This window comes from Xiphophorus couchianus, chromosome 12 (genome assembly GCF_001444195.1).
Source record: "Xiphophorus couchianus chromosome 12, X_couchianus-1.0, whole genome shotgun sequence".
In the NCBI taxonomy this organism is placed as follows: domain Eukaryota; kingdom Metazoa; phylum Chordata; class Actinopteri; order Cyprinodontiformes; family Poeciliidae; genus Xiphophorus; species Xiphophorus couchianus.
This window is the reverse complement of record NC_040239.1, coordinates 9,428,793-9,668,165: the sequence shown is the minus strand read 5'-3', so window position 1 is coordinate 9,668,165 and position 239,373 is coordinate 9,428,793. Positions and strand designations below refer to the sequence as shown.

General features: G+C 36.8%; 12 protein-coding genes and 2 long non-coding RNA genes across 31 annotated transcripts; 8 read left to right on the top strand and 6 right to left on the bottom strand.

Moving 5' to 3' along the window:
• Positions 1–1,494: 1,494 nt before the first annotated feature.
• polb (polymerase (DNA directed), beta) lies at positions 1,495–7,196 on the bottom strand. The gene is made up of 14 exons (XM_028034756.1): positions 6,985–7,196; positions 6,677–6,734; positions 6,269–6,335; positions 5,820–5,894; positions 5,497–5,555; positions 5,332–5,381; positions 5,112–5,163; positions 4,959–5,013; positions 4,791–4,863; positions 4,640–4,710; positions 4,450–4,536; positions 4,237–4,307; positions 2,452–2,591; positions 1,495–2,363 (listed from the first exon to the last, which is right to left on the bottom strand). The coding sequence occupies exons 1-14, from the start codon at positions 7,043–7,045 to the stop codon at positions 2,269–2,271; spliced, it is 1,014 nt and encodes a 337-aa protein (XP_027890557.1). The 5' UTR covers positions 7,046–7,196; the 3' UTR covers positions 1,495–2,268.
• Positions 7,197–8,195: 999 nt separating this feature from the next.
• Positions 8,196–12,541, bottom strand: enkd1 (enkurin domain containing 1). Of its 2 annotated transcripts, none has more exons than XM_028034755.1 (8): positions 12,369–12,541; positions 11,764–11,866; positions 10,915–11,139; positions 10,606–10,778; positions 10,379–10,522; positions 10,039–10,175; positions 9,127–9,263; positions 8,196–9,039 (listed from the first exon to the last, which is right to left on the bottom strand). In XM_028034755.1, exons 2-8 carry the CDS (start codon positions 11,846–11,848, stop codon positions 8,879–8,881), a joined length of 1,062 nt encoding a protein of 353 aa, XP_027890556.1. In that variant the 5' UTR covers positions 11,849–11,866; positions 12,369–12,541; the 3' UTR covers positions 8,196–8,878. The 2 variants fall into 2 exon arrangements, with proteins under 2 accessions (XP_027890556.1, XP_027890555.1); XM_028034754.1 differs by having other exon boundaries at positions 11,764–11,863.
• A 2,114-nt stretch (positions 12,542–14,655) lies between these two features.
• Positions 14,656–28,154, top strand: vdac3 (voltage-dependent anion channel 3). 3 transcript variants are annotated; one of them, XM_028033870.1, is made up of 10 exons: positions 14,656–14,779; positions 18,314–18,430; positions 20,293–20,364; positions 21,332–21,381; positions 23,571–23,723; positions 23,809–23,861; positions 23,940–24,167; positions 25,758–25,908; positions 27,119–27,176; positions 27,278–28,154. In XM_028033870.1, the coding sequence occupies exons 2-10, from the start codon at positions 18,316–18,318 to the stop codon at positions 27,367–27,369; spliced, it is 972 nt and encodes a 323-aa protein (XP_027889671.1). In that variant the 5' UTR covers positions 14,656–14,779; positions 18,314–18,315; the 3' UTR covers positions 27,370–28,154. The 3 variants fall into 3 exon arrangements, with proteins under 3 accessions (XP_027889671.1, XP_027889673.1, XP_027889672.1); XM_028033872.1 differs by lacking the exon at positions 18,314–18,430 and having other exon boundaries at positions 14,662–14,779; XM_028033871.1 differs by lacking the exon at positions 14,656–14,779 and having other exon boundaries at positions 18,297–18,430.
• Positions 28,155–28,694: 540 nt separating this feature from the next.
• Positions 28,695–58,874, bottom strand: ikbkb (inhibitor of nuclear factor kappa B kinase subunit beta). The gene is made up of 22 exons (XM_028033868.1): positions 58,722–58,874; positions 55,433–55,548; positions 50,316–50,410; positions 46,266–46,386; positions 44,509–44,578; positions 42,161–42,249; positions 39,745–39,834; positions 39,527–39,651; positions 37,894–38,001; positions 36,510–36,639; positions 36,248–36,442; positions 36,063–36,177; positions 34,827–34,950; positions 33,986–34,137; positions 33,791–33,852; positions 33,615–33,715; positions 33,481–33,530; positions 33,290–33,389; positions 30,185–30,332; positions 29,892–29,989; positions 29,552–29,645; positions 28,695–29,467 (listed from the first exon to the last, which is right to left on the bottom strand). Exons 2-22 carry the CDS (start codon positions 55,535–55,537, stop codon positions 29,408–29,410), a joined length of 2,232 nt encoding a protein of 743 aa, XP_027889669.1. The 5' UTR covers positions 55,538–55,548; positions 58,722–58,874; the 3' UTR covers positions 28,695–29,407.
• Positions 58,875–63,363: 4,489 nt separating this feature from the next.
• plat (plasminogen activator, tissue) lies at positions 63,364–80,946 on the top strand. 5 transcript variants are annotated; one of them, XM_028034585.1, is made up of 16 exons: positions 63,378–63,497; positions 64,053–64,122; positions 69,663–69,767; positions 70,988–71,111; positions 71,859–71,993; positions 72,664–72,774; positions 75,030–75,204; positions 75,915–76,006; positions 76,094–76,268; positions 76,354–76,439; positions 77,372–77,437; positions 77,516–77,720; positions 77,820–77,956; positions 78,208–78,348; positions 78,447–78,595; positions 79,773–79,940. In XM_028034585.1, exons 3-16 carry the CDS (start codon positions 69,705–69,707, stop codon positions 79,938–79,940), a joined length of 1,827 nt encoding a protein of 608 aa, XP_027890386.1. In that variant the 5' UTR covers positions 63,378–63,497; positions 64,053–64,122; positions 69,663–69,704. The 5 variants fall into 5 exon arrangements, with proteins under 5 accessions (XP_027890387.1, XP_027890389.1, XP_027890391.1 ...); XM_028034586.1 differs by lacking the exon at positions 64,053–64,122 and having other exon boundaries at positions 63,364–63,497; positions 79,773–80,946; XM_028034588.1 differs by lacking the exon at positions 64,053–64,122 and having other exon boundaries at positions 63,364–63,497; positions 70,988–71,030.
• LOC114155005 (uncharacterized) lies at positions 73,821–75,023 on the bottom strand. Its single transcript, XR_003597660.1, has 2 exons — positions 74,492–75,023; positions 73,821–74,001 (listed from the first exon to the last, which is right to left on the bottom strand). It is a non-coding gene; the product is annotated as an uncharacterized LOC114155005 (long non-coding RNA).
• Positions 80,947–86,700: 5,754 nt separating the features above from the next.
• On the top strand, positions 86,701–97,737 carry LOC114154073 (B-cell linker protein). 2 transcript variants are annotated; one of them, XM_028032838.1, is made up of 19 exons: positions 86,701–86,873; positions 90,372–90,397; positions 90,510–90,538; positions 90,619–90,656; positions 90,896–90,989; positions 91,654–91,706; positions 91,797–91,818; positions 91,900–91,995; positions 92,633–92,661; positions 92,872–92,908; positions 93,009–93,075; positions 94,021–94,051; positions 94,212–94,248; positions 94,338–94,416; positions 94,548–94,585; positions 94,681–94,715; positions 95,396–95,464; positions 95,602–95,760; positions 96,470–97,737. In XM_028032838.1, the coding sequence occupies exons 1-19, from the start codon at positions 86,871–86,873 to the stop codon at positions 96,584–96,586; spliced, it is 1,059 nt and encodes a 352-aa protein (XP_027888639.1). In that variant the 5' UTR covers positions 86,701–86,870; the 3' UTR covers positions 96,587–97,737. The 2 variants fall into 2 exon arrangements, with proteins under 2 accessions (XP_027888639.1, XP_027888640.1); XM_028032839.1 differs by having other exon boundaries at positions 86,702–86,873; positions 93,021–93,075.
• A 1,627-nt stretch (positions 97,738–99,364) lies between these two features.
• Positions 99,365–136,791, top strand: cltcl1 (clathrin, heavy chain-like 1). 4 transcript variants are annotated; one of them, XM_028032834.1, is made up of 33 exons: positions 99,365–99,663; positions 110,886–111,093; positions 111,448–111,450; positions 113,147–113,415; positions 115,491–115,652; positions 115,734–115,847; positions 115,936–116,109; positions 117,012–117,209; positions 117,846–118,046; positions 118,138–118,290; positions 118,425–118,547; positions 119,352–119,489; positions 120,897–121,061; positions 121,206–121,386; positions 121,888–122,051; positions 122,136–122,261; positions 122,367–122,509; positions 123,082–123,316; positions 123,407–123,529; positions 123,616–123,761; positions 123,834–124,017; positions 124,725–124,917; positions 124,999–125,156; positions 125,906–126,070; positions 127,027–127,302; positions 127,672–127,821; positions 128,616–128,747; positions 128,847–128,957; positions 129,219–129,389; positions 130,582–130,803; positions 131,072–131,098; positions 134,154–134,229; positions 135,412–136,791. In XM_028032834.1, exons 1-33 carry the CDS (start codon positions 99,622–99,624, stop codon positions 135,564–135,566), a joined length of 5,088 nt encoding a protein of 1,695 aa, XP_027888635.1. In that variant the 5' UTR covers positions 99,365–99,621; the 3' UTR covers positions 135,567–136,791. The 4 variants fall into 4 exon arrangements, with proteins under 4 accessions (XP_027888635.1, XP_027888636.1, XP_027888637.1 ...); XM_028032835.1 differs by lacking the exon at positions 111,448–111,450; XM_028032836.1 differs by lacking the exon at positions 131,072–131,098 and having other exon boundaries at positions 99,367–99,663.
• A 1,598-nt stretch (positions 136,792–138,389) lies between these two features.
• si:dkey-178e17.1 (tricarboxylate transport protein, mitochondrial) lies at positions 138,390–163,598 on the top strand. Of its 2 annotated transcripts, none has more exons than XM_028032840.1 (9): positions 138,390–138,694; positions 151,600–151,707; positions 152,828–152,927; positions 158,622–158,760; positions 159,068–159,152; positions 159,318–159,422; positions 160,879–160,994; positions 161,117–161,190; positions 163,214–163,598. In XM_028032840.1, exons 1-9 carry the CDS (start codon positions 138,583–138,585, stop codon positions 163,326–163,328), a joined length of 954 nt encoding a protein of 317 aa, XP_027888641.1. In that variant the 5' UTR covers positions 138,390–138,582; the 3' UTR covers positions 163,329–163,598. The 2 variants fall into 2 exon arrangements, with proteins under 2 accessions (XP_027888641.1, XP_027888642.1); XM_028032841.1 differs by lacking the exon at positions 163,214–163,598 and adding an exon at positions 162,593–163,207.
• An 879-nt stretch (positions 163,599–164,477) lies between these two features.
• Positions 164,478–165,584, top strand: LOC114154075 (uncharacterized). Its single transcript, XR_003597472.1, has 2 exons — positions 164,478–165,246; positions 165,291–165,584. It is a non-coding gene; the product is annotated as an uncharacterized LOC114154075 (long non-coding RNA).
• A 1,400-nt stretch (positions 165,585–166,984) lies between these two features.
• On the top strand, positions 166,985–184,029 carry LOC114154018 (somatomedin-B and thrombospondin type-1 domain-containing protein). 2 transcript variants are annotated; one of them, XM_028032748.1, is made up of 5 exons: positions 166,985–167,792; positions 177,006–177,188; positions 178,104–178,194; positions 181,663–181,821; positions 182,001–184,029. In XM_028032748.1, exons 1-5 carry the CDS (start codon positions 167,543–167,545, stop codon positions 182,104–182,106), a joined length of 789 nt encoding a protein of 262 aa, XP_027888549.1. In that variant the 5' UTR covers positions 166,985–167,542; the 3' UTR covers positions 182,107–184,029. The 2 variants fall into 2 exon arrangements, with proteins under 2 accessions (XP_027888549.1, XP_027888548.1); XM_028032747.1 differs by having other exon boundaries at positions 177,003–177,188.
• A 3,590-nt stretch (positions 184,030–187,619) lies between these two features.
• Positions 187,620–192,645, bottom strand: snap29 (synaptosome associated protein 29). Of its 2 annotated transcripts, none has more exons than XM_028034742.1 (6): positions 192,531–192,645; positions 191,578–191,808; positions 190,553–190,746; positions 189,145–189,230; positions 188,958–189,062; positions 187,620–188,623 (listed from the first exon to the last, which is right to left on the bottom strand). In XM_028034742.1, the coding sequence occupies exons 2-6, from the start codon at positions 191,806–191,808 to the stop codon at positions 188,463–188,465; spliced, it is 777 nt and encodes a 258-aa protein (XP_027890543.1). In that variant the 5' UTR covers positions 192,531–192,645; the 3' UTR covers positions 187,620–188,462. The 2 variants fall into 2 exon arrangements, with proteins under 2 accessions (XP_027890543.1, XP_027890544.1); XM_028034743.1 differs by lacking the exon at positions 192,531–192,645 and adding an exon at positions 192,267–192,444.
• Positions 192,646–194,117: 1,472 nt separating this feature from the next.
• On the top strand, positions 194,118–225,457 carry pi4kab (phosphatidylinositol 4-kinase, catalytic, alpha b). 3 transcript variants are annotated; one of them, XM_028033668.1, is made up of 55 exons: positions 194,118–194,306; positions 196,854–196,970; positions 197,640–197,733; positions 198,721–198,809; positions 198,902–198,974; positions 199,060–199,322; positions 199,519–199,585; positions 201,371–201,516; positions 201,604–201,669; positions 201,785–201,881; positions 201,961–202,152; positions 202,247–202,347; positions 202,464–202,593; positions 204,167–204,296; positions 204,384–204,479; positions 204,592–204,775; positions 205,138–205,241; positions 205,821–205,989; positions 206,075–206,125; positions 210,849–210,957; positions 211,534–211,670; positions 211,753–211,886; positions 211,986–212,068; positions 212,148–212,218; positions 212,303–212,427; positions 212,501–212,582; positions 213,287–213,370; positions 213,636–213,725; positions 213,866–213,985; positions 215,129–215,143; positions 215,291–215,383; positions 215,469–215,625; positions 215,725–215,852; positions 215,950–216,108; positions 216,781–216,932; positions 217,047–217,154; positions 217,264–217,391; positions 217,653–217,769; positions 217,867–217,946; positions 218,049–218,248; positions 218,429–218,519; positions 219,385–219,552; positions 219,676–219,729; positions 219,822–219,942; positions 220,053–220,182; positions 221,443–221,586; positions 221,686–221,756; positions 221,855–221,958; positions 222,047–222,151; positions 222,741–222,866; positions 222,959–223,079; positions 223,707–223,866; positions 224,068–224,157; positions 224,261–224,344; positions 224,434–225,457. In XM_028033668.1, the coding sequence occupies exons 1-55, from the start codon at positions 194,208–194,210 to the stop codon at positions 224,483–224,485; spliced, it is 6,261 nt and encodes a 2,086-aa protein (XP_027889469.1). In that variant the 5' UTR covers positions 194,118–194,207; the 3' UTR covers positions 224,486–225,457. The 3 variants fall into 3 exon arrangements, with proteins under 3 accessions (XP_027889469.1, XP_027889466.1, XP_027889468.1); XM_028033665.1 differs by having other exon boundaries at positions 217,611–217,769; XM_028033667.1 differs by lacking the exon at positions 215,129–215,143 and having other exon boundaries at positions 217,611–217,769.
• Positions 206,736–210,554, bottom strand: serpind1 (serpin peptidase inhibitor, clade D (heparin cofactor), member 1). Of its 2 annotated transcripts, XM_028033670.1 has the most exons (7): positions 210,457–210,554; positions 210,069–210,332; positions 209,276–209,919; positions 209,048–209,196; positions 207,883–208,007; positions 207,309–207,453; positions 207,037–207,228 (listed from the first exon to the last, which is right to left on the bottom strand). In XM_028033670.1, exons 2-7 carry the CDS (start codon positions 210,329–210,331, stop codon positions 207,037–207,039), a joined length of 1,518 nt encoding a protein of 505 aa, XP_027889471.1. In that variant the 5' UTR covers position 210,332; positions 210,457–210,554. The 2 variants fall into 2 exon arrangements, with proteins under 2 accessions (XP_027889470.1, XP_027889471.1); XM_028033669.1 differs by lacking the exon at positions 210,457–210,554 and having other exon boundaries at positions 206,736–207,228; positions 210,069–210,331.
• Positions 225,458–239,373: the final 13,916 nt, after the last annotated feature.

The following is a 239,373-nucleotide window of genomic DNA, read 5'->3' as shown; positions in this document are numbered from 1 at the left end:
ATTTTTACAGAGGTTTCCTGTAATTAATTTCCAAGTCAAAATTATACTTTTCCAAACTGAAGTTTCCATATGTTAGTCTTTAAATATAATACCTTCTTGAAAATATAAACTTTAAAGAAGGATGGACAGATATATTGGATAGACAAATGGGTAGATAATAAATTGATACATGGATACATTTATGAATGGATGAACAGATTAATGTGCGATGAGACTAACATTGATGGATAAATTAGATTACCAAACTGATGGATGAAAGGTTGGATTAATGGACAGATCAATAAATGGAAGGGTTATTAGCTGGATGCATGGATGATTAGTGAACAAAAAGATAGATGGGTAGATAAATTCAACACTTCTATATGCATTTATTTATTACATAAACAGCATAAAGAACAAGTGCTTGAGGAATGTATCTTGAGTGATTCACTCAACTATAATGTTCACAGTGGGACAAGGAATTAAGTGTGAAAATATTTTTTCATATTTTATTTTCCTTTTATTCTCAAGATTTTATATTTTGGCAGTGTGCTTAGTGTAGAAGTACCTCAAACTGTTAACTCCTTGGAAAAATAATTAGCTTTTGTACATCCATATAATTTACTAAAAAAGACAGAAGTCAAGACTTGTAGGCATTAGATTCACCAATGAGAATGGAATAGCAAATTTACCAGAATAAAAGCGTAATGGCTCCCAAAGATGAGCTATAAAATTAATTCAAAAATACTTTGATCTCAAAGGGAAATGTAATGTTGTTTTTGGAAACCCAATATGAAAGCTGTTATCATGCATCAGAGCCAGATTGAGGAAATTAAAAATATAGAGATTCCCTACCAGTATTAAGAAGGAACTGGGGATAAGTGCAATAATGAGGGAGTAACGTTGGCAGCACAAGAAAATGCATGATTTGCAAAAAAAGCAGAGACTGAGGTCTACGATGCCAGACAGGAATCAAAATTTAGGTCTTAAGAGACCCCGCTATTAAAACTAATAGCAGGTTCTTATGACGATGCCAGGCAAACTGCACAAAAAACCTTTAAAACTTAAGCCAAGTAGCTGGAGTGGTGCAGAATACCACTCCACCACCAATGGGTGGTGCAGAATACCAAAAGTAAAAATATTTGGGACTTGAAGATCCAGACTGACAGGCACCTCATGTCTAACCAACTGATCATATGCGATAGTCGACACAGACAAAAGATAATATCATGTAGACCAATGACATTAAAAAAACAGTTTTGTGCAGTTCTGTATTAGTAAAATGTTTCCTTGGTTTCATGCTCATATTCAAATGATAGGGTCAATAGAGGCTGTTGAAGAACTTGGTAAGATGCTGCAGAGTTAATTTAGCCATTTGGTGCAGCAACAAGTGTAAATCTTGCCCTCGAGGACTGGAGATGGACAACAGACTACCAAGATGATGTGCAAAATGCCAAAATGTTCAGACTCCGATATATTACTGAACAAAATTCAAGAAGAAGCAACAGGCAGATAGACGTTAAAATTTAACTGTTTCTTCCAGTTTATTTCAATTTAGTGACAGCAATGCTTCACGTTTCATTTTCTTCTTAAATAACTTCTGACATATTTGCAGATATTGCAAGACAAACCTGAAAGTTACCATAATCTACTATTACAAGTTTCAGTTTTGCTGCCTTCCTGAAAAAAGGACACATTCTGACATGATAAAACACTGGATGTTGTCTTTTCCTCATCTCATACAATAGGTTAATTAAACCTACTATTCAACAAAATCAAATTTAAATGCTGAGAAGACTACTCTCATCTGGTTTGATTACCATATTGCTACTCATCAATCCAATGGCGCATTATTGTAACATTTTCATTCTGTCTAAACTTCAAACTAAAATATTAATGTAGTACAATAATAAAAATCAAAACCACACACATTCAGGATGTACAAACAAAATGCAACAGACTATCCACCTTAAATGGCTCATGTACATTTATAACTCCCTTTTAGTTTACCAAAAACAAAATCTAAAAATGAGGTAAACAAACTACAGTTGACATGATTTAAAACCCTAAAAATAAAGCAGAAGCACTTTCATGAGGCATGAAGGTGAAGTGTTATAAATAAATATTAAGTCCAGAATGTGAAGATCATTTGGGGAAAACATCCAACTCTTATAATTAAAATTCTTTTCACATTTACTCTTTTTTCAGTGTCATGAGTAAGTGGAAAAGAAGAAACAAACTAGATGCCTTTTGTTTAATCCATGTTTGCAGGACTGCTGTCGATTTCCCTCACTCGCTACGATCCTTCGGCTCTCTGTATCTGTACTGGATGTATTCAAAGATGTCTCTCTCACTGTCCACCAACAGAGGCTCTCCCGCCATTCCTGCAATCAATACAATCAGCAAAATCACTTTTGGCTGAAGTTACAAAGTGAAACAGCGTTCAATTACTTGCAGCTGACAGAGACTCACCAGTGACACCAAGTGGCCTGATGGTGTACTCGTTCAGAGTGAAGCCCTTCTCCAGAGCGTGTGTCCTCATGTTCTTATTAAAGATGTCACTTCCAGTGAAATACAGAACTCCACAGTAGTACTGGTCCTTGGGAATTAACCTGGCAAAAATCAAGAATGATTGGATTAAAAAAAATAAATTACTACAGATTTCAGTTCTAAATGGAAGCTCAAAATAGTTTCTCAAAATATGTCATAAACACAAAGCCAGTATGTTAAAGACTAAATAAGTATTTCCCCTGGCCCTTTGTGTTATTGTACACATACAGATTTAATCACATTCATATCTGCACCAATATTTGTTTAAATCTCCCTTCACAAGCTGCAGAAACTGTAACATTTTTGGTAAGTTGATAGTATTTCTCTTCCTGGATATTTGGCGATTCCTTTTATCAATAGTTTTAGAGTTCATTCATATATGTTGGTTTCCTGGCATACACCTGGTTTTTACACACAGTTAAAATGTTTTCAATAGCTTAAGCATGGCTTAATCCATTTCAAAACCAGTTTGGATTTTTGGTTTGGATAATTTTATAGCTGGAACATTCAACTGTATCTATGTTTCAACCATCTAGGGGTGCCCAAAGTCGGTCCTCGAGGGTCGGCATCCTGCATGTTTTAGTTTTCTCCCTGGTTTAACGCACCTGGATCCAATGATGGCTCGTTAGAAGGCCTAAGAAGAACACTGACATGCTGAAAAGGTTGTTACTACCACCAGGGAGAGAACTAAAACGTACAGGATGCCGGCCCTCAAGGACCGACTTTGGGCACCCATGATAGCTGTTGATTTGAGTTGAAGTGGTTCAATTAATCCATGAAATTTGTGCAATACACCAGTACTACTGGTAGTGAATGGATCCTCAGCAGATGCTACCACCACCTTGGCTGTTGTTGCTGCTAAGAAGTTCAGTCTCCTCTGACCATAGTCTTTTTTCCCCTCCAAGAGGCATTTCTAATCTGTTGTTTAGGTTATTGAACCATCAGATTGGTGCAAAGTGCTATTATACCCATTCAGCTTTCAAGTGTTTCATGAAATGTGGACTATAGATACGGACATTAGCATTGGGGATGTCTCTGCTTGCTGCAACATGTTTTGCCTTGAGATGTTATTTTAGGCTTGAATAGCTTCGGTGATAGGCCAACTCCTTTTTGCATAATGTACACACAACAAAAGTCTTTTCCAGCATCTCATTAGATCAATTTCTGATCAGGAATAAACCCCCAGTGGGTCAAGAGAAGCAGCTTTGTCGTCCATCACTGGTGTTTGCGGATGCCACTTGTACATCAGATGTATGAGTGTGCCAGAAACGCATGAATACAAAGGGTTTAGCTGGAACCTTTTATGTAAACAAAACAAAAAAGGTGACTACTTGAGTTAAAGTTTGTAACAAGTTAAAATCTAATTAATTAATTGAAATTAATTTCTGACCCTAGTCTAAACTAGTTTCTGAAGACTTCCTGAATGGCCTCTCCAAATCATTAATCTCAATGCTACAAATCATGTGCGGTTTCTCTGCAACTTGTTAAAGGAGATTTGACTGAATAGGGTTGTGGTGTACATATTTGAGCTTGAGGTTAGAATTTAGATCTTGTGTAGATTGTAGGAATCCCAGAATAAGTTTTAACTTTAATCCACCCTGAATGCATTGTTATAAGACCAAAATCAATCTGATGTTCATGTTTATAAGTTTCTGACCAGAAATATATCAGATAAATATCCCAAGAGTATAAAAAAAAAAAGTTTACCTAATATCAATGCGTCTGTGAAGATGTTCTTCCTCTTCGTCATCATCAGTGTCCTGCAGCTGGCAGACTCCCTAAACAAACAGAGGAAGTACATTATGGGAACAGTCATCCGCTAAAGGGGATGGGTGGAATTACAACACAAACTTCATTACCAGTCACATTAAGATAGCTACAGCTGACTGCACCTAGGAAAACAAACACCAGAGGCCTCACCATGAACTTGGTGTCTCCTTTGGACAGAGTGTCGGTCACAAACCCAACGGACTCCAAATGATCGACCACAGCATGAAGAAGCTTTGGCTGGAAACAGAGAAAGTTCAATTAGTTAAAAAAACGATCCACTTCTTCTTACCAACATACTTTATTTACTTTAAGCGAGCAACAGTATATGTTTAGGTTTTACCTGCTTCTCTGTTTGAGAAGTGTAACTTGGGTGAGTCAGTAAAATATCAATATCACCACTCGATGCTGCACCTGGAAATTAGAAATATCATTTTAAAAAAGATGAGCCACTCTTAAAAATTAAAGACTGAATATCAGTTTGATGAAAGTACCTCTCCTATAGCTTCCACAGATTGTTCCGATATATTCTGGATCAATTTTCTTTAATTCCCCCAGAATAAGTACCTTAATAAAAAACAAAACAAAAGATTACAGTTAAAAAAAAACTGTAAATAAAATAATTTTAAAAAGACATCAGAAATTATCAAAAGCAAAATCACCTCCATCTTTTCCATTTCAACTCTTGGGATCCTTTTCTCAAATTCTTCAAAGTACCTAAATGCACCATAAAACATAAATACTGTATGCTCTAACAGAAGACAACTGAAATAAAATAGAAATAATAAACCTAAAGCATTTTCAGACAAACGTACTTGAGTCCAATCTTTTGGTGGTGATTTAGCTTGTGCTCTACCTTTTTCAAATCTAAAAGAAACATAAAATATAAAAACAGCACTTTAATGTTCCCTGCAAGTTATTCAAAACCTTAAACACAAAGAAATCTGTAAATTAGGTCTAACATTATTTTGGTGAGTTTAATTGTTAAAGAGAATATGTAAATGTTATGTGATCTACGGTATTTGCGGTACAAACCATCCAATGTCTTCACCCCCTCTTCAACAAACTTCCTAGCAGCAGCAGGTCTAAAGGTCAAAACACATATACTTTGTTATAACAAAGGAATATAATTGAATGCATAATAAAAATCAAAAGCAGCAACAACTGAGTTGGTCCCATTTGGTAATATTACCAACATACCCGATTCCGGTGACTCTGGTGAGGAAATTTATGGAAGAGCTGGTGTCATCATTTCTGATCTAGATGAAAATAAGTCAGATTAATCAGTCTGTGTAGTAAAATTGACATTTTTTTCTTTTTTACAGGAAGAGCAGGGAGCTTAAGCATTTAACCGGCTCTACTGGTGGAGTTCTGTTACTTCATAACAAAGTAACATATAAAGCTGAACACTCACTCTGTTTAGGTTGTTGACATATGTACTTCCTATCACTTCTGCCATGAAGTTAAAATAAAATAAAATACAGAGTGGAAGGAGTTGTGTATTCCCTAACATCTTGACTCACCTTTTCAAGTTTTCTTAGTTTTCCAGTTTGTAAGAACTCATCAATCTTTTCTGCTATTTTAGCACCAACTCCATCCTGTTAAAGGTAAAAGTAAACATATCAGGATGTTCAAAAATTTATTCACACAAGCTTTTGGAAAACAGCACAAACACACTTACTGCTACTCTGACAAATAACTTATGCTATAAGAATGTTTAAATCTAAAGGCAGTACACATATTCCATCTGTGGACAGATTGATAGTAAGACATTAAGGTCAACATAAAACAGATAGTTTCACATATGAATATAATGTAAAAAATAAAGGGCTTATCCATTTAGACATAGTAATAAAGAAACGTCTTCATAATTTACCTTGTCCATTGTCATCACTAAAGTTTTGCTTCCATTATTCACTTTTTAAATATTAGTAGTATTAAAAACAACATAGAACATGGATTTAGGACATACCAGTTTCTTCGCCTCTTCTCCATTTTTAATCTTGTTAGGATACTTGGCAATGGTGGATGCTGCTTTCCTATCCACATTACAGAATAAAAACATTATCGAATGGCTAAAAGAAGTATTTATAAAGAAAGTACTTTAAAGCTTTAGTAATATATGAACAAGCAAGCTAGTTTACAATACCTTGATCTCATGTGCCATACATTATACAATGAATGTATGATTTTGTTATTGTAAAAGGATTTTAAAACGTCATTGTCAGAGTATACTCTAAATATCTGACCGGAAGTGAGTGAAAAATGAAGCAGAAATAAAACCTTTTGAGCAGATAAATTAAGTCTATCCAAAATAACCACTGAATATGTGGATTCTACTCGTATCTGCAAATAAAAGCAAAGGTTTTTAGGAACTCACCTGTATGCATTGTACTTATGTATTGCCCTGTTGACATTTTTCTCGTAGTTAGCCAGTTCTGTAACCAGAAGCACATCCCATTTAATTTTAGAACCACATTGAACGGAAGTAGGGATTTAAATTACAGCCTCTAAAGAAAACTGCAATGCAGAGAAACTCCCATGCTTGAAAACAAACAAAAAAAATGTCCATGAAAGCCATTTTATCAGCGCATTACTCATTGAAAGTAATATGAAGGCAGTTTAAATAGTAAAAACACTGCAACTCTCAGGATAGCTAACTGCTGGCTGAAACGTAACATCACGTACCGACAAGAAAGTCAGTTATTCCCTCATTTAGGGACTCCTGTGGAGCTTTCCTCTTGCTCATCGTAGAATACGAAAACTGCGAGATGTCCTGTGAAAGTCCGGTGGCACTATTATCACGCAGGAGTGAGCACCACTGTGTGTTTTTAATTAGCGCCTTGCTAACACTTCAACCAGAACTCACGCTGAACAATGACCCGACTTACGTAGCGGGGGTTGGAAATGCGTAACACGTCATTAATAACCCCCACGTGACGAAACACCTCTACTTTTCTTTTTTTAAATTAGACATAACGAATTTTTATTTCTGACGTTTTTTATAATGGGAAAATACAAAATATTACGTTTGTTTTTGTAAAATAAAGTTTTGCTTCAAAACAACGGATTAGTACAATATCAAATATATAATATCTCCAGTTGCAGTCAGTATTCCAATGAATCTTAAGAGGCCTCTGACTGAAGACTACTGCTGTATGACAGTTTAATGAGTTTTATAACATGCTAACAGTTCAATATCCAGCAGTAGAGAGGATAATCGACAGTAATATGACACATTCACTAGTGAGCAAGCACTGCTAATCCACCTACTTTGCTTTAGCCCCTCCTCCTTAAATCTCTGTCTTGCCATGGTTAGAACGGCGAAAGAATACTATCCCTTTAGTCAATGAAAGAGCCTGTTTAAACAGCCTCCTTCTTTCTCTGCTCTTTGGTCCTGCTCTACATAAAAAAGCCTCCTTTTTAAACTGGGAATTGTGGGTCATAGTTCAGGTATTATTTGAACTTTTGAGATGCTAATCAGCTGCTCCCAGTTGTTAAAACAATACCTTGTCTCAATTACACGTCATAACAATTGTATGGAAGTAAAAAATTATGAGTACAAGTCCTTCCACCTACAGAGCATTCAAAACCAGAGAAAATAATTGTCCAGATTATGCCCCAATCTCAAAAATTATGAACAAAAGTCTATATAAAACAAATCAGAACTAACACACAGCTACTCCAACATGCTGACACCACGAGCAACGCAATTCTAGAATTTTATATAAACAGGAACCTGTACTTTCGAGGTGACTGCATGATAAGTATTTTTGGAGAACATTTTAACCGCATTTTTTGTTTTCACTACTGGTTTTCTGATGAGAAAATAAAATTTATAAAACATGGAATGACATGACATGATTGCAATTAGCAACAAAATAAGTCTAATCACAGGATATAACAGGGTTTTTTTATTTCAACTTTATAGAACATTTAGAGGTAGCTTTCACAAATATTCACAATCATGTTAAAATGCCAGGTTTTAAAATTAAAGCATAAAACCAGGAATAAATAAGTTTAAAACTTTTTGCACATACAGTGTAACATAATCTCTGTATAATTCGAGATAAAAACAAAACTAAAAAATAGTGAATTCTAAAATTAAATTAAAGATGGTTCAACAAAGTTTTAGTTTGCATATGCACTGAGGTTGCTGCAAAATCATTAATATTCTTTCTAACATCCATTGAATTCTGCAGAATAAGTATCACTTAATATTGGAGAAAAGTTTTTAAATTATTTATTGTTAGGCTTCATATTTTTGAAAACCTAGCATTTTCACAGAGATGTGTACAATTTTGTGAGACACCGTAGCTCCTAAATCATACACAAGCCAAAGCATGTCATTTAAAACTAGAAATATTTTAATGTTATGTTAGAGTTACTGACATTAAGCAAATGTAGTAATTTAACATGATAAAATTATTATATAAAATATATTTTTTAACAAAATCCCTCCACAACAATAAAGTAATCATCTTTTCCATAAAAGTCAGCTTCTTTCCATTAAATAAATTGTAAAAACAAAATAGCAGATTTGCAGGGCAATCTTGTCTTCTTTTAAAGTCCTTCTGGTGTGTTAGGAATCAACTTTAACATAAACTCTATCCCTGGAGAAAATCTTTATGGCCTCTTCAATCTCAGAGAGTCTACAGTCAAGCTGAGCCCGACGTGTGCGAACGCTCAGACCATCAGACCTTAGCGGGAGGGAGAGCAGCTCCGACACCAATGAGCAGTGGGCTGAGGGAAAAAGAAACAACAAAAACAACAACTTCTCCATGTGAACATCAGTCTACCAGAAGATTTACTCATCCAAAGGAGACCTACTGTCTTTCAGGGACTTCAGTGTCTGCTGTCTATCGCTGTCAGGCAATGTCATATGACCAGCTGGGACCCTAGGATCAGGCGCATTCCTCTTCCTCTCCTCCTCCTCTTTTTGCCACTGCTTCTTTCTTTCCTCAAGACTGCATTAAGTGGTAGTGAGACAATAAAGAATGGTTTTGGGTCAGTTTGCCCCTTCAGCAATTCAAATCCCCTATATTAACCTATTTCATCTCTTAATCTCTCCATATTTCCATTTATTCTTTAGCTTATTTCTATAATCTTAATTCACAACAAAGATAATCTCAAGGCTCATTACAAGATAAACAGTTGAAATTTATACCCAGAAATAATTAATCCATCAATCAGTTTTAACACAGAGCAGAAAACCCAACTTTTACTGCCAGTTGGTAAGAAATTTTCCATCCAAGGATGCTCAATTGACAAAGCATGAGGTGACAGTGGAAAAGAACAAATCATAGAAACATTCCCCAAATTTCATTTACAGTATATTTTATTTTTATAATTGATTACAATTTCATATTATGTTCTGAAAACTTTGTAGTATACCTCATTTGCATTCATTCTGGTTCTTGTCAACATTTAGGCCAGTTAATCCTTCTGAAATATGAGAAATTAAGACCACCGGCCAAGCCATTAAATAATTCTGAGCAACCCTAAAATTTGTTCAAGTTTTCGGTTGGATCTGAAATTAACAGCTCTTCAAAGAAAGGCTGAAATGACTAGCGCCGTAAGGAAAAAGCAACTCATGTAAAAGATCTCTAAAAACATTTTATTTAAAATATTTTAATGTTTATGAGGTGAAATATTGCAAAAATAATTACAACATACACACTTATTAGAAGTTATTTGAGAGTAAGTTATAAATAAAGTAGAATGTGGTGTTAAAATACTCACTATTGAGGCACTTGGCCCTTCACTGCGCTGGGGACAGGCTTATCCCTGAGGTTTGTCAGTGACTGGGATCGACGAAGGGTAGTTTTTCTTGCAGCCCGCGCATTATATTTCACAAAGTCTATGGTATGACCTTGCACCTGAAAGCATAATTTTAAAAGAAGACATAAATCTATGCTTCCATTACAACTAATTTCCCTTCTTAAATTATTTTCACAGAATTTTTGAAAACATTTTAATGGCTGGCATAAAACAAGTACACTGGAAGAATGACATTTAAACAAATGATCAACTCTATGATTGTATTATAATTTACAAAAAGCATAATTTTGTTAGAACCCACCATTAAGTCCAGGTCTTGTGTGGAGCTGGAGGAGGCTGGGCGCTGGAAAGCCACAGGCGAAGGTCTTGGTGGAGTGGAGGAGCCGCCTTTAGAGTGGGCCTTTAGAAACGTTTGACACTGAGGTTTAACAGGCAGGCTAGAAACCTGAGTGAAATAAACACGCAGGTTAAAACATGAGGAAAATATGAAATGTTGAAATTTCTGTTAGAAGTAGATCTCGTCCTCGCCTCTGACTGAGCCATCACCCTGGATGGGATGTTCTGATATTTTGAGGAGGTCCACAGAGCTTTGACTGGGACGGGGCCGGCATGAATTCTCTCAGCTTCCTGCTCTTTGCAGCGTCTCTGGATCTCTCGGAGTCGACGTACATTATCCTTACTAAAGTCATGTACTTTCTGCTCTACAAGAAGAAGCAACAACATTTATCCTAATTACAGTTCAATAGACTAGAAATTTATGTTTAAATCCACAGTTTTTCATCTTTAAAACACCAAAAATGGATACGTTTAAAAACTACATTAGTTGCTGAAACTTACTCTGTTTGGGAACAGGGGTTATGGATAACCCCTCTAGTCTTAGTAAGTCTCCCACAACTCCTTTTTGTCCACGTTCCAGAATATAAGTGGCATTAGGGCCAACGCGGGGCCGGCGGGATGGTAAGCGAGCGCTGTAGCTTTCTGGGTACAACACAGGATCTGGAGCAAGAGGACCCAGTTGAAGGGCCAAGCTCCCTTTCTGGTGCCCTTCTAAACAACCACGAGCTGGAAGAGAGAAAAAAAACTAGTTTATTGCCATTATGTATTTGTTACTAAAGGTTTTCTATTCAATAGACACCAAGTCCTCTTTTAATGTTTTTTAAACATTCCATTTTACTGTATCTTGTAAACTATTAATCCTGCTAGAAGCTTTTTTGCTTACATTTTGTCAATTTAAACCATAAACGTTAATCAGTTTTTCAGACTAACACAGAGAATGAAGTATTTTTTGTAAAGTGGAGGGAAAATAATTCACAGTTTTCTACATTTTTTCATGCAGAAAAATCTGAAAGATGTAGGGTGCCATTTGTATTCTGCCCTCTTTACTCGTATACCTCTAAATAAAATCCAAAGCAGCCAGTTGTCAAATGTTTAGTGTTAAAAAACAAAACATGCATCATCTCTCTCCCAATTCACAGTTAAAGACAACTTTATGTTGATTAATCACCTAATCCCAACAAAGTATACTGAAGATGACAAAATGTACAACAACAAAAAATATTCAAGGGGGTTGAATATCTTTGTTAAGTGTTGTTATGAGGAATCCTTCATTCTTACCACGGCAATTTTAAAATCATGTCTTTGTTTAACACAAGACCTATTGAACACAACTATTAGATGGCATCTTACCCGAAGCAGGTCGTTTGTAGTACTGAGGGAGCAGGGAGGGATCTGGGGGGATTGGCCCAGATATTGTGGAAGGTCCCTCACACATTTGAAAGTGCAGAAACTGCTGAGCAGATATATCGGATATAAACAGTTTCAGATAAGAAACAATCAAAATTGAAAACACAAGAGTACGACTACCGACATTACTTCTATCAGTATGATTTAAAATAACTTTACTACAAACTGCACAATCTAAATGAAATATCTGCGTGTTTATTTGCTTCAACTATTAGTAAAATTTGAGATATAGACCAAATCTCACAATCTGAGAATAAAAATAGACGACTAAACTGCATGTTTCCCTGCATATACTAAAAGGTAAAAACGTAAATAAAACAAAATAAAAATAATAAAAACATGTGCGTATGAATGTTGCTATATAAATGCTGCTTTCAACGGCTATTAAACGCCAACCACAGCTATTGTTTTGCCATGGTGTTTTTGAAGAAGGCTAATCACCACACAATGTTTTCGACTAAACTCCGTACGGATTAAGAGGAGCAGAAACGCATTTTGACGTCCCACAAAACCTGCAAGCGGTCAAACTAAATTAAATAAAAGCTCACCTTTTAAAATCGAGTCGTTGTTTATCGGTGAAGGGTTTTGCTCACGCGCGCCGATGACGCCTAGATATCAACACTTGTTGGCGAATCCTTCACCATGGCAACGGAGCACGCGCAAACAGGTCTAAACTGAAGGGCGATGACCGCAGGGAATACAGATATTAGCCGACACCTTGGTAAACAAAGCATGAAAACTCACTGTAGATCAATTCAAAAGTGTAAAACTAGCCTTGTTACACGTTCGCTTAATGATTATCTACCCGTGGAGCGGAACAATTACGTACTTCTGCTGTAATCTCGTTGAGAAGAGGAGTTCTTTAATCCTGAGTACTGTCTTTCAGGCGCTGCAAGGAAGGTTTGCAAAATGAGAGCATGTTTCTCTGGAACCACTCAGCGGCTTAGTGGAAACCTTATTACATGTTAAAATAAACCCTGATGAGAGCTAAAGATATAATTGCAATACTGTAAATGAATATTACGTCAAAAAGCAAAAATATTAGAGCAGGACTTTTATATTTTGTTATACTTGTAGAATGGAGTCTGTGACCTGTCATAAAGAATTAATGAAAGTGTAACAGTAGTTTTGTGTCTGTGAATGCTAAAAAAATATACTATTTATTTAGATAAATAGTAAATATGCAGATTTGTTTTGCACCTTTTGTTTGGGATCATTTGGAGCAGAACTGTAAGTGTAGCATTGTTTTTAAAGTGTGACTCAAAGAATATAATTTGTGTACTTGCACTTAAGAATTTGAAGGGGTCTAACTGTTGTTTTGTATTTGTGAAAGATTGAAAAAAAAATAAATCTACAATTACAAAACTTCACAATTCAACTTCACAATTACCAGGCAGGCACAAATATGTTTGCACCAGTAATACCGCCATAGAACATTCCCATGCTGGTTGCATATTATTGTTCGAAAGAATTAACTTTTGTGCATTTGAAAATTATACTCAAAGAATGACCAGATTTGTTTCTGTCCTTAATTCTCTTTCCAATATCCTGACAAAATTTGTTTTGTTTTTTCCAAGGTCCCACACATGGAAACTGTATTCTTTAGCTTTTGCCTTAAAATAAACCTACAGTTAGCTCTAATTTGGGGCTTTCTGAAAGTGTTTAAAACCACAATAATCTTAGTGCATATAATCTTCTTACATTAATGAAAATAATTAAAAATGATCAAAAATAATACTTTCTCAGGATTATTGCATTCAGCAAGTAGAAATAACCAGAGGTGGGCACAGTACCATAAATTGTGTTCAAGTAAAAGTACTTATACTTCAACATATTTTTACTCAAGTAAAAGTAAAAAGTAGCTGTCAAAGAAATTACTCAAGTAAGAGTAAAAAAGTATTTGGTAAAAAGTCCACTCAAGTACTGAGTAACTGATCAAATGATCATTAGTTTAATATTTCAAAATTACATAATCAGATGGACCAAAATATAAAGTTAAGTGGAAATTTGGGAATTTCAAGGACCAAAATGCAAAATGACAATAATTCATATAAGTAACAAAAAATAACAAAATCAGGCAGATCAGTTTCTTTCAATAAAAAACATATGAAACTTTAACAAAAACTGCAGGTGTGTGTCTGTATCTGGTAATTTTTTGGTTAAAACATGTTTGTTCTTTATTCAGTGAAATGACTCACAGTGGGTAGAGAATCCAGAAATTTTACTCAAGTGAGAGTATTGATACTTCATAATAAAATTACTAAAATAAAAGTATAAAGTACAGTATAGAAAACCCCCCCCTAAAAGTTTCCAAAAGTTACTCAAAAAAAGTAATTGAGTAAATGTGACTAGTTACAACCCAACTCTGGAAATAAATGATTATTCTAACTGATCGATTGATAGGTGGATGTTGCGTTTTACCAATGGATGGGTGTATGGTAATCAAAACTGAACAAACACTAAAGTTTAGTCTGATTTAATGTCAAACATTGAAAAAAAAAGAGTTTATATGTCTGTTTTACAGTGCATGTAAATGTCTGCTTTCAGCTTTATGCCTCTACAGAACAATTACAGCCCATGACCTATACCGCAAACATTTTTCAGGAGTTTGTATTGTAGATATCAATTAATCAAGCACTAAAATATTATTTGTGGGAAAAAATACATATTATGTTCTTATCAAATTTCATAGTACAGTACAAATTATGCCACGTCAGTTAGAATATTATGCAAGAAATGAATCAGCGACCCTTACAAATGGCCGCTGTATTAGAGAGGTCCAATGTTTATTCCCACTTATAACAGTACAGCCGCTAACCAGTGACATTTACATAACTGCCCCGCCCTCAACGGGAGGCTTGACTGCGCATGCTCACGGAGTGTCTGTTGGTGCTCTCTCCTTCACTCAGCTACACTGAGCAACGGTGCGAAAGTTTACACACTCCGTTGTAAGTTTAAGGTAAGATACAATAACTTTACTGAAGCTGTAGCTTCTTAAACTTGTCGCGGTGCCTGTTTGTCAGCGTAATTTGTAGTTGTTGACAAAGTTTGCCTTGATTGTGAGTGAGAAACGAGTCACAGAAGGGGAGTGGGGGGCACCGCAGACGCGTTGCCAGGTTTTGATACTAGTTTAGGCCTGTGTTTGTTGTAATCAGTTGTAATAAATACATAAAAATCCCTGCAAGCGGCAAAGTGCTTCAAACCCACTTGACAAAAAGTGTTTTTATAAGTTTACACATTTTATTAGTTGCATTAATTCGCATCTAGATGCGCCCAAAAACAATAACTGGTGAAAAGTTTATGTAGAAGTGTTGACTACATATTTTTAAAGTATGGGGGGGTATTTATAAAATGTCTGTTTCAGTGCACACTGCATACAAGAGTTACCCTTAGGAGACATCCCATGTGATGAACATGTTCCCCTGAGAGTCAAAACGACAGGATGCCATAAATATTAAGGAAATTTAGTCATATGGAATTCGTGAAGAAGCACAAAAACTAGCAAAACAAAGACTTTTATCTCTCTGATGCTTAATTTAAAGCCGTGCTAAATGATTTCATTATGTCTTTATGATGCAAATTGCTTTTAAAAATGATGACGTATATATTTTTAATAGTTTTTATGTAAATTTATGCTATTGGTTTTTATGTCGCTATCCAAAGTTCTGAAGTCAGGTTTCAGTTCTCTGTCCGTTTCAGATAAAATTAACTATTAGAGATGCAACAATTAGGCCTTTTCTGGCCGATACCGACTTTTGTTTTGTTAGTTGGTTTTGTTTTCTTTCAAATCTTAACTCCTTTTCCTAATTTTTCACAGATCCAGATTACTTTAAGTCCAAGGACTATTACATAAACATAAAAACAATCCTCCAGGTTATAGGAAAGAGCCAGATGTGGCAGAAGGTTTTCTAAAACCAGAGAGATTTAGCATGATGTTATCAAATTAAGATATGGGGTAGGGCAGAGAGGCAAATGTTCAATGTTAATAGTAATTATTAAATCAAAGCTTGCAACTCCAGTATTTTTAAGTACTTTTGAGCAAAGCATGTATTTTGATGCAGTAATGTTGAATTGATCAAAAATCAGAGAAAGGAGACATGTCCATATATGGACAAAAAAATTAATCCAGTACTTTTTTTAAATTGAATTAGACTATCAAAAAACCTGTAGCACATTTTTTATCCTTTTTAGCTGTTTAAAGTCCGCAAGAAAAATATTGGAAACGGGTGGCTAGATCTCAAACAGCCATTAAATGAAATCGGTGCACCTCTGGTTCCTAACTTGTATCATATTTTTGTTCAGTGTGGTACAATTTCATAGTTTTGGTGAATTTTATAATTAGCAACACTACTCTAGGATTTCTTTTAACATTTAACCTGCCGATCACTGATCGGAGCTGATTGAGGCGAATTTAGGTGACTGATTTCTGTCTCTTTAATAAATAAAAGGTGACAAAAGGTGATGCTGTAACTATTATTGAGGCCAAATACCACAGGTGAACATGCAGAATGGATGTTTTCACTGCACACAGAAAAATAATAGTCAAGCCAAACACATCCAATATACCACATAACATGGAGCAGCTTAGGTTCAACCTATAATGTGTTTGATGGTCATCTTTGCTGTACTGGGCCTTATCTCTCTGTCTCACACACAAACACACATTCCTTCAGTATATGCCACAACCACACACTACCTTGGTTATCTAGAGATTAGGCTGGTGTTGAGTAACTGCTCTTTTTACACATTTTAGATTGTTTTCCCCTGTCTCTCTCCCTCAGCAGATGTTGAATAGGTCACTTATTTCCTTAAAATCACACTAATAGTTGCATTTTACCCAAGAACAATGCAACAAATGGCTTTATAGATGCATTTTCTTAGGTTTCAAAGCAACATGTATCAAAATAAAGAGACTGCTTCCAACAAATTATGTTTGATTGTCAACAACCACCATTTTGTGTTTGTGGCCCCTTATGTGTCCTTTTGACCTTTCGGGTTGTCTAGTTGTTGCCTAATTAAAGTGACACTGGGAGTGACAGGCCCACATTTGCCTGCATCCACAGAGTGGAGGTATAATAGGGATAAATACCTTTATTTTATATGGTTTTATTTCAATAGGTTGATGTTAGATGAGGACACATGTTGACTGCCAGGTCATGTGTTGCAGTGTCATGTTTACTGGAGCCAAACTTAGCGGCCAGACAGACAAATGAAGGCCGTGAGGGGAAGGGGGGCAGAGTTGGACAGTGTGAGAGGAGGAGGAGTGTCTGTTTGTCTGATGCTGAAATGACAATGACTGACAACGGGTTGCATGCTGTCAGCAAGTCTGCAGGTCAGCTGCATACTTGCGGATACTGAGGAAGCTGAGGGAGAAATTAGGAGCAACACAGAAGCCACAAAGCTTTCTGACACCGACCGAAAGAGAATAATTTAAAGCTTAGCGACCCTGAAACCTCATTGATGGGACTGGAGCGAAAACATGACAGAAAGCTTTTTGCATCAGTTTAAATTAAGGTATTTACTTTGGTAGAGCCCAATGAAATTCATTTCTTTTTCTGACCACTTTTATTTCCTTATTAATTTAATTAGTTTTTATTAAATATTGTCAGTTATTAAGATGGAAGAAAAAAGTTGTTTACGGGGAAAATAAGTTATGTTTGAAAGAACAGGAAAAGTGGTCAAAATTAACATTTTCTATGTTTTTATACTTCTTTTTGGGTCACCTCTGCTCCTAATCTAAATAGTTGTAGTCCAACATTGATGAAATACTTTTTAAGGCCTGAATTATTGAATAGTTAAACAGATAACAGTAAATCTGACACTTTAGTTTATAATATGAACATTTACAAAGAGTGAAAAATATTTCTATTTATTAGATTTTTATTAGAAATTAGTTTGACTAAAGGGCATTGCATACCACAAACATCAGACGGTATGTTAAATATATTTATTGCATTTCATTGATTTGTGTTTTTATGCCCCAAAATTCTCTGATTTGTTCTGAAGCTTCAAATGTCAACAGATCAGAAATTGATCACAGAAGCGCTGATCTGTGCATCTCTAATAAACATACTTTACTCACTAGCTTAAAATCTCACTGCTGATTTGCCTTTGATGAAATATTCAGTCCTGTTGACTGAAATGTTAAAAAAGGTATAATTGTGGATATGTTCTTGTATTTATTTGGTTCTTGTGGGTTATATTAACTATCGAATAGCATGGAATCCTTTTTGTTGCTTTGTAAAAAGCTGCTAATTTCAAGGTTTTTTACCAGATGATCAATGTGCTTAAATGCTCCAGATGTGGAATATAGTTCATAAAGAACTGTGCAGAAAGCCCACATACTATTCTGCTGACCTGTGCGTAATATTACCACAGTTGCCATAAAATATGCATATATCCAGTCACAGTCCTGTGAGCTGAAGATGTCAGAACTTTGCAGAACTTCTCACCTTTCTCCTGTTCCTCTTGGTGTTTCCTTCGTCTTGAGGAGACATGGAAGAGAAAGTGGGGATTGTGGTGCTGCAGGAGGAGAAGACAGAAACGGGTGTGCAGGCAGAAAACAAAGATGTCTGTGTGGCATGTGAGCACCACGCCCCTGAGGGTCACGGTGAGTGGAGGGTGTGCATGGAGGGAGACAGAGGAAAAATAATCATCAGGGTCCCTCGATCACTTTGGGGTGACGGCGCTGACCTTGGAGCCTCTATTAAAGATTTTCCAGTTTCAGTTGGTCTGTTTCAGGCATTTGATTGGACTACACCGGTTCTGTCTGGGATACAGTGCCTGATGGGCAAAGTCCAACTCTTCTGCAAAAAGATGATGGGTTTAAGGGTCAGGGCAGGGGGCACAAGAAAGAAAACAATCAAGTCTAACATTAACCAAGCTTTACTGCGAGTGAAGGCAAAAAAACTTTTGCAAATGCTCGGTTAGAGTCACCTTGTCAGAAATGTCTTCTTACCTCTCAAGGTCATGCCTGCATGCATGCGTGCTAACTCAGGGGACCCTGATGACGGCTCGAAGCAGTGCAGCGCTGTGCAGGGCTGCAGCAGCATGTAGCTGCTGACTGCAGCTACATGCTGCAGGAAAATGCAGCAGAATCCAGCTTTTATTACTTAAGTTAGCTCTGCTGCGCTCGCTTGGTCGTATGTCTTTGCACATCATACATATTACATCTCCTCCTGCTCTGATGTGTTGCATAATGAAGGATTTTGTTTGTCATGCATTTTGTGAGTGGCAACAAGTTGTCTGTGGTTCTGCATGTCTCAGCAACAGTTTCATTAGCTTAATAATGGCTGCTGGATTGTGATGGGATTGCTGCCAAAGAATCAATAGTTTCACATTGATGGGCTGGAGATGTCAGTCACACAGAAAGAAACCCGTCTGCTGGCTGGATGGCGCGTGCTGAATGTTGGCTCTTCTTTCTGTTGTTTAATGTATGGATACAAATGATATTCCCAGTGCTTAGTGTTCAGTTAAAACTATTTTGTTTTATTTCAGTCTCAGTTTGATGTGATTGGACTAATTATTTAAGTATAGTCCACACATGAGGTGAGGCCTTTACTATGATGAGATGCTTGACTTCAGTCTGATTAATCTGCTCCAAATGTGTCGTCGTCCTGTTAAAACATTCAGCTGTTTCCAGTTTTAGACCATATAGTTCTCTTTTTTTAAATTAAAATACTTATTTGAATGCATGCTTAAATAAGTATGCATTTGAAAAATAAACATCCACACAAATGTAAAATCTTTTCATCCAATTCTTAGTTGTAAATTTTATTTAGTCTGTTGAGTAGTTTGTTTCACCATGAAAAGCAATATTATAAAAGTCAAAATCAATACCTCATGTTAACGATGAGTGTTTGCAAACTAAACTATACTATAACAATATGTAGAATATATCTAATTTCCTTTTGAATTTGCTTCAAAGATCTGATTTATTTCAGTACTTTCTTAAAGTGGTTTTGGAAAGAAGATGCTCAACGATTCCTATTTTTTTTGTCACATCTATTTTTGAACATTTTATGCAATGTTTTCTGGGCTTGTTACTTCTACTGATGTTTTTCCTTATGCTTCAAAATGTTTAAAAGAAAAAAAAAAAAAGCTACATTCAATTAATAGCTTTTCAAAACTTGCTGCTAAGAACTGCAGAAAAATGCAACATTTTTCAGTAAAATGCTTCAAAAATATCTACTTTTTGAGATAACAGTAAAGTGGTGAGTGGATCAAGACCATTCTACAGATAAACTGGAGAGGAAAAAGTGGGCTTTGTTGAACAATGGTCTGGAAATGGAAAAATGAGTCATCAAGCCCAAAACGTAACTTCAAATGGAAACTAAACATGTGGAGCATTTTGGTTTAGAAATATTTCTAATCTGCCATTATGCATCTCTCAGGAAAATGCAGCTAAGTGTGTATCTGCGTGTTTTTTTCTGTTAGTTAGAATTTAAATGTAGACTGGATGTGTTTCCTCAGGAACAATGGTTGTCCCCCCGGCGTACTCAGACTTGGGAAAAGCTGCCAAAGATATCTTCAACAAAGGCTACGGTGAGTCACGGTACTAGATTAATGTGGATTCTGTCTATCTAATCAATCTGTTAATTAAGTTTATTTGTGTAGCACATTTCAGCAACACAGCATTTCAATGTGCTTTACATCATAAAAATACAAAGTCATTGAACAGACATTCAGTAATTGAAGCATTACATTTTGTTAAGTGTCGTCGTTACACATCATATTGTTGATTAATGTTTCATTGATTATGTTTAAAAAGCAACTCTAACCAGCTCGGTTTTTAGTTGAGATTTAAAGGCACTCAGTGTTTCGACTGTTTTGTAGTTTTTTGGAAGTTTGTTCCAGATTTGTGGTGCATAGACGCTGAATGCTGCTTCTCCTTGTTTGGTTCTGGTTCTGGGGATGCAGAGCAGACCAGAACTAGAAGGCCTAAGAGTCTGGAAGGTTGATACAACAACAGCAGATCTTTAATGAATTGTGGTGCTAAGCTGTTCAGTGATTTATAAACTAACAACCATATTTTAAAATCTATTCTCTGAGCTACAGGGAGCCAGTGTAGGGATTTTAGAACTGGGTTTATGTGCTCTAACTTCCTGGTTTTAGTCAGAACGCCAGCAGCAGTGATCTGGATCAGCTGCAGCTGGAGGATTGATTTGTTAGGCAGACCTGTGAACACACTGTTGCAGAAATCAATGCGACTAAAGATAAACGCATGGATGAGTTTCTCTAGATCTCGCTGAGACATTAGTCCTGTAATCCTGGAAATGTTCTTCAGGCGACAGAAGGCCGACTTTGTAACTGTCTTTGTGACTCTGAAGGTTCAGGTCTGAGTCCATCACTACACCCAGATTTGACCTCTAGTTTTCAGCTCTGTGATCATTCAGGACTCATTTGCTCCATGGTGCACATATTAATTTATTCTGCAACTTTTAGAGCAACGCTGCAGCCACAAAATGATATTTCTCCAGCCTTTCCTTTATTTCCTGCTTTTCTTTGTCAGGCTATGGAGTTATGAAGCTGGATATCAAGACCAAGTCTCAGAATGGGATTGTAAGTGGTTTTGTATTTATCTTTCAGTCATTAGAGTTAAGCATTGAACTTAAGAGCTCTCTGTCTTGGATCTCATCTACTTCAAATATAATAGGCTGGATGTTCTTCCTTTTATCTCTGAATTGCTGATATAAGATATAAGTTTGATTTTAGACATTGTGTGTTTTCTTTTAAATCTCTTCTTTCCAAACCATGCAGTGCTCTGCAAGAACATTCACATATGCCACATTACAACCACAAACTTTATTGTGCTTTATTGAGATTTTCTGTGATAGACCAACACAGATGAGTACAAAATTAAGAAGTGGAGGAAAAGTAAGTAGAAATCTGATGGATGCAGTACAGAGTAGTTAGTTTTTGCCACACAATAGCCTGTCACAATAAGCAATATATCAATAACTTGCACAAGAAATTAAAATATCAGCAAGAATTTCCATTTGTTGGCTTGTTTGTACAGTTTGCTTAATTTTTAAAGAAATGCTTCCTGTAATGTTATTGAAAAGCTGCCATTTTGAAAAATGCCACGAACATTTGACACAATACAGAGTGGTTAGTTTGAACTTTTATTTATTTGATAAAAGTCTAAAAACTGGTAGTTTTTCCTGTTTTCCTGTCTGAGCCTGATGATTAATATGTCGTGAAAGGCAGTTTTGTTTACAGAAACTTCATAATCCATTTTATTTTTTGTTTTATTTGTTTAGTTATCTTTGATATTTAAAATGTCTTCCAGATACAGTGTTAAATATTCATCAGAAATGAAAATGTATTGATCTTTGAGTGGGTGTACCTGCACAGTTATCATTATATTAGATGAAAATGGCCTCAAAACAACTATAGTATCGTTCATAGCAATAATTTCTGGGACAATCTATCGTCCAGCACTATTTGTTACTGTGACAGGTCGAGCTGCATGTATTGTTTTTATAACCTTCCCTGCTTGATCAACTTTTCCTCGCCTGTATTCCTGCCCTGTCTTCTGTCTTCCTGAGTGTTTTTTAATCACTAATGCCTGTCAGGCCTTCACAGAACAGCTGGCTTCACTCCTAGTGTCTAGGTATTAATAGGCGACGTCTGAAGACTGCAAGTTGACTTTTTAAAGGGGTATTATTGTAAAAAGGATAAAAAAAGAAAGCAATGTCTTTAATATCATTCAGATTATTATGTATAAAAGAATTATGAACCATATGCTGCTTTTCTTTTATTTTCCAAGTTTGTGCTATTCATTTTTTACATGAAAGCCCATTAAAACACATCAAAGTTTGTGCTTATTAAATGTAAAAACAACTTTAAGCTTCATGGGCACATAAAGAAACATACTTTATGTACGTTATCTGCGGAGCTGCAAATATTTCTTCAAACTGTTGCTCTCCTTAACTTTCTCCATCTCCTTTTTTCTTCTTCTTCTTTGGACTCTGTTAGATGGTACGACAGAGAAGGTCTGTGTGTGTTTCCTCAGACATGATGAGTATCAGCAGGTGTAGCGGAGATTAGCCAGTGATGTGCACAGCTGTTTTTCTTTCCAGCAATTACTGGTCTTGAGTAGCTGGGTTTCCGTTACAAATGTATGCAAAATTTTGTTGATATTCTGCTAATGTGGAAAAAGCAAATTTCCACAGTTGCAGTGTTTCTGTTAAATAAGAAATGCAACTAAAATCAGACGTAAGTAAATTTGTTCATGCGATAACCCATTAAAAAACATGCTGTGCCATCTTCCTCCTTGCACTTCCTGTTGTCCTCTTTGTCTTTTCCTCCAGCAGTGACATCCGTGGGATGCGAAAAACGTGTTTCCATTGCAGTTTTGCGAGATATATTAATTTTGATACAACTAGCTCAAAAACCTTTTATTGAAGAATGTTTCCATTAAGTGAATTATTTTCATAATTCTAATTTGCACCATTAAATGGTCAATGGAAACACAGACACAGCTGCAGCAGTAGCAGACAGTGTTCCTCCTTAAATCCACTCCACCAGCCTCTCCCTCAGTCCTGCCTTCGCTTTTCCTCACCAGTGATTCTCCAGCTTCCAGTTTTCCTTTTTACATAATGGGCCATGTACTCTTGACATGGCCCATGGTTTCCCACCGCTGCTTATTTTCTTCTTGTTCATTTTCTCACGCCTCTGTGTCAATCTGTGATTTTTTTCCTTTCTCATTTCATTTTCCACTACTTCTTCCCTCTTTGTCCCTGCAGGAGTTTATCTACTCGGGCTTCAGCAACACAGACACAGGGAAGTCAGGAGCCCACCTGGAGTCAAAGTGCAAAGTGAACAATCTGGGTCTCAGTTTCAACCAGAAATGGATCTCAGACAACACTCTGTCCATGGACATCACCATGGAGGACCAGGTTGAACTCTCAGAGTTGTTTTGTGAAAAACGCTGCACTCAGAAATTGAAAGAATGAGTTCACTGGTTGTCTCTTGTGTCTTTAGCTGGCTACAGGGCTAAAGCTCGGATTGGATACAATGTTTGTTTCCAGCACCGGGTAACAATGATCCTTTTCATGCTGAAACAACAAAGTTAAATTAAACTTTACACTTATGCTGACCTGCTGTCTGTTTAGCAAGAAGAGTGGCAAAGTGAAGAGCGGATACAAGCGGAACCACATGAACCTGGGTTGCGACCTGGACCTTGACAGAGCCGGTCCTACCGTCCACACGGCCGCTGTGCTGGCCTTCAGCGGCTGGGTCGGCGGCTACCAGATGGTCTATGAGACCGCCAAGTCTAAAACGACTAAATACAGCGTCACCTTTGGATACCAGGGCTCTGACTTCCAGGCGCACGCCCATTTGTGAGTAAGGGTGGGCGATGTAGACTTAGAATTTCACTGCGATATTTTGTAGTACTGTTGTAATTCTGATTCAAAAAATTATTTATTAGTTTCTTTTAGGTGACTGTCTGGTTGTGATTGCATGGCACAGAATTTATAGCATCACAAACACAAATGCTGTTCTTGAAATAGGCTTCTTACTTAAAGAAGTGAGACTTAGATAAACAAACTGCACACAGTGACTGCATTAAAAATTTACTGATACTGTATGGATGAAAAGATAGTGGAGAAAATAGTAAAAATAAAAAATATGAGATAAATACTGTCAGTTTGTCAATTGAAATTGATCAGGACAACAATCCTGATCAATTTCAAAATCTAAATCAAATTTTGATTTTGAATCAAAATTCTTATAAGAAATTTTTCACAATAAATGATACATGATATAATAGATGCCCAATATGAATTTGTGATCATCTTGCAGAGCTAAAACTGTGAAACTGTATTCTAAACACAGTTAGAGCAGGTTAAATATTAACTAAAAGATGTTCATCTGGTGTTGCTTTAGCACCACTACACTTTAAATTTAAGGTAGCAGATGCTTAACAGATGGCGCCCGGCATTTAAAATGTGTAAAATTAATTTAATCCTGTTTGAGCAGGTGTGATGCACAGTTAGTTAGTTAGTGGTGTCCAAACGTGAACTCCAAAGTCAAACATACTCAGTAGGCAAATTGTTTTTCCAGCTGAAAACATGTTTTATCTGTTCACAAATAAATTAAACATGCAATATTTAATAAACCAAAGTGGCTTTTTTTTTAAACAAAGGCATAGAGTTTAGTAACTTTTTGTGTAATTGTTTTCTAATTTTTAGGTCTAGAACATCTTTTGATCTATTCTCAGCAAGAAAAATTAAAACTTTATTCAAAAAACCTTTTTTCTGTTTAACCAAGTTTAATAAATAGATGTGCTCTAGTTTTGTTTTTTTGGGAAAAAATTACTGGATGTTTATAGCTCTTCTTGTAATGAAATTGAAATTAAAGGAAAACACAGGTATTAAAAGAAAAATCAGTGGTAAGAGTTACTAACTTTAGTCAGAAAATACCGCCAAGTGTTTAATTAATGTGCTACACTTTTAAAATGCTAGGGGTGTCTATTAAATGTCTGCTGACTTCTATTAAATATGCATTTGAGTTTCTAATAGCATCTGGTAGACATTAGGTGAAGCTGGCAAGCCTGTGATTAATGACCAAAATTGCTTTCCGTACCTAAATCACTCCTGCTTTCAGGTAATAATTCACATGGGTTTTGGTTGTTTCTTTTAGTGCTTTTGAAAAAAATGGTTTTAAAAGTCCTAAAATATAAATAAAATGAATTAAGGACTATATTCTGATGATTCAAAATTTGTTATATTTAAAATTAAAACAAAATATGAGTTTCAGTAAATTGTATTACTGAAATATGATCTAAGGAAAACCTATTTGAAATCCTTAGAAGTCTCCCTTCTATTTAAATGTTTCTGATAAAGGAAAAAGTGGTTTCTGTAATAAAGACACATTTTTATTTTTTGGTGTGTTTGTTCTTACGTTGTGCTTGGGTCTTTTTGTTTCAGGAATGACAGTACAGAGTTTGGGGCCTCCATTTACCACAAGGCGAACAAGAACTTGGATGCAGCAGTGAACCTGGCCTGGACAGCAGGAAGCAACAACACACGGTTTGGGATTGGAACCAAATACCAGCTGGACAAGGACTCCTCTCTGTCTGTAAGAAATAACACATACAACACATTTATTTACTGGAGTTAGAAATTCATGTTATGAATTACATTTTGTACAAAATCACAGGAGTGGATCCTCTAAAATTAGTGAAAATGTCCTTTTTGAGTGTTGAGGAGCTTTTAATGTGTTTATGCACACAAACAAGGAGGCTGATTTCAGTTCTGCTTCTCCGCTCAATGAAGACAATGAAAATATTAAAGCCGCAAGCGGCGTCGGGCGGCGGCCTCCTGGTGACCGTGGGAGCTCCAGCGACGCCGCCCGCCAGCCACCGCAGGCGCTCTCACGCAGTTCCCACACCCGTCAGCCAGGCTATACACACTGATGCGATTAACAGTGCTCCCTGATGATGCACCAAAAATCTGGTACAGATATTCTGTTGTGTTGAGGAGATATAGGTGATGGAATAAGCTAGGGGGTGCAGTGGAGTCAAATTACAATTCAATGCTATATTAGGCTCTTTAGAGGTGAACAAAGGTCATACATATCCAGTTTGGTCCAAATCGGACCGGATCCATGTGTGATTTAGCGACGACCGTATGCTTAAGGCGAGGGATTGCAATTCGCCATTTAGCCACAGTCACACGGTTCAACAAGCAGGCAGCATTGACAGAGTTCATCATCATGTCATTTTATGTCAGTTGGCACAGGATTAAACCCATATGAATCATAGAGTAAAAGTAAGACATGGTAGATTTTTGTAGGTCCTGACAAGATACCCACGTGTACCAAGTTTCATAATTCTGTGTTGAAGCATGGTTTGGGGCCGATCATTTAAAATATTCTAGGGGGCGCTGTAGAGAAAATAGACGACGCCTATCGACTGTTATGGGCAGATTTTTAAGCTATTTCAGAATGAGCTGCTTTTGGGCGTCTTGTCACTTTAAATCCAAATAAACTGCTGCTGGAACTCTGCCTGGGTTGCTAGGAGACGGATTGAGCTTTGCAGGGTTGCTAGGTAACGGTGCGACGCCTGTCGATTGGAAGAGGATTTCTGAAGCAGCTCATTTTCCAAACACAAAAAACTCTTAACTTATTGCAAAAAAGCAGCTGCGTGTTTTTTTTTTTTTCCTTTTAAGCGCATGGACTGTTTTTAAAGTATTAGAGACCCAAATGGAAGTATATAAATGTGCAAAATGTTAATTGAAGAATAATTCTAATGCCTTGAATTATTACTTTCCCCCCCCTCTCCTCACAGGCAAAAGTTACCAATGCCGGCGTTGTTGGGCTTGGATACACACATACCCTCAGGCCAGGTTTGCCCTCTGACATTTTGAATGCTACTTTCAGCAGAAACAACTCAAAGAGCAATCACCAAAGTTACCTGAAACTCACTCCCGATGCTCTCCCCATGCAGGAGTGAATATCACCCTCTCTGCGATGATCAATGGGAAGAGCGTCAGCTCTGGCGGACACAAAGTCGGCATGGCGTTCGAGGTGGAGGCGTAAACCAGAGAACGGAGATGGGAAAGGAAAGAAACAAAACAGCCCCAAATGTGACGACACTCAGCAACACGTGAACACATCACCCCTCTGAGTCCAACACGCACACACATGCACAGATACACGCTCTTTGGCCTTAACCCTGATAACCTCCAAGACCGACAGTACTGTAACTGTCACCCAGTCCTAATTTATTTTTACATTTTAGTATATCTATGACTTTCAACACAAACCTAAGAGTGTATTTTATCAGTATGCAGCAAAACAATACGATTAACAAATAAAAGTGCATTTTTAACTTGAGCATTTGTGTTTCAGATAAGATGCACGTTCTGAGGCATCTTTTCAATTTAACTGTCTGGTTGGTTTAGTTACGTTCAACTGGATTATGGTAGGATTAACACAGGCTGCTTGTTTGGAGTGTTGTGGTTTTGTTGCATGATTTTAAGACTTTTGTGAAAGTTTGTGCAAAACAGATGCAATAAAAACCGGAGAGAAAGATAAAACCTCCTTCTCAGCCTGAGAAACTGACTTTGATTCTTCCTCCTGACCTCAGTAGCAAACTGTAAATCCTCAGCTGCCTAGATGTCTGTTTTTCAGATCTTATTTGGTTAAAAAAAAACAAATGGGATTGATTGATATTTGGATTTCCGTGTCAACTCATCCTGTCATGTGTCAGCCTTTGTCACATTTCACAACTGTACTGTGGAAGTATAGGAAGTGTCGTTAACATGTAGAACCTCAAAGTAATTTTATCGAATGAGTGAAATAAAAAATGTCAAACACCACAATCTTCTTGATTTGTAGTGTTTTTATTACTAAGTCTTTGTTAATTTGTCAGCCACAGAAGAAGTTGGTCTAGTCAGGCAAACCACCAAAGCTCCATCAGTATCATGATCCACAAAGAAGAGTTTTACAAAAACATTTAAACTTACCTTGTGCAGATGCAAACAGACAACTTCAAGATGGACTTGAACTGTCAGCTGCTCACATTGGAAAGCTTTCTGAATAAAAGTTTTATGGTCAAATGAGACAAAAATATTGAAAATGATTGTAGAGTGAATGTGGGGCTCCAAACGTAACGTGCCAACAAGCAAGCATAGAGGTGGTAGCATCATGCTGTGGGGATGTTTAACTGCCAGAGTTGCTGTTGCACTTCTTATAGTGGATGAAATTCTTCTAAATTCATCATCTTCCTCAAAACAAACAAAGCTTCTGGAAGAAGTCAAAAGTCTCAAACTAAATATTTTTTAAAAGGCTGAATCTTTCTGATGACCAAAGCTGGAAAAACTAACCCACATACTAAGAGCTGTCAAATGATACACAAAATGTTAATTTGTCAGTATTTGGTTTATTTCAGATTGTGTTTATGAGTAAAACTGTGACAGAGAGGACACCACATTTAAAGAAATGTTACCAAAAGTATTCTTTCACTCAAAACATGAAAATGAGTTAAAATTACACCTGAATTGGTTTAACCAAAGTATAAAAATACCTCTTAATTTCTTCTAGTAAACACTTGAAATAATAAATTGGGATTAAAAGATATTTACAGGGCTAATGGTATAATGTGTGTAATAACCAGTAATGTTTCTCTCTGTACAGTAACAATTTGGATTAAAAATAAAGCGTCTGTTAAAAAAATAATTGTAAGAAGACACACCATAGGGTGGATTGTATTTGTATCAGCGTACATAAGAGGAATAAATCCAGCATAGAAATGGATCTCCTTACATTTCTGCATAAAATTATTTACATTCACTTTAAAGTATAAAACTGAGGATAAAATTTACATTTTATTTGGTTAAGTGTTTGTAGATGTTAAAACCCTGCGAAAGAATTTTAAAAATGGCCAATCTCCTGGTAAATAAGTATTTTACAAAATAAACCCTAGAATGTTAATTTTTAGATTCCATATTCCTGGAAATGTGGGATCCCTCAGATGAATCTCAGTTAAACCCCAGAACTTGTTTCACATCTTCCTGTTGTTACAACCGCCGACCACACGGAGGCAGCAGAGAGTCACGTGTAGGCAAATTCACTTTCAGGAGAGGTCGCTGGAGAAGCTCTGCTCTCCTCGCAGCCAAGTCCATTCCTTCAGCATCTAGGAGAAAAAAAAACATTCTCACCATTCCAGCAGGACATTAAAGAACAGCAGGCTCAGTTCTTTCAGTATGAGTGGACAAACCTCCATGCTGCTCTCTGACTCCTGGATAGTTTCATGCAGTAAACTCTGAAGGCGACCCTCGAACGTCCTGCTCTCCTCCACTAGAGACTCATCCCTGCAGAAACACATGACTCATGGCGTTAATACTCTTATCACAACTTGTCTGTGACTGTATTGCCAGGAAACTGGACTGCATGCAAGCATGAAAAATAAAGAGAGGGTAGAAAAAAGGGAGCATTCGACTCCAAACAACGCCTTCACATGTTTTCTGATGAGTTGATATTCTCAGGGCTTCCTCAGAGAGCTCAATGTTTATCAAAGCTGCGTAAGGTTAAAGAGTTGTTACTGATTAAATACTCACTGCTGCTGCAAGCTGTTTCTAGGGGTTAACAGAGGAGGAACGGATGAAGGCGTCCGGAGTCCATCAGGGCTCCCGCTAACAGGGCTTCGAACTTTGCTCTGCACAAAAAAAAGAAAATGCTTTTTCACGCTCGCTACAGCAGGTACTGTAGCTGAATATTTGTGTCTTGATTGTACATTTGGATAACCAGCCACTTCTTCCTGCTCCTGTTTTACAAATTGTTTTCTTAAAATTTTAATCATTCAAAATAAATAAATATGATATTGTCTGTCAAATTAATTGAGCGTCCTTACACAGGCGATTTTCAGCAGGTCCCAAAGCTCCTTCTGTCGTTTCTCCTGCAGACCCATCAGGACCTGTTCGCTCTCGGCCAACTTCTGAACCACTTCCTCCACCTTCGGCAGCAGCTCCATCACACGATGGCGACACATTGCAGTCTTACTGCACACACACAAAAAAAACATTTTAGCAACTACAGTGGCTGTTGTTGGGATTTACCTGTGCAAAAGGTAACCATTAAAGGTAACCTGTTATGCTCCTTGAACAGGTTAGAACAGGACTTATGGCAGGGCTGCACCAATTGCAGTTTTCCGGCCTATCACCGATTACCAATCTTTAAAAAGCCTGACCTAATGATTTCGATTTAGGTCAATACCAATTTTCTGAATGTCTGAAATGTTACTAAATAAAGCAATAAAGTTGCAAAGATGTCAACAATGGGTCAATCTATCATTCAACCTTCTCTCACGGGAGAGCAGAAGAGGACAAAGGTTATTTTTTAAACTTTTGCTGAAGCAGGTAAGATCAACTTACTAAGTACTTAGGAAATTGACAATGATAAATCAGCTGGCTGATAAAATTGGTTCACCCCCAATCTATGAAACATGTTCAGTACATTTTTAGCACAAAATCATTCTTAGATGATCAAATTTTAGTCTGCTCAATTCTGCCTATTTCAAGCTTTTCAATTTAAATCAAAATAAGCTGCTGCTGGCCACGTCCCTCCTAACTCAACGTTTACACCCATACATGAAACTGACTACAAACAGACGGACAACTATACAACTGTACATCTTTGAAAAACAGAAGTGGAGCCTCCTGCACAACCAACAAGAATGCAGCAAGTGATTTCTGGATGGTAAGTCAACTACAAAACACTTGTCTTTTCCAGCAGCCATTGTACAACGCATACAGCGGTAAAACCAGTTGACCAAATGTGCTTGAGCTCAGCTTGGGTTGCTAGGTAACAGTGCAGTGTCTGTTGAATGGGATTTAAGAATCAGGAAGTTTTAGAAATGGCTAAAACTTTCTAAAAAGTTGTAGCCGTTTCTAAACGGCTAAAACTTTAGAACTCAAGCAGTTGAAACCCAAATGCAAGTATAAAAACTGGAAAAGTGTGAATTTTGCATAATTTCACACCTTTAACCTCACACATATGACGACTGCATTATGATGCTAAAAACAAGCTAGGAAGTGGATGGTTTTGCAAGCTTTTACAAATTCTTCTGCAGTGCATCTGCTTGTGTGTTAAACCCTGAGGTTACTGGGTCGGGTGTGAGGGAGCATTCTGGTATTACTGGTAGTGAATGCATCATGCATACATGGCTTGGTTTGGTCAAATAAAATTACAGACACAACCTGGTTGAGTCCAGACTGGACTGGCACGGCTCCAGTTGAGCCGCCGTAGCGCCCGCGGCCTCTGAGCGTATTGTGTCCAGCTGTTGGTCTGGATTCAACCAAAAAATCTCAAATATGAGGAGAAATCTATGATCTCCATGCCAATGCATATAAACAATCAGACTCACAGAAATGGCTTTGTGATTATTTAGTTTTCTAGTTCCTCTGTTTGTTTTTGTTCGTCCTGTTAGATCCCCTCCAGGCTTCTTGTTTCCACTTGGTTTTATTAGTCTTACTTGTAATCACTCTGCTCTGTATTTATTCTGTGCTGGTTATCTTGACTCTGAGGTGTGGTTGCCCTGTTTTGTTTTGTCACATGTCTGGGTTTTGTCTGAGTTAACGTCATTAAACCCTTTATTTTTGATTCAGCTCTGCCTCCTGTCTGCATTTCGGTCCTCCATTTGAATAAACACGGAAGGATGTGGCTTTAGGAAAGATTATTTTTATTGTGATCAGGGCCGGATTTACAAGAATGTGGGGCTGGAAACTGTTTTGGTGCCCTATCCAATCAATCAGGTTAATTTGTTATCACATTTCAGCAACATCATAAAAACACAAAAATAAAAAGTTATAAAAGCATCATTGAGCATTTTGTTGAATGCCATCATCAAAGTAATCATCCATCTTCTACACCCTTGTCCCTAGTGGAGTCATGAGGGGTGCTGGTCGCCAGCGAGGCGGGTACACCCTGTACAGGTCGCCAGTCTGTTGCAGGGCAACACAGAGACACACAGGACAAAGAATCACACACACACTCAAACGTAGGGAGAATTTTAGAGAGACCAATTTATCTAACAGTCATGTTTTTGGACTGTGGGAGGAAGCCGGAGTGCCCGAAGAGAAACCACGCATGCACAGGGTTCTCCGTGCAGAAAGACCCCGGGGAGGGAATCGAACCTCTTGCTGCAAGGCAAGAGTGCTACCAACTGCGCCACTGTGCAGCCCCATCGAAATAATCAATACAAATCAAATATGTTGGTAACTGTTCCAGTGATCATGTTTCAAAAGCAACTCTGAACATGCACTGATTTTATCACTGATTTAAAGGAACTCAGAGTTTTGGCTGTTTTCCAGTTTTCTGGAAGTTTATTCCAGATTTGTGCTGCACAGAAGCTGAATGGTAAAGAAAGATTATTTTGCTAATGCCAATTTCAGTGCATTGAATCCTTTGGTCAATAGTTTCATGTTGTTTCCCCCCAAAAAAAGAGTATAACTTCATAATTTTACTCACCCCATGTAAATATACTTTGTTACTGTTCTTCTTTTGATTTGTTTGCTTTCGTTTTAAATTTACTTTGCTTTTATATAACTTTGTACACTACGGTCATTAAAGTCAAACTACTACTAACAATAATTTTTGAATTTTTGAGTATTGTTTATATCCATAAAAATCCCAAATACTATAAAAACTCATCTGGCATGGCGCTACGACTCTTACATGAAGGACAATGTGTGCAAAATATGCATTCATTAAAATATAAAAAGATAAAAAAATAAAAATTTGCGATCCCATGAAGTTATTTTTTTCACCTTAACAAGCCGTTGATTAAATATCCTAGAGGAATGTAAGCAAGTTATTTTGTGATTATTAGAAGTTTGACTACATTGTGCTATGATAATCATAAATTTGTAATTTATTTCCGTTAGTCTGTTTCTTGGCTGATAAATGCACAAGGCAGAGATTAGATTAATTCAATTACATGTGAAAGTCAGTGAAGTACCTGAGGACTGTGTAGAAATCTCTGAGTTTCTTCTCGTAGAACTGCACCGCCTGAACCATCAGACGGGCCGCCTCTGTGCCGTCTCCTGGCATCCGCTGGTCTGAGGAAGGAAAACCAGAACGTTGTTTGTTTCCATTTGCAGACACCCAGACGAGTGCTGATGCTTGAGGGGGGAAAAAAAAAGCGCATACCTCTGGGTTTTTCTCTGAGTTTGCGGAACAACTCCATGGCTTTTCCTTCCCTGATGATTAGAAAGCTGAAGTGAGTCTGAGCTGAAGGAGAAGTGGGTTTTTGGTTTTATTTTTAAACTCTGGGTCAGACTCACAGTGTGTCCAAAGTCTCGCCGCTCCTCCACGGCTGCCTCTGCACATCCACGATGTCTGGCTGCAGCTTCATCATCTCCTCTTCCAGTTCGGTCACCTGGGCCTTCAAACACACACATTTTAATCCTTTATATAATCTGAATACTCCTTACATAGACAATGAAACACTCCAGCATACCTGACCACAGCTCAGGGCAATTTGCTCCATTTCCCTCCAAACACTCAGAAGTTTCTCCGACGCTTTAAAATGTAAAAACACACAAGTGATTTCAGTGTCATTCAGACAGTTTGGGATGAATTAGCTTCTCCTGAGGTGAAATGTCAATATTTCCTAATCTAGTTCAAAGGCCTGTAAAATAAAAATATAATGTACCGATCCCTGTGGCCGTCTGCTCATTGTACTTGTCCATGTCGATGTGAAGGCTGGTGTTGAAGAAATCCAGCTTGGCTGTCAGCCGCTGGTACATGGAAACCATCTCAATCTTCTGTTTGGACAAAGTGGAGTTGTGCCGCAGGAGGCTCATGCTGAGAGAAGAAGAAGGAGCAAATGTTCGTTCTGCATGTGCATAAATCTGTAAACAGTGTGCAGAAACCTTGGTTCGTTTACTGCCTTAACCTAGTTTGTATTGTATTTTGTTTCCAAAAAAGTAAAAATAATCATGTGATATTTTAAAGTCGTCTTGCTAAGTAAGCTGAAAGTTAACGTTAAAACTTAAGTTAAGCTTTAACTTAATTTAAAATTTTAGTTAACTTAAATAACTTAAGTTTTAACTCAACTTAAGTTAAAACTTGACAGTGATTTAACTTTATTTAAATTTTAAGTTAAGTTAGATTTTAAGTTAAGTTTTAATTTACGGTAAGTTAAACTTAAATCTTAACTTAAACTATAAGATTAACTTTATTCTTAAGGCTGTTTTCTAATAACAATCTTTACTCTCCTTTATTTCCATTCATAAAACAAATAATAGGGCAGAAATTTACCCCAGAAAAAAGTCGTGGTGAGGGTTCAGATCCGACTCTCAACCATTGGGGTAAAATTTTACCATAAGTATTTCTAACTATAAATATTTCAATCCTGCTGTTTAAATTGTATTTCAGTTGGAGAAATAATTTCCAGGACCTCCCTTTAGTTTCCATAGCAGTAAAACATAAATCAGGAGTGGTTTAAAACGTTTGCTCAGTTCTGTGTGGATTAACTCGCGTGTTGGACCTACATGGCAGCTTTCTGGCCTTGCTGCAGCCGCTGCCAGTCTTCCTTCAGGGAGCGGATGGTGTGCCATACTTGGCCGCAAGTCCTCCTCAGGTGGCTGTATGGAAGAGGGATCCTGGGATCTTTTTCTGCGACAGAGACAAGGAGCAGGTTTCACCACTCAAATTTCAGACATTTTAAGATCTTTTTAATAACATTTAAGAACTATATCATGACAGATATGTACAAAAGAAATGTAGGGAACCAAAACTGTGCTAACTAGCTAGCCAGCTAGCTAGAAAGCAATATGCTAGCTGCTAATGGCTTGTTTCTACGCTAGCAAGCCTTAACAGTCATGTTTCAGCCTATTAAGATGTCTCAAACTTTTGATTGAGTTGGCACTTTCAATGGACTTTTAATGCTATTTCAATGCAACTTTGCTTTAAAAGTGTCATTATTTACCAAAAAAGGCAAACTTGACACTTTTAATGCACTTTTATTGCAACTTTACATTAAAAATGTCATTGTTTACCAAATGACACTTCATGACAACAGTCATAAATATTTATGGAAACTCTTTCATGATCATGACTGTTGTTATATCTTATTTATAACATGTCAGTCTTATACACACCCTTTCAAATAAAGTGTTACCAAATGTCTTGTGACAAAAAACCTAAATCATCTTTTGGCAAAAAAGAAGTGGTGATTTTTTTGTCTTGCAAAAATCACTTAGCAAAAAAAAAAAAGAAAAAAGAAATAAAGAAAAGACAGGCCATTATTTTAGGAAGGTCATGATTTGAATAATTGAAGACTTTTCAATCTTATTTGTAGTTTCTGGTGCAAATATCTTAGCAAATTTGAATTAAAACAAAACTAACTACAAATCAACTTATCAGCAAGATACAGAAGTTTGTTTAAAGTAAATAATTTCTTTATACTCATGAAAAAGTACTAGTTCCAGTGGCAGATTATTTCACTTATTACATGAGAAAATTGTTTTGTTATAGGTAAATTTATCTGCCACTGGAACTAGTACTTTTTCACCAATATTAAGGAATTATTTACGTAAAGCAAGCTGTGATATCTTGTAAGATATTTGTAAGTTTGTTTTGTCCTATTTCAAGTGTGATAAGATATTTGCAGTAGAATAAGATTACTTGGTAAAAGTTGGTGTTTTGCATTGTGCATGGACATCCTAAGGAGGTTTCAGGACCTTTCGGCAAACCGAAGCATGCTGAGTTTGCTGCTGTATACTTACGGATGAAGCGGATATTTTCTGGAAGTAACCGAGGACTAAACTGGGGCTCATATGTGCAAGAGGAGCAATCAAACAAGAAAACAAGAGTGTAGTCTGTTCGTCGTCCATCTACCTCCTGTAGAAAAGCAAAATAATGTGTCAGTCTCAAGGTTTGATGCTACACTTTGCTTGTAAGACGTCGTTACCATGTAATCTACAGCAGACTGAGAGGCGAGCGCGTTTGGCTCCAGGACCAGCCCCGCTTCCAGCAGCAGCTCCTGATTGGCTGCAGGGATGTTGGTGTCTTTTTCAATCCTCAGCTGAAGGTTGGCTACCGTCTCGTCGTCCGAGATGGCGTATATCAGGATTTTAGCAGACATCATGTTCAGGACATGAACCAGCTGAAGAGACGGTATAAAATGAGGAAAACAAAGCCGGATGTAAAAGTAAAAATGGTTCTCTGCTCACCTTGAGTTGCAGTATGGACTCCAGCTGGTGGAAGCAGTCGCTGGGCATGTTATTGGGGTCTTTGCCTCTCTCCTTTGGCGACCATTTTAACATGAGCTGGAGCCACTTTTCCAGCCTCTCTGATAACAGGCTGTCAGACAACAGTCAGAGATGGAGATAAAATCACATCGCTATGTTTTATAAAAATAAACACAACAATTTTCAAACATTAAACCAGACTGACCTTTTTTGTTTTAAGTCAGCAAAACTATTTCTATTTGCTTTGAAATCCAATAATGAGATTTTCTTTTCATACACTAAGATTAGTATTCTTTAATTCGACCAGAGTTAGACCAGATAATGTAATGGTTTTAATTCACAGCATTTGATTTAACTGGAAGGATACCAATGGATTTTAAGGAAACACTTCAAGCACAATGCTGGCAGCTGAAAACATGTCACAATATTTCATATCAGTCAATATTGATAATTATTGATTAGTTTTCTGTTAAATTAGTGACCTTTCCTGTTTTATTCACAGTTTCTTTTTATTTTATTTATTTATTTTTAAGCAGTTAAGAGACGGAGTGGTGAAGCTGTTACTCAGTTACTCAACAGATCGTTGCTGGGTAACCACAAGTTATGCAGCAAGTTGTTGCTAGGTAACCGGAGAGTTATTTTCCATCCCTACGTGACATCATGGGAAAAATCAAAAGAAATGACCCAAGATTTACATTAAATAAGAATCACATTTAATTAATAACTTTGTTCATGCGACATGACATTGAAAACCATGCAGTGTCATATTCCAACTACTTCCTGTCTCCTTTGTCGTTTGCGCCATGATCATTCGGTTCATGGCGAATGATCATGAACCGAACAACATTCGGTTGTTGATCAAAAAAATCACGTACTACTAGCGTTAAAGCACATTTTTTCAAAATTGGTGTGTTTATTATTGATATTGACTGAAATGAAACCCTTATATGATGATACACTTTTCAGCAATATCGTCCAGCCATAGGTTTAGTCCAATTAAATGTCAGACAGTGAGTGGAAAATGTTTTTAAATATACTTTATATATATATATGTTGGAGTTCTTTTATTCTATGAACTACTGACAACATGTTTTATCAAATTCCAAGCAGAAATTTAGTATTTATTTACAAAAAATGAGAAATGGTCAAAATAACAAAAAATGATGCAGAGCTTTCAGACCTTCAATAATGCAAAGAAAACAAGTTCATATTCATTTAGAAACAACAATACTAATGTTTAAACTCAGAAATCAATATTTGATGGAACAACCATGAATTTATCAATGGGTTCAGTGAAGTGGGCTCTTATTATTTTTTTTAACATATAAATACATGTATATTTATAAAGTGTTGTGTATAAAATCACCTGTTGAGGTTGTTGGGCTGGGGCAGGTTTTTGGAGAAGCGGATGTCCCCAGAGAGGTTCTCGTAAACTACAATGTCGTTGTCGTTCTTCAGCCTGACTTTGTTGTGCCTAAAAAGACACAGATGGGTCAGAGCCTCATGTCGACTTTGCCCTCTTTGTGACTTTGGGAGGGTGGGATAATTATTGGAGTGAAATTCCACTCTGCAAAGACCAGAACATGACTTCCTGCCAAGGTTAGGGAGTATTTTTCCAACACGTCCCCCATGAGCTTCACGTCATTCAGCACACTGGTGAAACAACAAGGGGCACTGATGCTGGCACAACCCACATATCCTGCAATTCATTGGCAACTCTTGTTTTTCTTATATTAATTCCTGATGTCATGCCATGTCGTTTCAAAATATTATTGCTAAAGTGTTTTAAGTTATTACTGCTGATAGAACATGGGATAAGGTAGAAGAAAGGTAGAAGTTTTAATCACTGTTCTGTGTTTTGACCCCAACAGTACAAAATATCCACAGTGAGTCACTGCAGATTGCATGATTTTTATCTGTAATAAAATAGATGTACTTTATTGATGCCAGCTTGGGATTTTTCAATGTTGCAACAATAGACATGCACAAGATTAAGAAAGTTTTCTTGATGTAAAAAAGAAGATTAAGACAAATTCTTTCTTTCCACCTTTTATGTGACCTATTACCTTTATAACTCAGTTAAGCAAAAACATGTTTGAAGTCTTCTGAAAGAAAATCAAACAATTTTATAGTCTAGAGTTCAGCCCATGTTGACAAAAGCCACATTTGGCATAAAAACCACCAACAGAAAACCAACGTGGAAAATGGTGGTGGCAGCATCATGTCGTGTGGCTGATTTGAGGTTTTTTTTCATCTGATTGTTTATTCACTTCACTCAATAAATATGAATAGTTGATGTAACAGAGAAATCCTGAATGAAAAGAAGTAGAAGGAAGCATAAACTTATATTTGCCCCAATCACATTAAGCTGTTCAACCCCAAATATTATTATAGACATAATTCAAATTCACACAACAAAATATCAGCTTATTCAACGCCATATTTCTTCATCATGATGATTTAAAAAAAAAAATTAAATGCAGAGAAATTTAGATTGTTTTATCTCGTTGTTGATATTCTTACATAAACAAACACCTTTAATCGAAATGTATATTTCCTCTAAATCTAAATTTTTTGAAAATCTCAGTTCCTTTTAAGTTCTATATATTTAGTTTTCTTTTTACAAATTTATTTTGAATATTGTTAGTTTAAACAAATTATTACTACTTGTTTATTTTTTAGTTATCTACTTTTTATCCAATTGGTAGAAAATCAAACGAATCAAACAACACGGCTGCATCGAGAACTAATAGCCTCTGTGATTTAAACAAAATATCAAAACAAAATATTTCTTTTGTATTTAAATAAGGTTATGTTATGATCAGAGGTGGCAGATGTTGCTCTGAAGTGTAAGAAAAACATTTTGGGATTCTTTTTACTGATAATATTGACCAATAAAAACACTTCAATTGCACTAACAAGAAGCCAATTTGTATTTAAATCATCACATCACCTACTGTACTTCTTTCACATACAAAAGATTTAAAATGTGACTCTACCAGGGAACAGGTTGCCAGGTTGGTAAGAATGGCCGAAATCCAGTGATGCACTCGAACACCAGCGTGCCGAAGCTCCAGTAGTCCACAGAGACCGTGTACTTCTGCCTCTCAATAAGCTCTGGAGCCTGAGATAAAAACAAGAAAGAGCAGACTTAGAGCCCAGAACGAAAAGATGACGTCAAAAATGGTAAAAAAAAATAGAATATTAAAACAATCACCAAGTACTGCAGTGTTCCCACAAACGATGTGCAGAGGCTGCTCTGGTCCAACTCCTTAGCATAGCCGAGATCTATGATTTTATGGATGAGCTGGAATAATAAAATATAAAGATAAAATCATCAAATTTTGTCTCTGTAGAAGCAATACGGCAACTGAAAGGGAGGCATATTATGAAAGAAACAGCAATCAGCCTGGATGTTTACATTTCCAGCTAACAGAAGAGAAAACACCACCCTGAGTACTACTCTCAGGTAAACCTAAAACCTCAACCAAAACCTGGAAATTCCCAGTTATCTTGGGTGCTGCTTGTGCAAAGGCAGTTTCTCCACTGCAACAGGAAACCGTCAACACATAAATGTAGCAGTTGACCAACATTCTTTAATTGTTGCAGCTCAAATAAAGTAAACTCTGACATGACAGCATCCAAATCTGTGACGCAGCTGCAGCGAAGCTCATTCTGCCTCGTTTTAGGCACCAGGGAACAGAAAAATGTACAGATTTTTGGTTTAATCTGATCCACTGACGTTATTCGGTGCCTCTGTTATCCATCCAGCCCTGATAACCGCAGGAACCGTTCTGCATGCATAAATATTTCTAACAGCACCGTCTCTGGGGTCGTTTTGGTTGTCCAACTCTGACGGTAAGAATGTGAAAAGACCTAGAACAAGATTAGCTTTGCACATTCACTTTTGTGCCGCATCAGATTCTTAATGTGGGGAAGAAAGATGCCTCCATGGGGCAAGTGGGTAATAGAGAGGAATAATTATCTATCCGATTAATTTTTTTGTTCACATCTACTTTTTTGAAATTGTACAAATTTAAAATATTTTGATCTTGCAACTCATTTCTGCTCTCATATTCACAAATAATGACATGAATTGGTACTTGGTATCTCTATAAGATGTTTATTTATTTTCATCAATTTTATATTTAAATATTTTTTTAATTGCATAAAATAGAAAACACAAAAAAAACAAGAGGTATTTTTCTTTGCTGACAAATACACACATTGACTTATTTGTATATATGATCAAGAAGAAGTTTTTTTAATGTTTTTGTTTTATTTTTTCTTTTCCTTGGTTGACAAATAAATCAAAATGAGAATGACTCATTTTTCTTGGAGTTATGGTGTTTGCAAATAAAAGAATAAACTTAAAAAAAAGTTTAAAAAGGCATGTTGAATTACTGCACACCATGAAGGCCTTGTGAAAAGTTACAACCATAAAGCAGAAAAGTTACTGAAAAAACTCGACTCCTTCCAAAAAAACGCACAAAACATTTTTCTTTTGAACTATTTAGTTTGACAGAATGACTCAAATACAATTTGACAGAACAACAAAGTTATTTTTTTAAATTAAGTTTTGTTTATTTTTTTTACTTTAAAGTTCATATTGACCAATCTTTCTAACCTTATTAGATTCTTTTCGTCTTCAAATTGGTAAACGTCTGACTTAGAAGTTGAAAAAAAAATCACTGGACAAAACTAAACAGTGAAGTATAAGGTTTAAAAGTTACCAGTTATTAAAGTTACTTTCTTCAATGGTCAAACAGAAAACACAAAATAAAAGGATGAGTAAATCTGTTTGGATCAGTTCTTTGTTTTCACTCGTTTGCCTGCCAAGTGCTGCACGGTTCCTCAAACGGCAACATGCTTCATTCATTGCGAATCAGTGCTAGCAAAACGTTTGTGTTTGCATGTTGGTTCAAAGCCACAATAATGAACAATAATCTCAAAAGAGACACGTCCTTGCAGAAAACAGCAGTGGAATCACTCTGAGGAACTTCACCCCATTAAAAAAAGCTGCAAAAAAACACATGGTAAGAAAAGTATTAAACAGATTTTTGTTTTATTGAGAAAGTTATGCAGTCTTCTAAAAAGCTTCACATGTTTCTGTATTTTGGTTTTGTAGGAAATAAAAAAATTGAGTAAACCAATTAAAATAGTCATGCCTTATAGATTCTAGTTTTTATTTTATTTTATACATTTCCCTGCTATCTATTATTTCAAATTAATTATTATTTAAAATGTAACAAGACAGGAGTATGATTCTCTAAATAATGTAAGGACAAACTCTGACGTTACCTGCAGAGACTTTTTTTTGTGTGCATGTCAGACAAAACAGTTATGCTAAACTATAAACTTGAGTAGATGGAGTTTGTTGGCTTCTGTTGTTTTTTATGAAGTCATAAGATTGTGCATAAACATGAATATAAATTCTTTAATGAGTCTGACCTCAGTTGCATAACATTTTAGGCTGGATCATGACATGCAATGATTTGTTGCACAATAGGCAAAGTGAAGTGAAAACCCCTCAGTTTTCCACATTACATATGAAGTGGAAGGACTAAACATGTTGAGAAGATTTATGTTCATAACGTCTTTGTTGTGGTTTGGGAGTTTTTCTTTAAACTCACCCTCTTCTCCCCCTGCTGCAGCACGATATTCTCTGGTTTCAGGTCTCTGTGGATGATCCTCTTGCTGTGGAGGTAGGTTAGAGCTGAAGCTAAGGAACAGAAAAAGAGGAACAATTTGCAGAAATGTGACTCAGAACTACAGCAGAGCAGTAAATTTATAAATTTATAGTGCAAGCTGCTTAAAGTATGGCTAAAAGAATATAAAGGTGACTCAAAAATCATTGACACTAATTGTGCTTAATTTCAAACTAATTAGATATTTATTGTCCAACAGAGAGGATTTACAAGTTTAGCTTTTCCCTTGATTTATGTTGCTTTAATTCACTCTTGATTTCTTCCAAACATATTTATTCGTCTCCAGGAGAAGTTCTTTGGAAATGTCCGGTTGTCGCAACCTAAAACAATTACTTTTGAGCATTTTGTATTACTTAAAATGCAGAGTATCAATAATTCTAAAGTTTCAAATGGAAATTTGAAACATTTTGACGTATTTTAAACTTTCAGATCTAGAAATGGACAAAAAATGCAACAAATTTAACTTATCACCATTGTGACGCACAAGCATCTAATGTTTCTAATGCTTTGATTTTAAATTGTTTCACTGCATCAATTGAGGAACACTTAGGAACACATTTAGCTCAATACTGTAACTAAAAGTTTATAAATTCAATGCAGCTTAAACAAAGTGAAGTTATTCCTGCTAGCATGCAGCAGGTGACTTAATCATCATCATAGTAACTTTACACAAGCCTTAGCAGAAAACTATCATTTTGTTTCATATGTGGAACCAAATTCCCACTCACTGTTCTTGTTTATGTACAAGCTAGCACTGCAGCACAGCTAGCTGCTGCAAGACGTTAGAAAATGTAATTGTTTAAAACTCCCTTAAATATTGTGTCGAAAGTTGTGGGATTATCTATTATAAAATTATGATAAGATTGATTAATCACATGATAAATTTAAATGAACTCAATAATAAGCACTTGCATAATTATTTTTCTTTTTCTGCCAAAACCTCGATGACAGAAGTTTTAAGTCGGGCGTTTTGGTCTCAACTAGCTCCGTTTTTAAAGAATAATTTTGTTTACACTCTTCTTTTATTTTATTTGTTGTTTCGTTTGTTTATTTTAAATATTGAAAATATCTTGCAGTTCCACCATTAAATATTTAAAGTTTATTGATCTTTGGGAATGTATTCTTACATTATTATGCTGTTATTATTATATTACTTGAAAATGGTCTCAATACAACAATATTATCATTTATTGCAACAAATTATGGGATAATTTATCATTCAGCAAAATTTGTTATTGTGACAGGCCTAAGAGCAAAAAGCAATAAAAATGCTCCATATTTGTGTTTCCAAAAGCAGAATAAATCTCAGCTTGTGCTTTAATTGGTATCTCTTCAGACTACATGTACTCATGTAATGTTTTCTTTTTAACAAGAAGTATTAAAATGCAGACCAGAATTATTAATAAAACTGTTAAACATCTTTTCATCTCAATGCAGAATGAAAGCTAAATGAACAAACATCAGAATATAAATCTGACTGATGACATTAAAATATTGTTGAGTTTATTGAAATAATGCATTTTTGCTGGGAATGAGTCATGCCGGCCCCTAGTGGTCACACGAGGCATTACATCACTCACTTTTGGCTTCAAATTTACTATGTGTGACAAACACTTTCATTGCTTACAATAAACGAGAAGCTAAGCTATGGGAAGTGAGAATGAAGAATCATTTATACATGCTGCCTCTAATCTTTAACTAGTTAAATATATCAAGTTTAAACTCACATTACATGTGCCTGCAAAGATTACTCAGAAAATCAGAACGTGTGACATCTGTGTCCTAAGATGTGTGTGGTTTAAATTCCCAGTGTTCACTCAAGACGTTTGGATCAGTCATTATCAGGAAAAGTCCACTAAACCGCAGCAGCAAAGGACGTTTCTGTGCTCTTCTACGTCTACTCCCCTCTAAATATGTAAATATGTTGCGACCCATACCGTATACTGCTTTTTCTTATTTGTTTATGTAGTCAAAGGAATGCAGTTTGTGTGTCGATGTTAGCGTCAGTACACAAAGTTTGAGATGCAGCATGTGACTGTCCGATGTGTTGACGTAAACCCCGGTATGAGTCGGAGGTATCGCCGTGGTGACTAAGCGGCGAGGGGTTTCAGGTCAAGGATGACATCATGATGTTCCTCACTGGGAACTTTTACTCCTAACCTCAGGAAATAAACCCGTGTGCCAGCTCACTCCATCACTTAATTAAGCCACCATTCTGACACAAACCTGAACTGCAACATTAGAACTGCAACAAGTCGGGGCTGAAAACTCACAAATGTCCCGCAAGAGAATCAGAATGGATCCCTCCCTCATTCCACAGCAGTTCTCCAGGACGTTCAGATACTGCAGAGAAACGAACAAGCATTCGTAAGCTGAGTAACATGCATGATGGGAAGAAGGAAAAATGCAATCTGGTTCACTAATCTTACTTTTTACTGTTATTTTTGGCTTCCCTACTTACTGCCTCGTCTCCTAAAAACTAATTTTCTTCCCATTAGTGGTTATCTTTATAGGGAATTAGGCTAAAACTGGAGATTTTAACCATTTTGTTTTGACATTTTGTAACTCATGTAGCTTTTCCCATTATAATGTAAATACAAAGGCCTATAATTTCTAGAATACTCAAAAATGTCACAGTAAATGCAGACCTATAGCCAGAAGCTGGTATTAACAAGATACATTTACTCAGCTACATTTAACTGAGTAGCTAGTTGAAAAACATGTACTTAGGAGTAGTTTTACTTGCACTTGAGTAATATTGTTATAAGTATTGCTACTCCAACTGAGTAATGTTTCTGTCTACTCTACTCAGTGCGAGTAACTTCATTGAATGAAGAACAAACATTTACACAAAAACACACCTAAAGCTAAAGAGAGACTTCTTGTTTTTCCATAAGTTTCATTGTTCTAATATTATTTATTATTTATCTGGTGAAACTGTTGTGCCATTTGGAGGTCAAGTAAAGATAAAGCAGTAAACATTGTCATTGGAAGCACTTTGGAAAAGTGTTTCCTCTACCTGAATTTGTGATTTTATAATTATGTTGTTTATTTGCATATGTTTTGTTTATTCTAGTCTTCAAAATAGCAGCATTTCTTAAAAATATGCTGAAATAATGCTATTCTAACCGTTAGCCGCAAACAATGCTAAAGCTAGCATCTGCTGTGGCCTCCTCTCCTGAAAGAAACCTGAAAGAAATATGTCTACATTGAGAAACGAAACTTCAATTATAGTTTTAGATTTTTGAAATATTAATTTTGTTTGTATAAACAACCCGAAAATATTGAGAAATCTTGCTAAAATCTCGATTCATTCTTGTGTACTTGATACGTGCGTCATTTTGACTTGTGAGCTGAATGTATTGTTATACCTACAATGTAAAGAATATATCTTTGAATGTATATTTCTAATTAAACAATTACAAAATAATGCCTGAAATTAAGTTTAATACCTAAAACTACATCAACCAGATAAAAAAAACACAACAGAAATAAAATAAATGAGGACAAACAAACAGATCCTAATCTAAAAACATATAGAAAATCTCTGCAACTGGTAAGTCATAGTAAGTTCAAGAAGATTATGTAATGTTTTTTTGCTTGTAGTCTCCACTAATCACTCCATCTGTCTCCAATAAGTCATGTTGTTTTCAGTTACCTATAATGTTTTAAAATTCTGCCTTAAAGTGTAACGGTTTGCGGTTTTTGCAAATCCTCAGACGATCCTCATGGGGATGTGTTGAAATGAAAAACCACATTTGTTTCCCAGAATGAAGACATTCTGCTGGTCAGAAGAGGAAACAGCCCCAGGAGCACGGAGAAGTTAAATAAAACAGGAATGTTTATTTTTAGCGCCTTCATCTCTATTTTTAGTTTCATAAAAAATAAAGACATGCACACCCAAAGTTTAGGAAAAACTAATTCAGTAAGAGTTGTGGTTAATCTCTCATCTCAAAGTGAATCAGATGTTAAGCATGAATGAATTTGGGCTCAAACGAACGGCATGTCCAGCCCGTCTGGGTTTGCGCACCTTTCTCAGATCTCCACCCTGACAGTACTCCATGGCGAGCAGCGGCAGGTCGTTGGTGGCCACCAGTTTCTGCATCCCCTGAGGAACTTCCCGCGCAGCGACCACGTTCACATGATCCAACCTGGTGAACACAGGGCAACCGTGTCTTGTGAAAAGATTGAGATTTTTGTTTAAACCTCAAATTTATGTTTCTTGGCTCCAAACTAATGAAGTATTAATGTGTATTTGTTACTCTGGTTACATATCAGGAAATTTGCCGTCACTTCTTTTTTTTATGCCTTTTTTTAATATGTTGGAGGGACAAAATAATATCCAGATATGACTGAAATCTGGACCCACAAATCTGGAACAAACTTCCAGAAAACTGCAAAACAGCTGAAATATTGAGTTTGCTTAAATCTAATCTAAAATCTTTCTGTTTAGAGTTGTCTTTAAACCATAATAAATGAAACATTAGCCAACTTATTTGACATGTATCAATAATTTTGGTGACAAAACTCATCAAAATGTAACAATCGTTACTGGTTTTCTTAATTATTGACTGCATGGTGGATTTTTTTATGACTGTGTAGTTTGTGTTTTTATGATTTAAAGGATAGATGATTAAAAAATTTCCCCAGGAGCATGCAGACTGTTTCCCCACATCAATTAACACGTAGTCTTCCTCTGTGATGAAGAATCAACAATGTGTTTTCCATATTCTAGCATTAAAAGACAAATATTATGACATTTTGCAGCACAGCTTTTGGTAATTCTGTTATGTATTTTTCTTTGACAAAACAAAACTAGAAAAGGCACACAAAGAACTGCAATCCAATCCAGTTTTATGTGCAGGATTACATAATCTGTTGCTCTCACTACTGATGTCAGAATGATGTCCGCAATGGCAAAATAAAAACGGAAAAACTGTTTGCTTCAAAAAGCAAACCAGATCCGTCAACATGAAAATGAGAAGAGACAAGCTGCAGCATGAGATTTACAATGGAATGAGGGAAATTTATGAAAAAAAAAATTATTACAAAATTAACACTCAGATTATGACAAACAAAATGTCAAAACTGCATCTGAAAAGGTTTAGGTAAAGGGCACCAAGAAATGCATCAATATATCATCCATGAATTCAAGCTTAAATTGCTGCTGTGCCAATTACTCAATTGGTTGTTGCTAGGTAACCACAGAGCGGGTGAGTTAGTTGATGCCACCAACTTTACTCAGCTACAGAAGGAGAAATTGAGCAGCTAAAATATATTTTTTCTGTAGACTTTTAGGGTTTTTCTGATGCTGATGATGGCTGCATCATTCTGTGATTTCCTGTAAGATGGGTTGACAGAAACGTTGGGATAGAGAGAAAACGTCCAGAAAAAGTTTCGATCAATTCTGGGTAAGGTAAGGTAATTTTATTTATATAGCACATTTTCAGCAACAAGGCAGCTCAAAGTGCATAGAAAGAAATACTTTTACCTTTTTGTCTAAAAGAAAGACAAAAAGGTAAAGGTGCATATTGGTACCCATGTTTAATAAGAATAAGTAGTCCATATAAACTAAATGGGGTTTCTCTGAATTCTTGTTCTGATAAAACCAGAATGTTGGTTCTCCTTGTTTGATTCCGTCAGTGAGTATAAAACTAAATGTTGGTTCCGGTTGTTCTGGGTTGAATTCTAGATATGTGCAATATAAAGCTACATACAAAACACAAAACCAAAAGAATTGATTCTTGTTCTGAGTTGCTAAGTAAACTAACAGGAGTTTCTCTAAGACTCCGATATTAAAAGCATAAAGCTAAACATTGGCCTAAAGTAATAAGTAGTCCACAGTTTATAAAAGTAATACACTAAAAAGTATAAAGCTAAATGTTGGTTGGTTCTCCATGTTTGATTATAAAAATAAACGTTGGTTCCAGTTGTTGTGGGTTTAGTTCTACATTTGTACAGTACAAAAACTAAATGTTGTTTCTCCATGTTTGGTAAGATTAGCGAGTATAAAACTAAATGTTGTTTCTCCATGTTTGATTCCACATGACACAATGACAGTAATTCTGTGTGTTGACCTCATGCTGGGATCTCTGGAGAAACACGTATGTGGCTACAGGAAAACTCTGAATCACACGAATCTGACCCATTCAAATGTACAACAGGACTCTCCAATCCAGTGAGGCAGGCTTTTAATGTTTATGCCAAGAAAAACAAAGATACCCTTCCAAAGTAAATCTGTTTTAATCCTGTCAGATTATTCCAAAGAAACCTGGAGTGCTCTGAAATCTTGCTGTGACACAGGAAGTTAATGTTTTGGATGTTTTTTCTGTTTCTAATAACAGAAAGAAAATGTTTCTTATCTGGAAACTATCAAAGTTTGGATCTGTGCACTCAATTTGAGAATAAAAAATAGTGAGAAACTGTAGAATAAACATTTTTTTTGTTTTATTGTTTGCTCAAATCTTTCAGCAAACTGAGAAATGGTGCAATTCAAGCTTCATAAACACATTATGGCTACCAAACAAAGCGAGATGTTTTTCAGTGGAAACGCAAATCTGTGTTAAGAAGCTGCTATAATATAATAGCTAATGTTGCCATGTCTCCTGCCCTGTGGTTTTTCCATGAATGAAGCGTAGGAGGATGGGCCGCTGTGGTTCTAACCATGTCTGTCCAAAAACAACACACTTGTTAAAGTGAGAATGAGGAAAAATGAGTTTACACTGTCAAATATAACAAAACACACGCACACTTTGCATCTGACAAACATCCCATCCCACACGAGCTGGCACAGAACCGGAGGGACTGACACCTAAACGGCAACTGTTCACGGGCGTATTTGGGTTTAAAATGCAGCGCAAAGCGAGGCGGAGGAATACTGTGGGGCTAGAAATAACCAAAGTCACTAAAATGACCCAAACAGCCAAGCTTATTAATTGGTAAATGGGTGATTTTTTTTTCTATTTAGGGAAAGAAATTTTTGTCTTTTGTTTTTCAGAGGAAACCTGAGTGGGAGATGGAGACGTAAGAACGGAAACCCAGAAACACCAAAGACGTCAGGGAACAAACCAAGCTGGCTCACAAAACAGCAAATTAAACAGGGATTATGCCCCAGAAGTCAATCTGGAAGCATCAACAGGCTTTGTTTAAAAAAAAAAAAAGAAGTTAAAGAAGTAAATGCTTATTTAATCAAACATTTAGATGAATAAAAGTTGAACAAAAACATGTAAGAAATAAATATTTGGGAAAAATCCATATATATAAAAAATAAAACATGGTAAGAAATTAAAACAAAACTTTTTTTTAGTTAAAGTTTTATAAAATTTCAATAATGTTTCTATGCATATTTCTTTCTTAATGGAAAAAACAATAGTACATCGTTTTTTACTTCTTTTTTGTTTTATTACATATTTAAACATTTTTATTACTTTGTCAAGTCAATTATTTAGCTTTCCTAATTTTTCCTATTTTTTTATTTTATTTTTCCCATTATTTTGTTATTACCCGTTTGATTTTAGTTTACTTTCAGTCACAATCATTCATTGTTTTGCACACAATTTGAGATGTTTACCTGAACTTGATTTGATAGAAGAGTATTAAAGTAATTTTTAATAATTTCACAATCTAGTGGAAGTAAATTTAATCATAGATATTTAGTTATGATCAAATGTTATAATTTATTACACTTCTTTAAAGCAACAAACCACTATTAAGTGAAGCAGGATAAAGTTGTCAGGAAACAAACTAAAGTATTTCCATTTGATATTTGAGAATTTTTGTCTTTTTCTTTTCTTTTTAAGTCATCAAAATACTTACTTCTGTATTTGAGGTCACATATTGCATGGAAAAGCTTAACATTAAAGTTAAATGCATTCTGGATGCAAGTAAAAAAAATATTTCTTTTGTTTTTGATGTTGTGAAAACTATTAGCTGACAAATTTAAATTTCTTCCCATTTTATGCGTTCAAAAACTAAAGGAGTATAATAACATATAAAAGCAGAACAGTACTGAAGTGGTGCTACTTTAATAACAAAAAGAAAGGTCTCTGTTAATGTTAATGCATGTGACAGTAAGACGTACCTCTTCATAATCTGGATCTCCAGACTCCAGCGCTCTTTGTTTCTTTCGCTCAGCTCTTGTCGGCACTGCTTTAACGCGATCTGTTCCTCTGTGTCCTGAAAGCAAAAACAGAGACCCGGGTTTCCATAAGAGGACTAACCATACATTTATTACTTCCACATTTGCCAGTGCTCTTCAGTAATCCTTCCCCAAACCCGCCAATAAAAGCTGATAGTACTGGTTTTGTTTTGTACTGCTTTGGCATTAACTCCAGGACGAGAACGAAGCCTCGGGTTCTTGTTCTCATAACATCTAGTGGCCACTTTTATTTGCCCTTAAAATGAAACATTATTCCCTCAGGCAATTAATGCTCCCAGTTCAGTTCCAGTTCAGTCGTTTAATAAAAAGCTTGTATGTCACCAAACATATTAAAACTTTGTATCACAGATACAAATAGTGCATGACCAAACTGTAATAATGCACTAACGGCACTAAAATAATTAATCCTCTTCCACATTTCTGCATTATAAAGTCTCTAGATTTACTTTTACTCAATCTAGCTTTTATTTGTTTAGTTTTTTTTAAAGTATAACAATACTTTTATTAAGATGATTGTTTCCAGTTATTTATTCATAACTGGAAAATAAGATGATTTCATTTCCAGCAGCGGATGAAAAACCTGCTAAATTTCTCTCTTTTAGTTAATATTAAGTGATGGTTATTAAAAAATGGACATGTCTAATATTTCACCAGAAGTCAGTAAGAAGCCATGCTATCCAAACATACAAAGAAATACAAAACGGTTACAAAAAACTCAAAGAAACCAAAACAAATTAGTCCACCGTTATGTGTAATACGATGGACTGGAAAAGGGTGTAAGTATTACGCACAGGAAGAAAAGGATATAAAAAGACACAGAAAACCAAGAAAGCATTCCTTCTGCTTTGTGCAAAACAATCTAAAAGATTTTCTCATCACCAAAGTATTCAGACTGCGATGATTGGTGCAGCTGAATTTCTAACTTCTTAATTTTCCAGTGAACGCAGTTAAAGTCATGATCCGGAACGGCCAAGAACACAGTTTGACCATTAAACAGCCACGGCCAGGTGCAGCTCATAAGGGTTAGGAGTTAAAAGATAATTAATATAATTTAGCCTCCTTGGCTAAAGAGTTTTACTTTAGCCAAGCAGGATTCACAAGGAGGTACAGAAACTTGTAAATAGCAGGTTTTTCCACCATGAAAACCTTAAAGGGACGATATTATGCGTTTTCCAGCCACAGAGTATCATTTTATAGCACAATCAAGTAATTATTATCACCTTCAGCTATCATAAAAATTCAATATATGTCAAACATGACCTAAAATAAATTTGACGCCTTGAAATCTGGCCTCGGTCTCTTTAAGAAGCTTCAGCTCTTTCAGGTTATCACATCCACTGTCCTCTATCAAGTGTTCACAAACATTTGTCGGAGACGTATTGTTCATATAAAGATCTCAGCAGAGGTGCAGATCCACCAGTGGTTGCTAATGGCTGCTGCTAGTCTGAAGGAGCTCAGTGGAGGAGACATGGATGCACCAGGAAATAAATTTCCTTTGTATCGTCACATGGCTGTAGGTCACATGGCCAGTATAACTATAAAAAGGCTGTACAAAGTGAGAGTTCATCTATGAAACTGACTGAAGATGAAGACTAGATAACACACTTTATTTTTTAAAGCGTTTTTATAAGACCACTGCTTTTTAGTTTTATTATTACATTGAGAACAATTTCAGATTTTTGTGAATTTTTGTGCAGTTTGACTTCAAATGTGAGCTTTAAGCTATAGAAGAGTATTTGTTAGGGATGCACCAATATGAAAATGATCAATATTTGATATTAATACTGTTGTTATGGGAGTATTTACCGATATCATATGTGTTACATATATTTCCCTACACTTTCAGCACCATGTAAAAACAACCATTACTCCATTACGTCTCTGCTTCTGTTAAACTGCATTATATGCATCATAATTTGCTGCATCACTATCATGTCGCATGAATGAACAAATTCCACCTGACCGACCCGCTGCTGCTCCAAAAACACAAACAGCAGCAAGATGGAAACAAACATTAGATGTTCATTACAGAAAATAATAATAAGCCAATACTGGTAGCTTATTATTGATATCTTACTATCATATTATATTATATGATACGATTCCTCTGAGTTTTTTTCCTCTCTCTTTATTTTGCATTTTATTTGTTTTATAACACAGACTAAGAAGAATTTATAGGTCTACTTTGTCAAGGAGTTGGTAATTATTCTGTCATTTGGGGATCAATAAAGTATATTCTATTCTATGCTATTATTCTGCATGTAGATTTTCTTGTCTTGTTATGAGTTGATTTGTAACCATTTTGTCTATGTAGTATAATGAATTTGTTGGCTCATAAATGCATGGTAACCTGGTTGTATTTACACATTTTTGATAATTATTGAGTCAGTAACTAATACATTTAATTAAATTGTGATAAGGGGTATTATTAAATCTTCCTACTCCTTTCCACACAGAAACGTAGTGGTAAACTAATTATTTTGTTCTTGGTTATGTATGCACATGTTTTTTTCTGTCCTGTTGATTGCGTTTTTTCTTGTTTTTAAAAACCTGTTTTAAATAAACAAATCAAAAAGAGGGTCCAACCAGAAACAAGCAAGGTGTGACCAATAAAGTGACTGTATTTCCAAAAATAATGACCCATTCAGCTCCATCCTACTACCTGTTTCTCATCAAGGAAGTGGTGCCACTCCTCTCCCCACCATCCTGTTTCTGTCTGTGGTCAAATATCTAATTTAAACCCACAGTGTTGTCATCAATACAGGAAACTTTCAATGCAGGATGTTTAGTCATGGCAGCAGCAGTGCCAGCAGGAAATCATCTAATATCCTCCTGAAGTCCAAGACGCAGCAACACAAACGACCACCAGTTTGATCAGAAGTGATAACACTGGGTTACATAAAAATATTTTTTTATAAGTTGTCTGTGTTTTTTTCTATTGAATTAGGACTATTTTGCACCAATGAATCCAAAAATGGCATTCATTTTTCTCAAACAGGTCAGGTTTTTAGTCTAATTTGATTTAGAGAAATCTGATCTTCTGACTGAACTGATTACATTTTTGTCACATTATCAGTTCATTTCCGTTAATATTTCTCATCCAAAACAGGTTTTAGGAGAAAAAACCGTTTTTTCTAACAGTGTGTTTAATTAAATGTTACAAACTTGGATTTCTGTAAATTGAATAATAATCCCTGATAAGGGTAAAACCATGTTAAATGAACATTACGTCTTCATTGTGCTAAATTCTCCTTCTCTTTTCTGTTCTGATGGAGTCTCTCTCCTCCTGCTTGATCAGATGATCAGGAAACCGATCCAAACGTGACAAGTCATGCATTTTGATGCTCATGATGCATCTATAGTTCACAAAGTTGACCTGATTGAGCAAAACCAATGTGATCTTTTGGATTCAGCCCATCAAAATGATCCTAAAACATTTGAAAAACCTCAGACACATTTTTGGCTGTTGACCAGAATTATAAAATAAACAGCATTCTAAATACAAATACTTTCTGCATGCCAGATTCACAAAACAACTGTAATCTGACAAAATATGTTGCAGGAACTGTTTGAGAATCTCCCATAAGCTTTCAGACTGACTCCACAGGATGCTGCTGCCAGGCTGCAGCATCGGTGAGTAATGCCGCTAAATGGCTGCAACAAAAGGAAGGAAAGGTTCACTAGGGAGGGAGTGTTCACTTTCCCATACTCCCCCCTTACTGGTATAACAACTTGATAATCTCATCTTGCTATGACTTATCATGACAACAGAAACCATTTCAGCTGCAACAAGTGCAGCGATGCATCTGTTTCCTGGACTGAGCTCATTCTTTCTTTCTATTCAAAGCACGTAAAAACCCAAACGCTTCTGCTGAACATTTTGACTTTCTTCCTCTGAGTCAAAGATTTAGTCAAAGCAAAGTACATCAGACAAAACTCAAGTAATTTCAGATTAAGTTTTGCTGAAACACGAGTTATTCTCTCCAAGATACAAATGCTGAAAAGCAAAAGACAAGAAACATGAAAATGTAAGAGCTGCATTAAACTGCCCTGTTTTACACAAGGACAGACAAAAAATACAGTTAGTGTTTTCTGCAGGCTGAGATTACAAAAAAAAAAGTTTATATACAAGGTACAAGATTTACAAGAGGGAGGAAAAATGTTTAAATTATTATTTTAATTATAAAATTATTATAAAATGTGGGTAGTGTTGTGAATCTTGGTCTGATATTTGCTGCTGGAAGTTTACACACTTCAGGGCAATTGAAGGATTATTCTATCCTATTATGTTCTATGCTAAATTATCACAGTAATAATATTCAGAATAATTAACATTAAATAATTCATGCTAAAATATTTTCCAGGACATTCACAAAGCTTGAAAACTACTAATGAGCAGTGGAGGTTGCCATTTACCATATTGTTTATCATTTATCAAGAAAAATCTATTTTCATGATAAGAATTTTGATTTATTATTGCCGTTATAAATTTCACTGATTGATGGAAAATAAAAAACATGACTGGAAATGTTACTTTTGCTACTTTCTCCACTGTTTGTTGCTCGAGAGCATCAATAAATCTCAGTAAATTTGAAAATAAGATTAAATGCAGTGATATAAATTACACTTTTTATTTATTTATTCTTTTTCAAGAACAATATTTGTGTTTGTGGGGATATGAAAGCCGTGCCACGTAGTCACAATCATACAGTTACCTAAAGAACGAGTAATAAATAGTTTTTCTTATCATAATCTTTATCGATATCAAAATAATGTGATAAAATTCAAAGTCCATATCACCCGCCCCTCATAAGCAGGCCAGGTGTGCACAGATCTCAGCTTTCTGGCTGATCAACAATAGATTGACCTGCCAGGTCTGACTGTGATCGGTCCCCCAGTTTTGGTGTGAAAAGTGGCTAAATATAGCAACAAATTGGATAAGTTGGCAACTATTTGGACACTTCAATCACCAGAAAGACAGAAAAAATCCCAAAAAGAGTATTTTAGTAGTAATTTTTACAGGTTCTGATTTGCTTTACCTTATTTTGCCATCTTGTGACGTTCCCGAAGCCTCCGGTGCCGAGCCTCTCCTTCAGCTCCCACGTGCCGCAGGTCTGCGGCTGCTGCAGCGGGACCCGATTCATGGCCTCCCCACCTAAACCCAGCACCACCACAAGCAAGAAAAAGTGACTTTTACTGGTTACATTTCTGACTGAATCTGATGCTTCAACATTCATACGATTATACCTTGTAAATTAATTACTTTGCTTCGTACAGGATGTTAGAGAAAAAAACACAATCTATACTAATATGACATAATAAGATGAACTGACAACATTTAATCATTTAATAGGAGGATTTTCAGAGTTAAGAGCCAAGCTGCTGCCTCACTGTAAAACATTTAGTTGTGTTTACTCTCTTCTGCTCTTTAAGTCAAATAAATGTAGCAAGTTTTAGATTTTGTGAGTTTGTGAAAGATAAACTTGCAGCAGTGAGGCGTGTTAACTTTTATATTAATTTTGTCAAACCTCCAAGAGTTGAATAAACAAAAGATTTTAGGTTAGCACATTAAAAACTAAAAGGAGAAAAAGACATGAGTGGGAGCTACTTCCCAGAATGCTTAGCGGCATGTTTTTGTATCCTGAGATGGAAGTGCGTTACATCAATCTGACTCTTGTTTTTTAAGGCTAATGTTTATTTTAATATCGTGTTCACGCTAAATGTTTTTGAGCAGAATTGACTATAATGTTTAATAAAATTCCCTGTCAGATCACAAGTTTAGAAACAAGAATTTAAATTATTCCGAAGTAACATAAGTATTTATTTTTACTTGATCGTGTGAGTGAAACTAATGCATAACAGTGTGCTCTTTAACTAGATCAGGGCAGTTTTTTTTCTTGCATATTGTGAAATACTTCTAAAATTCCCAATTCAAGATTAATGAACTTAAAAAAATCAATGCTTAGACAACTTGTCTTTTGTTGTTAAATCAACTTCATGAACTTTAAAACAATTTTCTTGTTGACCTTAACTGCATTTTCAAGGCAGCAGATGAACCTGTATTTTCAAGTTAAGTCACCTTCAAATGTTTTACAGTGCTCAGATGAAAGGAAACAGGATTTCAAACTTCAAGAACAACCAGAAAACCACCGAGGCTGAAGCCGCCATGACCTGCTGGAACACCAGCGCCTCTGTCCGCAGATTTAAATGGGTGAAGGAAGAAACCCAGGCTGCAGAAACCTTCCAGCCCGACTGAAATTTGCAGCTGTTCACATGGTCAGTCCAAGACAAAGAAGGAGCGGTTTGGAAAGGTTTGTTTGGAAGAGTCTCAGTAAGACGCCATGATGTCAAGTGTTATGGTTGGAGCATCGTGCAGCGAGTTTGATTCATCCCCTGGCACAAAGTAGATTGAAACAAACGAACAACTACAACTACCTTCATCCTTTCCATTTCAGCTCAAATCAACAGCTTGGAAGAGATTACATGTTCAAACTACAGGTGCTGGATATGGACTTAGAATTTTATTGCGATATATTGTGATAATAAAAACTGTGATTTCAAATTTTTTAGGCAACTGTATGGTTGTATCTGCATAGCACAGTGTTAACAGCGTCACAAACACAAATACTGTTCTTGAAAAACATCCCTATTTAAAATAGACTTCTTCAGGACTCCACTGGCTTAAATAAGTGCGATTTATATCACTAAACTGCACACAGTAGCTGCATTCAATCATATTTTCAAATTTACTATTTTTTATGTTCTCGTTAGTGCAGAAAATAGAAAGAACAAAATTTACGATAACACTGTCAGTTTTGTTTTTCATTTGTTATTATTAATTGAAATGTATTGAGACAACAAAAAATCAAAATTATTCACAATATATAAGTGATAAAGGATGCGATAAATGCACAACCCAAGTTCAAACAGATCATTGATCCCAAACAAAAAAGCTGGTTTTGGAATTAAAAAACAGATCAAAACGTGAATAAAAATGTTTGGACTATGCTAGCTCAGTCAGCACCAGGAAATGAAACAATTTAAATTAACTGGACCAATTCTGCAAAGAAGAGCGTCCAACTTATTCACAGAGGTGCAGATTGGAGGAAAATGACTATAAATTGAAACTCATGCACCAAATCCTTCTTTTTAGAAGTAATTGACATGGCGTGAGATATAATAATTAAATCCTGAAATGATAAAATTTCTGATAAATCCCACAAGTTCAAAATGATTACAACAGAATTAAATTATGTGGACGACATGGCTGGAAAAACATATCGCGATATAAGTGTTTCATATCTGTCCATAGATAATTATTTATTTGTTTGTTTGTTATAAATATCTGAAATACCACCAAACTGGTGGCATAACTTTATCTTTTCACTCCATGCAGTTTTTTCTAAGCTGTTTCGAGGAACTGTGGCAAAATCTTAAACTACTGCTGTGCAAGTTACTCAATAGGTTGTTGCTAGGTAACCAAAGACCGAGTGAGTTAGTTGAGGCCACACTCCTTGCTTAGCTAGCTGAGAGAGGTCTTTTCTCTGCCTACATCCCCCAGAATGCTGTGCAGGTCTGGATAACAGTTCAGTAAAAAACTGGATATTCTATCAGATGTATTATTTATTGATATTGATTATGTGTTTATTGCGATATATATTGTTATTGATTTATTGCCAGCAATATATCAATTTTGATGGATTGAACAGCCCTGGAAGTAAGACTTAGTCAGACCTAAGTCTTACTTCCAGAGCTCGAAGTAAATGTGACACAATCAGCCCTGACCTGAATGTGACAAAGAATATTTGGAGGGAGGGAACTAAACATTAGCAGGCTTTCCAAGCAGTTTGTAGCCAAAAATAAAATGGTAAAAATTACCAGAAATCTTTCTAAAGAATCATATAAAAAAATAGTTTGAAAGTTGTAATGTCAATAAAGGCTTCTCAACTGAAGATGATGAATGTATTAATAATTTTCAATATGCTTTGTTATCTAACGGAAGAGGCATGTCTCACTTCCTATAAGTAATTATTGGTTGAATGAAACTGACTGTAGAGCTACATCTGCCAGTGGTATGAATAGTTTTGGACTTGACTGAATTTAACTCGCAGTGATCCAACTTCTGACTGAAACTTTAATGTTTGAGGTCAAACCTGGAGTCATAACGTGACCTAATCAACGTTGTACAGCACATGCTTCTACGTTTTAGAGTTTAAACTAAATGTAAGTCATATAAAAACACGTCTCCTGTCGGTGTGCTAGCTGTTTTACAGAGTTACTGCAGCAGTTCTTTCTTTCACTTTGTTTTCCGGCTCAGTTCCATCCTACCTTAAACTTCCTCTGCAGCGTCTTTCTTGACTTTCTTTAAACTCTGCTGTCTGTTTGTGTGTTTAAGATATTTTAACTTTTTTCCCTGTAGTTAATTTGGCGACACAACAACTCTCCCAGCAGTTCTGTCTACTTCCTGGTACTCACATTTCCTGTAAACCTGATGAGACTTTGGACCCGCCCACTCAGAGTTCACCGGTCACAGCTGAGCAGCTGGAGGGTTTCAGGTGACGTTTGGGGACAAGATACTTTTAGAAATAAAGTAAAAATAAAATATATGTTAGCATGCTAATTTCCACAGCTAAGTCTGAGCCTGCGTATTAGTGTATGGCAGCTCAGTTTCCCCTCGGAGTTGTTCATACTATGCAGTGATTTAGATTTAGATGAATAACTAAGACAAAAACATAGAAATGAGCTCGTTTTAATTATATATAATAGCCAAATTATACTAAATTATACTATAATTATATATAATAATCATGATAATTATGCAATTATGACTCAAAAATAATTAACAATACAATGTTAATTAATTCATTCCACTTTGGGATCAATAATTTGACTTTGTATTTCACTGAATTGAAATAATCTACTCTACTTTTTTAAGTGGACTGTTTTCTTTCTAAAAATGCAAAGAACTAAATTGGTCTCATTGCACTCAAAAAGGTGAATTTTCCCCTCTTTGTATTTTTTTGTTCAAAAATAACAAAAAAAAAAAAAAAAAAAATTATGCTAAATCTTTTGATTAAGGTTTACATTACAACAGAATTAACAAAAATAACGCAACTCTTTATAGCTGTAAACTGTAGAAGTTACTTGTTTTTTCTTGCTTCCTGGACATAATAAAGCAAAAATAAGTAAGAAAATAGATAAAATAAAAGCTGAAATAATCTCTGCAACTTGAGCTAAAAAACCCAAAAGTACAAAAGTGGATTTTTAGGTTTGTCTTAAAATAATGATGTGTATATGTAGTAAATTAAAGTTTATTTTCACTCATTTACACCTACTAAAATTCTTCATGATGCTGTTTGTTCACTAATGTTGTCTAACAAACTTTAGAGGCCTTCGCAGTGAGATTAAATTACATGTAGAGAAACTTTAATTTGCTGATTGAATGACTTTTGAAGTCAGTTGGTTGCAAGGTATTTTATTTATGGCTCAGATTAAGGAGATAGAGGGGATGTGAGGCCAAGCATAAACCCTTTTTAAAATTATTGGTAAATAAGTTTTGCATTTGGTTCCTTTTTTAAAGTTACTCACTACTTCCTGTGCAACAAATCCCAGTGAGTTGGACATATTCAGGTTGAAGCCAAATGTTTCTTCTTCTTCTTCTTCTGTGTTCTTGGACAAACATTTCCAGTGTAATTTTAGCATTTCCATGTTGACTTAAAAAACACTTAAACAGTTTGTGGGTGATCATCACATTAGATATAATAGTGGGCTTCTAGGAATAAAACAAATGTGTGTTGCAAAGTCTGCCAATGTTTGTGATGCACAATGTTTCAGTGCTTTTCACGTCCATTATCTCCCTTTTATCTAAAGTGCCTGTTTGTTATGTTATGTTTGCAACATCTTATAAATCTTTTGTGTTACTGTTGATCTAGCGGATGTTGAATTTGGAGATGTACTTGAGACTTTCCAGGGGAGTGACGTTTTCCTTTCATCGCCTGTTATGGAAGAGTAAAAAAAACTTACCGTAAAATATGCCGCAAACATCTGAAGCACACTTTGTTGATGAAATCAGTCTGAAAACATGTTATCAGGTACAAAATGTTGGAGAATTTGCAAATCATTTCTTTTTTTAGAGTCAGACGTCACATCCAAATCATTCAATTCATTCAGTCATTCAATCAGCAAATTAAAGTTTCTTTATCCCAGGAAGAAGTGAAACAAGAAGAGCCTCATAAAAGCTTCAACATAAACTTGTAATAAGAAACTTTAATTGTCTTAATTTGGATCTCTAAGTAGTCTGGGAAATGTCTCAGATGGTCTTTAAGTAGCTAATATCTTAAACACTTTATTTTACTTCAATAAATGATGCGCAAGTGTTTCAATGCTCATTTTTTAAATTGTAGAACAAGTTTTCATTTGGTCTGGTGCTTTGAAAAACAATTTAATAAAATATTAAAGTCATACCGTCATTTTAAGCTATATCTGTTTTAAATTATTAGCATTCATGTAGCATTACATAATGGTGAAGATGGACTTATCAATGTTTGGCATTCACAGAGACAAAAGTACCTGCTAATAGAAGAATATTCAGCAGATTTAAGTTAAATTCTTAGTAAAGCAGGAGTTGTGATGGAAACTGCAACAAATAAAACAAAATTTCCTCCAGTTTTTGTCTTAAACTCTTCTTGTTTGGATGTTGTGTGACCTTTATGCCTACTTCATGATGTCAGAGAGTTTCTACTTGGGCGATTTCTTGATTCATGAAAACAACTTCTTGTATTTTGTCATGTTATCTTCCTCTGATGTTAAAGTTAATTTGAAGACAGCGTAATAAAATAGCAAGAAAGAAAATCTGTTCATAATCACCAAACTCTGACGTATGATTGATTCCATCTTTTGTATCATTAACAGTGAATGATTCGTGCTGAAATCTAACAAAAACTGACCAAACAGATTTTTTACCCTTCAAAAACTCAAAATCTTTTCAAGTATGTTTGATCTAATATAGTGCAAAAAAAAAAAAAATAGTACACTTGAAATGAGACAAAACTAACATAAAAGTAGATTTTCAGCAAGACACAGGAGCTGGTTTTAAATAAATAATGTATGTCTTTGATATTAATGAAATAATACTAAAAAATACACTGGCAGCTTATTTTACTTAAAACAAAACTTTTTTCTGATGTTGTAAATAAAATAATGTTCCAGTGGAACTGGTTTGCTTTTATTAATTTTATGAAATTATTGACTGAAAACAAGCTCTTACCTGAAAAGTTACCTGTAAGTTAGTTTTGTCTTATTTCGAGTACCGCCAGATATTACCACTAGAAACCAGACAACAATAGTTTTTGCAGTGTATAAAAGAGGTTTATTTGACTGTCTTTCTGCCGCCCATGATTCTGCGTTCTTCCCTAAACAGGAAGTGACAGCAATAAAACAAACAAATTGGACTGGCGCCTATCTTATATCACATGCTAAAGTGCTGGGTTGTACTTGATATGATGTGGTTTTCATAACCAGTAAAAAAAAAAGCCCTGAGTTGAAACTATTTCAGTTAAATTAACCCACTGTGGTTCTGAGTGAAGATGGAGCCACTGGTAAAGTGGCTGAGGAAGGGCTGGGTTGAATAAAGGGGTTTGTGGCTGAGAGAAATGAGTTCTGGTGCCAAACGAATCGACACTCAGATACACCCAGACAGACCTGCAAGGCTTTGAATTCATCAAAATGGAAGCTGGGAATCAATTTAATTTTCCAGGCTTAACAAATGGGCCTTAAGTTTTCTACACTTAACATTTTGATCAGCCTTAAAACTTCAGCGTTGGTGGTTCTTAGGTTGTTCCTCCAAACCAGTTCCCTTTGGTCCGAGTGGTTCAGTTTGGGTCAGGTGTTTGAAACTTTTAGTTCTGACAAAAATCCCAAACGAATGTCAAAACTGTTTTTTGACAACATCCTGAAATGGTCTTTCCAAATCCCTTCTGCTAACAACGTGTGTCAATATTAACAATTATGAGAATTCATAATGAATTAAAATTCTAATTGATTTGTATTTTTAAGAATTAATGATAACAATTGTTCAACCATGACAATGAGAACTGGCCAAATCCATCTTTAAAAACCCAAAATTCATACTGAGATTGATCAGTGAATTTAAATGTTTAAACTACTTAGTTTTTTTTTAATCATTGTTAGGTTCCTGCTTCTTGCTCATGTTTTTTTGTTTGTTTGTAGGTATAAACACAAGACAAAAAATGTAGATTAAATCATAAAAGTAGTTGTCTGACAAATAGGAAGTTATTTGTTTGGAACACACGACTTCCACAACTTCCTGTGTTTTTTTTAGCACACAGGAAGTTGTGTGTAACTTCCTGCTTGTAAGGAAGTTACAAATAGGAAGCTTAAGACTTCCATACATGGCACATTGCCATAAATCACAGCCTATGAATGAGACAACCATACAATAAAGTGTCTTCGGTCAGAGGTATTTTCAGAGTTGCTGTAATACTAACTGCTGCAGGTGGACCTTTCTGCCCACAGCCATCTTTATTCTCAACAACTCTGAGAAAAACCTTGAACAATATGAGTTGGAACATTTAATTTCCCATTGGGATCTGTAAAATATTTTTGAATGGATCTGAAAGTGAGAGTGGATGGGTGAAGGTGTGAAAGTCAGAAAAGTGCTTTAAATTTACGCCGTTTTCAATAAATTAAATAAAAAAGGTCTGAAGTCATGTTAACATGTTAACTGTAAATGTAACTTTAATATCATTATAATTGTTAATTTGCTTCCAAAGAAGACAAACAGCAGGAACAGAGGAACTATGTCAATACATTCTTCAACACTCAGAACACACTCAATTCCTCAGAACAAAATAACTAATCAACGTGAGCCCCACCCAACAGGATGCATCATCATCACCATCATCATCACTGGCCCGGTAAGCCGCTCCTCTGCTGAGGTCACATCGGCCCGCCCATCAGGCATCGGCGGGACCGGAATGGTCCGATAAAAAGTCCGGACGGTGCGGGGGTTAGCAGAAGGACGCCGACAACAAAGCTGTTGCTGAAAACATCCCGAAAAGCGCTAATTTCAAGACCCCGTAACTGGTAAGGTTGTTTCTTTTCCTTATGATTTACGATCGCGATGCATAATGACTTCTGCAAGCCTGTTGATCTTAAAAGTTTAAAAGGAAGTGTTAAGTTATATTTCTGTTTTCATCACCTGCGTTACGCTTTGCTGCTTTATTTTGAAAAGAGTCATTAGATTTTCTCGCATTTCCATTTTAAATAAAACAGTTTACCAGATACATGTAAGATGTAAATAAGGAGAAATGTCTTTCAGCTGATAAATGCAGAAGAAATAGTCTTAATTTCTGCCAATTGTTTCTTATCTTCAAATTCAGTTTTAGAGTCTTCTGCTATTGGATTCTTTTAATGGTTTATATGTTGTGCAAAGAGCAGAAACTGGGTGATTTTCAGATGCATAAAAGCTGGAAAATCTGGTGATTCTTTGAGCAATTTGATCTGAGTTAAGCTCAGTACTGGTTTCCTTTCCTGCAGACTTTCTTCATGGGTCAGATACTCTGTTTTATGTACATCATCTGATCTCAGTGAGCTTCCTCAGCTGGGTTTGCGCCTCAAGCTGATGTTTGTGACTCACAGAATAAGCCACAGCTGTTTAACCAGAAGATGAGGCTGAATCACACCGGGGTTTCAATGCTGGGCAGCCGAGGTCTGGAGAAATAAAACATTTCTGACTTCATGTTTGACCTGCATTTTCATCCAAAGGCTCTAACTCTGCCTCTGCATCTCATAAATGCCTCAGTGTGTCTCCAGCCCTCAGAGTGAGGCTGAGTCACAACTACTCACTGTCTTTCTGCTGACCGCTGGCATTTGATATCCAAACTCTCCATTCTTTCATCTTTTCTTTCCCTGAAACTCCCTCACTACTCATTGTGGCCTCAGTTTGCGCTCTTTCCTAATATCAACACCTGTACGTCTGCCTCCGCTGAGCCTTCCAGGTTGTGTTTCTATCTGATAAGGATTTCCCAGAGTTGTTGCACAGAAGGAGGCTGGAAGGCAACAATGCAGCTGGTTGTTCTGCAGCGGGACTTTACAGAAACCAGATCACAGCTGCATTGTTGAAGCCTGAAAAGCCTCAGGCAAAGTATTAATGAAGCTTTATAAGTTCTTTGCATCACAAGTTTTAACACATTCTCATTAACATTCATGTAGTTAAACTTGTATGTTTAGATTAATTGAAAAATTTTAGGATCCTAGGAGGTCAAATAACTTTGTACCATGATTTTCTTTAAATTTTTACATTTAAAAAACCAACTGATTTGAAAAAGTCACACAAAGCAGAGCATTTAAAATGGAAGCTAACACAAGAGGCTTCAGTAATGTATCAGATCAGAAAAAATAAGTTAACACATTAATCACATGACTTAGAAAACCAAAGCCTGTTGTGGCGTCTTTATCGTGCTGTGATGAGGAGGAAGAGAAAGACGAACAATAAAGAAATAAATAAAAACTTAGTAGAGATGCTTGAATCTTTAGCAGGCATGTTGAATGCTGTCCCTCACAACCAAACCATTCACAGTTTAGCATTTTGGTCATAAAGGAATCTTTCACACGCAATCTTTTTCTGCACATCGTCATCATTGCAAATCTTCTCTGATGCTCTCATCGCCAACATGGTGGTCAGCACTAAGGACCAGTTCCATAAATACACAGAAATGTCACGAACCTGGTGGCATCTGCTTCCAGCTTTGGACATAACTGCAGAGCGCAGGCATGTTTGTGCGAACCTATCGCCGGCGTCTGTTGTATTTGTTTGCAGTGCTTAAGTTCTCCATCTTTAACTGGCTATTATGAGTCACAGTCTGACCTCAGCTTCTCTAAAGATGTTTTCATGTTGTCTTTTCTTATTTGACCCACTAAGAAGAGGAACCACACTCTCTCCAAGCTACATACTCTGTTCCAGATGTTTCGGATGTTAACTTTGTTTTTTTTTTTATGACTAGAATAAATATTTAGGCATCTACTTGGTAATAGGGCCTTGCAAAATTATTCTGAAACCTTAAATTTAGCACATTTGGAACAGTATGGATCTTGTGCTATAAAACGAACACAAAGCAGCACATTTTTTGAAGGGTTATGACGAGTTAAATAGTGTTTTTTTTTAATGTAAACAACAATGAAAAATGTGTGGTGTTTATTTGTAGTCATCACACTTTAATATGGTGCCCCTAAATAAAATTCAGGGCCTTCAGAATAATTGATTAGTAAATAAAGTGAATTTATGTGGAGTTTAATAGAAGCTGTGGCTGTCGTTAATGCATGTGATTAATCTAAATATCTTAATATGTTAATACTATATAACCCAGATTAATCACCTTACCTATTTTGGCCTAAAAGCCTCTTTGCTTAGTTCAAAGGAACTAGTTTGGTTACTTAGTTCAAAGCAGCACGTTACCCGGTCTTGCAATGCAGAGTGAAAACATGAGCGAAGAGAGTAAAAGTAGTAAAAGTAGTAAAACTAACTTGCTCAGTGGCAAATTTCTCTTAAAAAACATAAACAGTAGTAAAGTTTGAATAAAACCAAGGTCACATGTAGGCTGCATATTGCAATGATGAATTATCCTTCCAGTTTATAGCCAACAATTTTAAATTAAGATTTGAAGCAAAAATACTTCTTTTGAAGCGTTGTGAATATAAAAGCCTGGAAAACAGACGTTTTTTTTATGCATGTTTATAAGCATGTTATATGCATATTTCTTAAAATATTTCAACAAAGTCATTAATGAATTCTGTGAAGGCTATTGCTGAAATAATTCAGGAGTGTAGAGAAACACTGACAGTTGACAGTGAAACATGGTGATGGCAGTGTGATGCTGTGGGGATGCTCTTCTCAGCAGATAATTGTTAAGAGTGAATCAGAATGTGACTTGAGGTAAAAACAGGACAACTGTGGCAGTGAACCTGTGAGACGGTTTAAATAACTTCAGATATGTTGGAGCTTCGCCTCCCAGCTGGACGGCAACCCTGAACAAACAGGCAGAGGCATTAAAGGCCTAGTCAAAGTTTGGACCTAAGCTCAAACGAGAATCTGTTGCAATACTTAAAATCTAATTTTTATGGGCACTCTACTGTATATCCTACTTTTTGCTAAATATTACAAATTAGGACATTTTTATCTTGGTCTGTTACACAAAAATGCAAAATTTAGAAAAAACCTATAAATTGTGAATATTTTAATATTTTTTAGTGATTGATGTTAGAAATGTGTTTTAGTTTTACTCTGAACTCATTTATAGGTGTGTAGATTTACACATTCCCATGTACATACTTGTTTTTATGTCATTTTGTGTATTCAATTTATTTCATATTTAGGTCATATTTAGATTTCTTCTAATTTCACACTTGTGTTATAAACATTATATCTCTAACTGTATAATTAGAGATATAATATTTATATCTAAACACATATAAATATTGCATGTAGATATAAACACAGTATTTATATCTAAACACAATATTTGTCATGACAACAAATTTTGTTGGATGATAAATTGTCGCAGGAGTTATTGCAATAAACAATAATATTGTTGTTTTGAGACCATTTTCAAGTCACATTTAGAAAGAACAGATTCTCAAGGATCAATAAACTTTAAATCCCAATGAACTTTTGACACTGGAACTGCAAGACATGTTAAATATTCAAAATGAACAAACAAAACAACAAATAAAATGAATTATGAAGTATGTGTAAACAAAATTGTCAAGGTTAGTTGAGATCAAAACACCAGACTGAAGACTTTTATCATCCAGTTTCCAGTAGAAATAGAGAAAGAAAAGAGAAAAACGATAAATCATGCACAATCATTATTGAGTTACTTTTAATTTATCATGTAATTAATTGAATTATTCCTTATTGCGACAGGCCTTGTTGTCTGCATACTGCGGCTTCCTTTCCTCTTATATGTACTAAAGTTGCAGAAACTTGGACCCGTTCCAGTGCTGATGTTCCCCTAAATGGGCCCCTGCATGTCAGGCCCGTGACAGGCTGGGAGGCAAATGTGTTGATATCTGATGTTCTGATGAGTGTTTTCGTGCATGCATGCTTCGTTATCCAGTTGTTTTTTTTAAAACTCAGAGGCCAGACGCCGGTTTGAGCAGGAAACACATGTTTTCAGCTGACACGGCTGCACAGGCGGCTGAATGGGTCAGAACAGATGCACAAAAGGAAACAAAAAAGAAACTGGCATGTCTATGTCACACTGCCAGTGAGGCTCTTGTTTGGGGGGGTGAACGTTTTTTATTTATTTGACTCAGGCACGTATAGTTTCTGCCAGGCTCTGTGCAGTTTGCGGTGAGTTTATGCGTTAAATGCCGTGCATGTGGAGTTTGCTTTACTGAACACTGGGTGAAATGAGCATTAGCTTCAGGATTATCTCCACGTTCCTGAGCACTTTGTTCGTTTTTTTGAGAGCGCCTGCCAATGTAGCTGTTTTACCTCACATACAGTTTCATGTATTTAATGACCTCAGAGAGTGACTCACTGGAGATTGCACAAGGCAGAGAGGAGGACAGCTGGCATGGCTTCAGGTGGTTATTACTGGATCTCTGTTATGCACATGCTCTGTGAAGGAAGTTCCCTTTTCAACATTGAAGGTTTTTATTTAGGAATCCGTCTTACTTATTTATGTCTTGCACAGCTTTCTCATTTTCTATTTTAGTGCATCCTCCTTTCATCTTTGACTGTTGTGACTCATGTTTACTTACACTTGAATGTGGGGCAGCAGACTCCCGTTTTTGCAGAATAAAAGTTCTTAGACCACAAGGAACCATTCTGAAGTTTTTTTCTTACATGTTTTTGAGGCACACTGCAAAAACACAAAATATTACTAAGTATAACATTTCAGCAATAGTAGCTTGTTTTAAGCAAATAATTCCTTAGTATTGATTTAAAAAGTACTGGTTCCACTACTGGCAGATTATTTCACTTACCACATGGGAAAATGTCTTGTTGTAAGTGTAATAACCTACTGGTACTTCATTTTAAAATCAACATTAAGTGATAAATATTGTCTTCAAACAAGCTCCGATATTTTGTTAAAAAGTTACTTGTAGGTTAGTACACTTGAGATAAGACAAAGCTAAGATATTTACACCAGAAACTGGACAAAAACAGTGTAGAGTCCCAATACACCTGCATGTCTTCTGAGGCTTGTCTCTAAGCATCTTCGCACATCTAGAAACTGAATGTTTTGTCCACCCTTCTTCTGCAAACTAGGTCAAGTTTAATCAGGCTGTTTGGAGAATATTTGTGCTGTGATACTTCGTGTTGGATTACCAGTTAGAATCCCAAGATACTATGAAATCTGTGAAGTTCAAACACTGTGAATGATTTTGCAAACCACTTATTTTTTTAAAATTTAAAATAGAAACATTAGAAGGTCTATCCCAGTCCTGTCCTTTGTTCTTAGTTGTTTCCTTGCTTTAATGTGTTAAAGCATTATTGTATTCAGCCTTTTATAACTGCAGGGTTTTCCACATCATGTTGTCTGATGTGGCGGTTCTTGTGTATTGTTTTTGTTTGTTAACCAACAGTAAATTACTCATTTCCTGTTTATTTCTTCTGGAAAACAAATTTGTCTTTTCTATCTGTAATTAAACCATAGGAGGGGTCTTCATAAAGGGAATGTAAACAAAAGAGGGAAATGAATTCAAGGTGGACTGAAAACTTGAAATATGTGAGTCCTGCACGGAATAAAACTGGAAGTGGCCTTCGAGTTTCCTCTGGTACTAAATGTTTACAGCCCTTCTGCTCCAGTGGCGACCCGTTTTGGCGTGCTCAGTGTTTGACGGAGGAAGTGAACTGAATGCAGGAACAGTTCAGCTGGGAGAAGGTGACCAATATTGACATTTTCCTGTGATTGTCTCAGTTGATGACATATTGGTGACGAAAGATAAAGAAACCGCAATGTGTGTGGGGGACAGTTAACTCATTGGTAATAACATTTTTGCAGATCCTTACATTTCCTGTCAGCAGTGATGTTATTGTTGCGTTTGTGAAAATGGTGCAGGATATGCACATCATGTTTTATATTTTATAATATTTTGCACTGTCATGGGATTAAAGAACAGCATGTCTTCTCAGAAACCCTAAGTGTTCATATGTAGATGTTGAAAATGTTAATAAACAATCTGATTTAGTTTAGTGAATCTAAAGCAAACTCTTCTGATAAATTCTTGTTTGTCTTCCAGAAAATTGAGCAAAACTGAAACGGCAGAAAACCTGGAAAAGTCATGAAGAGTTTATATCAAGGAATCTTCCTTCTTTCTGCTCTCTGCTGCTGCCTAGCGGACAACGTAAGTATTACAGAGTGGTTATAAACCCCCATTATTTCTAAATAATGCACGTTAAAACATAAAATACGAGTAAAATATAATCCTACTGTACTAAAAAAAATTCTGAACTTATATAGTTTTAAACAATATTATTAATGTGGCCTGTAAACCAATCAAATAATATTGAAACTTTATTCAGCTTTTGAATTAATAAGACAAAATGTAAAAAAGAGTTTTGAAGCAACTTAAAAATACAAGTTGGGACACTGCAAAGTGTGTAAAAAAATAAGCAAATCTCACAAACCCACAACAAAACAAAGTGAACATCAAATCTGTAAATGTGTAAGAAGAAAAACGATGTACCATTTTAATAAAAAAAAACATATATTTGATGGTGGACACATTTCTCAAAAAGGCTGGATTTTCTACTAACATTGTTTTGCTGCATTTTTGTCAAACATTTTTACTTGGTAAGAAACCTGGATTTTTCAAAAAGGTCAGGAGATCCCAATCTTTTCAACCTGTGGCCCCCAAAATAACAGCGCCAGAGAATGGCATTGCCCTAGAAATACATATAATTATTTCCATTAATCTATTTAGAAATAAATATATAGTTAGATACTTTTAAAAGGAATTTCTTTGGTAAATATAATTAAAAAGTATACTCCGATACATTATGTAATAAGACATTTAGTGGTATATTTACTTATTTTATTACATATTTATCTAATTTTGTCCTTTTTGGGCCTACATAGACCTCAGGGGTCACATCAATCTGAAAATCTGTTATGGAGGACATGCAGTTGTCCGTGCTAAACGAAATCTTCTTTCTGCAATGCAACCATGCTTCCAACTGCACCATTGTTTGTTAGTTCTTCCTTATAAACAGTGCAGTTTCCTAAACATATAATGTGTTTTCTGTGTTCTCTTGTGATTTAAATATGGGTTTATAAGGACTGCAAATCACTGTGTTCAATCATAGGAGTTTTGAGAAACTTTCTTGGACTTGAGGTTGCAGAAAAATTCTCCACAGACTGTAGCTGATCTACTTTTTGCCCTCATTTTGACTTCAGGGGAGAGTTTCTGTAGAAACTTTAAAAAACATTCAGTTTAAAATATTAATAGATTCTTTTATTTTTTAATGGTGGAACACTTTAGCTCATTAAGTTCAGAGCCTACCCAAAATACACAGCATTTCTTTCCATATATAAACCTCCAGCATGTTTTCTTGATGTTTGCAGGTGTCACTGCTCCGCAGCAAGCGAGGGACCCGATTTTACAGAGGTGAGCCCGACCGGCAGCCAGCTAGACGGACACTTTTGATTGTTCAGTTGAAGAAACCTTCATCTTCCTTTGAAACATCCTGTGAGCCTCATCATGTTTTTCTTTAACTTCCTCCGTATCATCATAACCGTCACCTCCCCATCGTTGTTATTGTCTTATGATCCTTTGCTGTCAGTCATCCTCCTTTTAGTTGTTCATGTCTGAATCAAACTAATGTTAAAGCTGGAGTATGTAACTTTTATAAAAAATGATAAACATGTTTTTTACATATTTGTTAAAAGTGTCACTGTGTCGCGACAGTGTAAGAGGAGACAGATAATCTGTGAAAAGATCAATCTCCTCCACTTCTTCCCTGAGCTACTACTGCCATCTGAAGAAATGCATCGCTTCCGGTCAAAAACAACCAATCAGAGCCAGGAGGAGGGTCTTAGTGCTGTCAATCAGCTCGTGTATGCGCTGCTAAATGTGTTAATGGTGGAGAAACAACTTACCATTCAAGGAGAACTGTTTATCTCCTTTTCTATGGCTAAGTATTCACGATACCATCAGGAAGAAGCTGTAACCTATTAGAGCGAAAGGGGGGGAATGAGCAGCACGTACACAAGCTTGATTCAGAGTGCTAAGACCCTCCTCCGGGCTCTGATTGGTTGGCACTGGGAACACTGGGAGAAGGTATAAAAGCTTGATTTTTTTCACAGATTATCAGTTTCATACGACACTGGCAGTTTTAACAAATATGTAAAAATATATATTTTTAATAAAAGTTACAGCTTTATTTATGTCCTGTTGATTTACCTGTTTTCTCACTGTTTTTATACGTTTCTTCAGTCCTGTGTGTGGATAGTGAAACGTCAGCCGTGCGTAGCTTTGGCGACACTTGGCTGCGCTGGAAAGGACAGCGCGTGGAGTTTTGCCGTTGCGCGTTAAGAGGAAGAGAGCATTGTCATGTTGTGCCTGTCATCAGTGAGTCGGATTTAACACAAACACAATCAGAACCATCTGACTTACCCAACCGCTCCTCTGTCTCTCTCTCTCTCTTTCTGTCGCCTCATAATCACCCGTCTGCTTTCCAGCCCTCACCAAGCTGCCCGCCTTCCATTATAGCTCAGTCTTTACCTCTAACTTGCTGTTACGACCTCAGCTGATTATTTTATGTTGGCCCGACTCGCTCACGTTTCCACTTCCCTGTTATTTCACTGCATCCACATGAAGAGCCGCTGCTCTCAGTTTAGTCTGAGATTATTTGAAAATACTCCTGCCAGACCAGCATTTGTGCGCATTTTCACCCCCATTGAGAGATTCTTCGAAGCATGATTAACCCTCCCTCAGACAAATTGCAACCACATTTTCCATCTTTCATACAACCCCCTTCCAAACATGGCTTGATATAAAACAAAACCAGCATTGGTTTACACTTAAAACTTGTTTTTAACAAATCCTTGGCAGGGAACGGAGCCATGTCAAACCGCGTATATGAAGACATTTGCATACTACTTCAACCCACAGTTTTTTAATTTTTTTTGACCAGCGATGACAAATCACTCAAATTAAAATTGTTTAAGCTGTTGCTGCTCTGAAGAGCTGGATGACGTGTGGCTGACTAAACGCCTCTGTCTGCCTTTTCTTTTTCCAGACTGCTACGTGTCCCAGTGTTACAACGGGGGAACCTGCAAGGAGGCCGTCTACTCGTCCGACTACATCTGCCAGTGTCCCCCCGGCTTCAGTGGAGCTTGGTGTGAGATCAGTAAGTACACACGTGGCACTCTAATCTGGGCCATAATTCTGAACCTTTAAAATTACAGACGAAATTGTAAAAAAAGTGACCAAACAACCGTGCAAAACCACAAATATTCAGAGAAAAGCCGTAAAACCTGGAAAAGACGTTGAGGTTTTTCACATTTTGTTACGTCTCAACATCTAACTTCAATGTACTTGAAGTTGTATTGATGTTAAGTTGTTAAAATGACTCAGGTTGATCAGTTGGATTTATGTCTGAACTTTGACTAGGCCGTTGCGACCCAGAGTCCATTGTAGAACTGAAAGTGTTCAAGGCCGTTTTCCTGCCGGGAGGTGAACATCTGCCTCAGTCTCAAGACTTTTGCAGCCTCTGGAAGGTTTTATTCCAGGATTGTTCCGCCTTTAGCTTCAGCCATCAAGCCTCCCCACATCATTATACTGCCACCACCATAATGCGGGGTGTCAATATTTTTAAATACAAAAGCACCTGCATAAACTGGTGGCCCACTTTAGACATAAATATAAGAAAATCCAAAGAGATGATTGATTTTAGGAAAAATAAAAATGTCGTCTCCTCTTTGTACATTCATGATCAAGCAGTTGAATACAAATATATTGGGACCATCACTGACAACAGACTTTGTTTTGACAAACATGTAGAAAGCTCACCAACGTAGACACTTTTATCATAAATTAAGACATTTTAACGTGGATAGTAGTTTTATGGGAATGTTTTATAGTTGTTTTATTGAATCTGTTCTTTCTTGTTCTTTTATTTGCTGGTATAAAACAAAAACCGCATTCAATGCTTCAATGCTAGTGCAAAATTGCCAATGCCTTCCTAAGCAACATCTCTACCCTCCACAAAGCAGATCCCCCAAGAAAGCTCAAGCAATTTTAGCTGCACCTAACCATCCCTTGTTTAATTTTCTCTTTTGCCATCAGGAGGCAGGTTTGCTTTAAAAAGCTGCAGAACCAGCAGATTTAAGAATTCATTTTCTCCTGCTTTTAATGGCCTTTTAAATACTTGAGTTGAGTGTTGTGATGTTTTTAAAAATCTTATTTACTGTATTTATTGTTGGTGAATGCTTATTCCTCTGGCTGTAGTATAAATTGCCCCATAGGGGATATTAAAGATACCCTGAATCTTGAAGGCAGCATTCATTAAGATGTTTTTCTGACTCTTGATAAGGTCACAGTCTGGCTGGGTGACTCCACAGCTGCTGTCATAGACCTGCGGTTTGAAGAGAAGAAAAAAGATGGATCATAAACCATGGAAAGACATTCTTGGACTTGAATGTTTTTGTTTTAGTGGTTTTAGGGACACCCCACCCTTGGATAATTATCCAAAGGCCAGCCAAGTGCGTTTTAGCAAAAGTGCAGCCAGTTAATGTGGCCATATTTTGTGTGTGGTCATTGCTTTAAACCACTAATATGGAAACTATGATATTAATGCTATTGTAAAGCATGTTATGGATTTATACGATATACAAGAAATAAACTTTCCTTAATAACTTGTTTTAAGGATCTATAATACGTCAATAAAATATTCCAAATAGATACTGCAAATTTATCCTGGAAAAATCCAGCCCGTTTTTCCAATGTTATGTGCTTTACACCCACTGGTTTGGGCTCTCTGTTATTGAGAAATTATTGCTTCCTGCATGGTGCTAAAATTTAGCCGTGACGTATGTGATGCGCCAGTTCGACGCTATGGAGCTTACCGGAAATTGCCCGCATTGTAAACAATCATCCTCTGCTGCCAAGAGAGAAGGGCCAAGCTGAATGAGATGGCTGTTAATGTTAATTCAGTATTTAGAAGCGTGGTTTCGTTTACGTCCTCTGCGGTCATTGCTAAAACTACAGGCAGACTACAATATAAAGCAGCACAGAAAATTGTCGTCATTGTTCACAACTTCTCCTTCTATTCGCTGATTGGTTGGCGCGTTTGAATTGTACCTCAGGGAATCTAAAGTAATCAGGAAAAACCCAGACTGAACTAAAAGAAGCAGTGTCTTGTTGTTACCTTCATTTTATTGATTTGTTATTCTCTACCCAGGCTTCACCCCTATTGATTGTCCGAAAATAATATGGCCGTGGCACATGCGCAGTACGCCCTTCGAAATTTAGCACGTTGACGTTTTTTGCTATCAGACGGAGCACTGATTGCCAGCAGAGTAGAGTAGGAACTCAACTGCCGGGTCACTGCTAATCTAAACTCTGTCAAATGAATTTTAGTGACTGTATTTCTTTGTCCATCAGACACCAATGAGCAATGTGCAGTGGGTCAGGGCGAAGGGTACCGCGGGACCTGGAGCATCAGTCAGACTGGAGCTGCGTGCATCAACTGGAACTCAACTTCTCTCAGAGGAAGAAGGTTCACAGCTCAAAAATCAGACGCCAACAGCCTTGGGTTGGGCAATCACAACTTCTGCAGGTAAACCACAACCAGAACAGTTGCTGAAAATGACAAGTGCAAAGTTTCTTGATGTTCCATAAATCCAATTGTATACAAATCAGCAAGAAATCAAGCCATTATCCCTGTGTTTTTGTTTAATAATTTGATTGAATTGATTGGAATTGTTATCAGAAAGGAAATTATTTCTCAAAAGTACGTAAACTTTTTGCATAAAAATGCAACTCGTAGTCACTATTTGACTTAAACTAAATTTAGAGTTGAACTATTAAGCAGAGTTTGGTAACTTGTAATTTATCATATTTGTTTGACTTAAGGATTGGACTAATTCTTTGTAAAAGTTGGTTTTTAACATTTTATTTGGGAGATTGACTTGTAGTTACTGTTGTCTTTTTGTTCAGACATTTTTAAATATTTATATATATATATATATATTTATATATATATAGTAACTTGTGCTTTCTTTGACTAATATTTAACTTGGTCTGACCTTCTGAAATACTTAAGCGTGAAAAACATGCAACAAAATAGGAAACCAGGACTTTTTCACAAGAGCACAATACATTTCTGTTGAGCAGAAGTTCTTAAATATAAAAGTAGTTAAATAACTGGAAACAATTCTGCTGCAAAGCCATCAAACATTGATATTTGTTAAAAATTCATAAAAAAAGAATGTTTTATATAACTACGCGTTGTTCACACCCTTAAAATGATCTATTTTTTTACCTCAGGAATCCTGACCACGACAGCTCACCATGGTGTTACGTCTATAGAGGCACACAGATAGCCTGGGAGTTCTGCTCTGTGCCCAAATGTCCTGAAGGTAAAACAATAAAAAAACATACCAAAAGGATAAAAACAAAATGTAGGAAGCCTGCCAGTAACACATTTCTTGTGTGTGTTTGAATAGACAAGAACAGAGAGTGCATGGTGGGCTTAGGTCAGACTTATAGAGGCATGGTTTCTGTCACGAAGAGTGGCTCCAAGTGTTTGCCGTGGGACTTTCCTGCTATCAGACGTAAGGTGAACAATGCCTGGAGATCGAACGCCTTGAACCTGGGGCTCAGCAACCACAATTTCTGCAGGTAAAAATCATGCTTGAATTTTGTTTTTACCCTGTGATGTGTAGAGACATGATTGTAACTCTGTTTTTCCCCCGTTTTTTAACAGGAACCCAGATGATGATGCTGCTCCTTGGTGTCACACCTACAAAAACATGCAGCTGACCTGGGAGCTTTGTGACATACCCAAATGCTGTGAGTGAATTTCATCTAAGCTTTTAATGGACAACAGCACTGCCCACAAACACTAGTCCCCTGGTGAAAATGTTTATTAACAAGGGAAGAAACACTGTGTAGAGAAACTAGGGGCAGACGATGTGGACTTAGAATTTTATTGTAATATTTTGTGGTACTATTATGATAACAGTAAAGATTATGATTTAAAAAAAACTATTTATGACTTATTTTTTAGGTAGCTGCATGGCTGTAAATGCACAACACAGCATTCATAGCACCACAAACATGAACATTGTTCTTGAAAAACATTCTCATTTGAATATAAATTACTTTAAAAAAGTGTAATTTATATCACTAAAACTGCACTCGGCAATTCTAAATCATTTTTGAATGGACTGATATTTATTAATGTGGTCATGGAAAATCACTGAAGAAAATAGCGAACGAATAAATCAACAGGTAATGCCACCTAGCAACCCCAGTGAAGCTCCAGCACATTTGGTCAGCTGGTTTTACCACTGTATGTGCTGTATAATAGCTGCTCAAAAAGACAAGTGTTTTGCTGTTGACTTTTCATCTAGAAACCACTTACTGCATCCTTCTTGGTTGTGCAGGAGGCTCCACTTCTGCTTTTCTAAGATGTACAATCGTATAATTGCGCATGTGTTTGCAGCCATTTTTACGTGTGAATGTAAATGGAACTGAGCAAACTAAAATCTCATTATCGAAGAATGATTTTGTGCAAAAATGCAATGAACGTGTTTTCTTAATCTGTTGAAGGAAGCATAATATGTCACCTTTAAAAATGTTTCAGGAACATTTATATTTTCAAAGTGTTGGACTCGGAGCAAAGCATGGATTCTTCTGAATGTTATTCTCCTGCAGTAGAAAAGAAATGAATTTTAAGGCTTTCTACACCAGAACTAAGTGTTTTTTTTTCTGTATTGTAGTGACACATCCATCCTTCATCACCACTCCTGGCATACGCGCTCCCACCACTAACAACAACAATGGAGGTACTTTAAGACAACTTAAACAAATCCTCCGTGGATTTAGCGTTATTTGTATTTAAACTTCATGCTAACTCTCTGCAGCAACGTGCGGCCAGCGCCTGGACAACACCTTGAATCGCCCAGCTTTCCGCATGGTCGGAGGCAGATACAGCGACATCACGGAGCAGCCGTGGCAGGCCGTCATCAACGTTTATCAGGCCCGCCTCAGGAAACACTTCCACCGCTGCGGAGGAATCCTCATCGACTCCTGCTGGGTTCTGTCTGCAGCACATTGCTTCGAAATCAAGTATGACCTCCACCTGTTTGCACACATGCTAATAAAATAGAACAACACAAAAACCAATTTTTTTCTGCAGCATGTCAGAAGGTTACCATTGTTTTTCAGTGACAGAGCTGACAAGTTGGAAGTGGTTTTGGGAAGAACTTTCCGGAAGCAGAACTCCAGCAGTGAGCAGATTTTTAAAGTTGAGAAGTACTGGATCCATGAGAAGTTTAACAATGAAACATTTGACAACGACATTGGTGAGTAGACTTTAACTATACACTAGCTTTTTAAAAATTTGTTTACAGCAGCAGCTGAAGGGTACAGAGTTTCACCAAGCTGTATAGTTAACAATAAAAGCAGAATAGGAGCCTCAAACTGAAGTGTTTTTCCACAGTGATGATGATATGGAAAGCTTTAAGTGGGCTGTGAAGGCTTGTAAAACTTTAAAAAGCCCCACATCTTCCCTGAGCGTTAGCCTGACTTTCCTCTGGTCACTTTCCTCTGGCAGCTATTTTGAAGCTTCAGACGGACATCGGCTTATGTGCTGTGGATTCTCCAGAGGTTCATCCAGTTTGTCTGCCTGAACGCGGGCTGGTGCTGCCCGACTGGACTGAGTGCGAGATCTCAGGCTACGGAAAAAACTCAGAATGTAAGAAAACGCACTAGTAGCTCCTCCCTTGGTGCTTTTGTGGAAATATTCATGTAGGAGTGTTGCATAATCCCAGGTATTTGAATCATTCTCCACAGTTTCTGATGAGTACTCGGAGCGTGTTAAACGAGGACACGTGCGGCTTTGGCCCAAAGAACGCTGCGTTCCAGAGGTTCTGTCTGGACGGACCATCACCTCCAACATGCTGTGTGCAGGCGACACCCGAGGGCTTGATGACGCCTGCAAGGTCAGAACGGCTCGATTCAGCCTTACAAACAAATTATACCCTTTGAAGTTTTTCAAAGTTCAGTGCATCACATTTCGGACCCCATGGGGCTGGTTTAAGCCAGCTGTGTCAAACTCATTTTCATTTTGGGGCATATCAGGATTATGAATGTCCTCAAAGGGCTGGTTGTTGTAAAACGTGTTGACAAAATCCATTAATAAACTTCTGAAATTTGAATAAGCAGTCGTCCCTGCACTCAATGAGTACTTCTCCTGAAAGTTAAATAATACTGAACATGATTTCACATTGATGTAATTTGGCAGAATACCTATGAAAACTACAAGAAAAGATTGTGGCCACTGTGAAAAAAAAAAAAAAAATTCTGGCTTTAATCTTCTGAGATCAAACGCCAAAATTTTTAGAAAAATATTAACAATTCTGACTTTTTGTCTCAAAATTTTGACTTTTGATGTTAAAAGAGAAAAGTCAGAGTAATTCTGGTAAATTCTGGAAAAAATAAGTCAAAATTCTGAACAAAAAGGTCAAAACTGCAAAAAAAACAAAACAATCAGATTTTTTTTCTGTTGCTGTAATCCTCTTCCATTGAAAACTGCTTTCAATTGATTGATAAAGTATTAGTCAAGCATACAGCGGTTATTGTCAAGGTTCTATTTACATGTCCCTATGGGCCACATAAAACTTTATGGCGGGCCAGATGTGGCCCGTGGGCCTTGAGTTTGACACATGTGGTTTAAACCAATAAATCTGAATGATACTGGTTTCTGATTGGTTTCTTATTGAACAATGATGTTGAAGTCCTAAATCAAAAATCTGAAAAGTGTCATTTAATGGATTTTTCAAACATCTACACAAAATTTTTTCCATAGCTGGAAGTGTTAAAAACTTTTAAAAAGTTGGGACAGCCATTTTTAAGTCTTGCAAGAAATTCTTCATTGAATTTACTTTGACTAGCCCATTATAACTCATGATTATGCTTTGATGTTTTTTAGGTGTATCTGAGTAATGTGGACTGACTATAAAATACAAGCAAAATAGTTTAGATTTTTGTTTGTAAAAGTTGTTTAAAAGTTTCTTTATCCTTCTGTTTCACAACTATAAACTACAGTGTGTCTATTTAGGTAATTAAATCAAAGAGGTTTAATTTATTCATGTGGATTTTCTCTAATTTCCCCCACAGGGAGACTCTGGCGGCCCCCTGGTGTGTCGAACCAAGGACCGGATGACTCTGATGGGCGTGATCAGCTGGGGCGACGGGTGCGGCCATAAGAATAAGCCCGGGGTCTACACACGCGTCACCAATTACGTCGACTGGATCAACAGCAAAGTTAAAGCAAACCCGGTCTAAAGTTGGAGAAACCGCAAACAAATGTGTTGTTAAATGACTCATAAACTCAGTGGACGAGCGGTTTATCTTGATGATAGACGGAGAAATCCACGGCGCTCTGTTTTGTGAACGGATGGAGGTTTGAAGTCAGCAGGACAGAAACACACCAGAGGGTTTTGTGGAGTTTAGCGTAGCTCCATATCCTCAATGTTTCTAGTCTTCTCTGTTATCATCGGACTGTTTCAAAAGTGTTTTGTCCTCCTCCTGTGGGGGCCGTTGTTTAATAATCCTGACGTTTTCTGTTGTTTCCTGATGACGAAGGCTCTTCCCTGCCTACTCAGTGAATCTAAGAAGAAAGAAAGTTTATAAGCTTCTTTTTACTTTATTGCAGCTTTACTGAAAGAAATTAGGAGCTGCTGACAGACCTGAAGCACTTTTATTCCCTCTGCCTCGTCAGAGAGCTTTTTAGTTACTCATAGCTACTCTCGAAGAGGGTTTATTTTATGACGGCATTTATAGGACAACTTAAAATATTGTTGAGGGATCCCAGACCTGCAACCAAACCCCATAAATAATCTGCTGGTTCAGATTCTGCTTATTTGTGCAGATTGTTTCTGATTTTAGCTTCTTAGGTAACGGCAGATGATAACACGGAGGCAAAAAGCAGGAGATTCTCGAGCCAATCATCAGAGCAGAAATCGATCTCAGTCTCTTTTTTTGTTTGTTTTTTACAAAAGACAGCTGGGTTGATCCCAGGAAGCATATTTTATGATTATTAGTTTTATATGAATATTTTGTACCGTAAACCGCATACTGATTTGCAAAGCTGAACTGTTTAAACTTGCTTTGTTCTGCGATTGTGAGTTTCAGATGCGCTAAATTAATATTTATGTACAGTTTTTGTAGAAATTTTTATGTTTATATACATACTTTGAGTATCATGTTGTCAGTAATTTATTGTCCTTGTTATTATAACCTTGTATGTAAACACATTTCTGTTTCAATAAAATACTTTGAGAAAAGAAAATGGTTCAGTGGTTTTACAAAACTAGAATTTGACTTTATAATGCATTTTTATATTTTATGTAACTTGTAAGCTAAATTAACTTTCAGACAATTGAAACTTGGACATAACCGGATGTTCATATAGGAGAAAAAATCCCAAACAATTTAAGACTAGTCGGGAAGAAAATCCCTACATAGACCTGATGAAAATGTGCAGATGATGAAATCAGCCACTTTAAAGCTACATTATCTCTCATGAATGGTTAGTTATTCAGCCAGAATTATACCAGAAGTTTGCCAAACAGTAGCAACAACTTTATAGATGTACTTTAGAGTAAATGCACATCTTATTATAGCCCTAGGCTGGAAGTTTATTAAGTTACACAGCAGGTAGTGTGCTTTCTGTTGTCCAAAGTCACAAAGCAAACAAAAAGTGCAACAATGGCGCAGAGCATTGTTTACATTTGGTTAGTTTCTGGGTTTTGTGTAGCAAGAAGACATTTTTACAGAGCTCAGAATGTTGTCAGGATAGTATGGAAGCCCGTTTCCGCCACTCTGTAAAAAAAAATAATCTCAAAATAATGAGATATTATCTCATTATTTTGAGTTACTATCATTATTTTGAGATAGTATCTCATTATTTTGAGATACTATCTCATTATAATGAGATCATTTATTTTTATTTATTTTTTTAACACAGTGGCGGAAATGGGCTTCCATAGTTTTTGACATCAGACTTAGATGTTAAGCTCTGGTAATTATCTCTGTGTAGAAGTCAGTGGCGGTGTTTATGAGGGCCACATGCGCCGCGATAGAAAGAGGAACACACTAACATCAGAGTTAGGAAATAAAATTTACATATTAGTTACCCCGATCAAGTTTTCTACTGCGTTTCTTCGTGTGCAATCAAAGGATTAATGTCGCCCCCTGCTGGCTGCTGAAAATAAGAATATTTTACTTGCTTTATTCAGCACTGAATTTAATTATTTTTCTGCCTTTTTGTTGGTTGGGAGCAACAGAAGAAATTACTCTTTTATATAAAATAATAATAATAATTTAAAAATGTTTTTCACATATGTTTCAGGTTTTGAGACTTAAATCTTGTCAACTTGTTCTCTGTGAATCATAAATTCCCGATTCTACTCTTGATGATCTATGATTTCTGGCTGTGGTTTTTGTTATGCTTGACATAAATGCTTGTTTCCTGGTCGTCCTATATTCCTCTTTCTCTACTTACTCCTTTGTTTTATTATTGTTTCTTTTCAGATCTCTATTGTTTCTTCTCTACATCAATTTAATCATTGAATTGCCTTAAATGTTGTATTTTCTTGCTTAGTTTCAGCTTTATTCAACTCCTTCATTCACAGTCTCAATGATTTCCATCAAATTAATTGGAATATTGCACATGCCTATTCCTGTATCATGGAAATTCTCCTCAACTATCATCTATTAATTCAATATGTCTTTGTCACCTTCCCGTTATGTGTGACTGAGTCTTCTGAGTCATACTGGCAGTGATCATTACTGGACAATTAGTCACAAATGTTTTATAGTAAAATGTATTATTGTAAACTTGAAAGTCTGCCAGTCTGTGCAACTTCTCATGGAAAAAGTGAGTGACAAACAAACAAACATGCAGACAAACCTTTTGTATGTTCTTGTTGGGAGGCAGACAGATTAGTATTAGATTACATGCAATTTTATCCGGAACAGCCCTGTAGTCCCTACACCGATTCCCTGTAGCTCAGAGGAAGTTAGCTTATAAATCACTGAACAGTTTAGCACCACAATATATTAAAGATCTGCTGTTGTATGAACAATCCTGACCTCTCAGGTGTTCTGGTTCTGGTTTGCTTTGAATCCCCAGAACCAGAACCAAACATGGAGAAGCAGCATTCAGTGTCTGTGCTCCACAAATCTGTAACAAACTTCCACAAAACTGCAAGATAGCCGAAACATTGAGCTTCTTTAAATCTATACTAAAAAGCCCAGTTGCCTCTTGACCCATAATAAGTGAAACATTGACCGACGTATTTGATGTGTATTGATGATTTTAATGATTGACAAAATGTAATGTCTGTTACTGGTTTCACTGCATGTGTTTGATATTTTTATGTTTTCACAATATGAAGCTCTTTGAACTGCCTTGTTGAAACACTGAGTTCCTCTAAATCAATGCTAAACCCCCTTTGATTTATAATAACTGGATGAATATATCTGACGTATTCAATGACAACATTTTACTAAATGTAATAGTTATTGCTTGTTTCATAATCGGTTACTGTATTACAACTTTATAGTGCTGCCTTGTTGCTGAAATGTGCTAAACAAATGAACTTGATTCGACATGAATAATGAAGCCCAACAGAAGGAACCAAAAATAAAAATTATTTGTCATTTCACTTGGCCCCAGCTCAGGCGGTAAAGCGGACTATTCCTGCACGATGTTTCTTTATTCACCTGCTGCAACATGGCAGGTGATTCTGAATCAGCTGCCTTAGAAAGCGGATTCTCTCAGAAATCTAATATATTTTTCCTAAATTGCATCCAGTGTTGTATGATGAGCACAACTTTTCTCATCTAGAATCAAGGCCATGCAAGATGATGAAGTAGATTTAATTAATTTCCTCCTGAAGTTGTCGTAAATAGCTGGGAGTAACTTCCTCTCTTGCATGTTGGAAACCCTGGTTGGTGGTGAAAATAATGACATTTATTTCAGCTCTAAAATTTGTAATCTAATAATATCATAACCTTAGTAATTTTGGGATTACCTTTTCTGAAAGGGAAGTAGTTATTCTGACCGGCAAAACTGAAACCTCGTATTTAAACTGTGATCAGTAACAGTGACTTTGGCTGCCTTGGTCAGTAAAATGTTTTTCTTTGTTTGTAAAGCTGACTAACTCTGACAAATAAATCGCTTTGGCACAAAAATGCTCTTAAACTCCAGGTATAAATGATAGTGTTTACATAAAACATAAACAAATTTTGTTGCATTACTGCATTGAAAGTCTGAGTATGTTATTGGGATTTTACTTAAAAGAGTGACACAAAGTAGCACACAATTGTAAATAATTTGTTTTTGAAGCACTTTTACAAGACCTCCACTCCCTCCTAAAACAAACAAATAAAACCCCAGAGCGCCATGTATTTTTATCTTATTATTCAAATCTCTTTATTCTGATAACCCTGGATAAGATTCAATTCAAATAATTGCCTTCACCTTTCATGTAAACACAGTATACTAGTGTGTAATTTAATCTCAGTCCTAATACAGTGGCTTTTTTTAACACCTCAGAGGTGTCAGGCAGTGATGAAAAGATGGAGGGTTAGGTCATTAAAGCACAAGCTGTAAATATCTGATGGCGCTTTGCTAAATCAGTAACCTGAAACTGGGAAGAGGATGTCCCAGTAGCTGAAGAGATCCAAAGCTTAGAAGGCAACAGGACAATTATTATTTTGTGTTGTATTTGATTTTATTGAGATTTTATGTGATCTTTATAAAACAGTGGCAAGAAGAAACCCAACTCATGTAGAAGAATCGGCAAACACATGGAACCAAGAAGATAGAAACTTAACATTTTGGCCCACCTGCATTTATTTTATACAGGGTTAAATGAACACTGAATATGTCATCTTCATGGTAGTGGCAGTATCATGCTGAGGTATGAAACAAAGTATCAGGGAGGAAGAAGAGGTTAATTAAGATAAATACAGATTAAACTGGAAGAGAACCAGTCAGAGGCTACAAAAGGTGTTTGGGTTTTGGTCGGTGTTTGATTATTTCTTATGGATTATTTCTGACCTTTTTGTTTTTACCTTCAGGTTTATTTTCATAGTTTGTTGTCTTTACTGAATATTTATATTATTTCCCATTGATTATTCCTGTCGTATTTTACTGTGTTTGTATTTTAATTATTTCCTTTTTATTCATGCTGTTCACTTCCTTGTATTATTGCTCAAAATGTCTTGCCATACAAGATTATTCTTTCAAGTTTAGTTTTCTTTATTGCTGCATTTTGTAACTTTGTGCATTTTATTTTATTTTCCTGAGATTAGTGATTGCCTTCTCGGTTTGGTTTGTTGTTTATGTCCTCTTTAGCTTCTCTCATTGTATTATTCTGCTTCCTGTTTCTATTGTATTCACTCACATGCGCTGCCTCGTCATCTCCATGTGTTTCAGCTGAACTAAAACTCGTATGAGCTCTCGATTTCTCGCTGTTCAGTGAGAAATGTCACTTTTCTGAGTTTTTATAAGTTTTGTTTATTAAATTCTTCATTTGTGCCTCTTTCTACGTGAGACTGGGGAAGAGGTTCACCTTCCAACAGACTTACAGCCAGCGGCCCAACAGGATAGTTTAGATCAAAACATATCATCTGTGAAAATGGCCCAGTTAAAGTCCAAATCTAAGCTCAGTCAATTATCTGTTGTGAGACTGTAAAATATTTCCTTGTCTAGAAATAAAGTATTGGAGCTGGTATGGCAGAGAACAGTGGATCTACCAAGTAATTGATTCACAGAGGGCTGAATACAAATGTACACCACACTTTTCAGATTTTCATTAGAAAAATATAAAAATCAGTTTCATTTTTCTTTCTGTTCATAATTGTGTGTCTCTTTTGTTGATCTATCTTATCAACAAAAGATAAATCTAAAATGCTATTAGATTTCAGGAAAATCTAATGGCATTTTTCTAAAATCCTATTAGAAAACAAAGACGTTTGTGGTTTATAATATAAAATGTCAAATAGTTTTGCAAAATACTGTACCAGAAGCAGTTTTAAATAAATCTTTTAGAACTTTAATGCCAGCAGAAGATGGACACAATTTCTTAATATTTCTTAGAAAAAATCAGTGGAAAATATCTAAAATAACCACTCATAAAATGTATTAAAGGGACTTTTTTGAGCTTTATATCATGTTATAATGTTATTCCACCATCAAAAACATAGAGTTGTCTTTCAGGCATGTTTGAGAAATCCTTTAATCTCCATGACTGGGTGGATCTAGCTCCACCTTCAGGACAAAGCACCTCCTCTGAGCTGCAGTTTCTAAGTTTCAGAGCAGATAGCCTCCGCGAATCACCCCCTCAGCTCCTTCAGACTAGCCAGCAACAATTAGCAAACACCTGGTGGAGCTGAACTCATTAAACGAGCTACTTCTCAGTGCATGACTGGTATAAATGCTGTTGAAAGATAAATAGAGAAGCTCTGGTGTGATGACTTCCTGAAGGCAGAGTTTCAGAAAGAGCAGAAGTTTTTAAAGAGACAGAGGTCCAATTTCAAGGAGTTAAATTACAAAGTAAAATTTCTTTAAAGTCATATTTAATATGTATCTGCTTTTATAACAACTGAAGGTAACATAGCTACTTGATTGTGCTATAAAATGGCATTATGTGTCTGGAAAACACATAATACTGCCCCTTTAGCAAGGAGTTAAAAACCTTGAGTGAGAGTTTATTCTCAGTGTACCCGCTGATCTGCATATCAGCATATGAATTTATAAGTTTGAATAGCTAAATGTGGCTCCAGTCAACAGGGCCCCGGCAGAAAAACAGCCAAAAGAAGCACAACAACAAACCTTGAGAAACTTTCAGTCTTTACATGATTACAAGGAAAAATATCTGTTTCCTAGAAAAGTAAAGCAAACTGCACAGCAGGTTATGTGAGCTACAGGTTCAGATATCAGAGTCAGTTTCTTTATTGGCCATTAGAGGGTTCCAAACCATATTTCTGCTTTGCTGCAGATCATTTAGAGGCGGGAGATCTAGCTGCAGGTGAGACTCTCTGCTTGTCTGTCTGACGACAGGTAGGAAATGCAAATGAGAGCTGCCGCTCGTTCTTATGATACCACACGCTTTTAATCTCTGAGACTATTTGCATCTGGCATCTGACACAAAGACACGTCCTCATGACTTGAGCTGTGAGACTCGTGCCAGCATCCTAAGCATGGTAAAGTAAATATTTTTTCTTTGGTTCTACTTCGGATAATGCTTTGTTAATGTTGGGTGGAATAAGGGGGAAGTGGGAAGGTGTTGTCACAGACTTTTGCTGACTGTTTGTGCAGTTACTGTCACTTCTGTTTGTTTTCCTTTAGCAGGGCTGCATGACGGAATAATACGACGATGTTAAGAACAGAAAGGTTTGTTAGGATGGGCTTACCTGACAAGCGTAAAGAAAATCAGACGTCTGTTCTTAGTGATGACAAGCAGATTTCCTTGTTGTGAAAAGTTTTCATAAAGTCAGTCACAGGATTCTAATCTGTAGTTTAATCTCACTTAATTTAGATTTAACATAATTTTAAAAACAGTCTGAGTGATTCTTTGTCTCATTCAGAACCAGTTCTGTCCCTAACACAGGTCTTTATTTGACTCTTCTATTCAAACTTCCTCATGCTGAGTTTCAGCCTCTTGGACAGGAAATCATGATGGGTGGTGGTTGTTGCCATGTGAAAAAAAATGCGTATTTTACAGTTTAAAACTTTAGGTTTCAAGCTGTGTAAAAAAAATTCATTTCTCACTTTTAATTTCAGTATAGGAGGGAGTTTATTTTAAGTGTTCCTCGTAAAGTCTCACTTTGTCCTTTGGGTGAAAAAGCCCACAGCACACTTTGTCAAAAAAAGTGAGAGGAATATTTTTGAAGGGGTTGAAGTCGCACAAAAGCTATTTTAGTTGCTCTGTTTTTAAAAAACCTTTTGTGGGAGCTGATTGAGCTGCTGTCACTAACACAGAAACACTATTTCTATTGTGTGAATGGTGAGACATTTAAATGGTGCGTGCCTTGTCCTTGTTTGCATTAGATTTCATTTCATAGTCAGATGCAATTTCCTTTTTCCTGCTGCCCTCTCCTCTTTGGGCCGGGCTAGGATGCAATAAAACAGCTAACACAAAGCACAACCTTGTCACTGTGGCTTCTCCCAACCCTAAAACGCAGCTCTATCTGAACATAACTGCATGAGGAAAAGCTGATAAATAGCAGAAGGGTGAGGTAGTTCTCTTTCATCATCCCACCTACTGCCCATTTTACAGTGAAGCCACTGTTTTCTGACATGCTGAGGTTAACAAGTGACTCACTACAAACCGTCGGTTCTTCTCCACCTTTCCGTGTGTCCGTAATCATTTACTCTGCACGATACTTCCCCTCTGACCGCCTGCGCTGTGGGAATAGCTCCACTTCCTGATTTCACCTGAGGTGTTTGTTAATCTGCTCCTCACACTATTCTTATTATAAACATTGCAGTTGAACGATTGATAATCGGACTTTGGTAAAAGTTCTGGATACTCCACCCAATACAAACTTACATCAAAGAAAATATATTTTAACCAAAAAGATACGAGAAAGCTTTGTTATTTTAATGATTCTGTCTGCTGAGCCTGTTGTGTCCTTATAATTTTAATAAGACACAGGAAACACTACATATTGTCTCTGAAAGTAGATTAACGTGTTCTAACATAGACATATTACCTACCTTAAGTATTAATTTTATGCTAAATTTAATATTTGAAATAAGTTTTCTTTTGCCTAAGTGTGTTATTTTGTATTTATTTGCAGAATTTTTTATTTCAGTCTTAAAAATGACAGAATTTCCACATTAAAGTCATAATTATAATCAGTTTATACTTTTTTACTTTTATTTGAGTAAAATTTTGAAGTAGTGCTACCTTTACTTGAGTACAATTTTTGCTTACTCTACCCACTTCTTAAGGGCAGATACCCAAAGTTTTTAAGCTAAGTCACAAAAGACTATTCTGTCAAATACTTTTATGCAAATAAAAGTAAAACTAAATCCCTAAAAAAGTCACCGTTATGGTAATTCTGACTGATGTAAACCAGGAAAACATGGTCTAATGTTAAAGAGTAAAAGAAAATAGTTCTCTATCTGCAAGGTGAATGTAAATATAGCTAATACTCTGTATGAAAATATTACAAAAGCTCTGGTATTCAAATCAAAGAGGGAAATTATTATATCATTCGTGGTTTTGTGATGGACCCAAAGCAGGAGGCAGGCAGAATCATAGTGGAAGAGATTTCACATACGAAAATGTACAGGAGGAAATCATAAAGAGTCCGTCTTTAAATTGGTAAGGCCCATGCAGGAAAAAGGGAGAATCTCAACTAAAGAGCATAAATACAAAGAAGAGTGATTATTGGGAGATTCAGGTGACAGGGAGGGAAAAACAAGGAATAAGGGCAACAAAGGTGCAACAGGAAAATATTAATTGAAAATAAACACAAAAGAAAAAATTCACAAAAGTGCATGAGTAATCAGGAATGCACAACATATTTCACAGAAATATATGATACAAAGTTAAAAACAAAAGTGATGAACAAAACTCAAAGTCCACAGAATGAGAGGAGGGAAATTTATGGAAGTTAAAAAAAGGGTGTTTTTCCATTTTGTGCTGCTTATCTCAGGCTAAAATACTGACGGCTTCATAACGAGTTCTGGCACAGGTTACCATTTGCTCTCTCTTTCTCACAAACACATTTGTATTCTCCTCAAAAGCCAACTAAAATTAGGCCCCACTTCTGGTTGGAGAAGTGAGAAGTTGCAGATTAAAATAAATTAATAAAATAAATTTTCTTTAAACAGAAATAACCAGAAGAATACAATCATGAAATTAATGGGCTTCTGGTCTTATGATTCCACCTGGCAGCAAATTTTGATTTTTTGATTATTTAGATAAACAAGTTTAAAGTGACCATTGTTTAAACTATGTACTTACAGCATAATGCTCTGAGACTTTGAATGTGCTGATGCTCAGTTTTATCCTTTAAAGAGAACTTATTATGCAAAATTCACATTTTGTACAGTTTTGTACTTCTATTTGGGTCTCTACTTCTTCTTCTAAAAAAAAAGCCCAGCCGCTTAAAAAACCCCAATAAGTTAATGTTTTTTTTGACTGTTTTCAAAAACCTCCGGAATGTAACAAATCAGCAGTTACCTAGCAACCCCAGCGAGCCCAGCCGTTACCTAGCAACCTATTAGAGTTTCAGAACATTTGGTCAGCTGGTTTTACTGCTGTATGTTCTTTAAAACTGCTGCTAGGGGGAACAAAGTGTTGTGCCGTTGACGTATCATTCAGAAACCCCTTGCTGCATCCATGCTGATTGTGGAGGAGTCTCTTCTTCTGCTTTTCAAAGATGTACATTTGTATAACTGCACATCTGTTTTCAGCCATTTTCACGTGAGTGTAAACGTTGAATTAGGGGGCGTGGCCAGCAGCAGATTAGTTGGATTTAAAGTGGCAAGACGCCCTAAAAGAACTCAATCTGAACGGAAATTACCAGACTAAAACATCATAATCTAAGAAGGATTTTTTATTTTTTTTTGCAAAACACGTGATGAGCATGTTTTGTGTGGCCGATCCAAACTTGTTCCATAAAGCATAACAGGTCAACGTCATCTGACACCTCAGTGCTTTATTTCTCTGCTTCTGTTGTTTTCAGAGTTTCCTTGGAAAACTGAAGCCCCGGTAAGTAAAAAGAAAGAAGCCCTTCTGTTCATCTGGTTCAGTGCACCAAGATTCATCGTACATTACAGCAGCATGTTTTGATTGAGTCTTTTCTTCTACCTTTGATACACAGTGGACCTCCGGCCCCTCCAAGGAGGACAGGTGAGATCTACCTTCACTTAAAAACAAAGGTTCGGTTTCTCCTCTCACATTTAATTTTTTTGTTTGTTTATTTGTTTCAGACAACAATGCAGCGTTTGAATGGCCACAGGATGAATTTGTGAGTAGCCCACATTTTTCAATGTCTAATTTGTCTTTGTGTATTTCTTATTTTGTACCACAGCTTTAGTGGTTTTGTGAAACGTGTCCTAGTTAGTTTTTACGATCACAGAGGGTAACATGGCAGTCTCATCATGTGGTTGGAGAAATGAGAAGTTGCAGATTAACGCCAGCATTTATCCTAACGTAAAGATGAGGTAAAAATATTTTAGATTTCTGACAGTGTTTGTCTCTGATCAGGATGATGAAGACGGGGACATGTATGAAGTTCCTCCCTGTGAGCGTCAGCCTGTCAAGGTCCCACAGACACAAATACAGGAAAACATTTACTTAGGTAAAAAAAACTCTGCATTTTCTCTCTTAATATAACTCAATGTAAAAAAAAAAAGTGCAACCCCATGTATTCACAACCCTTGAACTTCTGTTTATGTTTTGCCACATTACAGCCATAGTCTTACAAAAATTTTGCTCAATACATTTCTGTACTTCCATTTGGGTCTCTACTGCTTCTAAAAAAAAGCCCAATCACTTAAATAAACAACAAGTTAATATTTGTTGACTTGTTTCAAAAACCTCCGGAATGTAAACTCACAAATCAGCAGATGCAGCCCCGTTACCTAGCAACCCCAGCCAGCTCAGCCCCGTTACCTAGCAACCCACTAGAGCTCCAGAATGTTTGGTCTGCTGGTTTCACCGCTGCAAAAAAAGGCTGCTGGAAAAGATAAGTGCTTTGTTGTTGACAGGAAGTAGAACATATTTTTGAAGAAGAAGAAGAAGAAGAAGAGCCTGCGGAGATTGTGTAATTTTACAAAGAAATAATTCAGTATATACATGGGCTAGTGGAGATATGCTTAAAGAAGTTGAGTTAATTAAAAATGCACTATCACATAAAACGGAAATAAAATATGTCAAAGTTTGAAAAAAGCACAGTTTTGAAAACTGCTATATTTCTTTTTCTTTTTTCCTCAAGTCAGTTTTGTATTTTTTCTTTTTTGCAGAGAGGGCATCTCGTCCTGAAATTCACTCCCCACCCAGACTATCCAAACCCTCTGTAAGAACAGCTTCAAACTTTGCATTTCTCTAAAATTGTGCAAATATATTCCTTTAGTTTTGATTAAATATTCTCACCTGTTCCATTCAGACACCACAGAGCACTGTAAAACGTGAGTTGTCATCATTCTTTGATTATTTAACAGTAGACATGTGTCTATAATGTGGGTGAAAAGCTTTGTTGTCCTTTCCAGCTCCTGAAATAAACAGAACTGAGAAACCTGGAAGGAAAAAGATGCCCGATCCTCCGGCCCGCAGTGCTCCCGCTCCGGCTCCTTTACCTGAAGAAGGTGAAATAAACACCACAGTCACAGGTTTAAATCACTGAAAGAAACCTAAAATTCATATTTAAATGAGTTTACACAGCAGTCAAAAAGATTTCCTCCAATTTGTGGTTCAAGTACTTTTAAAACCCAGAGCTGGTTAGTCGTGTTTAATATTTAGCAACATTTTTTCTTTTGGGAAATAAAAAGAAAACTAAAAAACAAAGAAGACAGCGCCACACCTCAGGAAAAAATGTATTATTTGAAAAACTGAGAAAAACAACAAAACTATTGATACATAAGATGCATTGATTTATCATTCACAACATTAAAGTTAAAACCTACTGACAAGCTATAAACATAAAATCTGTTTTTATGCAAAGTATTTTTGATCAGTTCTGTTTGAAATAAATAGCACAAATAATTTCAGTATCCAGCTCTGCTTGCCACATTTTTTTATTTTGTTTGTTTTGATAAAAATGGAGTGTTTTAATTAATTTTCTGAACTATAATATAGATAAAAATCCAGCTTTATGACTTGCAGTGTTGTGAAAAAGTATTTTCCCTCTCACAGCTTTGCTCTTCAGATTGGGGAGTTTATTGCCTTTAAAAGTGAGAATATTATGGTAAAATGTTTTTTACTCCTTGTTTGATCGCTTTTCAGATGTTTATCTGGATCCAAATGAAGAACAGGTTAGTCTGATCTGTTAGTTTTAAATTATGACCTGTACATGCTTGTAAATATTTCGGAATATTTATGAATAAATATTTATAAATAAATAAATAAATATCCATTAGGGGGTGTACAAAACTCATTCAATAATAGCTAAACTACAAAAACAAAAAGAGAAAACAACCAAATTGTAATTTTATTTCACAAATTAATGATCTCTTTTATTTCAGGAAGACAATGACGACGTGTATTTGGAGCCAGAAGCATGTATGTCGCATCTCACACTGAAAAACAACATTGACAACAATAGGTCCCAGAATATCACTGCAGAAAATGTTTGATCATTTCTTTTCTCTCTGCTCTCCAGCCTGCCCTCCAGCCTGCCCTTCTCCTGCCCCAAAAAGAGGACCAAAACCTCCTCCTCCAAAACCCATGTAGGTGTTTTCCATTTGAGTTTGTGCATTTCTTTGTTTTTTCACCATAGAAAGTTACATTAAAACCACAGCCAGTGCAGCCTGTTAAATGTCTGTTATTTCATGTATTATGGATGTGGAGGACACTAATGTAGGCTGGCAAAATCAGACAAGATCTACAAGAGAAAAAAAATATTTGTCTGCACAAAAAAACCCCAAGTCTATTACAGAAAACCGAAACCAAACAGGAGGATCTGATTAAGACCTGAAGAACCCAGGAGAGTTATTATAGGATGAAATTATTGGGACCTGGTTGGCAGAATGTGTTGGAGGTCAAACCCGACGAAAAACCGAGGACAGAAAAAAATGAGGAAATCTAAAATGAAGGAATGGATGAACAGAGAAGCTTCTGAACCAGAAAAATGAACAAATTCACACTGCGAAAATAATTATTTTTGTTTAGTTTCTACTGCAAATATGCTATAAAACTAACTTACAGGTAACTATTCAGCAAGAAATATGAACGTGTTTGAAGTAAATTATTAAGTGATATTGATGAAAAAGTTCTAGCTCACTGGCAGGTTTTTTCCCTTATACCATGGGAAAATGTCTCGCTGTAGGTGAAATAATCTACCAGTGGAGCCTTTTTATCAGTATTAAGGAATTATTGACATAAAACAAGCTCCTATAAATTACTGAAAAGTTACTTGTAAGTTAGTTTTGTCTTATTTCAAATGAACTAAGATGTTTGCACTAGAAACTAGACAAGAAAATATTTGGTAATATTTGTGTTTTTTTGCAAATTAAAACACAAGAGAAGAGAAGAGTGACACTTATCAAACCAAAAGGTGTCAAAGGAGTAACAGAAGCTAGATGGAGTCAGTCTGGCCTTTTCACAGCTTCACACTCTCTTATAATCAGAGATTATAATAAGACAATAAGCTCTTATTTTCACATTATCTGCAGGGTAAAACCACCAGTTCCAAGAGCTGAGACTGTAAGTGTATCTTGCTTTTCTTCTTTAAATGCTGGGAACTGTCCTAGTAAAAGTAACAGAGCCCAAATAGGTGTTGATCCATGAAAAATCGTTCAGTATTCTGTGCCAAAGGTAATATTTACAAATCCCACACTAGAACAATGTTTGCTTTTTCTTCTAGCAACCAATGTTTTCTGCTATTCATGAGCTAAAGACATGTGAGTAACTATTTAACCAGTAAAAATGGACAGCAACAAACATTGAGAGATAATGAAGCCAGAGGAAAATGTCATAATTTATCTTACAGCTGAGGATAGACGCGCCAGCTTCCCCGGTCAGCTAACGCAACGAGTTCTGCCTCCAGATCTGAAGGAACCTAAACCCATGTATGAGTGCTGGCTGTACTGCAAAACTATTTAAAGTGACGGAATTTGGATTAATTTCCAGTTTATTTTTTCTGTTTCATTTAATTTATGTTTAAATGAAAACTAAACTAATTACCCCGTCTTTGTTGCAGGCTTCCTCATCCTCTGATGGGAGACTACAAACCTGGAGGTGAGCTGGGAGTCTGCTTAGATTATTACTTTGGATTGTTTCTGACAATATGCAGATAATATTCAGCATATTGCATGTTTTATATCTGTTTCAAGGTGGCAGTAGGATGACGAAGCAAAGTGGAAATGAGGTACAGTATCAACCTGCAGGAAAAAATAAATTTAGACCAGAAGTTCTCTGGTTTCATTCACAAAAAACAAACTGTGGTTAGCAACTAAACTTAATTTAGACTAGTTTACAATTAATATGCTCATATGTCCAATACTCAGATTTAAGAATCCCATTTGTAACATGAATTTTTCTGCAATCTGTAAGTTTTGTTAGACAACATGAAAATGTCGGTATGGAGTTTAGTAAAATAGATAACTTGGGAGATTTAAGAGGAAATATTTTGTGTTTTCTACTCCTGTAAAGCAGCAGCAGAAAAACACCAAATGGGTTATTTTCCAATAATAAAGAGTTATTTTGTATTTTTGGTTGCCCTGCAACAGACTGGCGACTTGTCCAGGGTGAACCCTGCCTCTTGCTTGGACTGTTAGCTGGAGATAGGCACCAGCATCCCTCCGGACGCCACTAGAGACAAGGGTGTTAGAAAATGGATGGATTGATGGATGGATGGATGGATGGATGGATGGATGGATGGATGGATTGATTTTTGGTGTGAAACGTGGCAGAGAGGCACAGAATGGGGACAAAATGTCTGTTCCATACAAATCAGATAGAAAATGTTGATACATTTTCAGAACTTGATCTCAAAATAATAATAGAGGGACATTTGTTGACTTAATTTCTGTTGTTCATTCAATTTAGGATAAAGAGTGGTTTGCTGGAGACTGTAGCAGACAGACAGCTGAGAATCTCTTAAATAGAGTCAGAAAGGTAAGCCCACTTAAATCACTGAAAAATGTAATTTTCTGACAAAAAAGAAAGCTTTGGACACACCTTCTCACTGAATTCAATGAGAAAGTGTGTCCAAACTTTTGGTCTGTACTGTACGTTTATGTAATGTGTTGCAGGATGGAGCCTTTCTCATTCGATACAGCTCAGACAAACGACCTCAGCAGCCGTACACACTGGCTGTCCTCTACCAGCAGAAGGTGTACAACATCCCCATCCGTTTTATTGAAGAGTCAAAAGGTTACGCCCTCGGAAAGGAGGGCAAGAAGAATGAAGAGGTGAAGAAAAATCCTCATATTTGGAAAATATAAAAGAAGAGAAAGATAACAGGATTCTGAAGAGAAAAGTTAATACAGTGCCTGATAAAGTCTTTCCACATTTTGTCATGCTACAACCGCAAAGTTAAATGAATTCTATGTGGATTTTATCTGACTGGTCTGCAACCTTTAAAAGACCCATTTTTTGCTCTCAGTCCCGCTAAATGAACTGGTTTAGAGCAGAAAATGTCACATGATATTTCTACGAAAACAACTTATGATTTTTGAAATAGGAAATTTGTTGTCACTTTTGAAGAACTAAAGTTTTTACTTCTGTTTTTAGCTCATAAATGAATAAAAACAAAGCTTAGAAATGGCATGCTGATATTAGTGAAAAATTATATTTTTTAAAAAAGCAAATAGTGTGTAACCTGATAAGAAAACAGGATCTTACTGGTACTTTTTAGTGCCAACTTGAATTTGCAGTTGTATTTATATTGAAATTCGTTAGAAATTTTAGACAAAGACATCAAGAGCCATTGTGAAAAGACCAAAGAAATACTTGCAACTCTTCAATTGTATCACATAAAATCCCATTAAATTCCTTATATTTTGTGGGTGAAATGTGACAAAATGTGAAATTCAAAGGGTAAAAATACTTTAGGAAGGCACTTTAAACATACTTTTATACTCTTTTCTTTACTGTTTGTTATTTTCCCTTTTCTTGCAGGTCTTCAGCAGTCTTGACGAGATGATTTCTTACCACAAGAACAACCAAATACTTCTGATTGACAGCAAGAGCCAGGCCAAGCACACAGCACACCTCACGCAGCCTGTTCGACCCTAAAACGACACTAATCACATGTTGTGTGAGATAAACAGAAGAAACTGAAACTTTATTTTATAGAAAAAACACCTTAATCTTGCCTGTTATTGTAAAAAATAGATTTTGTATTCACTAAGGTTCTCTGAGGAAGATGTCTAGATGAAAACTGTAAGTTTATATTATATCAAGCATCAGCTGTCGCACTTGAGGTCTCAACTCTATTTGTTGCAGTTTTTCCGCTTCAGTTCATTTACATAAATTTGTTTGCTCAGATCTTTTTCTGTCACCTTCTTATAAGTTCAGGTCAGTGTTTGTTTTGAAATGCTTTCAGTTTTTAGTGTAACATGTCGGCTGTTTTGCAATCCAGAAAATGTGACTTGCATTGCTTCTGTTGTGTTAATTTCATCCAGGTTTGACCGTATTTACCAAAGTTGAATTTTAGTATGTCTGAATGCCATCATATGGGGTTTTGTTGTGTTTTTTGGGAAGAATTGATTCTCTGGTGATGTATCCTGATGAGAGCAGCAGGTCTCCAGGATCTGTGGGAGCAGCTGCTAACCAGATGCTGACGGCTCCACCTGCTTCCTGTCACGGTCAAACATTTCCTCTGTGATCAAACCATAAATCTTCTACCAAATGGTAGATCAACAAATCTGTGGCTATTTGCTTTTAGGAAAATATTTTGTAAATCTTACAGCTTTCTGCAAACGGATTAGATCCTGAGATGTAAATTAGACTCAGAGCTTCTTCTAAAGCCTTTTTATTTTACATATTGCTTTGCTTGTACAGAACGTCTGTGCTGGTTAAAATGCAAAAAATTGTTCACTGGCTCTACTGTACCAGTGAAATTTGCATTAATAAGAGGTGCAAAGGAGAACTGAATTACTTCCTGAAGCCTGCTACTGTGCATGTAAGAGATCTAATAATAATCTGAGCTTGGACCATTCAAAGTCCTGAGAACCGCAGTAAAGTTTTATACATGTTCCTGTTTTTGACAGGGAATTCAAGACAACCTCAGCAAGGTCAACTCAAACTGAGTATTTTCAGCTCGTTTGGTTTTTCTTATGCTCTACTCACGTTTTTTTTGTAATCTTTATTATTCCGAAAATTTTAATTTTCCAAAGCTAACCATGTTCTGCTGTCATCCTATAAACCATTTTTTTTGTCTAGTTTCCACAACTAACCGTATGATTTGTTTTCCCAGTGACTTGGGAATATTTTTATTTGTCTAAAACACACTCTTTAATTTTTGTGTTGAAGATTGGACCAAAAAAATTAACAAACCATGTCTTTTCTGGCAGTACGGCTGTCAACAAAGCACCAACAGGCAAAATATAAATGATTTTAATTTATGTGCAAATTTAAAAATGTTTTCTGTCTCTATAGATGCATTTTTATCTTTCAATGTACAACGTTTAATTTTATGTTTGTTTAGCAACAAACAAGCTTTTAACTAAAACATAATCAGGCACAAATTAATGTAACGTATCAATGTTAGAAGTAAATCCTAAGATTGCAAAAGGCTGTAGTTGTAAAATCTTAACTCATAAAAACAGCGCCCCCCTCTGGTACTTCTCATCAGTTAAGAAAAAAACTAAATTCATTCAAACTTTTATTTGAGAACATTTATTCACAAATATTTGACATTTAAATATTTTATCAACTAGTCCTAGTTGGTCAGAGAGTCTTTCAGTCGCAAATAGAAATACGTGACTTTGAATATGACTTACTGTAAAAATGACAAAGAGGCTGGTTTATTGTTTTATGGGACAGTAAATATAAGATGCCAATCAAACAGGACAAATGTGTGTGTGTGTGTGTGTGTGTGTGTGGATAACCACAACTTGCCTGTATCTGTCAGTAGGTTATTTTTAAGAGTATATAACAGCTGGAACTGTTGGAAATAATTTGACTGGATGTTTGGGAGCCATGAGCGGAAACTTTGGGTTTGTAGATAAACAAAGCCTAATGTTAAAGGAGAGTCTCATGGTCACTGTTGTGAACCGCCAAGGTTCTATAATGCTGTGGGCTTGGAAACTTTGACAGATAAAGTACAAAAACAAAACAAGTAAAAAAAAAAAAAAAACTTGTGGAGTTTGTCAGAAAAACTAAAAACTGTTTTTTCAGTAGATATTTGAGGCTGGCAGAGAGATGTTGGAGTTGGGGATATGATTCTTGCCCATTATAATTGATAGATGGTTTGAACTTCCTCTGCTCTTTGGTCCAACTTTTTCCATAAAGTCCTCAAGATTTGTGGTCTTAATTTAGGTATTATTTGAGCTTTTGAGATGCTAATTAACTTTTAAGAAATGCGGTGCCTCAACCAAAACGTTTATAACAAAAAGAGCTACAAAATGTCACCATAAGCAAATATTTATTTGTTAAAAAACAAACAACCCAAAACCTTTGCATTCTCCTAACAAGTTTGTGTTGGTCTGTCACAAAAATATCTAATAATATATGAATTTCTGGTTGTAAAGTGACAAAATGTGAAATAGTTTAATGTAGCTCAACGCGTAATTAGTCTCCGGTTTAAATATATTTCAGAAACATAAATATTTTCGTTCCTATCCTGTCGAAACAGAGCTAGAGCTGAACTGAATTGTTAATTTTGAAGTTGGTGAAATGGGGAGGGGGAAGAGGTATCAGCGGAAGAGTACAATCTACACATTTAACGGGATGAATCGTCAGTCATCATGTGGAAGGAAAACACGCCAACACATGCAAAGTCATGACTTATAAAGAGTCTGTGTAGATTTTTAGGACACCCTGGTTTCCTTACGAGGCTCCGCGGAGAGCAGGGTTGGTTCAGCTACTAGGTAGAGCGGACTACTTTTCTTAGCGGAGGAGCGGGGTTTTTGATTCAGCGCTGGTGTAGGGGGGCTCCTGAATGGGAGCAGTCACTGGATTCGTGTGATACCACCCAGGCTACATTACCGCCCATCGTTTAGGATTTTTGGGGGACACAAAACAGAAGACAGCCACCTCTTTCTTCTGGTTATCCCTCATCCCCTTTCCTTCTTCACGGTCTCTTCAGGCGCAGAAATCACCTGAAAATGGCTCAGATATTACCAATACGGTTTCAGGAACATCTCCAGGTAAGAACACGGGAAGAAAAAAAACCCTCAGAAAAATTTTAGCTCCTTTGTTTTTTTTTGGGGGGGGGGGGTTGCTTCGCTCTGCACCCATGTTCCTCCGCACACAAACAGCACATGTCGCATTTAAATGGAATCTGAAATTGGGCTGCAGGGTGGTGCTCAATATAGCTACAGGCCTAGTTTTCTGCTCCTGCCGGGCAGATGATGACTTGTAAAAATTGAACAGGCAGGTTGTGCACAGCTCCAATGCGGACCGGTGTTTTCAACTTGAAAACGCCGCCGTCATTTTTTGTGTGTGTGTAAACTAACTGCGGCGTTTCGACACTTTCTCTCTCGCTCTCTCTCTTATTTTTACCGCCTACAACTGAGCTCAGCTGTTCACGGTTACGTTGTAACTGAGACCCTGAATGGCACTTGCTGTTAAGCTTTGTTGCTACCGCGTTATCGTCTTGCAGCAGCATTTTTCGCCTGTTTGCAAGCCTCTGCTAGGTGGTTTTATGCGCTAAAGCATTGTTTTTGCGGATATTTGGGCGTAAATTTCCAGGCAGGTGTGTGCAGAAGTACAATCTGTTGTTTTGCACTTGGACTGCATTCCAGCCTGCAGGATGAGATCGTTTCTGGGCCCGTTATCCTGCAAGCCCTGCATGACATCTTGCTCTTTTTTTTTTTACTTCAAAGGGCCTCTTTTCAAGTGATCACATTTTATCTAAAACCAGAAACTTCAATGTATTTTATTGGAATTTTATGTGCTAAAATGCAAAACAACGTAGCATTTAATTTTAAAGTATACAGATGTTGACTTCGTGTGTTACAAGTTTTACAAATATTGCTCTGAAAAGTGTGGCTTGCATTTGTAAATCCCTTCACTCTGAAATCACAAGAAGAGGTGCATAATGGTAACATCAGGCTAGTGAAGGCTAGAAGAGACTTTCTTGAGCATTGAAGCTTCAATGAAGATTATTCTAATTAAGAGATTTTCATTTTGCTTCAGGAAATAGCATTGTTTTTAAGGAATTATTCAAGAAGACTTTTTTTGTCAATTGTATTGAAAATAGCAGCCTTCTCTTTAGGGTTAAGGTTTGAGATGAAGTCACAATCAATGATCTGAAAACAGAATATCAGGTTTCCGCACATCCTCAAAATGTCTTAAAATTTAGGAAGTTGGCCTTAAATATGTTAATTACAAGTTTTACATTTTGTCGTGGCAGGACTATTTTAATCTCGTACGATCTAGGTAGGTTATTTTTCTGTTAGGACTTTTCTGTTTGAGTCACGCAGATGTCTTTAATTTGTTTTGTGACTCCAGGTGGTTCAGGCTATGGCTAACTAGCTGCTAATGAACACTAGCAATTTCCATCTGTGATTGTTAAGTGTAAATTTACCACCAGTTGTTTGGACTTTGCCACAGAGTCATTTCTGCTGACAATCTGTATGATGCTATGTGCATTCTGGCTTGGCACTACTATATAAAATACTAAATTTGTCTTTTGTATATGGCTGTTGTGACACAAGTCTTGAATTTCATTCGTAATGCTCTTAAAAAAAGTGTTAAATTTGAGTTTACAGAAACCTGAATATAAAACTTAGACCTTTACTTTGTTTCGCTGCTCTTTTTGTGTTTCTGTTGCAAAATCTCAAACCACTTTCTAAACTACTTGGTGCAAACGGGCAGTGAGGTTTTAGATGCGTCACTGACACAAGTCTCAATACGCGCTTTGCAAAAATGCTTCCAAGATTCCTTGGCAGACGCTCTGAAAGTGTGGACAATAAATCTTAGTGTATTTTTTCAGAGTCTTCAGTGTTTTGCTCCAGAACTTTAGTAAACAAACATCTTCCATCAACTCTTGACCATTTTTGCCTTTATTTCATACACGTAAACAAGTTATTTTGTACCCATATACAGCTGCATGCCAATGAATTAGAATATTTTTCAAAAGTGGATTTATTACATTAATGCAATTTAAAAAAATAAAATTCATTACACATTACTGAGTGATGTTTGATGATATTCTAGCTAATGGAAGCCAAAAATTCATGACGTCATGTAATTGTTTTACACAGGGATAGGAAAAACAAAAAGAAGAAGTGTGTTGTTCTGAATACATTGTCCAATCATACTAATGGAAAATTGAGTGGAAGGAAAAGTGTAGTGGAATAAAAGGTGTTACCTTGACAAGGCTGTGGAACAAAATATGAAATATGTCTCTCCAAGTGAAAAAAGTCTACAGGAGTTCACAGTTTGAATGATATAGTGACATATTTACTTTTAAATGATGTTTGAATTTAATTCAGTTTACGTTCCTTTGCAGTCAAGTAATTTCATGAATTGTGGAGATAATTACAAAAATACCATTTCATGTATAATTTGTTTTAGTCGAACATTATTTTCTGAAAATTACACATTTTCCCAATTTCCTTTTATTGTGGCTCCCAGATTTCTGTTTGAACCAGTCAATTCTTAACCTCTGATGTCCAAAGTAAATTGGAGCAACCTCCATCTTATTGATATTATTTATCTAAATCATTTAATCATTATTTGTATGTTAGTAGAACATAGAAAATATCAGTTTTTGTAAAAACAAACTTACTAATTGATCCCTGATCCATATGAAACAGTAGATTGCTTTATTTCTATGTGGGTGGAAGACATTGTTTTGTAGCTGTGGTCCTGAATGACACTGGCTCTCAAGCTTTATTGCTTTTTTCTCCCATATTTTATGAGAACACACTCCCTGTTTTCAGTGAATTTAATGTATGGTTGTTGCTTCCTAAGCAGAATTTGGAGAAAATTAGCAGGCAGGTTTGTGCAGAAGTAAAATCCGTCACTTGCTCTCAAACTGAATCCCTTCACTGCACCCAGGCTGGCAGGATGAGAGCATTTAATGCATGATTTCTATTATAACAGTAATTAATTGATTTAATGTGTTTCCAGGCTCTAATTGAAGCATCTGTGCAGGTTCACAGCAATAAGCATAAGAATAGCACATGACCTTTAGTAGAAAAATGTCTCTTTACAATCCATAGCAGTAAAAGAAACAAACAGCCGTTTGTATGGCAGTCTGCGGGGGAACCGTTTCCACCACGGTCCTCCCTTCTTCCCCTCAGTTTTTTGGACTTTGAATCGTCTCCCAGTGCAGGCCAAAAGAGAAACTTGTGACGCACCCCACCACCTCCACTGGTCTGTAGCTGGTTGTTATGGCAGCAGCCGGCTGTGAAATGGCCTTTCAGTGGAGAAGAAGAAGAAGAAGAAGGAAAAAAGCAGTCCCCACCCCTCTTTTCTAGCTCCTCTGGTTTGCAGCTTCACTTTCTTCCTTGACCTTAGATCCTCTGACTGAAAACTGTGTCGGTAACAACAGAGCGCCATCGGGCCATGTCTGGGTCGTCTGTTCTCAGAGGCACATACCTTTCCCTCAAACTTTTTTTAAGTATGATGTAGTGATAAGCAACAAACTGGTTTATGTTCCACTTCTTGCATGAAATCCCAGCTCTGGCCTGTTGTATCCCTGTGCAAATCTAGGTGGCTCAAGCAGAGTGAAAAATGCTTGGAATTTGCAAAACCAAGACTTTGAGCCTCAAGTTGTTTAGCTTTTTTTCTTTTTTTTTTTTTAGCCTGGCATTTACAGCTCAGTCTATATAGTCAGAGGCAGGGTGCAGGAATGCAGCTCAGTATGATCAAGACGCCTGATATTTTTTAAAATAACATTTTTATACCTAGTTAGGTTAAGTTTTATCAAAAACTTTGACTTTTCAGGCGTTCTCTCTCCTTTTAATATCTAAAAGTTAAAATCTGAATTAATAAAAAAACACCAGGCTGTATAAAGTTATTTAAATGACATCATTTATTGTTGCTTTGCCTCAACTCAACTTCTCAAACTCATTAATATGTTTTAGTTACTGACAAACTGAAATAAATACTTTATTTACCCATTTAAAAATGAAGAAATTGGCTCTTTTACCGTTTTTTTCCCTCTTAAATCCAGGGTTTAACCTAAATCTTTGTTTTTTATTCAAGTTTTCATCAGATTCCTAACAAAAAAGAATGAAACAGCTAATTTATTAATATTTACAAACATAAACAAGTGTGCTATAAAGAACCTGGAATTAGTGTTGAATAAACACTTATTTATTCTGCAAGTAAAGCTATTGTAAACAGTAGAGCTGTTTTAAAACAAGATACCAAAGAAATAATATACAACAATCAAGGTTTTCCTGCTCTTTGATTTTCTTTTAGATGTAACTTATCGTTTCTGATTTTGATCGATTCTGCATTACATTTAAACGTTGTCGTAGAAACAAACAGAAAATGGAGAAATGACCAGATTAATCACATCCATGCATCAAAGTGTAGATCCTAACCTTTTATATTTTTATTGAATTAACAAAACGTGTGACTTTTGCTTTCATGATTTGTGGAATATAAAGTTAATCAACTCCAAAAGGTAAATGTTTTGTGCCCAAATATCTAGAATATATATATATATATATATATATATATATATATATATATATATATATATATATATTTATAAAAGATTAACGACTTTGAATTTGGATATGTTTGGAGTTTTGAACTGGAAAATGTGTAGGAAACCCAAATTATTGATTTTCAGTCATCCTAATTTTTCTGTTGTCGCAGATGGCTCACTTTTCACATCTCTGTCTATAGATTAAAGTAAATACACATCTGTCACGCTGGGTTTCTTAAGTAAGCTTTATGCTCTGAAGTTCATAATCATGCATCATGCTGTGTTGAGATGAAAAGGTCTGCTGAGCTCTGAAAGTGAGAGTCACTTGCAGTTTGTTCAGCTCTGTGTGTGCAGCAACCTACGTTCTGTAGCAGCATGAGAAAGTGCCAAAATGTCCTGCAGCTCTAAACCTCCTGAAAACTGTCCTGCCAAGCTGTTTAATGCCTCTAACCTGCAACTCTGCAGCAGCTTCTGCAGCAGCATCTTATGAAATGTTGCCCTGCATCAGGCAGGATGCGTTTGATGGACATGTGATGTAAACAGAACTTGTTTAGATCCAGCAAATTACATCAGCAAAGGAAGCAGAGGAACAGAACAGGCATTGACCGGGATGAGGATGTGCGCCTGTGTTCAGTCACTGAAACTTTGATATAAAAGGTTTGAAGGAGCACACAGTGCTTGTATTGTTTTTAATTATTTTCAATTTAGTTCATTTATATAGCACCAATTTAAAACAAATATTGTCTTAGGTCACTTTACAAAAAAAATGTCTGTCAATAAGTTAAGAAACAGCCTGCTTTTTATAGGTTTAGTGAAATTGCTTAATCTGTCAAGGTGCATTTCTTCTTGTTTTTAGTTCTTCTCACATTAAATAAGTGAGGTCATATATTACACGGTCAAAAATTAGAATAGGCAAGTGAGAAGTCAAAGAAAACTGAAAATTGGTATCGATCAGTAAAAGCCTCATTGGTTCATCTCAAAGCAATATTGACCAATAGCTAAATGTGAGGAGTGTAAACAGGTAAACAATAGAAATGACATAACCTCACATTTATGCATCATACTGCCTCAGTGTAGAAGCCTGCTGAAGGGTCTTGAGACCAAAAACAAATGAAAGCAAAAGTGAAAACTAAAACAAATCCTTTAAAACAGCTAACACAACTCAACCCTTAGAAAATCCACATTAGTCTGTTTCTCTTTGTAGGGGCTTTTTTTTAGCTTTAGTCCCACTCAGGACTACATTACCATGCACTGACAGACGGTTGTGGGTGGCCTTACTGCAACAGGCTCAGCAGTGCAGGCGTAAACTGAGGAGAGGAGTTGCCTTTTTGATAAAAGCAACATTTTAACACAAACAGCAGTTGGGTTTTGTTTTGTGACAACTCAAAAGTTTTATAGCAAACATTTAACAGCATAGACGTAGAAACTATAAGAGCGTTGACTCATCCAGCAGGGGGGAGTAACATTAGGGAAAAGTGTTTTTAGGCCCAAGGACTCATGCATGATCTGAAGGGTCCACAGTACTCAGAACATTAATATATGATTGCATTAGAGCACAGGAAGAAGTTAAAAAGAAGTAGATTTAGCATGTAAAATATAAATACTGAAGGGTGTGCTAATAAAGTTGGTCGCTTAGGCATTTTCTGACTGCTGTCCCGCTTGCCTTTTTGTTCACATATGCAAGGAAAACAGACACTTGACAAAGTGGACCACTTGTAAATGATGGTGGCGATTGTGGTTGGGTTTAGCGATTATGTAGAGGGAATAGTTTGGAAAGAAAGCAGGACTGGAGAATTGCACCTTCATGTGGCTGTTTCTACTTTTAGGTTTGCATTTTTATTCAGAGTTGTGTTTTAGAAGATTTTAAAAGTCTATAATGAACAAGCTGCTGTACTGTATAACATTTTCTTCAAAAAGCTGCAGGAAAAAGTTCTTATGCAACACTACAGATGCTCCGATATCAAAAACATTTCTCTTTGAGGTCTTATGTTTTTGTTAAGCTGAGAATAACAGATAATAGAGAAAAAGATATTTTGATAGAGGCAGAAATCTTCTACAAAATAATCCCCATTTCTGAATTGTCCTTAACCTTTGATCTGTATTGAAAGTACTCTGTGTTTTTTGAGGTATTTCTGCTGAATACACTTAATTATTGGAAAGTACATTTCAGTTTTTAGTTTTTGACCTTTCATTCACAGCTGGAAGTCATTTGTGCATCTCTAATCAGTTTGAAAAGATCCTCCCAAGCTTTTCTAATATTTGGTTTGTTTTATGTTGGTGAACTCTGAGCAAGTTGAAATCATCTACCAAAAGCTTTTATTTTTAAAAAGCTACTATCACAATGCAATGTGAATTTGAAAAGTGCCTGAACATCCAAGGAGATCAGACGAAAGATGCCAATACCGCCTGCGACTTTAAAGAGAGAAAACTTTTAATTGGTCAGGGGAAGTTTTTACTTTAGCTTACCTTCTTTACCGATTAGCTACCGGCTAGACTTTTACAACAATTTGTCATGGAAAAATGTGAAACACTGAAGTGTTTTTGCATCGTTCCTCACTTGAGCTGCTGATGCAACACTTTCAGCCAGTCTCACCACCCAAGTCTCACCACATACCACCCAAGCTGCATCGGCATTGATGCCATTTTTGTGATATTTAACCCCACCTTTTACAGAAAGATAATGTGCAGTCATGTGTGAGGAATCGATGGAGGTAATTTATGGGGCTGTGGTAGGTTAGAGCTGCAGTGTGATTTTTAGCCTGGAATCTTCTGCCAAAAAGTCCAGTGAGTCAGTCGCCCCACCCTGAACTGTAAAATGCCAAAGGAGTGTGTTACCACTCCGAACAGGTCAACTTCTCAGCCGAGTGTTTTGTTTCTCACTTCCACACTGCCTTGTTTGGACGTTATCTCGATTCTGAACGTTTTCTTCAGCTCTTCCTCACATTCTCATCTTTATCTTGCCCCCTACCATCTTTGTTGTGCTTCTTCCCTTCTGCACCCTTGGATAATTTTGGCAGTCCTTACAGGAGAGGCAGCATATGGCTCTGATCGCCCTCAGGTCTTCTCTGTGGCCTTTTTCAAGACTCTTGTATGTTGTGCGTTCTTGTAACGTTCAGGAAACCAGTAAAAATGATTATCACAACACTTTTTTGCTGATGCTTCTTAACATTAATTTAAACAATCGCAACACTTTTTTAAAATTTATTTATTTTTATTTCCCACCATGTAACAAATATCAAAAATAAGCCCAACGTAGCTTTCCTCTGTTTTTTCTACAATCTTAAGTTGATATTTCTTCTTTTTTAGTGATATGACAGAATCAGTTGTTTTTATTCCTTAAATGTTCAACATTTGGTTTTATGCTTCAAAACAAACTTCCAGAAAACTGTAATGATGCTGAAACTCACATTTCTTTAAATCAAGGCTGAAATTTCACATTTTTAGAGTTGCCTTTGATTTATAATTACTGGAACATTGATCAAGATATTGATCAATATATTTGATGTTTATATTATTTCCTTGAAGAGCTAAATGGCATTTGACAAAAATGCAATGTTTGTTGCTCATCTCATAATTGGTTACTGTGTTAGGTTTTTTTTAAAATAATGTAGCACACTTTGAACTGTCTAGGTGTTGACGCAGATGCACAGATAAATTTGACCTGACTTGATATGAGGACATCCTGGGAGTTTGGTTCCACACTCGTCGCTGCAGCCACACATCACTCTCCGTAAATTTAGCAATTTTGCACAACTGCACTGTGGCACACTTGCTGTACATATATTTACATATACATACTGTATCTGCATTTTTTGAATCTTTGCAAGGACTGCTCTAAGCTGCTTTTTATATTGACAGCATGTTATATTTTATTTTTATTTTGTCTACAATTGCTACTCAGTGGTGGTTGTTGTGTGTCTTGTCTCTATGCTGCTGTAACTGCGAAATAATTTCCCTGCTGGGATGAATAAAGTAATTCTATTCTATCTATTCTAAAGGCTTTTGCCAAATCCACAGCTGCATTTGCACATTGTCCTGCAGAGCAATCTTCTAGAAAATCCTGATAGACGACAAAACAATAACTCTTTATTTGTTTCTCAGTGTGAATTCAGTGTACCAGTTGCAAAATGTTAATCAGATAGAAGCACATGGATGCTGATGTTAGAAAAAACAATAATGTTGATAGTAATAGTGAGAAAATATCTGTGGAAAAATAGACAAAATCTGTGCAAAGAGCTGCTGAGTATGATTAGGTTGTTTATGTGTTGGAGCGGTGTGCACAGTAATAGTATTACAAAGTACTGATTCACAAAAATTTGTAGTACAATTGTAACAATAAGACAATAAAAGTAACAATAAGAACTATTTGTTCCTATTGTTTTTATATGACTGCATGGCACAGCAATCACAACCACAAATGCTGCTCTTGAGAAACAAAACATTTCCATTTGCAATATCAGTCACATAAAGAAGTGTGACTTGTATCACTATGCTGCATTTAATCATATTTTTTAAAAAATTGAGTATGCATTGATGCTCTCATTAAACAATAGAAAATAGTAAAACTAACAATCCAGACAATATGGACAGTTTGGTTTTTTTAAAACCAAACTATCCATATTGTAGAATTTATCATGACAAAGATAAATCAAAAATTCTTATAAGATTTGACAAATGATGCACTAAATGCCCATCCTTATTTAGAATGCATGCCAGTGGAAATTTCAGGCTGAATCCAACACTTGATACAGGTGCAATGCTTTAAATGCTAAAGAGTACAAAGAAATTTGGGCATTCAAAATACTGTTATTGTGGTATTTACCAAAATACTGCCACCACATGCTTTTAATATTGTGCATTCCTATTCAGAATGAAGCAGTCTGTAACTAAGGGAGGTTTCCAGCTCTGTTTTATTGTCATGCATTTAGTGGGAAACGCTGTCCCAGAGTGATATTTGGGTAGTTTAGAGAGCTGGCTTCAAAATTTCATGGAAGCTTCTCTGATGTTTGTGGAACATCTCGGGAGAGTTTTAAGACTCGTGGGTGTACAAATCTGACACATCCAGCATATTTATTGGGAAAAAAAGAATCATGACAGAGTAACAAAAGGACTAAAGGTGGTATAGTTTATACTTCCCTGTTAGATTCATTAATTTTTGCATGCTTTAGATAAAGGCTAAATAATTGTAATGTCAGGTGAAGAGAGTGGATTCAAAAATATATAGGAAAAAAGTTTAAAGTTGTGTGTGTTTTTGCTCAGAATTTTGAAGCTATCTACAAATGGGTAAAACATCCAATTTTTAACATAAAGCATGAATTTAATCAAGCAAATGATAATTTCCTGGATTGGAAAAAAATTCTTTAAAAGCGGACTTAAACGGGCGCACCCCGGTTTACAACCCTGATTTATGATCGCCTCTTTCTTCCTGTTTTGCTGAAGACCCGACTTAAATGGCTTCAAATGATTTGTTGTCCTGCTGCTCCAGCCAACTGGGAGATAGTGCGGTCCTTGTGATGAGTGTAAAGATTCCTTTCTGCTTGCTTCAGACTGCATAATGCAGTGAGTTCAGTCATCAGACGGAGAATGCCTGTTCTGCTCCGCTCTCTCTGCTCAGACAAATAGTCTGGGTGCAGCTGGAGGGATTTACGTTTTTACTTATGCTAATATTTTACACCATTTTAGTGTTAAAAGAGCTGAAATAGGTGTTTAAAAGAAAGCCTTTAGTTTTATCAGAGGTTTCTGTGGTTGTTCGTTGGCTCTCTATGACCCCTGTCTGGGAAATCACCCTTTGAGATAATAGCTAGAGGACTGGAGCAGACCTGGTGCTATTTTTATCAAAACTATATTTTGTTGTGGCTCTCACTGGGTTACCCCAGCAAAGCAAAGATCAGCTGCTGGCATGTACATTTTCCCAGGGACTTTTTTCCCCTCCAGATTCTTTAAAGAAGTTTTCTTGAGTAACTTTTAGTTCAAACATTGTTTGTAAAATTAAATGCAAATGTCTGTCATGCTTATTTAACATGTTTGGATGAGACAACTTTAAAATAACCACCTGAACACATACTAATTATTTCATGTATATCAGTTGAGTTAATGTTTTATTGGACAATATTGAATAATCTCTGTTTCTTCTCTATAATGATATAAAAGGAGAGATAATATAGTTTAAAGACTTTATGTTTCTATCCGAAACCCAAAAGTGGTTTGTTTGTCAAAAAACCTGTATCTTGATGCTTTAGTGTAAATCTGAGTTGAAAACTGAGGCAATAATCAGATATGCACCAATCAGTGGTCCGGAAATCAAAATTATTCCCATAATCAAGTCTGATTGGTGAAAATATGTTTTTTTTTCTCGTATCACATTCATTAAATGCATCAAAATTTAAGAACTTTTACCATTTTTGCTCTATAAGCACATCAACCAACAGGATGTACTGCAAAGTTATTTGGATTAAATAAAAATCAGGATGAAAGTTATTTTAATGCGTAATCTTGTAGTCCCTGAATTTTTTAGATTCAACTAAAGATTCTACTTGCACCATAAAACAATGTGCCGGATATTTTTCCCCTATTTGTTGTAGGTATTAGACTAGAAAATCAGTGTCACTGTATGCGTGTGCGGTGTTTGTTTTACTGACTTAATTTACAAAGCATCCCTTTTAATTCTTTATCCAGATTGACTTAAAACCATCTACTTGATGTTCAAGCTGGTGTTTTTATTCTTTTGTATTGTTTTTAAAAAAAATTAATTTCCAGTTGCAGAACCTGGGTGTGAACCCAGCTAACATCGGCTTCAGCTACCTGACCATGGAGTCAGACAAGTTCATCTGCATCCGGGAGAAAGTGGGCGAGCAGAACCAGGTGGTGATCGTTGACCTGTCCGACCCCAACAACCCAATCAGGAGGCCGATCTCCGCTGACAGCGCCATCATGAACCCTGCAAGCAAGGTTATCGCGCTAAAAGGTGAGATGGGGAAATTCGTTGTACATTGTGTTGTATAAGTTATTTCTGTCTCCAGTACAATTAATTGTAGTAGAAAAGAGTCATGCAATGATGAATGCTGGCCAAAAGCACTCAAATCTGTTTTCTCAATGTTCCTAATTGGTTCGTCATATTGATTATCTGTTAGTGAATACAACCCGTAAAGCACAAATGAAAGTGCTGATCAGGATGATTTGCCTGTAATGCCTTTTCTCTCCTTCCTCCCCCGTTGCTCTGGGAATAACTCGCCCCCGTTTGGCCCTCCTTAACGTCGTCCTTTCACTCTTACCTGATTGACATTCTGCTTTTTCTCCCTTGCTTTCTGTAATTTCTCAGACGGTGAGTTGCTTTCTGTGTGTCTGCCTGTCTGGCACCCTGTTGTGATGATACAGTAGCCATGTCTCTCTCTCATAAAAGTGTCTCTAACAACTATGCCCAGGTATTTTCACCCCTCTGCAGCTGCAAAATAATCCAAACCTATGTTCTAATCTAACCTGCTGGCAGATGCACTTCTTTTATGAGAACAACATGCGTTGGCATGGCTGTGTGTGTGTCTCATTGAAATCATCGCATATTAGAGTAAAAAGCATTGAAGCCCTGCGTGGGTCATTGCACGCCTGCGTGAGTCAGTAGCCATATCATTGTTGTTAATTAGACAACCCTAAAGCTTATCATAAAGCCTGTCTGTGCTGATGGTTGTTTGCACAACAGAGCCAGTATTCACCAACCTCATGCTTTACGTCACCTGTTTATGTTGAGAGTTTTAATGGCTGATGAAGGTTGTTACTGGTCTCATATGGAGCTAACCAGTCTATTCTGGAGCTCAGAAGCAATGCTATGACTCGGTTACTGCGAGCCATTATGACCTATCTCAAAGCTGCCATCTGCTTTCTGTAGCTGGAGGCCAGTTGATTTTAGGTGCAAATGTCAGCTGGGTGCACAAAGTGAGGCTTTGACAGCTTTCACAACACTTTGTGGTATTCATATTATTACAGATTAAGCAGATTTCCCAGCAAATTGTCAAAGATATGCAAAAAACCTTAAAATAAATCTATCCTGTACTGTAAGGGTGTACATTCACGCTGGAAAATGCAAACTTTTATTTGAGTACATTCGTTCAATGAGCATATAAAATCCTGAAGGTATGGCAGAACTCAAACATATTACATTTCATAAAGTTTAAACATACATATATAGAGATTAAATCTCTCCAAGTCCTGGCACCACTCTTATGCTCTTCAATTTCAATCAAAACACTGATAGTCATTAATTAAACTGAGATTTCTGTGAATAAATGTCCTGAACATAATAGATGTGTGCACAAGCTATTACTTTTTACAGATTTTTTTATGTGATAAATATTTTGTTCGACTCTAAAGCATTTTTAAAAGAAGGAATTAAAACGACATTCTTAGTTTTGTGCAGTCATGTCTTCTTCAGAGGTTTTCATGTCATTTCCTTCATTGGTTCTTTCAAAAGTGCTGCAGTGCCACCACAGGTGAGGAGGGGAACAGATTTTTCAAATGTTTGGCTTGTTTAATTGTGCACTGTGAAAGCGAACTGCACCAGTTTCTGTTTTTTCTGGACTATCAGGTGTGAAAATACGCTAATTTTTACACTCATGGTCCATAAATATGGTTCCTCGTCTAGCCTGGTTTTTGAAGACTAAAAGAAACGGGTCTCTGTGTTACTTCATATTTTATTGTAGATAGCTAAAGTTCCCAGGGTCTCTTCAGAAAAAAAAGTAAAGTATAAATTCATTAACTGTTTTGGTTGTATTTAGTTGGAAGTGACTGCTGATGATATCAGATAATATAAACAATTTTTAAACAGGATTTTCACTGACTGAATAAATGTACTCAAATTCAAGTTTAGATTTAGGTTTTTTTTTTCTTTATGCTAGAAAATGTCTGCCAATGACAGGTGAACATGTCATTGAGCATTAAAATAGAGAAATAATCTGCAAACAACAAAAAAACCCCCATCATTGCATCTTGAGTTTGTCTGATTTCTGTGTTTTCATGCATCCTCACAGCTGCCAAAACCCTGCAGATCTTCAACATCGAGATGAAGAGTAAGATGAAGGCTCACACCACCACGGAGGAGGTCATGTTCTGGAAGTGGATATCTGTGAACACCGTTGCCTTGGTGACGGACACGGCGGTCTACCACTGGAGCATGGAGGGGGATTCCCAACCGACCAAAGTGTTCGATCGGCACGCCAGTCTGGCGGGTTGTCAGATCATCCACTACAGAACTGACGAGCAACAGAAGTGGTTACTGCTGATCGGGATTTCTGCACAGGTACGAGCTCACACCCCTCAGCACGTCTCCCCTCGAGTCATAATTACCTTTTACATCTCTGGTCTGCAGCACTTTTGAAAAAAAAAAAAAAAAAAATCAGAGCGAAAAACTTTCCCATATTTCTGCGTCTCCTGCTTGGCCTTCTGTCCAGTCTGAGCTTGTAATTTCACACCCACAGACAAAGCTTTAACACGCTGCTCCAAGGACACGTTTTGGGTGTTAACACTTGGAGGAGACGATTCTGCTGTTTTCTCCTTATTTTACAGTTTTAATGAGGAGGCAGAGCATCAGATTCTCAGGTTTTGTTAGATTTTACAGTGATATACATGGGAATTTTTCTGTAGAAAGCATCTACATCAGAGTTGCATAAAAAGCCATGTCTTAGACTTTTAATCAGTTTGATATACTTTGATTCTGTTGATATGATGAAAATTTTATTCACATTTTTCTAATTTTTTTGAGAAGTTTTAGTTGAGGTGAATCATTGTACATAAATGCTAAAGGTAGAAAAAACTGTTAGAGATAAATGGTTAATAGAACAGTGAATAATATTACTCAGGTTATCTTTATCAGTTAAAATTTGTTTAACACTGTAGTTCTATTTAGGAACGATGTATAATGTCTTAACATATTAAACAGCATTCAAACTGTTTAATAGTTTGAATGCTGGTGTATAATATATATAGGTGTATATAATCACCTATATACAGGTTAATATGGTTACATTCACCTGTTTATATACTTTTTAAAACGTTACTGCCATAAGCAGTCATTAATTTTCATATTAGTTGCTGTTATTGAACGATTGCTATGGATTTGATAAATGTAACTGGGTGTAGCACTAAGGCACACTTTATTAAGTCTTGATGTGTTTTCCAAATAATATACAGCTCTGGAAAAAAATAGGAGACCACTTTAAATGATCAGATTCTCCGATGTTACTTTTTATAGGTATATGTTTGAGTAAAATGAACATTATTTTATTCTATGAACTACTGACATGTTTCTGAAATTTCAATCAAAAAATTTGATATCTATTTGCATAAAATGAGAAATGGCCAAAATAATGAAGAAAATGCAGATCTTTCAGACCTCAAATAATGCAAAGAAAACAAGTTTATGTTAATTTAGAAACAACAATACTAATGTTTTAACTCGGGAAGAGTTCAGAAATCAATATTTGGTGGAATAACCAGGAGGTTTTCAGTGGGGCTCAGTGCAGTGGGCTCTTACGTTTTTTTCAGAGCTGTATATCCACATATGTTCACTGCAGCAAGTTAAGACTCTGCTACTCAAGAGGATTCAGGTTTTCCCTCAGACTGAGTTCAGACAACAACATTTTTTTTTGGGTTGAACATTCAAAATTTGATTTGCTCAGATATGATTAGATTGTCCAGGATCAAATTTAATAGCTTGAGGATCTGAGTAAAATTTACACCTCAGTTGGGAAATGGTTTGTTTTTCCTCCCTTGAATAACAGGCCACAACTGTCCAAAGTATGCACTCCAATTACACTTTCCTAATAAAATAGAAGATGACATTAAGTAAGTGATTAGTTTTTAGTCAAGGGAAGTAAAGTAATTCCTTAGATATTTACTGGATAAGAGAATGAGTTAGGATAACTTCTCAATCCCTGCAGAAGCATTTTTCTCCCCTGAAAAGTCCAATGGTTTGTCAGCTAGACTTAATGAAAGACACCTGAGGGGTTTCACTGTTATTGAACAGGAAGCTCTGCTTTCACCTAAGCTGTGCACATAAAAGCTTCTCAGAATGCTCTAATGAAGAGAAATTAAACTGAGGGAGAAAAATACTGGAAAACAGTTTAGTCACACAGTGGAAAAAAAAACACTTTTCTGTTTTTTTCTTATAAACAAACCTTCTGCTGCAAACAGTGTGTCGGTTTGTGTGTGTCCTCATTGTTTAAGTAATCACTGTTCCCAATTATAGTGACTTATCTTAAACTCTCAACAGCCGAACAACGAATCTGAACTTTTGTTGCACTGTGTTGCATCACAACTCAACAACTTGGAGTTTTGACAGTCCCATGAGTCTGAGGTTCAGTTTTTTCTTTGCAGCAAAATCGCGTAGTCGGAGCGATGCAGCTGTACTCGGTTGACAGGAAAGTCTCCCAGCCCATCGAGGGCCACGCCGCTGCCTTTGGGGAGTTCAAAGTGGAGGGAAATGCCAAACCTTCCACGTTGTTCTGCTTTGCTGTGCGCTCACAGGCAGGAGGAAAGGTGAACTTTTATTAACGAGTTTCTTTTACATCCTACTTGCAGTGCTTATTTTATTTATGCATGATAACTTTCTCCTCCAAGTTGCACATCATTGAAGTTGGTCAGCCCGCTGCAGGAAACCAGCCATTTGCTAAGAAAGCAGTGGATGTGTTTTTCCCTCCAGAGGCCCAGACAGACTTCCCTGTAGCTATGCAGGTAAGTGTGTGGCAGCTACTTGTTCAACACCTGAGAGTTTTAGGTGACTACTGAATTCTTAAAATCTCTTCTTGCTCTTTTGTTGTAGATTGGGAACAAGCATGGTGTGATATATTTGATCACAAAATATGGTTACATTCACCTGTACGACCTGGAATCTGGAGTGTGTATATACATGAACCGAATCAGTGCAGAGACTATCTTTGTTACGGCCCCTCATGAGGCCACCTCTGGGATCATCGGCGTTAATAAGAAGGGACAGGTGAGGAAAAAACTGATAAGTGTTTTAATACAAAGCTTCTGTTACTTAGGGAGTGTCATTTTTACTTATTTTGCTAAAAAATTATCAAAGGGTTTACAACTTTTTCAAGATTTACCTTTAAGATACCTCTAAAACGTATCTTAAAGGTGACATGTTATGCTTCTTTGAACAGGTTAGGGATAAGTCTATGGTCTATGCAAAGCATCTTCATTACATTTTTGGCACAACATCATTGTTAGAGAGTGAGATTTTAGTCTGCTCAGTTCTGCATATTTTGAGCTCCTTTCAAAATAAGCTGTTATAGGACTCTTGTCACTTTAAATCCAAATAAACTGCTGGTGGCCTCACCCCCCAAATCAATGTTTACACTCACACATGAAAATGGGTGAAAGCAGGTGCACAATTTTACAACCAGACATCTTTGAAAAGCATTAGCAGAGCCTACTGCACAACAAAACACTTGTCTTTTTCAGCAGCCATTGTATCACACATACATTAAAACCAGTTGACCAAACTTGCTTGAGTTCTTTTGGTTGCTAAGTAATGGGCTGGGCTTCAGTTTGGTTGCTAGGTAACTGGTTGGGCTTTACTGGAGTTGCTAGGTGAAGGCCAGTACCCACTGATTTGTAACGTTACATTCTGTGGGTTTTTGAAACGGCTCTTTTTCCAGACACCAAAAAACATAAACTTATTGCCAAAAATTGGCTGAGTATTTTTTTTTTTGTTTATTTTTTTTTTATGCGTTGGACTTGATAGTAGAGATCCAAATTGAACTCCAAAAATGTGCAAAATATGAACTTGGCATAAATGTAGATTGAAAGATGTACCTTTTAATTTTATTTCTGTTTCTAATTTCTTGAGTTTTATTGACAAACTGTGACTGCCTTTTCTACACTTCACAGGTCTTGTCAGTGTGTGTTGAAGAAGAAAACATCGTCAACTATGCTACAAACGTTCTGCAGAACCCTGATCTCGCCCTGAGGATGGCCATGAGGTCTAATCTTGTTGGGGCTGAGGAGCTTTTTGGCAGAAAGTTTAATACTCTGTTTGCCCAGGGAAGTTACTCAGAGGCTGCAAAGGTTGCTGCATCTGCACCCAAGGTACGTCAGACTCTGCAGTTAAAGTGTAGCGCTTGCATTTTCTTCTCTTACCAGGTGCACTTCGGTAATAAATAGATTCATCATGGATCTAAAATTAAGGCATTAAAATGTCTTAAATTCATATTTTAAAAAAAAGTTTACTTTAAATACATTAATCACAGGTCTTAAATGTTGTCTATTTATTCTCGTATATTCAATGTATTATTTTTCTTGCTGGACTTTTCTGTATGGCAGAAGTTTGAGTCCCATGCAGACATCTTCATTGCATTCTGTGATTCTCCTTTAACAACCATTGTTAGCTAGCTAGCTTTTTTTTTCATCTCTCATTGGTAAGTGCAAATATATTGCTAGTTCGTACATTTTCTTGGCGATCTTGGTCTTAAATTCCATTCGTAATGGCCTTAAAGGTCTTAAATCTGAGTTCATTTTATATTTAAGAACACAATATAAATAAATTAGTTCATTTGATTACCAGATTGTCATATCTACAATGATTCAGAGTTTCAAAGAATAAAATGGTTGTTTTCTTTTGAGTTTTACTGAACCACCATGAAATTTGTCTAAAGAATCAATAGAAATGTTCTGTTTTCCCTGCTCCAGTAATTCCTCCATTGTGTGATGTATTCTGACCCTCAGGGTATCCTCCGAACAGCGGAAACCATACGCAAGTTCCAGAGTGTTCCAGCCCAACCTGGTCAAGCCTCACCTCTGCTCCAGTACTTCGGGATTCTTTTGGACCAGGGCCAGCTCAACAAGTTTGAGTCTCTGGAGCTGTGCAGGCCCGTCCTGCAGCAAGGCCGCAAGCAGCTACTGGAGAAATGGCTGAAGGAGGACAAGGTAGGTCAGCTTTGGAGTGCTGCTGAAAGTTTTCTGCTCATCTGTTATGGGGCTGTCATAATTAGTAAATGTGAATATGTGTGCTCTGCAGCTGGAGTGTTCAGAGGAACTGGGCGATCTGGTAAAGGCCTCGGACCCAACGTTAGCTCTTAGTGTTTATCTCAGAGCAAATGTCCCCAACAAAGTCATTCAGTGCTTTGCAGAAACAGGACAGTTCCAGAAGATAGTGCTGTATGCCAAAAAGGTAATCAGATCTCCACTTTACTTTACTTTTAATAATATATTATTATTATCTTTGGTTTTGTCGGTCTTAAATATAAATGTACTGAAAAAGGTGCAAACAGATTCACATTTATCATCGTTCCTGCCCCTCTGTAGGTGGGATACACCCCAGACTGGGTGTTTTTGTTAAGGAACGTAATGCGAGTCAACCCAGACCAAGGACTGCAGTTTGCCCAAATGCTTGTCCAAGATGAGGAGCCGCTGGCCAACATCAACCAGGTAACATAAGCAGCGTTCCGATGCAGTTCTTAAAAGTGTGATTTATTGATTGTTTTTTTAAAGTATTTTCCAGGTTCAGATTAATATGGAAAGGGTAAAAAACTAAAGAAAAGTAAAAATTTCTGTCTTGCCAAGCGATATTTCTTTACATCATTGTCAAAACGTTGATTTTTCCCTCTGTCCACCTTTCCTTCTCTACTTCTTCTGTCTTTTCCATCCTTCTTCTGTTTCCTTCTTTTTCTCCACCCTTTATGTTCTCTTTGTCTCATTTTAGGTTTCTTTCCATGTTTCTCTTCTTCTTTCTTTCTAAATTTCTTTTTCTTTTTTTCTTGGTTCCTTTCATGTTTTATTTCTGTCTTTGTTTCCTTCTGGTCTAACTCCATCTGAAATATCGGCAGTAAATTCCCAGCATTTACTCTTTGGACCATCAGCTGTGATGATTAAAGTGTAGAAAAATGTGGCATAAAAACTATGTTGCAAAGTTTAAAAGAAAATCACGTCTGATTCAATGGCGCAAATCAACTGGAAAGGTGTCTTGGATGGGAGTCGGTCTGTCTGTGTTGTTCCAGATGTTTTAGCAATGCCAAGAATCCACTGAGTCAGTGACTCCCTCCTTCCTTTAAAGCCACATCCTTGCTCTTGCTTTGAATTACAAGTTAAGCAGAAAATTGAAGGAGCAGAAACATCTGGCTGGTGTTTAATAACTTGTGACTTTTACATTAGCTGAAATGATGCTTTGCAGCACAATTTAAAGTCTCTAGTATTCCTAACTTTTGTGCGTGCTGTTTTGTTTTTTTTTGGTAGATTGTTGATGTTTTCATGGAGGGCAGCCTGATTCAGCAGTGCACTTCCTTCCTGTTGGATGCTCTGAAGAACAACCGTCCAGCTGAAGGACACTTACAGACACGTCTGCTTGAGATGAACCTGATACACGCTCCCCAGGTGAGCTGTTTTACCAGCTCCTTTTTCCTAACTGGAGACGTTGATAGCTACATCTAGCCACCATTGATGTTGTATCCACAAAGAGTAAGAATATCAATTGTGTGGATATGGAGCATATTGCATAAACAGAGACATACACTCACTCAGGAACATATAGTCAACAGTGGCCACTTCTTCCCAAAAATGTCTGTGACGCCTGTTAATCAATTAGAGAAGAGAAAAATATTTCAAATTAGAAAAAAACTGCCATAATTTAATAAAAAAGGATGTCCTAATCCACATATTAATCAGTTTCAATTTTGTTGACATAGATTGATTATGTTTTGTTTTATTCTTGTTTTGAATGTATTCATTTTTATATATACCTCCATGTTTGTTTGCTTGTTTTATTGTATGTTTGGCTACTGTATTTTTATTGCTGTTACTCGTTCTATTATCTGGTTAATTATTCCGTATATTAATACCCCTTCTTGCTTTTTGTCAGTTTGTAATGTTTATTGTATACACACTAATTGGTGAATAAAAACAAAAAACACTGGCAGAGTAAAACTAGTTAGAGTTCGGTTTTAGTTATAATTACTGTCTTAACCTTCCGTAAACCACAGTATTTTATAGTTTCTTCCAAACTTGTTCACTCCTAACGTAAACACCACTTTACAACTACAAACTATCACATGTTTCTTTAGGATTTCACATAATAAACAACCCAAAAATAACCGCACATAACTAAACTATAAGGAAAAGCATAAATGGATCCTCAATGGTTTTTACCAATAAAAATCAGAATGTTTTGATCTGGATGTGGTGGTGAGTTTAGGGTAATTTTCCTGTTGGAAGAACAATCTCATTTTGAAAGTCATATGGTTTTTCTTCCTTTTTACAATTAAACACTTTTTAAAGGGAGGGCATTATGTAAAACCAAACTTTTTGAGCTTTATATGTTACGTGCTACTTCTCAGCCCAATGCTGGTAAGAACGGTTGTAAATGGCATCATGGAGAAACGTTGTGATGACTTGCTGAAGTGTTGGAAAGAGCAGGAGCTTCTTAAAGAGACAGAGGCCCAATTTCAAGGTGTTACATTGCAAAGTCAAATTTCTTTTAATTTATGTTTGATATATACAGCATTTTCATAAGAACTGTAACAAAATTACTTGATTGTGGTATAAAATGACAATATGTACTTGGAAAATGCATAATAATGCCACTTTAATACCGAGGATCTGAATAAACATAGAGGTTTGGCGTCATAATGTGGAAAACATAAAGGGTTGAAGAAGAGAGCAATAAAGTGGAAAGTTTTGACCCTGTAATGAACTCATTCATCCACTGCTGTAGATTCTCACTTTGATGCGAAAAGTTGCTCTTAATATGATGTGTGTGTTGATGTGTGTAATGAACATTTTCAGGTAGCAGATGCGATCCTGGGGAACCAGATGTTCACACACTATGACCGGGCCCACGTCGCTCAGCTGTGTGAGAAGGCAGGGCTGCTGCAGAGAGCACTCGAACACTACACCGACCTGTACGATATCAAACGAGCCGTGGTGCACACACATCTGCTCAACCCTGAGGTACGCCTATAGCAGTGCAGCCATTCCTGTGAACACAGCTCCATTGGGAGACATTTGGTTTTTATCGTCTTGATGCATAAGAACGCCTTTAATCTCTTTCTCTGCATTTAGATGTCTTTACTTTTTCATTTTTCTACCGTTTAGTGGCTGGTGAACTTTTTCGGCTCCTTGTCAGTCGACGACTCTTTGGAGTGTTTGAGGGCCATGTTGTCGGCTAACATCAGGCAGAACCTGCAGCTGTGTGTGCAGGTAGCATCAAAGTATCATGAGCAGCTGGGAACTCAGGCGCTAGTGGAGCTCTTCGAGTCCTTCAAGAGTTATGAAGGTAGGCATTTTCTCTTAATTAATTTTAAAATGATAAAAACTTATTAAAGGTGACCTATTGTGCAAAATTCACATATTTAACTGCTTACACTTTGATTTGGGTTTCAACTGCTTTTAAAATCAGCCCAAGCGCTTAAATAGAACACCCAGCTGTTTTTTTTAACAATAAATCAATCTTTTTTGCTGTCCGTTTCAAAAACCTTCAGAATGTAACATGTCAGAAGGCACTGCCCCGTTACCTAGCAACCCCAGCAAAGCTCAGCCCGTTACCTAGCAACCCCAGCAAAGCCCAGCCCACTCAAAATAGAGTGAACTAAAATATTCTCTAAGATTTTAGTTCACTATGCCATAAGTTAAATCTACTTTGGACAAAAATGTAACACACATATTTGGTTTAGCCCAGAGACCTACCTTAATCTGTTCAAGGAAACATAATAGGTCACCTTTAAATGACAATTATTTTCCTACCAGATTTAAAAATGTTCCTGTCTTTTCTTTTAAGGTCTGTTTTACTTCCTTGGCTCGATCGTGAATTTCAGCCAGGAACCCGACGTTCACTTTAAATACATCCAGGCTGCTTGTAAGACGGGTCAGATCAAAGAAGTGGAGAGAATATGTAGAGAGAGCAACTGCTACGACCCAGAGAGGGTTAAAAACTTCCTAAAGGTAAAACCGCTTCTTCATTAATTGTAATTTCTTCTACAGAGATAAGATAATAGAATATTATTCTCATTTTGCTGCTGTTCACAGGAGGCGAAGTTAACAGACCAGCTTCCCCTCATCATTGTGTGTGATCGCTTTGACTTTGTCCATGATCTGGTCCTCTACCTGTACCGCAACAATCTGCAGAAATACATCGAAATCTATGTTCAGAAAGTAAGATCAGTACCAAAGCTGGGATTTCTTCCACCATGGCTTCCTAACTAATCATTTTCTGTAAATGTTGCTTGTTTATTTTGAATTTGCTCGTTGCATTCTCAGGTGAATCCCAGTCGGTTGCCCGTGGTGATTGGTGGTTTGTTGGATGTAGACTGTTCAGAGGATGTCATCAAGAACCTGATCATGGTGGTCAGAGGACAGTTTTCCACCGATGAGCTGGTGGACGAGGTGGAAAAGAGGAACAGGTGATCCCAGATTATGCTTGGATCCATGAGTTATTGTCATTACAATATCCAGTTTCTTTTCTTTGTTCTATCCTTTCTTTTCCCCAGTTTCTTCCTGTATTCTTACCTTCCCTCCATTGTTTTTCCCCCCACTCTTTCCTGACTTGATTTAAACCCTTCTCCTTCATTCTTGCTTTCCATAAATTTTCTGAAGTTGGTTTGTTTCTTCCTTCCTTCTTTCCGTAATTTGTTTATTCATTCATTTCTTCCTCCCTTCTGTCGTTCGTTCCTTCTTTCTTTTCAGAATTTTATTGTTTATTTGTACTTTTCTTTCTTTGTTCATTTCTTCCTTCCTTCAATTGTTCCTTCTTTCTTTCTTTCCATAATTTGTTCATGCCTTCTTTTTTCATTGCTTCCTTCATTTGTTCATTCATTTCTTCTTTCCATAATTCGTTACTTTGGTTGTTCCTGTGTTGCTACCTTCCTTCTTTCCATGTATAAAAAACTTGCCTTTTTTGTCAAGTTTTTGAATTTTTCTGTTATAGTAAGAGAAGATATTTTACACAAGTCAGTTTCTTTTGCTGCCTTTTCAGGTTGAAGCTTCTGTTGCCATGGCTGGAGTCGCGTATTCTCGAGGGATGTGAGGAACCAGCTACCCACAATGCACTAGCCAAGATCTACATCGACAGCAACAACACGCCGGAGCGCTTCCTGAAGGAGAACCCGTTCTACGACAGCGCCGTGGTCGGCCGCTACTGCGAGAAGAGAGACCCCCACCTGGCCTGCGTGGCGTATGAGAGGGGGCAGTGCGACCTGGACCTCATCAAAGTGTGTAGATCCCATCACACAGACCGTAGAAGATTTTTAATGCACAGACATGTTTAACTACCTGCTACATTTATTTATTTTTTCTCTCAGGTTTGCAATGAAAATTCACTATTTAAGAGTGAAGCTCGGTATCTTGTACGACGAAAAGATCCGGAGCTCTGGGCCAAAGTGTTGGAGGAAGACAACCCGTTCAGAAGACAACTCATCGATCAGGTTGGTTTCATTCCACTTCAATCCAGCTGTGAACAGAAATATCTTCATTTTTTTAATGAATATTTTTATACTATTTCCACTCTCAGGTGGTGCAGACAGCTCTGTCGGAGACCCAGGACCCAGAGGAGGTGTCGGTCACAGTCAAGGCCTTTATGACTGCAGACCTACCAAACGAGCTGATTGAGTTGCTGGAGAAGATTGTTCTTGATAACTCTGTCTTTAGTGAACACAGGTACTTTAGGCACATCTTTGTATATCCACAGTGCAGGTCTTATCTTTTAAACATTTTCAATTTTTTCTCCAGAAACCTCCAGAATCTTCTGATTTTAACGGCTATCAAGGCCGACCGCACTCGTGTGATGGAGTACATCAACAGGCTAGATAACTATGACGCTCCTGACATCGCTAACATTGCAATTAGCAATGAGCTCTTTGAAGAGGCGTTTGCCATTTTCAAGAAGTTTGATGTCAACACGTCAGCCATTCAGGTAAAAATAAGATTATAGATTGATATTCATGATTGCAGAAAGAGCATTGGTTTATTTGGACCAGCAAATTCGTAGTAAACCAAAAGTTCATTTGATGTTGTTGATCAGGTTTCCCAGGTTTGAGGCAGATCTCTGATTTTTGCAAAGATTTGACTTAATTTCTAGTAAATAACAGTCACAAGAAGACAAAGGAATCACTTTTAATTCTTCTAGATTTTATGCTGTAAGTAGGACTTTATTCAGAGCAGAAGTTAAAAAAAAGACAAAACCATTGCAGCACCATGGTTAACGTCTCTGTAGGATCTTATATTAACCATTAGTGTGCCTATGCACTGTCTGTGTTTAACCTTTCCTAAACTCTAATATTAACAGGATAGAAACATAGCATTTTGCTGTTTTCCTTTCAGCCTTCCTGTTATCTATTTTAAGCTTCGCTCTCTCTGCGTTCTCTCAGATGTGTCTTCACATATTTTAGAAAATAGAATTGTCCTTATAAATGTCTTCTTACATCTCTTCTTCATTTGGCTTAATATTTAAGGCACCTCACTAATACTGAGAATAACTGGTATTAAGCCTTCTTCTAGTAATAACTTCCTCTCTGAAGTGTTGTTGTTATTTGTAGGTTCAATTCTTTTCAATAGCCAATCTTTTGATGCATTTCTACTGCTAAGTTTTCTCCCATTTCTCGCCTTATCTAATTTTTGTAGGTTTTGATTGAGCACATAGGGAACTTGGACCGAGCCTATGAGTTTGCGGAGCGCTGTAACGAGCCTGCAGTGTGGAGTCAGTTAGCCAGAGCTCAGCTGCACAGGGATCTCGTCAAGGAGGCCATCGACTCCTACATCAAAGCCGTGGATCCATCAGCGTACATGGAGGTGGTCAATGCAGCCAGCAAGAACAGTAAGCATCTATCTTATAAGATATCTTGGCTGCATTGGTGTGTGTTTCATATGAATTTCTTGGTGTGTGTCTTTGCTGCAGATAATTGGGAGGATTTGGTGAAGTTCCTGCAGATGGCTCGTAAGAAAGCCAGAGAGTCGTATGTAGAGACGGAGCTGATTTTTGCTCTGGCTAAAACGAACCGTCTGGCTGAGCTGGAAGAATTTGTCAGTGGGCCCAATAATGCTCACATTCAGCAGGTAAAAACAGCGTAATAATTTAACATATAAAGGCTTTAGAACGTTTTTAAACCTTAAATGTTTTGGGTTAACGTAAAATAAGTGCCTAGATTTCAGAATGGGACTGCTGTAAATGTCACCTAAAATGCTTTCTTGAATAAGTTAGGATAGATTTATGGGCTACACATAACATTTGTTTGGTACAAACTCATTCTTAGATAATGAGTTTATCTAAGATTTTATAATTTATAAAAAATATTAGTTTGGTTAGTTCTGTCTGTCAGAGCTCCTTTCAGAATGACCTGTTTTAAGGCTTCTTGTCGCTTTAAATCCCACTAAGCTTCTGCTGGTCAAACTCCTTAACTCAATGCTTACACTTACACATGAAAATGACTGTAAACAGATGCACATTTATACAACAATTCATCTTTGAAAAGCAGAAGTAGAGCCTGGTGCGTAGCCAACGAGAATGTAGCAAGTAGTTCAAACACTTGTCTTTTCTAGTAGCCATTATACAGCACATAGATTGGTAATGGGCAGAGCTCTGTTGGGGTTGCTAGGCAACGGGCTGGGCTTGCGGATCTGTGACGTTATGTTGGGATAGTTTTTGAAACGGCTAATTTTTCAGATACCAAAAAACATTAACCTATCACCAAAAAATGGCTGGATATACAAAATGGGAATTTTGCATAATAGGTTCACTTTAACAGGGTACCTTTTTCCACCAAAATGTAAATAATTCTGCTGTAAATCCGATAATTCATTTTCAGGTGGGAGACAGATGTTACGAGGAGGGAATGTACGAAGCTGCCAAACTTTTGTTCAACAACGTGTCCAACTTTGCCCGACTTGCATCTACATTGGTCCACCTTGGGGAGTACCAGGCAGCCGTGGACAGCGCCAGGAAAGCAAACAGCACTCGGACGTGGAAGGAGGTAAAAGACGCACAAATACCTCACTTCTTCAGGCCATTAGTGAAAAATCATTGTTTTTTAATTATAACTAATTTTCTGAAACTGAAAAGGTTAAACAGTCAGATTTAGTAATTTGTCTGTGGCCTAACAGTTATGTAAAAATATTTTAATTTAATTTAAAGGTTAGGTGTCAATTTATTAATCCCTATGAAATTATGAGTTAGAACTGTTATTTGTAAATCCTATTAAATTTTCAATAAAGTCTGGCATATTTTTACTTTTGTAATTTTATCCATTAAGGCTTTTAAAAGCATTTTCTTTTTATAAAACATGAAATTAAGAAATCTAAAAATGCAAGAAGGGAAAAATAAAACGGTATTGTGGTATTGAAAAAAATGACACCTTTAAAGCCAAAATATATCTATGTATATGTTTATAAAATACATTTATAAATTAATTATTCATTTTAATTTTCTCCTTTGGCTTTATAAACCATAATGCAGCAGATGTCTTTGATTTTACACTTCTTTATCTCTTAAATTCAAATTTAGGTTTTAAATATTCTGGAACTGAGTATGCTTCAGGTCTTCATTTTAAACGTCAACTAAAGATGAACTAAAGTGTCGAGTTTGCACACCTGTTCCGAAAGTATACGTACATGGGTATTTATAGTTTAATTGTTAAATGCAGAATAATCTTTCAAATAGATAAAATAGATAACTTTACTGGTAATACAAAAATCCCAAAAGAAGTTTGTTGGTAATTCTGTTATTTTGTTGTGCAGACAAATACGTTTTCCTTCAATTTGCTGCCTGTTCTGATTATGTTCTGTCTCCTTTGTTAGTGCAATTTGCTTAGTAAGAAGAAAACGGAACACAATTATGGAAAGCTCTACAGACACAAAATAAAAGACACACGCAGGGTTTTCGTCCTTAATAAAACCTTGGCATTTACTTTCCTTTCTCTCACCTCGACAGGTTTGCTTTGCGTGCGTCGACGGCGAGGAGTTCCGGTTGGCGCAGATCTGCGGCCTTCACATTGTGATCCACGCCGACGAGCTGGAGGACTTGATCAGCTACTATCAGGACCGCGGGTACTTTGAGGAGCTCATCGCTCTGCTGGAGGCGGCGCTGGGCCTGGAGCGCGCCCACATGGGGATGTTTACAGAGCTCGCCATCCTCTACTCCAAGTTCAAACCTCAGAAAATGAGGGAACATCTGGAGCTCTTCTGGTCAAGAGTCAACATCCCAAAGGTCGGTTTTCTCCCTATCTTGGTCTGTGTGTGTGTGTGTGTGTGTGTGTTCTCTGTGCGGAAATATCAGATTTATGAAAGTTACCCATCTGCAAAACAGATTTTAATTAACACCATTTGAGTAACTGGTGTTCCTTCGTCTCCTCTTTGTGGTTTACTAAATTTGTTCTGATATATTTCATCATCTTTATATTTTAATCAAAACCTTTCTAAAGATTATTATGACATAGGGATTGTTTATAAATATAAACATTTGTAAACAACTGCCAAAAAGCAGTTTTTTCAATTGTTCTTGCAAGAACGCGATGCTAATTTGGCTTCTAGAAAGTAAACTTTAAACATCATAAATGCCATTTTTCTTTGGTTTCAGGTTCTTCGTGCAGCTGAGCAATCTCATTTATGGGCAGAGCTGGTTTTCCTTTACGATAAATACGAGGAGTACGACAACGCTGTCATCACTATGATGAACCATGCAACAGATGCATGGAAAGAAGGCCTGTTCAAAGACATAATTGCCAAGGTAAACACGTCATTTTAACTCAATTATTTATTTCTACAATTTTTACAACCAGTCTTCTACTGCTTCTGCATTTCTAGTAAGACATATATACATATTTAAATTGTCTACAGACATAGATAACATTACATAAAGTGATTTTCAAATAATATTGTATTAAGAAAATAATAATTACATGTTTCAGGAGCAAAAAATCCTTGACTTTTTATTGGAAAAGTGAAAAATTGCAAAATGGTGGATTGCTTTTATCTTGCTGCTGTATCAACATATGATACTAAGACAAAGATGCCAACATATTTGTCAAACCTTTGTTAAGTCTACCGTTTCAAAGACTTTATAAAGGCAGACACAGTTCCAGGAATACGCCTGATTTTAAGGTTATAATCTGAAATCTCTTTTATTAGCTTCTGTCTCAGGCTTTGTTATGTTACTCTTTAGGTCTGAAATACAAAATAGTTTTAGTCAACATGCTGTTTGTAGCATGTTGGTCTACATTAGCATTAGCTAATGCTAACAAACTAACATAAGCATTTAAAATGTATTTTGTGATTAGATTTAACTTTGAGCTCTTCCATCATAGTGGACTAGATCTTCTACTTTATTGAAACTTTTCTAGTTTTGTTTCTATTTTCTTCAGTCTTTACCCCAAACTCTTTTAACTTCAGATTGTCAGTCCACTTTGACTTAAGCTTTTTTTTCAGCAGTTTCAGCTTCTGCTGTTGTATATTTTACATTTATGTTATATTTCTGTATTTGCAGTTCCAAGTTATCTTACATTTGTTCCTTGTTCCTTTCAGGTCGCCAACGTGGAGTTATACTACAAATCTCTTTCTTTCTACCTGGAATACAAACCTCTGCTCATTAATGACCTGCTGACTATTTTGTCTCCCCGGTTGGATCATAACAGAGCTGTCAGCTTTTTCTCTAAGGTAACCTGGTGTGAAGAAGGAAACCTTTACGCTGCGTGATCCCTTCCCTCATCTGTGTCCACTTTATTGTTATGATGCATTTTGCTTTTGCTTAACCAGATGAATCAGCTAAAGTTGGTCAAGCCCTACTTGAGATCGGTCCAGAATCACAACAATAAGGCCGTCAATGAAGCGCTCAACAACTTGCTAACGGAGGAGGAAGACTACCAGGTTGGATGGTTTGGTTGGATCTGCTGCCAGCTCGCTATTATTTAAATATTAATTGTTTATTTACATAAAAGCTGAATCAGTGTCTTTCACTGTTGAAAAGTTATTTTGTCATTTGATTATTGAAATTTCTAAATTTGATTTGTATGGTTCACGTTTCCACTGACTAGTTAAACTATGTTGAGATATATTGTAGTTCTTTACCCTGGGTTTTGTTCCGGTTGCTTTTCTTTGTAATGTGAGTTAAATTTGATTTGTCTGCAGAGCCTGAGAGCCTCCATCGATGCTTACGATAACTTTGACACCATCGACTTGGCTCAGAGGTTAGAGAAACACGAACTGATCGAGTTCAGGCGTATCGCTGCTTATCTGTACAAAAGAAACAACCGCTGGAGGCAGAGTGTGGAGCTTTGCAAGAAGGACAAGCTATACAAGGTAAACAAAACCAAAACATTTATTTCTGCCAGATATAAATTGGAGACGGATCGGTCATCCTGTCACAATAACAGTATCGGTGTTTTCGAACAAAGAAAATTGATATGACTTGGATTGTCTGAATCACTTTTTGTCTTTGAAATGTTTTCCCGCCGCTGATTCCATGAAATTACTGGTCAAAAGCCACAAAAATTGTCTGGGGTTTTTCAACTGTTTTAGATTACTTTTGATGTGCTGAATCCAAAAATTATTGGTTTTGCTCAATCAGGTCAACTTTGTGAACTATGGATGCAGCATGAGCATCAACATGCATGACTTGTTCTCACGTTTCGATCGGTTTCCTGAGAATCGAGGATTAATGAGTGATTAGCAGGAGGAGAGAGACTCAATCAGGACAGAAAAGAGATGGATAATTTTGCTTACGTCATGTTCATTTTACATGTTTTTACCCTTATCAATGTTTATTATTCAATTTACAGAAATCCAAGTTTGTAACATCTAAGTAACACACTCTGTTAGAAAACTTTTTTTTCTCCTGAAACCTTTCTTGGATGAGTAATATTAATGGAAATGAACTGATAATGACACAAAAATGTAATCAGTTCAGTCAGAAGATCAGATTTCTCTAAATCAAATTAGAATAAAAACATGACCTGATTGAGAAAAATGGATGTCATTTGTGATGCAAAATCCTAATATATTAGAAAAAACATAGACAACTTATAAAAGATATATTTTGTAACCCAGTGTTATCAATAAATGCTGTTTTTACATTTCAAAATATGATTGAATGATCTTGTTGTGCACCATTTATGAGGCTAGGTGAAAAAACACTTTTAGCTTGGCAGTATGGTGGCTGTAGAGCTAAAGCTAATGCTGACTTCACAGTTTTTGCTATGTTTGATTGTAATTCAGCAAGTTCCCCCAACATCCACTATATTTACAGTTTTTTTTCTGTCAGTGGCATTAAAAAGGTCTTAAAAAGTCTTAAATTCAACTCCCGAAACAGCAGATTTTCTGTTTATGTAGCTGTTGTAGTGAGTGATGAGGTTTACTTATCTGAGACTCTGACCACAAGCAGTGACTTCAACTTCCAGCAGATGGCGATGCTGGCTTCTTTCTTTAAGCTTCAGACTTGTGTGAAAGTCTTTCTCCAGTATGAAGTAACTGAAATCCTCTTGATGTTTCCCAGGATGCCATGCTCTTCGCTGCAGAGTCAAAGGATGCCGAGCTGGCAGAGACTCTGCTGCAGTGGTTCCTGGAGGAAGACAGGAAGGAGTGCTTTGCCGCCTGCCTGTTCGCCTCCTACGACCTCCTCCATCCTGATGTGGTGCTGGAACTGGCCTGGAGGCACAACATAATGGACTTTGCCATGCCCTACTTCATTCAAGTCATGAGAGAGTACCTCACTAAGGTTAGAGCTGAGCAGAGATTAAAAACGGATCATCTTTGCTTACAATAAAATAGATGTTTATGTATTTTTAGACCATTTCAGCACAGTATTGCTGCACATCAAAAGTAGTTTAAAAAGTAGTCTTAAAAGTTTATGTAAATGCTTGCCTTGACAAGTCAGATTTTAAAAAAGCTATAGAATAGCTACACTGAGATGAAGAAAGCAGAACTAATTGTTATAATTTTTTGCTTGTAGACATGTTCAGTCATCTGTTTGGGTTCTTTTCTAGGTTGATGAATTTGCAGCAAAGGTGATGGTCTCTGGCCCTCTTTTTTTCTTTAAGCGAGAAATGTGTTCTGTTTGTTTTTATGTTGTAACACTTGTAGGATCGTAGCATGGACTGTAGACTAAGCACGACCTAACGAGCCCGGTCCTGGACAGCTGTGGTTTTAGTGTGCAGGCTTTTGTTCCACTTCATCATCCACACATTTTAATTTTACCAGCTGGAAAACAACAGACTTGCTTTGAGTAATAAAACAAATAAAAAAGGAATTAAAGCAAGAAACTGAATGTCAATACAGATTAAACTAAAACATTTTATTATTTTGATATTTATGCATAAACCTTTGTAAAAACGCTGAATAAATACTAGCTTAGTGAGCAAAATATTAGACCTTTTTGACTGTTTTCCTCTTTACACAATTAACTGTGTTGGCTGGTTAATTACTCTTTCTATCTGCTCAGGTAACCACCTGGTTACCTGAGCAGGTAATCAGGTGTAACCAGTCTGTAAACAGGCTGCTTGTAGTTTCCCAGTTGTACTTTTTAACCACTCTTTAAGTTATAATTCAACTTCTGTTGGAGTCCAAGTTGAAGGAACCGTCTATCAACCACCTGATTGTGACTGTGCAGCAATAGGTCGAGGAGAGGGGTGCTTTAATTTTTCAAAACTTTTTTATATCTTGATTCAAGAAACTCGCCCAAGCCTGCTTCCAAATTGCAACTCATGATGGTGCCCGGAGCTAAAGCCTGTTCAGAATATATTTTTCTTCATGACCACACATTATTCTGTCCTGGCCTAACAAAAACCCTCTCACCCTCTAACTCTGGATGTCATGGGGCTGCATCTAGTGCTAAGTGGTGTTTTTTGAAATGTTGACTTGATGGAGTACAAAAAAACAGAGCAATTCTTCCACCAAGTACACACATAGCTGGGTATTTTAAAAACAAATATCTCCAGCATATTGTTTTAAAAAATAATTGTGTAAACACAGGATTGGTTTCAGAAAAGTTTTCATCCACATGAACCTGTACAAATCCACCTCTAAGCGTTGCTTTAAACATGCCAAACCCATAGGGGGCAGTGGAGTGCTAAGATAAAATCTATGTCAGCCAATCAGATTGCTTCAAAACAACAAAGACTTCCTGTTTAGAATTAAACATGGCTGAAATGCATTTAATTGGCGTATTAGAATATGTAGTTAATAAAACAAGACGGTGTTGATCGGGAATTATATCTAAAGTATGTGGAGATATTGGTGCATTATTTGTCGCAGACTAAAGTGTGGGACCCTACATCTTTGTTTTCCCATGTAAATACAAAAATACAGACTTTTTAAAAATTCCTTATTTGTCAGAGTTTTTTTTGTGATTTTAAAAGGAGTTTTGTGTGGGTTAAATGCAAAAAGGCATAAACATTTTTATTTATTTTCCCAGATAATCGGCTATGTGTGGACTAGGCCTAAAAGTTAGTTTTCTGAACTGATGTTAATCTCAAATCATCCTTTCTTCCTCTGATCTTCACATGTTTTTTACGTTTCATGATCGACTGTAAGGTTACAGAATGGTTGGCTGAAGTCATCCCATCAATTTCCCCCACCTGATCCACCTACGGATGTATTTACAAATCTGTAACCTCTACCAAATATAAAACATAGTCCAGGGTTGGGGAACGACTGTGTCGTCTTGATGTGATACAAAGCTGCTTAATATTCCAAACTCTCTGATCTGAGACCTTAAATGTCAGTGGGGGGTTCATGTTTGCATGTTTATTACAGAGTTATGATGCAAAGGGGATTTTAGAAAAAAAGCACCACTCAAAAGCTTATTAGATGCAGGCCCATGTTTCTACCTGCAGGGAAAGATTTGTAGTTTTTAACTACAGGCTGCAAACAAATGAAGAGTGAGCCTCCTTTCTTCTGTTCCTTGAGAAGTCCTTTTTTTATCCCCAGAAAACATTAATTTAAAAATAAAGGGTTTGCACTTTCACTATCAATTGTTAGTTAAAGTCATGTGGATTTGAACCTTTTCAATTCTTTTTAAAAATCCTGTCTTTCTTTAGTTGTTGTAAAATCCTTTCTGATTGCAGTGCACCACTGTTTCATATCCAGCTGTACCTACAGTACAATTGGCACAATTTCTCCAAATAACTGAGCAGCTCAGGTTATAAAAACTGGATTCCTGCCTAACAAATGTGAGCTCTGATTTGTAGCCTCAGTTTTAGTTGATTTCAGAGGAGTGTTTGCTCACAGCTATGAATGAGATGCATGTTAAAGCTCTGCAATTTATTATACTGAGCTAGCTGGAAATGTGCCACCTGCATTTAGGCATGTATATATATAGAATATAGAATATAATATTTCTTTAACTGTGATGTATGTTATAATCCTGCCTATAAAGGGCCAGTTCACACATATTTAAGTATCATCTTTCTGTTTTTAGTGATAAAATTAAAGCCACATATCTGAATCTTTTTTATTATAATTGCCTTTATTGTTCTTTATAAACATCCTGCATTTCACTGATCAGTTTTTCTAGAAATACATCCTGAATATGGCAACAAATGTGTATTGTTTACGTGCAACTTTGGTGAGCTGACCCTTTATTCTATCCTGTAACATTTACACTGGAAGATGTTTTAGATTCCTGCATGTCATTTTCTCCTCTGTAATCATAGCTACACTGTCCGTAACAGTGTGTTTGTAGCATAATCTTTAAAAAGAGGTTGTGCCAACTCGCAATTGAAACTTCATTTTTAATATTTATCCAGTGGATGTGAAGGAAAATGAGGGTAATTGTTGTTCTGCAGCTGAAGTTTTAACGTTTAAGTTCTCTGAGAGAGAAAAAAGACATTTCAATGAAGTCTGTACATTTCTGTGATCATAACAATGTAGGTGCTCTGCAAATATAAATTTTTTAAACAGCTAATTTTTTTTGTTGCAAGATAATCCAGCACAGTAAAACATTTAAACTACATATGTACATAATTTTGAATAGAAAGATTTCAGCAGGATACCTTCAGGTTATGATCTCAGACTGTTAGGACGATGTGGAGGATTTTTTTTTATATCTCTGCTCTCTGCTGCCCCCAGGTGGACAAACTGGAGGAGGCAGAAAGCCAGAGGAAAACTGAGGACGACGTGAAAGAGCCTCAGCCGATGGTGTTTGGTAAGTATAGTGACTTTAAAATTCAACTCAATGTATACCGACAAGAGTCAAAGAGAAATGTTACAATTTTGCTTCAGGTAAAACTAGAATTTTGTATTAATTCATTGCACTAACTTAAGAAAGAAAAACTACTTGTTGTTTTGTAAGTGTTTTTAAAACAAAACTAGGATTAAAAATGCCTTATACAACCTTTAAATTATTTTTTTTTTACTTATTTGCTAAAACTGTCATTATGTTGTGACATTATAGTATGAGACAGAAAATCTGTGAAAAAAGTCTCCACCTCCTCCCAGTGCTAACTGCAGGAATACAACACTCAGTCACTCACAACTTGGAGGAAATCTTAGCGCTGTCAATCATGCCTGTGTACATTTACTGACATAAATTTTTATGTGAAACTAACAGGATAAACAATGGAATGCATGAGGTATCAATCCTGCAATAACAATGTTAAAATCCCTGCATGCACCATTTTTATACTCATACTAGTGGTCTTAGTTAGCTTAACAACAGGCCGAGTTTACTACAAACATATAAATACACAATTTCTCCACAAATGAAGGTGTATACTATTCTCATATGTGATTAATTCAACTTATAATACTCAAAGATGTTGCTTTTGCAGGCAAGAAAACGACATGAGCGGGGCTGAGGAGCTGCCATGTGGCTGCAACTGTGTTGTACTTCCAGTTTTTCTACTTCTCCTTCTTTTTTGATAACTAACCAAGAATGACCACAAGATGGCATCCTTTAGTAAAATAAGACAACATTAGCGAAACAGTGAACATAACAATGCTGCTCACACCCTTACCCTTGCTGTCTTCTATGCTAAAGCTAGTTCCCGATAACAAAGCCACCAATGATGGTGATAAATGGGTTTTCCTTGAATGCTACGTTTTTTCTCAGCTATTGTCCACACTTAGCAGTGTGTACATGAGTGTGATTGACAATGCGAAGACCCTCCTCCTGGCTCTGATTGGTAGTTTCTCAAGAGAAGTGGCGCCTTTCTGTAGGTTGCAAAGGTAGCTTCAGGGAGGAGGAGGAGGAACTTGATTTATCAAAAATATATAGCAAATTGTAGCTTTTGTTTCATTGAAGACTGAATTTTGAAAGCCAGCTTTCTGTGCTACTTTTTAAGTTTTATTTGACTCTCAGTAACCACTGTTCTTTCTTTGTCGCCAGGCCAGCAGCTGATGCTGACTGCAGCTGCCTCTCCTGTGGCGGCTCAGCCAGCGTACCCGGCTTACGGCTTCCCCCCCGCCGCCGCCGCTGCAGCCGCAGCTCCTCCCGCTGCCGCAGGTTATCCCGCCCAGCCAGCCTACGGCTTCAACATGTAAACGGCCCCAACTCCTCATCTTATTCCATCTGTCTCTCCTGGTTTCCCTTCACCTGAAAAACTCGCGCACACTTGAACTGAACCGCACTGCTCCGAGCCCCAGTTGATTCGGCGGAGGCTGAAGAGTCTGAAGAGTCTCCACCCACACTCACTGAAACTGCAGTCTCAAGTTTCTTCACGCCCCGTTTAGATGAGTGGCCTCAGAGACATTGCGAGGAATCCGGTGACCTCCCGGCCATTTTTTCCCCCCACTTGCATCACAAATCTAAACAGCATGAAGTCTCTTCTCAGCAGCCAGAGGAGCACCAAACCACTTCATCCTCTTGCTGTTCCATGTAGACTTTATTAACCATAGAGCAGCTTTTGGTTCTTTGTTATTTCGCACTGAGTAAAAAGAGACTTTTCTGAGAAGCAGCAGAAGGTGGGAGGCATGTGTTTGCTTCTCTACCTTCCTCTTGAAAGCACTGTTGCGGCCTTATTTAATCTAAGGAGGCGGCTTGTTTGTCTCACATCTGAATTCACATCTGTGTCATGCTATGTTCTGAATGACAGTCGCTGTGCAATCGTTCTGTGTCCTTTCACAGCAGGTACAAGTATTTGCAGTATACAGACTATTGACCACTTGTGAATAAGAATTACAGTCTGTGAATGTGTGTGTGGGTGTGGGTGGGTGTGTGTGTGTGTGGAGCCTTTGAAGCTTTTGTGGACACAAGGAAACTTTCACCCACCATAGATCTGATCTCATCGGTCGACTTTTCAAAGCCCCGAAAGTGGAAGTCCGGAGCGTCGGGATGGATGTGACAAAAACCATGAAAGAAAGGAGGTAAAATCATAAATATGTGCATGTGCTGCCAAATAATAATACTGCAACCAGGAGCACAACTGTCATGTTTCACTCAAGTATATCAAGTATTACAGATTTTGTGTCAAAAACAAAGATGTATAATAAAACCTTCCCACCAAATAAAAAAAACAAAACAAAAAAAGATGTGGTGAAGCTTTGAGTCTCAAGGAGGTGCCAGTTAGGTAAAAAAAAAAAACTGTATAATTTAAATGTAATGAAATTCCTTACAGATCAGAAGTAAAATGGTATGAAGCACCATATGTATTGTCTATAATGTGTTGTAGTCCTAAAAAAGTATAAAGAATTTTTTTGTAAGAAAAAGACAAATGGCAAAAAAAAAAAAAAAACAGCTTAATAAATGGCAAAGTCTTGAGACAAGTTTGCTCAAAGTGGTTTTCGTTTTTTCTCAGCTCATGTATAGATTTATCAACATCTTTATATTCTGTATGCTATTTATACTTTTGCATGAATTACTGCATCCATGCAGCAGGATGTGGAGGTGATCAGTCCAGGTTGCTAACCGTCGTTAGCGCATCTGTATTGTTGTCTGGTGTTTCTCTCAGTTTCCTGTTTCAATAATCAGGTAGTTTAATGGGCAATCAACACAGTAACACCAGGCTCGCTGAACCAGCTGTTGGTGCCATTAAACGTCTCCATAAAGTTTGTCTTGTTTGCAGAAGAAAGCATGAAGTACTTCCTGATGAAGGACGGTGGAAACTTAAACTGGACCTGAAGCAGCTTGAGTTTCGAAGAGGTTTGGAGCCACTGGAAGAAAAAAAAAGTCTGAATTTGTCTTCAAATTCTGACTTTTTTTTTTTTACAGAAATCTGACTTTTAATCTCAGAAGACTAAAGTCAGAATTTGGAGAAAAAAAGTGAGATTTTTTTTTCACTGGCACTAATCCTCTGTAGATCTTAATCTCTGAATTACACACTGTGGATCTGTATGAGCGACTTGCTTCACAATCCTGTCAAAACGGATTTGTACCTGTTGCTTGTTTGTCCCTCTTCTGCCATTGTTTTTTTCCTTCCACTCAACTTTTCATAAATATGCCTGGATACAACACTCTGTAAGCATCTTTGTGGCTTGCTTTCCTTTTTGAGTTGGACAATGATTGTATGCCGAACAACTTTCAAGATTGTGTAGGGAATAACTAGGTCATAAACTTTAATTTTGTATAAAAATAGTTTTTCATAGGTTCTACATATCCTGATCAACAAAATTTGGGGGTTTTAACTTTGAACCACGTTAACATTTACTTGAAATATATCATTCTGTGCATCAACTAAATCTGATTTTTCAAAATGCGGCTGTAATTCTCTTGAACATTACTTTTAACTTGGCAGAAAGAAAAATTAAGTTGACATTGAAGTGCCGTCTGTTCTTGTTCCTCGTGTGATTTTTATTTACAAATGAGTTAAAATTTCAAGAGGGATGTTATTGTTGGGTCCTTGTGGTTTTACATTGTCGATTTGGACCAGACTGACATTTTGGTAACTGAGCAACCAGGACATGATTGATGGAGAGTCTCCCAGAGCTCCAGCCTCTTTGTCTAGAGAGGGCGTGGTTGGATGTTTGTAGCTGTTATGAGATAAAGCTGTTTGATTAAAGAAGCAAATGCTTAAATAAATTAATAAGATCAGATCCCTCCTCCTCTTCCTTCTTCTTGTGCTACATTTGTAATGAACAGAGAGAGGAGATGCTGAGCCCCACCCCTTTTTTAAATTATTATTTCAAAAGAAAGTGTACGTTTGGTCCCTTCCGGAAAGGCAGCCATTAAATCCTCTTTTCCTACTTCTAAAGTTCATGTATGTTACCGAGAAATTCATTAAGACGCGAAGCTAAATATTTATCCATCGTTACTTCCGGTGAGGATTACGCACAACCTTCTAGCGAGGACATTTCCGTGGTGACAATCAACAGATATTGGAAATAGTCGGTTCCAACTTCCTTGACTGTATCCGCCCACAGTCACTCCTGATATCCGGGATTCTCCGGGCGCAGCTCAGATCACCTGCAGCCAGGGAGCGCACCAGCGACAGCGTGCTTTTCCTTACCAACAGAAAAAAGAAAAATAGAGGAGAAAAATCTGTTTTGTCTACGAAAAAAACAAACTCCATCCTTAGATTTGCAAGTATTTTTTATTTTTATTTTTAGATTTTATTGTCTAATCATGCAGGATAAAGGCGCATTTTTCAGCCCCCTTTGCAGACCGCGGTGTCTGGCGGCAGCGGCTCCGGCTGGAAGAGCGAAACTAACTCATCCTGGAAAAGCAATTCTGGCAGGTGAGTTCATGGCGATCTGGCGCAGGGGGAGAAAGTGGCGAATACCGGAGGTTTTACAGTTTACAGAAAAGTTACAGTCGTAGAAAAGGAGAGCACAGTTTTTAGATACTTTGATTTAAGCCCGGCTCTGTTGAACAACTGAGCGTTTAAGTGTGAAAATCCTGGAAGGAATGTAATTTAACTTGGCATAAAAGCAAAGCAGAAAGTTATATTTCCAAGAGAAGTCACTAATATTTATTATGTGCTTTTCTTGAGGACCTTTTGGGGAAATCAAGACTTCATATACAGTTAAAATTTTTTTTTGAACTTTTACATGTTACAGCCACAAAATTTAAGGAATCTAAAAGGGATTTAAAACAATAAATCAACGTAAAGTAGCGTATATTTGTGATGGCAGAACAGTATTTAATTGTTTCTGTTATTTTAACTTTAGAGATATTGTGAGGCATGTCTCAGAATGCATGCTTCATACATGAAACGGCTGAAAAAGCTCAAGTGGAATCAGATTAGATGGAGGGTGTCTGAATATATATTTTAAAGTCTTGCAACAGATTCTCAGACTTGGGTCTGGACTTTGACTGGACCATTCTAACACATGAATACCATTTGATCTAAAGCTCTGGCTGCATGTTTAGCGTTGCAGGTGAACCTCCACCCAGGTGTGAAGCCTTATGCAGCTGTTACCACATGTTTACCCAGGATTAGATTATTGCTCCATTCGTTCACTTTGCTCCGTTTCCCTGCCCCCTTTGGTGTAAAGCATTCCCACATCATGATTCAGCCACCGCTGGGATGATACGTACGACATGAGCCATAACATTTACATATAATCTGACCCCTACATCTGCCAGTTTAACTCACATGTGCCAAACTGAAGGCATGTGGGCCAAATGTGGCCCACCAGAAGTTTTTATGTGGCCCTCTCTAGAAATGGCACCTTCAAGATTATAGTTGTGTTTTCAAATATTATTTGATCAATAAATCAGTTTTGTCTGTACAATTCCAGATTATATACACATAATTTCATATTCTTTAGTTTAACAGTTTGTACGGGGTTATCAATACTTTCTGCCACATTTAAAGACATTTCTTGATCTTGATGTGGGCCAAAATGAAAATAAGTTTACACTCCTGGTTCAGGGTCGCCGACTTGGTAATTTCACAACTGTGCCATACTTATGGATGTTTATTTCCTGCTTTGAACATCCGTTAGATGTTAAAATCGAAGGATATTCATATTTAACTTAACTCTGCTTTTAAGTTCCCTTCAACTTCCTCCTGCTGTGTTGCTTCGTGATGCTGCTTGTTCACTAATGTTCTCCAACAAACCTGAGGCCTTCATAGAGCAGCTGGTTTTACACTCAGATTAAATTACAAACAAGTGGACCTTGTTAATAACTAGGTGAGATCTGAAAACAACTGGTTGCACTGGATGTCTCCAGTACAACCAGTATAAAAGTAAAGGGGATTGAATTCAAATGCATCCATATTTTCAGATTATTTGTAAATATAAATGGGACAACATCCATCCTTTGCTTTGCAGTGCTTTACATTTTTGTGACCACTAAAAACCTGAAACAAGATCCTGCAGTCTGAACAGCATTTATTAGTACTTGCTAAATTCAAGACAATCAATTTATGATGCGAATAAATTTTTAGGTTGCCAACTGTTGTTTAGTGTGTTGTAAACTTAGATAAGATAGATGATACGTTTCCAGATAGATAAGCTGATTTAAAAACAAGAAAAGAAAGGAGAAATAACAATTGTTTTCCAGCCTAAATTGAAGATGTTTGAAAAGGATTTTTAAGTAACAGCTCAGCTACTTTCGTCCCTCCTTGCTGTCCGGGTTCGGTCCAACCTGCAGGGGATTCTGTTCATCTTTCCTCCTGTGCAGGTTTACATAATACCATTAGAGCAGCAGAGTGATGCAGTGATGTACAGGACATGATCGAATCAGACGTTGAATTTTTGTTTCTTAACTTTATGAATCAGCAAAGAACCCTTTAACATCAATGCCAGGTGTTATTTCTCAGTTTTAATAAAAAGGTTCCTGTGTATTCACGCAAAACGTCTTTTTCCATTCAGCATGTTGGACTTTTTTTCTACAAATTTTGGCAAAAATCAAGCAGCTCATTAACATATTTTGTTATTTTATAGATGGATATAGGCCTATTTTTCTGGGCAATACATTTTTCCAGAAATTATTGCAATAAATGACAATATTATTGTTTTGAGACCATTTTCAAATACCATATTGATGCTAGCTTTATTGTGAAAATGTTCCTTCTCAAAGGCCGATAAATTTAAATGAGTAAAGAACACTTAACACTTGAATCTGGAGTGTTTTAATTATCCAAAATACAACATGGCAACAAAAAACAAGAGATAAAATGGAAATAAAAACCACACAACAACCAAGACCATAAATAAAATGGCTTATAAAGTCTCTGCAAACAAAATTACCCTTAAAAAAATATTAATAATCAAAATGGAAATTATCGAGCTCATTTTAATTTATCATTTAAACTAACTGCTTATTGCTACACCCTTAGTTGGATATATTGTTTCAGTAAATTTTTGCTTTGCCAGTTTCAGAATACATCTTTAAAACTTATAAATCATAGCTAAAATAGTTCTAACTACAATATTTATCAAAAAGTCAGAAGAACTGGTTTTAAAGACAAAGGTTTAATCAAACGGTATAAAAAAAGCTCCAAGTATTTTAGCTAATCAAATAAATGAATTACATCAGCTGTTATCATTCAGCGCTACGCAGGTTGTATGTTTGTATGTTTCAAGTCGTATCTGTAATTAATCAGTTCAGAGACCTGTGCGCTCCTCCCCTGCTCCGGCTGCCGACCTCCATGTGTGATGATGATGATGATCAGGCTGCAGCAGCTCCAGCTGATGAAGAACCTCTCTGAGGTGCCTCTTTATCGAGGCTTCATGCTGAGGTTGGCAGCGCTCTGCTGATTTCAGCTCTGTGCTCTGCCAAACGTCACTTTCTCAATCTTTCATATTCCTGAATTCTTCTGATTGAAAACAAGAACAACTCCTCTTGGCTCCAAACAGGACTTATCACACTCATTCTGAATTTACTTTTCCTCTGAGACAATAATGTAAAAAATAATTACCATCAAAAGCTTGCATGCACATAAAACTAGGAAAAATATTTAAACCTGAAAAGGGCTTGAGCCAGTATAAGGTTCTTGCAACTAGAGAGACTAAAATAACAAAATAAAACAACCAACCAAACAAAAAATTAGTAAAACAACTTCTCTGCTAGTTTTCACACCATTTCTGTGACCAGAAATAATTCCAAACAGCCTCTAAGTTAAGAATCAGCCTTATTTCAGCCAGCTTACCATCAGTGTGCAGGAATTGGTGGTAAGGAGATATTATTTCTTTCAGTTTTCTGTTTTTCAAACTGTTGCAAACTAGCTAAAGAAAATCTGCTGAACATACAGAAGCATGCAGCAGGGTAATAATTTTCTAACAATGTTTCAGGAGTTTACCAACAGATAACTGATAATCCTGAAACCTGTTGGGTGAGTTTGTCTCCTGCAGGCAGTTGAGCGACGATAAAGCAGGTTTCAGTAGGAAGCAACATGTAGCCATGTCTGTCCAGTCACATGTAATATTGTGCAAACTATGCGTTCCTCAGAGATCTATACAGCATTCGTATGTAGTTTTGAAAAGTAAAAGTTTGCTTTAGTCAGCGATAAGTTCTGGACAAATACAATAAAAGGAAAATGACTTGTGGAAATATGTTTAGACTTTATTTTAAAGATATTTTTCTTTCTTTTTCAGCTTTTAAAAGTCTAATAGCAAAGCTGTTTAACATATTTATATTGAATTTAGATGCTTTAAATTTCCACATCACTCATTGATCGGCATAGATTTTAGTGATTTTATTGATCAATATTCTGGTTTGTCAGGGAATCAGGTCAATTTCACTTCCTGTTTGGTCTCTAGGGAGCTTTAAGTTCAGGTGGAACTGGATCTGTGGTCAAAAATGCCAAACAAGTCACTATGCTGCTGTTTTCTGAAATTGTTATAAACAAACTAAAGTTACCAAAATTGTAAACTGCTTCAAAAAAATCAAGATTTAGTCTAAGATAGTCCAGTAGTTGTAGATGTTTTAAGTTTTTAAAAGAGCTTCTTCAAAAACCGTAAAAGGCTCAACAAGTGAAAACTGGAATCCAGTATTAGCATTGCATTGATAACATGCAGATCACTTTAATCCAAGATTAATATTTAGTCCAGGATGGAAACTGGAGGAGCCTGTGCTCATGACTCATATACTGTATGGTGTTTAGTTTAGTTCATGAAGTTAAACACCATCTTGAGAGAGATTTATTCTTCACATGCAGTTTCTCTCACTTACTGGGTAAGCAACGCCTCAAAATAATTTGTTGTCATGGAGACTTGATGACTCCCAAACCACTTTATCATCCTGCTCAGAGCACAACGTTACCCAGCCTTGTCTGACAGCTACAGTTTTTTTACCCTTTTTATTTATTTGTCTGACTGGGCAAGTTTGGACGAGCAATTTCCTGATCAACACACAGCTGCTACTAGAATGGCATGTGTTCTTGTCTTTCTGGTTTTTAATTATGACTAAGAAAAATTGGCCTGCATGTCATTTCATATTCATGCTTAGGACAATAGGATTTAGTTTCTAGATACTCTTGGCTTTCAAAGTTGAGCATTTATTACTAAAGTGCTTGTCAGAAATGACGGACGGTTCTGTACATGTTTTGTCTTTTCTCCATATTTTTGTGATTGTCTAATTGTTCTAAAAGATGAATAAATGTTTGGGCTCTAATGTTAAAAAGCTGCTGTTTGCAGCAGAATGATCCCTCATTGTCAGGTTTAAGGCTGAATAAGGCAAACGTGGCCATGCAGAGGCTTTCCGCCGTCAGTCCGGCGCAGCCTGACTGACTGGTTGGGGCCCGGTGGTGATCCCTGTTCCAGTAAGGTCGAGTCGGGCCTGCCTGTCAAGTTTCACAGCAGCAGCTTGTCTTCATACGGAGCCCGTCTGGTGACATGGGAGAAAAAAAATAAGTAAATAGTGACCATAACTCAGTAACTTGTGGGAACTAATTAATTATAAGAAGTCATGGTCATGAGTTTTTTGTTTCAGTAGGAACGCTGCAACTGTTTCTTTGGAAAGATACAATTGTTTGGGAGTAAAAATGTGTCACTGGGTTGAAATATCATCCTCAGGAAAACTGACAGTTTATACAATCAGAACAAAAAAGTATTTTCCCATCCTAGGGAATCTAGTTTGCACTATGCCTGGTGTGTGTGTTTGTTGGCAGCATTTCTCTGCAGACAAAACGAGCCACTTGTACGTTCCCTGCAGCTCTATGAAGACAAAGCAAGTGGAGATAGAAGGTCAGACCTTAATGGATTAAAGAAGCCACTCAGTTAATGGTTGGGAGGAGAGATGCTCCGTTTTCTTAAAGCTCTTTCTGCTTCTATTGGTTTGTCTTAACATCCAGTGATGGTGGCTGAAGCTGAGGGAAGGGAAAAGAGAGTTTTTGTCCATAAGAAGCCTGAGGGATTCTAGTTGTAGCTTTTCACATGAAAGATTGCTGAGAGGAAGACCTTTAATTTTAAAACAAATTTCTGGAATATTTGATGCTTTTGTCACACTCCCCCCCCCCTCATAGATCTCCCTCTCTTTCTCTCTCTGTCTCTGTAGCCTGAGGCCAGCCGGTCGGGTTTTCAGAGTAGCTGTCTCATCTCAGGCTCAGAGGGCTCGTCAAACTCTGGCTTATTACCCGTTTCCCCACGTCACAGGCGGCGCAAACAGAGTCCACTCCCCCCTGCGCTGTCCCTGCTGCTTGTTGAGCACCGGCACCAGGAGGCGAGCTAATAAATCACTGAGCCGTCTCCCATCCAACTCCCTTCTCCTCCTCCAGCCTGTCAGCTAGATGTTGGTCTGATGCACCTGCAGATATACAGTGCTGGTCACATTTAGTAAGAACCCTGGCTAAGAGAAAGCCTCGGATGAACTTCTATTTTATTGCAGTTGCTTATGTTTTGGATTGCAACATGCAGAGAATTCCCCATATAAGCTGAGTAGATTTATTTATTTTGGGAAAATCTCATGTAGCCTATAGAAATGGTGTTTAAAAAAATTACTGGTAACAGAATCATTATTGTGCTGAAAACCCGGTGTCAACCCATTATTGGTTTTCCAGCTGAGGCCATTAGTTTTTTCTTTTTCTTTTCTTTATTCCCAGTATTTTAAATCATCCTCTGAGAGTTTTTCAGTATCAGGCCCGCAGCATGACTTTCTTCCACCACACCGAGCAATAATCAACAGTTTTCTGTACTTTCATCTGATCCACTTCTTTCACTTCCGATACCGATACAGATATCCGTGGTTTAGTGTCGCCCGATACCAATCCGATATAGAAAAAGAATCCTGAATTGACTCAAAACGTTTCTTTTTTTAAAACGTAAACAGAAATGTAGTGAATTACAAAATCATTTGATAACAGTACAGCACACTTAGACACTCTAATAGCTTCACAAGTTTGGTCAAACCTGTAAAAACATCGAAACTTTATTAAGTTCAGTCAGTGAAATTAGGAGGAGAACACCCAAAGTAAAATGAATAATAAAGAAACTGAAAGTGACAGAAACAATAGGTCGGCTACCTCAGTCAAACATGTGAAATAAACTGCAATAAACCTCATTTTAAAAGGTTCAGAAAGTGCAATTAGGAATTCTAAATATATTGTAGAATAAATAATAAAGGAGGATGTTGCTCGAAGCACAAAGCATAGAATTAGACTGAACGGATCTGCATTTATCCATCGGGCACATTGTTACTTTTTTCAACATCAGGATTGATACAGCTAATTAATATCAGATTGCTGCATCTCTCCTTTTGTCCTCTATTTCAGATGAAACCCACCAGAAGGTTTAGAAAAACTCTGCCTCAGTCTTGTCTAACCAAAGCAAATGGCTCCCGTTAAAGTTCTTGTAATGTCTAGAAAATGGTATCTTTACATTTGCGATGGTAGGAGGAAACAACTTCTAAATAGCACCCGATGTTAGTAACACTATCACTGACTTTTATCCATCCATTCATTTTTCATTTTGACATTTCTTCAATAAAATAATGAATTACTTTGAATCTTTTTACATCTTATCCTCTCTACAAGGTGGACCAACAAATGTAGCATTCACTGTAAATAAAGATAGATTTAAGTCGATAGAGTTTAATTAAACTCTTTCTTGTTTTAAAAAAACAAAAAACATTTTATTTAATATTTTTTGATTTGTCACAGATGATGTGTGATAAAGATTTGACTTGATATTCCAGCAATAATGTTATAAATCTGCAAAGTTTTAGAAACTCACTTCACCAGGATTAAATTAACGTTGTGAAACTTGATGACTGATGGCATATATAAAAATATATAAATATTTGTTTTAGCCTGAAACCTAAATAATAGAAGGGAATTCAATTTCGAGTTATTACCTTTCCCTGTAAAGAAAATAACGCTTTAGGTTTGAAAAATGGTCTCCATCAACAATCTTTTAAAGGTGACAAATCCTATTTTCTTTGTCGTCTGCAGCTCACAGTCCTGTGGGGGAAACCTGCCTCTGTAGAAAAGTGCCACATCGATCATTTTCTTCCTGTTGGAGTGGGTTAGACATAGTTTAGGTAATTTAATCAAATTGATGAGTGTGGTGCTTTAGTGCTCAGACAAACTGGCTCTTTGTAGTAACGGAGATTTGATAGAAGCCTGTAAAAATGTCTTTTTAATTTTATTGGGAGAATGAGACAATTTAATCAGATGTGTGGTCAGTCTCATGTCTCATGAACACTAAGGTTAAAACAGCAAAGTAAAAGCTTTGTTTGTATCCTAATTTCCAGGGAAATTATCCTATCATGATTTATATGCTTCAGTAAATATTGATAACAAAAATTTCAATCAAGATGAATAATATTTGTAATCAGACATCACCTTTGATGCAGAAGTGCCAAAACAAGATAGATGAGAGCAGACCTGCACAATTAACTTCATCCAAAAATCCCCTCTGCAGGAAAAAGGTAAATATTCCTATTATACTTTGTTTTACCACAAATGTTGCTTTCTGGAACAACTAAATGTTCAGAAAGCAATATTTTTTAAAATGGTTTGAAAGTAATGATAAAAATGTTGGTTTTAAGGGTCCCTCAAGTTGGAGAAGCTACAGCGAGAGTATTTTGGAATAATTTGGCCAACCTTTAATCATCAAAATACAAAATATAGTGATCACCACATTCAGCAACAAAATAAAAAAATTAAAAGTAGTAAAATAATACACAACGGCTCATAGATGACACTTGATGCCAGTTTTATTTTAGTTGTTTTTACAAACTCATGACTAGAAAGTCTGTGTGCAACCAGAACAGTCTGTGAGTTACCACTGACTTAACAAGGTGCATAAATACTGTTCATGTAAAACAACAGCATTTCATCCCTTCCCAGTATAAAGCCTTGCAGCAGTATCTCTAGTTGCACAGGCGGTCTAAACAACCGGAGCTTTAGCTGTCCTCCTCTTGTAAATCAGCCCGTTTCCTCCATGCTGCAGGGCTGTAAGCAGTTTAAGCAGTTTCCATGTAAAATTAATCAACATCCTGCCTGTAATTAGGCATCAGCAGCTGAATTAGAGAGTGTTGTTCAGGACAGAGAAAGCCTGAAAGGCCAGGCTTCAGATGAATAATTCTTTTCATCTTTGCAGAAGGCAAACAGGAGACCTGATGTTTTTGAAGTGCATCATTCCTTTGGCTACACACTCAGATCCTATGTGGACATAACAAGTTTCCCTCCGACCTCCTCTGCTGTGTTCCTCCCGCTGGAGATTTTTATGAGATAAAAGATGATCAGGATTAATATTCAATTCTCCTGCAAAACTGACGCCTCGCATATCTGCAAACCTACAAACACACCAGTTTTTAGTCTTTTCTTTTCATGTGAGTTTTGCAAAGTAAAACCCTTTTCTGTCATGCTGCACAGAAAAATAAATATTGAAGGATTTGGAGCAGGGCCTCTGTTCGATGCTCAGTTGTCATTATATCCCGATGAAAAGGGAAAGTTGATAGTGGGACAGATGTGTCCGAGGCTCATTAGCGATATTCAGCATCAGGGAGGGCAGGATTTCAGGGCCGATCCTCCCTGTCAGCTGGATGCATGTTGGCTCAACTTTGCTTTGCTTCTCTCTGTTCTGCAAAGAACTGGCTTTTAACTTATCATATATTTGTTCATGTTTTTGTTGATGAGATTATTTTGAATGGTGATTTAAAATGAAATAGCAGAAGTTTTGCTAATTTGAACCTCTGTTTTTGTAACATCAAATGATAGGTTCTTCCCTTCAACCAACTCCTTCATGTCTGTTTAGCTAATTATTCCATTCGATTTGATCTGATTTGATGTCTTTATTCTCAAACAGGTTTTTAAAAACAAGAAAACAAGCTGTCAGCAAGGTAGAAAAAACATTCATAACCAAGAACAAAATAATTTATTTACCACTACTTTTTTGTTTGAAAACGAGTAGGAAGAAGTGAAAACTTATTTAATCATTCCCCTTATCTCAATTTAATTAAATATACAATTTACTGAGTCAATAATTATTAAAAATTTATTAAAACCATGTTATAATATTAATGTTTCAATATTGTCTCAATATTTCTATGAGAGACAACAGCCTTTCTATTGGGAGATAAATACTTTGGATAAAGTATGATGAATATCTATAAAAAATATAAAACGTGGCACATATTGCAAGTTATTTAACTTTGGATTATTTTTCAGACTTTAAATTACACAATTAATGTGCAAAATTAATTGTGGTTCTGATCATTTTTTTCTGTCCTCTATTGCTGTTATTTGTTATGGATTATTAAATTTCTAATCATGTGAAACACTTTTAGGCCATGATGGTTGCTTTTTTTCTGTGGTGTATAAATTAGTTTCATGTCTTGCCTTATTTATTGGAGTTACTTTATCACAGTTCCTGATACTAGACTATTGGTAAATTATTGAACCGTTGTCCAGTTGGGTAAATAATGTTGCACATGGATTTTTTTGTACCTGGAAAATGTTGGTATAAACAAAACCAAAGCTGATTAGTATGATTTTTCTTTTTTTTGCTTTTAACTTGATTTTTTTAATGACTGCAGATGGAACCTTTCATTCCCCACTGATAAATTCTCACCACTAACAGGTTTTATTGCTTTAAAAAACAACAAAACCAAAAAAAACAACAACATTGTTTATGCAGCCAACTCTGCTGTTGCCAGTTTTATGAACATGTTTAAATATGAGCTCTAATCCAGGAGAGAATTAATGGATCTGATTTTAAAATTAGACTCTCTATGCTCATGCATTAAAACATTTCATACAGTTTTTCACGTATGTTTGGCAGTGTCTGTCTGTAGCCTGAGCCCAGGCCCAGATGTGAAGGGTAGGGTTGTTGATTAAGTTGTTCATTTTATTTGTCTGGTCAGAGAGCGACAGCATTACCTTCATACGGCCCAGCCGCTCCAACAGTGTGTGTCAGATTGATGTAAAATACACTCAGTCTGTGGATATTTCAGCTTTAAAAGTGTCTGTTAAAGCAGATTTGTTTGAGGTGCTGTAATATTTTTCACCACCTCTGGATTTCTCCACATTGGAGTTGCAATTTCTTTCTTCTGTAATAGCAAGTGTCAAAGGTTTGTGTTGATGTATTGATTTTCAAGGCATTATGTTGGGAAACCTGAGAAACAGGAGAGTGAGGGAAGATGATGCTGAAGGAAAGAAAATAGAGAATTTATTAGGAGAGGGACGCGAGTCTGCAGATGAAGATTAATGGCCATTTTTTCTTGTGTAACCTATGTTTGGCAGATACACTGGACTCATTAGGCTGTCACCTGTAAACGTGTGTAGATACATGCGTGTGTGTGTGTGTGTGAATCTGTGCTGAATGCAGGCTGCAAAATGAACTGGAAGACAGACAAGCTGCCCTACAGATGCTGCACATCTGATGAGGATTGATCATGTGTTTGTGTGTGTCTCGGAGTTGGTCCACTCATTTTTTCTGTCACTTCCACACTTTTCAGCCAAAGAAGATAACAAACAGAAAAATTTTCCTACACATTTGCTGTGTAGGAGGAAATGTTTGGGACGAGGAGATGTCACCAAAAACGATCTGTCAGAGTAGTCAGGGTTTTCTGTGTCAGTAGTAGAGATACATGAGTCAGAAGGTCTGAGATCGAGTGCAGCAGGTCATGAACCAACAACATAAACTCGGTTGTTGCCTCCACTTTTAGAGTTAAGTTTGAAAAAATTAAAGGTTAGCAATGTATGCTTAGAGCATAAATGTGAGAAATCTCGCAATTCTTTCATTTTCTGCTGCATTCAAAACTGAGACAAATTAAAAGTGATTTGTGAGCTTGAGAAAATGTTCTGTCATTGTAATCTTGTAGTGATTTTAGATTTTCATTCATAACACACAGTAGTCTGAGCTCTGATTGGTCCTAAATTTATTCTGACTCATTATTCTATCAATCATGCAACCTGACACATTACGGTATCTGTCCAGAATTTAAATTAAGCAATAAAAGACTGTGAGACACAGGATGAGTGCTTAGCTTGGAGTTAAATTTAAACTCACATTATAAAATATCAATGCAGTCAAACTCCGGACTGATCAGGTTTACGCATTAGTTGATTTAAATAATCAAAATATTATCTTTTTATCAGCTTGAAAAAGTGTAACAGCAGTTGTAATGCATGATGTTCAAGAAGACAATAAGTGTGTGTTTCTCTCTTAGTGTGCATTTTTGTTCCTGTGTCATTTACTTAATGGAGGGTCTTGGCCTAGGTAATGGAGACCCTCCCCACTGGCTGAGAGGATAATTTAATTAATACCAACCTTCTCTCTCCGTCCCTCCTTCCTATGTGACTCATCTCTGCTGTGGCTGGTTTCCAACTGAACCTTTGCTGCTGCTACACACATTTATTTCATTTTCTTATTCCTATTTTTTCCCAGCCAGCCTTATGGTGTATGACTTTCATATGACATTCCTTCTTATTCTTTTGGTCCAGTTGAGCCACTGCAGGAGCAGATGATTTATCCTCAGCGACCTCATTACTCTTTCTCCCTCTGCAGCGGCGCTTTTAATGTTTATGGACTAAAAGCTATTTGTGGCGTCACTGTAATGATCCATGACGTAATTCATAGTGGGGGCTGAGTAATGCTTGGTTAAGGTAGCATCCAACATGCCAGGAAAAAAAATCCAGACAGAAACGTATTCATTCACAATTAAGCACCAGTTTGTGTTGGTCAATCCTATGAGATCCTGCTGCAATACTTTCAACTGGTTCTCAGGTAGTAAAAAGTGAAAAAGGTAAATGGATGGTATTTTCTTTTTAAAGGCACAATCACACATTTTTGCTGGCCAAGAAATTGGCCCAGTAATTATTGCAATAAATGAAAATATTGTTTTCTTTCAGATCATTTTCAAGTAATATCACAAAATAATGGCTTAAGTTATTTTTTTAAGATGATTTGGGAAAAAAAAACTTTTAGCAAAAAATGACTAATGGCATAATAGTGGAAATTTACCTTCTTAAACTTGCACTATTGCTTTAAGATCAATAAACTTCATTTTAACAGGTTATCCTGAAACCGGAAGATATTTGAAATAAACAAAGTAAAACATATCAACAAAGAACAGCAAATAAAACTGAATTTATTGTACGATAAATTGTTTAATTGGTTATTAAAAAATAAGCTTAAGAACAATACATTAACATGGCAGTAAGGAAACAGCAACACTTTTATTTTCAGTTTCAGGCTTGTATTTTGTGCTCAGTGCAGTATTTACTCTGATTGCCTTTATTCCCAGGTGGAATCGCCGGTGGCATAGAGATCTGCATCACTTTCCCCACAGAGTACGTGAAAACGCAGCTACAGCTGGACGAGAAGGCCAACCCGCCGAAATACAGAGGAATAGGTATCCACCCGTCTTATTTCCTTTCTCTGGCGCTTATTATCTAATTTCCCGACATCTTCAGGTGCATCACCGTTTCTGGAGAGCCGTCACCGGGCTTGCTTATGTGGCTGAAGAGCCCAGTGCTCACACGCACGCTTGTTATCGGTGCCTCACGTCGCAAACAAACACAGCCAGGATCTGCTGATGTCTGCTGGGACTCTGAGGATTGGAGATGATGCTAATTAGCACTTCAGACAGCTGTTGCTTTTCTTGCTTGTTGGTTTTATGAAGCCTCACAGATTTCTGGGCTGGCGTCGAAAGGAAAACTTTTGGTTTTATTGGATAAAAATAATTTGTGCTAACGCTGACTTTCATGTGGTTGTTTTTAATTCACAATTTTAAAGGAAGATAATCAGCAAAACCAATACTGAAAACTGCTGAGCACAATAATTATCCAGCAGAAAGGTTGCTACCTGGCAACAAGCAATAATCTGACCATAAAAACATCTCCTTGGATGCCAGGAGGCAAAATTAAAATACAGATCATAAAAATTTGCTCCCTCAGTTTTGGAAATGAGATTTGCAGCAGAACTGATGTCTAAGGGCAAATTGATCTGTATTTTAATCTTGGAGCTGAGAGACATAGATTTAAGAAGAGAAACAGGTTAACAAAATTTATGAGATTTTGGAGACACAAGAGCATGGGTCTTCAATGTGTCTCTGGTCCGACACTGAATTTGAAGACTCCTGCTGTAGAGTCAATGAAATTATATCAGAAATATCTTTTTAGACATTTTTTGTCTTCGTTCATTGTCAGCATATCAGCACTGACAAAGTAGGTTTGATTTTATCTTTATGTTTCTTTGCTTCAAACTTGTAGACTCACCAAATTTTCCAAATTTACTCAGCATGGATCCATAAATCAGTCCAAATTAATTAATCCCAAATATCTTATCTCATTCATTCTCAAATGAGTGGTGCCTTCCCATGGATTTTATAAATCTAAATCTGATGTAAGCAGCTTTACTAGCTTCCTGCAGTAGTTTCCTGTGCTACCGCTCAAGCTGGTTCCTATGAATAAGAACGATAAGTAGAAAGCTGCTTTAATTTCTTAATTGACTGAATGTCTGTCTCTTTCCAGGTGATTGTGTGAAGCAGACAGTGCAGAGTCACGGTGTTAAAGGACTTTACAGAGGACTCAGCTCACTGCTGTATGGATCCATACCCAAATCTGCAGTCAGGTGAGTGAAACAATGAAGAATAACAAATATATTGAAAAGGTTAATGCCTAATCAACTTTAAAAGAGTTTCCCTTACAAATTAGAGAATGCTTGTTGTTTAAAAGTCATTTTTTATACAATTCTTAGGTCAGTAAAATCAGAAATGACTCTATTTGGTGTGTAAATCTGCTTTCTCTGTGTAGTTTTTATACATCGAATAAAATATCCTTTTCTTTTACTAATTGGACACAAAAGAACGAAACCTTAAGCCTTCATTTCTAACTTTATGAACTTGTTTCAACATGTAAACTCTATGTATCTTTACGTGTTTATTATTATTTAAATGAAATCCCCTCAGATGTTTTAAAATTTGCATTTTTAATACCATAATTATATATAAAACCCTAAGTTTAAATTCACAAAGTGAACATATGCTGATTAAAACAAAACCAGTTAAGCTGTGATGGTTTCCCAGCTGAAACGTCTAACTCACCCAGTCCAATTATTCCAGCCCATTACCCACAAGGCTTGGCACAAATGCCACACTAGCGCTCAGTATACAGTAATTATGTTATTTTTTTCCCACCACTGACATTTATCTGCAGACAAATGAGCACGCGTACCTCTTGTGCAAGCAGGGACGCACACACACATACATTGACAACCTGGTACACACACACACACACACACACACACACACACACACACACACACACACACACACACACACATACGTCACAAACCAAAGCCGGTTGCTTTTGTTGTTGCTTTTTTGTTTCATTTTTTCAGTCGGTTCCTCTCATTCTTTCACTGTTAGCGGGTGTGTGTGTGTGTGTGTGTGTGCGTGTGTGTGTGTGTGTATGCTGGAGGGTAGAGTGTGTCTGTATGATAGAGAGACAGGCCCAGTGAGGCGAAGCAAGGATGCCATTCAAACTCAGACAGGGTCTCAATGGGGCTACAGAGATTGAGACTCTAGTGTGTTTGTGTGTATTAGCAGGGAAGGAGTGTGCTTTTGGGTGTGTGTATATTCACATGTGTCTGTCAGCTTTCAGCATCATTTACAGAGGGAGCTGGGGTTGTGTTTTTGTCAACTTGAAGGAAAATTTTTCTCTTAGGAAACAAATCAAGTTGGATGTTCATTGTTTTTCTGTCCATCGTCCATCCAGTTTCTTCTTCTTTGTAGAGCAGCACCCGCTCGAATCCAAGCAGATAAAGGAGAGGGACCATATAATGTAAAAAACGTTAACTAATTTTAATAATAAGAAAAAAATTAGCAGTAATTGAGCTGTTTTTATTTTTCTACAGTAAACTATTCCATTTATTGCATTTTTATAAAATTAGATGTAGGTAAAGACTTGTGCAAGAAAGTAGGAAATGTAGGTGTAAAGTTCCACATCTAGCATGACAAAAACAAACAAGACTAAGCTCTTATTAGTTTTGATTTATTTACTAATTAAAACTCTTTGTGGATGACAAATATAATCAGATCAAAGAGGAAATAAACAGTAAAACTCCAGGCAAAACTATTTGATATACATTTTTAAAATTGTAAAAATGTAATATAAAGGATATAAATATGAAATACTAACAGCAAATATTATTTACGAGCTCTTCAGGTTTTAATTTCATCCATTCAGATTACATTGCTCTATATAGTTATGGATTTAAGTACATAGAAATAAAACTGGTACAGCACAAAATTTGCAGATTTATTCAATCAAACGTGAGTCTAAATGTGTCCTCCAATATTTCTTCAAGGAATATTTTAGTCGACAGACAACCTGACTAATTTCATAGAGTGCATGCAGCAACTTTTAGAAAGTACTGTGCGTCTCTTCCGTTGGCTCATTAGTTGATGATTCAGATGATCATTATGTATTTAATTTGTGCTGCTGCAGTTTGCAATACAACGCAGTCCAAAACATGACATTTGTCTTCACCGTTCTGGAAGTACGCCCTTACTTCAGACCAATTTAAACCAAAAACCTAAATGAATATAAGTGAAACTTAAAGGTTAAAATGCACGGTAAAATATTTGAATGTGGCTTAATTTGAAAAAGAAAGTCCTCATGCTGCCTTGAAAATATAATTTTAGTCAACAAAAAATTTGTTTTGGTTTTAACTCAAAAATTAAAGTCCATGAGGTTGATTTAACAACACGAATCGAGTTGTCTGAACATTGTGTTTTAAGTTCATTAATTTTGAACTGTGAGTTTTATCCTAATGCTGCAATTTAAACCAACTAATTATTTAACAATATGCAAGAAAAACCTGCCCTCCCTTCATTAAAGAGCACACATTTCTTTATTATTTTACTCACAATATCAAGTAAAAATAACTGCAGTACTTATTTTGCTTTAGAATAACTTAAATTCTTGTTTCAAATTGCATAAACAAAATGTTGGATCTGATCATGAATTTTATGAAACATCACAATGAATTCTGCTCAAAAATATTTAATTTGAACAGGACATAAAACAGGACATGTAACGCACTTTCATCTCAGGATACAAAACATGCAGCTAAGCATTGTGGGAAATGCTTAGCTGCTTTTCCCAGCTAAAGACTCCTGTCGTTTTCTTCTTACAGTTTTTTAAGTGCTAACCTAAACACTCTGGTTTATTCAACTGGAGGACTCTTGCCATAACCATTGGAGGTTTGACAAAATTAATAAAAAACTTAGGTTAAAAATCTAAAACTCACTAAATTTGTTTCACTTGAAGAGTAGAAGATGGTAGACACAACTAAAAGCAGCTCAAATGTTTTACAGTGCAGGCAAAGCATATGATTAATGGACAACATTGGCAGTTTTCCTTTAGCCACAGCTTGATCTGACTTTCTATTTTTATCTTATTCTCTTATCCTCCTCTGTATCACTCCCTTTGCCTCCCCAACTCTCCTCCTCCATCCCATTAGCTGATTAGCTCGGTGTCATCATGGAAGATTGCCAGGGAGGTACAAGATGGACGTCCAATCGAGCCACTTGCTTTTTCCTCCTATTAACTCCCCGTTCATACTGATACTCTTCTTTCATTCGTGGCTCATTCCCTCCACTGCAATGTTTTCATCCTTCACCTTCTCTTCTCACACAGGAACTGACCTTGTAGGAAGTCCCTTTAATGAAGATTGGGCAGCTCTGTCTCTGCTGTGGGCTGACTCATCTCTGACTGCGGGTGTCGGCCAAAAGATGTGTCATATTTTAACCATAAAGTGTAGTTCACATGTTAAACGGCTGAGCAGAGTAAATTGGCAGAAGAGCAGGCCTGACACCGACATATTTCTCCCTGGCAGCCTTTAATGAACAGCGTTTGATTCACAGAGGTAATTAATAAGGGCTCTGCCACCCTGTGGAGTCAAAGGAAGCTTTTTGTGGACATGTGCTCAATTTATTAAGAAGCTGTTTATATTTATTCATTAGTGTGCGTAAAGAGAGAAGTTCTGACAGTAGAAAACCTGCCTCTCAAAGCTGTCTGAATCCGTGATGAACAGATGTGGAGCCATACTGAGCGGAGGAACCTACTGCAGCAGAAAGGCAGATGGAGAATAAAATTGGGCTTACATGAGCCCAGCAAAGAGAAATTCATTTTGCTGGAGCAAAGACGATGGCAGGTACACGGTCCAAGCAGACAGAGGAAAGCAGACAGAGGAAAACATTGCATTTATTAAGACCTGGCCTGCCACTCCCCTTTCAGGAAGCCTACCAGGCAGCGTCCTGCTGTCACCACAATTCAATTTCCATCTATAAATAACCTTTCTCGTAACGGACTCGCTGGCACGACGTTCACTGATTGCATAGATGCAGGAACCGCACCTTTCTGTATGGAATGGCCTCAGCGGCAGCTGCTACTGGTCGCTCGTTGTTTGCAGAACTGCTGTGGTTTATTGGGGCATCCTTAATGAAGACACAGCAGCCAGCACAATAAAGCAAAACCCTTCAACACGTTTTGCACTTTCAGCATATTGTCATCTATAGAAATATGAGTTGGAATTAAGTGTTGGGCCAGTTTAGCTCCTGGTGGGCAGTGATGCCCAAAGAATCCCACCGGCCATCATGGGAGACAAACAGTTGTAACCATGATGACATCTGCAGGAATACTGGAAGAAAGCCAATATTGAAAGTAGTCATAAAAGTACAATAGGAAAAGTTTAAATTAAATTGATGGGCCAGAGGCATGCCAAAGAGCAGATGCAGTTTTGAGGCCACTGAATGTTTTATACATAAATGTGGAGAATGTCTTGGTGAAGCAGTTTACGTCTAGCTAGATGAAAAATGTGTTGGTGTTTTCTATTTTCTTTTGTTTTATTCAACTACTGAAAAGTCAGACTGGCCACCAGCTTTTAATGTGAAAACCTTCAGGTCTCCTGTAAGCTACAGTGCATGGAGTAGGACTAAATTCAACACATAGTCTGACAAAAATAATAAGATTGACTTCCTTTTGTTTATATTTTTGTAATATTTGTATGCATCGGTAACATCATTATTTAAAACTAGACAGCCAAATCAGATTTCTGATGTATTACTAACCTTAGACCTAGATTTATGCTGAGCATTGTGTCCAAAAAGCATGATACGTCCTTCAGCACACATCGTGGTAAGAGTAACAGAGATTAACCTGAAATGATGTAAGCAGATGACATTGTGCTACATAAATCCTTCCTCTCTATTTTATGATACCCAGACCATCTTCGTCTTGATAATTTCTCTATTTGCTCATCCTGATTTACGTGCAACAGTGAAGAGTTAAAATGTTTCATCTCAACTCTTTCTCTCTGACTCAAACAGCTTGTTAAAGCACGGAAACTTTATTTTACATGAAAAAAAAAAAATAACAACAAAAACTAACTTAATAGTCACGGTGTCTTCTCTGTAAGTCCTCCAGAGAAGGGTGTGAGGTTCTGAGATCAAGGCTTTGTGATGGCCACTCCAAAACACAGACTTTTTTGACTTAAAACAGGAAAAATTATACCAGATACTGACAGAAAATGTTTGTGTCTCTTTTAATATATTTGAGAAAAAACTGGAATTACGTTTGCATTTGACTTGATACATGCAGTTACTGTCTTCAATCAGCCTACATCAGTTGAAGTGGAAATCTGTCTTTCAGTGGCTGAACTGATTGAAAAAAGCAAATTTTGGGAGCAAAGATTGTAATGCACTGCTCTTTGTAAAGACAGCAAATAAGGTGACAGTCTTAAAAAGTATTTTCTGTGAGCAAAGTTTGACAGTGACTGAACAGAAAAAAAATCATCATCATTAAGTGGCTGAAACAAACTTTTCTTTTATTTATTTGGATCCCTGTTATTTGCAATTCCATTCATCTATGCTTCACATATTCTACATAAACAAATATATGTTTCATAACATTCATAGATCGCATTACAAATTCAAAATAAAAATAAGCGTAAATATAAACAAATACAAAATAAAGGCCATAGATAAAAATAAATAAACTATACTATTATGAAGAACATTCTAAGGACATTCACTATACGGAAAAACATACACAATCAATATAACACAATATAAGATAAAAGAATCATTCAGTGTAGTTGTTTTTCTTGTAAATATGTTAACATAACTCATTTTAAAATAATCTGTATGAATCTACCATCATCATTTACAGCCTCTTTCTGGAATCGAAGGAAAAGCAGGACTTCATTTTGCAGGTGAATTTCTAATTTAACATTTTATGCTCACTGCGGTTTCTCTGTCAGGTTCGGCATGTTTGAGTTCCTCAGTAACCGGGCGAAGGATGAGAACGGCCGACTGGACAGCACCCGTGGCCTCCTCTGTGGGCTCGGTGCGGGCGTCATGGAGGCCGTGCTGGTGGTCTGTCCCATGGAAACCGTTAAGGTATTAATTAGAAACTGGTTTATGGTTTATTGACTGAGCTGATTTGTTTGCTGAAGACATCTAATAATTGGTTACATGAAAAGTCTGTGTACTGTGTGAGTTTTTACTCGGTAAATCTGTTGGGAGGCAACAAAAGAATATCAAAAGTATTTAATTCTCCTGAACTCAAATTTTACTGAAAAGTTTTTATAGTGTCCTTGTCTGTGAAATAGACAAAACGTTCATTCAGTTTTCACATCCTCAAGCGTGTGTTTTTTCTGTAAAGTAATATTTTCTGTCCTGTGGGTCCCCTTTGTTATCTCCCAAGGTTAAATTCATTCATGACCAGACTTCGGCCAAACCCCAGTACAAGGGCTTCTTCCACGGAGTGAGAGAGATTGTCAGGTCACAAGGTAAAAAAGTGTTGAATGTTTGCGACTCACCTGACCTCTGCTGGACACTCAGAGTATAGCAGCTGAATAATCACTGTTGACGTTAACTGTGTTGTTGACTTTGATTAACTGAGGACAGCTGAGCGATGGTGACCTCTGTTGACCTCTGTCTTTCTTTCTGAACAGGACTAAGAGGGACATATCAGGGTTTGACCGCGACGGTCCTCAAACAAGGCTCCAACCAGGCTATTCGCTTCTTTGTAATGACGTCTTTAAAGAACTGGTACAAAGGTCAGTGTGCGCAAACAATGTTTGTGTGTTTAATTTCATTTGTAAAGGTAACATCTGCAGGAGGAATTCCACTCCTTGCAAACGTACTGACGCACTTAAATGTCTTCATTGTGTTTCATTGGGATTTTATGTGAGAGGCCAACACAAAAAGTGCTTTATTTTGAAGTGGAGGAACAATTCTAAATAGTTTTCAAAGGTTTAAAATACAGTCCATGTCCACATATTTGTACTCAGCCACCTTCACTCTAATCTGTGGAGATAAAACTTTAGTAAGCAAACAGCATCATGAAGACCAAGGAACACAGCAGGTACTGTAAGCCAACTATAAGGTTGTGGAAAAATCTACAGCAGGTTTAGGTTATAAAATAATATCCACAGGTGAACCGAGGAAATGTCTAAAACCTGCAGGATGCTGCCCTTTGAGGACCGACTGAACTCCACCAGTTTAGATCAATTCATATTTAGCTGCTAGAAGTTCAAACCTGAATCCAGTTGACGAATTTGAGACTTGGTGGTCTTCATTAAACCTGACAGTTTGAACCTCTAGAGTTTGTTTCTAGATGTGCAAAACCAAAGCTGTAATTTTAGCAAAAGCATTTTTGCTATAATTACAGCAAATTTTGCAAAGTATTTATTTAGTGGCAGAACACAAATGCACACCACACTTTTAAGATTTTCGATTTGAAAGGATTTGTAATCTTTGTGTCATTTTTCTTTCACATCACATAAAATTATACATAAATACATTAACGTAATTTAATGTGACAAAAAATTGGAATTTCATGCTGTATGGATATATTAAATTCATCAAATGTGTTTGTGTTAATTTAAAGCTTAATTAATCAATCAATCAAATTTTATTTGTATAGCACATTTCAGCAGCAAGGCATTTCAAAGTGCTTTACATCATTACAAACACAGAAACACAATGCAACATAGAATCAACAATCAAAACACGACATTAAGTCAAGTTCCATCAATAAATTTGTAATTGGTTACATTTCAAATACAATTCTAAACAGGTGGGTTTTTAGTTGAGATTTAAAAGAAGTCAGTGTTTCAGCTGTTTTACAGTTTTCTGGAAGTTTGTTCCAAATTTGTGGTGCATAAATGCTGAAAGCTGCTTCTCCTCGTTTGGTTCTGGTTCTGGGGATGCAGAGCAGAACCAGAACCAGAAGACCTGAGAGATCTGGAAGGTTGATACAACAGCAGATCTTTAATGTATTGTGGTGCTAAACTAACAACAGTATTTTAAAATCTATTCTTTGAGCTACAGGGAGCCAGTGTAGGGACTTTAAAACTGGCGTTATGTGCTCTATCTTCCTGGTTTTAGTGAGAACGCTAGCAGCAAGAGTAAGTACTACATAAACATCACAGCTCAGAATCTTTTATCTGTGTAATGTCTGGATAATAGACAACTGTCCACTGAATGATGCCTCACTTTTTCTGCCACTAGGTGATGACCAAAACAAAACTATTAATCCCATCATTACCGGGGCGTTCGGGGCAATAGCAGGGGCAGCCAGTGTATTTGGGAACACGCCCTTAGACGTCATCAAGACAAGGATGCAGGTACACAGTGGCTGCAACACACTGGGGAGAGGATCTCTGCTTTTTGCTTCTGCTTCAATTTAGATTTGGAAAATTGTTACAAATCATGCTTATTTGATGTAATCCTGCTGTCGCCTTTGAAGGGTCTGGAAGCTCATAAATATAAAAGCACACTGGACTGCGCTTTGAAGATCCTCAAATATGAAGGCCTGGCAGCGTGAGTAATCAGTCATCTGTTAGTTTTATAACGTTTCTTATCCTTACTTTTTGCTTTTGGCACTCAGACTCACTAAACCATGGCGAACCATTACATGTGGATTTATCATAAGTTTGCAGTATATCAAAGCCCAAATGTATCTGACCATCCAGTGGAGTTTATTTCAAGAGGTTGTACATGTCACAATGAAATTGTGCAAAACAAAATTATTTCAAAACAAAGCAACATCACTCTAATAATTCTGTCGTTTAGAGCTTATTTTGTCTTTACCACTGTTTATTGTTTAATAGCCCTTAACCCAATACTGACCTATCATAATGTGACTCCTCTGCTGGGTTTCAATCTACAATTTAGCTTAACATCTCCCTTAAAGCATCTCTGGTTTAGTTGCGTGAGGAAAATAACAATCTACCAGATTATTTGTCTTCTTGCAGCATATTCTCACACTGATTTTATTTTATTTTTGAAGAAAATCTACATTTATTCAGTAGTAAAAAAGTGTTGAAAATGTGGTATTAGCCATCAGTGCAGCTCCTGTTACAGGCAAGTTAAAGTTTAATACAATAGGAACTGCAGCCTGTAATAATGGAAGGAAGACCCGTGCTTTCATTTCACCACAGTCACTGTAGAATATTGCTAAATATGAAAAAAGATGTCTAAGGCTTATTATAGTAGAAATGTGTTTGCACCTTAATGATAAAGAGCAGCAAAAATAAAAAGATCCTAAGTCAGTGAAAATAATTCACTTTCTTCTGCTCACTTGTCTTAAACATGATCAAATCTAGTTCACAATTTTAATCACTAGTTAACACTTCGTTAGCCAGTAATAGGTCATTGTCAAATGTAATTATTCTGAAATCCAGGCTGGAAACGGCTCCTCTTTTAACCCGATTGGACAAATATTCTAAGCTTCCATTTTATATTCGTTCTACCATCACAAAGACGCCATTAACACAAAGGGCTCCTTTGTGCAAAGGGCCCCTGTTCATGTGCCCAGGTTGCCCTTATGGTGACCCTGGCTGGGTTCTGGTTAGCAGTTTTGGTTTTTTAGCTCATTTGGTTTCCAGGTTTTGCTTCTACAACAGCATAAAAACCACTACTGGCTTTATTTTACAATTAAATGCACAGCAAAAACACAAAATATTACCAAGTAAGTTTTGTCTAATTTCTAGTATGAATATCTTAGTTCACTTTAAATGAGGCAAAACAAACGTAGAAGTGACTGTTCAGTAAAATCTAGGAGCTTGTTTTATATCAATAGTTCTTCAATATTAATAAAAAAGTACTAGTTCCACTGGCAGATTATTTCACTTATTTCCATCTGTAGAGACTCACACAGAGAAAAAGCAGCAGTTAGAAAGTTTTATTGACACAAAGTTCTTTGGCGCTCGGACACCGGCAGAAGACGTGTCTGCTGGGAATCACCGTGAGCTTGGATGATCGGTTCTGGGCGAAGCTCAGGGTAGTCTTCCCCCGGGCCCGGACACTGGTGGTGGAGTGGACTCTGGAGAAGAAGGAGCCTGGAGGGAGTCTGGAAGATGTCCAGGAGGATGAAAGCGCGGCTGAAGCAGGTGGATCCGTGGTTGTTTGGCCTTTTGAAGGAGCTCTAGCGTGGTGATTGGCTGGAGCGGAGCAACAATCTGGTGCTGGTTGGCTGAGGCGGAGGCGTGGTAATTGATGATGCTGGTAGGCTGAAGAGAGTCTCACAGCTTGAATTTACACCTATAGGCTACATAACAGAAAAATATTCTTGTCATAATTGGAAAAAATCTGTTAGTGGAACAATGAATTTTAAAATAAATATTAAGGAATTATTGACTTAAAGCGAGGTCCTAAATTGAGCTGAAAAGTTACCTTTAAGCTAATTTGGTCTTATTTCAAGTGTACTTTAACTTCTGATGTAAAGTGAAATGTGTGTTTTCAAAATATTCTAGATTAGCATCAACAAAACCATAGAGATTAAGATAAATGTAAGTGGATAAAAAATGTAATTTTACTTTTTTCTGCCTTTTTTTGCCCATAGCTTTTACAAAGGGACCGTTCCCCGACTTGGCCGTGTGTGTCTGGATGTAGCCATTGTGTTCATCATCTATGAGGAGGTTGTGAAGGTCCTGAATACTGTCTGGAAGACAGACTGAGCTGCTGGTTGTGCAGGAATGCTGGCACAGATCTAGGTTTGCCAGATCTCATCTGTATCATAAAACCAGCTATGAACAGACTGGGGTGAATGGCTGCACGTAGATCTGTGTCATATGCTGACCTCTAAGTCAAAATATAGATAAACAGAGGCTCCGGAGTAAAGAAAAGCCAGAATGGATGCTTATATCTGAACAGCTGGAGGTGAAGCAGAGCCTTTATACTTCACACCGAGACTCCTTCCTCACAAAGCAAAGAAAAAGAGTCTTTTATAGTTTAGAAAGATTACAAAATTAGTTAAATCACTGTGAAAAAGCTGTGTTTTTGGCATTAAGATTTATTTTTAACAGCATTTTTAACGCATTTGCTTCATTTTTGTCATAATCCAATCATCATCTGTCTGTCCAAATTTATTTTAATGATGTTTGCAACAATAATTTAGGTGTTATTGATGTGCTTTTGTCTCTTCTGCGGTTGGTTGAAGTTTACATGCACACACACACACACACGCACCCCCACGCACACAGATAGACCTTTAATTAATGTAATTTTACACTTAGAGTATGCCAGTTATTTTTATATAGTATAGCATAAAATATGTTTTTAAAAGTATCTCTGCGTACTTTACTATATATTAAATCTGTGCCAAAAATCAAATGAAGGTTTATTCAGAGTAAAAAAAAAAAAAAAAAAATTACTCAAATAATTTCAGATGAAATATTAAAGTTGATCTTTTTATTTGAATATTAAAAGTGAATGTATTTATAAAGAGCTGAATGTTAAATTTAATCAAGACCATTTGCTGTTAAAGAGTACCAAATGTGTTAAGTATGTCATGCATTTCTATTATCAAATGCTGTAAAGATGTTTATGAGATTATTTCACCTGTTGGGTTTCACTGTGAATTACCTGAATTACCCCAATCCAGTCATTTTTTAAAATAATTGTAATACTGGAGCCTGCAGTAGTTACAGCGTCCTAAACCATCCGAATTATAGCAAAACAGGAAAAGATATGAAGAAAATCATCAAATTATTTATCTTTTGTCTCAGAATATATGAATGTATAATCTCATATTACATTTTTTTAAATAATGCAACCCTTATACTCTTGCAAAGTGTTTATTTGATTTATGTTTTACTTTTAAAATTTGATTAATAAAACTTTCTAGTCAGAAATTATTATTTATATTTCCCTGGGGTGTAAATGTAATGTGACATAGAGACCCATTTTTTGAAAATTGGAAAAAAAAAATAGAACATTAGATTAGGCAGTAAGATTAAGAATCAAGCCATAATTATTACTTTTTAAATAATTTATTACTAGATTAAAAAAAAAAAAAACTGTGACAGAGAGTGCTGGGTGAAAACTTTTCCGTTTCTTTTAGGCTTTTTGTCAACATTTTTACTGAGGGTGCCAATAATAGTTGATGTTGAGTTATTTTGTTACTGTTTCAGACGGATATTAACTATATTAATTTCTTTTAAATTAAACATTTATTTAACCAGATTAAAACCCATTTAGATCAAGACCTCTTTCAAGTCATAAAAGACAAGACAAGTAAACAGAAATAACAAAAATAGACATTAGAAACATATAAAATGCAAACAATTTGACAAGTAAATATAAAATAAGCTCCTCACATCAGTGTCACAAGATAAATCCAAAGGAACTCTTAGAATTTAAGGAAAACTAGCCATCTTCCTTAGAAACTTCCACTTATAGTCTCACCTTTTTACATTTCTTAGACTTTTGTAAAACTAAGCAGAAGAATCATAAGAAGAGATCGTTTTGTTTGCTTTGAGGAAAAGTGTGATTTATTTAAATCCTGAGCAGTTCACGTTTAAAGCAGATGTTCATTCAGGTTCTCACTCATGTGCCTTAATGCTGATGTGTTCGATGGTGAAAGTTTTGTCTGAGGTATTTGTCAGTGATTTCATGTTTAACTTGGTCTTAAAGCTGAGGTGTCTGTGGTTCGTTTTACTTGTGATGTGCAAACAGTCCTAACTGGTGTAACTGTAATGATTGTAGTAAAATTAAAGCCTAGTTTCATTATTTATGAAAGTAATCTTTATTTTCCTGCTTTTCCTGACAAAGCAGTTGTATTCTGTGTAGCCAAATGTTGTCTAAAATAACGTGATTCTGAGACTATATCGGTGTGTACCAGAAGTTGTACTGTATGTGTAGGTGTGTTTAGGCTGTGAGGGTGACTAAAATGATATTTGTGCAATAAATGCTGCCCCCTTTTTTTGTCAGTACTTAATGTCTGTACTTAAATCCTGCATTGTATGAAGATTTGTGTTTTTAATCTTCCTTCAGCAGCTTGTGTGTTGTCTTGTGCTTTTGGTTTCTGCAGATTTTGATAAAAGATAAGAGTGTGAGGGAATACCAAAAGAGGATGCTATTCATTCCAGTTTGGACAGACATTTCTGGAGTGAATGTACTGTTCATCTGTGCTTGTCTTACACACACTTTACACATTGTTTGACTAAAATCTGAGGAGAAACCTAGCAATTTCTCAGAGAAAATTAGGAAAAACAAAAATAATATTTGTTGTCCCTTAGTTCAGACATTCAGATGTAAGACAAAATATACAGACAGAATTAATAAAAGAGATTATTCAGTACGGACAAATTTAGAACATAAGAAAAAAACTTAAAGGTGCAACTTAAAGTTTGAACTTTCAGGCATCACAGTCCATTACAAATGTATTGTCATCCCATTATTAGTGTGTGCAATGAAGGTTGATTTTTCAACTTTTATAAAACAGTTTTTCAAATTCTGCTGCTTGACATTTTAATCTCATTGTCACACACTAATGTGAATATTAATTTAGTGTTTCTTTTTTCCTTTTTAGTTTTCTTCCAAATATTTGCAGTTTCTTGTAATCTTTCAAATTGGTAGTGTATGATTTTTTTTTTTATCACAAGAGCACAGAAGATATATCCTGGCTTACTGGCCTTAAGAAAAGGATATAATTAACTGGTATATATCGAAAGTCTAAGTGAGTGCAGGTAGAAATAAAGTTCAAACTGCAAATTTAATCCAACACACTAGAGGGCGCTGTAGCTCAAGCACACCTCTGAATTCCCAAACACAACTGCACACACAATCATACCTCGCTGGTAATGCACTCTTTCGCAGTCTTCATATGAAGAAATCTCGCTTAATTTTATCATCATCATCACTCTCTCTCTTCCTTATCTCGTTTAAGATCCTGGAGGCTGCACTGCCAAATTACCACAATCCCTCCCCCACAAACTCATTTATTATCTGCACTAAAAGAAATTAAAAAAATCCAATACCTGCTGGCAGGTAAAAATAGGCAAAACAAACAAATAAATAAAATAAAATAAAAAATAAACATAACTTAAAAAGAATAGAATTTAATTAATGGAGTTATTTTTAAATCATCCTCACTACTTTCCTGTTTACAGCCTGAGAAAAAATATATATACAAGAAAGCGTTACATCTATATTGATGCATATAATCCAGATATTATTTTTAACCAGATGTTTGTTTTTAAAATTCAATGAGAAGCATAATGTCAAGGTTTTCCTAAGAAATGCTTCACTGTGATCTATAACTCGTGTTCTGACCTTCTTTCACTGAAAAGCAGTGGAGCATAACTAACGTCATTGTTCCCTCAGCCTTTCTTTCAGAGGGTACTTGCTGTCATTTCCGCGGAAGGAGAAGAAATGATTTAGTCGCAGGAGATTGTGACTTCACGCTTTCTCTTTGTATTTTTTTGTTTACTGGATTATTTCTTATCAAAGTATTTATTCCTCTGTCCGTGGTGCTGAATTTTTATAATTTGAATCTAATATTGATCTGCGCAGTACAACGATTATTCCTCGGTTTGAGCTTAAGCATTTATTTATTTTTTTAAAGTGAAGTCATTATTTCAGTATTGGGGGGACCCTGTCAATCCGTCCTAATAAAATGCAACTGAGCGAGTAAGAGGGAAGGGACCCTGACGATAGACTGGCATCGTTCTTCACCTAGTTTTGAGTCTAAAGGGGCGGTGTCCGTCAGACAAACAGGAGAGGTTTTTACGCACAGAGATCCAGCTTTACGCAACACTTGATTGCATGTTGGTGGACTGTGTTTTACTTTGTTTGTATTCGAAAGCTAACATCATAAGTGAAACATCTGTCAGAGTAAAACTTTTTTGAGTGCAAGTGCAGAGCAGGTGGTCTTGGAACAGCATCTGTCATGGGAGCGCACGGATGGAGCGCGGTGCGAATGGGGATCGTAGTTTGTGGATACTTGGCGTTTTTCTGCAGTGAGTTCGTCCCGGTTACTGAAGCCGGCTGCAGGGAGAGGGGGAACCAGAACTGCTGCCCCAGCCGAGACAACAAATGTTTTGAGTACACGAGGAGAAAAACGGTGTGCTACTGCGACAGCTACTGTCAAAAAACCAGAGACTGCTGCGAAGACTACCAACACGTGTGTCAAATATCAGGTGAGTTTTTCATTTCCCCCCAAATGGCTCCCGGAAATAAGAAAACATGCAACGCTCTTCAAAACTTTTTAATTGTTTCTTTCAGTGGCGGTTTTAGTATTAATAAGTCCTGGGCGAGTACTTACCTTATGCCCCCCACTCCTGTAACTTCTCATGTGATTTATCTCTAACAATAGGAACTAAAAAAGAATGATTGATGTTTTACAAATGGAAATCAGTAAATACAGAACTAGCTATGTATGGCCATATGCAAAAACAGATGTATAATATTATTAAAAAGTCAGTTTATTTCAGGAACTTTATTACTAAGTGAAACACGTTAAATAGATACATTACACACAGACAGATGTTTGAAAGCTTTTATTCCTGTTAATTATAACGCTTTTCTACTTACAGTTAATGAGAATTTTGCATCAGAAACATAATACAGAAATGTAGTCATAATGGAGCATATAATCAATACATGCTTAAAAGTTATCAATTTTCAAAATCTGAGCCTCTTCAGAATGCATATTTGAATTTATTAGATATAGATTACATGACCTTATCTGTATAGAATAATTCAGTTGAAGTTTGGCTAATCAATATCTTGTACCTGTAAGAAAACATGTTTTTCTTTTGTGCTCTACATTAAAAACTACCACAGGCTTGTTCTCATAGGCCCTCTAATTCCCCATATGGACAAAGGTAGCTGTCAGTGAGGTGACAGTAAGACTGCGAGACATACTACACATAACTGCCTCTAGTGTCTCCATCATGGCTGTCTGTTGTAGCTGAAAGACCAGCAATAATCTCTTGTGCTGAAAGTTTGAGAGGTAAATTTAGTCTTTGCTGTGTGTGTTTTAAAAGGAAGTTGCCTTCAGGTTAGCAGTTTTGACCCTTAGCCTTCTCATTACAGCTTGAAATTACACAGCTACATGTGCAAAGTGGGGCGAATGATCATAAGAAAGACACAAGTTAAACAAATGGTTGGCTCACTTCTTTCCACCCAATCATCTCGACTGCTGCTATATATGGACAGATGAAGGAATGGATGTCTTAGAAAGAGACTGCCAAAGATGGTGAGGATTGCAGTGGAGTTTAGTCTGCAGTGTGACAATCAGGAGACAGAGAGTTGTAACTTTGTTGTGTCTTAAAATGACCCATATGGAGTGAATGTGAAAACTGACTTAAGTGCACAAAACGAGCACCTGCAGGGTCACAGGAGCTCATAAAGTGCTGCAGAGAACCTCTTATTAAAGCACAATTACTGGTAGAGTTCAGTCTATTTGCTGTGGTGTAAACTGTCTTATTTTGACTTGAGCCAGTAACCTTCAGTAAGCCAAAAGATCACTCATCAAAACCCCTTTAAGAGATTACAATTATGTCTCATCTAAGGTTTCCTCTTTTAATTTACTAAAGTGATCTGTCTCAATAAACGTTCTTTAGTGAGAAAGATTTTTGTCTTAAAGATAATATTCAGGAATGCCTTTTGAATATATCCTCACTCTTTGAGCTTTATCAAACTCTTCTACATCACAAGAACAGATAAATGTGTTTTATTTCAATTTTATGAGTCAAATGTTCACAATATACTTGTGACTTGACAAAAATAATAACACTGCCCCTTTAAATAACTGTAAACAAAACTTTACACTCCCGGCATGTCAGTAAATGAGGAAGCCAGCTGAGGGGGTTTCAGGCATCTCTTAATTAGTCCCATGTATTTTCCAAACATAAAAATTACAGGAGTAAGCTCAGTGAAGCACTTCAGGTCAGTGTTGACATTACCAGTCTGTCTAGAAGGTTTGCTTCCTCAGAGGTCAAAACTCCCACGTGCAGCAGATGGATCACATGTTTCACAGTGTTTTTTTTCCTCTGATGATCTCTGACAGCTATGTCTGGTGAGATGCAGGAGCGGTTTGTCTTCGCAGACTGAATGTGGTTTCCACAAGGTACAATTTTCCTGTATTTCTAAATTACAATGACCATTAGAGCAGATGCGCCTCAGTGAGCGTCCTCTGATGCTTAGAAACGTGGATGCATGGATCGGTTTCATCAAAGCGCTCTGGTGTCCTGATACGAGACACCTGATCTGATTCTGATCCAGCAGCAGGTGAACACAAAGTCTGTAATTAACCTGGGTCCGCTGCAGCAGTTCAAAGACTGTAGAGTGGGTGACATCAGAAGACTAAAACACTGCTTATCATGACTACAACACAAACACTTAACGGTTTTCAAAGCGGTAGCATTTTTTTTTCCAGGGAGGGTGTTGAAATGAAATCTTTCGGGGAAGCATGCTGCGTCCCCGCAGCATGCTTGTGAAGGACATCCTGGATAGTTCTAGTATGTAAACAGGATATTTAAAATAAGGTACACATTTATTTAAATCTGAAAATATTAATTCTTTCTACTGATGGCAGGAAGCAACAAATACAACTCTGGAAAAAAAAATAAGAGACTACTTTAAATGATCAGTTTCTCTGATTTTACTTTTTATATGTATATGGTAAGTAAAATGAATTTTTTTCTTTTACTCTATGAACTACTGACAATATGTCTCTGAAATTTCAAGCAAGAATTTTGTATTTATTAACAGAAAATGAGAAATTGTCAAAATAACAAAAAAGATGCAGTGCTTTCAGACCTCAAATAAAGCAAAGAAAACAAGTTCATATTGATTTAGAAACAATAATACTAATGTTTTAACTCTGGAAGAGTTCAGAAATCAATATTTGGTAGAATAACCATGAGGTTTTCAATGGGATTCAGTGCAGTGGGCTCTTAATGTTTTCCAGAGCTGCATTTCACTTTTCTTATTGTACGGCATGGAAAAATACTTTTATAAGGGGATCTGTTTGTGTTGTAATTGTATGAAAGAAAATATACAGTAATGGAAAGGAGAAATTGTGTAGTGGAAGATGTTCAAGGTTGAGACAGATCACAGAAAATGCACATTTTTAAAAGAAAATTCAAAGCATCACAGCAGAAACAGTGTTTAAAGGACCACAAAACGCAAGAAACAACTGGCAACCAGCCTTCATGCATCCTGAAAGAGATATAATTTCAAACTTTTAGGGTAATCAGAAACCAGAGCAAGTGTCTAACCAGACCAGCAGGCAAGATCAACTAAAATCATAACTGAGCACAGACAGAACATAAAAAGGAACACAGAACATGAAACAAAACCAGTCAAACCAAATCAATCAAATAATTTTCAAAGACAAACCACAAAGTCTAAAAATAGAGCAAAGGATCACACAAAATGTCAAACACAATGAAACATGTTCAGCTTGGTAGTTGTTGTATATATTGTAATACTTGCTAAACTATTATGGAGGGGGAAAAGCCTCTAAATTAGTTTTAAAAGTAATTTTAAACTGAATTGAGTTTTGTTTTTCCTCAATATCAAGCTCCTGCGTTACAGATTTGGCTGGAGGTCGACATGCTCTCATGATATTTTGGGTTAATTTATTTTTTCTGTACATTAAGATTATTCATTAATCTTAAAAATACACAAGCTCTGACCTCCACTGTTAATAATGTGATATTTGAAGTTCTGAGATTTCTTCAATAGAAAGACAACTCAACCTGTTGCTGATCCTGATAACCTGGAGGCTCAGTTGACAGGTTTGAATTTTACCAATATGAGGAATTGTTGGTTTGATTTTGATTCTGCCAAATCTAACTCAACTCAATACAATTCAACTTTATTTGCCTGGAAATTTAAGGACTTTTCCAAGGAAAAATTAAAGAAGCAAAAACTCAAAGTTCTTGTTTAGGTTGTCTCTTTTCTGTTTTAATTGGATGAGAATCTGCCCTTGACACAAAAAGCCCCTTTAAGGAGTTCTGTCATAAATTTCATGTTCTCAGTGTGTTTTCAGTCAAAATAATTGCTCATCTTTACTGCACAGACTGTAAAGATCATGCAGGTCCTCAAAAATCTGGAGGAGGAGGCTCCTTTATACTCTAGCGGTCTGGTTGTGTTCACTCTGACAGGTTCTTCACCTTAAATGCACTCACATGCCTCCCTCTGCTGCAGATATCTGGCTTCTTTTACTTTTTACTTGGGTATTTTTGAAATGCCAAGATCTCTTCGTCCTTTTTCCATTTATTTTCACTCCTCCTTCACCTTGTTTCCTGTTCATTCCCCTTCCACATGAAATGCCACAGCTGCTGTGGCATTTCTCTTCATTTAGTTTCCTGTGCTTGGAAAAGTCCTGATTGCAAAGTTGATGTCCAACATCTGCTTCATGACTGAAAACAAATAAAAGGTTCAGTGGGAAAAAATTTAAACCAGAGAAGGGAAAAAAAAAGAAAACAAAAGAGCATGGTAATTTATCTGAAATTTTGGCAAAATCACAATCACATTTGGTTCACATCCATGTCAACACTTGATGATCTCATCCTTATCAATTTCCCAGGTCATATTTGCTGTTTATATATCCTTAAAAATATGACGTTCGCTTTATATGAATATTCTCATATAGGTCAGATTATGGCTTTAAAAAATTATTTTGTATGTTGTCAGATGATAAAACTTAAAATTCCAACACTTTCTAAACTTGCCCAATTGTTATTGCCTCAAACATAAAGCAATGAATTCAAAGCTGAGACAACTTTAGTGACATTAAGTACTTCATTGTTAAAGCATAGCAGGGTTTAAATACAAATACTTTTTTTGAATGACGACAGTGTTGCAGTCATACCCGTAGAATAACTAATTTCTCTGATTCTTTAGGGTTTTATGGATGTCTGGGGAAAAGTGCATAGAGTTTAAGACAAAAGTGTTTTAATTAATCCTTGTTAAGGGGTTGGTTTGTTTGCTGTTCCTGTTTATGCTGTTATTAGAAAAATTCATCCCCATCAAAGGTTTCACCAGACTTGTGGTTTTATTGTGTTTCCTTTGCTGATGTTCCTAAATGTTAACAGTGGTCAGATCTTGGCCTAGTGGGACTCACTGTATTGGGAAGGAGACAGTGTGGTGGTTTTGAGCCAACGTGGCCTTTCAGACACCAGCTGGACATCCCATCAGAAAACCAGAGGGGGAGGAGGGAGGCAAAAAGGAACCAAAAAAAGGCAACAGATGGAGCAGAACAAGGGCTCGTGGAAGACAAAAGAAAGATATAGCTAATTGTTTTTTTTTATGTTATTAAAAACATGCTTTTTATTAGAGTAAAAGCGAAAGGATGGAGGCGATTCATACTTGCGACAAATTCTACAAATAAATTTAAAATCTTGCCAAATTTGTGAGCTCCTTGGCCTCTTTAACAATGGGAACTCCCCAACACTTTTAGTTTTGTGCTGAAATATTACAAAATAAATAAAAAGGGATCGCTTACTTTCATTTTAAAGCCATTACATAATACTAACTTATCATAAACAGTAAACAAAACAAAACAAGACCACAAAATCTTACCAAGTATTTTTGGTCTAGTTTCTAGTGCGAATATCTTATAACACATGAAATAAGACAAAACTGACTTACAAGTAACTTTTTAGGACGTTATAGGAGCTTTTCTTAAGTAAATAAGTCAAGCTTAAAAAGTGTATTGTAGTCAATACGCTTTTTCTTTAGCAGTAGTAACTTTGTTTTCCGATCTGGTTTTTTGGGGGGGGGGTTTTCTCTTTCTCTGCGACATTCTGTACAAACAAAAAATGTGCTGTAATTGTGCGTTAGGCCTGGAGTTGGCAAAAAAATAAAACAAATAAAAAATATTAAAAATTAATTAAATTCCTTTTAAGTAAATAAGTCAAGCTTATTTACTCAAGCTTATTGATGAAAAAAAAAACTTTGTTCCTTTGACAGATTATTTAACTTATATTTTCCCCATGTTATAAGTTAATTTATCTGCCAATGGAACAAGGACTTTTTAAAAAGTCAATATTAAGAAATTATTTAATTAAAACATGTCTCTATGTCTTTCTGAAAAGTTACTTGTATGTTAGTTTGTCTTATTTCAAGTGTACTAAGATGTTTGCGTTAGAAACTAGACCAAAAATACCTGGTAAGATTGTACGTTTTTGCAGTGAAAAGAAATTTTCCCTATATAAATTGAAGAAAATAAATGATTAGAACATATTTGATGCAGCAAGGATGTTTTTCTTTCACTGGTTTTAATATTAGGATCTAATTTCTCTCAAAATATTTAATAATGCTCAAAAAATGATTCTAGCATAAAACTCATATTAAAGAGGAAAGCTGAATTTGCCAAAGTAAATAGAGCAACAAACACCATTTGTTTCCTGCATTGGGGTCAGAGGTCAGAGTTGGTGAGAGGCTGTCCAAATGGGACTTTCTCCTCCACAATGCAAATAGGGCACAATGGTGACTGTGTGATCCAGACTGTCAGGGTTAGCGTGTGGGTGGCACCAGAAGCAGAGTGGGGGCCCACCACAGTTTGGTAATTTCCTCCTGACCTCTGGTGGCTCGGGGCCAACAGGTTTATGCTTCCAGACAAAACCTTATTCCTGTTTGCATGAGTGTGTTGATGACCCATTAAACAGAACTGATTTCACTGTGGAAAAACCTCAAGTGTCCTGCTTGTTTGTGTTTGTGCTGCTAAAAAAAGGACAAAAATAACATTAAAACTGCTCTGTGCAAGGGGAAGGAAAGGCATGTTAGGATAAGAACAGGCGCAGAAGGCATAAGTAGGAAGTTATTATGCTTTTCACCCGTTTATCTTTTAAATTCTTCTCGAGAGAACGTTTCTGTGTGTGTTTTATATGAAGATGAAAAAAAGTGGAAATTCCCCAATCATTTGTGTGGAGGTTTATGTTTATTTGTATGTAAATGATGTGTTTCAAAACTATTCATATCACATTACAAAAGCAGACTTAAATGTATCTTATTGGGATCTTATGCAAGAAACCACTTGTTTTAATATACTACAAAAACACAAATATCTTAGTACACTTGAAATAAGACTCCACTTACTTATAAGTAACATTTCAGTATGAGCTTGTTTTCAGCCAATAATTTCTTAATATTGATGAAAAAGTATTAGCTATAAGTGAAATAATCTGCTTGTGGAACAAGACATTTTTACGATACTCTAACTTATAACAATGAAAAAACTCAGTGTAGATTCTTTACATAGAATGAAAGTTTACAAGTTTTCTAATTTCTAACTGTCCTCTGACAACATTAATGTCTAAGGACAATAAGAGTTGTGAATTGTCCTCATTGTTCAGGATAATTCCTGAACAGCGAGAATTAAATTAGCAAGAGCTAATTTAATGCTTATGCTAATTTAATGCATAAATTAAAGAACTTAAAATGTATTACAGTGTCCATGCCACATTTATTAGCACTGCTGCCTTGCAGCAAGAAGGCTCTGGGTATTGTCCTGTGATGGACTGGTGACCTGTACATGGTGTATACTTCCTCCATCCATTGACTGCTATAGCTAGGCACCAGCCCCACATGTCTCTGCATGGATAACCAGGTGTAGACAATGAATGCATGGATGGATGGATGGATTATTTGCTTTTAATGTACAAATTGTGCTCCACTTTTCCTGGGTTTGTTACATGTAGTTAAAATAACATATTTTTTTTGTGATTGCAACTGAAAAAAATAATAATAAAAAAAGTTTAAGCATGTTAATACTTTTGCAAGATGCTGTTTGCACATTGTTTTGTGGGAAAGTAAAGTGTCAGGTTGGAAGCACTAATGTTCAGGAATTCACAGATTCCACAGTGGCTTTGTGGATCCGCCGTGTCACCGCGCCGCCCTCTCTCCTCTCAAAATTTAGCTTGGGAGTGAGCCAAACAGGCGGCACCTTAAAAGCCCCTTTTTCCTCCCACACACACACACACACGCGCACACACACAATTATTCAATCGCAGTATTGTACTGATGGTTGGATGAGTTTTATAAAGAAAGAGTGGAACCCTTTATGTGGCGGGGGAGATTAGATTCAGTTATGGTATATTTATCCACTCCTTCTCTGTCATTTTATCAAGGTTCTCAGAGTATCATGCTATGTGCACCTGTTCTGTTCTCGTGTTCTCATGTCATGGAAGTGGAAGTGAAGGGAATGAAAATAATATTCTGGTGTAAATGTGTTTGTTCAGATTTTGATGTTTTTGTTTAGGTCCTGATTGCCTCTCATTGCCTTGTTTATAATGTTTGTGGTTCCTCCTCAAAACAAGGCCCTTAAATGCCCACAGCCATTAAATCTGGTAACTGAACAAGGCTTGATTATTGTTTTTGTTTTTTTGGCTTTGATCAGAATAGCAATCTCAGGAATACAACTTCCCCTTAGTTTGTTGTAATTGGCCAAATCAGCCTCCTGAGCAGGAAGTCTAATTGCTGCTGCTGTTTACGTGCTATGTTGCCCTTGCGGGTGTGAGTTTAAAGGGCAAAACTAGAAGGGACAGGATGCCAATTAGCCCCTATCTAAAGCCACCACAACACATATGACCTGGGCTGCAGACTTCCTGCGTCTGGGATGTAGCTGATCCTACATAAATCACTTTTAATAACAGCTACCCAATGCCACCTGCCTACCTACAAACACACATATATGTGTGTGTGTGTGTGTCAGCTAATGCTAAAAACCAGACACTGTGACATGAATGCAAAGATTAGGAGAATATCTTTAACTCCCAGAAAGTGTGGCATGTTTTATATCAGGGCCCTTAGATCAGTTCCTGTTCTTTGAGTTGGTTTTCTAACAAGACTGACATATTGGTCAATTTTCCTTTGGCTTAGCCAGATTGCACTGGAAAATGTCTACAAATAGCAATTTTAAAACTTCTTTCAGGATCTCAGTTTTGTTTAGTTCTGTAAGTTTAGTTTTGTCTTTCTGCTGGAAGGTGAACCTCCACCTCAACCTCCAAGAAAATACATTGAATTTTGTGTTTGTAAAATGACACAATGGGAACAAACCTTACCCTCTGTAAATTTGAATAACATTTACAGAACTGCTTAAAAATAGCATTTCTGTCAATAATACTTAAAACTGCTTTCTTTATCTGATAGCCAAGGAGTTTTACATTAAAGTTTAAACAAACAAAAAGAACAACATTAACAATTATCTAGATATACAGATAAACAGACAGATATACTGTATGTGCTGCAGTCTCTCCAGAGTTGTTTACTTTATCAAAGTCATGTTGAACCCTTCTGTTGCAAACTTCAGCTAACTTCTCCTCACTGAGGATCTTTTGAAACTCTCTAAAGTTATTTTGTGAAATATCTCTATGATTTCCTGCACCCCTCAGCAGCCATCGACTGTGCGGTTGGATCATGGGGTCCCTGGTCGTCATGCTCATCTCCTTGTGGAGTTGGCAGCAAGGAGAGGAGTCGCCAAGTGACCATTCCCCCGAGAAATGGAGGAACCCCTTGCCCAGATCTCAGACAGAGACGAGGGTGTTACGGAAACAACGTCATATGTGACAATGCCAAAGGTACAACCTCTGTGTGACTGCTTCTGATCTACATTGTGCATGTGAGAGCTTCTTGTCTGAACTCTGTTACATATTAATTTGGTTTCAGTTTTTTTCAAAAGAGGTCTTGTTAGGAGTTGCACTGTAAACAACACATTTCCAAACATCTGTTGTGACATCCAACATCCAGCTGGAATATTTCATCACCTCAGTTACAGACTTCATTATTAAGAGGTTTTCCAGACTGTAAGATACCAGGACACTGATAATTCTGATGCAAGCAGAACATTTCTTCAGAAAACAGAGTAAAACACTGGTCTGTGTCACTCTGACTCATCTAAACAGTTTGAGCAATTAGCCAAGCAGCAGATTGAGATACAGTATGCAGCTGGTAAAGACATACAAAAAGTCAAAGTAGAAAAAAAAATTAAACTTTTATTGCTGGAGTATAATCTAACACGGTACACCAGCAAGGAGATGTGTAAATATGACATATCACATATACTGCTTTCCCTTGGCCATTTTTCAAACATGAAAGAAATGAGAACATGCTGTCTATATAATGTATATCAGGGGTGTCAAACTCCAGTCCTCAAGGGCCACTGCCACAGGTACAAAACACTGTGATGAAATGGCTTAATTACCTCCTCCTTGTGTCGATCAGTTCTCCAGAGCCTTGCTAATGACCTAATTGTTCTATTGAGTTGTGGTGCAGGAGAGGCACATCTAAAAGTTGCAGGGCAGTGGCCCTCCAGGACTGGAGTTTGATACCTATGATGTACTGTATATATAGATATATGTTGAGTTTCACAAAATAAGAAATTGCTAAAAGGTTAGGATTTTTATCTACCTTTTCTTATGCTGCCAAAACTGTTGATAGGGATGTATTTGAACTTTGATTTCTTTTTTGTTTGTATCTCCACCACTAAACTTTAGAGGTGGCAAAAATCCTGCCTGATTTTTTCAAGAGGAACTTCAAGGACCCTTGGAGGAGACCTCACATGCTGATGAAGGAGGAGAAGGACAGGTAATGCCACACCACACTACAATAAATACTGTATGTTTTCTATGTTATTACAAACAACAGCAACAAACAATTGGTGAAGCTGAAAGGTTTTTTAGCTTCTCCTTATAGAAAAATTAAACCACACAAAAATGTGACATCTGTCCCTGGAGGTTTGCTTAAATATCTTGACTTATTTTAGATGACAAAAATCACTTCAAATTCTTTTTGGAAATCACAAATATCCCCTTCTGCAGGCTCAGAATATGTTTAGATAGATCTACATAACAGTTTACAGCTGGGTGTGTCATGCCTCTAGCATCATAAACAACCAACCTCACTAATGAGTGCATGCACTTACAATAAAAGCCGTAATGACTTTTTAAGGAGTCACAGACTAAACTTTCAGATATCACAACCTCGTTGTATTTTTCCATTTAAATAAAATAATCTTTCTTTGTTTCTTAAATTTTAAAGAGTTCTGCAGGTTTTCCCTGTACATGTTTGATTTCTGCTCCGGGTACTTCGGCTTCCCAGGGTCCTAAATCATGTTTGTTATGTTAATTGTTGTTTAACCTCTTAAAGCTGCAGTATGTAACAAATTTTCTTAACATATGTGTTGAAACTGTCACTATGTCATGACAGTACAATTTGAGACAGATGATCTGTGAAAAAATGTAACTCCTCTGCCTTCTCCCAGTTCTTGCAGCACTAACTAACAACCGATCAGAACCAGGAGGCGGGTCTTAGCTCTGTCAATCAGGCTTGTATATGTGCTTCTCACAGCTACACTCCCCTTCTTGCTCTCTGCTACAGTACTGCTTCTTCCTGATAGCAGAGGCTGTCATGAACACCCAGACTAGTTAGCATGGCCACCGATAACGAAGGATAAATAGTTTGTTTCTCTGCCATTAGTACATTGAGCATGTAAAGGTTATGGGGGCATTTAAGGGGTTAAAAGAGCCTTTAGGTGTGAGTGTATGGATGCATGCTTGTGTGTCCTTTGTGCCTCTGTGTTTTCCTGTGATGGATTGGCTAGCACTACACAATGTGCTCCGCCTTTCACCGAAGATAGGGACTCTCTTGCAATGCTGCAAGTGGATATAGACACTGGATGGATGGATTTAGACTGAATTTTTATTCTGATTTCCAAAACCTGGTGGAAAATGCCCTGCATTTTTCAAGTGAACTTTTACCTCTAGCTCATTCTGTTATGGAAAACGATTCTTCAAAGCTGCAGCATTTTTGTCTTGGTTCATATCAGTTTTGACGTCAGTTCAAAGGTCACTCTAAAATCAGTTTTGCATGAAGATTAGAGAACACAGACCAAGGCCAATGTTTCCTTGTGCTTTGGCTGTGTAACTGGCAGGACTGAATATGTATCATGGGCTGACCTCTACTGATAAAGTTACTTTAATCCATATCAATGGAAAACCCCTCACTGCATCTGTGTCATTTTTTATCAAAGCTGATTTTAGTGTTATTTGAACTGCTAAAAAACAAGAGAACAAAATCGTGACTTGTTTCCTGTCTACTCAGAACCATTAAGCCTGATTAAAATGGACATGAGATCTCTTTGTTTTGGCTGAAACGGAAAGCACCAGGGAACTCTGAGTCCTCATAAATGAAGCTGAGTACATATGACTTCAAACAGACATCTGGTGTATTACCGCTGTTGTCATGGAAATTGACCCAAGAGACATGAAATTAATCTGCACGCCCTCAGATTTCTTAAAACTCTGTCTGAGATTTTGGAGTGTGAGACATAGCATGAACATGTGTGCTATTGTGGTATTAGCAGGTTTACAGCGACTGAAATTAGTTATTGAAGCAAGTTTTTACTTAAATTAGAGAGAAGATACAATATTGTGCATTTTAGTACATCTAACAGATAATCTACTTTTAGAGTCTAATGGAAAACCTTCAACTTGTAAACATATATACATACAGTACATCATACATGTTTTAATACTGTATTTGTAAGATTACAATCACATAACGCAATGGATTTGGGATTTGTGTCATAAAGCAACACAACATAGCCCATAATATTAAAACAAAAGAAAGTTAATTCATGGTTTTCAAAATACTTTGTAAAGAAAAAATCTGAAAAGTGTGGCAGGCTGTCTGAAGAGCATATGTGAAGATATGTTTTCATGTCTTGCAACTCATTCTGAATTGGATAAGCCCTCATTTCTATATAATTTTTTTTATTTGTCTGAATATTTCTTTAAGAATATTTTATTCTTAAAGAAACTAATTGTTGAGTTTTTTTTATCTATGGAAGGATGATTTGCAGAAATAAAGGCTTTGCTGCATGCAAATTATTTACTCAATGTGCATTAAGTTACTGAATAAAACTTTTCAATGATTTTCTAATCTATTAAATATTGTGGGCCAAAAAATTATTTTGTTTGCATCAGAGCATTCACCCTTGTTTTGTTTTTTGCTTAGATTTTTGCAAAGGACTTTGGGTAGCTATCTTACAACAAAGGACATTTTTGTGGAAAGCACAAATAGTTCCTTAAAGAGACTTGAACTGTGGATGTTTGCAGCACTTCCAGAGTTACATTTGGTCTTTTGATGGCTGATTATTTCTCTCCTTGCCCTTTCTCTCACTTTAATGCAAATGCAACACATTTAGTTAGATTTTTATTTGTAAAATAGAAAATTAGAACAATAACAACATATAATTTTTCTTCCACTTAGCAGTAATGTGCTTGTGTTTCTAATATAATTTTTATATTTAATATGACCAAAAATATTAATAATTTTTTAAAGTTTTACAAGGCACTCTATTTCTTCTTGGTTAGGGTTGGGGTTCCTTATTTTCAAGAAAGAAAATGAAAGCAGTGCCTGCTGAAATGTCACTGTGAAATCTGGGGAATAGAGAAGCTAAAATCTAATGTTTTCATTGAAGAATCCTCCCACTGACATTTGTGTTTAGTCAAAGCTGCGCAAGTTACAGACAATATAAATAGTAGTGTGGAGTTCAAAGAGTATTCAGAGAGCACAGCTATTAGAGGAGAAAAAAGTCTTTAATTGTTTCCAGTCTGCAGACTGAGCTGTGTTGACATTAGGATTGAGCAGGTGACCATGACACTGCTGGATCACCTTCAAAAGGAACAAATCTATTGTTGATGCATTTATATTTAGTCTGGGTACATTAAACTGAATTGTTTTGGAGAAGAAAAACCTTTTTACAATTTCTTAAAGCATAGATGTGTCCCAGCATCTCCATCTGGTTATTTTTCCCATTTGTCTTTTTTGTTGGAGAAGCTCAACTGACATTAAAGCAAAGAACAACAAGTTGGATGAGTGACTCTTTGCTGCAGAGCTGAGCAAAAAAAAACCTCCTTCGTTCTCTCAGAGAAACATGTACAGGTTTCCAAATTATCAATATTTATGTCTTTGTGCTTTTGAATCCTGTATAAAGTCAGGTTTTCCGAATCATTTTTCCTTTCACTCCCTTTTTGTGCTGTCCTCCTGCAGTTACTGTGTGTACCTCAGGGTGAAGCAGGCCAGTGCTGCATGCAAGCTCAAGCTGTGGAGTGCTCAGCTGGTGCGAGAGCGGCTGGTCTGCGCAGAGTGTCAAAGTGATGCCATGTCAAACTCTGATCGCTGCGCAGGAGATGGCATGGAGGGCATTAGGTAAAAAAAAACAACAGCTGGAATTTAATACGTTTGCTGCAGTCAAAACTCTTACTTTGTTGAGAAATTAATTTTTTTAAATTATTTTTTACATAAGGTAGATACAGTAAAATAAATTCATTCTGTATTTGTTATACAGTAATTATAAATCCTCTTGGTTTTTTTTATTTATTTTCCAGAACCTTCTGGACTGCAGCATCTACTCCTGGTTGTCATGGTTCCTGGATGTGGGAACTATCCTCTGAGCAATGCCGGTGTCCTCCTTACTCTGTCCTTTTTGTTTGAGCCGATCTGATTGCCCTCAGAGAGCCTCTTCCAGCTGAGGGGAGCCCTGCTAGGGAAACCAGACCCTTTTGTCCTGATTCCTGGATAGACAACTCATGGAAAACAGCTGCATCCTGCCACTTGTCATTTCATCCTCTGTACTGTATATCCTAGTAATTAATCACATTGAAATTTTTGCATGTCTTCTCTTCAAATTTAAAAGCCACATAGCTGTACATCAAAACTGCTGCGAAGCCTACATTTTTATACCTCTGAATCTTTGCTATCTACCTCCATCAATGCAAATGTGTATGCTAATGCAAAAATGTATAAATCTGAAAAATCTTGTATTTTTATTCATACATTTTATACTAGTTTTGGTTTCTGTGTACTTTGTATGTGCCTTTATACCTAAACCTTGTTGTATCTAAAAGTTAAAGACAAAAGAGCAGGTGCTGCCCACAGTTTAAAAAATCATCCAAAAAGCTCTAAACATCTGTGCTGAAGACGATGTAAATACTGATAAAATATATGCATGCTCTACAATTTCATTTTTACAAATATTTCATGAAAAAGTACGATTGGGATGACTGGGTACTGATCACTCAGGTGCCTGCGTTATGTCATTTGTCAGGCTCTCTCCTCTTCTGCCTGTTCTCATGATTTATATATAATCTGTATTTATGTCTTTCATTCCTCAAACTCATCCAATTCTTTAAGAGTAACAGTCTGAAGCTTCGTTGATAAATTCCTTAGTGTTTAACTCACTTAGCAACAACGTTTCGGGATCTGGAGTCTGTGTTTTCTGACAACAGGTGTTTTTGCTGTAGCTCATTCTCAAACAGTTATAATAATGCTCTGACAGTGCTCTATCTAAAAAAAGGCATAGCTTTATCTTTTGTTTCTCTACTTTATCAGCATGTTTAGGCTTTGTTTTCATGTGACTTGCTGATCATTTTGCTGGTGTAACTTATTTCAGTGCGGCACAAGTTAATCGTATGAAGACAAAACTCTTAAAAGAAGCAGTTCTTTTGAACATTGTAAATCTGTTTCAGCCACTTTCTGTGCCTGTCTAAAGGGAATAACTTAGCAGTCTATACAAGGTCACATTACACAGGAAAAGCAGGATCTGCATCAGCCACTACAGTCTTTTTTCACAACAAGTTCATTGGGTAAAAACATTTAGTTGGTTAAAAAAAGTTTTATTTCAACTAAAGAACATAGCAAAGTCAGTCCATAGTTAAATTTTGCAAGTTGTTCACATGAAAATTATCTGTCCTTTTTGAAATGTTGGCTGCTCAACCATTCAGGTCTTATGGGAGTACATGTTGCTATGCTAAAAAGATCAGAGACAACACACAAAGAAAGTCTATCAAGAGTTGAGACCAGTCAGGGTTCCAGGCAGATATCAGAACATTGTTTTGGAAAACTGAGCCTTATAAAATATTTTCATGAGACCCCTCTTCAAACAGCAAGAAACCCCACCTTCAAATATGTTTTTGCTCACAACCGGCTCTGCTCACAGGGGAGCTTAATCAACAGAGCATCAGCCAGCATAAATAACACATAAAGCCAAGTTACTCCCATGCAATTAACTGAATCTCCTCCCAAAACTTCCTGCGTCTTCTTGTTTTTCTTTCTCATTGCCTTGATGGTCTGTTCAAAATATACTGCATATTAACTGCAATGATACAAATTTGACTCAGTCAGTCAATAAGTTCATGTTTTAGTTACAGCTGTTTTAAGAAGAAAGCTGATATATAAGTAAAGGGATTTTTGGTTTTTGATGCTGTTACTTTCTATCTTTCTCACATCTTTGATTTATATTTTGTATTTATTATATAAGAATTAATGATTTTTGTTAGTGCAACACCATACACTGTCTAATAGTGAAATTAAACAACTGTACTGTGTATTCTGAATATATAACTGCAACTTTGGTCATATTTTGGTGATGTGTGTTTCCTTCCTGCATCGTATCTTCTTTGGCATTTAGCACTTTTCCACTATTCAGTTACAGTGACTATTGCAGTAGTAAGTATATACCTCAGTGTGACTAGTTTTTACATGCAACAAGAATAGCAACATTTACGAAACCGTAATAAAAGCCAACATGTAACTGTGAACTTAAATTTCCAACATTCTCAACATTTTTCCCAGGTGTGTAAATGGGACGATGACTGGCAAAATGACAGATGGTGTTTGTAATTTTGCAATCTCCTGCAATTTGGGTTTGTTTGTGAGATGTCAGTGCATGAAGGTAATGTGTGGACAGATAAAATGCCAATGTGAGGCTCCTGACACCTTGAATCATGTGTCAGTACATCTATTGCTTGGTTTTGCTTTGGTTATCTTTAAACAAAACAGAAAATACAACATTTAAAAGGACAAGTTGCCTCCCTATTGATTGAAGATGAATGGTGAGAATTCACACCATGGTTGTGAATTTACTGCTCCTTTTCAATGTCAATAGTTGTTGTGGAAAAAAGCACTGTTAAAGGACAAGTGAGCACAAACATGTTAGAGAAGCTCTTCAGAGTGTCAGATCTGGCTTACAGAGTTCAATTCATGTCAAGGACAGAAGAGCAAAAATATTTACAAGACTTTCTGTGAGGACTAGTTTCTCAACAGGCTGCTCTGAGATTTGACTTCTGTTTATCTAATCCTTACAGCTCCAGATGTCAGCTCTGGCATGGTCAATGTGACAAAGCAGGGAACCTTTATTACTCAGCAGTATAATTGAAATACAAACATCTTATAAGTGAAATAAGTTCAGACAGTCATGAGACTTCAGAAACCAAATTTAAACACAATATTGGGCTTTTGCCCAATAAATCAAACTTTATATGACATCTATACAGTTGTTTCTAACACAGGAATTGATTGCAGGCATTCCAGCTGACTAGTCCGATATTTCTCTATGCCAGGATGATATGAATGCTCCACAAATGAAGGTTTTATATGTTCATCCATCATATCTTCACTTCAGAAAATATCATAACATTTAGTCTAACCAAAATGTTATAATTTGCATCTGAATGAGAGGTGCAGTTGCATTCTCTAGGCCTTGCCCATTCTATGCTAAATATTTTGAATAAAAAAAAAACTTTAAAAAAAATTGCTCAATGAATATGCAGTCCATTCACACACAAAGTGACTTCATAGAGATTTTTTTACAGATACAGTTAGAGCTGAATTTATGTGAAGTAGATATCCATAGATAATTTAAAATAGTCAGAATGCGACATAACTTGTAGCATTCTGCGATATAAATCACAAAAATGATTTAGCTATTTTTATAGGAGTTTTTTTCACATCCGTCTCACTTTGTCATGACTCGGGTTCAAATAAACTGCAAATAGGTATTACCGCTGTTTTAGAGACTTTACACATTTATTTAAACTTAAAAAAAATCAGCTTGTAGCTGGTAAGGTACTGACTACTGATACCTACTTCGCATTACCCACTTAATAAAAAAAAAAGCCATTATGTTATAAAAGATTTCAAACAGTTGATATAATTTTGTACAATTAGTTCTGATTAGAATATTGAGTCAGTTAGTTAAAGCCACTTTAAGAATATAAAATGATTTTGTTTAAAGATCATAAGATCACAAAATCTCAAATCCACTTATACAAATGTGTTTAAAAATATCTTTATTAGAAAACTGATTGTTGAAGCTTTCTGCGTCACTCTTAAGGTGGTTTGCTTCCTCTGCCTGCCTTCCTCCTGTCTTTGCTCTCCTCCCTCAGTCCTCCTCTTCCTTTATTTTCTCTCACTGCAGCGATGGCGGTAGAGTGCCGTCAGCCTGACAGTCCATCCCCCATGCTGCCTTGCTCCTGCTTCTCAAAAGGGCAGGTAGGCCCGTCCCTGGCTTGGTGCCTGATGGGGTCCGACAGCCGTGTGTTCTGGGATTACAGTTCCTGAAAAGCGAGGCATTCGAACACTGGCTGCTTTTGTCACAACACGGCCACTGTTTGCTTTTTACCCGACAGCTGTTCAAAGAGTTCCTGTAGTCCACATGTATGTTGTGAAGGGAAAGATCCAAGAGGTAACTTCTGTTTATTAGGAGTCAAATGATGTCTGCTTCCACCTTGAGCTTAGGTTTCCCCTGTAAACAGGTTTATTTCAAAGGATCATCATGTTGACAACAATAAAACAAGTATTGTTTTGAATCAAGCAACACTGGGTTAACAGGTCACTGTTGAACTAAATACTGTGAATTAAGGAGTGTGGTGATGTGGCCTGTTTTTCTGGTGTTGGTTAAAACTCTGGCAGGAGCATTTTGGATGAGTGTCCTAAGATGTTGTGTCCCTTAATGAACCATTTTTACTGAGTCCTGTTTTGGCAGAAAAGCCTGGATTCTTGTAATATTTTAAGATAGTTGTAGTAGCTTTTTTGTAGCTAACATTGACATCTAAGTTCATTATTATACTTCAGTATCTAACAGTTTCCATAGTTTGATGAGTTTAGAATTCAATCTTGCATTTTTGCAGTAAGTTCTTTATTTTGAGCATTACATTGTAGGATATTCTGGTCTTTGTGTTATCAGCAAAAGTATTGAAAAAAACGTTGAAAGAATAAGACTTGGGGGATAATAAAGATATTAACTAAAGGTGGTCTAAAAACAAAGCCTTGAGGAACTCCACTTGTGATCCTGATGACACCTATGAGATTTCAACCAACTTAGAGTAGTACCCAGCTTTTTTGCTAAATTAATCAGTATGTGTTGGCAAAATGTTTTGATTGCAGCACTGAGATTCAATCATGCCAAGACAAACATTTTTTGATGCATCACTGATCGGATATTTGTGATTTTACACTTGTACGAGTGTAGACTCAGAACTATGGTGTGATCAAAAACTCTAAAAAATGAAGGAAGGAAATGTAGAAAAAAACACAAAAAGATATCAGCTCAATATAAGCATGAAAGCAAAATCTAAACTGAGCCATTACACCTGAGATGTAAAACACAATGATACAAAATAACCTAATGCATAAAATACATAGAAATATAAAAATGTTTCCTACAGATAAATGACAGCTTCGGTTCACTCCTTTCTACATCACTTATGCTTCAAAACGAGTTTTGCTTAAGGCACCACAAAAATGTCTTCTTCCTTTTCTATGGCTGAAATATGTTGAGGAGGCTGATACTGTAATTAGCAAGTCATGCTGATGAATGCTTGTTCTGCCGGTGGGAGCAGCTGGTCCAACACCGAGGAATGATAATGAATGGATAGCCTAACATAGGGAGATGATCTGTTCACAACAGCACAGGTGGCACACACCCCAGACGTGAGATAATTTAATAACAGAGAGAGCTAAAATGTTCTCTTTGTAATTAAAGTATAACAAATGTTTTCTTGTGCAGTTCTAACACAAAATACATCCTTTTAGAATAAATCCTTAGATTTATTCAACAACGTATTATTACACGAGACAATTTCTTAGCAGCTGATCAAGCAGTATAACGCCATCTTGTGGCAATGTTGATATTGCACAAAATTTATACTATTCAGAAAGACGGAGTGCCAAAAGAATATTCTTTATTATACATACAAATTTAATTAAAATGCATGACATATGTGACAAAAATTACACATTGCTTAGCAACATTAAAATTTTTTTCAAATAAATCAACAGAATTATAAAATAATTTGGTGAGAAACAATCATGTTTCAAACTTGGAAATAAAATACATTGTAGATATTTAACATTATGACTTTGATAGTGGGTTTATTCCTTCATTGCTGATTTTTTAAACATATAATAGCTTTTTGATTCTATTTATGCTTTGAAATAATTGTGCAGGACTGAATCAGTGCAAATCAAATAAGACAAAATTCAAAGCAAACCATTTTGTGGGAAGAAGCACCGGTTGAAACATAATCCTGACATGGAATCAAAGACTTTACATTTCCACCACATGTAAGGCAAATGTGACTTCAGCTAAATGTTCTGTTTGGTTGTGTTTTGTTTATACATTTAAGCTAACTATATAGTGTACATAAAAACAGATTGAGAACCTACATCTTAAAATGATCTCCATCTTTCAAATCAATTTGCTTGAAATGCAAATTAGGAAACATTCCAATGCACATCTTTGGTGACTGGGCAAAAAAAAAAAAAAAACACTTCATGAAACATTAAGACAGAAATGTAGTGAGACTCGACGGAGAAAAAAATAGAGCATATGTGAAAAGCACATTTCAATTCCTGACAAAGAAACAAAAAATCACAGTTATTTTCTAGTGGGAGATGAACTAAAAATGACAAAAATAAAACAGACTACTCTTTATTGGACAAAGGCCAGGATGGGTCCCGAGTGAGGGTGACCCACTGCTAGTTTGTATCTAATGTTGAATTAGTGAGTCTTATTTAAGGTTTTTAAGCTGCTGGTTGGTGTTGATGATCTTGGCATCCATTGTATCCACTTTGTTAAGCAGGGATCCGATGGAGTCGTCCTGGTCATTAATCTCTGCCTGAAGACCGAGTCCGAGGTTCTTCAGTCTTGCCAAGCCGCTGGACATTTCATCTAAGTCATTCACAGAGAAAGTTAGACATTATTCTTACGTTAACCAAGTATTAGAAGAGCTATTTAAAATCAAAATCTTCATCTCATATGTATAGGGATCTCTTATTTTTTCATAAAGTAGAATTGTATACATTGTATAGAAAGATATACTTTATGAATATATGCTTAAACCAAAAGCAAAATTAACACGTTTTAACATTTACAAAAGCTGTATTAAAAAGAATTCAGGGTTGACAAAGATAACATAATGATTTAAAGAGTATCTTTCAGAATTACATACACTATAAAACTAGTAATTTAATTATAATAATTAAAAGGGATAGATTTTTGTTACCTAAATTGTTGTCAAGCGTCTGGTGAGCGTCCCTCAGGTATCTGTTCTGAGGGTATCCATTCTGTCTGGAGGAGCTGTCATCCATCGATGCAGCAGCTCCAAAACCTGAAACACAATAATTAGAAATAGCTTCAGCCAGATGATGATGATAATATCAAGCTGAGATCTTCTTTGTGCCAGCTCTCACCTCCTGTATCCAACTTTCTTAGATTGGGATGGCTGGCCTGGTACTTGTCCTCGTGTTCTCTGCTACCAGACATGGCAGTCTGTAGTCTGCGAAAGGGAAGCATTGTTCAGCCAATCAGTGAAAAACAATATATCAGGGGTCTCAAACTCGCGGCCTGCGGGCCAACTGCGGCCCTCGGGACGATAGTTTGTGCCCCCGCCTTAATATGAAAGTTTAATGTTAGTGCTGCCTGCGAGTTTGATATAATTGGCACTTTTCAGTGTTGTGTGCGGAGCTGAATGAACTTACCAATCACGGTGGAGTATATTGCTCTCGGGGGCGGGACATCGGCCGGGCCTATTTGCATTTTCTATTTGTCATTATTTGCATGCGGTACATGAACAATTTCCGCGGCCGCTCCCGCTTCATGTGCTTCAGCATCCAGTCTAGACCCGGAAGTTGCTGACCAGTGTAACGTAATTAAGGTTAGGCGCTGTAACGCTTGGGTTGTGTTTAAGGGAGGAGAGGAGGCGGCAGATTCGTCAGGACGGTCAAAAACTCACAACCACACTGGTACTGGGAATTCCACAGTGTTGTCCTTTAATAAATACGCTCTTCACCAAACTTACAAAGCCCAGTTGAACGGCTACTATATTATCAGACATGAAAATTGAGCAGCGTCCAAACAACCCCTAACATTACTAAAAAGTTAGGGAGCTAACATGTCCGTCTAGCACGTTTCTCCCACGCTCTCTACAGAGAAGCCGTGGCGCATACTTCTGACATCATTAGCAATACTAGAGTATCTTAAAGAGACACTACACAATTACGGCTGTTACAGCGCCTGACTATGGCCAAATATGGTAATAGGCAATCGGAAAGGTTCGGCTGAGGAGACCGTGTGTGTGAATGCGGCCCAGCCTCACCCAGACTCTACCTCCAGCGGCCCCCGGGTAAATTGAGTTTGAGACCCCTGCAATATATAATCCCACCTGAAATGATTTTATCTGTTCTGACCAAATTTCAAGCTGTGCATTTAAATAATATGTTGTATCAGTGTCTCTAAGAGTCATAAAAACACTTCACAATCAAATAAATTATGAATTTTTCATTTAAATATGATTAATGTACAATTTGTAATGTTTTTCTCCTATGTTTTTTTTTATGTTTATAAACTTTGGTTGAAATTTCATCTTAAAATCACAGAAGTTGCATTTTCAAACAAAACATGTTACAACAATATGATATGATCTGGATTTAATTCAAACCAACGGAAAATATTCCGTTTCCTTGAAAGCGTGCTTTAACGCCAGTAACCTCTTGTTTAACAAAAGCTTCAAGAGCTGATAAACACACACTAATCTGGTCTACAACAAACAGGGAAGTGACGATAAGAAACTGACACAAGAGAGGAGGAAGAGAAACTTGCCTTTCATTAGCCTGATAGGCCTTTGGCTCTTCAGGTGTAGGTTTTGTTTCTGGTTTGCCCTTAAAGTAGTTGACAAGTCCTCCCCACACACTCTTGATACTGGTGATATGCCTCTGACTGGTTTTCAGGTCTTCATCCATGTTATCTAACATCTTGTCCGTTCGCTTCAAGACCTCACCCTGTCGCACCAACTCCTAGAGAAACAAATGCCAAATTAAAAAAAATTATGTAAAGATGAAGAATACGAAATTACAGCATGCAATGACTGTTTATCACACAACTTTAATTATTTTAAAAGCAAGAATTGTGTGCACAGATTTGGCTTTCTCTATGATCAAAATCTATCTATCTGTATAACTGTTAAACTTTTATTTTAAAAATTATTTACTGTGGCATCATTGGATCTCAGAAAAAGAACAATTCACACGAATCCTTAAAAACCCAGTGTTACCATTAATGCTTAGTAATATAAAAAATTCTATAATTTACTGAGGGACAAAAAAATGTCAACAACAATGATATAGGGAGGCTTTAAAATTCAATAAGTCAGTCAATACATGTGGCCTGACAGGCAGAACCTTATTTGAGAGGTTTTACAAGATGGAGAATAGATTATAAACAGAAGCATGAATTTGATTTCCATTACAGTTTGATTGTACTAAAAGATATTTTACTTTTAAACAATGCTGAAAAAGGTTTTTGTACACCAATAAAGTCAAGATAAAATGTCACTATGAATCCATACATTTCTGTAATTCATCTGTATTTAATTTATCACAATTTTTTAAAATAAATCATTAGGTATAGCTAATGTTTTATCACTAATTTTAATGTGTTCTTTAAGTTTGTTTTGAAACAAATAATATCTTAGGAACTAGTCTTTTAATTTAAAAATGTATTGGGATAATCATCAAAACTGCTCCATTCAGGAAAAAAAATTGTGATCTAAGTTTTTTTGTCCTTTTCCTCCAGTGAACATGACTTTCATATCAATGATGGGTGCTGCTGTGGACATCTGACTGTACCTCTGCAGTTTCCACACCCATCTTCTCAGATTCATAGATGAGGCTCAGCGAACGGTAAGAGCTGTCCACAGCAGACTGTGCAGTGCGCATCACTTCCTGCTGAAGGTACCTCTGCTGCCTCTCCGCATCCGTCATCCCACTGTCACTTTCATCTTCAAAGCCACTCCTTTTGGGCTTAAAATCTTCCTCATTGTCATCAGCAAATGGGTTGAGGGATGTAGGGTAAGCCATCTGTGAAGGAAACACAGTGTTTTGACTAAATAGTGTTATCTAAAGCTTTTAGTGTGTAAGCAGGATTAGCTTTAGTCAATAATGAGCTTTTACCCTTGGTATGTTTTTGTTATGTAAAACTCCTGAGTGAAGTTAAGGGCATTGTGTGAAACTAAATCAAAATGCTGACCTAACGAATGAAGCAATCAGTCTGGACATGAACTACATGACAAATTCACATTCAGTTAATTTTACTAATTATTGTTTAACACATGTGAAGAAATAATCTTTAATCAACAATGTAATTTACTCTGGAAAAGAGTTAGCTTTTGTAACATAGTTGATAACTGAGTAAGCAACACTGTAACTATTACATAACGCACTCTATTATCTATAATTACAAAGCTTATTAATTATGAAAAGATATTATGCTAATCTTAAGATTTGTTTATAAGATAAATTCATTAGCTTTAACGAACCTCCACAGAATGAACGCGACGTTTACGTGACAAAGACAGTTAAATACATCATTAGTTGTAAATGTAGCTGTATTACAAAGACAAGCTTTTTCGGTAGAAAGACGGCTAAGCAGCCAATCAGATATGACCCATGGCCACACCCGGTAGTAAATAAACTACAGCTAAAAAAAAACTTGAAAAAATGAAGTTTTTCCTACTTTTATATTGGATTCAATCTAAATGACATTTCAAAAATGACAATAAAGACCAAGATGACAGATAAACCTTTTCAGTATCGATGCCCCAGACGTTGTTGTCGCTCGCTCAGCTGACGGTTAGCACTTCCTGTCAGGTTTGCTGACGTAGCTGCGTCATGTCGTAAGTGCTATTACTGCGTGACAAAAACGCAGACATGCTGGAGCCAACTGCTACTCAAATTAAAGAATTTAAAGTAATTACAAATAAGACGTATGTAACTGGAAAAATTAAAATGGACATGTTCTGGTACGTTACTGTTTCAGTAAAGAATAGCAATAAAATCTATTTTGAGTTTTCATCTTCTAGCTATTCAATGTCTTTTACCAGGTTTTATCATGTTAATTATTGCAGTGTGAGCTATTCCTGACACTTGTACATCTCTCTCTTGAGCCTTTTCCCCCATTTGAGGTAAATCCTGTTCATTAATGCTAAAACCGGTTTCCTTTTAGAAATATGAAATGTCTTGCCCAGTGGAGCCATTTTTGAAGAAAAGTAAGATATTTTGTTAGCATTTTTAAAAAGAAAGTTAAAGAAGCTAAACTTAAAGCAATGTATGTGTGAAAAGGTTTTCTTTAAAAATGTAAAAGATTATTTCCTCATAATGTGATTTTTTGTGACATTCACAAATAGCTTATTCCCCTCAGAAATATAGAAACCTGACTTTTCATTGTTTATGAAAGCTAGAAAAAATATGTGACCACAATTTAATCTTCACACTGTATAAAGGTGTCTATAAGAATAAGAATAATTTAACTAATTATTTCAAAAATAATTTTACATCTTAATGTTTAAAATATGAACATTATCAGAATCAGAGGAGTCAGAAATAATTTAATTACCAACTCTGTGTGCATAATCTTGAGACTTGCCGTGGTCATTGAAATCTCCCTTTCTTAATACAACAACAAACCATAATAAAAAAAACAGCCAAAATAGTATTGGACTATAACAAATTGCTCAGATAAACAGAGGACTACTCACAACTGTGCAATGGGACACTACTTGTATATTCAGTTATATTTAATACATTTTAATATTAATGGAAAGGTAACAAATGTAATATATTTATGTAATTTATTAATTCACTGAAAAAAAATCTGTTTTTTTAGATTAATTACACACAGACATAAGCCTGAAATCTTTATTTCTGTTAATAATGATGATTGTTCGTTTTCAAAAAGGACCTTTCTGACAAGCAGACCAGAATGCATATTCTAATTTAATGAATGTGACAAATTAAATGTGAAGTACCTGAAAATAAGAAAAGCAACATTTTTACAATGGTTTATATACAAAACATTCAGGGATATTAGATAGTTAGTGAAACATGCAAGACAGGAACAATAAAAAATATTCTATATAAATCCTTTCAGCGGTACTACTACGACTACTAGTAGTAGTATTACTACTACTACTACTACTAAAGATGATAATAAAAAAATAATAATGTTTTGTTAATTTATTTTGCCTGTAAAATTGTAAAAAAAAATATTTTACCTTCTTTATTGGTTTTCTTTTAATGTTTATTTATTTTTTGCGTAATTTGCACAGATTAACCACAAATGATTAAACAGCTGGCACTCGCGGCTGGGTTTGTCCGCGCCGAGCTGCCGTACTGCGGCTTCCCCAGCGCTAGTAGCAGTACCTCCGCGGACTCCTCTCAGTGGCGAATTCATTCCGCAGGCTTCATGTAGAGACGTAAACATGGCTTTGGTGGGAGGCAGTTCGAGAGGTTTTTATTTCAACACAGTGCTGTCTCTGGCCCGCTCGCTCGCTGCCCACAGACCTGCCACTTTGGAAAAGGTGAGAAAAAAGAAAAACGAACGTTAGTCGAGTTGGTCATTATGAACGTTGGTATTCAGGGTTTCGCTTCGCTTCCGCACAGGCGGCGTCTTTTTATTTTGATCACAGACCTGTCAGCAGAGCTAATATTTTGACGGTTCTGTGAGCGTCGGTGATTGGGAGTAACTATTGCGGGTTTTTTTTTTGTCTGTATCTTTATGTAATGTTTGAGAAGGGGTGGGATGTAGATGAAAATACTGTCGGTGCTGAGCTGTCATTTACTGCATCACACTGGCAGAGTAGTCCGACTGGATGAATGCTGCAGTCAAACAGGTTTACAGATCATTGACGAGAGCTCACTCCTTATACAATTACTGACCTGTTCTTTAGAGGAGATCAAATATCGACCTTTATTTATGATTTTTTATTTCAAGTAGTAAAATAAGTCCAACATGTTGAGCCAGGAGTCCATACGTTGTCAATTAAATTATTATCTTATTTAGCTTCGAGTTACAGTGACACGTTTACACTTTGCCATGTCATACTAAATTAAATAAATGTTCACCTTGTAGACTGAAATCATTGCACATCAAGGTGAATTTTCAAGACGAGCATAAGATGCACATGCTAAATTTTTGTTGGAGATTTTGATCAGAATACATACAGGCTGGATACATACACACACTCACATCTCTATCAATTTTGACTGGATATTTGACCACACTTCCTATCAGAAATAACAGATCACGATGAGATATTTTGATTTCCTGTATCCCACAATATTTAAGTATATTCTACAAAGTCAAGTGGATTCTACTTGCTTAATGTTATCTGGTCCTAGCTTTAAAAGCCTCACCATAGCTGTTCCAAACATCCCTCTTGTTATTCTGGCCAAATAGCTTAATCTTTTTCTCATTGAGTCATAAAATGTTTCCCACAGAAATAAATTTGCATGTCTCTGTGGGCTACAAAGTTTAGTTGTCTATTTTATTGTACGTAGGAGCTTCTTTCTACCAAGAGTTGTGTGTAAATATCCTGCCAGGATTATTCCGGAAGCATGTTGGTAAAAGCATGTCATTTCCGTTGACTAGCAAAAGGTTTATTCAAATATTAATCAAAGGTGTGTTTGAGTCTTTGTTACTTCTAAGCTGTTAAACTTGAGCATTCAATTGTCATTTTCATAATTCTTAGAAGTTGTATCTTGTATAATTATTCCATCTGAGAAAATAAAAGTTTAAATTTATCACTAAAAGCTCAAATGATATATTAGTCATGCTGATGATGAGTGTTTGTAAACTTTAGGGTGGATATGTTTTTAAGCTGATATGGTAAACAGATAAGGCTATAGATACTAAACCAATTTAGATTGTGTGTTCATAGAAAGCACAAGATATGAATGCTTTCTTGCAGTTAATTGGTCAGTTTCTAATATTGGCAAAGTATAATACAATCACTGAAAAACAAGAATTTTAATCAAACACTGCAACTTTGGAGGAAAAAAAATTGGACACAGAAAGAACTGCACACTGTGTAGATGTATGGTTTGATGATAAATTATTAGGGTTGATATCAAATTTAGTATTACTACACATAAAGAACACTCATAGTCTTATATTTTTGTTTGGTTATTAAATACTCCACTCTAGCATTTTTTGAGTAGCTCATGCAGTATCATATCCAAGGTTTGAATTTTCACCAAGATCTTGTTTTAATGACAGAGCTCTGTTTGAAGTTCTCTCCTGCACATTTAAAAGGTGGGTATTATGTAAAAAAGTCAAAAAAAAATGACTTTTTTGGGCTTTACATCAGGTTATAATGCTGTTTCCTCATTAAAAACATACCTGGAGTGTTGCTTTGATTCTTTCATGCGTGTTTGAGAAATCCTTGAATCGCCTGCGGCAGCCATTCAGGATTGCCTAAGCACTTTCTCATGCAAAGCACCACCTATTTCCAGCCGAGTTTCCGGCTCACAGAGCACCCCACCCCCACACATTTCCCACTCAGCTCCTCCAGACTAGTGGCAGCAGCAATTAGCAGTGGAACTGCATGTCTTCATAGTTAGTACAAACTATTGTTCAGTCCAACGCTCTAAGAACGGTTGCAAATGGCATCATAGAAGATCATTGTTGTGAGGATGTGCAGAAGGCACAGTGTTGGACCAAATAGGCGTTATCAAAGAGATAGATGGCAATTTCCAAGCGTCAAATTTCAAGTGAAATTTCTTTTAAGCCATGTTTAATATACACAACATTTCTATAACAACTGATGGTAACATAGTTACTTGATTTTGCTCTAAAATGGCACTATGTGCCTGAAAAATATTTGATGCTCACTGTTCAAGATATTCTCAGTACTTACTCTCTACTTCTGTTCTTCATTTTTTAAAAATGATCCACAATCACGGTCGTGCAAGTTCTTATATTCTTGCCTCCCTTTTTTTTTCTTTTTTTTTTATCACAAATTAAACATATTATAAAACATCTGGACTTTCCAACTTTCCTATTTCTCTTGTATTGCTGTCTGTGGTCAGGTGGTGTATGTTTTAAATTTAAATTAATTCTCTTTTAGGTCCAGAAGCTGCAATGTATGTGTCCAGTAGAAGTGCGTGGTGTGTTCACTTTAGACGTGCGGCGCAGAGATGCAGTTATTGCGCTTGCTGTGTTTCTGGTGGAGTCTGGCCTTCAGGTAGGTGTTGGTCAGAGTTGCCTTAACAGAGTAGTTTCATTTTGTGTTCAGGTCTTGTATTTAAACCAGTAGGTCCATAAGCAGGATGTTTCACTCCTTTCAGACATGAAGAGATATTCATTTTATCATGAAAACATTTAAAGTACAAAAAATATTGGTACTTTTTAACATGGTGAACTCCAAATAGCACAAATGGTAATCTAATACAAAAAAGTAATGCTTTATATTTTACGTTGTTTTCATTTTTTGTTTTTAACAAAATGCATTCACTTTAACGTTTAACTACTATCAGTCAACTTCTGGCTTCTACTCTCTCACAAGACTCTACATTATGCATATCACTTTTATAAGCTTATTCTCATGATCTCTTTAAGAAGGTGATTAGACATTCAGCTGACCCTGTAAGCCTTGTAACAAAATTTTAATAAATTCTTCCTCAATAGCCTCTAAACTCATCAAACTGAGACACTCTTCCTTACCCTGGGAGTGTATAGAAGTGATAGCTTAACTTTCACCTTAATGTTGGTTAAATACTGATATAGATCCCAGATCGGATGTCAGATTTTAAGTCTGCCTCATAAATATGAGCTGTCAGAACTTTCTTGGTAAACTAAGGTACTCCCTTGTGCGTTTGTTTGTGATGTGTAATGATTTGCTTTTCTCCCTCAGCACAAAGACATGGTTGTTCCCTACTTGCTGAGCCTATTGAAAGGCCTTCCACGGGTCCAGTGGATCGAAGAAGGGTTAGGAAAGAAAGAAAAAGGTATGTGAAATCCTCTTACCTTTGATTTACAGTAACCTCTTTTTACATGCTGTAGCAGTGCACCAAGAGAACGTTTTTGTTTTACAAGTAAAACTCTGTTTAGAAGGCAGTGATCCAGGCAGTGATCTTAATGTGTCTGATTACAGCTGGTCAAAGTTAAAGTCCACCCACTACTGGCTCTCTCTGGCTCAGTTTGTACCTATGCATCATCATTTTGCTGCAGCCCACTTCCATTTTAAACCTGTAAATAAACTATTTTGTACTCTTTAGCTCTTTCAGTCAGTTTATTATTGTTGGCAGGTGAGTATTTCAGTGAGTTATGGCCGTAAATGCTGAGAAAACATTTCAGAAAGAGCTTAGCTTAGACAGTCGACACTTGTGTTATTATGACAAATGACAGACTTCCGATCAAATCAAAATAACTCAGTGACTTTGTATTAGTAGATAATATGATCTACAGTGGACTATGAGTAAATTATTAACTACGTGGGTTTCCAGTGAGGCACAAAATGGATTCATAGCAGGTATGAATTGAGTTTTATTTCATCTGAAAAGCAAAAGTGATCAGAACTATAGGAGGGAAAATCACCTTCCAGTTAGATTTCTGAGTTTAGAATGGCGGAAGGACAAAAAATAGAGCAGAGTTTGGGAGTAGGTGGGAATAGCACTCCATTAAAACCAGTGGTGCTGTGGTCATTTATTGGTTTCTTTATACCATCATGTCATACTGTATGTAAGCTCAGATTAGATGACTTGAAGTTTCTCTACTAAGACATACAGTATGTTGCTGCTGTTATTTGTTTGTGAAGCATTACTTCTGCAAGTATAATATGTTATGTAATATATCTGGCTGCTAGTGTTCTGAGCAGCTAGAAACTGTCTCCTTTAAGGGACTTCTTAATAATTTTCTTCCTGTTTCTTAATGTTGTTGATTTTTATGTACAATGTATATTTATGACTTTTTTGTTTCCTCTTCTTGCTTTTCAGATTTTCTCCCAGTTGCAGAAAACTTCAGTTTTTGTCTAGTAACAATTTTATCAGATGTGGCTCAGAGAGAACCCCAGTCCCGACTTGATGTCAGTTCAAAATGAAGTGGTTGTGTATGATTTTTGACTCCAGGTTAAAATTTTTGCAAGTGCTAACATATTATTTGTTACCTTCTCTTCAGATCTTAAGCACAATACTGGAAGTCATGGGGGTATTTCAGGATATAATCCAAAACCCTGATAATCATGACAAAGGTACATACACAAGTTCCAAAAACAACAATTTGTTAGATAATGTTTCTGAAAAAAAAAAGCTTTAGGGCGCCTTTGTTTTCTGCAGTTTTCCTGTGCAGGTACATTATCCCCAGTCTGCTCGGCATGACTCGAGCCTTCGGCCGCTACAGCCACTCAGAAGAAGCCCTGCTGTCCAAGTTGTTCCGCAAAGATTTGCCTCAGATCCGCTGCCCCACGGAGGAAAATGAAAGCATCCGACGCAGATCCTTCAACGACTTTCGTTCTATTATGCCGTCTGCACTGCTGTCAGTGGTTCAGGGCAACAATGTGTGCAGACGCTCAGCGTGCAGCTTGGATTCCTCTGTACAGGTTGGTGTGCGTTGTGATAGAAAGTTGGTGATATTCACAAAAAAACGTTGTTTTCAAAAAGTTTAACGTGTTTGCACAGCTTTAGCATTCTTGTATCCTGTGTGACTAGATTACTGTTAAAGGTTGAATTGGTTAATTCATAAATGACTTAATTTTTTCTGATTTATGAAGTGTCTTTTAATTTGCTTTGTGATAGACTCTCACAGACCCAGCAGGCCAGTCACCTTGCTCTACCACGACTCGTAGCCTACATAACTGTGAAGGTAAAAGTTAAGAATCTCAATTCGTCTTGAATACTTTCCTTCTGCAAAATTATTAATATCTTTTGAACTAGAGCTGAGCAATACGGCTGAAAAATGTATCGCAATATGAGCGTTTCATATCAGTCTATAATTTTTGATTAGTTTTTTGTGTTAAATACCTGAAATACTGCTGACCTGACATGACCTTTCCTGTTTCACTCTATTCTGTTGTTTTCTAATTTTAACCAGTTATGACACAGAGTGGAGAAATCTGGCCATGAGAGGCTAAAGCCTTTCCTCTGCCTACATCCCCCAGAATGCTGTGTGGTTCTGAATTGGAGTTCAATGAATTTATTGAACGTTCATTCGGATGTATTTCCCATTGATATTGATCACGTGTCTATTGCGAGATATCTATCCGTCTGTCTGTCTAAACATACAGTATATAGATCTATATAGATCTATATATCTATATACAGTATATAGTTCTATATAGATCTATATATCTATATCTATATAGTTATATATATACTGCTCAAAAAAATAAAGGGAACACTTTAAGTGTTAAACACCTGTTTAAGTGTTCCCTTTATTTTTTGAGCAGTGTATATAACTATATATAGATATATACTGCATATATCTATATATAGTTATATATATAGATATATAGATGTATAGTTATTATGCCCAACCCTACGTTTAATTTGTCTTTAGGTTCAACTGTATTTTATTACACATTTATATGACAGACTCACACAAAGTATTGTTTAATTGGGATGTGGAAGAAATATGTTTTTTTCCCCAAATAAAAATATGAAAAGCGGCATTAGTTTGTGTAAAGTCCACCTGAGTCAATGTTTTGTAGAATTACATTTCATTGTAACTTCAGCTGCAAGGGATATGTGTGTGCCAGCTTTTCATGTATAGAGACTGACATTTCCTTAGCTGTTATTGTGACATAGCCCAACATCAGGCATCTTTGAAAATGAGCATCTAAACCATCCATTGTTTCAGTAGCTGTGTCTTTGGGGCCATTGTTGTGTTGGAGCTCAACCTGTCAGCTCAGTCAGTTTAGGGTTGTCTGTTTATGTTGCAGTTGTGCTCTAGTTTTTCCACTTTCAGATGAATGATTGAACAGTGCTGTGAGATCTACAAAGTTTAATAACCTAACACCCTTTAAACTTGTCCATAACTACATCCCTGACTTGAATGCTGGGTTTCTTGATCTTCTTGGTTATATATCTTTCTCTAACAAACCTCAGAGGCCTTCAAAGAGCAGTTGGATTTATCCTGAGTCAGTCGTATATCAAACTAGACTTTTGGAAGTATTTGATTGCGCTGATTTTTTTTTCTCAAGAAAATCAGAGAAATGGGGGCTGTGTATATATACATTTGACATATTTAGATTTTTGTTTGTTAAACAAAATGATAATTAAAGCCATCTTCTACTTCTTCAGACTGAAGTGAATTAGGATGAATCTGACTGAACTTAAAACCTATGCTCTGCTTTGTGTTGGTCTATCATATAAAATACAAATAAAATGCCCCGTTTGATTTTATTCTGTTATAACATTTGAAAAGGTTTAAGGGGTATAAATACTTTTGCAATGCACTTTGTTTATGAGCTGTGGGGTTTATGTAAATATTTATAATGTTTACTCAGAGAAAACTGTGGTTTGACATAACTGCCTTTAATAAATACATTTAAATTTGTAATTGCTGTTTCTTATTTTATATTATTTATTTAATGCTTACCTTATTGTTTCCACTAATCTTTTTATGTTTTCGATTTTTTTTTTTCCACAGTTGCTGTCCCAGACAACAGCTCAGTAGAGCCTGACTACTATTTCACTACAGTCAGCTCCAGTTTCTCAATGTCTCCTCTTTTCATGGCTGCCTGCGAAAATGAGGTGGAGGTTCCTCTTCATCTGCTCCAACAGCTCCTCAGAATGGTGCAGTGGCTTTTTTATTTTTATTTTTTACATTTGCTTCTGCTGATTTCCATTCTGCAAATCTGAGCAAATCTTGTTGATTTACAGGTGAAAAATTTTGCTTCCGACTCTTTATTGAAGACTCTGGACACCCTTCTGACCGAAGTTACAGAGGTGATTAGATAAAAGCAATTTGTTTCTCTTAATATTAGCAGAGTGCAAATATAAATGTCACTTTCTATCAGTGGAATAATTTGTTTATTGCTTTCTTCCTTTTTTATTCTTAAAGTCTAATGCTGGAATCAACCTCTATTACAAAACCTTCAGTGACCCCCTGTATGTGTGTGTGTTCAAAATGCTGCGAGACACTCTGTACAACTTGAAAGGTAACACATTCTTTTTATGTACTAAAGCTATTTAGTGGTACATTTACTACTGTATCAAGCTGCCATATTGTATTTCCAGCATTGGAGTATGCATTTGTGCGGGAAGTACACGACTTTGTCCTGGAGCAGTTTAGCAGCAGCCAGTCAGAGCTGCAGCGGGTACTTCACAATACGGCAGGGTTGCCGGGGGAACAGAGCCTGCTCAAGCTTCGATGCCAAGCCAATGCTGCCTGTGTGGATCTCATGGTGTGGGCCATCAAAGATGAGCAAGGTAATCCGTCGGAGCAGAACTCCACTATCAGAGAGGAGGTGGATAGTTTTATTTCTTCTAGATGTGTCACTTTGGCTGTTTTTTCTCTTTCCAGGAGCTGAGAATTTGTGCAACAAACTGTCAGAAAAGCTGCAGTCAAAAACTTCTAGCAAAATTGTTATTGCTCACATGCCCCTGCTCATTTGTTGCTTGCAGGTTTGTATATAGACAAAATACATACAGACTAAGAGGAATATGGCACACAAAGTACTGGTCATTGGATGAGAGCTCATCATTTACATTGCTTTGGTTTCTCTTGTCTGCTCTGCCAGGGTCTTGGACGTCTTTGTGAAAGGTTTCCGGTTGTTGCCCACTCTGCATCGAATTCTCTGAAGGATTTTCTGGTCGTTCCTTCCCCCGTTCTTACTAAGCTCTACAAATATCACAGCCAACACAGCACAGGTACACGCCGTACACACAGACTGTTTCAGATGCACCCAGCAGCTTCTTAATGACCTCAGACTTTTGAGGATTAATGTTTGGTTAACTAAGATTGAAATGTACAGAACCCTTAATAATTATTGGCAGCTCTGGTGTAAGATGCCTTCATATAAATGTAGCGTTAAGCTGTATATACAAAAATGTTACTCTAAAAGTTTTTGAAAAATTCAATTCTTAGTTAATGTGCATTTATTCATTTGGGTAAAAAATACTACAGAAAATAAAACACCTAATTGTAATGACTTGTTATGTGTTGATTTGGCCCTATGGTTAGGATCAATATCCTGCAAAAAGAATCAAAATACAACACATTTTAAGTTTTCTGTCACTGTACACCAGTTTTGTTGTTTAAAATGTCCTGGTATTTCAAAGACTTCATAATGTTATGTCTTTTTAACAGGATTCCTAATATCTTTAGGGAGAAACAGACCCTCCTCTGTACTGTTATTCTTTACAACCTTATTTTGTGTTTTACTCAGAGCCCACCTGGAGTGTTGCTCCTGAAAAGTCAAAAATCTTAATATCATTTGACCATAGTCCTAATTAAAACCGATTAGTGTTAAGCTAACATTATGTTTGCAATTGTAATGGAAGGACAGAACAGGATATTTTCTGGCATGCCTCCCAGACACATTTTTGGTTTGTAGATTGTCATATAGTTTTGGTGGAAACTAGGTGAACTCCAAGATATCACCTTTTTGTTGCAAGTCTCAGACAGGTTGTTTTGGATTTTATTTAACCTCTCTCCATCCTTCGCACTGTTTGTGGCAGAAAAACAAACTTGGGTCCTCGTCCAGTCTTGCTCGTCTAGTTCCAGTCATTTTAAACTTTTAATTATTACTCTGACTTCGCTGCGGGCAAGTAACTATTTAGTTACTGCCATTTCCTGACTTAATAAGATTAAAACCTACCCGGCTTCCCTGAATGCGATTGTTTTTCTAGTGTTTTCTCTTCTGAAGAGTGGCTAGGTGAAATGTGCCTTGGTGTTGCATCATGTCTATACCTCAGGAAAACAGGAAGTAATCGATTACTAATTTACAGTTCCTAGGCTCACTGATCAATTGTGAAGAGTAATTTATAGATAAAAAAATTCCTTCCATAAGATTTATTTAGTGAGATTTTTTGTGATGCCAATGTGTTTGGTGAAAATTTAAAAGTTGGATCCTACAGTTTTTGTGTCAGATTATGCTACTACAATACAGCAAAATTATATATTTATTTATGGGATTTAGGTCAGGAGAGTCATGTATAATGTTTCTGTGCTTAGCATAAAACAACACACTAAAAGCTTTAGAGGTCCAGTTTATAAGATACAAAAGTAATCTTGGCTGAAAGCGAAGAAGACAAATTAGTTTGACTAATTACACATTGACATACAGACAGCTTCAGTTAGTTTTAATGTTCATCCACCATTCATCTGAACAGTTACAGATTCAGCGCATTTCAGGTTACAGATTTTTTTTGCCTGTACTGTCTGCACAGCTTGGTTTCTAATAGTTTACCTCTTACATTTAACACCCGTTGTTTTCTTTAGGCACAGGAGATATTAAGATAAATGTGACGAATGAGTATTGTCAGTCAACCGTCAACATATTCACAAATAAAAGAGACCAGCCCTCCATGTACGAGCAGCTCAGAGACATTTCCATCGACAACATCTGCAGGTAAAATGAAAACACACCAGGCACACCTGAGAGTTGAACTTCTGAGTTTTTTTGTAAATGTTCACTCTGTTTGTTTTTCTCCCTCAGATGTCTCCAAGCCGGTTTGACATTGGACAACGTGATCGTAGAGGCCTTTTTAGCAAGTCTCTCCAACCGTCTGTACATTTCACAGGAGAAGGAGAAGTGAGCTGCATTTCTAGCAGGAAGTTTAGGAAATCTGGTTTAGTCACCCAGAATACATTCAAATGAAGACTCAGAGGAATAGTTTTAAAAATATAACTTTTGCCTCTCTCAGGGACGCTCATCTAATTCCAGAGCATACCATTAAAGCGCTGGGCCATATTGCAGTCGCTCTCAGAGACACTCCTAAAGTCATGGAGCACATCTTACAAATCCTTCAGCAAAAGTTCTGCCAGCCTCCGTCCCAGCTGGATGTGCTCATCATAGACCAACTGGGCTGCATGGTCATCACAGGGAATGTGAGTCCAAAGTGGTCGCACAACTCTGCACCAGATTTAATCTATTTAGGATTAGAGGGAATATAAAAGTTCAGACTGATTAATGTAAAAGTGCATAGAGCTTAAATGTGTGTGTTTGGTGGCAGAGGAGGAAGATTATATATTGTCACAAGACGGACTTGAGTATTGCTATTCCTGTGCATCTGGTGGGTGTTATCTAATCACTCACCCTCTGTGTTGAATATGTGACACATCAGTTGGTTTTTAATAGGGTATCTTGTGACAACCAGCCAGTGTTGATTGTAATGAACTACATTTAGGGGTTTAAAACAGATGCGCAGTTCACTGATTAGCATGTTATCTCTCGTCTTCTTTTCTTCTAGCTGTACATCTACCAGGAGGTGTGGAATCTGTTTCAGCAGATCAGCGTGAAAGCCAGTTCTGTGGTTTACTCAGCCACCAAAGACTACAGAGATCATGGTTACAGGTCAGGATACATCATAGAAATATATTTTTATGATGATTCTAATATTTTAATATCAGATTTTATTTGCCAATGTGTTGAATACTAAAAATTCCCCAGTCACCTATAACAGACCCATCTCAGTGTAAAGTACTCCAAATGAAATTTCCACAAAAAATGTCAAGGATTATATTTCAAGGCTTTACAATCATCCATAGGTTTTAGTCTCTCACAGGAGAACTGTTTGTCCTTCTTTTTATATGAAATACTTTAATTTTCCACCACCTACTTGTCCTCTGAATGCAAAGGTCTTTCAGTTTAGGTATTGTGTAAGAAAACCTAAAAAAAAAGAAAACCAGATTAAATTGTATTGTGATTTTAATGAGGGAAAAGCTTTTTTTTTTCTTTTAAAATCTCAAGTTGGAGGTTTATCATTTGCCCTTAAACTTCTTCTTTGGTCTCTCAAGAAACTTGAAACAATAACTTCATTATGTTTTTAACTAAGAGGCAGTTTGTAGTTTTAGCCCTAAATAATTTATGTTTATGTAGACTTTAGCACTTTCTCAGGGATTTTTTCATCTATTCAACCTTTTCCCCTTAAAGGCATTGCTCTCTGGCTGTGATCAATGCTTTAGCAAACATCGCAGCCAACCTGCAGGTGGAGCAACTGGTGGATGAGCTGCTGGTGAACCTTTTAGAGCTTTTTGTCCAACTGGGACTGGAAGGAAAAAGAGCAAGTGAAAGGGCCTCTGACAAGGGAACAGCACTGAAGGTGTGTTCACCATTGCCTCAGCATCCAAACACAAAAGGAAAATACACATTGCTTTTTTATGTTAATATTTTTTTTCTCTCCATAGGCATCCAGTAGTGCTGGAAACCTTGGAGTTCTTATTCCAGTCATAGCTGTGGTAAGTAAGTGCTTAGAGACGGTTGGTATTCAAATTGTTTCCCAAAGTAAAAGTATTTGACTTTTACTTAAAGAATAAGAAAAATAGCAAAAATCAAAAACAATAAATAACAAAATCAATCTCATGACTGCAGCCGTTTTAAATTCAAGGTGTCAAAAATCAGTTAACATCAAAAGTTTAGAAAGGAATCAATGTTAAGATTTATGACTAAATAGGTATTATTTTCAAGCTTTATGAATTTCTAAATGGGAAAAATAAAAATAAAATCATATAGGAGATCATTTCTTGAGGCAAACATATTTTGAACAGAGCAGCCTCTGCCCAGGTAATAAAAACATTGATATTTTGGGGATTATGAACACAAATTGCATGTGTAAGAAGTTGTTGTGACTGGAGCTCTGTAAGGACATTGTGGTTGTAAAATTCAATCTGATGCGTACTTCGTGTTTTAGTATTAAAAACTGACCTACTAAATATGTTTATATAAAATAGTACTTTGTCATTATGTTTACCTCAGGAGTTTTAGGTTAGTTGAAAGTAAGTTATTAAACCAAATTTAGACACTTTTCTTCATTTAAGAAGAATTTGAACAAAAACAGATTTTATTCACTTTTCTGATTTGGTGTTATGTATTTTATTATCTCACCATCTGTGGTGTTTTTACATTTTGTTTGAAATCACCACAGTACAGCATTAGAGTATCTACAGTGATATAATAATGTCTGCACACTTCTCCACCCACCTTGTAAATTATAAAACATTAACAGACAGATAACAAGCGTACAGTGAGCCAATTACACAGACTTCGTACTTTGATCAATTTGAAGAAGTTTAAGTGTTCATTCTGAGTCTAAATTGTTTTTAAAAAAGAAAAGAGACTCCTGAGAAGTTGTTTCAAATTGTTTAGATGATCAGTTCTGTGAGGGGTTTACCACCCGGCCAATGAACACGAGGCAGTCTGTGCGGTGCTCGTAGATCAGGAACAGGAACGGATGATCCACTGTGAAGCGAATCTGAGAGGAGAGCGGCATGAACCCCACTTGAGTCAGGGCAGCAGCTTCTGTTCCCTCCTCGTTCACAGTGATGGTTCCCTGGTGTTTCAGCTGCAATAACACCATTAAATATTTCAGAATATAAAAAGATGGTGAAAACCGTGATGTTGGCATTTCTCTGTTTTACTCACCCAGTTCAAGGCAACTTTTTCTGAAGTCATTCCACTGAAATCTCCACTCTCCTTGAAAATGTCAGTGAGTCCCATCTCCTTCAGATTTTCCATCAGGTCATAGTTTTGCTCCAGTTTGAAGCGAGGTAACGAGACCTCACGAGTCCTAGCAGAGACAAAGTATGCTGTCGTCGCAATTAAGCACAACTAAATCTGCACTATTTCCACTGAAAGGTTTATTACTCAGCAAGAGTAAATATTGTGTTACCTTGCTGATATTTACCCTGTTGCTGAAGTTATAAAGTTTTACTAGTCTAATAATTCATATTCCTGTTTTTTGCATGTCTTTGCTGCACATGCTGATTACAGCTTATTTATTGCGACAGGACATTTCTATTGAACGTTCATACTGTTAAAGAAGTTTTTGCAGGTGCTAAATTTAAATGTTCTGTTGCATTTCCAGTAAGTCCCTATTGCAGTGATTACTCAGCATCACAACTATTTCTTTCTGTCCATTTGTGTAACAGCAAATGCAGTGATGGACTGCTTTGTAAACGGCAAATACGGTCATTTTAAATATTTGCTTGTGACCGACCTGTTTGTCATGTTCTTGAGCCACTTGTTGACAACAGTTGGTGAAATCTGCTGCTCCAGCGTCCTCATGCCAGTGATCTTTCTTGGCAAAGCAATGAGCATGCTGATGTTTCCTGTGTATGGAAGCTGAAGATAAGAAGGTTTATATGCTGGTTAGCTTATTATGGATTATTTTGTGTGCTTGTCTGACATTATTGTTGAATATAAAGATTAGAGCTGCACAAAATATTCAGTCTCCATTGTCATTGTAATAACTATTCAGGGCAATCAGTCATCATGAAGGCATCAGTCTACAAACTATACCTACAGTACCCTTTAACAGGTGAGAAAAACCAACATTGCAGCTTTTTTAGTCTCCCTACATTGTCCTGTAACCCATTTAATTTAAGAACAACAAAGCAGTTACTGTTGAACCCTCCTTGATTCAGAACCTGCCTTTGACAGGTTGGTTTACTCTGATTCAGTCATTTTAAAATTCCTGATGAAAAGCCATTTGTTTTCACCCGCTTTTGATTCTTGCTGAAAGACAATTTTACTATGAAGTTATTTATTGATTTTACTTGATTGGATACTTATTGATATAGGAGTCCCTATGCAGTCCTAAAAATTCTGAAATTTGCTTTTAATGTTTCTTAGGTCTGGATGAGTTTGGAAAAAACTTTGCTTCTCCAGACTTTTTTTCCTTGTTGAATTTCTTCCATTTTTGTCTAAGGACAAAAATCTAATAATGCTTGAGAGGTGGAGTTGTTGCTTCATCTTTGATTTGCCACATCACACCTCAATTTTAGCATTTCACTTATCAAGATTTTGTTTTTTGACTCACTGAATGAAAACATATATAATATTGCAATTGCAAAGAATTTCCTGAATGCAATAGTTGGTAGGCTATAACTGTTCAGACATCCTGCATTCATACTCAGTGACTTGATTCATGAGCTCAGTCAGATGAACTCCCACTGTCCTTTACACCAACACATGATCTAGATTTTGGTCAAAAGGCTAAAGCTCATGGAAAATGGTGGGATCATCATAACATGAACCCATGATAATGGAGAGGAAAGAGAGTGGTGAGAAAAACATGGATAAATCGTTGTCCTTGGAATACTCAACTAATTACCTCAATTCTCCTGATATTGTTCAGCTCTAATCTGTATAAAGCCACCCACCTGCAGGATGTCACACTCCAGCTCATGGTCGGCAGCAGCCAGGTAGTTCCCCTTGTTCATCATCATCGGCACGCGTACATTTGTTTTGTCATTAACTCTAAAGTTTCGGTAGTAAGTCATTTCTTTCGGGAATTTCTGCTCCCATGTCCCTGTTTGTACAAGGACCAAAGACTGTCATTAACATTTATGCTTTGACATTACTTCATTGCAAAATTGTATTTCTCTCACCTTTGAAGTACAGGTAGTTAAGTAGCATCAGCACCATATTTGGATCCATACTCTTCAGCGGCTCTTTGATCAGCCCTTTGGTTAGTTTTTCAATGCGGCGGTTGGCCTTGTTCAGGAATGCTGGCTCTCTGAAGTCTACTGACTGTGGCTCAGCAAAATAATAGGCCTTCGTTTCGGTGCGGAAGGTTTCTTTTACTGACACGTTTTTTTTAAGGTAGACGTCATTGACAGACCGGAGCGTGTAGCCAAAGTTCCTCCTGAAAAGCCTGTGCGTCAACTTCCTGAACAGCTTATGGACTGTTGTGTTGTCGTAGTGATGACTAGCATTGACAAACTCTGCGAATCCCAAGGCTTTGTAGATCTGATGGTGAGTTTCAGATCCAGCACCTAGAGACATCATCCCCATGGCGATGGAGATCCCAGCAGGTGCCAGCAGGATGTTGTCAGTCTGGTTGACGTCGTTACGGATACTTCTGTAGAGATTAAAGCCAAAGCGAGCGTTCACCATGTTGAGGCGCTGAAGGCGAGAATGACCATGGAAGAGCCGTAGGAGTCTGGCTCGGCGAATCTTCGGGTCGGACGACTCGGCAAAGACATCAATGTCTGGAGCCGGTGTGGCTATCTCGTCAATCTCATCCCCCTCACTGAAAATTATTAAATTCATAATGCATGTTTCAAAATAAATTTAACTGGAATTTATGTCCTAAAATATACTACTTTGAGATTGTGTATACCCCATTATTAAAGTTATTTTCAATAAGTTATCCACACAAACAAATCCCCTGAAACTTACATGTAATCATCACTTCCTGCGGCCAGGATCTTATCAAAGTCAATATAATCTTCATCCTCAAAGCCGTCAAAAACGAGGTCATTGGTGACAGTGTTTTCTTTGTGGAAGTCCAAAGGAATGGCCTCGACATCCACTGGACTACCTGGCTGTAAGCCTCTAGGGTTTGGATTTGGGTCATTGAAGTGGGAACTGAGCTCTTTAATGCCGGCCAGAGACGGACTGGCCAGCATACACACCACAGAAATGACGGTGAAGACCCACATCCTGAAGGCAGAGCGAATAAAACGTTTAGAGCAAAATGTTTCAATGATTTGACAAATAGATTCTACTAAACAAGATAAAAAACCAAGGATTTCTGTGTAAATTAGCAGTCTGTAAAGTATCTTACCTTTACTGTGACTGGTGGGAAGTTCTGTGCTGATTTTGTTTGTAGGACGAAGAATTCAAAACTGAACTTTGATGTGTGCTTCTCTTGAACAAATAGACCAGATCAAACAGTCCAAAAAGTCCGCTGACTGACTAAAACCTTTAACTCTTCACAGTTCATCTCCTTTGTTAAAAAAATGTTTATTCTGATTAATTATTAATTAATTAATTTCCTCTCTGCTAACATGTCCTTTTAAAACTTTTTGTCTAATTTATAGGTCTTTCTTTGACTTGTTTCTTGCATATAACAACTAATTTAGCTGTTTGCATTGGGAATAGTTAAACGTATTCCTCTGGAGTAGTAATTATCCTACATTTGTCATCATTTTTTTATTATTTTTTTCAAACTTACAGTTGACCAGGCGACTTTCACCGATAAAGGAGGCCAAGCCTCGTCTCCAGAAGCTTTTCAGGGACTTCTGGTTGTACTCTGTGGTCATGGGTTTTGCTGCGGAAGGATCAGGTGAGCAGGAGATTGACTCCTATTGCATTCATCATCTTTGCAAAACTTCAGCACTTCTGAAGGACCTAAAATAAAAAGAGTTGGCACTTCCAATTTCATATTTTGGCTTGCTTTATTGGCCATAAGTTACCAAATTCATATGAAGAGTTAATCACAAGTATTCTAGTGTCAGATGTGAAGCCATCTCTCTGACAGCTGAAGATCGGCCCCAGCTGAATCATTAACAAGTCAAGGATCCTAAACAGAGCGGCTTATTTAGAAAAATATGGTCAAAAAAGACCAAAATCGACATATTACAAAGACCCACTCAAATTGTAAGCCTCAGTTTGATTGAAAATATGTGTTTGGATCTTTAATAAACCTGTGCAGAAAAAAACTAAGCAATCTGTGAAAGAATTGTGAGCCAAAAGTCTTCCATGATGACACGACAGACTGAAGTCATACAGGAGATGGGACTTGAATTTACTGTAGCTAAAGGTGGTTGTCAAAACTACTTTGTCATGGATACATGCTTAGTCAATATAGGTCTATTTCATTAGTTTATTGATGTACATATTTGATGTGCTGTGTTTTCAGGGCTTTGGCCAGAGGAATGGTACGAAGGCGTGTGTGAAATCGCCACAAAATCTCCTCTCCTTACCTTCCCAAGTGGAGAGCCTCTTCGTTCTGAGCTGCAGTACAACTCAGCTCTGAAAAATGACACAGTGACGCCGGTACACTCTTAAATAGCTACATGCTCTAAATTTGATTAAATTGCAGCAGCAGGTTGTTAGATTGTGAATCTCTGTCTTCTAGGCCGAGTTGAGTGAACTGCGATCCACAGTTGTCAATCTGCTCGACCCTTCTCCTGAAGGCGCTGTCCTCATCAACAAGCTTGACTTTGCCATGTCCACCTACCTGCTCTCTGTCTACCGATTAGAATACATGAGGTCAGCTCATCTGCCTTTATACTTGACCTGTCTCTTCCATGATATATTAAAATTGGTATGTGCAGTTCTTTGATAGTTTTCTCACACTTTTACTGTCAGGATGTCCCGAGCCAACGATGCTGACAGGTTCCAAGTGATGTTTCGGTACTTTGAGGACAAAGCCATCCAAAAAGATAAATCTGGTGAGGGCTTAAACCACTCTAGTTCACATATTATTTGTCGTTTATGATTAACATCCTATACTCAATGTTTTTCCTATAGGAATGCTGCAGTGCGTCATTTGTGTGGGTGATAAGGTATTTGATGTCTTCCTCCAGATGATGGCTGAAAAGGTAGATGAGTGTAATCTCTGAACAGGCAAAGACTTAATTCTTCAGTTTGGGATTATGAGCATTTTTGCATTTTTCTTGTTTTAGACAAAAACTAAAGAACATGAAGAGGAGCTGGAGCGACATGCTCAGTTCTTATTGGTCAACTTTAACCACACTCACAAGAGAATACGCAGGGTGGCAGACAAATACCTCTCTGGTCTGGCTGAAACGTGAGTCGACGAAGTTTATATATGCTCGGATTTTTAATAAATTGTCTCAGCTAATGTTTGTGTCCCTTTAAAGCTTCCCTCATCTTCTGTGGAGTGGTAGAGTCCTAAAGACCATGTTGGATATTTTGCAGACACTCTCTCTGTCTTTAAATGCTGTAAGTATGCACTAGAAGCTGATGGGGAAAAAAATCCCTCAATGTGATGATTGTTGAAAGCTGTTGTTCTCAGTTGGGCAGGTTTTACCAGCACTACTTAGCATAAAGTACGGACACAAAACAAGGACATTTTCCAAATTTATAAATGTATTGAATGGAAAAATTGTGCAGTTTGAACTTGAGGTGGTAGATAAGAATATCAAAGTATGCCAGCATTAAAAACTAAAAACAAACAAAAAAAAAACAACAACTTTGGAAATACACTAAAAGAACAGGCAGAAATTTGTTCACAGATTTTTTTTTTGTTATTAAATATATAACGGTCAATAAGCATTTTAATAACTTATGAAGGCACTAATCTTGAGGTTTAAGTAAAAACCAATAACAGTAATTTTTTACACACTCAGCGGGAGTTTTCTTGCAGTATTCATTGGATAAAAAAGAGCAACTATTAAAAAAAATATGCAAGTATCCTGCATATTTCTCTGGTAAAATGCAGGATTCTATCCTTTTGCTTTGCTTAATTATTATATAAACAAACGTAGCTGTTTCTGCTTTGTGGTATGAAAAGGTGAGCGCTAACTTGCATTAGAGGGCATTATTTTCACTTACTGTGTTATTTTTGCCTCCCGGCCCAACAGTTGTAATGGTTTAAATGTTTGAAGTTGTATAATAAATGATACATTTTCTTGTTCTTTATTTAGGACATTCACAAGGATCAACCTTACTATGACATCCCAGACACACCTCACAGGATTACTGTTCCGGACACATATGAAGCTCGAGAGGTGAGTCCGACTTGTGAAACCACATTTGGACACTAGAGGGCAGAGTAGTATTATTTTAGACATATGTATTAATTTTAGTGTGAATCCTCGGAGTATATTTTATAACGAAAAATAATGTGAACAGTTTGTGATAACTGGTACACGTATTGGTTTTTGATAATGTGCTGAAATAAGTTAAAGAGTGAAGCTAATTTCTGTACCCATTTAGTGAAAATATTTGCTCATGTTCTTGATTAATAAGTTTTACATTTGCATTTCATTGCAGAGCATTGTTAAGGACTTTGCAGCACGCTGTGGTGAGATCTTAAAAGAAGCAATGAAATGGGCCCCTTCAGTCACCAAGTCCCACCTACAGGTAGGTTTCTTGTTTTATGGTTGACTATCAGATTTAATAAAGTGAATGGAATTTTTTTTTTTTTGCCAGAATAATCAAGTCAAGGTTGACTTTACAAAATTATTTTATGAGGTTAATGTTTTCTGGTAATTTTCATGCAGGAGTACCTGAACAAACATCATATTTGGGTGTCAGGACTCAGTCAGCACACAGGCCTCGCCATGGCCACAGAAAGCATTCTGCACTTTGCAGGCTACAACAGGCAGAGCACTATACTGGGGGTGAGTCACAGATACACAATAATACATACTTCAAATCATCATAATTTTAAATATTAGATTTAAGCAAAAATAAAGACTATGAGGCTATAAAAATTGTAATGTACCCATTGAATGGCAAGCAATTACTAAACCCTTTTAGCCAGATGTAAGTAAATACAGTTTACATCTTGGGCATGAATTGCAATTTAATAATTTATTTGAATTTTTTTTTCTGGAGGGTAGTGATGATACAACACAGAACCTCAATGAAACAAAAAACAAAACAAAAAATGGGTTCACATTAATATTTCTGTGTTTCATGCTGTCAAAATTATACAGCATGAATGGAGATTAACGCCGGTATCTGCCGATGTTATTCATTTTTAACATATCTGTTTTGGTGCAATAAGTAAACCTGGGGAGATATTAATGGACAGTGTTGATTTTTATCTTTTTGTCTCTTGTGTGTGTTTTGGGTGGGGGTGGAGGAGTTGATCATGTGACATTTGTTTCAGCATGCAACAGTAATGCCTCGAAGGACTGAAGGGAGCAATGTCAGCTGTGTGGTCATGTATTTTCATAGTGTTGAAAGTGTACAGAATTATATAACACATATCTGTTACTGGTCATCATCAATATATATATTATCAGTACCTTTAATAAATATCGCAACCTTATATTGCTAAGTTATTGCCCTATTGGTTGGCTGCTTAATAAACTTTGGTATTAATTGCTTTCTTTTACAAGAGCACATGTGCCATTTACAGCAGCCCTTGGCTTTTTTCTTGCCACTGATAAAGTGTTTGTTTTGTGCAAACATGTTATATTCAGTTTGAAATCCATACAGTTGGCCTGTAAGCAACCAATATCTGGCTGTTTACGGCACTGTATGGTGTGTGTGCATTATCTGTGTGACGTTATTTTGCTTGCTGAGCATTTCTTATATGTTCCTGTGCTTGCATTCTGCTCAATTTGTCTTTTTATTTGCTTCATTTGTTGTATTTTGTCTTTATTTAACTGCACCAAACTGCCTTCCTGGTTGCTTGGCTGATTTACGGCTTACCTGGTTACTTACCCGCAATGGACGGTTGGGTTGAATGGCTGGTTACCCATTTGGCTAACTGGTTAAACTGATGCTGTCTTCCATTGTGCTGCCAACACTAGGCTGCTTTCCCCCAGGTTGGTCTCAACACTAAATACAGAGAGACAAGGTTTAAGCATTGTGCAATAATTTTATCTTAAACTGTTACTGCACAGATGCATGTTTTACTCTACAGGCTTTTCACTGTTTGGTCTTAAGCTTTACAAAGTGTGTTTTCTGTGTAGATCACTCAGCTGACAGAGAGACCAGAGTGTGTGAAGAAGGATTACTCCAATTTTATGGCATCACTCAACCTAAGAAACCGCTACACTGGAGAGGTAAAGATTAGCATTAAATTTGTTTCCTGCAGATTTTCTTCAGATTGCATGACTCCTTAATCTGTTTGTGTTTTTTTTTCTTTAGGTGGTTGGTATGATCCAGTTTTCAGAGAGATCTCACAGCAGCTCTGACCTTACCAAGCTGATGATCAGTCAGATGACCAGCACTCTAGAAAGAAAAGATCCTGAAGCCTTCACACAATGCATGTTCAAGATGGCCGCTCTGCTTATAAATACCAAAAGTGAGTACCAGCTCTCCGCCATTCCGTCTCATAAAATCAAAATATGAATTTGCAATATGATTTTGTGCTTTCAGTGAGTTAATCTAAGTTGTATTTCAGACTGTGATCCACAGCTGCTCCACCATCTGTGCTGGTCTCCGCTGAAGATGTTTTCAGAGCATGGGATGGAAACTGCTATTGCCTGCTGGGAATGGCTGCTTGCTGCACACAATGGGCTGGAAGTGCCAGTATGTATTCCCTACATATTTTGAAAATATGTCACCAATGCATTAAAAAACGCCTGTGCATCTTTGTGTTTAAATATCATAATTCTTTCCATTTTAGTTCATGCGTGAGATGGCCGGAGCATGGCAGATGAGCGTGGAGCTGAAGATGGGTTTGTTTTCAGAAACTCAAGCCGGGGCCGGACCCCTGGCTGTCTCGGAGGAAAGCCAGCCTGCACCCTGCGCTCCCGATGTCGTACCTCACTTCCTCTGGATAGAGGTCAGTCAGATGCAATTGTTCAGTTTTGATCTTTGCTTTTTCGATTTTTATGTTTTAGTTTCACTAGTGTTATGGTAATGTTAAAGTAATGTAAAACTGTAGAAGGCACAATTCAAATGTTCATCAGAAATCACATGCTTATATTTTGTTCAACTGCTACCTGACTGAGTGTTAGTTCATAGTTTTGGTTTTTACAGACCTTACACAATAGCCCTACCAAATCGTACAAAAAATCCACTTTAGTGTGGGAAGTACACTTAAAATGTGCTTATGCACTCTCAGTAAGGTGTTTAAAAATTAGAAGACTAAAGGTTTACATACCTGGAAAAATTATTCAGAATCTTGAACTTTTCACATTTTGGCAAGTTGTAACTGTAAACATCAGAGTGTTTTAGCGATGACTGAAATTTGGATAGTTTTGCTTATTTTTGCATTTCAGTGGATTTTTTTCTCATCCTATTTGCATTCAGAAAGCAGTTTAAAGAATTAAATTAATACAGACACAATTTTTAAATGAGCTTCTTGGTTGACCTCTCAAAATATAGAAATGGGATTATTAGTACAGCTGTTCTGAATTGTTTTAAGACGGAAAACATCCTTGTTAGTCCCGTACGTAATGCTGGACTGTTTTAATACTAACTCACACCAAACTTTTTCCTGTTCTGCTTTCAGTTCCTGGTGCAGAGGTTTGAGATAGCCAAATACAGCAGTGCAGACCAGGTGGAGATCTTCATTTCCATTTTGCAGAGATCTCTTTCACTGAATATTGGAGGATCCAAAAGCAACATGAATCGACACGTTGCTGCCATTGGACCAAGATTCAGGTATTACTTGTAATCATCAAAACAGTAAAATGATTTAAATATCACTCTGTTTAGTAAAAATAATGAAAAACCACTGAACTATCACAGTATATCATAAACTTTTCTTCCCTTCAGACTGCTGACTTTGGGTTTAACTCTACTACATGCTGATGTTGTGACAAACGCCACTATCAGAAATATGCTGCGAGAAAAGATCTATTCCACAGCCTTTGACTTCTTCAGGTACAAAATCATGTATAAAATGAGTTTAGATTGAATAGAAATCTGTATTTTTGGATTTTAAACTGAACATTTTGTTGTAAAGACCTTTTTCATCTCTGCTTTTCCGTAGTGTTGCACCCAGATTTCCCACTCAGGCAGATAAGAGGCTCAGAGAAGACATCAGTATAATGATAAAGTTCTATGCCTGCCTGCTGTCTGACAAGAAGTACCTGACTGCCACCCAGCTGGTCCCACCAGGTAGAACATTGACTAACGGTCTAGTCTTTCACAGGAAATGAATGAATCATCCATTCAGACACACTGAGATTTCACTAATATCTCACTCTAAAAGAACTTTTCTTACTAGTCAAATCAGATTTATGGGGAAAAAAAACAGCTTCTGCTTTTCCAGGATTTTCAGAAACCGTACATGTGTTCTGAATTTAGGATGGCTTTATGATGCTAGTGTTTGTCTAGATCCCCAGGAGATGTCATTGAAAAGCCTATCTGTAATGGCAGTTGCAGATAGCCGGAACAGTCTGGATGCAGCTATTGGTCAGAGGCAGCAGATTACCCAGGGATGGATCAACACTTACCCCTTGACCTCCGGGATGTCCACCATTTCCAAGAAGTCAGGTGAAACTCTCAGAATACCATAGTTAAACCTTCCTTCTTATTTTGGTTTCCTATAAGCATACTGATCACTCGTCTGTTTCCGTCATTTTTTTTTTAGGACTCTCTAAAGAAAACAACCGAGGATCCGAGCTGCACAAATATTACATGAAACGCAGGGTTCTGTTACTGGCTTTACTGGTATTCACCTTCATTAACTTTTGTAATTTGTAAATATACTGTTGTAAAGGCAAGTATGGAACCTGGTCCTTGATGATGAAAGGTCTTTATGCTTTTCCCCAGGCTAGTGAGATCGAGCGTCTGACGATCTGGTACAACCCGTTATCCACTCAGGAGCTCGCCATCGCAACAGAGCAGTCAGTGGAAACCAGCATTGCCAACTGGAGGTCCAAATATATCAGTTTGTCAGAAAAACAGGGGAAAGACAATGTCAACATGGCCTGGACTATATCTCCCTACCTGGCTCTGCAGCTGCCTGCCAGGTACACAAATAAACAGGAATTAAACCTAAATAGGTTTAATTAAAAATATGTATTCGTTTTTCATTTGTTTGTAAATATTGAAGTTCAGTTTTTAGAGGGTGAATCCTTTTGTTTTTTAAAATCTTTATAGTTGCTTCTTCATCAGTGCATGCATTCTCCGTTTTGTCTTGTGTGTTTCAGATTTAAAAACTCAAAGTCTATTGTGTCTGAAGTGACACGTCTGGTACGAATGGATCCGGCTGCTGTGTGTGACATTCCTGAAGCAGTAAAGGTTAGTGCTTGCCATAAAAATGCGATTCATCTAGATCAGTGTTTCCCAACCCTGGTCCTCAAGGCACACTGTCCTGCATGTTTTAGAGGTTTCCCTGCTTTATTGTGCCTGATTCAACTGATTGCAGTTCAACAAACACCTGTTAATCAGTCATCAATTGAAATCAGCTGGACTGAAGCAAGGAAATTCCTAAAACGTGCAGGGCAGTGTGCCTTGAGGACCAGGGTTGGGAAACACTGATCTAGATAGTTGTTAATGCATTTGTAGTTAAAAAAGACATTTAAAAAATACCTATTTCTGGCGAAAGCGTGCACACCACTGTTAACATTTCAAGTTTTGTTTTTTAATTTAGATTATGGCAAAATATTTCAAGGCTTTTCAAATCATTTCCATCTGAATTAACTTCAGATTAGCTCAATATTCTGCTGCTGCCATGTTTCACAGGAGATGCAATGTTTTATTTTTATGCCAGAAATTAATGTACCTAATAAATCGATATCTTCATGATGGATCAAGTTAAACAGAGTTTGTAACTTTAAAGTTTTTGATTAAAAGCTGCTCACTGATCTCATAGTTGATGTTTTGCTCTGGAAGGCTCCTGTTGTCCTTGTCGTTTCGCTCTGCTTGAACAAACTCTTAATGAGCTCTGTGTTTAAAGAAGAAACAGGGGAGATGGAGACCAGCCATCCCCAAAGAGCTGGATCATTTTCTACATAACTCATTTTGACAATGTATACCTGTTTTATTTGTACACACACCTAAATGACTCATAAACAGAGCTTCCTCAGGAGGCTTTTCTTTGCACCTTGTTAGCCAAGTGATGTAAATGTTGGCTAAGTTATATTCTTCATACTTTTTCCTTCAGTTCTTGGTGACCTGCCATACAATTGATGCGGACTCCCCAGAACTGAGTCATATCCTGTGCTGGGCCCCAGTAGATCCACCAACTGGACTGTCATACTTCTCTTCCATGTACCCTCCTCACCCTCTCACGGCCCAGTATGGGGTCAAAGTGCTACGCTCCTTTCCTCCTGTATGCAAATACACACGTAAAATATGTACAATTACTATTAGTATTGTAAAAGCTATTTAATTTGTATTGATAAGCCAAAATGGATGCATTAAAAGTATTTTTTTCTCATTTATTTTGTCGTAGGATGCCATTTTATTTTACATTCCTCAAATTGTCCAAGCCCTTCGGTATGATAAGGTGGGCACTTAATTTTCTGATGTGACAAATTTATTTAAACTCTTACAGTGTGCTTGCACTCCTAACTTTATCCTGCATACATTTGAATGTAGATGGGCTACGTGAGAGAGTACATCCTGTGGGCTGCTCAGAAGTCTCAGCTGTTGGCTCACCAGTTCATCTGGAACATGAAGACCAACATATTCCTGGATGAGGAAGGACACCAGAAAGACCGTGAGATATTTATCCAGAATCAACATGAGCACACAAACAACACATTCAGAGGGGTTAAGACTGTAAAAAAACAGTCAGGTTTTTATTTTTGTTTTTGTTTGTTTATTCAGCGGACATTGGGGAGCTGCTGGAAGAGATGGTGAAGGAGATCATTGGATCTCTGTCTGGCCCAGCCAAAGACTTTTACCAAAGGGAGTTTGACTTCTTCAACAAGATCACCAATGTGTCCGCCATTATCAAGTAGGAGCACTCTTTAAACCTGAACCTAACTCCATCCTTTAAAGGCTGTTTTTTTTTCTACCCTGAAGTATCACGTTCCCATTTTCCACTGACTCTACTAAACTCGGTTCTGCTGTACTCAGTCCACTTTGTAAAGGTTTCCATTACTAGCTTTTCCAGCCTAATACTTGCTTTTTTAATCCCTGATTGGGAGCAGGGATCATTGAAGTTGAGCAGGACCAAAATGTGACGTGAACAGGCGCTGTTCATTGATTGGCTTAAGGGATGAGAAAAAAAATGAGGTTTTCACTGTTGTAGCACAGGAAAAAAGCATAATAAAACTCAAAAGTGACAATAATAGCATTTACAACCACAATGGGAGGAGTGGGCAAAACTGATGTATAATGTTACTATTTACAGAAACACCACCATCATGAAATGTCTCATGTAAATGATCCTTATTGGTACAAAAAAACGTTCTTGACATCAATCTCTTTGTCAGTCGTTCTAATGACGACTGACATGAAAAAAAAGAGCTTCACAATTTTTTTAATTATTCCAACTTACTATTTTTTATAATTCCTGTAACACTCCTAACTTTATTCTCTATACATTTGAATGTATAAAGGACATACATTCAAGTCTATAACCTTTATATCCTCAGTATTTAACCATTTTTCCTGGTTAAATACTGAGTTAGGTCATGGTACCAATACATACATTTATAGTCAAACTTACTGACAGTGAGTGAAACATAAAGAATGCTGATCTTCTCTTTTAGTCTTAAAGTTACTAGTGAGTAGTTTTTGTTAAGGAGAACACGGCAAGTAATCTGTTGAGGGTTATGATGCGTTTTCCCAGTGGCAAAGGTGTTTTGTTTCACTTCCTGCCTCTGAATCCCTTTGTTGTTCATTAATTTAGTGACTATTTGCTCCTCTGTCATTTTCATTATCTATTGCCCTGGAAAACACTTTGCTGTGTTACCATATGTCAGTGAATATGTGGAGCCAATGCGCTGGTTTCTGAGAGAAGGTGTTCTGTCAGCTCACAAGAGACGGAAAGTTTCCCCTCTGCCCTCATTACAGCACTAATTGCAACAACAGGGAAGGCCTCCACTTAGTATTAGTGACTCTCCTCTGTGACTTGCATCAGAAGAACTCTGTCACTTGTGGTCTGAAGTCATTTAGTTTGATGCCCATAGAGCTCAGTAGTCTAAGTAACAAACATTCAAACACAAAGATTGGAAAACTTTTTAACTTGTTTTTGTTTGTCTTTTTTTAGACCTATTCCTAAAGGGGAAGAGAGGAAGAAAGCCTGTCTGGAGGCATTGGCGCAGATTAAAGTCCAGTATGGCTGTTACCTTCCCAGTAACCCTGAGGCCATAGTTTTGGACATAGATTATAAGTCCGGTACTCCCATGCAGAGGTGGGCCTCCAAATCAACCACAAATGATCAGTATTAGCAAATTATCTTTGTATGTAAAAAGTTTAAAATTAATTTTCTCCCTTTTGCACCTTTACTCAGCGCTGCCAAAGCACCGTACTTGGCCAAGTTCAAAGTTAAGAGATGTAGAGTGAGTGAGCTAGAAAAAGAAGGTACTGTTGGTTAAACAAAGTTTTCAACTTTGTGTGATAAATTGCCCAGAATGTGTAAAGATTTATATATTCTCAATATTTTGAACAACTTCCTTCAGGTCTTCAGTGCCATTTACGTTCTGAGGACGAGACAGGCGTTGAGGAAAAGGCCAGTACATGCTGGCAGGCGGCAATCTTCAAAGTTGGAGATGACTGCAGACAGGTCTCGATTGCGCACATCAACCCTCCCTGATGTCATCTTTTAACAGATGATCTTTTTCTTACCATTTTGTTTGTTTGTGTGTTTTCAGGACATGTTGGCTCTGCAGATCATCAGCCTGTTCAAGAACATCTTCCAGATGGTGGGGCTGGATCTCTATGTATTTCCGTACAGAGTGGTCGCCACAGCACCTGGAGTAAGACTTTACTCTTCCTGACACTAAGTCAAAAAACATCACAAAATTTGTACCTGTAGGCAAAGGGAGTATAGGAGGATAACTAGTCCAAATTAATTGTACAAAAGCTTTCAAGAACTAAAACATACCAACTCAAAACCTTCGTAAAATAAGAGATACCGACTCACATAGGGTTCCTATAAAGTCTAAAATAGTGTGTAATTACCTACCATTTTATTTATTTTATTTCTAAAAAGAAAATAAGTGAAAGGAAAAATATTTGGCAGATACTTTGTACCCCGTCACGTTGTCTAAAAGATATACACATACATGCACATGTTGTCTTGTTTTAGCAGGTTGAAAGCATCACTATTTTACAAGTTTCTTAACTTTAAATTTAAAGTGAATTTCTCAATGTAACTTTGAAATCCAGCTTAAGGGGCTGGAAATTGTGGCGCTAATATGAAAAATGTGCTTGATCCCTATTTACTTAGTTACTACAGAGTAGACCTTAAATAGAAACTACAAACTATTAAATTCATCCATCCATCCATTTTCTACACCCTTGTCCCTACCTTTTTAAATATGTGTAATATCTCTGCTTTCTTAGTGTGGAGTGATTGAGTGCATCCCAAACTGTAAGTCTCGGGACCAACTGGGCCGGCAGACCGACTTTGGCATGTACGATTACTTCAGGAATCAGTATGGAGACGAATCCACACTCGCATTTCAGAAGGCAAACTCACACAGGCTTCCTGACATTATTCATCCAAACATTCCTGACGCCGCAGTGTAAACTAACATCTCCACTGACGCTTGTCTTTCCAGGCACGATATAACTTCATCCGCAGTATGGCAGCGTACAGCTTGCTGCTCTTCCTGCTGCAGATAAAAGACAGACACAACGGCAACATCATGCTGGACAGCCAGGGCCATCTCATTCACATTGGTGGGCACCTCTGAAGCATCTTTTTTGTTGTCGTCTCTCTGGAATGTTTTTGCAACAGTTTCGCACAACATTTGTCCATGAAAAGAAAACTTTAAAAAGTCTGGCAACATTTGCAAAATATATAGAGCCTCTCACATATATTGGCACTCCTGGTGAAGATGTGTAAAAAAAAAAAAAAGAACCTTAAAATATATTTATTTTTGATTTATATAGCAGAGTTTCAAATTTCTTGCTGCAGTTCTGTCAGTGAGTCTGAGTTTTTTTCTTTTCTTTTTTTCTGATATTAACACACATCTTCCCTAATTAAATGCCATGTTCTCTCGACCAATTAAATATGTCTAGAAAATGAGTGCTTTACAAAGTAAAGTATATATTGAAATATAGTATAATAATGATATCAGTTACATTTTTTTCTAGAAATTGTTGGGCGTCACTAATTATAGCTACAGTGAAAAAAAATCTTTGAATGTATGGTTATTCCTTCTATTTTATCTTTTGTTCACAATATTTATAGCTGTTTTAAAGTAGCCTCATGCATATTTATAGTGGCAAAATATTATGTTATTGGCTTGCACCAGCTAATCCCAACCTTTAACCATCACGTTTGTGGCTGTTTATGCCTTTTAGACTTTGGGTTCATGTTTGAAAGTTCTCCTGGAGGGAATCTCGGCTGGGAGCCGGATATCAAGCTGACGGATGAGATGGTGATGATCATGGGTGGGAAGATGGAGGCGACGCCTTTCAAATGGTTCATGGAGATGTGTGTGAGGGGATACCTGGCTGTGAGGTGAGCTCGCGAAGAGACTGAAGCCCATCTTTAGTCCCCAATCTCCGGAGGTCTGATGAAAAACAGGCAATGTTTAATTAATCCAATAAATGTCAGGAACTAACTTGTGGCTTTTTGTAATGAGATTTCCCATTACCACCAACCTAGAGCACAGTGAGATTTGAAGTAATAATAATGATAAATTTTCCTGCATTGATTCAGGCCCTACATGGATGCAGTGGTCTCTTTAGTAAATCTCATGCTGGACACAGGACTTCCCTGCTTCAGAGGGCAGACCATCAAACTACTCACGTGAGTCTCGCTCGACTTTTAGTGATTTAGTGGTTCTGAATGAACACACTCGTGTTTAAAATGCCATTAGCTGTTGTTGCTTATAATGTTTCTGCACATGCAGTCAACGATTCAACCCTGGTTTGAGTGAGAAAGATGCAGCTTCCTTCATCATTAAAGTCATCCAGAACTGTTTCCTCAGCAACAGGTCGGTGAATTTTATCCATGTTTCATTCTTTAATGTTAAATTCCAGAATTTTTTTTCCTTGACTGATTCCAGTTTTCTTTTTCATACAGGAGCCGAACGTACGATATGCTCCAGTACTACCAAAACCAGATCCCATACTAAACGTCAGTGCCTGAGCATGTGCGTCTGTTGGCCGGTACATAATGTGTGTGCCTTTTGTTGAATTCCCGTCTGGAAATTGCAACTTAGTTGTTTTTGCTGGTTGTTGGATATTGTCCTTAGTATTTGCTTTATCATCCTTTATTTATTGTGTTATTTTGAAATCAATCTTACTCCTAATTATTGTACGGTTGCACTAGCATCTTGACTTCTGTGTATTTCAACGAGTGTCTCTCGTTAATCTGCACGTTCAGTAAATACTTTGTCAGAGTTTGTGCCAAGTTCTTAATTGTACTATTTGTGAATGTAGCTTCTGATGATCTTAATTTTGGTTTGGAATTTGACCGTAAGTGGATATTTTATGGTAACAGAAGTAAACGTGTACCAGTTCTGACCAATGTGGCCTATTCAGTCATCCTGTACTATATCCTGACTGTACTACTGTGCTTCTCTTTTTAATGAACCAGCTGGAGTTGCCATGTGTTTTTGCAGACAGACTTGACTGTGTCTGCATGGGTGTCACGGTGTATTTTGGAGTTTTTCTTATTTTCCATTTCAACGGGTGAAACGTTGCGCACAAGTTCTGGAAAACATCAAGACTGATTTGTAAATATGTATCTTTGCCAAAGTATGGCAAGGAGAAGGTGGCCCACTGAAAGCAAAGTTTTGTTGTCTGTGGGACAATGTTATGGTACATTTTTAATGTTGGGCAGTTGCACGAAGTTAAATGTTAATTACCATTTGGCTTGTGTCCAATGTGGCTTCTGGCAGAATTTGCTTTTGGTAATTCAGATGGCTGTGCCTCATGTCAAATATGGTTTAATTTAATTTCTTGATTGTTACTGTTATAAAAACAAACTATACTCTTTGTATATTTATATCCATGATCCATCTTCTGTCTCCTTTTCTATTTTCTTGCCTTTTGAATGAGAATGCAGATATGTAACTAAATAAAGTTCTATTAACTAAAAAAAACTGTTTTCTATGTTCCAACATAAATCTTAAATAGGACATCTGGTGATAGATTCAGTTTAAAATCTATTTTGATTTTACGAACTTGTCAAATACACCTGACATTTAAGAAACATATTAACATACTTTAGAGTTGGAGAATAATCCATGTTTCCTGTCCTGAATTTGTATTTTAATTTAAAGGTTTAAATGCAACATTGTTCAAGTAAAATGTTCCTGCTATTTATGAGTTTAAGGAACAAAGGGAAAAGAAAGAAAATGAAACAAAATTTTTAACGCAAGTCTGTATGTAAAATAAAACTGTTCAAAGTAAAAAATACTCTTACATAATTTCTTAATTTTTAAAACATGCTTTTTACAACATAGAGTTGTATCTTAACTAAACATTATATGTTTTAATATAGATTTACTGAGCTTCATTGGGTGGGAAAGAGGAAATAGTTTGATTCAGTTTATTCATAAGTTTCACCAAATATCATCAAGACAAAGTAAACAGATTCCAATTTATATCCAATTTTCCAGAATCAAACTGGTTCAAATTAATGTCAAATCAGTTCAGTTTATTCCAGCACTATTCCGATTCACTCAGGTGACAATTTAAAGCCAGATGGTAAAATTTTATTCAGCTGAGGAACTATTTCAGATTGCATCATGTTATTGACTTTGCCACTGTAGGAGTGTAATCCTTGTAATTATAGTAAAGTTTAACATTTTATTTATGAATAGATTCCCTCAATTAGTCTGTGTAAGTAACATGTTGATTTATGAAATTTAATTTATTGGTTGAACTGTAATAAATCAGCTCAAAATATAGTGCTGTTGTACTATGCTTATTGTACGTTTCCATCCACCAGAGGGCGGCATGTGACGTCACTGTCGAGCTCTTAATTGCCTTTCTTGACTGATTGAAGGATAATGGCACTTACTCGATCAATCAGTCAATACGCTGCCTGACTTCTTCTGCATTATTAATCCTCGTGCTTTGAGGTTGTTGCTTTTCACTACCTGGAAAACGAAAACTAAAGCAGAGGCCAAAACACTCATAGCTGAGGATGATCTTGATGCTGTTGATGCTTCTCTTAGGTACAGAGTCTGAAAACTGACAGCTGCATTAGTTAGCATAGGGGCTAACATGTTCTCACCTGTTCGAAAAGCAGATTGCTAAAAAAAAAATCTATTGCTGTTTAAAATGCACAATAAAACCAACCAGGGCATTTGCAGATTTCCAGGTTTACTTTAGTTCCTTGGCTGCACCTAAAATCTCCATGTGCTCCATCTGCAGACAACCTTCCAGGAGTAAATGAAGGGAAAACAGTGAAAGTGATTAATTCTATTGAATTATTTTAAATATTAATCTCGGTAACATTTTGCTTCAGCTTCAGTATCTGTCAGTGATTTATTTATTCAATGAACTCTAATAAGAGCAAAATGAGATCTTCATTGGGATGTGTTTGATGGGGTGTGGGCTGTTGAATGCGTCTCTGGAAGAAAATGAGAGCCCTCAGGAAAAAGCCAACACAGCTCTTGTCAACTCACTGGAGGCCAGGCAATCGTTATGAGATGACGAGAGTGAAAACATCTATGAAAGACAAAGAGGTGATCCCACAACAACAAACTGAGAGCCTTATCTGTTTCACAGCAAACACATCTGAGGTTTAGTTAAAATAAAGCCAATATGAGGGAAAAAATGCAGATAGGTGGCTTGTTGTTTTGGCAGCATCCAGATGTTACCGATTTGTGCAACAGCTTAATGTCCATACAAATGTTCTATAGTCACTGACCGCTTTATTAGATACAAATTGTGTGTATAGGTTCAAACCCTTTTTCCGTTCAATGTTGTTTTAATTACATAATTAACAATTAATTAACACTATTTTGGAAATATTCCTTAGAGATTTTGGTCCAGATTGACATGAAGGCATGACACAGTTGCTGCACATCCACAATGCAAATCAAATAGCTGAGATGCTAATCAGTGTTGGTGTTATCAGTAAAGAAATATATTTACAAAAAATATGTACATCTGAGTTTCCACGTTATTATTCTATGTTCTGGAGGATTTCCATCTAATATTTTCAACACAGAACTTGGAAATTCAAGCTTTTTAGTACAAATGCTTGAATATCCATGTTGAATATTGAACTTGAAGCTGCTCATGGACTTTCCAACTTGGCATTCTTACTGCCTGATTTTACAGCTTGAAACCGAGATCCAGACTTTTGAAGTCCAATTACTCCTTCAGCCACCACCACTGGGTGGCGTCATGCAAATTATTGCTTTTGTGTGGCGTTTTATGATTTAACTTTTTCTCTGATTTAGCTTGGCTTTTGCGTTTGCTTTTGCTTTTACAAAAAAACAAATACCCTGTCTGAGTAACAAATACATAGTCTATAAATGTCTCCTTTCAATAACAGAACAAAAAATAAGAGTATTGTAGGCCTAAGGAGTAAATAGTGGAAGTGATTTTATTTGTCCTAGTGTTAACTAAAAATATCAATTATAATGTTTCTGACTCATATCTACATTTTAGATGACTTTCCAATAGGTGAAATTTCTGTTTTCTTTAAAGAAATTCTTCCTTTGTTTTGGTTTTGTTGGCCTCCTTTCTTATCACATGAATCAAACTGCAGGGCATCTTGTGACACATTCATGCTTCTTTCGCTGGCGAGGCCATGGCTCAGTATGCCAGCCATGTGCTATGCCATAATTAACTCCTCTCTGAGCTGTTGAGCAGAAAGAGCTGTTTGTCTGGATGACCGGAGCAGACAGTCAGGCCTATTGATGAGGCGCTGGGGCTAATCAGGAAAAGAGGCCGTAACCCTGAATAGCAGAGTTGACACAGGTTTTTTTTATGGCTTTAAAAAGAATGTTTGCCACAAAAACGTCAACCTGTAGCTGCAGGAGTTGTGTTTCTTTTTTTTTCTTTCATGCTTTCATGCAGCTGTAGCTTTTGAGCTTTGGCCTGCAGCTCCAGGAGAGGACCTGAATCATAGTACTTCAGCTGGCTAGTGCAAGATGGCTTTGACTACAAATGGCTTTAAATAGCACACTATAACTGTAACCTGTTCTCTGATCGCTCATGGTGCATACCGAATGCATAAAGATGCCCTCAAGCTGAGACTTTCTGCTTTAATTCTCAGGTGAATGCACCTTTATTACACATCATTCATCTTCACACTTATTGTTTCTCTCTCTATTACTGCATAGTTTTAAAGACAATTAAAAAAATGGCTGAAGGGACTCTAAATACACTTTAAAAAGGGGTTATTTATTTTATTTTACAACAAATAAGTTAATATTTGAATAATCTATATTTTATCTTGTTATAATTTACACTAAGGCCTACATTCCAGGTTTGCATGTGTAAGCAGGAACAATAAACTGTTCTGCAATCTATGTCAAAACAGCTTGAAGCACCAGCCTTAAAGCTGATGAACATAATCCTCATGACAGAAGATTTTACACGTTCCTGCTTGTTTCAACAGAAGGCAACTGGACATGTTCTCTTGTTTGTTGAAGATGTTTCCTGTCACATGCAGAAGACTTCCTCACTTCTGAAAATGGGTTAAGGTCCATTAAGGTTACATTAGTACATAAGTACATTAGATGCATGTTACAGATTTAAATATATGTAGCCTACCGTCATACTGAAAAACTTTTAAAATGTGCTCAGATGAGGCTCATTAGTCAAGTGTTAAACATTGTTTATTACAGTGACGTGAGGTGAGGTTCATAGCTGGCGAGGCACTGACGTAATCATAATCAGATTTACAAATATATACCCCCTGCATGTTATTGTTCACATAAGAAAATTTTGCGCATGCGGACAACCTGGAGGGTAAAAAGACTATTTTTTAACATGTCATGCACAGCCGCGCTGAATAATGGAATAGAATAATTCCATTAACTCAAACAAACTTGGACATGTAGATATTATTAATGTCGTGCTGTGCTCCACAGCAAAGTGAAAAATCGTTAAAGTACAACTCAAAACCCACTTCTTTCTCGCTCTCTGTAGCAACGCAGCTACGCGCAAACTCGTTGCCATAGCAACTGACAACAACGCCACAGCATGGTTTTAGGCTTAATGTTTATTTTTGCGATTATTAATAAGTGATTGCTATGGTATGAGGAAAAAACTATAAATATATCGCTGCACTTTACGGTATGGCTAGCTCGCTGTTACTGTCTCTTACTCTGCAGTTGTGGAGTCACAATGTCAGGGATCATGAGCGCCCCCTGCCATGAGGCAGGAGAACTGCCTGGCTCACCTCGAATCTGTTCTCTGCCTTTCTGATCGCTCCTCAGCACACGAAACACGTTACACACACAGTTGATGACAAAAAAAATGGTACATTATAAACATAAGCTAAATTCAAGTTCATACATTAAATGTTTTTTTAACCATTTTATTGGGGACGTACAGACAGGAGGAGCATGCTCCCATAGAATGGCAGCCAGCGCAGTTAGCGAGAGGTTGCGCAATCCCAGGTGAGGCTCAGCTGGCTGCTGCCTCACCAGCTGCGCTTCCAAGCATTTGAATGGGATACTGCGAAAATTCAGCGATTTTGAAGAAAAAAATAATCAGAATTGGTTAAGCTAAATAAAAAATAGGTACTTTATAGTACAAACTACAGGGTGGAAATAGCAATATAAATTATCTTATAATCATATATTATTTTTCTATGATGACACCTGCCTCCCCTGACCGCACGTCACTGGTTTATTAAGCCTATATTGCTGTATGTTAGTTTTATTTCTCTGTTAGTATGTAAGTATTAAAAACAATTTTAATTATTCTTTTCTAATTAACTATTTTGGGGCTTTTTATGAGCAGTAATCTGTAATAATCAGAATAATTAAACAGAAAAGGATACTTGAAATATATCGATCTCTCTGTGATATGAGTTGTACTTTTTCAATAGAATTACAGAATCAACATTTCTATTATATTCGGAATTATTTTTATTCAGTATAATTTATTTTTGTGAAATAGAAAGCAAAGAGAAACACAACCAAACCAAATTTTCCCATTGATTGGTGACACATTGTCTGGCTTTGCTGCAATTCACATTTAGCCGCAGGGCAACGCTGGGGTCGGCCTTTCCTCTGCACTGCTGATCATTTGTGTTATCTGATGTTCTAATGACTTAAGGGAGAAGTCGGACCTAAGCAGTAATGGTTTACCTGCCAGCCCAAAGAATGGCAGCAAAACCATGATTTAAATGTGGGCAGGAAAACACAAGGAGGCTACTCACAAGAACCTTTTTCTCCCATCAGTAAGATTAAATCCACGCATGATGAAATTTCAGTCTGAAATCCTGAATTTGCATAACAACTCAGTGTTTTAAAAGCCTTTCGATGTCTGCTTCAATTAAATCAACTCCAACACGCACAATGAGTTGTCAAGACACACGCCAAAGCTAAAACTTTCTCCTTTCTCCTTTCTTTCTGCCTTCTTCGCTGATTCTGGATGCCCACATGTTATTCACTTGTGGTTGTGCAGCTGAATGGGCCCCAGTGTTCGACGTCTCCTTATCGTATGACCTTTGATCTGTTTGGACAGCGTGACCAGGAGAGCCTGCAAGTAAGGAGAAGCGAGACAAGGGAGCAGAGCAGAGGACATCCATCTCATTTCAGAGCTAAAACCTTAACTTAGGAGTCCAAGATGGTTCCTTTTAAATCAAGAAAACACATAAGACTCAGCTCTTTTATGCAGGATTTGTAGATTAAAACTCCTTTTTGTGTGGTGTGCATTTTTATATGTACTCAGTAAGTAAGAAAATGTATGATGAGATTTATTTTTCAGATTAAAGGTACCTTTTTGACAATAATAACTTTTTATTAAGCACAAATTTTTGTATGAAAACATATTTTTTTCTAATTCTCTAATGTAAGATTTTCATCTTTCGTGTTGTGGGTTTTTTTTCCGAGCGATAAGCAGAACATCCCCATAATTAATGGAAATAAAAGTTTCAAAGCATCAGTCTGTGTGTGTTTAATGTTAAATTGAATGGGAGTGTTCTGCAGTTCCTGTACTTTTGCTGCTGAAAATGTTGCTTTCATATTATCAGTTAATAAAGCCCATGAAAAAGAGACAGTTAAACCTTCAACTATAAAGTTCTGTTTGAGAAAATAAAAATAATAATCCATTCATATGAAACATGCAAAATTCATTAAAAACATATACAACAAATATATTTGATAATTTGTTAAAAGAAACCCAGATTAGAGAAACAATGTTGAAAGTGTTTCTGACCATACATTACATGTACTAAAAGAAAAAGGCCAAATAACTTTAAAAAAGCACCTGTTTAATCCTTTCTAGTCAGAGTATATTTCATACAAAAATATTAAGAAAAAAGCAAGTATATGTGTTTGCACAAATAAAAACTTGACAGATGTTAAATAAGTCAATGATTTAACATCAGATGATAAATATTTAGATACATGCTAGATACAGTAAAAAAAAAAAAAAAAGAATCAATAAATTAACCATTTTTCATCTTATTCTGACTTGAAAGTCAAAGTTCACTGGATGGCACCAGTTTGATGCGGGTTGCAATTATGCGTTTGGCCAGCAGAGGGCGAAAGCAACACCAAACTGAAAACTACCAACTTATTAGTCAAAGTATTTGCCAAACAGCCAGAAGACCTATGAAGAAATGTTTAAGGCTTCATTAGCTAACTCTTATCTTTTTATTACGCCTATTTTGCCTAATCAAAAGTTTGCTTTTCCTGTTAAATTTTGTGCAACAAAAGCTAGTTTTAATTTAAAGACAGCAGAAAATATTCTATGACTTCAAAATTATAGATATTTGCTGAAAATATGCTTGAGATTTCAGTTTGAGGCTGAATCAGAGTAATAAACCACCGTCCATGGCAACCAGTCGGTAACATAAAGCCTCTGCCACTCTCAACCACCGTGGCCACTGTTACCACGGAGACCCATTCAGATGCCCGGTGGTGACCTCTGACCTGAGGGGAGCCTGGTGAATGTAGCTGAAAGGGGCTGGGCTGGGGCATCTGGGGTATCATCTGGCGCCTAACAAAGCCCCCTCGCCAGCTGGGGAGGAGGGCAGGAGATGCAGAGTGAGGGAGCCGGAGGAAAGGGGCACAGAGGAGCGGGGAGAAAAAGAGAGAGCGCCCTTTTCTTCTTGCCCTCTTCAGAGAGAGTGGCCATTGACACTGTGCATCTCATTAAAATCTGTGCACCCCCTCACTCACTCTCTCTCTGGTGCACAGGCAGCTGCCTCTCCTGCTTTGGCCATTCAAGCTCAAGTGCAGTCCACTGCTGGATGGCGAGAAAGAGAGACAGACAGAGAGAAGGGACTCAGAGGGGAGAAGGGTAGATGGGGGGAACAGAGACCCTGGACATATGCCACCACCACTGGGACTGGAACGGCTGTGCAGAGACCGCCATTGTGTTCCCCTTACAGCTCACAAACTTTCCTTTTACTACAGTCAATGCAAAAAAAATAAATAATAACTATTATTTTTTATTTAATGTTTTTTTTTCTCACTAATTTGAATCCTGTTAGAAAAATATTCTATTCTGCCATAATTTTACTGGCCTTTAATAGAACTAAAGTTACAACGTCTGTGTATGTACATTATCAGAGTTGGGTAATAACTAATGTAATTTACTCAATTACATTTACTTTAGTAACTTTTTTGACAAGAATTACTTTTAGAAGTATTTTTAAGATTTTTACTTTTAGAAGTATTTTTACTATGCTGTACTTTTTACTTTCATTTGTGTAATTTTACTATGAAGTATTTCTACTCTTACTTGAGTACAACTTCGGGGTACTTCCTGCTTTGCAACTGGAGTTAGGTGTGATATAATCCCTCATTTTTAACGCCTAATGAAATTAAAACAAAACTGACTTGGAAATATGCTTTAGTTTTTTTTTTAATGTAAAGCAAGATACTGTTAACTTGGATGATATCAGCACCTGCTTATATTATGTCTGTAGCACACAGTTGTTTAAGTTATTTCTGAATTCTCAGATGGACAATTTGATCATTTTTTCAAAGACAACAAATCTGTTTCAAATATAACTGTAGAAATGCGTTAGAGGCCATGAGTGAGCTCAAAAGCATTGTGATGTCACTGAGACACCAGACAAAACCTCGCCCAACAGACATTAGTATAAAACATGCAAACAGCTGCTGGGTGGCACCACACGTAATCAATGTCTCACACACAAACACGCACGCCCCCACACGCGCGCGCACACACACACACACACACACACATACAATTGACCTTCCAGAGCCCCTCTGGTGTCCTCCTAACCCCTGAAAGACATTGTGAATGTGCGCAGGTCTCTCTGAGGGTCACGGTCATGCAGTGTTTGTGTTATGTGTACGTGTGTTTTTGTGCGTAAAACCAAGAAAGCACAGCAGGGATTCTGTCAGAACAAAAAAAAAAACTGCTGTGCGGTTGCAATAGGTTGGAGTGGGGTGTGTAGACTGTCATAAGGAAGAGGAGCTACTACTAATATGATGGGCGGGGCTGTAAGGAGAGCCGGTTATGGTAATCAGAGGATAATGCTGCAGGTACTGGAGAGTAAGGCAAAAGCAAAGCTTTATTTCCATCGGGTTGTATTGGTTGGTTTATTGTGTGATTTTTAGGTGCAGCCAGACTGAAAACAGGATATCCACAGAGAGAGACCAGCCTAAACTCTCCCTCCCTCTCTGTTTCTCTTCACAAGGTAGTACGAATTCCTAAATTCAAGGGTACAGAAACAGAACCCCCCACGCTCCGCCCCCCTTTCTGTCATCTCCACTGATGAATGGGGCTTTGCGTGTGGATTTTAATTACTGCTCTGTCGATGTGGGAATTGGCCATGCATTAAATTGGAATGAGACACATTTTTTCCCCTCAGCAGGGGAGGAAAGAGATTGGAGGGTAAAAGGAGAATTTGGTTACTGTATATTAATTGAACTGCTAGTAGTGCAAAGTTGTTGGAAAACTGTGGAAGGCGTAGTAAGAAATGCAGACTTTTACGTGCAGACAGATGAAAACTTACTCAGAGCAGAACTGCATTCAGAACTGGTCTCGGAGATCAACACTGCTGGACCAAGGACATATGCAGTTATGATGAAGGACTATTTGCGTCAATTACTTCAGATTAAAAGGGACATTGTAGCGGTCAAATTCTATTTTGCAGTCTACCTGAACAGCACTGCAGCATAAAGATAAAATGAGACAGGCAGACATGTGAAAACTCAAATTGTAAGACTGCTGTCCAGGGAAGCAACGAATGCGTAAACAAACACCTGGTGTTTTTTTTTTTCATGTCTAGAAAGCAGAATGAAGACGCTCTTGCTTATTCTCCCCAGAAAGCAGTAAATAAATCATCTGCGTTCTACAGCAGATGGCGTAAATGTCGAAATTTATAACAGGAACACTATACTCAAATGGGTGATAAACCTAAGTGCTCCTGAGGTCTGTTAGCAGACATCAGAACCAAACTCAAACTATAAATATGTCCAGGAAAAAGGGAGCACATTAAACACATCCCAAAACCTGATATGTTCCTTTATTCCCACAGATCAATGCTTGTCTGAATAGTTTGACTTGTCATGCTAGTAAGAAGAGCTGCCTGCCTGGTGTGAAATACACATTCCAATAAACCCCTGCTCGTTGCCAACGTGGTGTGAACATAATAAAATTCATCCTGTTAAACTGGAAAAATAGAAAGAAAATAGACAGGATGCGTAAAAGGCAACAGAAAACTCACTTTATGTGTAGAACAACTTAAAACAAAAGTTTTACTGGATTTCTGAGCACAACTCTTTAGGGGGTTTCACACTCAACCATTTCTCTGGTTTGTGAAGAATAACCTGAAAAAGAGAGCAGCAGCCATGTTGGTAAAATAATTCCTAATTTAATTCTAATCTTAAATTTGTATGTCTGTATTTTTACTGCACTTTTTAGAATATTTTTACAAGTTGTGGTTTAGAATCATTATCAACACAATTTTATTTCTTCAGTTTTAAAACCAGTATCACCTCTGTTTGTTGTCTCTGTTTATTTGTTTTCCATTGCCTCATGTTTTTATCTTAAAGGGTATAAAACTGCTCCATGACAGTCTACCAATTGACAGACTGATATAGATGATGTGAACTGAACAACAGGTGGTTCAACTTTGTGGCGCACATGTCACAGAGGTGTGATTCCAACCTTCTGAAGTTTGTGCAAAACTTGCTGTTTCTCTGACTCATCTCCTCTGTTTCAAGATGACTGATGAAGTTATCTTGTTTTTGTAGGACGAGCATGTCGAACTGAGTGTCGTTCTGGGGTAAATGCAGTTATCACATGATTTGATCGGAGGTTTTAGGGGTCAGCACATGGTCAGCTGTAGTCAGCTGACAGACTGAGCCACTCTCTGATAACAGGCCAGACGGGCAAAGGACAGGAAAGGTATGACCTGGCAAACAACACATGACCCTGACAAAGATCTTTTCTTGTTTGGACTGGTTTGTCCCCCTTATTCTCTGTGATTATCCCTCTGTTATTTAAAGTGGGTCATGCTCAGCTCATCTCAACAGGAGCTGAGGGCTCCTGCAATATTTCTTAAACTTATGGGATAAGCGAAGATAAATAACCTAACATGCTCCAACCATCTGTTTCAATGACCAAAGAGCACCAAGTGTTAAATGAGCAAGAATTTTCACTTTATAACTGAAAATATCAATCAATTCTATATGTCCTCTTTCTCATCTACCCATCTGTTTCTCCATCCCAGGGGTGTCAAACTCATTTTCATTTTGGTCATATCAAAAATCTGAATGATCTTAAAGGGCCGTTTGTGCCAGAATGTATTGGTAAAACCCATGAAACTGTTAACATATCAATAAACAGCTGTTTGTTTGAGCATTCAGTAAGTGTTTCTGTAAATTAAATAATATTGAACATCTTTTCACACTGATCAGTCCATCTAGGCTTTCGTGATTGTTTTTGTGGGTTTTTTGCAATCAAAATCACAGATTTTGTGGTGCTAATTTAGAAATATTTGTAAGGAATTTTTACAATATTTGAGCTAATGTATGATGTTAAATGTGACTTTTTATTAATTGCCGTATTGGTCACGGACTATAATTTGACATCAAGTAAGGCTGAGGCAGCTGTCACTTAAACTTAATGTTTTTGGCCAATTTTGAGAAACATTTGCAGCAAAAATCAGAAACAAAAATGGTAAACATTTGTTGATTTTGTGTGAATTTTGCATATTTTTGAAAAACTGGAGGGACTTATTAATGATTTGGTCCCCTGGCCTTGGGTTTGACACATGTGCTGTGGAAGGATGTCAGAGTAGAAGCTACTCAAGTGCAAAAAGAACATGCAAAGTCCATGCATAAAAAAACCCCAAGGCGGGATTCGAACCTTCTTCCTGCAAGGCAACAGTGGCATCATTGTGGAGCCCCCATAATGTGTTCCATGATTTAAAGTTAAATTATTGATGATTTGTGATTACATTAAATGGTTTTCCATTTGTATGCCTCACACAACAAAAGGATAATGTACCTACACCAACTACACAAACACACATGTAAAAGCTTCTCAAGCTCTAACAGACAAATCAATTAAGCAAACAAGAGAAAACAGGAATATCCTGTTGCTTTCAGAAGTCTGAATTTCTGTCTCACAAGTAGGAAATTCACATTGAGAGGCTCCTGAAGTCTGAATTAAAGGTTGTAAATCTGGAAGTAACTCAGTAAAACTGAGTTGAAAATATAATATCTGAGACTGTTCACTACAAGAGCAACAGGTTGAAGATCCCACTCATTTCTGACTCGAGACTGGACCAGTCCCTCATTCCAGTTTCCTTGACAATTTCAAAACATTTGTTACAACAATAAAGCAAAAATACATAGAAAATGCTTGTTTACGTGTTTTAGCAATTAGACCAAAGGTTTTGAACCATCTCAACTGACTCCATCTACAAGACTGAACCCAGCTCACTTCAAGTACTTGGATCCAGTCTCTCAGTCTTGTGGCCATGATTCGTATCTAATGACCAAAGCAGAGGGTCAGATCACAGACAGAAATCACAACATTTACTTTTGATTTTCTGTTAGGTCTTGGACGAGGCTTCTTGCCTTCCCAGCAATCAGCTGCTGAGGGTGGGCTGACGCTAAACGGGTCACCAGTACATCAAAGTGCACTCAGAGAGAAATGACTAAACATGCTCTCACACAGAATCACCAACAAGACTGTGGTGCAAGTTCAAAGGTGTCTTCATGGATTGAAGCCAGATTCCCTGGAGAGCAAGAGCATCCCAGCTGCACAAAGAAAGGCCTCAGCTTGGATCTAAGCTGTCTAATTTTAAGTATTTGCCAGCTACAAGAATGAACATTTTAAGAACACTATTTTGGCCAACATTGTTAGATACTGCCAATTATATTCCCTAGCAACCATATTTTCCCAAAGGATTTTCATCCAAATATCAAGGAAGCCTTACTGATTTTTATGTACTTCTTTATCTGCCTTTTGTGCCCTGCAGAAGGAAGTAAACATGAACATCTGCCTCTTTATGGCTTCATCTAACTGCCAGAGTGCTTCTGCTGGCACTTTCCAGTAGCAGTAATCCAATAAATTCAATAAGCTTCCATTAAGTAAACTGTTTCACACAGGCAAAAATTTTCATCAACCAGATATTTTACTCTGTATAAACACTCCCTGGTGGATAAAAATCTAATATTATGGACTAATAACATGAAGAATTGAAATAGCTAAATTATATCCCATCTTCCAGGGAATACAAAAAAAAAACATGTAGATTTTTACTCTTTTCTGTTTCCCCAAACACGATGTTATTCCCTCCCCTCTGACTCTTCCTTCCTCTTCACTTCCTCTTTTTCCCCACATCCCTCTCGCTCTCTCTCCATCCTGCTGCTCCTCCTCCCGCTGTTAATGGAGCGTTGGCAGAGAGCCAGGGGAAGCCTTGCACTGTGGGTCTTTCCCTTTTGGCAGAGCTCCCAGAGAGTGTGAGCGTAGCTCTGGTCTCTCATAATCGCTGCCATTCAGCACCTCGTCGGAGTGTGTCCATGTTTACATGAGCGGGGTCATGGAGCAGTAAAAGTGTGTGTGTCTTTTACACTTAACACACACACTTGCACATATGTACACAAACTGGGGTCAAAAAAAAAAAAAAAGTACATTCTTCGTATGTAACTGGTATGTGCTTCCCTCAGTTTGTTATTTCAATGCTAAGTAGGATTATTTTATTTCACCGCAAAGTTAAAATGGTCGGCAAGTGTCCTGTTTTCTAACTGTAACCCTGACAGCTGCCTATAGCCACTCATTGGTTTATATTTTGTTTTGGTAACCTTCTGATGAAAACAGCAGGTTTGTCACTTTCTATCTGCTTCCTGCAGATAGTTTTCATGATATTGGCTCAGCTCCCTGTAAGGAAATCTGACCAGATGATGGGAGCCTACAAGAAATCAAACTGTTTGAGTAAATGTCTGAAAAAAATCAGCTTACACATACAAAAAAAATGGTGTATTATTTTATTATAAAGGTTATTTATAACTGCATGTCGTAACTGAATTTGAAATTCAAGTTCTTACTTAAGCATTTAGGATGTTCTTATTTAAGCAAGCATTTTAGCCTCATTGTGTCATGAGCTGCTATGCCTTCATGATGTCATGATGTATTTCCTAAATGTTTATATTATTGTGTTTTCATTGTTTTTTACTGTTTTTTTGCAGCTATTTTTACTGTGAAGCACCTAGTGATTGCTGTCTGAGAAGAGTGCTACATAAACTTACTACTTACTTACTTTTTATTAAAAACAAACAAACACAACCTCTCAGGCTCTTTCCCAAAGAGAACAAAGCACCTCTAAAGTTTCTTCAAACAATCTTTTAGTTTACAAAGTAATTTAGATTTGTCTCAGTTA

Excerpts from the sequence above, each read along its gene's own strand:
- polb (XM_028034756.1), bottom strand. The coding sequence starts at position 7,045 with ATGAGCAAGAGGAAAGCTCCACAGGAGTCCCTAAATGAGGGAATAACT. Across the intron at positions 4,711-4,790 it reads CTGTGGAAGCTATAGGAGAG|GTGCAGCATCGAGTGGTGAT; the intron begins GTACTTTCATCA and ends TCTAATTTCCAG. Across the intron at positions 4,308-4,449 it reads AAGGAGACACCAAGTTCATG|GGAGTCTGCCAGCTGCAGGA; the intron begins GTGAGGCCTCTG and ends CTGTTTGTTTAG.
- enkd1 (XM_028034755.1), bottom strand. The coding sequence starts at position 11,848 with ATGTGTGAGGGACCTTCCACAATATCTGGGCCAATCCCCCCAGATCCC. Across the intron at positions 11,140-11,763 it reads CTACAAACGACCTGCTTCGG|CTCGTGGTTGTTTAGAAGGG; the intron begins GTAAGATGCCAT and ends TCTCTCTTCCAG. Across the intron at positions 9,264-10,038 it reads AAGGGCCAAGTGCCTCAATA|TCTTGAGGAAAGAAAGAAGC; the intron begins GTGAGTATTTTA and ends CACTTAATGCAG.
- vdac3 (XM_028033870.1), top strand. The coding sequence starts at position 18,316 with ATGGAAGAGAAAGTGGGGATTGTGGTGCTGCAGGAGGAGAAGACAGAA. Across the intron at positions 21,382-23,570 it reads CCAAGTCTCAGAATGGGATT|GAGTTTATCTACTCGGGCTT; the intron begins GTAAGTGGTTTT and ends TTGTCCCTGCAG. Across the intron at positions 24,168-25,757 it reads TTCCAGGCGCACGCCCATTT|GAATGACAGTACAGAGTTTG; the intron begins GTGAGTAAGGGT and ends TTTTTGTTTCAG.
- ikbkb (XM_028033868.1), bottom strand. The coding sequence starts at position 55,537 with ATGAATCGGGTCCCGCTGCAGCAGCCGCAGACCTGCGGCACGTGGGAG. Across the intron at positions 36,443-36,509 it reads AGTCCATACTGCAACTCAAG|CTGGTTCATGTCCTGAACAT; the intron begins GTGAGCAGAGAA and ends CCGTCTCTTCAG. Across the intron at positions 29,990-30,184 it reads ACCTGCTGAAAATCGCCTGT|AGCAAAGTTCGAAGCCCTGT; the intron begins GTAAGGACGCTC and ends TTTTTTGTGCAG.
- plat (XM_028034586.1), top strand. The coding sequence starts at position 69,705 with ATGAAGAGTTTATATCAAGGAATCTTCCTTCTTTCTGCTCTCTGCTGC. Across the intron at positions 69,768-70,987 it reads GCTGCTGCCTAGCGGACAAC|GTGTCACTGCTCCGCAGCAA; the intron begins GTAAGTATTACA and ends TGATGTTTGCAG. Across the intron at positions 77,721-77,819 it reads GCACATTGCTTCGAAATCAA|TGACAGAGCTGACAAGTTGG; the intron begins GTATGACCTCCA and ends ATTGTTTTTCAG.
- LOC114154073 (XM_028032838.1), top strand. Across the intron at positions 91,707-91,796 it reads CCAGACTATCCAAACCCTCT|ACACCACAGAGCACTGTAAA; the intron begins GTAAGAACAGCT and ends TGTTCCATTCAG. Across the intron at positions 95,465-95,601 it reads TCTTAAATAGAGTCAGAAAG|GATGGAGCCTTTCTCATTCG; the intron begins GTAAGCCCACTT and ends AATGTGTTGCAG.
- cltcl1 (XM_028032834.1), top strand. The coding sequence starts at position 99,622 with ATGGCTCAGATATTACCAATACGGTTTCAGGAACATCTCCAG. Across the intron at positions 128,958-129,218 it reads CGGAGGAGGAAGACTACCAG|AGCCTGAGAGCCTCCATCGA; the intron begins GTTGGATGGTTT and ends ATTTGTCTGCAG. Across the intron at positions 129,390-130,581 it reads AGAAGGACAAGCTATACAAG|GATGCCATGCTCTTCGCTGC; the intron begins GTAAACAAAACC and ends GATGTTTCCCAG.
- si:dkey-178e17.1 (XM_028032840.1), top strand. The coding sequence starts at position 138,583 with ATGCAGGATAAAGGCGCATTTTTCAGCCCCCTTTGCAGACCGCGGTGT. Across the intron at positions 138,695-151,599 it reads TGGAAAAGCAATTCTGGCAG|GTGGAATCGCCGGTGGCATA; the intron begins GTGAGTTCATGG and ends CTTTATTCCCAG. Across the intron at positions 160,995-161,116 it reads TCATCAAGACAAGGATGCAG|GGTCTGGAAGCTCATAAATA; the intron begins GTACACAGTGGC and ends TCGCCTTTGAAG.
- LOC114154018 (XM_028032747.1), top strand. The coding sequence starts at position 167,543 with ATGGGAGCGCACGGATGGAGCGCGGTGCGAATGGGGATCGTAGTTTGT. Across the intron at positions 167,793-177,002 it reads ACACGTGTGTCAAATATCAG|CAGCCATCGACTGTGCGGTT; the intron begins GTGAGTTTTTCA and ends TGCACCCCTCAG. Across the intron at positions 178,195-181,662 it reads ATGAAGGAGGAGAAGGACAG|TTACTGTGTGTACCTCAGGG; the intron begins GTAATGCCACAC and ends GTCCTCCTGCAG.
- snap29 (XM_028034742.1), bottom strand. The coding sequence starts at position 191,808 with ATGGCTTACCCTACATCCCTCAACCCATTTGCTGATGACAATGAGGAA. Across the intron at positions 190,747-191,577 it reads TGGGTGTGGAAACTGCAGAG|GAGTTGGTGCGACAGGGTGA; the intron begins GTACAGTCAGAT and ends TTGTTTCTCTAG. Across the intron at positions 188,624-188,957 it reads GACGCTTGACAACAATTTAG|ATGAAATGTCCAGCGGCTTG; the intron begins GTAACAAAAATC and ends TGAATGACTTAG.
- pi4kab (XM_028033665.1), top strand. The coding sequence starts at position 194,208 with ATGGCTTTGGTGGGAGGCAGTTCGAGAGGTTTTTATTTCAACACAGTG. Across the intron at positions 199,586-201,370 it reads TAGCCTACATAACTGTGAAG|TTGCTGTCCCAGACAACAGC; the intron begins GTAAAAGTTAAG and ends TTTTTTCCACAG. Across the intron at positions 215,853-215,949 it reads ACAATGGGCTGGAAGTGCCA|TTCATGCGTGAGATGGCCGG; the intron begins GTATGTATTCCC and ends TTTCCATTTTAG.
- serpind1 (XM_028033670.1), bottom strand. The coding sequence starts at position 210,331 with ATGTGGGTCTTCACCGTCATTTCTGTGGTGTGTATGCTGGCCAGTCCG. Across the intron at positions 207,454-207,882 it reads CTCAAGAACATGACAAACAG|GACTCGTGAGGTCTCGTTAC; the intron begins GTCGGTCACAAG and ends TGTCTCTGCTAG. Across the intron at positions 207,229-207,308 it reads AAAAAGTTGCCTTGAACTGG|CTGAAACACCAGGGAACCAT; the intron begins GTGAGTAAAACA and ends GTGTTATTGCAG.